This window comes from Rhopalosiphum padi, chromosome 2, assembly GCF_020882245.1.
Source record: "Rhopalosiphum padi isolate XX-2018 chromosome 2, ASM2088224v1, whole genome shotgun sequence".
NCBI classification, from domain to species: domain Eukaryota; kingdom Metazoa; phylum Arthropoda; class Insecta; order Hemiptera; family Aphididae; genus Rhopalosiphum; species Rhopalosiphum padi.
The window spans coordinates 22,037,155-22,325,512 of NC_083598.1; the positions used below are offsets into that span (position 1 = coordinate 22,037,155).

The window sequence follows — 288,358 nt, forward strand, 5'->3', positions numbered from 1 at the left end:
CGGTTGATTGTGCTGTATAGATTAAGAAACTTTGTAGTAAGGATTATATATTATATCTAGTAGGTACACGTGATCCATCTCAGTCTATACTCTTTTCGTAATTGGTGAGCTGGACTTAAACTGTGGAAATTGGTACCCCTCCTCTCTCATTCCTATTACCCATTATTTACCCCCTACTCATTCCCTCTCTAACTCTCACTATATTTTCCATTATTTCCATCTCTCTTTCGCATTCTTTCTCTATCTAATGAAATCCCAGTTACTTAAAAGTATTCCCAAAGGTAATATTTGTCAATTTTAATCGTATTTATTTTCATTAGTGACCTATGGCCAGTGTAAATCTATTGTGTCATAAATTTTATTCGTTTTGAAATGATTTAAAAATATACACTAGTTAATGAAAATCCATTGTGCGACGTTGAAACCCAGATCCCTTACTTAGTGCCATTTGGTATACAAGGCTTAAATAAAATTCCAATACTACTTCATACCTGTAAATATTAATATTTTTTATTTAGTTACATTATTTAAAATTATAATGTCACCGTATAAAATTAAATTAATTACCTGTACAATTGATATATATATATAGATTGTATTATGCAAGTACCAGATTTTATCAACTAAAATATGTTTTATATTATTAAATCATAATAATAATAATAATATAGCACGAATATCCGATGGTTTTTCCAAGTGCAAATGTTATATACAGTTATTTATTATTATCTCTTAGAAATAGATACTGATTTTCCCTTTCATTCGTATGTAATGATTTATAATTCAGTTCAAATTTAACACGCATGGATATAATTTCTTATAGCTAGTACTTGGTGATGCTATGCATAATATTAATTAGTATATTTATTTGTATTATATATTTATATTGCTATTAATAAATTATTTAAATAAATTATAAATACAACGGTGGTAATCCTCATTTTCTTATATCCTTTTAAAATTATTTGATATATTTTTAAAAATGTTATTGTATATGTATATAATACTATAATTTTAGTAATAATAGAATGTTTCAAGATTAGCTTAGGTTATGCTGTTAGTATATTATAGGTTCTTTGTAGGTTTTCAATAATAACAAAAATTGTTAAAGAATAAATCGTTCTCATGTGAGAATCTCTAGAAAATTTGGAGTAAAATCTTTAAGGCCTCTGAAAATTTAAACTCCAATTGCTAATAAAACATTTATGTGGCTTTAAAAAAATCTTGAGGCATCTTGTATTGTATTTTCAAGCTTAAGATTTTAATTTTAAAGAATTTTTTAGAAATTTGAGCTTTAAATTTTGTATACAAAAAAAAATAGAATTTTGAAAACAAAATTTTGAGTATACATATTTAAATTTATTTAAATTTATCGTCTCATAACGGTACTAACTTATTATTCATGACATTATATAGTGATTCTTTATTGAATCGAAATCTAATAACAATAATATATAAGTATTTAATAATATATATATATATTATGTACTGATAGACAGTTTTCGCTCAGAATTGTTGTTTATCCACAATGATTAATCATAGAATTTAAATTTAACACACGCATTACAGCAACCTAACTTTTTCAATATTTATGTAAATTCAATACCTAGTATACAGCAGAGAAACTAATATGGATTTTTTTTACATTTATAATAGCATTCATTTAAAAAGACAATATTTTATTTTACAGATTATTTTTATAGGGCTTATAAATCTTAATGATAACAGATGACTGAGTTCGTGGATTTTTGGTTATGTGGATTATGTGTCAAATGGACCAATAAATTATTCATTGGTCGACTGGGTTTAAAATAATTTTATTGTACTTTCTTCAATACCTTTTACAACTCTGAACTATAACTATGACATTCAAAAGTTATTGTCCTCCTATTAAGTTATGTAGCTAAATTGCCTAAATAGTGCGCCATGTTATTATATACCGTGTTAACATAATAGCTGCTGTGAAATACAATTTTATATCAACTTTATCCCTTAAATTTTGTATTTAATAATAATATTTATTTATATGTTACCGGTAATAATCATTCAATTTGTAAGCTGTGAAAATAAATAATTGAATTTTAAAGATATTTTGTTCTCTGTACTTATTAAAATAATTATTGTATAAGGTAATTTTATCTACTATAATTTCAATAAAACAACGTTAAATCGGCCCAACATTCAAATAGGTGATATGATACCTATATTATTATTTAAAAAAAAATAACTTTGATTGTATATTAGATAACATATAATCTTAAGATGTTCTATGGCTATTAAATATTTACTTTAGCAGTGTATTGTTCAAATATTAAATATGTTATTTTGACTAATTAAAAATGCTACTTTATTTTTGCTTTGAATAGATTTAATAAATTTGGCTAAAATTAAAGAAAACTATCAGTGTATAGTTTTAACATATTATATTTAAAAACAATTTAAAAATAAATTATACTCTTATAATTATTTTGTTGATTTCATCTGAACGTGGTACGTCCTTTAGAAAATTAAAATGAAAAAAAAAATCTTAATATGGTCTTAGTAACAATAAGGAGTGCTAATTTTCTACACAATAATAATGTGAGTATTGTTAGGTTTAAAAACGACATGACTACCAGCAGTGTTTCTACATAAAAGCACCGTTGTTTATTATACGGACGAGGAAAGCTAATATCTGTACAATTGTAGGTAGGTATCTAGGTATTTTCATTCGATTCATACATATAAGCTATGTACATTATTACATTTCGTTTAGTGAATTGTCCATGAAACTGAGCTCTGCAGAGTATTGGAAGAAAGAAATAATAACAGTTAAAATAAAAAAAAACAGTTTTGATAAAAGCACTTAGGATTCAAGACTTGGATTTTCATTCGAATAGACTTAGTATAAGTCTTATTGTTTATATTGTTATTATTTTTTAATAAATACAATCTTTAAATGTATAAATAGAAACTGATAAAGATACCTAAGAAGTATAAAAAAAATTAAATCATATTATAATGTACATAAATACACTTTATATGCGTTCAATCTCACGTAGGTATATTGTATTTAAATCGCATATTGCTAAATTTAATTATTTGCAGGCGCATTGTCAACTTATCTACTCAATGATCGAGCATGGAGTACTTATTATAAGGTAATGACATTTATTAAATAATGAAAATATTCATTTTATTAATTACTAAAAGAACTGATATTGCATTAAACAATTTTTTACACTTTAAAAAAATAAAGTTTTAACTATTTAACCAACCGATCAAAAGAGCCGGTTTGTCGAAAGTGACATTTTTTTATGTAAGCAATTATAAATAAAAAATGACAAAATGAAAAATTGAAAATATTAAATTTGATTTAAAAAAAAAAAAGGAGTTACTTATAGTGTTTATTAATAATAAATTAAATAAATTTTATGGCGCAATATTATTTTATATTATGAATAAAAATATCACGATAAAATAAACAATTATACATATTTTATATATATATTATTTATATCGAATCGTAAAAGTTTATATTTTATAATAAGTTCTGCGTGGTCATTGTGAGTCAAGTTTACTAAATTAAAAATAGTTAAGTTCACAAAACAGTGTATATTGAACGCAGCAATAAACCGTTTTGTTATTATTGTATGGTTTTTTAATATATTATGGGTGATATTATATGTGTTAATAATAATTATAAAGCAAATATATGATAATATTAGTAGATTCACCAAACATGCTCATTGTTCACTCATAACGGCTCTTTATTATGATTAATTTATTAAAATTCTGATTTTTACTTTTTACCTAACCTTGTGCGTTTCTGTCATCGGGCCGTGAAAAGCGAGAACGGAGCAAACAGCCTTTGAGCATGTAACACGGGAACTAAATATTTTCACCCCTCGAAAGCGAAATATTAAAATAAGATATTTATTCGGGGCAATGAAAGAGAGTGATGTGTAAATAAACCTAGCATAGTTAAAAACCTCCTTTCTGGAAACATTTTATCGGAAATAAAATATAACCCTAGGATATTATTACGGAGTGCGAGAGGAGGATATCGAAATAAACTTATCACTCAATTATCTACACATTTTAGAGTTGGTACAATTTATTATCCTAGAATTAATTGATCTAAGATAAAAACATTTGGCGGAAAAAAATCGTCTGTTTAAGGTCTTGTCAGCCATGATGATACACGATATCAAAATAGTGTAAAACGTAATTTCACTAGCACATATGATAGTTTAATAATATATAGACATAATCACAAGGGTTTACGAGGTAAAAAATTATTTAACAGATCTCATCAAATTAAATAGAAAACAAAGATTCGATGTAAATCTGATGATAGCGACGGTTTGTGTGTTATTACAATGGATTTTTTTTGCCTCTATAATCGTTTTTTAAACCAGTAAATAAAATGAAAGATAATCTAGCTTGTACTTTGGGAGGTTAAAAGTAAAAAATTACCAGTATTTTTTTTTAATGATCGGAAAACCAAGGATTTTTACCTAAAACTAGTTTTTGGTAAAAATGTATCTTCTTATTTTGTTTTAATTTAAAAATAAATAATTGTAAATATTTGAGACTTATACCACAAAATGTTTATATTAGCATTTTCTATACATGGTATAATTTAAAAAATATTGTGAATCGAGAATGTAGTACAAAGTTCTTTATTGAAGGGAAACCACTCTTGCTCCGATTTGTTTTTCGTTTGCATTCATTTATTATCGAATTTCAATTTATCAAATAAATTGCAGTGACTTATTCAATGAAGACTGGGCTTTTTTTTTTTGTACATTAATTAGTTTCAATTTTACGCTGATATTATGCCTGTAAAATTAAGTTAACCTTAACTTTGTTAAGGTTTTTGTTTTTTTATTTATTATTATTTACTTATTACTCTAATTATTATAAATTTATAAAATTATAATATATACATAATGTAATACGAGAATCTCAAAATGTAGTAATTTGTTACATTCAATATTTTTTATTTTTATTTTTTAATATTAATTAGTATGTATACTATATAGCAATGCATAATTAATAAGTAGCAATACTATTTTAATAACAATTCTCTTGGATAATGGAAATATTATTTTAATCAAATCTGGGATTTACTGGTGGTTTTTGTGCTCATGGTTTCTTTATTGTATTGGTGTAAATAAGATTCGGCAACGTTGTAAAAAAAGACAGGTTAAAATAACGATTACGGAAGTGTTATGGAAAAAGATACGATTGCAATCGTGGCGTCTCGGAATAGTGTATCAACGCTATTATTGATAAAGCCATCGTTACATTTCAAGCAGCTTTAAATTCATCAATTAATTTGTGTACTGTGAAAATCTTTTTCAAGTCATATTATGTCAGATATTATAATAAATTACGATTTATATACTATGTCGTATCTTAAGGCAATAATAACTATAACTAAAATCCCAAAACATACATAAATATAATTATTTACGTACCGTTAAAGTTTTTGGAATACTACATGAAAACAAAACGTTAATCAAAGGATATTTGAAAAATTGATGTAAAAGCAATAAAATGTTTATTTCAATTAATTTTTATTTATATAATATTAAAATATCTTTATATTGTTAACGATAATATTGGTTTATTTAAAATATACGTTAAGCAAAATAAATACATTATTACTCGTTAATTGTTATGTAAAGTTTATTTTTATTAAAAATAATACGTTTTAATTTAGAGTATTTAATTTGAATAGTTTTTATATCGCTATAACATTTCAATTAATTGTTTAAACTACAATTTATAATCGTTAATTAATTATTATACAAATTTGTAAACAATAAGTTGCTGATTTTGCATTTAAACTTTCAAAATTCCAACTATTATTACAATAAAATAATTTAAAATAAATGCATAATAATATAATAGAAACTTTTAAAATTAATGATTCAGGATGCCATTTAAATATTTTAAAGTAGTATTAAATCCTTAGCTGGTTCGAAAATATATTTACTAATTTAATAAACTCTTGGATAATTGTATGCTTATTTACATTTTATTGTTGTATTTATTTGATTTTGTATTTATTTTCATTGTTAGACCTCTGTATGTGTTTATTTTAATATCATCTTATTATAGAGTAGGTAAATATTTTAATTTGAGTACTATATTGTAAAATCAAGAAGTAGTAATAATAGTATATATTATACATATATATATATTTTTTGAATACTTGAGTATTGTCCATTTTTACAAGTCATCGTAAGTTCAAAGATATTTGTAAAATCTTATTTGCTTTTTTATGTTTAAACATTGGAAATGGTTTATGGTTTAATAAAGTCAATTTTAAAGAGATTAGTGAATCATACCAACAGTTAATAATAAATTACTATTTCATATTGTTCACAATCACATATTATAATGAATGATCTGACTAAATAATACAAAGTTATAATAGAAGAGTAAAAATAATTTGGAAATAAATTCATGAGTTAATAGTTTATTTTTTTTATGATTTAAAGGAACAATATTTTTAAATATAGTGTATGATTGAACAAAAAATATGCAAACTATAAAATAAAAAAATCTTCAAAGGACAGAAAAATTAAGTAAGTCTAGGTCCCCTACATTTATAAGATTTCTTGACATTTCAATTAAACTGCTAATCCTTATATTATTAAAATATTACATTTAATAGAGACTGGGCCTCCAAGACTTGGGGTCTTGCAATTACATTAAAATTTAAGCATTAAATATAGTAAAAGTTGATAAAAAAAATAACCAATAAGTACTATTCAAATATATTTGTTTGAATCATTGAAATATTTTATTAAAATAAATCAAAATAGTATTATTTTAAATTATTCTGAAATGGTAGTACAAAAAATACACACTTATTATGAAGATCAATATTTATATAAACATAGTGATTCACAAAGCATACACATCCCCTTTTTCCGTATAATAAATACTTATTCTAATTTTTGGAAATTTTAAATATATTTTAATATCATATTTTAATATTCTTGATGGTTTATTTTACTATACTCGTACTCCTTTTTTACAGTAAATTATTTAGTGCATATTTAAAAATGTATATATACATATATTTAAGTAGTAAATACTCAATTTAAAATTTGATCGGGTAATTTTTATGTTATTGAAAAATGTATATTAAGAATAAAAATCCTTAAAAATAATATTATAAAAATATTTTATATATTATGTAATTTTTTATTTAAAACTTAATATTATATTTTTATCTTTTTTATAAATTAAAGTAGATAAATACAAACTACTTATCATTTTAAAACAACTACATACCCAATATTCTAAATATAATATCTCTAGTACACAAAGTTAAATAATTCAAAAATTAATCGTTTAAGTTTTGATTTCAATAAGTCAACATTCCCAGAAAAACAATCCATTAAAAGGGGATTGTAGTTTGAAAAAAAGTTTTTATATTCACAGCGCACTCCTTATAAGTTCTTAACTAATTCTTAAAATATAATAATATTTAATAACTAAAAAAATTAGATTTTAAACAATTTTGTTATTAAATAAGAAAAATAGGTAATAATATTAATAATATATTTATCATAGAATTATATCTAATTGTTTCCTTTATTAATAATATATAATATTATGTATCATAATATCTTAAAATCGGTCTATTTGTATGCGATTATTAACGTTATAAAATTTATTTTGTGTCATAATTTTACTGTGGCAACCTCAAAATTAACTGGGTTATAGCCCAATATACAAAATAATATTTAACGTGTATTCTATATTTATTAGGTACACCTAATAACTCGTATAAATAACAATTTTCTGAGCGGAATACCTATAGTTAGATCTACAGGTGGTTGTGAGGGTGTTTGAAGAAACGTAATAATAAAATGTACGTCTGTACGATTGAATAAGCCATAAGGTGAGCCGTTTAGTAGGTAGATAGTATTATATTTTGCGTGAATTTTATCTTCTCGTTTAATATAATGTTGAGTTTAGGAACTATTATTTTAATTTCACATATTTTTATACAAAAATTATAAAATTTTTCTGACTACTATAATAATATGGTATTAGTGTTTGATTCACATTCGTGGCATTAAAGATTTCAACAAGAAATATTAGCTTTTTTTTATTCATATTTTGATCAGTTTTAATTTCGGGTAGACACTTACTCGTATGTTATATGGCTAGAGTATGAAATTTATTACAATACACATTTTTTAAATATGCGAAATAAATATACAAAAATTCCCTAAAATGTGTAGTTAAAGTTAATGGAAAACGAGAATGAAAACGGTATGTGCTTATATAAAACATGCCCTAATTCGATATTAATATTGTTTAAAATTGGCGAAATACGTATTCTTGATAAATATAACAAAATATGTAAAAATATGCAAAGTAAAATCTTGTTACTTATCTTAACTAAAATATTCTACCATTATAACAAAAAACATGGGAATTCAAAAATGTCCAAACCCTAACTGATAATATAATATTAAGCATACAAATCGTGATATTTCGACTAATTTTTTTTTTTGTTTTGACTATAAGAGTTAAAATAAAATTTTCAATTAGGTTTTAAATAGGTACTATGCGTCCATGCATTAGTTTTATTATATTATTCTTTTTTGTTAATTTATCATAATGAAATATACTGATTTTTATCACCTTTATAATATCGATAAATATCATATGCCATAAAAATATAATATCTAATAGAATTTAAAAAATATTGATAAGGTACGAAAATAGATTATAATAAACAATAATACTAAAATAGGTTATTATTAAAACATTAAATTGTAAATGAATTCCACATTTGACATTTATTATTATAGTGCTTAGTTGTATACGAAATTTAAAAATTGTTGTTAGTTTGTTACAGATATTCAATTGAAATAATGAACTGAAACGCTCCCGATAAACGTATATATTTTATTGAATATTAAAAAGTATAGTATTGAACATTATTATATACTCTCCGAGTAAGTATGTTCAATCGAAGAAATATGAAAGGTATTATTATATACATATAATAATAAAAAAAATCCTTATACGATATAACCAATAGCTAGTCTGATAAATAAAATCAGTACACAATAAATACGTAATATTAAATTTACAATACAAACTAATCTTATAACGTATTATTTATTCGTTGTTGAAAAGGTGAACTGTGTCAAACTCTTTTTATATTTTGAAGTAGCTCGGTGACAAATCGTAGTGCTTAAATCCGCGGACGTTGACTGCACTACAAAACGGCAGAGAATTTTGCCTGAATCTAAAAACAAAAAACAAAAAGATGAAGAAAAATAATGTCTGTTTTTGTCACACCAATTGGATTATTTTAACAATAATTCGAAGCACGTCCCATGCGAATAACCTTGTTCCTCCGATATACCTGCACCAATTTATATTGTTTACGTGCTCGGTGACTTTTTTTTCATATTTAACATGAATTACGACCCAACGGCGACGCTTTGGTTAAAAAATTTAAACTAAAATAGCCAAATTAAAATACTGAACGGAATAGGTCGTATTAGAGGATTATAACCCAATTACAATACAAACAACGCAGGTATCTAAACGGTGAATGCTAAAACCGCATCTGATTTACGTTCTTACGGCGCAGCGGTTGTATCCGATGGACGCGAGTCAAGGACGGGTCACGTAGTCAATTGCACCACCCAAGTGGAATTACACCAAATATATTTTAATATAAAACCCGAAAGTCCAGGGACTACGTGCTCCCTTTTACCTCTTCTATTGATTAGAGAAGTCTTGACACGTGTAAGTGTTGTCCTGCAGCAGTGGATTTTCTGGAGTATGGGCGACACGTCGTCGAGACGATTGTCCACCCCGCCGCTATGAGCCTTTCCTTCTATCTCTCAAAATTGCTTCGATTTGGAATCTTTTGACATTATTACAAAACATTATTTATTGAACTATATATTATATTGTATAAATGTTTGACCCGTGTCGTACTGTCGTTGTTTTGAACACTATTTATTATATATTTTACGTATTAATTCCTTTTCATTCAGAACGAAGCAAATATATAGGGACAACGATAATATGTAAGTATTTTTTTTTTTTTTACCGATAACGATTAGTGCACAGGATGCAATCAGCGACCGAGTTGAAAATTACAAAATAGTAACATTTCACCACACAGTGTTTAAAAAAAGAAATAAAAAATGTAAGTCAACCAATTACTTACTTATTGTACAAAATAATGTTGCTTTATTATGTTTCATACACAAAACTATTTTTGATTAAAATATGAATCATAATAATATAAAGTGCTAGATGGTTTGTTAATTTGACATAAGAATATCCAATCTGTATATATTATATTATTTTACCGGCTGGCGGCTATGCGCTTTATCGTGAGTATAAAAACAAAAAAAAAATAGTAATAAAAAAGTGAAAACCAATTGAACGTATACCTAATATTATAATGTCGGCATAAACCGACGTACACACAACTTTTAAAATGTCAAATACTGCCGGTTTTCGATATTTTGCAAATTACTTTTATCATTTTTTTTTCTTTCCGAATTGAAGCAAGCTTTTAATTTGTCCCGAGAATCCACGAAAAAGTATAGTGTTTAATATTATGTAAACACGTAAAAAAACCATTTACAAAACCCGTCGTACCTGTCACACATAATGTTGTCAAGTACAAAAAGGAACTTGAAAATATTGAATTTACTATGGTGGCTCTTAAATGTGTTTATTAAATTTCCGTTGCCGTTCCTTTGGATGTATAATTTATTACTAATCTAAGAGAACCAATTATATTTATAATTGGTTATTTTTTATAATATCGGCGTCTATATAATAAACGCGCAATGTAAGTTTAGAATTTAGAATAATGTTTTTTTTTTTGTCACTAATACTATTGGCGGAAAAAAATGAAACTTGGTCTTCTGTGTACTATTTTTAGAGTTTATTTCATCATTAAGTTACTGTTAGAGAATTGTTAAATTTAAGTTAATACAAAATCATAACATAAGAAAAATGATTCTTAAAATAGACAATGTGTCTGGTCTTATTTATAATGGTATTTCATAGTTAATATTAATTATTTATATTACGAATTACTAGTTATTCGATAAGTTTAATATATTTTTACATTTTTGCAAAATTATTTCACATATTATACAATACGTATATAGTTATAAATTTATAATACATAAAAACATAATTTTTTATTTAAATATTCGATTATGTTAACTTTTAATACTCAAACATTTATAAAAAATATTAGTTAATATGTTAACTATTTTTTGATATTTTTATACTTTAATTTATGACTTAACCTGAATAATTTCAGTAATTTTAGCTTTCAAAAAATAATTTAATCAACATAATTAAATAGATTATTGGGGTGTGATATTCCAAATATTTCGAGTAATGTTCATTTTTGAATTGGAATAAAACAACAAAATCAATTTTGTCGAAAATAGGTGTTGTATAAGTGTTCCCATTTTACAGGTTTTCTTTTTTAGTTTTTCTAGATTATTTTAAAAAATATCGGGAATTTTTTGCTGAACTTCCCACCACTCTCTCACATTTATACAAACACATTATGGGCAAACCATATCCAATTTTATACCAAAAACTACTCATTAATATTGAATATTAAACTGTATTTTCGACATAAAAGAGTCCTCAGAACAAATAAAAAAAAAAATAATTTTTAAACAATACATTCATCACGCCGATCAGATTCTAAAAAGCTTCATAAAAAATGTACAGACAAATAGACAAATGTTGGTTAATTGGAACATGTATTTTGAAATGACATCAAGAAGAACAAAAGAAAGTTGGTAATTGAAAGTAAACAACAAATTTCGTTTTGAAATTACACTGAAACCTTATTAGGGACCTATCCATTTTAAAACCCTTCATTGAAATTTGACCTAAAATACTTGTATAATTAATAAAAAAAATTAATTGACATTTGTTTGAAATGTTTAATAGTATCGTGTACACAGATAAATAATTTAATGTTTAAGATCATATTATTATTACAATTTTTTTTTCTTACAATAATGCCCTGAGTTTATATTTAGACTAGATTTAAACTAGTGCAGGGTATACAAGATACATCGTTATTGTATACAATTACAAATTCATCATTAAAATATGCAAGATATTTAATAATGGAAAAAAATATCTGAGAACTTACTATACAAAACACGACATTTTGGTAACATCGTCATTGAGAAAGTCACTATAATGGATATTTTCTATTCAAATTTAATGATAAAATATCATTATAAGTAGGTAGGTAGGTAGGATACGAAATAATGAACCATTGGGGAAACAGTTCCTTTTTCTTAGGATATAAATATAATATAAAATATACATATTCATGTTACTATTCGCAATTAAGTTTTCTTTCAGGTCTACGATTGAAATATTTTTTTCCAAAATGATCTCTTATTATCAGTTATATTATCATACTATAAATTTGTGATTGTTATTATAAGTAAATAGGTATACCTATTGACGAACAGTAGAATGGTGTAAATGGATTCGTGATTTACATATTTAAATATTATGAAAATTTCATTATTTATAGAAAATAATAATTTACAAGTATATGATAATAACGAACATTTTCTATACTTACTAAAATCATATTTTTTTTTAATTTCGACAAAGTACCAAAAATTAATATTTTTTAAAATATATTATATAATTTTATCAAATTTTTAAATTTAAACCCTTAAAAATGTTTTTTGATATTTCTAACATTTGGAAGAACAAATTGTGAATTAAATTTTCTAACTTTTTCAGTAAGAAAAAAAATGGTTATCAATATATACAGAGAAGAAAAAATATTTGAAAAACTAAATAATATGCCTATAAATACCTGAAAAACACTTTTGTTTTGAATATTATGTTTATAAAAATATTTTTAGTACCTATTATACATGTATTAAGTGGAAATTTCAAGTCTTGACCATTATTCATTTTTTTATTACGGAAAAATAATAAACTACATTTTTACTGAGTACTAGTGTTGTGCAAATATTACCGTTTTTGTTAGTGAATTCTAATATTTAAAAAAGGTGCTTGGAGTTTCTTACGTAGGTAGGTACATACATTTTTAAGTATATTCAATTTTCAATCACAATCTACTCTGAAATAGTTAAATATTAGCATTTTCTACTCCAAAAGGTGATGACGGATACACGAAAAAAAAACAACAACACATCATTGGAAGATCAATAGGCATATTCAACACTTTAAAAGTACAATGGTTATAATACATATTATGTTATGCACGTAAACACGCAACAAACTTAATTTGTGTATTACCAACAGAAAAAAGGAACACTTATAAATGTATTTGATGTCTAAACAAATTATTTTCTTACTTAGGACATTGAATATAGATTTTATTTAATAATTAAAAACGTGTTAGTGTGGCCGCTATTTACCTATTTAATTGTATGTGGATAAAATATGTTTTTGTGTCGTTCATCTACATATTTTCAAAAAAAAAACAAAAAAAAAAATTATTGAGTAAAACAAATTTTTAGAAAATATTTTAATACAAATTTATATCACTTAAAATGTAATATATTTTCCTATCCAAAATAATTTATAAATATTCATGCTATCGACAGATTTTGGTTGAATACTCACTTTGAACGCTTACGTAAAAAATGTTAGCAATATTGCTATAATGTTTAAGTTTTTATTTTTTTAATGACAGCATACATTTTATATTTAAAAAACAAATATTATTTTTATAATTTCAATGTATAAAAATTAAATTTTGAATAAATTATAGTTTGATATTAGTTGTTTGATTTGATTAACACCGTTCATCTAACAAATTGACTATTATTTAAAATATTCTATTAATATAAATTCAAATTTCCAGAAAAATATTTTGCTTCAGAGCAATACAAAATTAAAAGTAATTCTACTGTATAGTAGGTTTTTAGTGTTACTAAATATGACGCTAGACCTTAAAAAGTTTGAATTTAATACGGAGGAAAATATTAACTAATTTAGTCAAAAAGGATTTTATTATTATTTTTTTAATTATCTTCTAGGTTAAACTATAATGGGCATACTATACTAAATATTTTATTAAAAATACAACTTTTATATTGCACCTTCTTATATTAGGTGTGTTGGTTTGGAAATTACACAGATTATAATAACAACTAAATTATTAAATCCTGGAAATCAATTTGTCAATTTGTATTTATAATTGTTGTACTATTACCTAATTACGTAGAGTGATTTATCAAGAAATTATTTATTTAATATTTTTAACTACAATTATAGATAATATTATGTAAAAACGCGATTTTAACTTACAACATTTTAAGTCGATTAGAAAATAAATCATAGCTAGTAAAGCTAACACTTTTTATGAAATCTGATTTTTTAGCTATTAGCTTTAAATTTTCTGATGCCCGCGTTTGCGTATATCTGATAAAATCAAAATATTATATTTTTCTCACGGTATATTATTATGATAATATAATATAAACGAATTGATGACCTAAGTTGTAGAAAAGACGGCGCACGCGAAGATGTCGAGTTTGTGGTTGCAGCAGCTTAGGTTTATAATATTATACGTTTTATCCGAACTGCGATATTATTCACGCGGCACGTAAAAGGATTTAAAACCACGTGAGTATTGTGTGTTCGTGTATGTGCTGTATGTGTATCGAAACCTTTGGAAAGCTCGGAAATTATTCACGCGTTAATGGTTGCATAATGCGCGATTGTAAATTAATATACAGATTCGTTAATTGCTCGCGCATAAACTATATATCACGTATACGGAGTGATTTCGTGCGATCATACCGAGTGGAATCGGAATAAACTATTTCCTATACATTGAATGCGCAGTACATCCGGTAGACGAGTGTACGCTTACGGATTTTGTGATTTTCTGACGATGGCCGCGACGTTGATATTCTCGTCGTACATTTAGCGCGTATTATTGAAATATGTTTCAAACGATATTATAATGCTATAGCCGCCTTGAGTGCGAAATAACTTATCGACCGACATGAAATCGTTTTCAAAATTTCATATTGAAAACTCCAGAACACCCTGTACAAAATATCGTATATATATTATATTAGTACGAACTATATAATCTACTGCACTGCTTCCACCGGAGGGCTGTTAGTTACATGCATGGTGACCCGCAAAACCGCAGATACGCGTCGTAATCCGTTCATTAGTGGCTCACTCGAAATCGCGAATATACATATAATTATAATACGATCGTTATAATAATTATTATAACGACATGACTTGAGACGATCTCGATGTAATATCATATTTCATCCGACGTTTTGAGAGGTTTTGAAAAATCGACTTATATACACGAAGAGTTCCGCGCATTTAAGAGTTGTAGATCCCGCGACAGAAATTATACAAAATATCACGGTATTGAGAGGTTCATTTGCGGTGACGATAATAATTAAAAATAAAAACCTAGAACGTTCATACAAACAGTGCTTTTTAATACGCTTCTCTCTTCATTAAAAACTTACTGCACGTCCAATATTATTATATTATGATCCGAAAATTTTAGCCTTTAACTGCAGTCGGTCCATATTAACAAATCGATACTTTACTGAAAACCAAGTACGTTCTTGAAAAACAAAAAAACAATGATGAAGAGTGGTAAAATAAAAATTGGTAAGGGTTATTAGTAATAATAATAACTTATTACAATCGTATAAAACCATCCGGATCCGATTCTGAATGAACAAAGTAAGTTATGACATCATAATATACACATATAATTTTTTATTTTGATTAAGTTTAATTACATTATGTGTAGGTATATTTATTTGATAAATTATGATATATTAAAAATTGAATAACGGTGACCAATATTTTTAATGTATTTTTACACATACCATTTCTGACACCAAAATAGTGATGTTTACATTATTCAAGGAACAGACTTGATGTTATACTCGAAACATTAGAATACATCACATGACTGGTACACGATTAAATGTATGTATTTATTTACAGGTTTAAGATGTATGACTGCAACGAGATATTGTCGTAAAAAATCAAAAATAGTAATTGAGTTTCACCGTGCAGCTATTTATATTACAGATGTTTAGCTATGCTGAAGATGATATTAGTTTTCAGAAGACGGCTTTTGATTGTTAACTTACGCGGTTCGTCGTTTTGACCGCCAACATCCAAATCGCACATCGCGTAAGCTTAGTCTAATAACACGAACGTACAACTCATACTTATTATTAATATATAGGTATGTATGTATATGTATTTTTGTGTGCATATGACGTGTAAGTATGTGTCTGCTATAAACGCGTATAAATTTATAATACAATAAAAACCGTGTACCGTCGCTGGTCCCGGAAACAGTTTCAGTCTCGTTCGCGTGTTAGTGCGTGCGCACGTCCAAGAAACGTTTATTATATCCGGTACCACCTACACGTCGCTCACACACACACTCGCAGTATACCAGCTGTCTGGCCATATGCGGATTGTGCCGTTTCATTATCATCCGGATTACGCGATGACGGAACAGAGCCGCCATGTGTATTTATATGTGCGTTATGTGTAGGTATATTAAGCAAACAGACTTTATTCTGAATCTCTATCCAGCACATTTTAACTTTTACGCGCACCCCTTAATGGCTTTTTCGACTAAAAATTCTTCATATACACACTGAATAATATAAAATACGGACGTCATCGAGTTCGTCTTCGTTAGCGTATATGTTTCGAAACATGATTTCGGATATAGCTGATTTATTGACTTTCATTGAGCATTATAGGTATGTTGTTTAGAAGATTTTGTACTCTTCAAAAATAATACCAAACGAATTTAATACTTATATGTAAACATCGTATGTATTGTATAGAGAGATATTTTTCAAAGTATATTATTGAGATTTAAAATGTATTACTATTAAATGGCGTTTCATTTAAATCGTTCCATTAGTATTCACTTACATTTTAATATAATATACTCAGTCTCAAAGTAGAATACACCAGGTGGCGAAAGGTTTCCGTCTGGCGGTGCGCATCTTTCACATAACAGCATGCATAGTTAGTGACCGGTAGAAGCGGGAAAAAGTGTGCAGATCTGGTATATTCTACTTTGAGTCACAGTATAGGTAGTGTTTTTATTTTATTTTTTTTTTACATCATCATCGTCGTCATTATCTATAGATAGAAATACAATATTATAAATAATTGAATTCGTAATTCATCGCTTTCAATGATTATAAACGGTCTTTCGTTTTATCAATCTGTATTCTACAGCACAATAATACTGTATAATACGTATAAATAATAAATATATATATATCCGTACCACATATATGAACAATAAGCTAAAGAAAAGCTATAAGAGTATAATGTAGCACACGTACCTACAAGACGAATAGCGTGGGAGGTGTTATACGCTATCATGAAGTTTTATGCAATAATAATTCAGCCATAATGACTGAAACACTTCCCCCAAAGTAATTAAAATGGTATTCCTTTACTGGAAGAATCTTATTAATACTAACTATATACCGACTTTGGTTTAGTTAGGTATAATAAATTCTACGAGTATAAACTATTGAAAACCAGGTTATTTTTTTTATGTCCATTTACACTTTAATATGTTTAGGTGACATTAATTCGTTATCGTAAAATAATTATCGATTATAAGTATTAAACTTTCGTTTTTTTTTTAATTTTGGAAATGTATTTTTAGTATCATTCGACAGTAGCGTACTTGTGGTGTATCTAATGGAGGCAATGGTATACACTCCCAACCCATGAAGTAGGGGAGCACGGAATTTATTTTTTTGCTATATATTTAATATTACCCACACTAATACAATCATTGTAAAATTAATATTAAATAAAGTAAAAATATTATATCAACGGTGAAAAAATGTAATATGTCCATTAATGCAGGGTGTGGTTATAAAGCTGCCACTCGAGCTCCTTTTAAAATATACAGTTGTATTAAAAATCTGAATTTTAAATTGAGTTAAATATTTGATATTGATTTATTTATTTTTCGATAAAAATCGTTGGAAATCATCTAAAATATCAAATTTTATTTTATAATATTCAATATTTATATTTAAATAGAAACAATTTATAATTTATATTAATTTAAATTTTTGACTAAAAATGTATCTACACTAGAAAGGCCTAAACTTTCTATTATTAATCGATTTATAGGTAATAAGTAATACAATATTTTATGTTATTTTTACTTTGTTTCAAAGCCATATATATAACAACGCACGAATGTATCATACAAATGGCAATACGTTTCTTGTAAGTAAGTATAAAAATCATAAAAATGTGATATTTTTTAAAAAAAATATGTTTAAATTTAATAACAAATTATAAAACAATTAATTTGGTATTGCGCAGAAATTATACACAAGTAATGTTATTTTAAACTCAATTCATACATTATAGGCATTGCATTATAAAGTGCAATCAGAAAAAGTAATCTCAATAAAATAAATTGAAATTAAGATTTTGACTAGTCATGAATAATAAATCCAAGTAGCTGTCTCGCCCCACTCCCTTAAATCGATCTTTTGATAAATTTATATATAATATTATTATCTGTCAGTTGGATATATATTTATAAAAATGCAATACAATATCAACACGATATAATTATTTAAACGATTATTACGTTTTTATTTCGATATTTGTTTATGAGTACATAAATAACTGTGATTAATTTACGTGTTTATATTATTATTATTATTATTACTGTTCGGACAGTATTGTTTAATGTATAATAACGATCCATTAGCCAGTGTAGCTGAAAATCAACTAAAAAAAATTTAACTACGTAGAATTCAATCGTGCAAAAATGTTTACAATTAGGTACCTAAGCAAATTCATTTTTAAAGACAAACGTATTTTAAATTTTAAATTAATAAGTAAAAATGAATATAAATGGAAATTATTTACAAAAGGCAGTAATGAAAAAAATCTTGAAATTGGAAAAGTAAAATTATAATAAAGCATTGCAATAATCAAATCTTTTATGCGTCGCACCAAAGTTATTGCGTTTAATATCGCGAATACAATAATGAACAAAAATAAAACATATTAACTGCATAAAAATTCGTATTATAGCGGAGTAAAAGTACAGGGATGAGGTACTAACATAATATAAATTAAAACACTTGGATATAACTATTAAATAATGTTTTTAAATAAAAACAGTGAATATCTATTTTTAAAACAATTAGTCTTAAATAATTAAAAAGTACCTAATAGTACTTCGGTCAATCATTGTCAATAGTGTTCTTAATATTAACAAATTTCACGCCAAAGTATATATTTATAGGGATGATTTTTCAATTCTGTCTCAACGTATCATCATAATACAGTCGACTCTCGGTAACTCGAAGTTCAAGGGGAAAAAAAAATTCGACTTACTAAAAATTTCGAGTTATCAAAAACTTTTAAAAAGTATGTTTATTTGAAGGGGAATTTTATTTATTCGAGATATAAAGAATTTTAAGTTATCAAGGTTCGAGTTACCGAGAGTCGACTGTATCTATTTATTGATAAAAAAAAAAATGACAATAGAACAAATCAGCACAAATTATAATTAAATAAAACATAGACTAATCTTAAAAACTGATTTTTTTTTTTTAATTCATATCAACCATAACTGAAATTATCCATCAATAGTGTAAAAATAACTTTAGGTTAATGACTTAGCTGTTGAAGCTTTTATTTTTAATAATAATAATATATTTATTACGTAGACTTGCCGGTTGCATAAGCGTGTGCTTTAGTCAATCACGAAATCAATCAGAGAGAAAAATACGTCTTCGTTTAAGAACGACGGTGTAAAATAATTTTTCACCAAACAATATAGTTCTCCCCCTCATCGCCGTCCGTACACTATTATATTATCGTCGTGGTCACCGTCGCCATTTTTTCTTAGTGTCGGTTAATAACGTTTCTTTGTATTTATAAATACAATATATTATATTACTTCGTTTGCTCTCCACCAACCGTTACAACTTTATTAGTTTTACTGAAATCGAAGTAAAACCGTCTGCTGACACCAGAAAAATCCTCAGATATTTGATACTGCGGGACATTATATAATAGTATACTCGTATATCTCTTTGTTGGAATTCGTTTTCATATAAAATACTCAAGTCCTTGTTAATAATCTAACGGTTTATATTAAATCCAATATAATATAATATATTGTTTCCACTTCGTTTTACGCATTATTGTATGTGTTATATATATATGTAATAAATATTGAATTTACTTAATGAAATCGTTTTTAAGTAGACGCACACTTATCAATCAATATAAATGATTATTTTTTTTGTACTATTCTCGATACGGATACATTTTATGAAGTTGACATCCGTTTCACGAAAAAAACGATTTCATTTAGAAGATTCAATATAATATAAATACTTATTGCCTAACCTACCTAAATCATTTAATAATTGACAACAAATCAAATTTCCTTTATTCTTATACGAGTATTTCAAATAATTTATACTATCGTTTGAATTTATAATGATTGCCTTGTGTCGACTATCATGACTATAAACATTTCCAGCGATATATTAGATAGTACATATTAATTGTTAAGTCGAAACCTTGATTACCACCCGGGTGTTGTATAGTGCGTTATCGCCTCGAGAACTCTCTTAGAAAATCTTACGAGGAGATTACATAGGAACTTCAAGTCAAAAGATTTTCTTAAATAAAGCTCCCTTTAGCTCTATATTTCTATTGTATTTGAATAAAATATAAATGTACGTGTTATAGAAAAAAAATCTTACTACTATTGTATCATATATAGATTGTGGATATTTAATAAAATAAAATATGTATATTATCATTATTATATCGTGTATGTAATATTATATTAATTAATTTTCGGTACGCGTATATTAAAATGCATATTATATATTATGCTTCTAAAACGCGAATGCCTTTAGTTTTTTCTGAAAAATATATACCCCCAACATGGTCACATATATGAATGATAGTACATCGTGACCGTGTTTAAAACATTCCAGATATGCATGTAAATAATACTATTATATATATATATTTTTTTCACATTAATATCAAGGGTTATTAGTCTATTACTTTATTAACATTATTAATCATAATGTGTCAAGGGTACATTTTTTTTCTTAGTTTTTTAAAAACAATTTTCATTTCTATACACATACATTATAATATAAGTTTGGTAGAAAGATTCGACCTTAACACCTGGTTACTATATAACTAGTACATTGCATTTGATACTATCTCGAGCCGTAGAAAATATTCTTAAATTTAAATTTAATTTGTAAGAAACATAAATAAATATATATTAATTACGAATAGTACATTAAAATGCGCCTATAAAGAAATGTATACAATATTAATAATAATAATAATTTTAAATACTAAGGTATAAAATCTGCAGAATATATATATATATATATAACTATATTTATAAATCAAAAGAACATAATTGAAGTATTTTCTACACCAAGAAAATATTTATAAATATTCATTTATAGTTACAATGCTGCATGATATTATAAACACTTAATGAAAAAAGTAAAATAACACTGAAAAAAAATGGTTTATATAAAATAATAAACATTATTTGTAAATATATTATATGGGTATAATGATCTAGAAAATATAAAAAAACAGTAGAATACAATAAACTTTTAACAGTGTGTACTGTGTATATTATATATAATATTTATATGAAACTTATAAGTAAAAAAATTATATTATATTGCATTTAAAAGCACTGGAAGTACTTTGAAAACATAGTATATTGGCATTAAGGTATAACGTTGTTTACAACTAAACTTTTTAATATTTAAAAAGACTTTATATAGACTTTATAGATACTTACGATAGAATACTATATTTATATTCAATATATAATAAAATATTATACTTATATACATATTCTATTTTCCTGAGATCTATTGTAATATGCGTTTACTGTTTTTATTTTAAAATAAAATATACGTGTTGTGAACTACATTTTATTCTTATCATGTACGTGTACAATTTCAAATATCGAAACGATACATTATTATTTTAATAAACCGTATAGCAGAAAAAATATATGTTTATTTTTTTAGTATTCAAATCCGTATTTTGTTTTTAATAGGTATAACATTTTTGACTAATTAATATTAAACTTTTATATTACTTTATTAATTGGTTTCAACGAGTTAGAATATTATATAAACTATCAGGCTTGTAATATTGTCTATACAAATTAATTTATTTTCTAGTTCTTAATCCAGTTTCAATAATATTTATGAAAATAATATACCGTATACAAATATAAATAAAAAGTACTGTTCTTTAAAATTGTTGCGGTTAGAAAAAGAGGTTTTCAAACGCTTTTGTTTGCGAATTAGGAATACTCAATCTTTTGAACAACTATAAAAAAAATAAAGAAAAAACCCGATTGCGCATTGGTGAAACATTTTATAACATGTCAGATGGATAAACAAATACTAGAATTTTAAAACTTTTAAACATACTCTATGTCCGAGTATCAAGGTAAACTGCTTTGTTTTATCGTAATGTTCAACAAAATTAAAAAGTTTTCAGTTTACGTTTGTGAATTTTGTTTTAGTTTTCCATTTTGTAAATATTTAATACCATTGTAAAAATATGTAACACGCAAGACAAATAAAACTATTTCATTGAAAGTCTATATAGTTGTTATCATATATTCTATAGGTAGTTTGTTAAAAGTTTGTTTAAAAAGATTGAAATAAAAGTGTTAAGATCGTCATAAAAAAGTTTTTAATTATTAACTTTCTATAAAATAATACATTATCTATATTGATTAAAATGTATTCGATATTGCAATATAAAAGTTACGTGGCTATTTATGTAACGTATGAATATCGAATATAATATATGTAATATGTATTGATTTTTTTTCTGACGATTTAAATATTATATCACAGTAACTAAACTATACAAGAATTACACTTTTACTATAGAACAATAAGTCACATAAAAATACATTTTACAATTTATCATAAAAGTTATATGAAGAAACCATTAGTTAGAAGATTGAACGAAAGAAACAACGATAATTATAACATTAAAATGTTTAAGAAGCTTAAATAATGCGATTTTGCCAAGTCAAATATACGAATATGCATCAACGTATTTTAAACCTAATATATTCGTGTATTCTTATACGTAAATCGATTTAAGTTCAACCAACTACTAATACCCCAATAATACACGTTTGATTGACGTAATTAAACGAAATTTTACACGGAAAATATACGAATATGCATCAACGTATTTTAAACCTAATATATTCGTGTATTTTTACACGTAAATCAATTTAAGTTCGATTAACCAAAAATAAACGCATAATGATCGACGTTACTTAAACGTAATTTTACCACGGAAAATAGACGAATATGCATCAACGTACCTTAAATCTAATATATTCATGTATTTTTACACGTAAATCGATTTAAATTTGACCAACTACAAATATCCCAATGATACACGTATAATCGATGTTAATTAAACGAAAATTTACACCAAAAATATAGGAATATGCATAAACCTATTTTAAACCTAATATATTCGTGTATGTGTACACCTAATAATATAGGCGCATCTAGAGCTCTATTTCTGGGTAGGCTAAATTGATATCAGCAACCCGTGTGGGCTTTACCTCTACACCACTAGTATTGATAACATATAAAACTGGGTGACTAAGCCCACCCAAGACCCCCCTTAGTTGCGCCTATGCCTTATTTATTGCCGTAGACTCTATATTGTGTTACATTCATATATTGTTTAAAATTTGTATACGATTTAATTACTTTCTAAATCAAAATAAATACTTGTTTACTCAATATGAAATTATTTTGATTTCATACACTTTTTTATTATACTATTATTGTTACTATATTATCTAAGTATGAATAACTCACGGTTAGTAAATACCACTGGAAGGTGTATTTACTTTATAGTTCTTTACATTATTGTATATGAAATACATATTAACAGTCATGCGCATTGTTCAACGCGTACATTAGAAAACAAGAAAAAAAGAATTTTGTATAAAAACGAAACGACTAGGTAGTTTTTGTTTCATACTGCGTGTTGTATAGTGTTGTAGCATTAAGAGAACGCATAGGCCGTATAAACTGTCTAGCCATCTGAACATTTTACAAAACTGTTGTATAACATTGTCTTAAAAAACTATATGCACTTCAATTAAACATTTTATAATACTATTTTTTATTAATTATTTACAGTACAGTTTACATTATACTTATTGTTCTTTATTATGCAATAATTTACAAACAAGAAAAATATTTTATATTTACTTCAAAATGTTATCTCCCTCAAATTTAGTAATATTTAGTAATTTCCTGTTATAGCTAGACGGAGATTGCAATATGGTCACCACGTTCTCCCTAATACTTGTAATCTGTGGTTATAAATCTCTCAGCGGCCCGAATGGCAGAATAAAGCTCTAAACCCTTTATCTGCATAACATACGTGATATTATATATATATATATGCGGAATGGCATAACCTTGGAACCGAATAAGTAACCTTTTCTACGCGTGTATTTGGGACTTCGGAACCCGATCACGTTCAGAATTCTGACCATAATAATATAATGTTTTTTTTTTTTTTTTGTAGTTCTTGTACGACTACGGTTATATCACGCGGTATACTAGTGACGTAATATACGAAAAGACGAGATAGGCAAACGCAATAAGGAAATAAAGTTTCGTTTTATTTCCGACGGGCTCGAGTCACGTGATCATCGCTAAGTTTTGGAATAATATTCGAAAACATTATATTATTTTGCAAGGTGAAATCGTTCGTGTGTTTGTGGTGACGGTCGAGTTTATATACCTATACGAAAAGTCATTGGTACAACAGTTTCTGATATGAAACTTAAACCGAACAAAATCTCATGATTGAATTTATTTTATTGCGATGAGACGATACAAGTAAGATGTGTAACTTTGTGAGAGCCAGTTCGCGTTGTTATCTATAAATATATGTTTGTAAATAATTTAGACTCTTGAAGCCACGTGCGTATATTATATACTATGTAGATATAATAAAATAAATAAAAACTCAAAGTTCAAAGTTCTAAGTTTTAAAAAAAAATAATAATAAATGTATATCCGGTTTCTGAATAAAAAGTTATATCATCGCCAATTCTTCGGACAATACCGTCAATACCATAGCTTTACGTATGATCTAAAAAACTTTTATAATTAATTAATGTGCACCATATTTATTTAAAATATAAGTACGAAAATTCATTATTTTACAAAATAAAATGAAAAATGTATGTTCGTGAAAACAATTAAAAGACGTCCGAGGCGATAGTGAAGAGTAAAAGAAAACATAGTATTATTTAGTTAATATGTATATATTATTTTAAACGTATATTAACTGTTAATGATTTAACTTTTGTTGAACATCTTACTTTAATATTGTTGTCCCTCGCAAAAACATAAAGTAGAAAAATATGATAAAAAAATTAAAAAATCATTAATATTTTATATTTTGTTTAGCATTGTAGTTTAACTTATAATAATTTATATGCATTCATAATTTTCAAAACATTTAAAATACCAACAACCAGCTACTATGAATATTGACCAGGTATTAAAAAAAAAAACAATTATAATATAAATTATTATTTTCAAAAAACTCACAATTTACTGAGTGAGTTGTACTTGAATAGTACTATAATATTTTGATGTATTTATCTTTATTACTGTTTATTTTCAAAACTGAGAAGTCTTAATTTGTAAAGTTTTTAAAATTGTTTTATCAAATTAAAATTATATCAACAGTTTATAATTTATATTATTAATATATTCAACATTGTATATAGACATATAGTTTTGTTTATAAATAATTATATTACAGGTTTTGTATTAACAAACAACTTTAAACAGTTCATTATAATAATCTATAAAGTATGGTTTCTAACTTTATATTAAAAACACACAATCATCCAATGTTGTGTTTCTAATTTTTTTTATAATATTGGCTCAATAGATCACTGATTTGATGTGTACTGATGTATGTCTGAATGCACACGTATATTATTTAGGAACAATGCAAGACAAATATTCACCTTTTTTTTCTTTCTATCGTTAGATGGTTTATTTTTTATTTTTAAGTAGTTCACTGAAAACTCGTAATAGGTTTGACAAGGCATGTATAATTGATTGTACTCAGATGCGCGTTACACGCATATGACATTTTCTACTTTAATTTTTAAAATATCGTGTAATTTTGTTGTATCTTTTTCGCTAGATTATATTTTATATTGATGTATTCACAGTGATCCGCCAAACATACTCACCTCTTTTTCTTCAATAATGGATTTATTCGAAATCTGATTTTTGGAATTTTATAGTATACTCGTGACTAGTGAGTATGGTTGATTAAAAACCATATTAACAATATAAGTATTTATTACGATGGGTTTTATCCAACAGCTTTAGAACTATTAAAATATATTTCACATTTTACACGTTTCTATTTAATTATTTATCACCCGTCGCATGCATAAACTGACTAATTACGTAAACCATGAAGTAATTCTCAAAAACAGATCATTGCAATACTAATATTTTTCTAAGAAAATTAATTTAAAAATCAAAAAAACGACCGTATTTAACTCTGTCCCATTAATTGTACGAAATATGACTATGAAAACTTGATGTAAAATAAAATACAATTACATACTGAACAAAATATTGCGCCATGTGGTAACATTTTTTGGAAAGAATTTCGGCGAATCCATGGACATATTTTATTTATTTCGAACTCTTGTATGGCATGCATAATAATACTATGTACCTACTTTATTATTTATTTTTTCTACATAAACCTTGTAGACGATCACCTTAGGTGAATGTTCATATTTTGTCTATTCGGGTAAAATATTATTTAGTTTGTTATCGTATCTTTCAGGCTACAGAAATAATAATATGTATTTAAAATGCAAAGTATTAATGGATCTGATGGTACTATAATATTATACTGGCCATATGGGAATACCAAATAATTTTAAATTCGACCTTTTTATTATTAGATAATATTATGATGGCTGCAAGTTTACGGCTGGTTGTTTTTTTATTCGGGCCCCAATATACCTTTTTTATGTAACATTTGTGTTAGGATAGTATTTGATGCATTATATAAATTAAGCCCAGATTATTTTTCTGTTAAGTAAATTTCGTATAAAAAATGTTATAATATTTTGTAAATTGTAATCAATATTAATTCCTGTCTCATTATTCAAAACTTCAAACTTGTAGTTGTATAAGTATAACTATTATAATAAAATGGTAAAATGTAAACTTGGATTAAAATCAAATAATATCCAGATTATAGATCGTTAATTAACAAATATTAGATAGATACCTAATTATTTTCAAATTTATCTTGACAATTTTTTCATCCAATAAATTTTTACCTTTTATTGAGATTTAAATTTTATGAATTTCACAAATTGGTAATGATTTTTATCTTTATCAAAATACAAAATTTATACTCCTACTAATTGTATACATATGTTTATTGTTACTATAATTTATGAAGATTGGTTATTATATGTAATAAATTTAATTTAATTTCGATAATGAATATTTAACTAATTAGTAGATATTTAAGTGCATATACGATTATATTTTAGCACATCATGTCCTCTGCCCTGGTTTTTATGGCGATAAGTGCATTTATCAAATGGAATATACTCGTAACTATTTTTTTAAAAAAGAAAATATTTTTTGTCTTGTTTAATTATCTAAACTACTATAACGATACAATTTGAATTTTAGTTTTTGATTCCCAAATTTTGTTAGACAAATATTAATTTTAAACAATTTATTATAATATGACCGACTTTTTTTTTCTTGATAATTCAGAATTATTATATAATCCCTATAGAATTTTAAAATACGATTCTGAGAAGATTTCTTCTAAAGTAAATTATTGAGTTATGGTAATAATAGAATTTATAGTAACAGTGAACCAAAATATCCATAGACTTTATAATTTGCAAAAACTAGCGTTTTATTTGAATAACACATTTAACAAAATAAATATATTATAATATATTATTTTGGATTGTATTGCACTTGAAGATAAATATATTAATTTAAGTAGGTACCTTCATACTTCTCATTATACTCATAAAAATAAAATACTTTTGAAAAATATTTCCATGAACATTTTTTACCAAAGTCCGTATTTATAATAAATTATAAAATATATTATACGTATAAATTAAACAAAATAATATAATAATATATTACACAAAATAGAAATAGAAAATTTTACAAGTCTTATTGTTATGGAATAAATTAAACAATAGTCTGTTGAGGTACATTAATTATGAGTTTTCAAGTAGAACATTAAAAATTAAATTTTAAATTGAATACGTATTCAATGAAAAAATGTAGTATTGAGTATAGAATTTATAATAAATTAACAATCTAATGTTATTTATTTTGAAAAAAAAAAAAACAATGAGCTATCTCGGTATGTCAAAAAGGTCATTAAAAGTAGGTAATTTATTTTCTTATATTTCGTTACTTAAACACTTACTAAATTTAATTTTATTTGTTATCCTAAGAAATGTACATTTAACACTTGATTTCAATTTATTTGTTTATAAATGAGGAGAAATGTCATATAAATACAATTAAAACATAATATATAATTAATATGAAAAGTACTTTTCTACAAGCGATTCTTATCTAATATTTACATCGCGAGTTTCTAAATAATATTAAAAAAAAAAAGAAATAATTTTAATCAAACCAGAATAGAAAATCATATCATTATATAGACAATTATTTTTATTTAAACTGTTCTTCACAGTTACGATCTGGTTTTTCATATGTAAAAAAATATTAAATGATAATTCTGAAAGTTTTCTTTTTATGATGATATAATTGTTATTAGTTATACTTAGTGTTTAAAGTCAACAAAACGTAAAACATTTAATTTTAGCACAAATATTGATAATATTGAAGCACTGAGCTTAGTCACTGTCGTAGTGCCGAGGTTGATATAATATTAGTATATAATATTATTCTTAATATTTTCGACTATTTATAGTACGACTGTTTTTTCCCCAAAAAACAGTTTATCGTTATCGTTGACGACGATGCAACTATAATTATTATTAAATATAAACATATCACATATTATTATGAATTCATAGTTATGTAACTATTACGTATTAGTTATGATCAATACTTTATGCTGGTATACGTTATAACGAGAATATTAAACACAGTCTATTTATCATTGTTATAGAAATATTAGGGACTCTTAAAAGTTTTATGGTGTATTAGTATTTATAAAACGAACAAACATTTATCGAGTACAGAAGTGAGAAAATAGTTAAACATAGTATTAAAATACAGTATTTTTTTGTGTACTCTTTTACACCATCTATTTTGAATATTATTTCCACAATAAATGAATAATCAATTTGCAGATAAAGTAAATCAGCGCGAAAAATTAAAACTGGACTCAATGTCATAAAAACCTATCTATGCAAGTGGATCACCTTTGTCACTCCTTGAAAATATTTATTGAAGAAATTGTTTGAAAAAATAAGTCCAATTTATGTATAAATAATATAACCTAACCTTATTCTTATCAGTTATCAAATATACTTTTGAAAAAGAAGTTATTAATGTAAAATGTTTTGTTAAGAAGCATATTATTGTTAAATTACACTGTCTAGGATTGACGTGTGATGAATTGTAAAATATTAGGTAGAAAGCTTAATCAATTTTGTAATAAAAACACCCAAACCTGTATTTAATAAATTTAATCTTTATCAACTTTAACTGAAAGACATACAGGTAATCATATATATATATACGTCAAAAATAATGAAATAAAGTATTGAAGAAGTTGTAAAAATATTTGGCGTAAAAACACTAATAACTGACAATGCTTTGAATATGAAAAAAAAATCTTGACCAGAGATAAACAATAAATACAAGCATATACTACAAGTTATATAAGAATGTGTAGCTCTTGCATTGAGTTTATTAATCAATAACATTTTATCATTGACGCTGTTTCAAATAGTTGTTAAAGGTGGAGTTGCAGTTGTCAATAACATAAGAAGACGACATGTGCTACATACAGCGTTTAATTAAAAACAAGAAGAATCAGTTATAAGCCTATAACGGCTATAAAAAAAAAATCACTAATGTTGTCTGTTCAAACCAGATGGGGTTCAATTTTAGTTTTCCTCGACAGTCTTTTAGCTAACAAACAAATAGTACTACTCTTGAACATAGATGAGCGGTGTTAAGAAGACTTTTTACTAAGATTTAAACATTTTATAAATTATGATTGTATGCCTTGAAGCTCATTGCATATTATAATACACGAATAAAAGGAAGTTTAAAAATACTTAAAATTGTGTTGAAAAAAAAATTAAATCGACTGTCATTATTAATTTTTTGCGAACGATACCGAGAAGAATTAGATATTATAACATTATTAGTATATTATAATATTATTATAATACTATATTATTGTAATGTAAGTATTTTGTATTTCTGTATAATATAATTTATTATTGTAAACGAATTTGTACGTTTTCTGAACATAAAATATTTTAAATACTTTTAATAAATATTATTAATTATTAATTCATATTTAAGAAAACAATAAGTAATGATAATAATGATAAATGTATAAAAAACAAATTTGATTAATATTGAAATATTTCACAGTTTTATATTTCATGAAATTTTAAAACACTAGTTACCCCCGGGTTGTTATTGTTACAACAATTTGTCATAATTCAAGTACAAAATCCCCTGTACTACCAAACATCATAATCATAATATCTCATAATTCACTCACGACGCAGATAAAGTATAAGATATCACTGTCTATGTAGTGATTAATAAAAACATCAGCGCAAAAAATATAATTAAATAATTTTAGATGCTTAATATTTAAAGCATACTATTTTGCATAATATTTTTTTAATCACTGCAAAATCTATGTTATGTATATAATATAGTGTATTTTTTTTCGTATGATGCAAGTATCATGATAGTCTTATCTAATTTTAATTTCTTTTCTAAGGCGTTTATGCTTTTTAATAATATGTTTATGGAATGTGTATATAATAACCATAAATTATATTAGTTTTTGGGTCAAATTAATACGTCAGATTTTATTTCCAATTTTACATAGTCTATGTTTAAATAGGTATAATGATTCTACTCCCACTGCAACTGTATCAGAAATAAAAAATATTTCCAAATGTATTTCTTTATAAATAATATTAATAATAATACTAAATATATTAACTCGTACAATAATAATATATCAACTAAAAATATTTTAATGTTCTACAAAATAATTTAAATTATCATTTTTTGAAATAATGCGCAGAAATCATATAATATTATAGTGCCATCAATGTATATCAATAATGTTCATGACTCAATTCTATCATTTTCAATGTTTATTTTATTTACAAGTCATAAAGAAGTTTTAATGGCTTAAAAAAATTACTTAAAAACCAATTTTATACCATATTTGTATAATGTATAGTAGGTACTTTTATCATTCAAAATCTAAAATAAGAAGAACTATAAACATAGTGTTTAAATACGATGATACAAATACGTACACGGAATAATAATTTTAATACTACGAATCATCATATTAAAATAAATAATTCGCGTTCAAAATATAGCTAACAAATGTAGAAACATCACACAAAAATGTTCTATCGTCAAAGGGTACCACAGAACCCACCACGATGAATACGAATCGTAATTTATATATTATATATGTATATATATATATATATATATTGTAACCGTTCGTCAGTGAAAGCAACGAAAGGCTAACGTCATAATAATATTATCCAAATCACGAGGTACCCGAAGAAATTCTTCGTTCATAACATCATAACAAAAGTTGAAAACTGTTGAAATTCATTCGAAAAAATATGTACATTTTTTTTTTAATTATTAATTATGAACGAGTTCGATAAGAACATATTTTTACAAAAAAAAAAGCCGGTTATAATACGCGTCGACTGTTGGATAAGGTTATGCATTTAAATATGATAATTATATTTAAAACAATATTGACCAAAGACTTAACTGATTTGGTCTGTTAGCCGTATTATAAGTAAATATTTCATGATATGTTTTCTTTATATCGCTATTTGAGTAATTTATTTTACTAGGTATTAGTATTACGGTAGGTTAATTTTTACCGAAAACATTGCATTAATTATTATTATTTATTAGTTTGTCAAGATTCTATCTTCAGACGGTCGTAAATAATAATTGTGGATTTACGATTAATTAGTTTTTAATACAAGTATTCAAAATGTACGAAAAACTTATGGTTCTATTTTTCAGCATTTTTACTGAGGAAAAATTAAATATTGACATTTATAGAGAAAAAATCAAAGGGCAGTCTAAGCGAAATAATATTGTTCAACTTTTTAGTAACTTTCTAGGTTACTAAATCATTTATTATTATAATAACTATATTAATATCACAACAAATGTTCGTACTTTTTTGCTGCTTATTTTAAAAATTACTAAGAATTTTCAATTTTGACTTCCCAAAGTACCTTAAAGTACCAACTAGATCCAATTTGCTAGTAAAAACTTTTATCGAAGTTGATAATCAGAGTATTTTTTCAACTAAAAACAGTTTTCAGACGTATAAAAAATAAAAAAACACACATCTCTGTAAAATCAATACATTCATCGCTCTGTCCAGTATATCTAAAATAAAACAATAGAATTGAAGATTTTTCAAAAACGTATAGGTATTTATAAAGTCTTATTAAAGGAAAACTAAAAAAGTCAATACAATAATGTAGTTAATGAATAATACTTCACGATGGAAAGTCTGACAATATCTTACTAACCGTTCGTCATTTCGTCAATCATCAATACATTATACTGTAATAGGTTAGTATATCCTATTTAGTTAAATATTATGAGAATACTGTTCGAAATGACACAACAAAATAAAACGCACGCGTCCTAAGCCACTATACAACAATAATTAATCGGCACACTAATAAATCACCGACGAACGTCGCTAAGTCTTCCTGACAATCCGACGCGTGAACCACAGCGTAAACGGCTGAGAGATTGATCTACCGTTGCGATCCATCAATATAAAACGTAAAAAATAACACTGAAATAATAATAACCATCAAGCATCTCCGTCTTCTGGCCGAACAAAACAATACCGATGAGGTATATTTTTCTAAACGATGTGTTTAGAAAAGATACAGTAAATAAAACTGTTTTATTTGAAAAAAAAAATATTATTTGGTTCAGATTAATTCAACCAATTTCGTAGTTGCAAATGTTATTCTTGTATAATAATATCATCAGATTCAGAATGTACCCTTTCAACTGCAGCAACAATGCTTTGTAACACTCAAAAACGAAGTTTATTCAGTGAATTATAAGGGGACACCGTGCTATATCGTAGTCCCGTTTCTAAACATTTCTTAGATTCGGATAAAAATAGCAATTATGACATTTTATTTTGGTATTGATTTTATTAATTTTTATTTTTTAATGTATTTAATTAACTTAATGTTAGAAGATTAGTGACTTGGGATAACAGAATACAACCAGCATGTACCATGCTCGTCAGCTTATATAAACTTTTAAAAATAAAAAAATACTACTTACTATATGTGCATCGATATACGAAGAAAAATATTATACTTCTCAATATTAAATTGAAAATAAGGAAGAAGACGCTTAGAATAAATAAATAAATTCCATAAATTTAATAAAATTAAAAAAAAAAAACTTAATAAACTATATTTTATCGTAAATTATTGTCTTTTCGTGGCAAAACAACCACTCTATTATATACAAGTATTATAATATACTCGTTGCAATAAGTACGCTGTACAGTCTAACTGATTTTCCTCAGCAATACCCACTCGCTAATATATTGTATTATACAAAATACAAACATAACCTCTCTATTACGTTTCGATTAATAAAACCGTATAACCTCGTATTGTTCAAATTTGTAAGAATAGGTAATAAATAATAATATTGTTTTGTGCTAAAGTATATTTTATTTCATTATATTTTCATAAAATAATTGAAAACGTTTAAATTGCATTTTATTGTTCATAGAAGCCAACATTTTGAACTTAATTTTAATTTTTGAAAAATAACAAAAGTGGGAAATACTAATAATTCAAATTCTTTTGTGAAAGCATGAAAAATTTAATATTTGCGAGGGTTAAATATTACGAGTAATATTTAAAACATCGATGTCTTGTACAATTTCATAATTTTAGATTCCGAAAGGAACAAATACGCTATCTGCAGTTCTTACAATTAAGTATTTTTACTTTTTTTATGTCTGTTTAATATTTATGTACCTACACTTTTTTGGATAAAAGTGGTTTTACAATTTTTTATTTTTACAATCTTTAATAGATTGAAAATCCCTCACAAATACAGTACATTTAAGAGTTGGTTTTTAGAAATATTAAGAAGATTTTTAATGTACCTACTCCAAACAATAGAAATATGAAATTACTTAAAGACAATGTGCATTGTGTCTAGGACACATTTTTGAAGTGAACATCACATTTCATTTTACACCACTAAATATTTTAGCCTATTCATATTATTTAGTAATTTTTAGAAGCTATTTATGTCTATTATAATTTGATCCTTACGAGGTATAATATTATGTTATAGTAAAATATTTAATTCTAAGTAATAAATTTAATTTATAAAATAAACAATTTAAACAAATTACTGTAAACTTATATCTGGTTTGTATGATTTTATCTGTATCACCTATGTCTATCTTTGGTCAATACGATTAAGCTTTAATGTTATATTATAATGTATATTAGTTATTAGTACTAGTAAAGACTTAAAAGTATACATTGACCTAGTTATCATGCATTATATCATGATAAAATCGTTTATGAAAATTTCTTATTTATTGGTACACACTATAATATTATACATAGTATATAAATATTAAATAATGTAATCATGTATTATCATATATATTATCTTATAGCTTATTAATATTTTAAACTTCCTTCAAGATGTATGCATTTTAATTTTCTACAGTTAATGTATTTTAATTTTTAATAGCTAATTTAAAAGTTAAATGTTTAAGAAAAAATATTTATATAGGAAATCAAAAAAATTTGTCAAATTCTAAATAGTATATAGTTAAGTAACTTTAATTAGCATCTCATAATTTGTAGATATTCTAACTTTAAAAATATTCCATCATGTACACGGTATATAATATGTTCATAAAATAACCATTAATATATGTTTCTCTTTCTCATTATCATAGGCAACATTTGGAATTAAACATACTAAGTTAGGACATGCAGAAATTAAATATTTTGACCATTTCCGTGGTTTTTATTATTATATGCACTTAAAAATAAAATAAGTTTAAAATCTTAATACTATTAGACTAGATAGATACGCAGATGAAAATAAATTAAATTTAGTATAATATGTACCTAATACCTTTACATAATATCAGAGGTTTATCAAAAGTTATTATAATAATAGATAGAAATCTATATAATGAAACTTATAAAATAATGGAAAATACACATAAATACAACTATACGTTGGCATACAATAGCTCTTAATATTAATAATAAACTGTTGACGTGTTTTTATAATATTTGTTTGGTATATGCATTTTTAGATATAGTACCTCATCTGGAATAAGATGCATTATTGAATACAACGCGTGTTTGGTTACTTCCTTTATTGACTTCCAATTTTTCAGTGATTTTTTTATAGTTATAACTGGTAATTATTTTTTTTATTATTATTCACAGAAATACTTTTGAATTATTTCTGCGGTGTATTATAAAAACCATATTTCGAATTTCTATGATTTCTCGATATTTTAGAAAAAATAATATAAAATGCAAATAAAATATTCAAGCACTCAATTTGTCTGAAAACAGTATTTATAGAGAATGAACGCATACAAATTAAATATTTTAAGGTCAAAGTATTCTTCTCGTCATTACAAAATAAAAAATAAGAAACATATATCGTTCGTGAAAATAGATCTGCTGGCAGCTGCGTGCATTCTAATATTAAATAGTTTTATATTAATGTTGTGGAGTTATAATTAAATTTGAAAGCGAATATTGCTTGCGAAAAACTTTTTCACCATATTATATCAGTAGGTACAAGATAATGTTATTATGTCATAAAGTCAATCTTGTTAAGTGCATCCTAGGCAATTAACAGAACATGACGAGTATATCAAAGAAAATGGTCATGTTTAACGATATTGTACACATTATATTGTATGAGGTCGATATGAAACTATATAAAAACTATTCCAGATTTCCACCATTTACCTGTACTATAGAATTAATGCTATAGTTGTTGAAACTGAAATTAATTCCTAAATAGATTTATTTAGATATAAATATTTTAATTAGTATATTTTAATTGATTAAGCATAGTGCTAAAATTAAGTTTAGATATTTTATATTTTCTGTAAAATAAAAATATCTTGACATAAAAATCATAGCTGAATATATTTGTTTAAAGAAAAAAAAGTATTCTTTACAGTATCTACATAATACATATACTTAATAGCTTTATTATTATTAATTCTTAACAACGATTAATATTTATACGTTAATTTATTGCAAAGATATTATTGCAAAAAATCTATGTATTATATGTATAACAAAAATATTTTTTCTAGGCACGTGAAAATAATTCAAGTCACGTTGTAGTGCCGATTGTCTATAGGAGAGTAGAGGAGAGGTTCCCAACCTTTTTTGACTCACGGCACCCTTAGTCATTTTCTAAAAATCAGGAGGCACCCTGTACTCTATGGTATATAGACTAAAAATATATTTCAAATAATTTTGTGGTACCTTAAATAAATTTCGCGGCACCCTGGTTGGGAATCTCTAGACTCCAGAGTATGATTTAAGATAACATTGGTTTCTGCACACAGCACATGGATAAGTTTCAAATACTCAACTGACAGAAATACATATTAAAATAAAAAGCTATGTTTTTAATTTTTTTTTTCCATATTTTTGAACTAAGCAAACTTTGAAAGTAAATTGGATGTTCGACGAAAAAACTACTATCTCGTTCAAAAGCTAACATAATGGAGTAGCACAAATCTGTTTTCATAACGAACTGTATGTTTGTATTCAGTGTATTGAAATAAGACAAATAAATATAAATAAATAATAAAATATACACGTGTATTATAATTTTTTTCATAGAATTATATTGGCTTCTACAACAATGTCTTTAATTTGTATTAAATGTATTTACTTAAAGTCTTAAAATGAACTCAGTATCATTTTATTTTATAGTTTGTTTCATTAAATTTTGAACACATACATTTTACACCAAATGAAATACTAAAACTAAATGTATAAACAAACAAATAAAATACGAGAATATCTTAAATTATTTTATATTTATTCATAAATTAATAAAAACAATATTAATGACAAAAACTATTCTGCTGTATCACATAAGTTTAGTATTATAAATTATTATTAATTAATTAAAATCATTAAATATTCTAAAGTTAACATTTAGGCTAACAATCAAGCTGGTTATGTTTTGAATAAAATTCTTTAAACATAAATCAATTAAAATGTTAAGAAACGTATTAAATTGGACTATTAAGTGTCGTTGAATATGTTTGATTGCTATGTTTCTATAAATAATATTCAAATTTCATAGATTATACTTTGTATTCAGTTAATATGTATATAGGACGATTAAAAATTTAGATTACAGCCATCAAACCTTCATAGTAAAAAAATGTTTAATACAACAGTTTTTTTCATTACTAAAATAATTAGTAATTTTTATATTTTTTTTGACAATCTATCAGAAACGTTTTTGGAGGTAAACTTAAAAAAACCAAATAAAAACCTGTACTTTTTTACAATTATAATGTATAGAATTTTTTTTCGAGTTTTCTGGTACATAAAAATCAATATTTTAACAAGTATTTTATGAGTTATAAGTATTTAATATTTTTTATAAGTTTAGTTAAGTAGTACATCACAAAACGTTAATCTATTCCTCTCTATATTTTACATACTTATGAGTATACTACTTGTCAAAGTTTCGATTTTTAAGTAACGGAATATTTCAAAACTAATTCTTTATATAACATCTCCAAACAATCCAAGTTAACCTCCCTAGAGAGTTTACCCTTCCTAAAATATTGTTAAAAAGTATAGACACTGACTAACTATTTTAGATATTTTTAAATAAAAAAATATTGGTATTACACATTTTTCATTATTATAAATATTTTGTATAATATCTTATAATATGCTAAAATGGCTATAACATACATTTTAAACAACTTTGTTTATTTTTTCTTAAAAATTATTTTACTAAAGTTTTAATTATATGAATAATTTGTTCTTTAATATAATATATTCTCTTTTATACTTTTTCAATAATATATCATTTGTTTATAAACTCTAAATTAATTAACTATAGATAGTTAACAATTAAATTATTGTTTCTACTTACTTTATATATTTGAGTATTCTTAGTTATATTACTTACTTATGATTTTGCAGCGTTATCTTAAAAAAAAAATGCCGACTATTAATAAAGGTAGTATACATACTATGGGATAATTTACAATCCAAGCATTAGTTTGGGCAAATATTAACGTCCGTATTTCTCTGATAATTTTATATTTAATTTTTATTATTTATTTAAGACAAGCGAAATTTATCAATAGTTGTATAAAACGAAAAAGATTGGGGCATTATTTGGTATAAAAGCAACTTTTGTAAAAACTGTGTAGACTAATTATTGACAAAAATATAGTGGTAGTTCCCTACTATTGTTGCTTTTTTATTTAATTTAAAATATTAAAATTGAAAAACTGCACAAAATGTTCAATGCAATTCAGAAGACAAGATTGGGTAAGTCACTCAGTGGCGGTACCCCAGATAAGATTTTAATGAAAGACCTAATGTCTGTACACAAGTTTCTTTTCAGGTGACTAAATGAAATCTGTAATTTATTTGGATGAGGCTATTGACAATTGGATTTGAGTGGTTACTGAACCCTTTGTGTGGTTTTTTTTTGTGAGGAAGAGTAGCAAGTGTGGTTAATGTTAGAAAGCAAAGGTCTTTATATAGCGAGTCATTTTTAATTTTGTTATGTACCCGGGAGCTAAATTTATTTACCTTAGACGAATCAATTGGAATGTCTGTAAGATTTTAGTATTTACCCGCTTTATAGTAGATGGATCGTAAAACCGCTGTGTATAACGTATGTTTTATTTTTTATAGAGAGTATTGAACAAATTAGGGGTCTAAATAATATGTGAAATCGTTAGTTATATACTTTGCGCTTAGTTTTTAGTTGAGGACCCCAGGTCAGGTATTTGATAATGATAAAATCTAAGCATTTTTTTTTTTTTGAGATAGAAATAGAGATTTGGGTATCAATGTAGATTAGAATATACATTTTATAGGATGTAGAGTGAAAATGATCTGGATTGATTTGAAGGGGTTGATTAGGATAATGCAGTTTTGGAACTAAGTAACTAGTATTTATAAGCGGTTTTGGAGTTTTTGAGTTACTTCAATAGGACAAATAGTGTTGTTGTTGCCAATAGGTTTCTTTAAATGTTGGTGCAAATGATACTAATACAAATTAGTTATTAGTTATTTCTTGTTTTTGTTGATATTTGTTGAGTATGCGCAATATTATAGGTAAACGGATTGTTTGTATTGTTTTATTGCGTGAAAAGTGTAGTTTTGATAGAATTTGAATTGTCCAGTTTGGTTTTTTTAGTAAAGCTCTCAATTAATAAGTATATAGTTACATAGAATACATTAATAAGTATTTAATTTTAGTTTAATATAATATATAAACGCAATTGCATTATATACTTTTATTTTAAAATATTAACCAATCATTTTAACTACAAAAAAGTTCCTGAATTCATATTTATAATTATTTCAAACGCGTTCACTTCTGGACTTGGAATGTTTCTTTATAAAACATTAGTAGTAGAGGATATCTTTAGACAAAACTTTCTTGATTAAAGTATTACTTTTCAAACACAACGTCAGTCATGTTGCATGAAGGATTATAAGAAAAGAAAACAGCAAGTTTGATTTTGTGTACCTTGTTTTGTATAACGTATATATACACAACATAAATGCATAACCCTATTGTCTCGGAATTCAGATCCATAAAAATATTAAATTCCAAATAAATATTCGAAAGTTTGGTTAAATTAAATTAAATGGAAAAATGGATAACAATGTTATAAACAATAATTAAAAGTTTATTTTTAACTTTTTAAATAATTAGTTAAATAATAAGAGCCTGATTAAAAAATATATTTAAAATAGCTAACAATCTTATATTAGGAATTTTATTGGTATTTTTGACAATTCCAAGGGGATTTATATTTTGACATTGAATATTGTCGTGGATATTCACGTGTTTTAGATTCTTTGTTTGAATATTATTTGGTAAAAAATGATTGTACTGAAAATTCTGGGAATCATAAATTCCTTACCTATTTGGATATACTACTACTAATCATAAGCCATAACAGGGTATCTATGTCAAATTATATATTATTATAATATCACTATTATGATTAATCAACGTAAGCTTTTGTGTGATTTAATTATTATTTTATTATTTTAATCAATTGCGTACTATATTACATAATATAAAAATAACGACTTTTCATTAAGCAAATTTAATAAATATTTGAGCTAATTTAATACGTATATACATAATACGTTTTGGACTATGAATGAATATAAGTTTAAAATAAGAAATAATGAAAATATCATTTACTTTTTTATAATAATCAACAAAAAACATCATTTTTATTTTTTTTAGTATCTTATTCTTAATGTTTTTTATAATGATAGATTAAGTATAAAAGTAATAAATTATTATTGTTATAATAAGTAACAACAGTATCTTTTTAAAGATGAAAGTTTTAGTCAAGAAAATTCGTCAATACCAAATACTAAAACTAAATACTCAATGAATTTTAGTTTCATTGCTCCACACATCTAGACCATAAAAGCTTTAATAAAATATTTATTCAATATTTGAAATTTATACATCAATGCTTTTAGGTAGTTATGTGGTTTTAGTATATGAAACTATAAACAAGGTTTCAATTTTAAAATATATTATTAAATCTAAAATTCTATAAATATTTGACGCTGTTTATCAAAACCACATTAAATACGAATATTTTGATAAAAAAAAAAAATTTTTAAATAAATAGTACATTTCTATTTGATACATGGAAATATCATATTTTAATATAAATTATAAATTATATAATTATATATAGGTTTTAAATATTTAGAAAGTTTTTAAATAATTTATCTACTACTTAATAAGACGTAGGTATATATCGTATTTTAAATATTTGTATAAAAAATAAATATAAAAATATTTTATAATTGATATTAAAAAGGTATAATAATTATAATATTGAATATTAAAACTTATAAATATAATAATGATAAATTATAAAATATAATTAGAATAAAGTAATATTATATAATATATAATTAAATATTTTGATATTATTAGTTTTATTTTATAGTTATTCATTAAGCCTCTAAATGTAAATGATAATTTGATGTTACAAAGAATCTTCGTAAGTTTTCATGCGTATATAGAATTTTATAAGTTATGACCAAAATTTATTATACAAAACCATAATATATAATTTAATTTTTAGCTGCTATAGGAATCAATAAAAAGTATGAAGTTACAATCTAATGATTTAGGTAAGTATATTAAAAATTGCAAGTTACGTTAAGAATGGTGGAATGGACCTGTACGATTTTTAGTTATGTTAATGTCCTCAAATATATAATAAAATAAAACAACAATTTTGTAATTTATTTGAAATTTCGATTTAGATATTTTAAGTAAATATAATGGGCGTCAAGGGAGAGATTTCTTAGTTACCTATCTAAAACTTCCAGTAAGCCACTGAGCCAGCCAGCCGATTCATTCACTTTTACATTTCACATGTACGTATAAACTGTGAAACATACTTTTAAACGTAATTTACTGAGTTTTCCAATAGTATTATCCCTTTGAGGATACCTAAGTTTACATTTGTATGGATTATTAAGTTAACTAGTGAACACTTTTCTGTGTAAGACTTAATTAGTAAAACGTGTCTACTACTGACTTTGCATATACAAAATGACAATATTCATTGTTGATGCTTTCTAATAAATATATTAATTAACATTTAAATATAATAAAGTAGAGTTTTGTGAATATATTTATTAGTATATAATTCGTGCACCATTTACTCGTATATTAGAAGGAATTTAAGCGGAGTAATGAATATTATATTAATTTTACAATGATGTGTTTTTTCTCATTTTTTAATACAGTAAAAATTCATTATTTAAAAAACTAAGGATGATTTCTAGTATCCAATTAGATTTTTTTAGTACTTTATCGGATTAAAAGTTTTCAAATTTACTATTGATTATTACTTTTTTACTATCGAGAAAAACCAAAAAATAAATTAAGGAAAAACTGAACTTGAGATATATTATAGTTTATATAATATAGCTTAAACACATATTATCATAATAATTAATAATATTATAAATCAATATTTACTGAAAAATTATAGCATTTACTGTAATACTAACAGTAAAATAAATAACTTTAAGAATAGCAATATCAAAAAACATATCATGAAATATATGTTTTGTGATATCTAGGTATCCTGAAAGCCCGTTTCCGTTCATAATAGTTTTTTATATACGAGACAAAGCACATCTTTGAATTATAATTTTAACACATCCATAATAGTAACATATTTAAAGTATGATGTATAATAGAGTGATAGCCACTTGTCCAAATTTGTTTTTATGGTTTTTAATACATTTTAAATAATAATATGCAGGAGGTGAAATGTTTTACCGACTATCGGTACAGTCGATTTAAATTGGTTTGTTAATAATAAGTTGTATATATAGATTATATATTATGATGTAATGATTAATTTTGTATTGAAAATAAATTCATATAATATAGTTTATTATTTTTTATCTTATATAATATATCACATTCAAAATAATCTTTGAAATTTCAATAGACATATTTCAAATATTAATAATTAATTACAAGTATCTGTGAAATAATTTTAAGACTTTTAGGTAATTAAGTTATTACAAAAAAAAAAAATTGATATCAATCTAAAATATTACATATCTGAATGTTTATTCTTTATATTTGCTTTATATAATAGAAACGAAAGGTTAATTTTTAAATGTACTATAAGACAAGTATATTATAACATTTACGAGTGTGCTTTTATTATTATACATTGAGACAATATGTTATAGAAGTTCTAAAAAGATTGACCTTTATTCGTATATAATATTCCAAAACGTATTATTTCCTGTTTTGCAGGCAAAGAGAATAAAATTGTTGATCCATAATTTACTGCATAAATAAAAATAGTAAATATAGACTTATAGTCGTTAAATTATTATATTTTTAAAAATATCACTATAACTCATTATAGTATACATTACATTTATTGGGTTTAAATTAAATTTCATTAGCTATAAAAGAGTTGTTGAAAATCGATTCTCGTAAAAATTAATACTTTGGTAATAGTTTATTCTGGATATTCACCTTTCGTATAGTTTATAATATTATTATTAGTTATTACGATAATGATAACAAAATAAGACGTATAAGACGGCGCATTGGTTATGCAATATTGCTACGTCAATGTCGGATACCGTTTATCTAATGTAAATTCATGGATGTTTTATATTATTATTTATTATTAATTTTATTTTTATTTTATTGAGGTGTAATAAATATTTCTGGACTTACTTTGATTCTCAGCACACATATTTTAATTCTATATTTTTTCTGTATTATTTATTTTTAAATTTCTTACGGGAGTATGTAAAAAAACAAAAGTAAAATAATAATAAACTGATTTTCTTTATGTATAATAATAAACACTAATGACCTTAGTATCTTAATTTAAATATTTGTTTTATAGATAATTGAATAATTCCATTCAACATACCACGTTGAACATGATTGTATAATCATTCAAACATATTTTCTGTTGCCAACGATATTCGACAAAATCGTTGTATAATAATATCATGTTATACACGTCCGTCAACATTTTTTGCAAAAATTTTCGTTTAAGTTTAAGACATCATTACAGTTGTACGATTCTCACACACACGCGTTTTAGGCATACTGTGCCATGCAACTATTGGTTCGAATGATGCAGTGCGGCGGCGTGACCGCTGCTTTCGATGCCATTTCATTCATGTTATAGCTGTAGTTCATAACACAATACATACTGCTCAAATCACGCACCATGACATTATCTCATAAACAACTCAACACGTACCGCGTTCTCCGTGCCGGTGAAAAATCACAAAAGTTCCAGTGTATCCAACGGTTTCAGTCGATATTCCGAGAAAAGTAATATATTATAATATACCGACCGTGCTGGGTGATATTTTTCGACAGAGTTTCCATAATGGTCCACCGCTTACTTGCGGTAGCCGTTATCGATCGGTATTATTTTATTTGAATAATAATACAAATACACGATGTCATTTTGTAGCTATAATAATGTCCGTTTAAATAACATGGTTAAATTGGTGTTTGCGCTCGTGATAGCTACTTCACCGTCATATTATTTTATACCTACGAATTTTTCGTTTAAATAATATATTATTTCGAGTAATACCTAATCTATATGTGTTATTATTGTCTAATTTGACTTATTCATTATTGTTCTGAGGTGACGGATGTTACGCAAGAAGCGAAACGATGCGATCGTTTTCACTCGGACGATCCTACGAATATAAATGGCGTTCGACATGAGAAACATAAGAACTTGATGATTTTATACCACAATGGTGGCTTTCCGATCTAGTGTTATATAAATACATCGATTAAAATGTACAAAATTGTTTAATATTATCAAAAAATTACAACTACATATTATATAATTATTAATTCATATTTAAAAACAATAAAATGTGTAAAATAAATATCATTCTTATCAGTATATTAACAAATATTTCTTTAAATACGTTGATGGGTATTCATTTTATTTCCCACTTTGCACGATACAATATTTTGTAACAATAAATTAAAAAACATGTTTAACCAGTAAAAAAAAAAGATTTAAATGTAATGTAATATAAAAAATATTATAAAGTCTAATAAAGTGATGTGTTATTAAAATATTTTTTGCCACAAAAAGACTGATTTTGTTATAGTTTTTACGAAATGCTTATGAATAATCTAAAAAAAAAAACATTAAAAAAATTAAAACATTTATCTATTCGTATAGGGAAGACAATGGAGAGTATGAGGAAAAGGATACAAATGGAATGAGTATCCAATGATAGAAGTTTACAAAAGCTTATAAATAAGTGTACGTTTAAACATAATACATCGTATACCGAAAATTTGAATTATGTGTCACTAGAAAATAAGATTATTGAATTCAGCAAACCTATTTATATCGGTAATTAATATTAACTCTACATTTTCAAAAATCATTTATATTAATGTTTTTAATTTTTATAGGTTTTTCAGTATTAGACATCAGTAAAACACTGATGTACGATTATCATTATAATGTTATGAAAAAACACTATGGAACTAAAATTAAGCTAATGTACACCGGTACAGGTAAATATATATATATATATAACCGTTATGTATGTATAAATACATTAATTAATATATATTTAATATTATTTTTAGATTATCTAGTGTATCCTATCAACACGAAAGATTTTTATAGAGACTTAACCATCAATCCAAATTTGTTAAATCGAATGGATACATCTGACCTACCAAAAGATCATCATTACTATATAGCTGAGCGTAAAAAGATCCCAGGTCTATTTTCTGACGAGACCAAGGGTGCTATAATGACTGACTTCTGTGCGTTGAGAGCCAAATCATACTCATTCATTTTGGATGGGAAGAAGAAAATCAAAGCGAAGAGGATTAGGAAGCATGTCGTCGATAACCATATGACGTTCGACGATCACAAAAAGTTTTTATTTGGTGTGGAGAAGATGGATGTTAACAGAGAGAATGTTTCCATACGATCGTTTAAACACGATCTGATAATGATCAAAACAAACAAATTAACACTGAATAACTTTGATGATAAGAGGGTTATCTTAGAAGATAAAATCCACACCTTGGCTCATAGTCACTATGGAATAGGACAAGATTAAAAATGATTGTATTTTAAATTATTCTAACTAATAAATATTTCCATACCATGTAATAATAATTATTATAGTATAAATATCTGTATGTAATATGTATATAAGTTGGTATAGAAATAATATATATATATTGTTATTGTATTATGTAATTAAAAATAAAATATATAATTGTACACGCTAGTTAAATACATATATATATATATATATTAATATTAAACTGAATCCATGTTGAGCTGGTGCATTTTCTGAGAGTGACCGTTCAATGAGTCGCCATGCAATGCCATGCTATGCTATACCATTCCGTAAGTAACCGTGCCGTTTCATGAGTGGCCGTACAATGGTTTGTATTATAGGGGTTTTAAGAATTATTTATAAACCATTTTCGTATAGCGAAAACTTTGTAAAATGTACATTGTTTTTGATTAAACTCCATGTGGAAAATACAGCAGGGTAGAGTTTCATCGCCACATATTTGAACCAATCGAAGACAGCCCAAGTCTTCAATGTTGACGAGTGCGATGTGTGGAATATGTTCCATAAGAAGTTATTTTTTCTGCTCACCCTTCACGTAAATGCAGTCGAATTTCAGTGAATTCAATATCCGACCGAGTTCCTCGTACTCGAAATCACCGTACTCTAATGATAGTTGATGAAAAGAACTATGTCGAATATTTATTGACAAATCAACTATAACTACATCTGCATAATAAAATATTTTTAACTCGTCATTTTCTTCCAAATCTAATTCTTCAAACAGTTCAAACTAAAATTGGTATCAAAATACAGAAAATATTAAGTAAATCATATGTAATAAATATACAATTTTACAGAATGAAACTTCAAATTATGTTTTTGAGACTCCAGTAGCTTCAGACTTACAAAGATAATGGTTTTAATTATTATTAACGGATCCAGAGCTTTTTTTAAAGAAACAAATAAATGGAATTAAACTATTATAAATGTTTCAAATGTTTGGATGTTCCTATGATTTATATTTTAAATATTAACTTATGTTAAGAATGACTATTATTCTAAATTACTTGATTAGATAATAAAGGTACAATCAACAATTTTAAATCATACTAATAATATAATTCTTTTTATTATTGTATTCAATTGTCTCTAATAATTGTTCGAAATATTGTATAAGCCATAAAGGATTACTGGCTAATAACAGACAAAATCCAACAACCATACATGGTTACGTTGAAGGCTAGACAAATATTAAAATAAACATTCATTTTGTGTAATTCATTCGTCGTGTTCAGTGAAAGAGAATGCAATCTTGTATAATTTATGTAAGTATTTAATATTTTAATGTTTTTCCAGTTATTTGTAACTGGAAATAATATTGTAACGTATTTCTTTTTAGATTGAAGACGATTATACCGAAAAAAGTGATAAAAGATACACTAAAATGAAAAATATTCTGTGTATATTAGTTTTAGTATGTTTTTTTTTTTATAGTATGGCAAACTCGACATTTTTTGGAAAGCCAAAATTAGTAAGTGCTAAGTTTAGAATGTATAACAATTATTATAATTTTTAATTTCTTTTTTTTAGAAACCCAACAATAACACGATTACGGTAAAAGATTACCAGTCGATACTCAAAGAGATCAGTTTATTAAAAGAAAAAATTAAATCAATGGAATCCATCAGCATAGAAACTGCTGATAAACACTTTTTGCTAGCGTTAAGTGAAGGATATGAAAAAGCAAAACTGTACAAAGCCATAGGAGATCATTTTGGTAATGACAAGAAACCAACTATATCAATAAAAGCTGATCAGGGAAATGTGTATAATTATTATAATCACGGAAATAATAACACTATCATCATAAACAAAATCTGTGATAATGTCACAGCAGAGTCTCCTAGTGATGGATAGGAGTTTAAATATTTATACAGGTTAATACAGGTTAATACAGTTTAATACAGGTTAATAGAGGTTAAATATATTAAGTTAACTGTATTAACATGTATAAATATTTAACCTGTTATTATTGTATTAAAAAAAAATATTTATATGTACCTAATTGTTATTTTGTAATTAAAAATAAAAAATAAATATAATTGTACACGCGAGTAAAATACATATACAGGGTGATTTTTTTATGGAAGAACACTCATTATTTCTGAAAGTATAGACTTTTTACCAAATTTTTTTTTCTAAAAATTTTAGTTGCATACTTTTGTACATTTGTATAACACTTTAATTTTTTTCACCCTTATATTTATTGGCCAAACTATTATCAATTTTTGATTTTTAAATGGCAACCTATACTTAAAATGTCATGAAGTAATAGGGCTATTTTTTTATGATTTCTAACGTTCAAATTATTATTTTTCGTTAATTAGTTTGCGAGATATAGCTTTTCAAAGTTGGACGGTTTCGGTTTTTATAATACTTCTTGTTTCTGAAGACCAGTAGTCACATACTCACATGGGTAATAAATAATAAGAGATACATATTTTTATATGTAATAATCTCGTTACTGACTATCGATGCAGTGATGAACTTTGTACCTGTAGTTACTATGTCAAACCAGTAATTAAGTAATAACATAAACATTAAAAATATTGTTATAATATCTAATTTAGATAATAACCAGGTGTATACCAAATTACCGATATTTTTGATAAGAAATTGAATAAGTCCATAGACCTTGTACTAGTATAAGATCTATAAATAAGTCGTCATTTTACGTTTGTAATGACCGCGGTATAGGTAAATACAGTGACCATGCGTATAGAGATAATGAATATCAAAGACGGTGGAGATGGTGCCACATTTTTTGAATTGAAATAATATAAAAGTTTAATGCCTAAACTTTACGTCATACTTGTAACTTGTACATCACAACTCTATCCATTTGGACAGCGGTATTCTATTGATGACAAGTCCGGATGAAGATAATTTTGGGCCCAGGGCCAAACTATTATTTTAGGGGCCCATATTCATCATCAAAATATTGGTGACCCACAAATAAAAATATTTCAGACAAAAAAAAAATTATATTTATAAATTTATTTCTTACTTTTTTTAAATACAAAAAGGGTGGGCAAGTGGGTACCACTCATCCGTTTAGTAGAGATATTTATAATCAATTAATTGTATATTATTTATTATGTAAGTATACTATTTATGTAACTATTAATATATGTATCCTTAGAGATATGATACATTGTTATTATAGTTTTAAGTATATTTTTCATGGTGTAAATAATGGTGGTATATTAACAAATTATTTATTTATAATTGATTAATAGTATATTACTTATGATGTGGGAATACTAGGTATATACCTATCAATGTAAGTATGCTTGGAGGTATAATATCCTAGTATAGTAGTTTGAAGTATAATTTCCAAGGTGTGGGTAATGGCGGTATATTGACATATTATTTATTTTTAATTGATTAATAGTATAATATTTGTTATGTAGGAAAACTATTTATAGACTAGGATGACTAGGGACTAGGTTTTAGAACCGCTCTTTTTATACTACTTTTAACACAATTATTTTTAAATACTGTGTTTGATTTTTTTAAGAACCGTTAATATATGCAATTAACTTATAATAATATCTGATAATGTTATAAATAAAATTAATGTATTCAATTAAGGTCACGTAATAATTATAAATGATTTTGGATTTGAAACATAATCTAGATTTAAATATTTTATGATAGTAAAATATTATATCTTTCGAAACATTTTGCAGTTTCAGTTTTATTAATAATTGATTTCTTAAAACTTTTTGAGTAAAACTTACGTTATTTTAACAGTAATAATATATATATTATATATAGTATATTTTACATGTTCTGATATTCGATTATTTTACTAAACTTTAATAAATTCACGTAAAAAAATTAATATATTTTAAAACAATACAACTTAATTAATTTAGTAAAGAACTTATATTCAAATATTTGTAACCAATACGTGATATTTAGACCGTGTTATACTTTTAAAATAAAGTTCTCTGTAATAAATATTGGACAGTGGTATGTTACCATTATTTTATTAATTTTTTCAATCTATCTATAGAAAACTATCAAACTATGTATAATGAATGATCGCATGTAAAAAACGAGACATTTTAATTATTGTAATATAATTCATATATTATACTCAATTCAAAACCGTTGTTATACTAGTACTTATTAGTATAATGGTAATATTTACAGAAATATTGTATACGGTACAATTGCTGACTGGGAAACATATTTTAAATTAAATGAATAATATATAATGCGCTCTCAATCCCATTAAGGGTTTTAAGGTAGTTTAACTATTTAAATAGAATGTTTTGATACATTACTAAAATACTATATTATGTATTGTTAACAAATAACTGAGTTATAGTATACGAATAGTTGATGATAAATAAACAGACGGATAAATGGATTTAGAATACTGAACAAGACTCCGTTTGCCAGGAATGTAAAGTGTTTAACTTTTTCCAGAACCTCGACTATGTAACCGTAATTTTAGGTATAATATACAATAAACAGACTCAATAATAGGCATCAGATCATAATAATACAAATATGACATAATAATTTTAATCTGAGCCCGAATATATGCACAGGAGTGTATGCGTTATAAAGTTACACTTATATATTTAACCAAAAATAATCAAAAGCATAAAATGATTAGACATTTAAGTAAATTACTGAATTAAAAACTCCGACTAAGTAATATTGTTTTCAATTAATCACAAAAAACCATTATGTAAGAATGTTTTAATTTTACTAAGATAATACAATTAAATTCCGATGTTAATTTTTTCGATTTTTCTCGGAGTGGAGAATGTTATGTATTTACAATGATCTTAGCTTTACTCTATACCCTATTTTGTAAATGTGATATTATGTGTTTTTATTTATATAGTAATTAATTAATTTGTCATAAAGTTAATCAATTTTAAATTAAAATTAAATTGTTAAATTGTTAATACTGTTATCAAATCGTGTCTATAACTATAATATCATATATTATCTGGTATGTACTAAGATTATAATTATTGTATTTAAATATGTAGCTCTCTTTCATCATTTTAGATTAATTGCAGAACCACGCCTGTCTAATATTATAAAGTTTCATTTATTGTGATATTTATTAATTAATTATACTTTGCATAGGTATTTAACTTAATTTTATAAGTGTACGGTTTATTTATATTAATGATTTCTTTGATTTAAAATTTAAATGTTTAATAACATTCACAACAACACACACTTTACACACATCCTTTTGTAAATTTCACAGTAAAATTCTAAAAATGAAAGTATCAACTGGAACCATGGTCGTAAATCGTAATGTCAGTTGAGTCGATGAACGTCCATAATTCATAACTTATTGTCTTCTCCACGTCCGTGTTGCCAACCATCTGTTTTCTCCGCCATCTTATTCACGATCATTTTCATCTTTCAATCGAACTGTTTTCACGTCGCCGACTGCGATGCGAAAGTACGTATCACACATTTATACGAAATTCCGCCATTCCGGTAAAATAATCTCGACCATTCATATTATATCTTCTTGTCCGATGAAACATTCACTCGTTATTTAAGGATTATACTCGAGATGGACCATAAAAGTAGAAGATTCACATCAATCACTAATATTATTCACAGTTTACTAAAAGCGACCATTTTATTCACCAGTTTACCACTTTGTTGCTTATTTAGAATTTATCGCGTTTATTTATAATATTTAAATGATCAATGCCAATTACAAGTTTGATGATTAATTATAGAGTACAAATTTATTATTAGAGTATAAGTTTATAAATAAAAGTATCAATAGATATCGATACGAAAAAAAAAAACTATAATATTACCATTTTATTATTAGTTATGGACGTTATGGTATTGTAACAATATTTATGAAAATATTTTCATTTAAACTCCATCAGTACGTTATTTTAGCCTAAATAATCAATATAAATTGTACTATTATAGTTTTTGCTAACTAATTGCCTCGTCATTATTTTATTAAATTTAATTTAGGAATATTTTAGAACTATCTGACAATAAATTTGTTCAAATTGTCTTACAATTTTTTTTTTTATAATTTTCTTTATTATTATTGCAACTTATACAACAATAGTGATCAGCATTGACAGTAGTAGAAAAACCCAATACAATATTAGAATTCATATTAATAACACAAAATCACGTGTAATTATACTTGTTTACTCCTAATAATTATTTAATATTGACTAAACTATTTAATAACACTAGTACCTGAACGAAATTTAATTTATTTCATAGTTTTATTCACCAGTAACATATAAATTCTTGGATATGTAATTATCCTAGTTCTATTTGATGAACAAAACTTATTATGTTGGGTAAATTTAATGAAAAAATTAGATTTAGTTACAATTAAGTTTCATTTAAATGTACGTATTGTTTCATTTATCATTTAAACATTACATTGCAGGCTGTGTTGAAGACTAAATATTCATCATTCCGTTTAATAAACAAATATCATAACTACGTTAGGTTAGTTAATGAGTACCAATGTTCAATACAAATATTCGTTGTCTAAATGTACGATATTAATTATTAATAGAGGTAGGATTTTAATGATTTTACATATTTGTTTTCAGTGTATGCAGTTAAATAGGAGAGAGATATCATTAACTTTAAATTTTAATTCAACACAAGAGTTTATAGGAAAAAAAAAAATTTTGCATAAAAACATATTTAAGAGAATATTTAATAATATTTTAATTTTTAAAGATTTTATTATCGTAAGTATTTTTTGAAGAAAATTATTTTATTTCCTATTATTTGTATGCACCTCCATGCACGTATATCGGCATTTTGATAATATTGATCAACAAATACAATTAAATCCTACTAAATTCTAATAAAAATGAATAACCAGATATTCCTTATCTATGGCAATATTATAGCAAATCGGTTTTTTCGTTAGCTGGCAAGGCTATTCAGACCCGTCCGCGGTGCGTGTTAATATTTGAGTACATTTGATATATTGTATACATATTGTCTTTCCATTCGCATTAAATACAAATATTCAAAAAAAAAATTGAAGTAATTTAAAAAGCTTATTTTCTCAATATATTTCGTCACACAATAACCAATAAACGATGTTCACTATAGATAGTATAACAATTTTTTGTCAAGTTTGGTACAAACATATCCCGTGCACCAAAAAGTCATAGTTAACACAACATGTACATAAAAATGGTTGAAACGTTAATTAAATACTTCATCAAAATAATTGTGTTTATTAAAAGCTACTAACTCCCAATGAAAACATTCAAATAATTTGATGATTTTTCTTAAATCGATGAACTATAAATACATAGAAGAATAGCAATTAATTAATGTTGTAAAATAAATCAAATAAATTTAATTTTAAATCATATTTTAAACCAATTTTTTTAATTTAGATAATAAATTTAAACTATTAAATTTTATTTTTATTTTGAAAGAATATTTTGCATTTTTAATGACATAGAACATCATATATCTAACATTTAAAAAAAAATATATTGTCTATTTTAAACGATATAAAAACATATTTTAAGAATTTAAAGAAAATATAATAAATCCAACCTTTAATAATTACTAACACCTTTTAACCACATAATTATTTTGAAAGCAACATTATTTTTATTGTAACGTCATATTAATTTAAAACCGTGATTAATTATATATTTATATATTAAAAATATAATGTAAATACAAATATTATATTATACAGTATATACTACATATTGTATTTTATTCAAGAAATTTGTTTATTATCGTATTAAAAATATTAATTGGTTTTGTTATTCCGAAATTAAACGATGCACAAAATACTAATTATTAAAGTGTTACTGACATTGGAAATTTGTTATATTGCTAGGTATCACAGTTAAGACAACAATCAATTATACCTATTATAATCTACGAAAAGATAACAAGATCATTGAAGAACTTGTAAAACCTCTAGTCTAGGAAGACTGCAGGCTTGTAGATCATCCTACTTCTGGGATACTGAAGTACATTATATTTAGTTGCATCATAGCTGTTTAGTTCTAAGTACGTTTACGCATCACGTTAATTGTATACTTACACTTGTATAATTTGAACTAGTTATGATATTATTATGTATTCAATATACATATAACTGATTTTATTCAACTGTGGAAATGTTCTTTATTAATTATATACATAATCAATACCGAACAAGAAACAACATTATATTGGTTTTTTGGTTAAATAACACGTAACATAATAAATAATAATGGTTAAGCACTTTCTGTTAGAATAAAATTAGAATTTAAAAATAAATACAATATGCTCATTACATATATATATAACATGGATGTTTGTAGTATATGGCTTGACGTATCACAGTAGTGAAGTTGTACGAGAGTAGGTGTTAGGGTGGATTGTTGTAATAATTTGAACGCCGAATTTCTTACTACCTACTGGTTTTTATGTATATACCTGTATCTCGAAAGTTAGCATTATAAAGCAATTAAAACGAGAAACCTTGCATGATCGTTATTGGGACAAACGGTTTTAGAGTTTTAGACAAATTAATAATAATATGTTACAACAAAGAAACAAAATAATATAGTGACGCAGTAGATCATAAAATTCAGAACGTTGCGTCGGCTTATTAAAAAAAAAGAATAATATTTACAGTAATCAAAGAAACACACTCGTGTATGTTATAAGGACGTAGGTTCAGTCGCGTACGCATATTATATGAAGATACTTAGACCTCAGATGTCATTTTCCGGATGGCCGTTGCGGTTGTCCACCCATATGAATAAGCTCTATGCAAGATTGGATCGAGTGCAATATATAATCGAACATTGACCGTTTTTAACCCGAATGCAATTGAATTATTGATTTGTTTTAACCCGAGTACAATTCGTTTATTTTCGTATAGGTAAGAAATACAGCTTTACCGTTCTCAGCCATGATGCTCACGTATAGTCGGTTACACAACCCATCGAACTGGTGGTTGATAAAAGACGCATTGGACGCGGCGGACACACGAAATTTGATGTAAACGGTATATTTGAATAATTTAACTACCATATATGTATATCTTCTTTCAAAATTGTTTGTAAAAACAGTACAACTGTAAAGGGACAACAAGGCCAACCTCACCCTACAACTCGTCCATCCTGACTTAGGGTTGTCCTCAACCCAACATAGAAAGTTAATAAACATAACATAACATAATCGTAACCAAAATACATCATAAAATATCATAAATAGCATAAGTAATCATAACATTTTTCATAATAAGTAACATAGAAAATAAAACATAAATTATTGTAATAATTGTTCATAATATCATAAAATAGTAAGACAACATAATTCATAATTAAATCATAAATATCATAAATAACAATAACAAGTAAAAAAAAAATCATGATACAAAAACAAAAAAATGATTTTCATAAAAAAATAACTGTTTATATATATATAAGTGCAAACAAATACTAAAAACACTCATATAAATAGTCAAGTTGTGCTGTTATACAAGATGTGGTTGCCACATTCTCATATTACCGATAGATATAACACCTTCATATAATCTTTGGTTCTGCTGGAACCCTGGTATATCAGTCACTACAAATCTATCATTAGGTAGTTTTTTCTTTATTATGTAAGGTCCCTTAAATTTTGGAATTAATTTTTTGTTAATACCAGGTGTGACATCATAATTATTAATTAGAACTAAATCTCCCTCACTATAATTGGTGGGTAATTTATGTTTACTGTCATAATATGTTTTATTTTGTTTATGAACCTTGTCAATGTGATTGGAAGCATCCTGCTCAAGTTTTTCTAAGTCCCTTTCATTATGTGTAACATAAGAATCTAAATATTTTTTTATTTCATCATCTGGTTTACCCAATTGTTTTATACCATATAACAATACTGCTGGTATTTCATTTGTTGAACAATTAATTGTATTATTAATGGTATACTCAACTTCACTTAGTCCTATCCCATTGAGATAAAGTAGGTGTTAATTTAGCTATCATGGGAAGAATTGTGCGGTTAACTCTTTCGGCTTGTCCATTTGCTCTAGGAGTACCAGTAGCTATATGTATAAGCTGAATATCTAACTCTTTTATAAATTCTTGAAATATTGCTGAAGTAAATGCACACCCTCTATCTGATATTAAACGAATAGGTTTGCTATAATAATTAAAATACATTTTTAAGTGTTTTATCACTTCATTACTATTAGTGGTTTTGGTAGGAAATAGTTTAATAAATTTTGTAAATGCATCAGTAACAAGAAAAATATATTTATGACCATGAGGAGCTTTTTCAAAAGAACCCAAGTAGTCTATATGAATAGTATTAAATGGGAGATTACCTTTAGGAATAGCATGTAGAAATCCTTCAGCCTTCCCATTTTTAGGAGCATAAGATAAACATTTTAGACATTTTGAAATATAATATTTAATTTTGTCCCTCATTTTTGGAAACCAATAAGAATTATTAATTAATGATAATGTTTTATCAATACCAACATGTCCTACATTATCATGGCAAGTTCTAATTACATTATCTATTAACTCACTAGGTACATAAAATAACAATTTTTTGCCATCTGTACGATAAACTAAGCCATCCCGCAATTCATAGTTGGAATATCTGAATTTTCTAACTTTTCGCGAATAGCAACAATTTGACAGTCTGTTGATTGTTTAATAGATAATACCTGTTCAAATGTATTTGCTTCCAATATTAAAATGTTCTGCATTCTACTTAATGCATCTACATGAAACATCTGTTTATTAGGACGATGTACTACTTTATAATCATAATTTTGAAGAAATAATGCCCATCGCATTATACGAGGACAAATGTCTTTTTTATTTAGTGTAAGTCTAAGACTATCACAATCAGTTACAATTGTAAAAGGCATACCTTGTAAATAAATATGAAATCTTTTAAGAGCATAAATTATTGCCAAACACTCTAGCTCATAGCTGTGATATCTGGTTTCACAATCAGTAGTGCGTTTATTAAAATAAAATACTGGATGAAAGGTATTGTCATGATTTTGTTTCTGAACCAAAACTGAACCAAATCCTAACTGGCTAGCATCACAGTGTAACTCTGTTTCTAATAATGGTGAATAAAGACATAGAACTGGTGGAGATGTTAAAAATAATTTTATTTTTTCAAATGCTGACAATTGATCCTCCCCAAAAACAAAGTCTTGATTTTTTTTTAGTAAATCATATAAGGGTTTAGCAATAATAGAAAAATTTTTAACGAACCTCCTGAAGTAACTAGCTAGTCCTAAAAAACTATGAACTTCTTTTACATTTTTAGGTATAGGGAAACTATGTATAGCATTAACATTATCTGGATTAGGTGTGATACCTTTATGACTAATTTCATAGCCTAAATATTGAATTTTAGTCTGTAAAAATGAACACTTGTCTAACCCTTAACTTGGTGTTGTATCTTTTTGGATACACAAAGTTTGTCAATTTTTATACGGAATTTGATTTAACATATTTTTATTTGTATTATTTGTACACACTGATAAATGTCATATGTTTCACGTGAGTACAGTATGATAACGTTTCTACGACGATTAGGAGTGATAATCGCTGTTTTCTGTTATCATTTTAAGAAAATAAATTTTAATCAAACTCGTTGACTTCAACTGCCGAGTTCATCACATTTAAATGTGTTACAAGTGTCAAATTTGCATTAACTTAGTTCAGGTGAGTATAACATTCATTTTTATGCAAAATATTTAATAATATATGCCTTAATGTTGATTTTATATCAATCCTAAAAGTATGTATCCAAAAAGATACATTGCTAGAATCATTGTTTAATATAATTATTTTATATGTACCTAAAAAGATACATTGCTGTGAATGACTATTTTACTCTGTTGTATCTTAAAAGTGACATTGCTTGATTTCTTTATAATGTAATTTAGAAAATGTCACTAAATTTATACAATAAGTATTATATTATTTATTATTTATATCAATTATTGCTACAAAAAGAAATATTTTTTTTAGAAATCTTTATAGAAATGCAACGCCGTAGAGCAGAAAAAATTTTAACTATGCTTCCCCCTGGTAAGGATAGTAGTGAAAGTTCTGATGATGATTCAGTTGAATCATATCATATCTGGAAAAGAAAAACCTAAAGTGGGTAGAAAACCTAACAAAAATAATCAAATGGAACATGTACAAAAGATCAGGCGAACTGTGATTCCTAGACCTATTAGTGACATAAAATTTGATAGATTTGATCATTTTCCAACTCGTGTATCAAAAGGTCGATGCCGCCACTGTAAAAAAGGTCAGACAGTCTACATCTGTACAAAATGTGATACACGTTTATGCACACTGAAAAATAGAGACTGTTTCAATGATTTCCATACCAAAAAATAAATTTTATATTATATATAAGACTGAGTTATCATTACTTTTTATTATTTATTTTATTTTTATTGTTAATTAGGCAAAAAGAAATTGCTATAAAAATATGTTATTTTATCTATACAATATACATGTATAACTTTGTTTTTAATTTGTTGATTATTATTTTTTTATTATTTAAAGATTGAGACTTAATTTTGTTGATTATTTATAACTGAATAATATCAGCTGTTATTTTTACATTTTATAAGATTTTTATTTTAAATTTAGCAAAAAGAAATTGCTGTAAAAATGTGTTATATTTTATATTTGTAATATTTTATCTTCATATTGATAATATTAGTTTTGATTTTTTAAATATTTCTATGTTAGTATTAATAAAAAACTAATGTGATAATTAAATAAATGTGATACTGTTCTGTGACAACATAAGTCTGTATTGTTATGTTAAAAGTTTAAGTTTTAAGTTCCTGAAATGTTAAATAATAAAAGTTACTTTTATGTTAAAATTACATAATTTTATACTTGTTTTTTTTTACGTGATTTCTGGCAATGTATCTTTTTAGCTACATGAATATTAGTATTGGGTTATGGCAATGTATCTTTTAAGATACAATTCATAACTTTGAACTTTCAAGTCCAATATTTTTTTTGATAACATTTTTGAATTCAGCGACCTTAAATTAGTTTAAAAATATCTACTTTAAAATTTTCATTCAAATATTTTTATGCTTGCCAAGTTAAGGGCTAATCTTAATTGAAGGTGATTTTCAATCATAATATCAAATACTTCAATTAATATACTAATATTCTCATCTATTGTTTCAGTACTTATAAGAATATCATCCAAATAAATCAAAATTTTATTAGAATTGACCAAAGAATGAAAAATATTATTAATATAACGCATAAATATTGCAGGACTGTTACAAAATCCAAAAGGCATACAAGTATATTCAAATTGACCCATAGGAGTAACAAATGATAAATACTTAACAGAGTCATTGTGTACTTTAACATGATAAAAAGCATTTTTTAAGTCTAATCTAGTAAAATATTTTTTATCTTTTAACATGTCAAGGTGGTCATCAATTAATGGCAATGGAAATCTATCCTTAATTGGTACTTTATTTAATTCTCTAAAGTCTACACAGAGTCTAAGGTTACCATTTTTCTTTTTTACTAGTACTATAGGAGAACAATATGGAGAAAAACTAGGTCTTATGATTTTATTTGTTAACAATTCATCAATTATTACTTTAAGTTTTTCTTTATCACTATAAGACATTCGCCTAGATTGAAAATAAATAGGTGTATGACCTTTAGTTAACTTTACTTCCATTTCATATTGAATTTTTTTCTCTATAGGCCTTACTGCATTATATAGTATAATGTTTATCAAATATTACTTCAACCTGTTCCTGTATATCAGCACATAAGTCACTATTAATATCTAATTTTAATGAATTTAACATACCAGTATCAATTAACATGATATCATCAACAATAAATTCATTATAAGAATCATTTTTTTCAATAATTAAATTTTTATCAAATGTTAATTTAATTAAATTATTATTAATAAAATTTCTTCCTAATAAACAATTACAATTTATAGTATTATTATCAACAACATAAAATATGATATTTAAATCTACTGGTAAATTTTTTACAGATATTTTTGTATTTATAACACCTAATACCTTTAATGGACTTTAATTAATACCAGAAAGTTTAGAACTAACAGGTATAACAATTAAATTTTTGGGAATAGCACTTTCTTTAATAATAGAAATTGGACTACCTGTATCAATCAGCGCCTCCGTGGTCCAACGAGTTGTCTCACACATGACATCAATACCAAGCATAAACGGTGGATTACTTGCCTCGTCGATTTCGATCATCATTGTTGAGTCCTCGACTTGTTTTGTTAATTTTCAGCTTACAATCTCGTTGTTGATGTTCTGTAGAGCCACATTTAAAGCATGACCCTGGCTTCCGTTTAGGTTCTGGACAATTAATAACAGTATGTGCAGGACTATAGCAATTAAAACAACGTTTGATTAAGGTTTGCTCCGGTTCTAGACTTGAGTTATTTTTTCCATTTTTTTGACCACTAGTTTTAATGAATGAATTTGAATTGCTTGAGAAGGTTTGCTTATTTGAGCCATAAAGGTTTGTACGCATTTTATTTAATCTTTCATAAGTTAAAATATCGTCGAACATACCATCAGTTTCTGTATGATGTTTTGATAATAAATATGTAACCATACTTTGCGAATAAAAACCTTCCAATAATTGTGTTTTTGTCTCTTCAAATGACAGACATAATTCACTGCACAAACGTACTTTATCATAAAAGTAATCTATAGTTGCTTCATTCTTTGATTGCGTCCTAGCAACCAATGCGTGCCATAACTGTACGATTTGGAATACCAACGAATGTCCGCGTAAATTGTTGCTCAAAATTTTCCCAAGAACTGAATTGACGACTTTTAAACCATTGCTGAGCTGGACCATTCAAATTTGCACGAATTGACTCAATTTTTAGTGCATCGGACCATTTGTTTATTTCGGCCATTCCAATAAGTTTTAAACCAATCCTTTGCTTCCGAACCGGTTTCGCGACCCGTAAACGACTTAACACTTTTATTCAAATCCGGCATGACATAAAACGAATTACTTTGTTCATTATTCGTCTTTGAATTCGAAATAGAGAGTTGTTGCATAAGCATGCGATTTTGTTCCATCAGTAATTGAAACATTGCGTTCAAGTCAGGACTTGTATTCTGATTGGAACCTTCGCCACATGCTTGTGGTGTAACAATTGCAGGTGTTATGACAGCTTCGTGAACACCGTCGCCATTGACAACGATATCGTGGTCGTGCGTTTGCACGGCTCCGCGGTTTTCATCCAGTTGGATCGCGTTAATCCCACTTCTGAAGTTGTAGGCGGCGTTACTTTTACGCCGACCCATTATTAATTAACATAAATCAAATTCACAAGATATAAAAGAAAACTTTATTTGACATAAGAATATTAAAACATAATACATAAGTAAAACAAAACGTTCATATGTGCTTTACGCACATATGAAGAGAAGAGACGTAACGAACTACTCACACACACACACACACACAAAACAGTGCGGCGTCGGAGGTGTAGGATGGTGGTATTGCCAACCTCACCCTACAATTGGTTTCATGATATCAGAAAAACAATACATTTTTTATGGCTGACTCCTCGTGGAGTGACCAATTTCGTGATATCACTCATAATCAATTAAAAATTAATACAATTAACATCTACTGTTATCCACTCTATAATAATATGTGAAAATGTTCAAATAATTTGATAATTTTTTTTCAAAATTGTTTTATGTGAATCATAATAAAACTCATACGACAATCATAGGTTGGTCGAAATAAGTGAAACCTAATATGGATCCACAAACGTGGTAAAATAACTAAAAAATAATTCTCACGTATCATAAGCCTTTATGATTTTCTTTTATAAATATTTTATGGTGATAATAGATCAGACTGAAACATGCACAATATGTACAATATTTATAAAATATCTTAGTATTTCTAAACTCAGAATTAACTAATTATATAATACTTACCCCAGCTATTTAATCAATATTATATTAAATCAACAAATTATGAAGAAATCTTCAAATTTTCAAAAGTTATTGAAGTAATTGTTTTTAAATATTATATTATTATAATATGTGAAACCCAAATAATCAAAAACAATAATATTTGTTTTAAACTTATGCCGTGTAGGTATTTATACTTTTATATTTACTTTATCCGCTATAATATGTGTACATATGAAATTATTATGATTGCAATAATATATAGTGTATTGATACAATTCGATAATAATTTATAAAAATAACATGCAGACATTGTCATTTATTATATTAAAAATAATGCACGTATATTGCATATACGTATCACACATAATATTATGATTTACATAATATAAATAATCGTTTAAAAATAATAGGTTAAATTATTGAAGAATAAGTGTATATTTCGCATAATGTAAGAATTTGATTAAGCTATTTACCTCAATAACGTTTCGTTTATTGGTATAAGCAAATAAAATTTTAATTAACAATCTGATTCAAATACGAGAATTAAATTAATCAAAAATAAGTATTGTTTAAACTAATTTAATATTAAGTGAAAATAATATACACGGTCCTCGATTATAATGTATTAATATGCTGCAATAATTAATTATTAATTTTACAGGTAGTATTTATATGATCGTGTTATTATGTTCAAGAATACCTGAAACGTTTCTTTTATTATCGTATTTAACAGTAGATATACCCAGGGTGCACTCTGGTTTCTACAATTGTTATTTTCATTAAAAGAAAATATAATGATTTACGCAGTACATACTGCACCATAATTTAGAGACCAAGACGCTTTATTCAAACAAAATTTAACTATAACTTTCAGATTCGTATACTTGATTTAGTAAATCGAAACCAAATATCTATCTTAAACTTTTCAGCATTTAACGATGTAAAGGTTAATTTTGTATGACATTCACTAAATATCAATATATGTTATAAGTTAATTATTCGAAAATAAGAATAAATATCTCAATTCACTGCCAATAATTATTATTGTTCATTATTATTATTATTATTATTATTATTTTGTACAGTTTAATATGATTTGAACTGACAAGGTGTATTCTTTATGTCTTCTGTATAAGCGTTAACAATAAAAAAAAAAATCATTGGTTTTTTCGTTTCCGAAGGTCGTGAAGTTGACATAGAAATATTAATACTATTGTTATAACTCTTCTTGTGTTTACTGTTTTTGTTGTTATTGATAAACGCCATCAGAGCATAGAGCATACACATTACACAACAACAGTTTGAAGTAGCCAAAATGAAAAAGTAAAGTCTCGAGAAATAGAATTAAGACCAGCAAACAACTTAAATATATTTTTATTGTTCTCATTTGAATAGAATACATATATATATATATATACATATAAGTATTGTAAATTTGTTACGTAGGTATAAATATTATACAAAACATCGAAAATATTAAAGACATTAAATAATTTGGGTGAATGAACAGTTAAAAGTGTACATACATTTTACCGTCTTTATTATTATCATCAATATTTAAATAAGTAAATAATATATTCAATAGTAATATAAGATGATTAATATGTCAGTATATTAATAGAATACTAAATATTAAATGCATAAAATATTATAGTTATATATAACCTTGTATTACAATATAATAATATAATAATATTTAATAAGACAATAAAACGATAAATAACAAACAGATAAATATATATACATTTTTTTAAATTATAATTTTAACAAATTTTATGCAATATCACATTTAAATTAAATTTCAAAAACTTTGAAGTGACTGATGTATGGAATTGAACAAATTTTTTGGGGACCATGACTTTACGGTTACTTTAGAGCGCAACGACTGTGAATGAAATATTGTTGTAATCTAAAGATAACATTTATAACAGTGAGAAATCAGAAAACTATAACATATTACAAAAAATTATAATACAGGTATTAAAATTATCAAGAATAAATAAATATCCATTTTAATATTATATTACTAAATTATTTCCAATTAAATAGTTTAAAATCATTAAATGTTTTGATTAGTATTATATTGAGTTATAAAGCGTTATGAATAAAAACTTGAGTTGTTTTGACTTAACTAAATACATTTTATAATCTAGCTATACTTCATAACTTCAATAAAAATAACTATGGCTATATTCGTTCATAAAATTATTTAAAAATATATTAAGTAAGATTTATTACTTTCATTTGAGAACTTCAAACTAAATTATCAAATAATTTAATCTTTTTGTGAATACATTTTTACGATTACGCATTCAAAAAGAAAGTTAGTAAAAATATTTAAATTTTTATATAAAAAAATTAAAATAAATTCTATAAAGACTACATTTTTTGGTAATACACTAAAATTAAATTTTTATAGGAATATCTTAAAACTATTAATTTATACTTATAAGTTATAACTATTACACAAAGAGTATTATAAATAATCAAATAAGTCTACATAAAAAGAAATCGAAGTTTTGAAATAAACTACAATTTTTTCCAGAATTACACAATTATTTTCCAAAAACAGCAATTCAAAAATATAATAAATTTAATTTTCTTTATATAAGATAAAAAAATATATAATAATACGATTGAATTTAAGTCAATTTTTAAAATACATGTCTCAAAGCATATATTTCCAAATTATAGATATTATTTTTTACAACTTAAGGACTTTCTGTGTTGATACAAAATTATGTTATTCAAATGAGAACTCCACCTGTAATTTTTTTAATTTTCTATATATCTTTGTTGTTTGCCGAATTTGGTGATTTATTGATTCCTATATAAACATTTTAATATTTTATACACATCACGTATTGATTTAGTGTATACATATGGTAGCTGATAAGTACATATATTATCATTAATGTATTTGTAAGTTTAAAACTCTCACACGTTCTAAATATGGCATAACGACTAATATTCCACTTACCAATGTGTTGTACCAATTATTAAAGTAAAATATTAGAGGGTTCAGCTGAATCACTCTGTATACATAAATGGGGGGGGGGAAATATTGTCGACCAATGACTCGGATACCAAGGTTTATTTATATTTTATTTATTGCGATTAAACGGGTGAGCCATATTACTGCAATGGTATGTGGAAACATAATAAAATTATACACAAAACATATTATCCTAATAACATTAATAATAAGACATAGTATATCTCGACTTTGTCTATCTATCGTTATTTCAGAACTGGACCCCCCCCCCCGCCCACAACAATCTGCAACATTTTAATATCATTATGTTAATATTATAGTGTTATCGTAATTGTTATTATTATTATTATTTAATTTGGACGGTGGCGGACACACGACCACTCGGACGGGTCCAGTGTCGCGGTGCGTTCTTCGGATTCATCCGATGATGGTCCGCGCGAACCGCGAGAAGAACGGCAGTCGGTGTTGCGAGCGCAACACACCGGCTGCGCTGGGCTTTTGTCGCCCGCCGACACGCCGCAGTGTTGTTCGCAGTACGCGTGCGACTCGCGGACGACCGGAACGTTTCTCTCTCTCGCGCGCCCGCCCGGAAACACGAAAGCGGACTCGCGACGATCGCGGACGGCGTACCGAACACGCTATGATCACCGCCGCCGTCACGGTGTTTGTAGGCGTCGCGCGTATTAATAATTTTCGGTGATTAAAAATCGCGGTGCGCGTGTCCGTCTCACTATTTCACGTAGGTACTACATATATCAAAAATAATAATATTAATAATAATAATAAATAAATAAAAAATCCAATTCGAGTATAATCACTTAACACCGAAATTTTTCGCTAGTTATCGCGGCGACGATAAAATAATAATTTAAATTTATTACGGTCACCGCAGCACGCCGCCGCGACAGTGCGCGAAAAAATACGATTCAACAAAGGGACACGACGGCCTGTGATCCATACCCGTGTAGGTATAACACCAATACCTATAATAATAATATCATATACCTATAATTATACTATACCTACCGGCGGCGGAGATATTTTCGAATATTATCAAGTTATCACGATGTTACAGTGAATATATATTAGGTACCTACTATGCAGATATTGCTCAATGGCTACGTTTTGACGATTTTTTCTGAAATTCATAGCAGAAATTCATACCTTCAGTTCGTATAATAATATTATGATGATGTGCTATAAATTATAATATGCCTTTCGTTTTCCGTTGTCTAAACATATAGGAGTTGTAATGTAGTACTTAACGGAAGGTTTAGGTTATGAGACTCGCCAATTATGGATACACTATGATATTGCTTTATAATTTGACAGCGGTGGCATTGCAAGGATTGTTTGGTAGGCGAAAGGGAAGAAGGGCCGATTTTTAGATTCTAAATATAGAAAATAATGTATTGATTTTGCAATAATGATGTGTGTGTAAGATTCTAAACGGAGCAATGAATTCATTGATCTTAAAATTATGTATTTTTTCTTCCTGTGTATCGTGTGTCTGTATACAATTTATATTAGAAAATGTACCTTGATTTTCAATTCCAATCTTTTATGGTAGGTAAGTGAATCCAGTTGGTGCTTATTGGAGGCCAAAACTAACAATCAGTAACTTTCTTAATAATTGAAAAAAAAAACAATGATTTTCCTATTTAATTTTAACAAATATTTATTTGTATTATATAAAGTTTAATACACAAAATATGTTGCCTATTTTGGAATTATTTATAGAAACTTTAAATTTTTGATTTTGAATTTTGTTTTCTATAACATTGATAAATGTTTTGCTCCATCCATAAACATAAAAATTTAATAGAAAGTTCCTCATACATTTTTATTAGTGAAATTAAAAAAAAAAGTAGATGAGCGTTAATTTATAATAATAAACATTTATTGACAAATTAAGATATTTACGAGTAAAACAATGATTTCTCATCAACGCTTTCTTATTTCGTTGTAATTTAAAAACGAATATCCATCACAAGTATATTTTATTTGTTTTTATATATTTTTTATAAAATATACATCTATGATATTTTTTTTATGTTTTGTGTATAGCTATATAGATATTTTAATTGGTTGAAAATATAATACAGGATTGTTAATAAGTTTTTTTTATAAATGTTCAAAAATATTAAAAATAAGTATGACTTTTTATATAAGAATTTAAAGCTCAAATTTAATCAGATATTAAACGAATAAAACATATATAGTTATTTTTTTTTATGGGGATTTGAAACTGTTACGTTTATATTATATTTTATATAATACATAAAGACTTTTGCAAAACATTGAGCTTAATTTTATTTTACCACGAACCTATTTACACTGTACCACGATAAGTCATTGATATTGACTATAAAATTAATAACAATATACATAATATAATATATATATATATAAATTACTATTATAATGATTAAATATGAATATTACGATAAATTCAATATTTTCGACGAAAATGTATTCAAACTTACTGTGTTACTACAATATAGAACAATACATTATTTTAGTTGCACTTTCAATACAAATATATCATAAAATATACTTAGTAATATAGACAGACTACTGACAAACCGTCTTTGCTCAAAATCGTTTTTGTACGAAGTGATTTATCATTGAGTTCAAATTTAACACCTCCATTACAGCTCTTATTCAATGATCAAATCCCTACTAACTGTAAAGTAGAGTGGTTATTTAATTGATGGTTTTTTTTAATGTAATTTTTATAAAAATTGCATAATATAGCTTATACCTACCTAATTGAAATAAAATCTGTCTCCACGTGACGCAATCATGCAAACAACGTACGATTTCGTAGTTTATTAATAATATTGTATTACCATAACAGTGAATGACTAACTTCAATGATAGCAATTTGTTCATTAAACACGAGCGTTTTCCAGTTCACTATACAATCAAAAACAAAGTAAGTTAACAGTGTGTATTTGGTCTTGAAAAATATGAATTATACAAAATAACAATACGAATAATAAGAAAATATAAAATTTGTACTTACGGGCAGCATTGCCATTAAAATATATAGTGACCCTACAGTACCAATGGTCGTATACGGTGGTATACGTGTGTCCAACTATCCAGTACGCGTTATCTACCGTCGACCGCGCATAGTCTTGGATGTTTCGGTTTCACGACATCGCATTATACCTATGCAGAGCGAATATTACTATGATTTTAGCCGACTTTGATGATGACTTGGACTTCACGATATTACAGTCTGAATGCTTTTCATTGGAAATTGGAGCCGCCGTGTCGCACTCTGCTCCTGTATATAATATATCGCATACACCGAATTCGGTATCATTGTGGTTTTTTGATGTAAAAAACGATACATCGTGCATCAAATACGAAAGAAATTTATTCATTTAGCTAATTATTCGTAATTATTCTTTCGATCTACACCGAACTTGTTCTATTTATACAAATACAATAGTATTATCGGGAATCGCCTCGTGTTTTCGATAAAACGACATAATCGTCTATATACGATGATAATTGTCTATTGTCTATTCAAAGTTTGTTCAAATTAACATACTGATTTTGTATAACGTCCGATATTTTATATTATATTATGTAAATTATATAGCATTAAAGGTAGGTATAAGAAAAACGTAAAACCCGTGTATAGCACAAGATAAAAATATAATAACAGTAAGTTCGACTTGAAACGTTTCAGTAAGTATTATATACGTGTAAACTATAAAGCGTTCGGAAAGTAGGCACGTATTATATGTTATGACATGTACATTAAATACCAAATAATAATAATGTGAGTTTCGTATTATATAGATTTTTTTTTTTGATTTTTTTTCCACCGTTTTCCTCGTTTTTCGCACTCTTCGCCTCATTACTCGTGCCCACCTGTTGCGAAGTGTTTTTACAAAAAGTTACTATTATTGTATTTTATCCGGAGATGTTTTCGGTATGTTTATAGTTCTTGTGGTGGTTTTATTTTTATTTTTTTTTTTGTGTGTGTACTTTGTACTGGAACTATATAATAATACGCGAAAATTCACGCTTCACAGGCTTTTTTCCGAAAAGAATATTTTCTATAATTGTATGCACACAATTTTGAGAATATCGTCCGTTTTTTCTTACAACGTATGACGGGTTTTCGTTGGAAATGTGTCAGGAAAAGTATAATATGATATTAACCACTTAATTTTGGGTACAAAATGTAACGATGTGAATTAATTGTTTACAAGACACGTGATCCAAATCTCGTAAGATATATATTATTTTTTTTATCTAAACATAAAAAATGTATAATTTTTAAAAGTATATTCAATACTGAGAATCAAATGCTTCGGAAAATAAAAATAGAAACTAATCTTATTATTATACTATATGGCATTTATAATATTAATATATGTTATTATGCGTGTACTATATATATTAAAATTAAAATATTATTATTATTATTATAATTTATTATCTATGAAACTATTTTAGTAACAACTAATAAATTATATCGACTGAAATTTATTAACTTTCACCAATTAAATTTCGATTGAGTAAGCTGTGACAAAATGGTCAAAATGTTTTAAATACCTACTTAATTCTGATACTAACGGTCAAGTACTGTATACTCTGCACTAATCATACTTCCACGATTATACATTCCATATAATACAGAGAAATAATTTCCCATTTTAAAATCCAAAATACATTTAACTTTCTTATAAATTATTATTTTTTATGTATTTGTATAAAGAATTTATCGCATTCAATATTTACTAAAAATTAATAATACCATGGTTTTTTTATATTAAATACATATAAAATAATATTAATACAATGTTTTAACAACACGTTGATAATGTGATTAAAAAACAGGTAGATAGGTTATATTTTGTTAATATATTTCATAAAAAAAAAAAAAAATTAAAATATTAAAAAACATAAATTATTGAAGTTTGGTATATACCTACCTACATTTTAATTTTCAGAAAATACAATCTAATTTTTAGCAAAACTAAAAAAAAAAAATGTGATATTATGAATTATTTATCCAAATAAATAATGGGTTAATGTGAATATTTTTTAACTGCTCAATCATAATTAAGACAATAAACAAATAATACGTTATTATTGTTTATATTATATTATTACTTAATATTAATTATATTACAACTATTCATATTATTTTTAAACACTAGATGTTAAAAATTAAAATATCAACTAGATATTATCGTTACTACATTTGCTCTCTCTCTCTCTCTCTCTCTCTCTCTCTCTCTCTAACCCATGCATACGAACAGTCACGAGTCATGAGTATGTAAAACGTTATAATTTAAAAATGCTAATATCTCACTTTGAAATTTAAATATCGTAAAACGTAGAGAATGTTCTTAACTTTAAGTTTGACAAAAGGTCAATTCACCCTAATACTGAGGTTAGCAAAACAATAAGGTTGGTTCTTCTGAGCGTAAACTTGGTATATCGCGCGTGGGTCTGAGAGAGAAAACTAATAGTGCGCTGACGTCATCATCTTAATCACTGAGTAATATACTAATATAGTAATAATAATACATTATTTGTTTTTAAAATACCAAATCATAAATATAGGTCTATAAATAATTTAACTTTCAGAACATCACTATTCGGCTTTAAGTATTTAGTTAATATCTGTATTTCAATAGGTATGACTAAATTGTTAAAAATATTTAAATTTTAATTTTGACATCACTTACACCTACTTATTGGTGTTAAAATATATCTAAACAAAAAATAAATACAAATATATTATTACGTTTTAAAATAAAATTGGAATATGTTACAACAATAAATTGAGGGAAGATTTTGTATTAAATTAAAATGCCTGGGTATAATTTATGAAAAAGTTAACCTTGATATAGAGTAGATAATGAAGACGAACCCAAATAATGGATAAGATTTCTAGTGATTGTTCGGCAAACGAGAAGAAAAATGTCCATCGTTGACGATAAAATTACGGTCAAAGTAGTTGCTTTTGTGCACTTTTAATAGATCAATTTTTCAAAACAAAAAAAAGGAAAAAAAGGTTCGATCAATATTTGTACATCGCTCTCAAAGGGTTTTAAAATACTTTCTCCACGCAATTTTATAGAGAAACGCTCATATAAACTAATACAACGGACCGTATAGTATGTAGTGATTGTATTTTTCTAAAATTTTGTCCTTCCCAGAAATACCTTTGCTATTTAAATGTTACCGACAAATTTGAATAATAAACTGACTTCTAACGTATTATAAGTTAAACAATTAGTTATATAAGTTTTTTTTTTTTATTACGTATTATTGAGAGACACAGAATTTCTATCATAATTAAATTTGTATTTTATACTATCAAATATCATCGTGCCAGTCATATTTTATGAAATAATATTATGTTATTGTCTAATAATGATATAAAGTAATAAACAATATATTACTTGAATGTGTTATGTGTATAGCATGACCTGAATACACAATATATAATATGGCAATAATACTAATTATAAAATAAGCTTCGAAAAATAAATCCATATAGTTCTTATTATAATTAAATTGGTTTAAATTATAATTTTGGATTTAACATTTATCGCTAAAAATTATACAATACTGTAATTTTTATTTATTGATTATAATTTAGTATTTACTCATTATATTATTTACCAATAAGTGTGTAATTCCCTATATACTACCCATTACATAAATTATTATTCATTTCGTATCTCAGATATAAACATAACGATATTTATCAGCGTAAAATGAATTTCATTAGTACAGTTAAACTTAAAATAATTTTAACTTTCACTGCTAATAAAATCAAAATTTAACTACATATTATATTTATTTTAAAAGTATTTAAATATGTATAAGTAAAATGTATCAATTCTTTTGACTCTAAATTACTAGGTACCCTCTATTTATCATACTAAACTGTTCGAAAAATGTTCTTCATTATTCGTGGTTTGAAATAAATTAGAATAATTTTCAATAAATATAATAAACAATAAACTATTATTTTAGATTTTACTCGTAACAGGAAAGCTATTGATTAAACAGATATATGAGTACTTTTTTCTTTCAGAAACAATACATTTTGACGGCAGTAAAAACAATCCAGTTTTCATATAGTCTCATCAATCATTTGAAAATTGTGAACTTTGATGGTAATTATTTTAAATATTAAATGGAAACTGTATACCTACGTATATTTTTATTTTTAAATTACCAGTCCTTTCCCGTAAATACGACACTGACCATATTTACCCATATCATCCATAATACCACCACACTTTGAAGTGCAATTTTGCTACATTAATAAATTATTCTAACGTTGTTGGAAGAACAAATACATCACGCTATGACTTCATTTATTCCAGTTAATTTCAAACTGAGAAACCGAAAATCGATTTCAAAATCCCAAGTCCTTTATATTATATTTATTATGAACAATGCACAATGTAGTCACGACCGATTACTTATTTACACTAGGTAAAATATATAATCGAAACATTTATTGATTTGCCATATATTATATTCTAATAGGCAAGGTATAAGTTGAGGCACCTACAATATATAATACGGAATTGGAACTCTTTGAATACAATGACAACCGATCAGTATTCATCAAAAAGCGCAACTGCTGATTCGATGACCCATAACAAACCATTATTTTTTTTTTTTTGCACAATATATCTACACTGTGTGTACATCATTCTGTATGTAAGGAAAAATGATAAATAGTTGTAGTTACAAATAACTTGTTTTTGTTGTTAGTAGGCAGGTACATAACGATTACTCTGGCATGGTAATTTATTTTATTTTATTATATATTTTTTTAAACATGAGCAACGAAGAATAAATAAATGAGGTCACGTCAAGTTCTTATAGTAATTGACTTGAAAACGTTTTAGCTGAAGATTATTAATCTTATGCACAACACTCCAGCGCCAATATAATTATCATTAACAGCCGACTCTCAGCGAAAACATAACTAAATAATTATTTTAATACACCCAGCTGTTTTGGGTAAAATCGCAATTAAGCTGTTATTACAAATACAATTTATTAATACCACAAAACAGTATTTATAATACGTATATTACTATACAAAAACTCTTTAATTACAATTAGCAAATCGTTAGTATTTAAATATCAAAAGGATTATAAATTAATAGATTAGCAAAAATCATTTATACCATCGCTGGGACAAATACGATTAAGTTTTCAATTATACTCGTAACTTAAACAATAATGCTTCAGTGTACCTAATCAGTCGAATCTAATATAATAACATCGGACGCTGCACGAACGATTGTGTTATTATTTATTAAATATTGTTTATAAATACGCCATAACGATAACCGAAAACCATAAACCGTGTTCAGAATTTTAAAAACTTATCTCTTTAGAGAGACTATAAAGTTTAGACGTGTAGTATGTGGAGACGTAATTCAGTCAAAGGCGTACACGTTCGATTGCGGTTTTGTAGCCGTATGAAAATTAATAACTCGGGTTTAACCCACACATAATCGACTTTAATCAGATGGTATACAATATACATAATCTTAAGTGAAAGTACATATTTTATATCGATCGATACGAAAAACTCTAAAACGGTTGGTCCGCACGTGCGTATATATGTGTGTGGGTGTGTGGTAAAGTTAATGGACTCGAGTACTTGAAATTTGGCACCGAGTAAAACAACCCAAGGAAGACGCGCGTATGTAGTGCATATGTAGTGGTGCACGTGAAACTAAACCCGACCACGTTTCGCGTTTCCGCAATGATAAGTTATTAGGTATAAACATTAGCTCACACAAAAACTTTGAAATTTTACGAAAATTCGATCACATACATTTTAAATGTAAGTACACACCTACACAGATATCACGTATCATATAATATTGTGTACCATATAGTGTATTTTAATGAATAATGATGTGTGCGCGAAACTTACAGACCCGCGCGGCTGAAACGCGGACGGATAGACGAAACACACAAATCCTTTCGCTAAATGCTCAAATTGAAAATACTGTAATAATGTATTATAGGTAATCCTTTAATAGTTTAATTGCATTTATGTGTTGTGGATATACTATTTCAGCTGAAGATTTAATGTGGAAATTTCGGATTAATGAATACGCGTTCGAACATACACTTAATTTAATATTACAGACCACAGTTGCATAACCGCTGTTGCGCACATAAAAATAGAGTCATGTATTATTATCGAAATGCGCGCCTATAAGCTGTAATAATATTATAAACATAAAAATTGACCAGTGTTTATTTGTGTTTTGACTAATTTATTCAGTTTGAAGTACAATCAAAATAATTATGATTCTGTTTTATAAGAAAACGTGTGTTTAAAAGCTATAATACGTGTAAACAATTTTAAAATAAGTTAAAACAATTTGTTTTAACGAAAAATATTTTGGTTCATATGATAATGCGCATGGTGGCGTACCCATTCGGAAACGTATATATTTCAATTTTATAACCGAGAATCATGTTTGAAAAGTAAAATTATGCGAACCTTAAGTATGAATTGAAAAAAAAAATACTATTGTTAAACAAATGTATAGAAATACAAAAAAGTATAATTTCTTTAAATGGTAGCCTACAGCACGCATTGATTATTAACATTTATGTTTATGATCGATAAACCATTCATGTCACTATTGTGATACTAACAATGATACATCGTATTTATGTTATTTATTTAATCGTTTCTTGGTATACAAGGCATATACGACACTCACTAAAGTACAAAATGATGATTTTGGTAAGTATCATAAAATATGAAATAAGTCAATATTTATGTGTCGTTTTGTTACGTTATCAAAGTGGCCTTCTACTAAAAAGTTTTCATCAGTTTTATTCTTAACGTATTGTCGTATGGACATTGACTATTGTAATCAATTGTGATATCAAGTATGCAAATGTATTGTTATGAGTAGGTATTACATATTCAAGTCAGAAATTCTGTAGGCAACAACTAATAACGAATTCATGAATTCGTGAATGATGTTAATAATTTAGTGTTCTACGTATAAATTGTGTGCTTTTTATTTAAAAAAAAAAGTATATACTTTCTTTAAAATGATTAAAATGATTAATGGTATTAATAAAACACTCGTTCTAAACCTGAAAATATAATAATAAGCGTAGAACGATAGTTATGTAAATGTATTTTTTTATCAACAATATTCTGTTGTACAAAATGAGTGAAAATGAGGTAAGCATAACAGTAATTTTTTTTGTTTTTATTCTGATAAATGTAGACATAGAGTGAAATAATTATCATAATATTCATGACATTTCGATAATACGAAGACAGTCTATGATTTACTAAACTACTTATATCATTCTAAACGTTTAATATTTCCGATCCAGAGTTGTATTGATAATAATATTATATTATATAATAGGTGTGTTATACTGCTATGAATCTTTAATCGTAAATTAATCGAGAACAACACAATATAAATAATAATAATATGTCATTTCATGTATTATTATGATGAATTATAGGTTGAATTGGCTTATATTGTGTGTGGTGGATAATAAACGCTTTGCATACAATAATAATATAACCTATAGGTTTATATTATGTTTTAACACAAACAACGAATTTGATCTGTCTCCTTTTATTAACAAGTTATTCAGTGATTTATTTAATATTTTAATTCTCTTCGGAAACCCATAATACCTTTTGTATAATTATTTATTTTCATTATTGTAATATTTGCTTGACTAATTTTCACGGTAAATTGACTATAGTAAGTATATTATTAAATTAAAATAGTTGAATGGATTTTTTTTGTTGCTGTACTGCAGAATAATAATAACCAAACACTTATATAAAGAATCTATATGATTTAAATAGATGAAACAATGAGAGTAGTGTATAAAAAGCAACGTTGCATGGTACATACCCGCAAAAAAAGGTATACAAACAAATTATTAATGAAATACGAGAAAGAAATATTGTATAATACATTTAATATACAATAATAATATATTATATCTTAATATGCCGAATGTGGTTGGTACCCATATACCATTGTTGGAAAGTTCAAACTGAATGAACTACTGTTTCCCAAAAGTATCAAAAACCTGCCATGATTATACAAAACCTAGAATAACGCATACAAAGCGAAATAAAATTCAATTCAATTAAAATGATACTTCACTGTTCATTTTTGAATGTTTTCTATACATTTTCTTAAGTTTCTATTACGTTGAAAACATTTTTGTAAGTTGTTTTATAGAACGAAAATAAAGTATAAAATAAATTCAAAAATATCAATTAAATATAAAAATATATTCAAAAATATTTCAGATATTTCGTGTTTTTCACACATAAGTATTTAATTAACTTTACAACATCTTTAGGAAACACGAAATGTTAAATTTGTATTTGATTAAACAGGGAACCGTAAAAAAAAAATAAAAAATAATAAGCGTTAGCAAAAAAAAACCGAATTTTTGTTTAAAATGTTTTATTTTTTTCCAAAGATGCAATTAGTGTAAAACCATGATGCATTATGTAATTAATAAGGTTATAAGTAAGGTTCAGTTAATATGTAAGTCACGCATGGTCATAATTTATAAAATACTTGATAGATTTCAATAAAATTGGACGACAAATTTCAATTAATATAATATTTTTATTATATTATCCAGGATACAAATCGATTTAAATCTATAACTTTCTATTAAATATTTATATTTTTTCTACTGTCAATTTCCCAATGCATTGTTTGTTTTCGATGAATTAAGTATAACTGCTCTTTATTAGACTTTTTTATTTGTACTGACTTGTTTTTCTTTAGTCCAAAAATATTCAAATCACAAAGGACCAAATCAGGACAATGACTAATAAGAGGATTTATCTATTACGATATCTTATGTAGTAATGGAGATAACATAATTCTGTTTATATATATATAATACTCACAGTCACAGAGATAAGGACTACAAGTATTTCATATTTTAATTTAATTTAATGTTTTTGTAAAAAAGTTAAAAAAAAAAAAATTTATTTAATTATTTTCAAAAAAATCGAAGATATCCATTTTGTTATGTTTATTTTTCTAAAAATTATGACGTTTCGTTAATATTGTATGTGCAAAACCTTAATTTGTTAAATATTTTGTCGGCGATTCATTTCTAATCACAGAATATTATGAATCATGATATCGAGAAAACCGTTTCGTTAAGTTATCAAATCTGAAACACGAAATTAAACGTATACAAATCGATATAAACAATGTTATAATAATGATGCGTGCTTTAAAATAATAATAATTAACTGTCATGATGATTATTGTAACTGGAGTGTGGCAATGACGTATTGATGTATCGTTATATTAAACGATCATTGTCGATAAACAATTTCCCGTGTTTGAGCAATAATTACTACATGGCATGTTTATTGGTATATTATGGTTATTCTCTTCCAGGAAACACTCGATCGCTCAAATGTTTATCAGTATCACAACTGTTCAACACTACGACACAATCGGTTTTTCGGTACATTTCATTGTAAATATCATCGAATTCTACGACGTTATCATGTAATAATAATACGCGGTTATATTTACCTTTTCAAACCGCAAAAATGATTTTCCCGAAAAAAAAATTGGTTTAGGTATTAGTTTTACGTTTGATAAATATTATAATACGACAATACAGGCGTATTATCGTTCATCGATATAATATAAAACAAATCATGTACAATACTACCCCATCAGCAACTAATCTATAATAATTATAATATTTCCAAAAAAATACGAGGGATTGATGAAATAGCGGGCTGTATACTGGTCACCGATGTTTCTAAAAAAATGATCATATTTTGGAGTTTACCAACACTGATTTATTAAATGACATTATTGTCATATTATAAAATAATAATACAGTTATTGTGTGATTATTTTTCCCAGAAAAATATATTATGATATCTTTATTATTCTTAATACATACAAAATGTCATTACTCGAAAATACATAATAATTTAAAAATCAATAAATCATTTTTACTTTTTCATGTACAATATCGTATATTATAATGTAATATGATCCAAATATTTTTTTTGTGTTAAAAATAGATGTAAATATTAAATAATTAAAAAAAAATTAAATTATTAATCCTTTAAAGCATATCCGAGGGAGGCAGCTGGTAATATTACTCAAAATTATACAGTATAATGCTAGTAATTATAGATTAAAAAAACAAATTGTTTTATTTTTTTATGAATTTAACCATAGACTCACGATGTTGCCAACCCTTCAATCATCAATACAAAAAACTGTAACAATAGTTCAAATATTATTTTCAGAAATATTGTATTTCTTGCTTAGCTAGGTTACCTTAGTTTCCCATATTATTTCTAGGTAGCTACATACTACAGGGTACAGGCATTCAATATTTATATCATCAAACCGATCGATCAAACATCAAACGCATCTGAATGTAACAACATAATACATATTAATTTAATTGTGTTAAATGTAAAAATGTTTAACTTTTTATAATACTACCTAACATTCATACGATATACTACATGGCGAAGTTGAGCGAAAACCTAGATAATTATTCCAATAAAAATTAATTCGAATAATTTTCAAACATGGTAATGCTAATGCAAAATACAAATATACTACATGATGGTTTATATTCATTGTAATACTAGTGTATACCAGGTAATTCTTCTATTATTGATTGTTGTTGCAATTATTATAAAATATTATCATTAATAAATTATTAATTATTATTAAAATATGTTGAAAACCACATATTATAATTGAATACTTCACTTTCAAGTTTTTATATTATATTATTTAAAATTATTTGAATAATTTTTTTTTCGAATAATATAATGTGTTCAGGTTATTCTAATAAAATATTATCTAAATAATTATCCTAATGAAATTTCGAATGATGCCCTACTCTGATACATAGCACTTAAAATAATACTTTTATACCTAGAACAATTTAATTATTAGATTATATTTTTAATATGAGCATTATACGCAATATGTCAGTTATACGTGTGGGGCGATAAAAAAAGCAGTGCTGTAGTAATATTATTACTGTTTAGATTTTTAAATGAATACAGTTACCCAAGTATAGCAGTTCATAAATAACCATGATCAGTGAAAAACTGGAAGCAATAATGTTAAAATATATTATGTTATACACTATGACACAATGCAGTGAACGAAATAGTTATATTTAATTTCAAATTTTGTTTATTTATTTATTTTTTTAAACTGAATTATCTCAATAGTTTTCTAAATAGTAATATTAAAATACTTCAACTGACAATTGTTTTTTGATATAATATACATTTTGTCGCTAAATATTATAAGTTTGTTTAAGAACCAAAACACTGGTAGAAGCACGGTGTTTGATGAAGTGCTATAATTTAGTTAAGTTTATTTTTTCAAACTGTGTACGTACCTTTTTGGACCACCAAAATCAAATGTTCAACACAAAGAAACTATCACGATATTTTTCCGTTTTCTTTGAATGCTCTTCTCCAGTTTCCTTTGCGTTTGATTTTATGTGTTATTTTCTCATATCGTTTGGGCTAAACGAAAAGCATACACCACCATCTGTTTCCCCATTTATTTTAAGTGTGAACATCGACGATGAAGATTTATTTTTTCCAATATCTTGTTACCTATATTCATATACATGGCGTAAAATAATAACAATTATAGTCTAGATAGATTATATATTACAGAATATTTTTTTTCCTTAATTCTCTTACTCAAAAAGTTTTCAACGATTTTTTTAATTTTTAATAATTACAAAATTTAATTTGAGACGATGTAGATTCTAATTAAGATTTGATCGTATCGTTATTATAGGTAATGGGAAGTTGAAGTACAAACCTCAATCTGACACAATAGTCTTAGTGTAGATAACTTGATAATATGATAGCGTGCAATGTTAAAAGATTATAATAAACCATTGATGAACAAAATTAATTTTTTAATTATTTAATCAAATTGTCTCAAACCTTCGTAGTGATGTCATATCATAATAAATTAATTATTGTGATTTCCAATATACAGTAAATAGTAATCGATCAATGTTCTAAAATACAATATTTATTTTATAATATAAATATTAGGTATATTATGTAGTTCAATAAGTCTGTGCTAAAATAGGTATATTAATGAATTTCTATGCACAATAAAGTTTCCAACGAACTGTTTAAAATATTATAATTTCCAATTTAATTTATTTATTTATTTTTAATATGCTCCTATTGCCAGACTTTAACTGTTAGCAATAACTCGAAATTGTGAACATTTTCATGCAATATGAAGTTTTTTTTTTAGTAAACTTTTTTGAAACTTCCGTTTACACAGTTTTCTTTATAATAATATTAAAATGTACTGTTTAGTTTCGACTATCAATATAGCTATAGTTAGAGGCTGTATAGCTTATGATAGAATAGTTTTCAAATGATATGTAAATTATTTAAATAATAGACGAAATATTAAAAGTTCAAATAAATTATATAAATACCATTCTGCTATGCATATACCATATATTATATTAGGTATTAATGAACAATAATATGCAATGCAATTGATTATTCAAATATTAATATTAATTTTTCGCGATTACCTTATCTGATGTATGATACTATCATGTATTATTATATGATACAGAATTTCGTATAAACCATAATGGTACAGCACTGAATATCATCATTATTATAATTATAATTGAAGTATAGAACATATTGATGTTCATGTTGGTATTAGTGAATTTGCCTTATTATCGAAAACTTAATGAAAGTATGTATGCGACCTCATCTCCTAAGACATCGATCAAGATAAACTGGGTTATACCACAGAACGAATATATTATTTAGTGTTGATTGGGGACGTATGTGGGGTGTCTTTCGTTGTAAACTACAGTAAGTAACCCGTTCGCTGGTTGAGTCATATCAATTATTTTAATTGGACGTAAACATTACACAAATAAGCACTACGCAGCTAAAGTTTTTTGTGTTAAAAACTGTAAATAAAAAAATCGTTATTGAATAGTTTTGAATTGTTTATTTTTATTAGTGCTAAAATAGTTAAACTTACTATTGTATCTAACTAGATTATGTTAAATTATTTGACTTCTAAACCTTATTCCAATCGACATTTTATACTCAGTTCTAAAGACCCTGCAGGTTTGAATTTAATGTAGTTTTTAAAAAATAAATTAGAACTTATATAAATCTATAAAATTGATATTTCATATATTTCGTGGACAAAATAACTTGTGCACACTATACAGTACACAACAAAATTGTGCATAATTGTGGGCGCGTATAAACTTCGCCACAATTACTTTTTTTTAGTTTAAATGTCGCCAGGAAAAAAACTGATACAATTAAGTTCAAGTAAACTCCGCCAGAAAAGAAAATCAGATATAAAAGTGTAAAATTAATAACTGCAATAATATGTTATTATTAAAAAAATAGAATCATAATTTTTATAATTTTTTATAATTGTCTACATTAAATAATAATTAGGTATGTGTAATATGCAAAAAAAAAATACAAAATTTAAAGATAAAAATAACAATTGTCTGAATAATTCAACGACACATATTATTATAATGTGGATTACGTTAAATAGTCTGAATAATCATAATAAATAATCGTAATAATCATAAAATACATAAGTATGAAATAGGTATTAAACTAATATCAATTTTAGTAATTTTGACATATGTCATCGCAACCGATGTCAACGTATTTAATGTAGGGTGGTCTTAACACTGGCGGAATTTCCATGTACTCGTTACAGGTAAGAAAATAAAAATGGCGGAGTTTACATTAAACCTTTTCATTACCTTTTTATTTAACCGGTATTCTGGTGGAGTTTACAATCGCCTCATAATTGCATACTTATATCACAATTACGTAGGGAATCTGAGGGGCAACGAGGGAAGTTTCAAGTGACATTTTATAAGAGAGAAATTATATTGTTTTCTCTCTATTTTAACCTCTCCCACTTTAATTTAGACACAATAAGTAAAAAATATATTATGTATTTTAGCAATCCTCTAAAAAAATATGTATATAATAAAAAATTATAAATATAATATTTAAGTAGTACATAAAATAGGTACTTTATAAAGTGACGATGCGTTTGGTAAATATATATAATTTTTTATTAAAATTGTATTTTTATTTCTCATATTCAACATTTTATAACGTACATTTAGAAACGCAAAAGTAACAAAATAATTTAATTAATAATTTTTTAGTATTAAATTAGCTATGTTCTTAAAATGGTTGCGTATTGGATACATTTATTACTTACCATTAGACCGTTAAACACAATATGAAATTGATTATATAATTACACCACACTAATGTATTCCGAATAATTTTAGATTGATGGTACCCTTTTTATTTATTGCTGGATAACGTTATAAATTATTATTACTATACGTAAGTAAGGGTAGTGTATTATATTATTTCACCGTGAAAATCTTTCGATAATTTTTTGCATTTTACACCATCATTCTTTTCGCACGTATAAACTCTATCAGAGCTGTTTTACATTTCATCAATTTCATCTTGGTTTTGTGCATATTCTTTTGAATATGATAAAAATGCTTTCTATTCATATTTCTTTTGATATTCAGCTTTCTTTGCACAACATACATGCCATGCTTGCAGCGCCGCTGAAACTACGTTATTGAAATAATATCACTTAAAAATATTGAAAGCTATTGATATGCATATTGATAGATAGCCCTAATTTAATCAATCAATAATAATTAATAAAAATTATTAATTTTTGTTTTTATAAAATATTAAATAGTGTCTGCATTATTTTATAATTTATTAGCTAAATCTAACTAAGTGAAATAAGTAAATAAAAAAAATAATAATAATAATAATAAACAATTAAGATTGAGAATGAAAATATATGATAATATTTTTATATTTCTACTATAACATAATATTATAGTATAGTTTTATTTTAAACGTTATATTTTCAACAGCCAAGATTTAAACAATATAATATTTAAATATAACGCCATAGGATGACGGAACATCATTACTATCAGATTATTTAAGTCGTTATATGATTTCAAATTTACACTCGTGTTGTTGCCGATGTTTGGTAATATAATTTAATGCATTTTATATCATATTTTGTATTTTTGGTACGGAATATAATATTATAATTTATGACACATTATATAGGTATGTTATATTTTTCTTCGAAATAATCGCAACAAAAATATTATAAATACAAAAAGACCATAACAAAGATGACGTCTTCCTTCTGTGAAATTTCCATGAATAGTATCATAATAAGCTAGTGAAGGATAAGAAAATGTTTTTATACAAATATAAAGTATTAATTAATAATATCACGCGTCGCATAAATCTTTCCGATCTGAAGTTATCAACTATTTAATATGTTTAATTGACAATAATATATTATTGTAGTTGGTATAAGTTATAATGACTGTGCCGTAAACACGAGTTGTTATTATTATAAAAACGTCATAAAATCATATATCTTAATGCATAATAATATATTATTATTGCGTGCATAACAATACAAATTATTTTAGTTTTCGGCAACTCGATCAACTCAAATAAGCCTCCTAGTGCCTACAGATCGGTAAGCACCACGATGTTATTATGTTATGTAACCGTGACGCGTGTCATTGTGGTGCGTGTAAATGCATAATTTTAATATTCGGTTGAAAATTTAAAAAAAAAACTTTTATTTCATTATTTTATTAGATATGTTTATCTCGAAGAGATTTTATGTTTTATACATAATATTTGTCCCGGTATTATTTTGGTGACCAATACGCCAGGGTTATGAAAATAAATATCTTAGAAATAATATTAAATTAAAAAGAAATATTATTTTATATGTTTGCGAATTGAAAAATGTGCCTTTACTGCCTTTTACGGTTTATCACGAACAATAATATAATTTACTTAATAGTGAAGATAGAGTTGAACAACGACTCGTCGTTTATTGAGAATTTGAGAATTAAAACGAAATCTAAGACCAAGTAATTTCGTTATATTTTATCCGAATCTACAGCTTATATAAATATAATACAAATACGGTGTTGCGCTGACAGCTATTTATTTTATTTTTAAATTAAATAATTGTTCGCCGAGAAGATAATGGGCTTCACTGTCTTACTGAACATATTTGGATATGTGAAGACCAGGAAAATTATATAATTTTACATTTAATATACGCGACAATAACGTATCGACTTTTTGGAGTCTCCGTTCCCAAAAAATACACACATTACGGTGTAGCAATGTTAAAAATTATTCAGAGAAGTTTTCCTTTTTTTTTTTTTAAATTTAATTTTTACTTAAACGTTGTAAGCCGAATTACAATGTGCGTACGTGCGTATAATAGGTATAGTACGCGTTTAATTAAAAACGATTTATCAACACCTGCGCGCCGTTGTAGTTATATATAGGATACGGTATTCTATATAATGATAATAATAACATTATTATTTATTATTGTTATCATTATTATTGTAGCGTGTTAAAATACCGTTTAAAAGATATAATGTGAACGGAATATTATTTATTACGCCGCCGAATGTCGTGTGATTCGCAAATTTTGTATATTATATAAGAATTATTATTACCGTCATTATAATAATATTGTATGCACATATGTATAATGTATGTAGGTACGTGTGTTATATAATGATACATCGTTTGCTCCGTACCTATACTGCACATTATAATAGTATAATATATGGCGTCTGCGAACGTCACGAATTATAACGTACAAGTTAGGTACTCCACACACTACTATTGGGTACGTCCATTAAAGGCCGCTTTATTTTAAATTCTTAGTGAAGCGCATTTTGTGGGTAAAAAAACGTTTCCTAATAGAAAATATGCTCCGATTGTCAACTTCGAGAGATGTTTCTGATAACAAATCGGATCTAGTTTGTACTTTGGTGGATTAAACGTATAAATTAACCAGTGATTTTTATAATAATAGGTAAAAAAAAAAAAATACGAAAATGTATTAAAATTTAATATTATTATTAAAATCATTGTTTGGTAACCAAGGTTACCAAATGGTTAGATCGTTTTCACTCAGATTCGTTTTTTATACAATGATTTATCATTGGTTTCAAATTTCATTTTCGATTTCAGTCCAAAACGTCATTATAACGGCGTCTCCGTATATCTCTATTAACGTCTTCAAACGACGACCACGGAAGTTCACCGATAATAATAACGTTTTCAGCAACTGTTGAAATACCACGTGACTCCGATATTTTGGCATCTATTAAGTATAAATCCCCAGTCTTACCTTATTCGCGGTAGAATGACATACGGTAACGTTTCCACGGAAACGCATATCACTAACATCACAGAACAATTTGTACTGTAATTGTAAATATTTTGGTGTTTGAACGGAAAAGGATCCATATTTGTTTTTTTAGCATACTCCTACTTTATTTTATTGAAAAAGGCTCTCCCTTGTGTGTACGTTATTTTTAAAAGTTATTTCTAAAACACATATTCAACGTTCATATAATATTACTTAATTATATCATTGCATTATTATATGTATATAGGTATTAATTAATATAAACACAATTAATATTTTTATAATTTATTTACTAGAATGAATTAAATAAATTGTAAATTTCATGATTGTAAAAACCATTATAGGTACCTATTTAAGAACTGAGAGATAGAAAAAAAAAATATAATGAATTTGCAATATTATCAATGATACGAAAAAAAGCCGTCTCAAAGCGTGTACCTACATAATACTTATAATGTATAATATGCCCTCACCACTGGAGTCCAAAATATTGAAAAGCCGAGTCTACGCTTTTACATTTTGTAATGTCAATATATTCATTTAGTATAAAAGATTTGTATTTTATTTAGTGTACATTAATTGGAGTATTCATAATTATGTTGAAAAGTTTGTGTAAAAATCGCAGACGGGGGTATAATAAGTAGATACTGATTGTATCTTATTGTATTTACTTTGGTCAAAGATAATATAAAATTATATCATGGCTTTTTCGGAATTCTTACGGATACTTAATGTTAAAGTCTATAGCCTATATATTATTATGCTCATATACATTCAATTTTATTGATTTAATTAGCCTCCTGTTCTAGTTATATTTAAAACAACTAAAAATAAGACTTCCCAACAGTTTTTTGATACATGTATAGGTATACGAATTATTAGTAATACTTATACAAATTTCCAGGTAACCAATCGTTTAACTTTACTGAAAACAAAACATTATTTTATTTTAGTTTATGTTGCGTCAAATCAAATATATATATTAAATCATCTCAAACATAACATCTACTTTATGATATGACGAGATGTAGCATGGTAATTTAAAAATCAATGATTAGAAAAAATGGGTTATTGACGGAGACAAATACGGTGAGACATTCTGCACTATACCTATATTTATTATTATTTACAGTCAATCGATGCACAGGATTTCGAGCAAACGCAAATCATTTCGGCTCACTACGTCCCAGCTGGATTGGAAAGTTACTCTCAATAAATAATTGCATTCTACGTGGATCAGGGAATAAAAATATTTATTTTTTTTTGGAAAATCACACGTGTGAGTCGTGAGTGTGACCTAACGACCTATAATAGATATCATAATATACATTCTTTTTTTTTTTTTTTGGTCATAATTTTGCGCATGACATTTTCTAAACCGCCGTTATTCACCGTACACGACTTTTATTTTTATATATGTATTGTGTTTTTATTTTAAAACAAATATACATATCTGTATTTAATAGTTGATTTGGTCAAATACCACTGAGATCGTTCAGATTGGCGATAACATCGTGAACGTTTGTATAATACATAACCATTTAATATACATCCATATCAGTGGATTTTCATTCATTGGACAATGAAAATTGTTTTTCCAGACGCGAAGTTATTATCATAAATTGCTTTCAGATTAAGTGCCGTAATACGACTTTGATATTATTATTATACTCGTCGGGGCAATCCACTATTAATTCAAGGTTTAGTGTTTGTTAAATCGTACTTAGGCGTGATCAATTTCTAATCAAGAAATAATTTTCAAATAAATTTGCATACATTTTATCGATGTATACTATATTATGCATTGTAAGTCACTCGGACGAGTTGAATAACTTATCATCAGAACAATTCAGCTTCGTGCTGTAACATACAAAAAAATCAGCATGTCTAGCACTTTTTTTCCTTTGAAAATCTCGCTAAAATATGTATGTAGTGTCACTGTGATTTACTATAAAATATGATTTTTAAATATATTATTTACTTCCAGTCAAAAATCGAGGGCCTGAGACTTTTAATTTTGTCATATCATAATTATGTTATATAATACTTACATTAATTATATGTATTATTATGATATGACAGACATGTGTGCTGAACGTCATCGACTATAACTGTGCCACTGGTGTACACAATAATAGTATATTATTAGCGCGCATGTGCTGTTAAAACAATAATTAATATTAAAGAGTAAAAAAAATTGGAACAAATCCAAAGCCTCGCAATACTTTTTGCTCTGTATAATTTATACACCTACTATGTCTCCCTAGAAAATAATGTGCTAGAACATGCACATTGCACACGTCGTGTGGTTACATCCGTTAGTCGATCGACAAAAAATCGGTAAACATCATAAGAAAGTATTTGTCGATAAACCGATGACAAATCAGTGTACCTGTAGTTATAGGAGGTACTTATGTGGTTTTTTGTTTTATTAAAATATTTTACTCATCGTATTATAATAGAACAATTAGTCGGTTTAACGTTTTGTGCCATAGTTGTTAATATGGTACATAATATGTGAGCGCACGCTTTGAGGAATACAATTTCAAAACGCGAATTCAAAAAAAAAAAAAATGTCGTTATAAATTATATGGGAAGGCCATTGATTGTATTTTTGTGAAGATCACAACTACAAGCACAGGCACAGTAATAACATTATAAATTATAATTTATAATGTGTCTTGTATGTTGTGGGCCGTGTATAATACACATTAATTGTTGCGGTTTATACTTGCCTGAGGGTTAAGACTTTGGTAACCATATTATTTACCCCCAAATAATATTATATTATATTATAATTGGATGATAAGAAAAATATTATAATATTAACTTGGAGTATTAAATTAACTTGGGAACTAAAAATAAATCTTTAATTAAAATTGTTTTAATATCTAGTCGTATATAGAAACTTGAGAAATGGGACATTTTAAAAAATAGCTTTATTTTTTATAAAACAAGGATGCATACCACACAATGTAGAAATTCAGTAATATATAAACCAATTAAGTATACACTAATGGTTATAGTTAGATACTTGACATTTTTTTAATTTAAATTTTTCAAATTTTTATTTGAAACCGTAAAAATGTTTAATGTTTTTATATAGCTCAAAAATAGTCAAAATATTTTAAAAATTATACCATGTGAAGGAAATTATAATACTTTATAAAAAATTAAGCTATCCACCGTTATTCGTTTTTGAGTTACATCGCAAAAACAAAATTGATTTTTTAAAATACTGATTTTATAAAAAACCAAGAATTGTGTGAAAAAAATTGTTCGTGGTTATTTTGAAAAGTAGGTGCCTATTAGAAATCATTTACTTGTACTTTTTGAACTTTAAATTAAATTTATCAATCCATTTTAGTTTTAAACAAAAATGTTACAACTAAACTGATATAAGGGTCGTTTGGAGAATAAAATACTATTCTAGGCCTTAGAGTACATAAATTAATGTTTTTTTTTTAAATATAAATTATAAATGTTGGTATTATATGGTAGTATAATTAATATCGAACTTGATTTTTCTCGACCTGTTCGGAACGTTTGAGTTTGAAGCATATATTCTGACTTAGAGTAGGTACTTATTAATTTCCAACGAACTTTAAACTGTTTGAATATCTCTCAAGTTAGAGGTATTTGAGAGTTGGAAAAGTTCAAAAACCCATCCTTAATAACCATAATGTTTTATATTATTATGCATCACGCTATTGTTATTATTATTGTGATTTTTATTTGAACAATAACAATATTATTATTAAAGTCGTTATTGTTTTGGACAGGCGCAACAGGGGAAGAACACGCATGCGCCGCGTCGAACACGCACCAACCGGCCGTCGTCCCGTTGACGCGTAGTCGGACCGCGGACGATTGACCGGCCACGGCGCCAGACACCATGCTACGGCGGACGTGACCGCCGGCCCCGTGCCGGTGGCGGTGACCGCGGTGGACGCGGCGCTCGCGCACGGTGTACACCAGCGATAACGGCCGCGGTGGTGTGGTCGGCGGCGTCGCGGTGGTGATCGGCAACGACACCGCGGCCGGGCCCACGTCACCGCTGCTGCAGACGGCCACACCACCGACGCCGCCGCTCCTCGTCGGCCAAACAAACGTAACCGGCGGCGGAGGCGGCGGCGGTGTCGTGGTGGTGGTCGGCGGCGGCGGCGGCGGTGAGGGCCCGTTCGACGGCGGCTACTGGTGGTGGGCCCTGCTGGCCGTGTTCCTGGTGCTGGCCACGGCCGCCGGCAACATACTCGTGTGTCTGGCCATCACGTGGGAGCGCCGTCTGCAGAACGTCACCAACTACTTTCTCATGTCACTGGCCGTCACCGATCTCATGGTCGCCGTGCTCGTCATGCCCGTCGGCATACTCACGCTCGTCAAAGGTACGTGGTCCATTGGCGTATAACTTGCGTAGCATTTTAGTGTGTTCGTTTACGCGTAGTTGCGACTTGCCGGTCCGGAAATCGGTGTTTAACGTCAAATAGCATCATTATTTCGAAAAACACTGATGTTTTTGAAATCTTTTACGCGGCGTTAGGTCGTTACAAAACAAAAATTATAGTTACCGTTGTCGTTTTATTAAAAAAGTGTTTTACTCTTTTTAATGACAACATAGATTTTTGATAGTTCTATACAGAATTATTATATTATTCGAATTATTTCTGTTTATAAAAATAAAATTTTGGACATCTATAGTTTACCTATTAGTTATGAGACGTATTTTTAAGTTTTTAATATTTTATCGGTTGATTAGATGTCCAGCGATTTGTGAGGGGGTGGGGTACTTGTTTTTTTCATGCAGTATCATTATTGAGGCAAGAATCACGATAATATTAAATGAATCCATAACAGATTTTTTTTTTTTTTAGTAAGTACTTGGTTAAGCCCCCATATTATTATGCCGATGGATTACATCTTCGTTGTAAAAATTACACGTGATTATTACCGCTTAGCATTCATTGCTGTGTAGTTATGATATGTGTACTGTTAATTATGTCAAAAAGTCGAAGAATTTAATTTTCATGCGATTTCACTATCCACCTAGACATTAATTAAATTACTATTTTAAGTCAGGCAATTAGTAAAAACGAAACATTTTGTATTATTTTAAAAATTTAACAATATTTTCTTATTAATTTTTACTATTTACCTGACTTGAAATAGGCATTTATCTAAATCTCTAAGTGAATAGTAAAATGGAATAAAAATTAAATTCTATGACTATTTTCCTAAGCATTTTGTAAAATGCCTGGTTTGACTTCATTCTTATGGAATATATACATAAGTCAAACTCTGTTCCATCAGTAAAAATATAATGTATTTTTTAAATTAACACAAAATTAAATGAAAACGTTTTGTCCAATGTTTTATCTTTTATTTTTACGCTATAGATCTAAAAAAATTGCAAAAAAAAACCTTTTTCAGACATAAAATGTGATTAAAAAAAAAAAGAAAAACAGTTTCATAATTACGTTATTTGTGACGATTCAATTATACCAGACTTAATGTAAGAAAACGCAATCTTTTCTTCAATCGTTACGACAAAAATAAAAACTGTATAAGTGAAAGCGGACTTCGATTGTTTAAAACTTTTAAATACCTACATTATTTATCAGCCATTCAAAAGAAAATATAGCAAAGTAGATTATAAAATCGTAAAAATAGTGGTATTATCATTTCTGTAAAAAGTGTTTTCCGTTGTTTATAAAATGTACAAATGTCAATAAGCCATAAACATTTTAAGTTGGCCGAACAAAATATTATTACATGTAATCAGCTGTATCTAATTTTGTTTTCTGCAAACATATTTACGTCTTCGCGGTCGTCCATAAATTGTGGATCGAAGGACATTGCAGAAATTCAGTGTATTACGTGCTTTCCTATGTGAAGGCAACCATTAACGAGTTCAAAAAGTTAATGTTATAACTTTTTAATGTAACAAGTTTGTTAATTTTTTCAGTTCTCTCATGTAACTTCATAAAGTTATTTATTTATTTTTTTTTTGTAAGCTTTCTAGTCGAAATGACGTTAATTTTCACTTGATTAATATCAAACTGAATAAGTATAATATTTCCGTAATGAAAATAAATTAATGATAACCACCAAATACGCCTTTTGTTTTATGTTTAAATTTATTATAATGTTTTAAGGTGAAAACTTATAATAAGTTTAAATTTTAAATTTTATCTAAACTCAGTTAATAATAAAAAGCAGGATTAAACTCAAACTTTAGATTTACTTTGTTATTTTAGTTTTAAAATATTGAAATTTCTCAGACTTGGAGAATGCTCTTGTACAATTGAAAAGTTATCAAGAAATAAAACTAGTTAAAATTATTATTAACTGTTGTTATTATGTTTATTATTAGAATAATTGACTATTTGTGGTTTAATATCAATAGCTTATAAATGTATAAAATCTATTCTTTACTTGACAATAATGGATCCACTACGACGGATAAAATAATCGGAATAATAGGTTTTTGTTTGTTGTATAGGTAAATTCACCTCTCTTATTTTTAATTTATATTATTTGCATTGTATACCTTTCAGACTGAAATTAAACTGTCCGTATAATAAACTGCATAAAGTACTTTTTAATTTCGGATTGTTTATATTTCCGGTTTGGTGGTACGGGTGAGAACAGTGTTAGAACAAAGTATAAATACAAAACTAAAGAAGTCAAGTCGAAATATAATGACATAATATTTATTATTATTTGAATTCAAACTGTTCTTGTGTAATAATAATAATTATTATTATCAATATTATTGTACACTAGATATTATTTTTAACGTTTTTTAGTTTGACTATAGTAATATTATTATAGTTATTACAATACAAATTAACGATAACATTTTTATTTTTATTTAATTTCAAAAGAAAATGTGATTATAAAATATGTACAAAAGACGTTTATATAATATTCCAAGTTCTAAATATTTATGTATTTGAAAATGTGGTTTTATTTATACTTATCAATCTCAAATTAAAAAATTAAAAACAGAATTATTAGAATAAAATCACACAATATGTTGGTGAGTATACTCAGCGAATCACTATTCGACTAGCACCGTTGAAAAAACAAGTAAAATTCGTCTTTGTATGGTGAGTCACCGGAGACAAACATTCAGGCTGGTACCCTAACCCCTCTTCATAATGATTTTGCTTTATAGTATTGACGCCGCCTAGTTTAATTCATGAATGTCATAATATTTCGCAATATAAATTTTCGTAATAAAATAATTATCAGCCAAAAAACAAAACTAACCTAAGGTGAATATTATTGGGCTCGCAAGAAATTCACCAATAATAATAATATTTAAACGAATTAAATATTATTATATATATTTTATACAATTGATTCAACTAAATAGTAGTCTAAAGTGGTGTTTCCGTATTATTTGATGCAAGATGATGCAATATAATCCATAATATATCCATAACAATGACAACTCTAAAAATACATTTTACCAACTATAAAAAAATCAATGCACTGAATACAATGAATTTTTTTATAAAATAGTTACAATTAAATTGTTTCGAATAGATTTTATATTTAATTAAAACACGATGATGTTAAAATAAAAAATAAAAATTGAAAAACCCAATATTATTATAACATACATCTCGTTTTTTAATTTATTATTTGGCTTTTGCAATGACTGTTAAACAAGCATACACATATTATTATAATGACATCATTTATAACTATAGTTTAACGTAATTTACAAAAATTAGCTTGACAAATATTGAAACATAGTTCGGTGACGACGACCAACACGCGGTACAGAAAAAAGCGCCCCTATGGGCTATGATGATAATTGATAATATTAATAATATATAATATGTAGGTCGTAAATAAACACGTTCAAATAGTTAATAATGTATATGTGTGTATAATAGTTTGTCGGTATTTAATATCAATATTAACATTTAAATGTTCATCGAATATTGTATCGTGACTGAATAAATTAACATGTCCACGAGAACATGGATGATGTTGTCCACCATCATTACGGTATTATTCCAGTGACCCAGACAGAGGTGGAATATTATTTTATTATTACAATATTCTATAATTTATACAGGATAACTTTTTTTCAAAACTATAACCTCTATTTGAATATACATACATATAATATATAATGGAATTATTTCATATGTGAAAACAAAATTTCTCAAAAATGTAATTCTACAAAATTTGAATTTTTTACGAATTGCGATGTATTGAACAATTAATTGTTTTTATTATTTTATATAGTTTTAATTTTTTTCAAGTTTTTACTTATTTGAATGTCATTGTACGTTTATAATGTATTACTCTGTAAATTTAAATGTCTGTAAATTGAATTTTTAATGAGTAGGTATGTTTTATACTGTTGAAATTAGATTGCTGAAATGTTCAAGAATCAATAATATTGTAAAATTTTTAAAAAATAACAAAATACGATTTGTACCTATAATTTTACCTTTTTTTTTATTCATTTTTCGATATATTTTTTTAAACGTGCACAATTCATGAAATATCATCTCATAAATAACATCTGTAGAAAATTTGTTTGTAAAAAATGGGTATACAATATGTACCGATTATCATATTATAATAGAAAAATGCTAATAATAAAAAATAAATAATAAATATAATACATTTTTTTTTAAATATTATGTTGACACATCTAAATTTAGCGTAGGTTAATCATTAATAATAATTAATAATTATATAGGTATCGTTTATTTATCAATTGTCTGGTATAATATATAACTCAAGACGTACACATAACTCCATGATAGGGTTTCATCTAATGTACATTTTATCATCTATAATTTCCTTAAAATATTTTTAAGTTATTATTTAAAATGTAATGATAATATAAGGTGTAATATCAAAGCTTATACAATTCGGAAACACCTTATAGCATCAATAATATTGTATTATATACACTTCAGTACTTTCAGTTCTTTACAAACTTTTTTTCATTCTATACACTTTGCGATCTCTGAATCGATGTGGGTGTAGATGTGCGTGTGTCCCATAAGGGATTTATTTTAGCCAAACGTGTACCGCATTTCATACATTCCGACAGTGTGTTATAAATTCTCTAAAAAAAAACATAAATTTTGCGGGGGCGTAAGGTCGCGAAATACCCACGTGGTGTTTACTATATACACATTTGTTTGTGTCACTCGTGTAATATATATTATAATAATGATATACTATAACAAATTTTGCTAAGCGATCGTGCGCAAATATAGCTGCATACCGATGTGGAAATTCTCTCTGACGTCGACGTGATATCCAATCAAATAAAATATTATAATCAAATATAATTCGAACAGAGGAAGTTTGATGTTTTTCTACATTATGTGAAATTATAGTGTTATTACAGCTGTCTCTTTCGTTCACAATCACTGTCTTGGGTCTGCTACATAATTAAATTCATAGGTAATGAAACTGCAACAATCCTAATCCAAATACACACCACCACCAATAACATACGAAACCATCCTCACGGTCCAACAAAACTATCCTTATCATCCGTCCGACATACTAAAGGTAACCACCACACGATGTAGTTTTAACCAATCACCATTAACGTCATAATATTTTGGTAAAAATATCCTAGCATAAATACACCCCAAAAAAATATCCCCGAGAAATATTTCCTCGGTAAATTACAAGCACAATAATAATGCAAAATATATTATTTATCATACTCTTATATATAATTATATACTATTATATACTCTTAAAATATTTTTTTTTATTATTTAAATAAATTGCCGAGCAATTAAATACTATATAAATATTTCCAAATAAAAAATTTAATTTAAATAAATTTAAGTTTAAATGTTTCCAAAAAAATATTTAGAATTCCAAAATCCGTATTATAAAGTTAATTAAACAAAGTGAAAGCAGTTTGCTCGTGATACATGCTACTATTATTAAAATAATGATTAACATACATATTTTATAATCACAAGTTTTATGATAGAAGTTTCAGTTTTGGATTAATAATTATGAGGAATATTTTGTATGGAATATTATTCTGGAGATATAGGGGTAATTTTTACCAATATACTTTGACGTGTCACCGTATGGATTATGTCTAGGAGTAGATATACAGTTTTATATACACATACCTACTATTATATTGTTATTATACCACATAATATAATATAATAAACACATAAATTGTAAAGCTGTGAAAGTCAATCATGAAAAAGGCCATAAAAAATTAATCAACACCGCAACTCCCTTGTTTTAGCACTTTTGGTAACAAAAGTTTCGTCTCATACGGTGTCCGTTTCTCCAGCGATACAACCACATTCTTAAAATGAAAAAAAAAATATAGTCGTTTAAATTTATTCAAGCCGATATTTTATTTTTTTGCTCGTCAAACTTTGCGTCAAAAAACTGATAGGGATGATTGCATTAGAATATTATATTCAATACTCGCAAAACGTGGATTACCCTACAGGCTGCAGCTGCTGTGTAGATTTAAAATTACGAAGTGGTATAACTTAGGGTTTCATCGAAAGTTTTCTCTATCTATTCTCACATATATGTCATAATTTATTATATTATTAAGCACCATTGTGTTATTTAAACAGTGCAGTAGTGTAGATTGTGTAAACTATACTTCGAATGTGTAGTTGTTTATAAGAACACATTTGTCTAGCTTAGATAATGTTTAGCTCAGTTATCTTTATCTCCCCCTCCCAATTTAAATATTATTTGTTTTATGTCATCTAGGGGGTGTTCGATAATATATTTATTTATTTACTATAGAAAAAAACGGGAATGCATTCAATCACAAAATGTTATAATTGAATTAATTACAATAATAAATTATGATAATATATAACACAAAATAGATTTTATATTATACAGAACATAAGATATGTATCTCTAAGGTATATGAGTTTATAAATATGTTACGTTTAGTAGATGTAAAAAGGTGTTTACCAAACGAAGTTATAACTAAAAAATGTTACAAACAAATAATTACAATTCGTCGGTCAATTAATATTAAAAATGTAGATTTGTGTTTTATTTTTACTTTTTCTCACGAAAATCAATACCACTTGCGTCGTTTGTTTCAATGTATAATTATTTTAACAAGACTGAAATAATCATAAATTTGATTTATTCACTTTGAAATATTTAACTTGTGGGTATTTAAATATGCGCTATATCTATGTTCTTAACGTTGGTGTGGAGTTAATAATAATTGATAACGACACGCGATCATTGGATTATTAAAATAATAAACCAAATTGTATAATAATTTACTTCAACTCATAACATAAATGACTTTTGTTAATTAAACAATTATTTCGAATAATATTTAAATATTCGCTGATGAACAATAAACTTAAATAATTGCAACACAGCGACAGCATTTATTGTAAGTCAATATTTACGTATAAAAAAATATTAAATTTACAAATATTATAATTATTTTATTTTATTTTTATTGGTATAAATACAACATATTTTCGTACTTGAAAAATTATAAATATAAACACAATTTTTTATAAAATTTAAAAATAGATATTAGCGCTTTCAAATTATTTTTTCAAACATTTTTTTTTTCATTTAATAGTATATTGATTAGTAGTATTGTAAAAATATGAATATTACCTACCTAAAATGTTTAACAATGTAATTAAAGCGGGTGTTCTAAAATTAAAATTGAATTACAAAAATATTTATAAAAGAAGCACTAGAATAACAGATATATTTTAATAAAATATAATTCATTTTATTATTATTATTTTTTACATTTATTGCAATATTATGTAATATTATAAAACTGTATAATGAATTTGCGCGAATAATAGCGAGTACCTAAGGCGGTATTTTAAATAGTTATATTCGTAATACAATTATTATCGTTGGCCCTTATATTTATTTTAAACGTATACATTATAATATGTAGTTCTCCAATAATATTCAAATTGAAACTCGTTACACGTTACCACAGTATTTTATAGTTACTCGCGTATCCCGGCATATTACTTTTACGTCGCGTTGTTTGATATATTTTTGTACATTATTACGGTTCAATATAAAAGTACGTACCCGGAAATCTGTAAATAAATTTTACGTTATATATATATATATATATTTCTTCTTTTTATTTTGATCAACGTTTTCGGCAATAAATTAATACCATAATATTTAAGAAAAAAAAAGTTTCTAATTAGTTATTTTTTACCAATAATTTTAAACGTATTTTTGAAAAACAATATATTCTGACTGTAATACGAAATATGTTTAGGTTTAATACATGTTTTCACATTAATCATATGATAAATAGGTAGATTACATAATAATAAAAAAAAAAATGATGCTACTTAAACGTACCTATATACAAAAATTGTTCATATTACCTATATGATGAGTAAATAATTTAAGAAATATACTAATGTCAGCAAATTCTCAAAAATCATATTTTTAAAAAAGTTATTACGTTCTAAATTAATTTAATCAATAAATATTGACATTTTAAAAAAATTCTAAAAAATAAACTACTTGACTTAGATAAATATTTTTACCATCAAAATTTTTCTTATAATCAGATTCACAAATTAGCTATTTTATTTTAAATTTATCCAAAAAAAATTTAAATCAAATTAAAATTTTTTTTTCAATACTAAAAAGTAAACATAAAAAAAAATAAATTATACATGTAACGCCAGGGTCCCTGAATGAAAAAAAAAAATTTAATATTGATTAGAACAAAAGTTATTCCAAAAGTCAATTCTTTGTTACACCTTGTATAATATTATAATATAATTTTTGCTAATATTTAGCAAAAATGTAATTATATGGTTATTAGAAAATTTTATAAAATATGTTTCATGAATAAGTTTTTTATAATAGGTATGCATAAACCTATTTCAAAACTATAAATAAATTGCTTACAAAAAATTATTTGGTAGTTATATTATATATTTATATGTAGCTATATTTTAATTGTATTATAATTGTTACTTTTATTTCACTTTTAGAAATGTTACCAAAATACCACTTGTCAATTAATATCTGACATATATTGATATCTGTTCTATGTTTCACAAGTCGCGACAAACTCAGTCATGGAAAATCAACCAAGTTTAAGCCCGCTCATAATAATGATGATTATTATAATATAATTTATATATTTATACACTCAGCTTAGCGTGTCATACAATTCATTTTCCACATTCCTATGTTTTAAACTCTCTGAGGAAAATATTGGAACGCAATGATCTGAATAATTCACGACCGATTTAACATACTATATAACTCATATATTGTTTGTTCTAATCAAAAGTTTATAACGAGGTTTGGTGGAACCCAAATGTGAATTAGAAGTTATGATTTTCTAACTATAATATAGTTGTTTAGTAGTATATTTTCTGTGCCTGGGTGTAAAATATAGGGATTTTGTAAGTGTTACTCAAATCACCACTGCTCTTAAATAGCTATTCTGCTGTTATTTAGCGAATGAAATTTGGTTGGTATAAATAAATATCATCAATTTATGCTGTCGTTGCACTTTAAATATTTAATTGTATAATGATGAATGCAGTAACGCACACTATTCAACATCAAAATTACCATAGTACGTTATGTTACATAAAATAGGTTTGTGGTATATTTATACAAATAATATTAAAATGAAAATATTACACTCGACACTTAAATATTCATCTTTCAACTTAACACTTTTTGATATGTATCAAAAAAGCAATTTGTACCATAAAATAATAAATTTTAACCAAACACTCACAATACTAGGTACCTTATATTTTATAAGCACAATATCCCTGAAAAAATGAGGTTCACTTTTACCATTACATTTTGGTACGTAAAGGTTAGTCAGTAATATAATATTGAAATACTCAACTACGTATAGATTCGACGTGTGCTTGAGATTATATTTAAAATAGGTGTAATATATACATGTGAGTCTTTGTTTTTTCATATTAAATTTGTAGACACGTGTAATAGTTACAATTTGAAAGTATATACTTCAATATATTGAATGAAAAAAAAATAGTATTATATTCTGAGAATTGTGAGATGAGTGACGATGACTTTTATATCGACCTCTCATAACATTGCATAATTTATTTTTAACTTATCTGATTTGTTGTTTAATTTGTTGAATTGAATGTATATTAAATATAAATGTAAGCAAATTTAACAATCAGATTGAAAAATATACAATATTATTTAAATTTATGATCTCTTCATAAATGAAATAATTATTATAGTACATATTATACTGCTCTTAAACTCATTTGTAGTATATTTATTAACTCTTCGCTAGTCAATCTCAAATATAACGCACGCATAATATATCTATTGTAATTATTATTATTAATAAATTAAAATATCGACAAAATATGAATTTAAATAATTCACTTGTAACTATTTACTGAAAGTTTATTCATACATTTTTACACGTTTAAACGCCTCCTGGCGACACAATAATGACATTAAACAACGGGGTTTTTGACGTATAAAAACACTGACTGAAAATTTTTGCAAATTACCCTTTATTTGAATATATTTAAATTCGTTTCGTTAAAATATCGACTACGATAGGTAGTTGGCTGGTATGTCACCAAATTACCCTGAAAAAATAAGTTCGTATAATAATGCGGTAAACCGTTAAAAATGTATATAACATTATAACATATACATATATGATTATCATCACTTGAATAATGAAAAAGGTTATTGAGCCAACAAAAAAATAAAAAATGTAGAAGTAAATACCTATAGTTTGGTATTAAAGGTATATACAATATATAATAATGCACATATTTTTTTTTTTATTGGCACTATATATAAGTTTGCATTTTGACACATAATCGTATGATAATAAAAAAAAAAAAAAAATGATAACGAAAATAACTTCATCGTTTTAAAAGTTACTTTTCTGAGATATAACGGGTCAAATTTATAAAACAAAACAAGTATGAAACTATATAATAATAATGATATACCTTATATATTGGGCATAAATAATGTTGTATTTAAAAAAAACTAATAAAAAATCCTTCGTAATAATTCTAAAATAAACTCTATAACTTCAAAATTCTAAGTATTAGGTAAGTATACAATAATATTGGCTAGAATAGAATTGAATATATGTTAATTTGTTACACTACTGCGAGGGTATTATGACAATCGAAATGTTATTTATTCAATAAGCAGCTTTTCCTTCGTTTTTATTTCTTTTATTCGTAAACCGATAAACTAATTCTTTTGTATACCAGTCTCCGTACTTTACCGATTATATTAATACAAAGAAATTAAATTTGAAACACGAACGAATATATTATTATTATTATATAGTTATTATGCATATTTTTAAAACGTGATTTTTAACATCGATAAAATTTAAATTTTGATAATGCCACGATTATAATAAAATCTCCAGTCTTAGATTTTTTTTGTTTTATTTCGCCAAGTCTATAGCTAAAAAATTGTTATTTTTAAAATATAGAGCATAATTATTTTATATTTTGTTTTTATGCTTATATAGTTATATGATATATGATATATATATATATATTCTTTCTTTGTTAGTTTTATTTATATTATTATCACTCTGTTTATTAGTTTCCATGTATCAAGTCCGCAATTGTCAATAAATATGTAATATTTCGATAAACAGCTTATGTTTATTGATTAATATACGTAATATACATTGATAGCATTGCGCTGACTACAATAGGTATTATTATCACATGAGCTTCTAAAAAATCACCTTTTGTGTCATGTAGTCCGCTATTATTATTCGTCATCGTTTTGTCGCATCGTATTGAGAAACTGATAAAGTATTTTTATTCTCTATTGGGCTGTACCATAATATAGCGTCGTATGCCAACATGATAAAATTGGAGTTAATAATAATTCATTTCAAGTATTAAATTTAATAATTTTAAAATTTAAATTTAACAATTAAACTTTAACTTGTTTAATACTGAATTATAAACATGTTTGAGTTTGAAAATTTACTTTATAGAATGTGTGATATATACTAGATGGTCGTATATAAAGTTATGGTTTATAATATAGTTGATATTATATTGAAATTAAGACTAATTTTAAATTGTTTATCAAACGTATAATTATTGTTAAATTTGTTAAGCTAACATGCACTATCATTAATATTATCGTCGTAGCTGCAAATGCATATTAATAAATGTCCTTAAAAATTACAAAGTGCCGCTTTATTCCATTAATTTCAAAAAAATGTCAGTCGTAATTTAACAAATTGCTATGTACCTATAATAATTTTACTAAGTACGACAATATTATTATAGTGATAGTGGTACTTTTGGGAATACATGATAAAAATCGGTTTTGTTTCTTTAAAAAAAAAATAACACTCGGATTGAACGAACAATATTGCAAAACGACGATAACGATTATGGGTTGATTACGCTTTTGGGCTACCAACGGACGTTGATTATATTATACTATACCGACGTTGTGGCAATATATGCGTAGGTATATGTGAACTGCGTGGATCGGACATTGACGTTGGTGGGTCGGTTGGAGGGCGGGTGGCGGTATTCAGTTCTGTTGGGGTTTTGTAAATTAAATCATAAAAGCGTAAGGCGTACGCAAAGGGACGAAGTGGATTGTCCACCATAAATTATTTCAACCTCCCCGCCAACCCAAAAGGGTCTCCCTGAACAATTAACGTTGTCACCTTTGTCTCACCACTGAGCCACTTCGCGAAAGCAGTGATTTTTTTTTTTTTTTACTCTGTTTGCTCCGGATTTTTTTATATTTTATTAACCTTGAATTTTCCCACCTCATCCACACCTATCAAAAAAGGGGTCTCTGTTCAGTGTTGTCGGTCACCCGTTGTTTCGAAAATATAATTAATTTCTAGCGACAAGTTTTGTTTGTTTTACCGAGTCCACCCACTATTTTATAATAATATTGTACCTACATACAATACGTATATATTTTCTGTGCAAAACGTACTCTATCCTATGATGGGAAAACGGTCAAATTCTATATAGGTAATACTTACCTAGTGGTAACGTATGAATTCGTCTAATAATATAATTTTATCTTATTGTTTTCGTATCCAACGAACGAATCGAAATATTAGTGGCGGAAGGGTTGTCAGGCGTCGGTTGCTTTAAAGCATCGCCTATAATAATAAATAAACAAATACATAATATATTATAATTTATAAGTTTAAATCGGCCCAATTATTATAAGTAAGTATCGAAAACGAAGTTTTCCGATTGATTTTACACAGCAATCCAATATAGGATGACGCTCGACGGTTATATTATTGTGTCACAACATGGCGAAAATTGTATATTGTCTCCGTAAATGGTGATTGTTTTTTTATTTTTCCTCGCATTCGCTTCAATATTATTCTAACAAATAAAAAAAAATTTATATTCGTTACAAATATTATACGTTTTAATTTCCGATAGTGTGAATGATCAGATTGTTGTAATAGTACCTACCTATCATTTTACAATAGGTAATTACTAATTTTTAGTAGGTATATTATACAGGATAATACTCCAAACGAACTCATTCACAATTTTACATTTAAATAGGTATATTTAATCAAATTATGAATTTTGGAATTTTGAAGTGTACTTATGAAAACCAGCCTTTTTTATTGTAAACTATTAAGCAGATAATATTTTCAATGATGTTTTCGTTTGAATAAAAAAAAAGTTTGTATCCCTACAGGATATTTTTTAAACGGTATAAAACATATAAATTGTTGAATATATTATGCTCTTTTGGTATAGCAACTCAAAAATTATAATTTGGATGCATTCTTTATCTATTAAAAAGGAAAACGGAGACGAATATAGTTAACTTAACCATTCTGTATACTATTTCGTTTTACTGGAGTACACACGTAATATAGTTTGAGGACTAGTCTGGCGAATATTATCATCATACTATTATTTTTTTCTATTTACAACTACTTTTTTTTTTTTTTTTATGCAAACACCAGGTAGTTCAACATTCATTTCTGTAATACGCACACAAATGTCATTATAATTAAGTACAATCATTTTATTATACTTGTGGGTACCTGCAACGATTTTTTCCTAAGGTTTTAGTGAATTATAAATAATAAACCATTGTATTCATGATGGTGTATTTTTTGGTTCTATATAATGTAGTTTATTACATCTAATAATTCATCCAAATAATTCTAATATATTTTTTTAATATATTATTATTTAGAAAATAGTATTCTAATAAAATTGTTTTGTTTTTATTACAACGAGTGATTGAATATCATTAAGTTCCATGTAATTTGTTAAGTTATTTAAGAAAAAATCCTATAACACCTGCGTTTAGGTTAAATCAATTAAATTATAACATACAGCTATGTAATAACAAAATATTAATCTGTAATGATAATATCCTAATAAACAATCGCAATGATTAAGTATATCAAGTATATATTATTATTATAGTACATTATTATTTATATATATATATATATATATATATATAATATAACAGTTCTAGAACTGATAAGTAATTTATTATGAAATATATTTGTTATAAAAGGCGTAAATAAATAATCATAAAAACTGCATTTTTTTAAACTTAACAATTTATATATATATGTAAAATGGCTGATACACTTAATAGTTTTAAATTAATGTTTCAATTAGAATATTACTTTTAATTAGTATGTAGAAAGTTCAGAATATGTGTATTATATATATTTTTTATAATAGAGGTATACGATTTGTACAAATATTATTTTTTTTTAATAAAGATAATGTAATAACGTAACATTCATTTGTAACTTAAGGTCAGGTTCCTATTGGTTAATACTTAATACTCAAATAAGTATACTTGATCGGGGAATTAGATGTATAGTTGATTTTTTTTAAATTTAAATTCATATCGAAATATTTAGTTGATAAAGTAATAATTTATCTTATCGTATACTAAAAATAAGAAGGATAGCACAAAATTTACTATTTTTTTTTTGCACAAAAATATTAATAACCATGTTATCATACTATGCAACGTGAGATGAAATGGGATGGAATTGTAGGAAAAATTGTAAATGCGTTGTCTTTGTATGGTGAAAGTAATTTAAAGTCTTTCTTTATTTGTAATCACTTGTTATATTATTTACGACAGGTGAACACGATTTATACATTAACTGAACTCGATCAAATTTGATCTATGGTTTTTATGTCGTGCTTGCACGCTTTCTGAATTACCTACGTTAAATTATTTTTCAATTGTATTTGATAAAACATATTTGTATATATTTTTCCTTTTATTTATTTTAGATTCTTAGCGACGAATGTATTGATTTTATAATAATGAGTGGTTTTTTATGTGTGCATAAACGATAAGTTGTTGGAAATTTGCTTCGATCTTTGAGTATAACTTCTGATAGAAAATTTAACATAAAACTAGTGTTTAATAGTAATTTAAAAAAAAAAAACATTTTATGCTAGAATTTAATGTATTTGAAACTTTTTTTAAAATATTTTGATACCTTTTTCGAGCTATTAACAGACATGATCAATTTTAGAATTTTTCTCTCAATTATTGTCGATAAAAATGATTTTATTTGATCAAAATGAATACAAATTTAATACAGAGTTCATTATTAACTATTATTATTGCTATTAAAGTATTATTTTATTTTATTAACTATAAATATATATTAAGTTTACATTTTTACAAAAACAAAAAAAAAATGAAATTATTTTATAGTTAACAATTTATAAAATATTTGATATTATTATATTATAATTATTATATATTATATTTTTTAATTTGTATAGGTATAATACTTAAAACACGTAAAGGTTACTCATAAATAGTTTAAATTGAAACCAAAAAATCTATAAAATATATTCATACAATATCTATTTTTTTTTTTGTTATAGACATTTAGACAAAATTATATATTTTAACATACAATAATACAATAACAATGTTAATTATTTTTTTATTATTAAAAACCATTATTTGTGGTGACTAAAAACTTTTATTACGTATATTATTAATTCTACTATATATTATGCAATGACATTTTTAGATCTTTGGTTATTTTATTTTTAACCTATTTAGGTACATTTTTTTAATGTAAAGATTGTATTGATTTGATAGTTAATAATAATAGTATAAAATCGTTAACATATATATTATTATTATAATTAAATATTAATAATATAATAAATGCAATGTTTTCGGAAAAAATTAAATCAACCTACCTCAAACACAATAGTAAAAAAAATTGATTCAATATAAAAAATTAGAATATGTACTATAACTACTAAGCGATATAGGCTAACAGACTGTCTCTGCTCAGATTTATTTTTCGTATACAAAGATAAATCTTTGGATTCAATTTTAACTCATTTATTATAATGACCCATTCAAAACCTACTGTTCAGCAGAGTGGTACCCTTACTTGCTCTATTTTTTATTTTTATATAATTTTAAATACTCTACAATATTTTAAATTATTTTGCGGATACTACTAATGTGTATTATATCAAACGAGTTTGAAACAACTGCATTATTATTATTCGGGGGTAAGATTTGAATGCGACCTAAAAGTTTCGATTTTTTTTAATTCTCTTCGGATCGTCAAATCTCGACGAATTTTATTAAATATACGATTTTACGGAAAATAATACGGTGTTGTCACGTGCCTAATCGAACGATCGACACGCGATATTTCGGCCAAATACAATAGAATATAAAATTCGGTGAAATGATACATTAACAATATTATTATTACAAAAATATGACGTGACAGTCACGGTGGCGATACGCCATCTTGTTATTAGGTGGACGACAATCCGATTGAAATCAAAAACCGGACGAGTGCTTTTTCGAAACCGTCAACGTTGACATCGTCCGCAGTCGCATATAATAGTATAATGTAACGACGGCGCAAACCTCAAACCATCATCTGCGATATTACAATATAATACCTATAATTATTATAACACTAACCTGGTGTATGACTGTATGAGTATAAAGTACATATTCGAAATTGACACGTTAACAAAAATAAACGACATATCTCGTCACCTCTTCGCACACACTGTATAATATTATATACAAGGTGATTCTTTTAAAAGTAAACACTTATTTTACCAAAAATTTCTAACATTTGTGTTTTTTTTTCATCAAACATAATATTTAAATAAATAAAAATTATATTATATTTTTTGTCGTTACGGTTTTAAGTGATATTTTTTTTTTTTAATTTTGACAGCATTTCATTTGGCGGTAGTGCGTTCTACTGTGTTTTGTGTTTTAACTTTTAATTTATTATTTTGAAAATAAATTACAGATTTGGCCAACATTTGACACTTACATAATATCTAAATAAGTAAAATATACTTATAAAATACGAACCAACATAATTCTTCAAAAATAATAACATATATATACATATTTTTTAACTTAATAAATTCGTTTATAATGTATTTATTCAATTTCATTATTTTACGCCTACTATTTATTACTTCTTAAGCCTTTTGTTGCATTTAATTTATTTTGCACATTATTTTAAAGTCCATAATTGCACGCATATTTTATTTTTAGTGTAATAGTTTTGTAGTTCTACTTATATGTATATAAGAAGATATTTAAAGTTTTGATGAGTTGCTTATGTGTAGTGGATCAACATTTGGCGAGTTATCCATAGGGGGTGCTACTCCACTCCACTCATCAAAACTTCAAGTACTTATGTATAATTAATTAATAGCTGGTTCGAAATTTGATTTTTGAAATTAAAATTCTTAGAAAATATTGTGCTGATAAATATCAAAGCGATAAAAATAACATAAAATATATAAATTATTTTGTAGTAATTTCAAATTGTTTTTTAGAAAATAATACCAAAAGCGTTAAAACTTTTCGAGTAAATTAATGTATATATTTTTAAAAGAATCACTCTGTATATATATTACCTAAATTGAGTTTGTTAAACAAACAGTGAATTCGGTGCACAGCTGGTGATGAATAATAATAACGAACAAAAAAAAAAAACCGACAATCGAATAATACCCATCAAACGACATTACATCGGATGATAATATTACGCTCGTACCTATGTAATAAACTAATAAATGTGGTTAGTTAGAACGGGAAAGTATGAATTTATTTTGACGACTGCGATGTGTCCTTGAACGCGATGATATTATATTATAATATAATGTGATGAAATAAAATAATTGAATATTGCTGTATTAAATAACACACATTAAACGAGCCTATTAGAATATTATGTAAAATGCATGATTACCAACGGTTTATACTATTATAATATCATATTATTATCTACAGCAAAAAGTATAAAGTCCATTTTCGTATTTTCACAAAACCGATATTTTCTTATAGTTTGTAGAAAAATTGTGAAAATCTTAAGACGCGTTGTATCTATATATCATGTTAGATTTCATATGATGTTAAAATGGGGAGTTGTTGAAAAATTACTTATATGACAAATTATGTTTTAACTAATTTTTACAACTGATGGACTCAAATATCTTTTCGTTTTTTTTTTTTTTTACTTTAAATTATGTTATTAAGGTACGTGTATATCCTATCTAGTAAACGTTTACCGATTAGTTATTATCGAGATTTCACTAGAAACTCTATGCAATATATTATTTTCGTATTTTCATTAAATACTTTTCACGATACCCGAGCGGTAATAATTATTTTACAGCATCATACGCATTTTAATAGCTGGATCGCGTAAAACGTTAACTACATTACACTACCAATAATAAAATACATACGGTAAAACATATCCGATAAATAATCAAATTATAATAATATGTACTACCAGGTATAGAATCAAATTTTCAATCCTAATTTTTATTGGGCTACCTAAAAATTTTTTGCACACATTTGTTTAGTATACATTTATTACTTTACTGTGAAACCTAATTAAAAAGGTATACGTATCACGTATTAATAATTGTTAATTTATAATTTATTCATATCTAGAAGAAATATAATATCTTTATACACATCTGAGGATCGCGTTTCTGTTTTAACACCGAAAATAACCTGGAAACTGATTTTACTTGCATTTGCATTAATAATGCCAAGAAATACTGCAATTTAGGCTAAATTTCGCTGATTCAATGAAGCAAAGTTTATAAAGTGTAACAATTTATATGGTTTTTAATTTTAGTTTTAAATTTCTACATTTCTTGATTTTATATTTTCTTTCGTTATTTAAAAATAGAATTGTACATTTTTCTCAATCGTTTGTATAGTACATTTTAGAGTTTTATTGCAGCTTATCATTGTTTACAGTTGTTTAGGTGGACGATAACAGATTCTCACAAAGCGCACAACATTTTTATCCTGCACAGTCTCTCATTAATATCACCAGTCATGATTTTTTGACGTCTTTTTCGATCGTATTGGAGCTATTGGAATATCAAATTTGTATTCGAACTGATTGTTGTCAGTTGCAGTCAGTCTACGTACCATAAGTGTAATAAATGAATGACTGCATGTGTGTGCGTATATAGTTTCCGAGAATCGTGTGTTCCTCTAACCACGCGAGGATTAATCTGAACAAAAGCCTTGGTGCCCGTTATTGTATACGGTTTGGTGTGGTATACTATATAATACCTAATATTGTCAAAGACAACTTTCTCAAGACTGTCACACTTCATTAAACAAAGCAAATACAATAGTATGAGTTAAGTTGCAGAAGATTGAACTTTCGGGAGAAAAGCAAAACAGTATAACTCACACCAGAGAAATATCCGTCCGGTTCTCGGCTATATACAATTGTTATAACTGTTATAAGACACGCGCGCGATACAACTAGCTTCTCACAGAGAAAGCATGTTATTAATAATATCGAGAACGACCGTATAAGTACTATTTAATCCCACTCGATTATACTGCGCATAATATAATTGCATTCGAATAAAACGTAATAATGACGATCGTGCTAAAACGCTTAAGCATATAATATATACCTATCGGAGTTATTTTACATACTGCCGGAGTGATGGCTGCGAAAACCATCGATCTTTCTGTAGGGATATAGTATAATTAAAAACGAAGTGTTTCAAATCGATATTGCGTTTACTAAGAGTTACGACTAAATATAGCTCCATGTAAGCACCTGTTAACTGGTTCAGTGTGCCACTAAAAATACTATAGATAATGTTTTACTATATTGTTAATAGATTATCGAATGAAAACAACACTTTTTTTCACATATATATATATGTATATTATTATTAAATGAATTAGGAATCAAACGCATATTTTGTAAACGATTTATTATTAATGATCAACTACTAGTTTAGTACAACTTACCAAAATATAATATTGATTTAGATTGCTTCAGATAGCATTTTATATAACATTAAGCTAAAAGTATTTTTTTAAGCAACTCTAAAACTTCATATTATAGGTACTCTGTGTCTTCTAATAGCTGTCTCTCTACTAACATAATTATACATAATGCTACTAAGTTTTCTTGATATATTAACTAAATAAAGACGTGATTTTTATAATTTTTACTTTTTAGTTCGTTAAATGTTCTCTCAAAGACCAAAGTTAACTTCAGTTACAGACAGTGTTAAGAAATATTCATACGCAGTGAATGAATATAAACTACTATATGCAGAAACATGTATTTATAATAATGTAATAATTTAATACACAAAATTAGACAGTTGACTGAAGCCTGTCAGCCTATTGACAAAAATATGACAGTTATATGTTTTAGTTGAATTATGGTCGAATGTCCATGGTGGACTTTTCCACATTTCTACCTGTGCCAGTTCACCCTTAAGTACGCGATCTATTCAACATTAGTGGGTAGACAATGCGTGCGTGAAAAATCTTTTGTGATGGACGACTATTCTTACCGTAGAGTTTAATTATTTGTGATGTACTATATTAGCATACAAAATTAGTGCATTAAAATAATTTTATTAAATTAATAATGATTAACTAAATACTAAGACCTATATAACAGCATCCTATATAACCATTCAGTAAAAAATCTAGATTTACTACTAGATCTTGTATAGGAGTTTCTAAGATATTGCGTTATTGGGGGTAAATTTAGTGGTGCCAAACTAAACATGTCAAAGTTAAACATAGTCTGAAAACTTGAATTTTTCCAAAAATGGCCGAATTTGTTATAATGAATTGATTATCTACTAATTGTGTCCTCTAAAATTTAAGATATTATGCTCATCGAGTTTACGTTTAAATTTTAAATCCTGTCAAACTTAAAAAAAAACATCTACCTTCCCATATTCTTACAGGCTTAGGACTGTCACAACAAATTCTATGAGTCTAGTATAAAATACATTTTTTTTTCATTTTTGTTAATTTTCAAAAGTTGGTTTATCAATAATTGTTAATATTACACTACCGTACGCAATTTCACAGACGTCTAGTGCTAGGTGACAAAAATGTAACTAATTGATTTATATACTTTACAGGGATTATATGTATTACATATTTTTCCAATGCATAATATTATTATGTGAACTAATTACTAATAAAATAAAATTTTAGTTAAAAATATAATATGTTTTGATTAATACTAATTAAGCTAAGCAAAATACTAATCAGTGATTAGTAATCACTAATAATGATTACATAGAAAATATTAAGGAAGATGACTAATTTTATTAATTGTTTTTTTTTTTTTTTATTATTGTCAAATAATTTTATTTGAGCAACTACTAGTATAATATTAATAATTCATCGTCTTAATTCATTAGTATGTACAGTTTAAATGAATGGTAATTTTAATATTATATGTTATATTTATGTATAACCATTCTAAATGTTGAACTTAATCTCGGTTTAAACACAATGTATTTCCCCGATGCAGTATTTACTCATCTTAATATATTATTATAGTTATTATACAATAGGGGAAAAGCTGTTTTTGAATACATAATATGTAAAATGTCGATGATTTTTCCCAGCTTAAACCGTGGTGGATTTAGATTTTGGATTTGCAAAGATTTGAAAGAGATGCAAAATAGCTGGTGATCCGGTAGCGTGGCGCACGGTTTTGACCGATATTATTTCAATATCGTAATAGCGGAATAGCGCTTAAGCGATGGTGCACGCACTGTGTGTTATCCGAAAACATGTTGCATTTATCCGTAACCGCGAAACACTGCCGTCCGTGTTGTTGTACAAAGGACGCGGACAATATCGGTATTCCTGCTATTCATAATAATTATTATTCTTGTAGTTTTCCACATACCTAGTTCAATATTCAATCGCCTATTATATGCAGCTTATATAGGCATACTATACACGTATATAATATCTTACGAAATAGTTTCCACGGCGCATGACGGACCGGAAATTGTCCGATGTTCCGGGCGCGTTTGTTCGGTGCGTGTTGAACTTTTGACGATCTCCCAAACAGTGGTGGTGTTATGCGTGCGTCTTAATATTATTATATTTACCGCATCGCGCATATTACAGTAATATAACAGTTATTACAGTTAAACAGGTATAGGTGCTGCGTGTATTACGGTGTGGTTATTTTAACGCATACACTGACTAGTATTGAAACTGTTGATTATTGAAAAAAAAAAAAAAAATGTTTTTATATTTTTCAAAATTTACCAATAGCAATAATATTTTTAAAAATATAAAAATCTATGGCTTATTCGTTTTTTATTTTTAATCAATTTTTGTCTTTACAAATTGTTTAACTTCTTACTTTTTTAAACAATAACAAGTATTTATTTTTCATGAGTTTTATACAGGTTGGTCTTTGTTTTGATTAATAAGAAAAAGGTTTTTTTAAGATTTGTTTAACATACGTATACACATCGAGTGAATGGAATGAGCTATGAATTTGATTTCGGTAACAGTTTCATCACAAATATAATAATATGAAATGTATATTAAACTTCTCCGGAAGTCGTGATCAGAACATTTCTGATGACTTTACTATATAATGATATCGTTTATCTGCCGAAAAGTAAGACATTTGAAGTTTCTTAGTATCATGCATTCCATACTTTCATGTTTAATCTTCTATGTTTGATTGAATTTTAATGAATAATTTATTTTGTTTAGCTGTTGATGAATTAGCGAAGTGTTTTCATTAGTAATATTATAATATTTAAAAGAAGCTATCTCGAATTTGTTAAATATTTTATTCAGAAATTAGTAATATTTTAGAACGAATGTGATTTTGTTTCTCGGAATAATATAATAAGATTCGTTTTCTCTCCAAAAATATACAGTAATATTATATACCTATTAAAATGAGTAAAATAAAAAAATTAGTTATACAAATGTATGATTATATTGACATAAAATATTATCGCAGCCAGATGAATTGAATTAAAAAAAAGTATCTTAGAAAAATATATAAATAAATATTGAATGTTTTTATAGACGGTCGCTATCGTTGTTTAGATGATAACCAGTTCTGCGTCCTTTGTAATTTTGGTACAGAATCCTTTGGTAGTCGATAAATAGATTTTATTGCCCCGCGAGGTATTGAGTGGTGTATAATTTAGCAGCTGTTTCTTAGAATGTCTGTTCCAGGAGAGTAATTTTGAGCTAATCCATCGCCATTTACAAATGGAAGACATGTAATTGTGGTTGGCGCTAATATGATAATATAACTTTCCAGTAAAAGGATGACATAATATTGTTTTATTACTACTATCGAATGAATACTATAGTTGATAATCTAACATAAAGTAACCGTTCCCATAAAATAATATTTAACGGTCGTTTTATAATAACGATTCGTTTTAAAGTACTTAAGTTACGACATTTAATAATTGTCAGGTACTAGGATTTTAAACTTAATTACCAATATGCGTTATGATTCATCACATTTTGTATGCTGAACAAACAATAATTATTGCATGCATTAATTTATTTATTAATTAACATTATGCCCCAAATCTATAAATACATGATTAATATTTTTTACATTATTAGTTTTAAATATGATAGAATATTAAATGTGCTTAATAATTATTATTTGGTAATTTAACACAAATCATTTTAAATCAAAATAATTTATATGAACTCAGGTTAGAAAAAAATTATAAAAATAAAACATTGTTAAATAGTAGACATAATGTTTTAGATAGTAAATTATGTTTCATATGGACAGTATTTAAAATAACAATATAAAAAGTATATGTTACAAAATCATTAAAAATTCAACACGGGCAGACAATATCTAATTAATTATTATTATATCCAGTTCACAGCTGTATTTATATTAATCAATCATTAATAACAATATATTTGAAAAACATCATTTTTTAAAAACAACAAAATTATTATTATTCAATTATAAAAATTAACTTTGATATTTTTAAAAAATATTGGTAGAATCTAAAAAAAAAAATAAATAAAAAAGCGATTATTTAAATTATAAATTACTATAAATTATATCTATGAAAAACTTTACCTCAGAAAAATTGAACAGCGGAGGTAAAATTGTACATGGTACGGAATAAAGAGAACAGAATATTTTATATTCGTTTATTGACGTAAGGCAGACTTGCTTCAGTCAAGAACAACGATTTTTAAGATGGTGCAAGGAAAAACGACTAGTTGTTTCAGATTTTTGTTAGTATTCACTTATATAAATTTAAAAATACATATCTCTTTAATATACACTATGTCGGGTCAACGTTGAATAAGATGTTCATCTAGTACTAGTCCGGATAAAAACCAACCCCGCTCGATAATAATAAATAGCCGTCAGACCCTCGAAAATTCCTCATGATCGAATGTAGGCAGATAATCCTCTCGCTACGATGACTGTAGATGCCTGATGTAAAAATCCAAAAAATCTTCTTCCATAAACACATACCAAGACCGACCGATTTATCACTAGTTGGAATAAACTAAATCGCTTGTGTTCCATTTACAGATATCGTTCGATAGAACAACAATATTATGGTCGGGTGGCCGTCAACACCATATCGTGTGAAATATAACAGTATCGATGGACGACGAATAAATGTATGAAAAAATAGCGTATCTCATGCCGGTTTTGTATATTGAACAAAAAAAAAAAAAAAAATGTTTTTTAAACTGGGTAACGTCGTTATACTATAATAGGTAGTTCAAATGAACAGTTGGATATAATATGTGATACTTAAAATAACGGTATACCTATAAGATTAAATGTATCATCTTACAATATTAAACTGCTACTGATGAATAGTTTTTTATTTATGTGATCCTCCTTTATGTTATTTTTTCTACCTTATTATTATGTATTTTGCTTATCACGCACACATTTGAACATATCATATTATCATAAAAATTACATTTTTTTTTTTTATTATTATTAAAATTCATTAAGTACTTATACTTGTGGAAAGTTAAGTATGTTGAATTCATTTTGTTCACGAACGGGTTTAATACTAGCTATTTGACGACATTTTGATTTTATTTTAGACTCGTGTATAGTTTAGATCAAGTGTACAGTAACAAGGGATTATTTTATTATTTTCAGTTATATTTTATAACAACAATTAGTGTAATTAAAATTGTAATTATTTTTACTGGAGCAGCTACTGTAGTCTGTAGTGTCGAATGAATGAGAGCTATTTGAAATAATTATATTTTTATGCTATACTGAGAAATTCTATGGAAAAAGAAGCAATACAAGTTAATTATTTATTTACTTTAAGTCGTAAATAATATATTTCCGTGTAATAGACTTACGCCAAATTCATTAGTACAATTTAATGATCGGGTTTTATGTGTCTTTCACCTTTTACAGTGTGCACTTTAATATCTAATGGTATTCATAGCATCCTGATTTTAAGCAATTGTCTGGTTATCATTTATTTACTTGTGCATGAATATAGGTGCGTATGTACACGGATATACTCGTTAAAGAGGTTATAGTTTTATTTATATGAGATTTACCTGGAATAATTAACGAATTAAGTAAAATATATTTACCATTTTAACTTATAGTAAAAAAACTAACACGTAATTTACGATTAATATTTTAATATAAGTATGATTATACGAAGTGTATTAACATTATTGGAAAAATCAAATATATTTTAATGTTAAATCGAAATAATAGTTACGAATTATAACATTATTTCTTATCAAAACTTTCACGTTTGTTTTTATCATATTTTATTACTTCGGTAATATAATTAATTTAAAAATAAATTTTTTTGAATCCTGACTAACCCGAATCTTCTAAAACAATTATCACGGACATTTTATGCATACTACACAAAATTAAATAACTTAAACACTATTAATCAGTGTTTTTACTTTGAAATATCAAAATTTTTTAATTTTTTTTTTTATGTTATAAATACTACACAAATAAATAAAACAAATTAGATAATTTATAAGTTATTTATTCAAACGAATTAGTTGAGGAATTATATACTAATATGTTCTTTTATGTTTTAAATCAATATAAACATGTTATTACTTAAAAATTTAACCTTAACATAAACATATTATGAACACAACATAAGGACGTATGGTATCAATAGATTTACAATAATAATATAGAAATAAAATAGTATTTTTATAAAAATGTTCATTGAAAAAATTACATACATTTTTTAACTTTAACTTTAACTTTTGTGTTAAGTATCTTAGGTGTATAATAAACATTTCGTTATACATAAAATATAAACAGAATACACATATATATTAGGTATATTAAAATGATAAAATCAATCCAATCAAATTAACAATGGAAATGCATAATAAAAATGCTGGGGAGCAAACCAAAGTTTGTTGCTTATTGTTTTATTTTATAATTCGAGTAGAAAATTCAATGGTTTCTATAATATTAATAGATATATAAGTAGAAATAACTAAATCAAAAATTTAAGCTTACGAATTACACGCGGGTACCGAAATTAATTGCATGCTTTTATTCGAGAATAATTCGATTTAGACACCATGGTTGAACGATAAATGGTTCACGAAAACAACGAACAATTATAAATCAGGTTAGAATATTAAAATTATTTGTGATAATACAATATTTTATATCGAATAGATAAAAACAATTGTTACACAATTATTATACCAATAAGTATAATATTAACAACCTTCAGAATAATGAAATGTTTTTAGATTTTTCAAATTTAGGTAAGCAATAATATAACTGATATTCAAAACTACTGAATAAATTATTTTATTACTGCGCTTTTGCGTGGTAATAATTTAAGGCGATAATCGAAGAGCTGCTATTTGTCCTGTCATCTAAGGTCAAACGTCAAAATAATGGTAATCACGACTCCACTATAGTTGTCAGAGCTCGAGAGCATAAGATGTGTATTGATCCGACTATATTATTATTTATTATCAACGTGAAAATTGTCAGAAATACATCTAAAACTTTTTATTTTGTTTTTTCTGTATTACACCAGGGGCGTGGTTTCAGAATTGTACGCGGAAAACTGGTGTTGCGTGAATATTCATATTTTCCCGCTGTTTTTCGTTTATTTTGCCCATTTACTAAGAAAAGTACTGAAAATGCTATTGTTCTGAGTTCTATCTAAAAATAGACTACATCAATCATTACAACAGAAAACTCACTTATTTATATTTAAAATTGGAGAAAATCTTCTAATCCAAAACTTCATTCCAGGCACACAAAAACGTCACAAACAAACAAAAAAAAAAATTAGTGCATTTAAAATATATATTTTTTTTTATGTAATACAGCTTGTTTCCATAATAACTACTTTATAATATTATTAAATTCTGCTATTCCTTATTATAAAGCTAGTTTTCATAAATAGCACACGGTACATCAGTTATAACGTTAAATTATGATTCATAAACAACAGGTTTATTAAATATTTTCGAACAGCAGTAAGCTGGCAACATTACCTATGCAATATGATCTGTGAAACATTTTTTTTTTCGTTAATATATTTCGTAAAATTGCCAACTAAACATAATTATTGGTTTAAATAATATTGGTCAATAGTTATTGAAAATATCCTTGTTGTCGTGTAATATTATGTTGACATGGATCACGTCAGTATATTAAACTATTTTAACTATGGTAGTAAAGAAAACTGAAATTTTAATATTATGTACCTACAAAAGTTTGTAAAGGTTATCGAAACTAAAATGCATTTGAAAACATAGTTACATGAATGCTTATATTTTATCGTTAAACATTATTTTAATCTTACATCATAACTTTATACGGCAATAACCCGTACCTACCTATATAATGGATATTTGCAATGCTATTACTTTTTTTCTTTTTCTTTTTTAGTTTTGATCAACGAAAAAATATAATATTTTCGCACAATATATTTAAAATAATATGTGTGCGAAAATGTTCGTAAAACAACGATAATAATGATGATAATAATAATTTTAATAACAAATATTATAAAACAAACAAAGTACAAAAAACAAACTTTAAAATATAATGCACCTATTATGATTGTTTTCATGGAAAATTCCTTGTCGCAATTCCATTCGCGCGGTATAAACTAAAATAGTGTGGATGCGACAAACTAAAATTTTATCAGAAACCATAAGCATAAGCACTTTTGCGCCCTAAACTGAACGTATTATTATTATTATTATTATTATTACACGCACATCACAATAGTTATACTTACCACCAAAAACCTTTATCTACCTTAAAATATTAAAATAAAACTATAATAATTGGATTTTATTTAAACTATCAAACAAAAAAATTATAACGAAAAGGTCACGTTTTTGCCACGCCACGTGGCATTCAATAATAATATAATATATACGATTTATAGTAGGCACGGTAATATTGTTTTTATCTTAAAATAAGTTATTTGTTAATCGTTTTGCACTTTCGTCCATTGTCGGATATGACTCCCTGATAAAAAATTGTATTCAGGTGAATATTTTCACAGGTTATTTGCGGAGTTTTATAAACTCAAGTTTATCTACTGCCTGGCAATGGTTGAATGATTTTATGTCTTTGTTATGGAATGGGTGATCAAATAAACGAAAATGATTCGTCGTTTTACATTTTTAATAAAGATTAATAACTTTTTTACAAAACTTTACAAAACTTCATTATGTATAATGTTAGACATTAAACTAATTATTTATTATAATGATAATCTGTCAGCAAGATTTTAATTTAATAAGTACATACCTAATATTGAGTTTTCAAAAATATAAACCAAACGCTTCAATCTTCAATTAAAAACATACAATATATGTGTTTTTATTTTTTATATTCTTATTAATTTTATGAAAATCATACAAATTATTTTTTACGATATTTGATCAATCATTTTTAACGCATGAGTCAAAAAAACACTATTATTTTCAAATAATACAGAAGCAATCATTCCAGGTATACGCTGTTAAGGTATACAGCTAACCCTAAACAAAATGTATCGATCAATAATAGATAGATAGGTATATGCAACACAAAAGGTAATCTCACACCATTTCCGTGATTTGTACAGTTTGTTTCATTAAATAATTTCTTCAAATTAAATAATACGATTGAATCAAGAACATATTTTTTGAGTAATTTATCATAAATTAATCATTGTTAAATATTAGTGTTACCAATTGATTATTTACTATTTGTATGGTTGTAGAACACTTTTTACACATAGCAAAAATGAAAACGCGGAAAGATTGTATTATTTCAGACAATTATAAAATTAATAAGTTGGATTATTTTGTACTATTTCAGGTACAAAAAATATATACGTATATTTTACATAATTAATTATTATACATTTAAATAAGTAGAGATAGGTTATCTTATAGATTTATTGTAGATTTCTAACAAAAATAAATAAATAGTCATTACTAATATCATACGATAATAATATATACATTATACATACTATAAATACTTGAAATTATTAGTATTTAAAATTATGAGTTTGTGAAAACAATTGTGAGTTATATATAAACTTTAAAATAAAATTAATTTTGTTAAAGTATTATTTTCGGGTTGTATACAGGTACTTATCAGTATACACACATTATTGTGGGTTGTTAATTAATAATTAGATATGTTATATTATTTTCGAGACTTTAAAAATATTATAAATTTTTAGTATTTTATAATAATTTAACTATATTTACCAATTGTATTGTTCTTTTCATAATTTATATGAAAATTAAAATTTAATTGTAATCAAAAGTCAACATTTACGCGTTTTTTTCTCTGATTGAATTTCCAAATTCATGTGATTTAATTTATCACAACTATATAAAAATAATCCTCTGAGATATTTCATAATAATATATATAAGTAATTTTATGAAAATTTTCCAAAAATGTATTCCATATATAATATTGCTGATATTTTCATCAAAATTACCGGTTTATAAAATTGAAATTAAATAATAAAAAAAAAAAATGGATCATTTATATCATTATTAAATAATTGATTGGCTTTAATAAACAAATTCATAAAAATAAGAGAAAAGACATACCAATATATAGATTCATAATCTAAATAATAATCAATCTTAAAATCAGTTGTGTAAAGTTGAAATAATTTTTTGAATATTTTACTGTATCACCGTTAAATATTGAAGCAATGCTATATTTGTATATTATGCATTTAAAGTTTAGTTTAGTTTAGTATACCCATCACCACTTCACTTATCTTATCCAACATTTATAACATTAAATATATATATACACACACAGTTAGTTCTGAATTTCTGAACTGTTTGTGGTTAAAAAAATATTTTTGATAATGGGTATAAAAAAAAAAAAAATACTCCAAACTTATCCGATTAATCGAAAAAGCTTTTGACACCTAAAAAGAAAAACAACATTACCTACTATAAATAATATTATATTTTATCCAAAATCGAATATTTCATAATAATGGAAATTTCTCGAGAAATATTGAGAGTTCACTAATAAAAGAGGAAAAAACAACCCATAAAAAATACAATCTATACGTCCACTATTTCTAATCAATATAGGGGTTATACTCTCAGACAACTTTTACTGACCAAAATGTATTTTCCAATAAAAGAAAATACACATCATTGTAAAACATTGGTTTTTCAATATGTTGTTTCTTCGCTGGGCTTAGAATCTTAAAACGTACACAGTACATAATAATATGCTTGGAAACCCTTTTTCTTGCTCAAAATAACTCAGCTTAATATGTTATTTAAAATCGTTCTCATACTACTTACGTGACTGTTTTATATAAACGATATTATCCATTGAACGTGATATAGAGTAATTCACCAACCACGCTCAATGTACAAATGTATCATTTAAAAAGGCATTTGTATAAATTATGATTTTTTGGAATTTTTAATAATTAATGTCCACATTTTTAATAGGTAATATAATTCTTATAGAATTTAAGGAATGACTTAAAGTGATATAAACTTATTATTTTTCAATATTAAACCACTCTTTTTATTATAAATTGTAAAATACAATACGATATTTTTTTTAAAGTTGATGCATTAAAATCAAAATTTGGATAAGTTAATAGTTTCTAAGTTACATAACTTTATGTACTAAGTAGTATATTTCGTAATAACGAATTTATACACACAAAAAAAAAATTAATTTAATATTTTAATCTTCTTTCTATATATTTTTTTTTAATAGAATGCATATACGAGTAAGTCTGACAAATTTTACAAATAATAAAATGTAGATACAGTAATTACTGGAAAAATGTAAATATTTTAAAGCTTCAATTTATCAAAGCATTGTCATAATTCACATAAAATACGATAACTTAGAAATTATTTGATTGATTTTCGATTTATATACATAAACATTTAATGTAATTCTTCAAAATACATGTGATTAACAATTTACTCTTAGTAAAAAGGATGTTACACATTGAAAAAAAAAATAGTTAGTATGCATAGAATATTTAGAACACTGTTTAAATGGCATAAGCATTTAAATTATTTGAAAATATAGTGTTTATATATAGGAACGTAAAATTCCCAAATAAACATAACCTGAATAAACTCACAGTTAAGTGCAAATAGGGGTATACGTCATGTCTACAAAAAAAAGCAAATGATAATAATAATAATTAAATGGTTTTTGCTTTTAATTTATTTAAAAAAATTCACTTCAAAGTATGATTTTTAATTTGTTACAGATCATTGTTTAATTCACATTATTTTAATTATTGTTTACACCATTTTAACACCGATACAGTTTTGTACGTTGTATTAGTAAATACGAGAAGTAAAATTGGAATTTATTTTTTTTATATTTATGGGACATAGTTATATATAGGTAGATGCATACAACATACTATTATAATTTATTACTATACATTAACTATCATGTGTGGACTTTCGAATATCTATAAAACAATTGTTTTACTAAAACTTTTCAATCGCCATGAAGGACGATCATTAGTTATAGTGTTTGAATCAATTACCAATTTACTCTCGGGCATGTTAGTGATTTATACGTTATTTATATGCTTTTTAAAGTAACTACCATTGAATGGTCCCATCTACAATAATTAATTGAAATTTGCAAATTCAAAAGCATAACCGTTTTATTGTACTTTTGGACGTATTCAGGCCAATAATAGGTTCGATACCATAGGGTGAATATTTTAAAACCAAAAATGAACAACATAATATTTTGATTGATGGTTCACTTACGCCTGCTTCCTTCGTACGATAGTAATATTGTAGAACAGGTCGATATGTCTGATGCCCGAGAAAACTACCTAAATCGACAATATCTATTCCCATTGTAATCGTAAACAGCTGGTATAACTATGATTTATAATATTTAATCATTTAATGTGTTGTTTATACCTTATTAATAATATATAAATCGATTTATCGTAAATCAGTTGCGAGCAATTTAATCGTATAATAAATATATTTTGATAAACAAAAAAAAATACAACATTTAAATTCCAATTATATTTAATTCGTTTAGCTTTATTATGTGTTTTATAATATCATTAAAGCATTGTCTAATAATAATTTTGTTTAATATACGAAAGTCAAGTCAATGGTTATCATTAAACACACATGTGCAAAGTGTCAATATTGTCGTGACCGATTTACGTTGATAAAAACGAACGCACAAATCTACCCATAAATGTGTGCACGGTTTGTCTGTATAGTATGAACATTGAAAACTGTACTCACAAGTTTATATTCGCGTTCAACGATTAGTGTTTACCGTAGAAAAGTTTAAATTGTGTGTAATTTATTAGATATAATACTGTTATAATAGTATACCTGCTTTTATATATATACAGCTGCAATGCAGATGCAGTTGCGATAGAAACTTTTAAGAAATCTTACGTGGATTTCCTATATTATGTTCGAGTATTTGTTAGGTAAACGATCAAACATCGTTGTCGTCATTCAGACTGATTTAGTTCGAATTATAAATAGATAATATTTTAACAAGTCCTATTAAAAATAAAATATTATTGAACTGCGGAAATAAATTCACTTTTTATAATTGCTTAAGTAAGACCAAAAACATGTTTCGAAAATTTAACTTTTATGATGTTAACTGTTATTTCTATAGGTTATTTTTAAATGTTCTAACAGAAGGTTTTGCCTTATTTCTGTAGTATAGTTGATATATTTACTTGTGTTTTTTTAGAAAATTATGATACTTACTTAATTATGATGTTTTTTTTCTGTAGTTTCCGCTTAAATTATATCATTGGCCTGAATCAAAATACCATTAATTGTAAAACCTAATTGAAATGTTGAGAAATTGAGTGTTGACGATTTTAAAAAAATTTTAAAAGGTCTTTGACTTTAATGTGACCGATATGTTATGAATTATTGCTTTGATAATGTTTGTATTTTGTTTTAGCTACAAAGTCACTAACACAGTCGTAAGTTCACACTGTTTAAGACTCGTTGCTGAATTTCTCTGCTAATGATTTTTTTTAAAACAGTATATTTTATACTAGTAGATATTATATTATACAAGTATAGTATCATGTATAATAGCATTACAAAAAATACTAATACGTTTTGTGGTAATAAATTCAATATGGACACAATTAATTGACATGAGCCAATTCGTATATTATGGTGTGTTCTATAGGTATCTACTGCGTGTGGTGTGTACATATTTTTTAAACATAAAATATTTTATTCTCGTGTATTAAACTGCCGCGGATTAAGAACAAAAAGAATCTATAGTGCCGAACTGTAGTAAACACTTCAAAGAAAATGTTGAACGTGGAGAAAAGAAAAGCGTTGTCCCGTATTCAATCAATCGATGTAACGTGCGTACTGCAGTCTGCAAGTGTTCAACGCGTAAATCGATTAAAATGTATTAAGACCGCACACGCAGTGATGAGTCAGTAGAACACTTCTGGCTGTCGGAAATGTCCAAATTGAAATTTCCGAAAAGAATTCGTCACTATACACGCGTCGTGCATAGATAAAGGTATAGCAGCAAGTCGTGCGAATTGTTTGAATAATTGGAACTAAATTATATTTTATACGCACGTGTACGCTTATTTATGGTAATTAGGCGGTATCGGTAAAAATTGTAGCTAGGAAAAATTTGCATTTACACGAGGACTTGAAATATTGTCACTTGGGCAGATTAGAAGAGGCACTTTTATTATAATATGCTATACGAAGTTCTATTCAATCGATAAGGTCTCTTATGTATTTTTATAGTACTTATAATTGAGTTTATGCACGAATTAATTAATAATTCGCTTGATACGAGAATAATAACCGTTTGCTCGTCTCAAATGCTTATATTATAATAAGATGTGGAGAGTTGATGTATTGACGAGATATGCTTACCTCCATTATAATATACTTTGATCAAATCATTAGAAATCGAACTTCATAAAAAAAAAAATGGCGATTCCTCTATAATAGTCAAAGGTGCGAATCGTATACTATATTATTGGTGATTTTCACATTTTAAAATACGTAAATTCCATATGAATTGTTCTCGCTTTATTTGAAAAAATTGTCACGATTACACAACAGCGGAAATATTACTAAATTATTTTAGTTTATTTATTTTTTATTTTCCAGTGGATAATGATCGTATAACAATATTTGTAATGTTCGCGGTGAATTGGTCGCGAACAATTGATCGCCGGTGAATTGATCGCGGGCGAATTGATCGCGAATACAATTGGTCGCCAAGATAATTGATCGCCAAACGAACTTTTTTAGTTTTTTAAGTATTTTATTATCCTAGGTATATTACCGAATTTTATGTTTATTATTTTAGAATATTTAAGTATTTTTAAAATTTAATTAATTGACATTATTATTTATTATTTTATTTTATTCATTGGTAATTATTAACTATTAACAATATAATGTATAATTTTTATTTGATTTAATTTTAAATTTTCATTATCGAGTTCGTATCATTATATTGTTATAAAGTATTTATTATTGATATTATATACCCACACGGGCATTATCAGTTTATTTCTGTCGTTTCTAATCACGGCGGCATAATCTCAAATTGTTCGTCAAAAGCCAACGTCTTCTCATTGTTAAATTATCAATACCGTGAAGTCACGTAATTTTATTATTATATAAATAATTGTCAAATTAATTTGTATTATTATTAACCCTTTTAGTGTTAAGGTGATATCAACATGGCCGTGATCAAATTGTTATTATTATTATCCACTATATACATAATCTATTTATTATTTTTTTTAATTAAAATTAGCATTTAACTGTACGTTATTTAAAAATAAAACAATAAGAATACTTAAATATTCTAAAATAATAAACATAAAATTCGGTAATATACCTAGGATAATAAAATACTTAAAAAACTAAAAAAGTTCGTTTGGCGATCAATTATCTTGGCGACCAATTGTATTCGCGATCAATTCACCGGCGATCAATTGTTCGCGACCAATTCACCGGATACCGTACAGGCCTATGTTATGATTAAGTATCCAAAGCAATTTAAATTGTCGTCTGAGTGATCATATAATATTATACATACATTTTACAATGTGGTATGTTTATGTGTGTGTGTGTGTGTGTGTGTGTTTTTTTAATGTATCATAATGTTTTAGAGCAGAGCATATTCCCAAATCATCATCATCATTGAAGATGGTTTTTGTTAAAATATTCCATTTGCTAAGGTTAGGTAGAGTAGAATAGGTTAGCGAAGTGTTTTGTTCCAAATTTTCGTCAACACACAATACATTATAATTATTATTTGATAATATATTAAGATTCATTAAAATTATTAATTTAATATTTTGCTTAAAAAATTAAGCTCTACAAATAATTTTTGTTTTTACAAAAAAAGGAATAATCGCACACTATGACTTTGAACACCGTTTAAATTAAGTTTGGTTAGTCACGTTAACAATACAATATTATTAATATCGATATTATTGTGTTCTCATATTCCATATAGTTATATTGGATTTAAATAAATTCATGTATTATATTTTCATATTTTGGTATTATATTCTGCAAGAAATTTATTTTATTAATTTTAATCTAGAAATTGTGTCCCATATATCCATAAACTCTTCTAATTTTCGCGTAAGATAGGTATCTTGAATTTATATATATATGTGTGTTTTAACTGACTTAATTTACATTTTTCTTTTGATAATCAAATTTTTAGTTTACACGATGTATTTCAATATAAAGAATAATACTATAAACGTAAACGCATTTGTCATTCATAAAGATGAGATTTCGAAGAAAATAGTTTCCTCTTTCGCAATATCATTGAAAAAAAATAAAATCTCTAATGATAGTATAATATTATGTTTTAAATAACTTTTATTTTTTGTTCAAAGATTCTATGCAAAGCTACGAACACATTTCATAGCTTCCACAATAAGCTTTAAAGTATATTATACATAATATCTAAAATAATATTTATTATTTATTTCAAATTAAGTTTATGCATGTTTGCCCTAAAACGAATTTGCTGGACAATTACTAGGTACTTTTATATAGTTTTGAGAAAACCAACAGTTTACAATTCAAAATATTTGTTTAATAATTTCTTAACTATTTTGATTTTACCTATATTGGTATAATGTATATCTTATAATTAGATATCAAGTTCTTAAAAAAAGTGTTTATTAAACACGAAACACGAATTTCAATTTATCCAAATTTTAAATAATAACATTCAGTGTCACTTCTTTTAATTAAACAAAATCTAGAGATTATATTTAATTGTCTCGTTTCTACCTTAGCAATTTTTTTTTCATTAAATATTATGTCCCAACCCAACTACATATTATTTTTCCTAGATTCTTAGATTATAATTTATAATTACTCATATTATTTTAAACTTTTTAGTGCAAAAATATTATTGTTAGAATGGCTTTCTTAATTTGTGAAACTAAATTGTACAATTATTGTCCATTTAATTTTATCTTTAATATATAATACTATTTTAAACGTTTAAGTCGTAAAAATATGATTTACATTGATATTTAAAAATTATTACGGGAGCGATACATTTAGGTGCTACACCTTTTCCTCTAATATTATTTTTAATGATATGCGTTTTTTTTCTTGTTTTAAAATTTATAAAATATATTATACTTCGTGGTAATTAATATTACGATTTATAACTAAAATAATGCTTGTAATTTATCCAAAAATGCATTGATTCAAAAAATAGAAAAAAAAATTATGTAAAATATATTAAAATAATAATATGAAAAAAAAATCCGATGTAATCCATTCATTATGATCACCATTATGACTGGTTTAATTATAATAATTAATAAAGCATACGCTATCAACATCTGTTCAAATTTTTTGAAAACATTGTTTCATATAAACTTGTTTTAGTTTCTATAAAATATGATAAGTAAAAAAATACTAAAAGCTTTTTGATCATTCGACGAGTATCTTTTAGAACTTGACTACTTTAGTACTGAATCTTATGTTATTTATAGTAGGTATTTGGTTTATTAATATCATTTTAAAACTATAATTGAGATAAATCTTACAAATCATAAAATAACGTGACATTTTAAAATTATACTTTATTAAATATTAATACGACGTTGAATTTTATTTTAAAACAATACCATCAACAGTAAAAGTACCTATTATTATTTTCATTAATTAATTAAATATTATAATAGAAGTTAATACAAAATAAATAATGAGTTTCAATATTTAATTATGGATATTAATTATTTTTAAGCTATTGTTGAAATGCATACAAAAGTGATTAATTTTTAAATATTTATTTCTATATCACATGTACGTGTTTTGTTTAGGTGGAAATTGCATAAAATCAATCAAGTTGTTCAGTGGTTGTTTAGATTTGAAAATTATAATTTAAGCTTTAATGATATAAAGGAGTTAGAATCGAAATGATTTAAATAATACTTTACGAGACTACAGTTCACTGGATATTATAAAATATAATAGTACATTTTTGGTATTTAATGTATAATTTAGTATAATATTAATTAACCGAAAGGGTTGCCACGTTTGGAATTTGTATCATTAATAAATAATAATATTAGTACACTAGTATTGTTAACGTTTTTTAAATTAATTTGTCATAACAATAATGCCTATTGAACTACCTTAAATTTAAGCCATGCTCATGTAGATGTGTAATTACACATGTCTCGTTATTGCTCCCAAGACATATTATAATCGGCGTGTGCTTGGTTAATAATTAGTTGTTCCAAGTCCACGTAAAACTTACTATAATATTTATACAGTAGCTCATAATATTTAATATTGTTCGTCTTTCATATAATTATCCGTAAACGAGGTGTACGTGACGAATAGTATGTACTATTCAGTATTCAACTTTAATCATATACAATCAAAAGACTACTGATTAATGATAATATATCATTTAAACTAATTAATTATCGCAAGTATATATTGCACAATATTATTGATGTATTGTGTATTTATGATGTTTTTTTCTTTTTCGATATCAATAGTTTACGATATAATATTTCATAAGTAATTAGAATAATGTAAATTTGTCATCAAAATCATCGAAGCAAAATAAAGATCAATTAGAAAAATCAGGACAAGTGGATATGGCTTTGCTCTGTATAGTAAGTGTCGAGTGGGTCATTGTAATTGATGTGTTAAATTATGTATAGAATTAAATGGCTGCATTATAATTTCACGAAATTTTGTATAATATATCTTGTTTATAATTATCCATGAAGTAATTAGGAAATTAGGAAAAAAACTTCATGATGTCAACTTTTTAAATACATCTTTTTTAACTATATAGTTGAATAAAAAATGACTGCTTTTATTTAAATATATAAGTAAATATTGAACACTTAAATTGTGTTTAAATATAAATAATATTAAGTTTGGTATAATAATTAGTTACTTTTGACCTAAATTGTAATAAGCTTATACCTTGTTACTTATAGAGTTATAGCAATAGTTTAATATTATCAGCACAATTTAAGTATCGTAAATCATGCTAAGTACTAAATGTATATTAATAATATATATATATTATGTTATATACTTAATATAATAACATATTATTATATAGCCATATAAGTATGTAAGGATGTATAATTCTATAATAATTATGTTTTTAACTTTTTTATGGTGCGCTCATAAATAATTTATACCTAAATTGTTAGAAACAAATTTTTTTTTTTGTTTGATTCTCATTTGATGATTCAAGTATCTAATTTGTTTAGTAAACTATGGATAAAACCACGAATAAATGTTATAGATATAAAGTTTTTAAAATAATAATTTATTACTATTGTTGCTGTATTTGTTCAATTAATATTTTGTTATAACAAAGATAACGCTAGACTTTGAATTTATATTAAACACAAATATTGTTGAATAACACAAATCTAAGAGCATTATTAATTTTGTTGACAATTTGTAGTTACTTACCTAAGTATGATTTATATGATATTATGAATGTTCTTTACATTATACTTGTTTATTATCTATTGATGGCACATTAGTGCCATACATGAAAAATGCAAAATGCATTAACTTACAAACAAATCAATACAAAACCATTAGTAGATATTTAATAAAATATTATTAGAAAACCAAAAACAAAGAGAACCAAGCAACCCAAGAAATCCGGATACATTTTTATTGAATGAAATTTTATGAACCGATCTCTTTATAATCTAATAATATAATAATATGATCAGTGTTATTTATTTAACGGTAAATAAATCTCAAAATATTTATGAGGGTCTTTAGCCACATTACTCCACTCATTTATCCTCTAAACATTTATAATACCTAGTTATAATTATCTTACTAATCTTTTTATACTTTTCATATTTATATACTTAGTAATTTACCAAATATGCATATACTTTGTTTAATAATGTTGTTCAAAATCTGATTTTTGTGCTATTATTAAGGAGTGTTCGTTTTCTACTATAAATTATTATATAAACGAGCAATTTTAATACATTGCTAACATAATAATTTATGAACCCACCAAGTATGCATTTTTATTCACCTTTTTTGTCATTAACTAATATATTTTGATATATATTATATTCTGAATATGGATGCTTTACCTGGCAGCTCTCTAATGTCCGGGAAACCGGAAATGAATGCAGCGACGTATAATGTATATATATATGTAGTATGCACTTATATCGACCTATACATTTCTTGCTTATGTGTGTGTAATAGTCCTTGACCGTCTTTTATCGTGTTAGCCATTAGTGTAATTCAACCCTTTTGTTTATTGCAACAATCATAAAACAAACAATAATCATCAACTTGCCTAACATCTGAAATCATTAACACCCTCACCCCACTCTTCTACTGTTACAACTTACAACCAACCCATCGGACCGCAAACCATCTCTACCGTGTAGTACGTGCCGTGTACGTTTTTATTTCATTTTCTAACTCCACCAGTTGGTTGTAGATATTATATAGAATATCCTACGGTGAGGAAAAACTAATATATTTCACTCATTGTTCAGATTAACACTCTGACATTTGGCTGCCACCGATAATGTCCACCCACGCCTAACTAAATCAGAACAATGTAACAATAAAACATATGTTTTTGATTTAAAAAAATAATGAAAAGATTCAAAAAAGCTTTTTCCTTCTGTTTCAAACAGTTTTCAGAGTGTTAAACACATAAGACATTTGCATTTTACCACAGTGTGGTATGAGGTAGAGAAAATATTTTATATTATATTATAAGTAACCTATATACATGTATAATATATCTTATTTTTATAATACTAATATATTATACAATTCATTATATTATGTACTACCGATTGTATTTAATATAAAAACTACCGAATAGATTTTAATGCATTTTTATAGGATTAGACATATTATGACTATTATATAAATAATACTAGCTACCTTATTAGGAGTGATAGGGTATGAATTGAAATAAAAAAAGAAACATACATATTATTTTTAATACTCATGATTAAAAAAATATAATTGTAGAAAAAATTAGTAAAATGAAACGTATTACAAAAAACAATATAATTTGATGATAATATGAGTTGTAGTGTTCAAAATAACAAAAGTAATGTTAACTTTATAGATGAAGTACCATAAAAAAATGTTTGTTAATTCGTTAATTTGAACGAACATTAAAAGTAAAAGTAAAAAAAAAAAAAAATCTTTAATGAATTTGCCTTGTTAGGTATAACTGTGACTTTTCCGGCAGGTGTAAAGACGGTACATTCTATTTTCAAACAACCTCTAAATATATTGTTTGATTAACGTTCTGTATGCTTCGTTAAGAAAATAGTATTATTAGCAACGTTTTTCAACAAAAGTCTTCAATAGCTCCACGTGAATGTACGATGTCTCACAGCTTCTATATTATTGATGCCATGAATAGAGTCCTTAAAAACTTAATAATATCAGAAAAATAATTTCAATGGATTAACATTTATATTTACGATGATTTTTAACAAACTATAACTTACCATCGGTACCTTTAGAGGTACAAATTGCTATATTAAAAAAATGTTTATGAAAAAATCATAAGCACAAAAGCATGTTAATATACTTCAATTGGCTAAAATAATATTATATACCAGTTGATGTACGAGGCAACAACAATTTAAGAGAATACTCTGCTTAAAATTTGTGACCGATATACTTGAAAATAAGTCTGTTAATTTAACAGATTGTTCGAGATCTTTTCGATAAACTTATTGTTTTGTGTCGTCAAACTCCTATCAAGTAAACAGTTAATCTGACGACCCGCGTCGGTTAATAACAGGTATAAAACGTGTGAAGCAAAGAATAACAATTTATAAATATATATCTATGTATATATAGCAGACAAGTGAGCGTACGATTTGAACACAGATATAATGTTATAAAAAAAGGCGTTTGTGACACTAACATAATAGCACCAACATAATGTACATTATGACGCTATCGATATAAACGATAAAAATAACAATAATAATAATAATTCCTATCAGAATAATATATGCGACCATGTGGGACATAATAGACCAGCAACGACTAGTGATGACAATAATGACTCAAATGAAACTGCAACAAGATTGTGTTATCACTTTATCAGCAACGGCGGCGATCACAAGCACACAATGGCAAGTTATATTTATATATATATATACGCTTACATGTTTACGGCAGACCACAACTAAAGTAACTGTATTTTATTAAGTGTACGACGAACACTAATACGTGTTGTCTGCGGCGATGGCACGACGAAGTCGGCGAATAGAATAACAGGAGCTTAGTCGACGGTACGCTCAACGGAGGAGACCGACGAGAGTCCGCTGATAATAGGGACCTCTGAACAGATACATCACATTCCGGTTAAATGAATGCCTAACATATTCATAACGATTATTCAAATATTGAGCATCTCATACACATACAAGTAAAAAAGTGGTCCTTAGCTTCGTGAACGTGCTAAATTAAGAGTGACTAGATACAACAAATCAAACCATATTGAGAATCAACAAAGTACTTTTGAAAAAAAAATGTCCACCGATTATAAAATATACAGATTCACAGATACAGTTGTAAATGTAGATAAGGCTCCACATGAACTAATATTGAAAATTGGCACGTTGATTACGCTACTTCGGAATCTCGAGCAACCAAAATAATAATAATATTAATAATGTTACGTCATAATATATAGTTACCCGAAGCAAAGTTTTCTCTTATGATCAACATTGTCAGTGGAACTTTTCTGTAATAGTTCACTAGCATAATAATATCAAACGATATTCATTATTGCTATATGTATATGTATATTATAATATCGCAATTTCGTTTAAAAAGAAGTTTTTAAAGATTAAAAAAATATCGATCTTTCCCAGAACACGCTGGATAATCAGCTAACATGTGTATAAATATTTTTAAATTCTCAGATGATAAAGAAAATCTAATTATTTTTTATATGATCATGATGACTTAGCAACAAATATGAAACATGTTTTGTACTTGTTCATTTTTTTTACTCGGACCACTGATTTTTCTAATATAACAATAATTAATAAAGTCGGATAATCATTGTTCACAATGTTGGCGTATAGTTTATTTATTTTTTTGATCAACGAGTACATTTCGATTTATAATAAGATTATTATCTAATTATCAATTTTAAAAAATTACACTTAAAAAAAAAAAAAACACGGAAAATATTTAAATGTTTTTACTGAATAAAATATTATCTAGTATATTATGTAATTAAATACTTCATACGAGATTAGTATTACCTAAGTGATTAATCAAATAGGTTGATGTAAACTAATGGTTTTTTTTTTGTCATTGTCGATATTTTTAAATTATTAAATACTTAACACATACGATCGAGTTGAACTACTCACGTTTTGAACACAATAAGTTCTACATTTACAATCACTGACGCGTGTCAATCTTGTGTGACCGGTACGCGGACAATTTATATTGCAGTCTCTTATTTTCGGTTTAATTTGGGAAGGTACCTACCATTTTTCAATTGTATATTATTGATTTCAACGAGTTCGCGTACATAACACGGTGATTTGTTTTCCGCCACCAGCGGCCGGTTCGCGATTTCATTTTGAACAAGTGGATTAATCGAAAAACGTTCGTGTCCAAATACATACAATCGACGGCGCCCAAAGTCGGGATTTCGTTTCGAGTACAACAAGAGCATTCGGCGGTCAACTTTGATGTATTAAAATCGATTTCCAGCGCGCATCACTTGAAATTCAAAAATAAATACGACGACCTATCAATATCGGTGTATTGGTTTCTTGGATTGTATTCACAACACGTGGTCAGATAGACGGTAGTGCCGTTTTTGCATCGCAGTACCTACTATAATATTATCGTTATAATAAAATACACAAAAAGGAATCGTTTTGTTTGGTACTTGAGTTTCTGGGACAACTCGTCATTCTTGAACTTCCACGGGTGTTAGTTTTAGGACGATCATAGACCATATAGACATATCAATATAATATTGATTGCGTGTCCTTCGTACCCTGTTTTAGGTTGCCAAGTGCCATCATTTTAGAAAAAGATATTAAATAACAGTGCATATGAGTGGACCTAAAGTGTATGCTATCATCTTTTCCCAAAAATATTGTTAAAATTATTTCTCTATCGTCATTAATGGGCATAGATGGACTAAGTTGTATGCATGTCTAACAATTTTTCCCTTAGATCTCTCTCCGTTTAATCAGTCGATATTTTCTTTATAGTTATACAAGGATAACTCACGAATTTAAAAAAATGTACTTGTAAATAAACTGATTATATATACATAAACTAAATATACTGACAAATCGTTATGCCACGGGGTTAGTTTAGGGCTTATATTTTCTCTCAAACGAATAATAGTAATAATAATAGTACGAAATTTCGACTAATACACAGATAAATGACATAATAGGAGTTTATGGATTATAGCTTAAAATCAGTTTACAATTGTGAATATTGTGATTATTTCGATGTCATTGTATGTGCTCAACAATGCGACATTGGTCAATATAACGACATCTATTTAGATCCCTTGAATAGATTCAGTCGAGCTACTCAAAGTTGGCAATAGTTGGAAATATTCAAAATTTTGACTAGCGAATTGATGTAAATAACTCGCAAAATATTCGTGAAGGTTCAAACTGTTCAGAGGTCACATTAAACAACCAGTGAGCCAACTTTATAAACCTCTCTAAATTTATTTGGAGCAGTAATCCGCGTAAATATTGCGATTATTTTGATGTGCATTCGACCATATTGGCATCGCCAACAATACCATTAGTATAGCTGGACACGTAGAACACAAAGTAGGTAACACATTTGAATAACTTTTTTTACAACGCTTAATAGTTTTTTTTTTTCATAATATAATGTTGATCCTTTAACCCTATTATATTTTATCATATCGTTTTTTTGGTGATAGTTTATCCGGGCACACCAATGTCAGGTATGGTACATTTCTTTTTTTCTAATTCTATGTGGTATCTTTTGTCTTTCGAATTCCTTTGTACAATATCTTGGCGTATTATGTTCTTGCGGTTTTTTTGACGCGGATTTTAAAGTTTTGCGTATGATTTAACACTACGAAATTCTGCTAGAGTCAGGATTTTACTATAATTATATTTTTTATTTTTTCTAAGCTAATCACTAGTTCTTTGGATAGTATAATTACTGTCGTATTTAAATTAATTCAATTTGGGACATTGCTTTCGTGTTTAATTATACGTTGATTTTTTTTTTCATAAAATGTATACCATACAGTTTTATTTTATATAAATAATATTTTATCCCAAAAATGTGCTATACATTAATTTATTTATCAGATATAATTTCTAATAGAAAAGTCGTAACTGCATGCGTATTATTAAACATTGGCTTTTTTATTATAGGTAATTAATAATTAATATATAATTTTACCTATAACTATTAACTTTTTTTAGGTCCTCTAAAGCACAAGTTCTGTTTTAAAATGCTGTTATTTCTGTTAATATTTATGTGTGGTAAATTTTGTTCACAATATTTTTATCAATGGTTTGCCGTAATGTAATTATACGAAAACGCTTAATTTTAATTTTATTTTTTTTTGCTTGAAAAAGTTGAGCGCTTTGTTTCCGCTTAGTTTTAGATATTTTAATATCTTTATCCCACGCTATAGTACTTCTGTTTGAGTGCCGCTGCGTCAATAATGTTTGTATACTTAATGATTTTTAACTATGCCAATGAAAATCCATGAAATTAATAATATACGCTTATGTTTAATTATAATTCCTTATTCCTTATTCAGGCCAGTTGTTAAATGTTTTTTGATCTTAACTTATTAATATTAACTTTTGAGTGAATTATTTCACCTTATATTTTATATTATATTATCAAATGTTTTTATTTATAAAAAAAAATTAAAATAACAAAACAAATCATAATATTACGTTAAACGCTTATCACATATTTTATTTTATTAGTGACCTTTCTTAAAATAATATCATACTAACATAACAGAAATACAAAATTGTGAAAAATTGTTTTAATAAAATATAATTTCATAAATTACTTTTAAGCATAGTGTGAGTGTGTAACGGTAAAAATCAATTCATATTATTATAATTCATGTGTAAGTTGATCTTTATCGCCACAAAATGCTTGGAATTTATGAAACTATATAATTAAACGAGTATTATAATAGGTAATGTAAAAATACCACAAATTAAGCTTCAGGGGTGTTAAATTTTTGGTAAGTTCAAACAGTTATCAACTTACAAGCATAAATTCATTGAATATATTATAAGATTTTTACTTTCGTATCATACTATTCCAAATAATACATAAGTGCAAAACATAAACAACAAAATTATTTATATTTTTCATTATGATCTATATATATCTATTTGTAAAGTAAAGGATTTTTTTCTATGAATATTTTTTTTATGTAAAAAATAGAAAGTGAAATTGAAAATTTACCTAATTACAAAAAAATATAGTAAAAACAACTATAAAACAATCACAGTTAATATTTTCCAATTATTAAACCACTATAGTGTAATGAATTTTGATATATTACAATTTTATTGAATTAAAGAAATTACTATTAGGTAAATGTTAAAAATTTTAATTTTAAATCATCACATTATAAGAATGTTTTAACTTTCCAATTACAAAAATATTGAATTTGTCATCGCTATGCTAAACGTTGGAAATAAATAATTAAAACATTAAATCTTTTAAGTTTTAGGTTTACATTAATTACTTTAATGCTCAATAATTGGAAATATTACGTTGTGGTTTAATCTGCTTTGTTTTTTTTTTTTTTTTTAGTTTATAATTTGTATTAAGTGTTTTTAATTACTTATAAAACTAAACAAACTTTTTGGCATAAACAATTTGAATAAATAAGGCAAAAAATTATAGCATTGTGTTTATACATTTTACACATTATGATTAACTAATTATAAACTTTTATACTATATCAAAACAAATTAAAATTATTTTTTATTAATATTTCAATTTCAATTATTTATTATCAAAAAGTTAAATATGAATCCTTTGAATTGTAAAACCTACCGGTTCAATGTAAAAACTACTGACAAAACGTCTTCCGAACTTAACCTAAGTACTTACCAACCTCAAAATTCAATAATAGTTTAATCAAAATTGAGGGGTAGTTGTATGTTAGATATTATTATTTTATTTTTTTAAATATTTAAATTTTAAAGTAAGTATTGATAAATAAGAAATTAAACTTATTTAAAACCACAGGTCTTAAAATTAAAAATTAATAAATATTCCTAAAATAAAATAAAGAGTGTTTTTTTTTTTAAATATGATGTTCTTCACGCTTAACGATCAAAATATTATAACAACTAATGGGTTCATTCTGCATGTAAGTCTTAGTATTGGGTGTACTTAGGTGACACGAAATCGATTAATAAATTAATTAATTAATTACTAAATCTCTCAGTATGGTTACAGCCTTACAGGCATACTACACCTATAACTATTGTAATAAAGGTTAAAATATAGAAGATTACTAATAAATCAGGATGAAAGAATCAAATAAATTATATGTATGTTTGATTTGCATGTGACGTGTGTGTCATATCGATAATAATTAATACTATATTATGGTAATTCATTATTTGATAAATTCATTAATGAGAAACAACCAATTGACCATCTTGGCGTTCGGTTTGATGGACACTATGTGGTCGATGCAAAATTCCCACCGTAACCTCTTTCCGTTTAGATAGACATAAGGTATGAAGAGTACTAATAAGTATTGGTTGTCACGAGTTGGTGGTCATATAGAAAATATATACATCAATCGGTGGTTAGATGGTAGACAACAAAATATTACTACAACCTGAACCGTATCATGGCGTGCAACACTATTTATTCTAGAAATTTAAATTGAATTAAAATATTGAATCAACTGATGCACTTATCTGGCTACTCTGTTGTAAGGTACCACAATGTTAAACTATTATCACTGTTCTTTTTTACATTCCTGAGGTTAGTATACCACTAATTTATAACTGTTTAGCTGACGAACCACTACGGCGATTAATATTAACGTAATTAAAGTCAATGTGGATTCTAATTTTAAATAATTTAAAATTTAAAAATGTAGTATACTCAATTATTTTTTTTTATTTTTTTTTGTTTTTATAACATTATAATAGTATATAACTCACTTTTAGTTCACTTTACACTATAACAATATTTGTTTTAAAAATATTTACGCATACATCGATAAAAAAATAAATGAATAAGCAATATAAACTATTTTAGACCCGTTTCAAAATCGTAACGGAATATGACGATATTTCACGTTTGACTTGGAAAAAAAAACAACTCATCACTTCAGCCTTAACGATATATCTTATTTAAACTAAATTTAGACCGCGATTCAGACCGCTGGACGTTATATTGTAGCCAATTACTTTCAGTATCTTCGTAAGCCGACCGACATGCGGTCGTTCATGTTTATTCGCCTCGATTACGCGCTGAAATTGCTGTTATAGTGATATTATTATTACGTCAGCTGTAACAGAAACGTCTTGATCATGATATCATGTCCGGATGTTGTAACGCGATCTGAAACAGTGAATATAGTAGTATTATACAGCATGATAATTAATATAATTGGGGGAATGAAATTGAATTTCCTCCCTTACCGTACATCTTATGCCAGTATCTTATACTATATTATAGCTATTATAATTTGTAATGTTAATTGACGATTGGTAACAATATTTGATAATAACTTGATACGATATTGAATTAATAGATTATTCGATGGGTCCTATATATACTCATTTATAATATATATATATATAATATTATTATGTTATTATTAAAATTCGTAAGTAAATATCATTATTAGATACTTATTTCAGTATCGTGAACTTAATTTTTCTCAATTATTGTAACCATGGGTTATGGAAATGTATTATGTCTTCAAATAGTATAAAAATTGCTACAAAAAAAAAAAAAAACAACTTTTTCTTAGGTATTTAATAATACATTAAACTACTTACGTTAACTAAAATATAAATTAACATACTTTTCGTTCGTATTATTAATTATAATATAATATAAACTATAATAAATTATGAATAGATTTTTCTATACACTATAGGTCATGAATTTATGACTTTATTAATAAATAAGTCGGATCATTTTTGATACTTTATCGATATTGGTTACATGTGTTTTGAACTGTAAAGGTATTTAAAATTGTATCATCAACTGTCAGGAAAAAAACATAATATTACGAAAAGCCATTGCGAATGTAATTCAGTATGAAATGTGGTTTTCCTAGTGGAAAACGCTATCATGTTTTACACTTCTCAATAATAATAACAACAACAAAAATATTACTCCATGGCTTTTTTGGACAAAAGTCGCTGATTAATTTAACTATTTTTCTGTGTAAAATATTATTTATGCAATTACATAATGAGTACCTACTCGGCAAAACTAAAACAAAACAAAAACCTAATCGTACAAAAAATGTTTTATTCTCGTGTGAATTTAACCACTGTTGTAAAATCTAATTATTATAAAAAATTTTAATATCATACCTACTATAATTATAGTGATTAATCGAAATATAATTAAATATTATCATAACATTAAAAATTAAAAATAACTCATTCTCACGCATGTACATATTATATACAACACAAATACATTATAATTCCATTTAATGTTAATATATTATATAACGCATGAATCGGTTTCATCACGTGATGTGTGTCGCATGGCAAATATAACTAATTTATTGTTTGCGTTTCCAGAAGTATACCTGCAGTAATAGATATCTATGTAGTTATTTTTTACTTATACAAATTATTCCAAATAATTTCATCGAACTCATGTAAATAAATGAGCATCTCGTTGATTAAATTTAAATTTAAACGATCTCATCAAAATATGTAGTGTCTTAAAGTAGGTATCTAAAATAAGCGCTTAAAAAAAAAATATTGGAACAATAAAATATAACACTAAAATAATATATGCTTCAAATTTTTTTAAATAAGTTAAATCAAAAATTGGTAACTTTTTAAATTAAACAAGAAAAAATAGAGTTCCCATCAATAATTAGGTCTATCCTTTTATATTTATATTATAAAATGCTACAATATGTGCAGGTGCAAAGTATATTTTTCTTTATCTATACAAAAATTATTAACACAGAACGAAGTTTTTTTTAGAACATTGATGTTACTTCGTTTAAGTGTTTCAATATTAAAATAAAATTCTTATTTTTTTTCTTTTTTAACTTTGTAATTTCCAATTTCTAGGTGTTTTAAAAAATTAAATTAAAAATATTAACTAATATCAATAAAACCAAGTGGTATATACATGGATAATTCATTGAATTTTGTAATAATGTAATGCAGTGTTATTATGTACGTATTAGGATATTTTTATTATTCCATTATCAATGTGACAATAAGATATGTATATAGCAAAACAAATAAAAATGAGTGAATATTACTACAAGGCAACACAAAAATGAAATTATTTAATATTTATTTCTGTTATAATCTTAAATTTAGAAAATATATTATAGAAACAATTCTAATTTTTTGACAAAGTTGTGATGTTTTAAAGCAGGAATTATATAAAAAAAACACATTTATTCGGTGAATATTTCAAGTCTTATTATGGTTATTCTTTACTAAATAATAATAAAAGAGAACATTAGAAAATTTATTTTATCAAAAATTGGTGTTGAGTAATTCTCCTTTTTTCACAAATTATTAAGAAATTATGGTTAATTTAACTAAATTAAATTTATTACCAGGAATCATCTTCAACATGTTTATTGAAGTAAATGTTCTGCTCCAAAACACAATGTCAAACACAAAAATATAATAATAGTAAAATACATTTATAAAACCAATGTATTCCTCCGTCCGCCCCGAATCGAAATTACAATACGCGGCTATAGTGAGGTTCAATGGAGTCGAGATGTGGTACTTTGGTAGGCATGTCCCGAATGTATAATAGCATTATATCATCAAGGCTTTCAAAGACGCAAACCTCTGAAGTATTTTATTGTAATATTTAAGTGATGATATATTATGATTATAGTCATATACTATATACCTTAGCTAACTAACGTATGTCAGAAAGGGAGTGTTGTGTTCGAAATAATGCAATATCGTGTACTACATAAAGGCAAAAAAATCCTTTGAAAATTACGTAATCTAGTATAGGTAGCTGGAATGGTAATATTATCACTGTTTTTAGTGTTATAAATTAGATAGTGTCTGTGTATCTAAAATAATAAATTTATAGTTTTTCGGTAAGAAATTTAACGCCCGGCATACAACATATTTCGTTTATTCTATTTCATTTAAACTTCTAAAAATTCAATGTGCTCCGTTTATACAGTAATAAAATAAACTATAAATCTCACGTCACGAGTCACGACAGTCAATAAAATATAAAAACTTTCTATGTCTAATGGACCTTCGAGTGTATTAAATATTAGATGTAATAGAAATGTAATCGCGTGTCTAACGACTGTTATAGAACTATTTAGAAGCACAAAAAAAGAAAAATAAATAACGCATTATATATTTTGGGTAGGTACTTAAATTGTTGGTGGTTTATTTTTTGTTATTATTATTTTTATCAAAATCTGACGCTTGTCAAACGATTGATATAAATATGAGTAATTGACAAATATTTTGCGTTTTTATGCTTGTAAAATATCGTGTTTGACGTTCAGTAGCTTTTCTAATCGATATTATATATTATAGGAAAAATACGAAATATATACCATCTGAAAAAAGGTAGTTATATAAATTAATAAGCAACTTTAAAATCGTGGATGGTAGTTATTTTGGAGTTTGTTCTTTTAATAACACAGTCTAGTGATCAAATTACATAAGAATACGTGTGTAAAATATTAGTGGATACATATATATAAAAAAAACTTTCAAACATTTCGAAGTCAATTATTGCTATCAACGATTTTCGATCAAGACTTTTGTTCAGAACTCAATATAAATTATAATATTATTAATTTCACTCGTATCTATAGTAATATGTTTTTGCGTCTGTGTGCTTAAAATTGCAATAACATGCAACAACAACAACAAAAATAACGCTTGTACGAGAATCAATTTCATTTCATCAGCAATAATTATGGATGGAGTGCAGGTTGGTATTAACGAAAAGAACAGTTCACATAATTATTATGTTATATTGTATAACTTGTAAATCAGGCACTGTAGACAATAGGCACAATTAAAAGTGTCTACCATACAATGCCATACATAAAATAAAATAGACCACCACAAAAGATTTTTTTTCTATGATGAAAAATCCTCCATATAAAGACTTCTCATTATCCATGGTTGGATAAAAAAAAAATCAATTATACGCACAACACAATGACCTACAGCCCCCCTCATTCCTACAAAAAAAAAACTATGGTGTACAACATAAATACAAAAAAATGTATAGGGTTTTGTTTACAATTTTGAGAATTTTCTTAAATGTATATGAGCAAGTGGGCAAGTTGATTCAAATACTTATTATACGATATCTGTTAAATTCCAATATATGTGCTACAAAATATTTAATACATTAGTACACCACGAAATCTATCACTTTTCACTAAAAAAAAAAAAAAAATCCCTATTTTATGGTTATGCCGTGATTATTGATATATTAAATATTTTCATATGCTCCAAGGATGAAAAGTCTCTTAGCGAAATATATTTTTTTTAATAAATTAATGATATTTAAAGACTTATAAATTGAGTGATTAAAGCTATCACGACTATCCTTAAAAATGTTACAAACATAATATGCAAATTAGGTTTTTAATTTCACTCATCGAAACGAGATCGCTTTCCAAGTCTGGTATGTGTACAAATCATATTAGATCATGTCACTCGTGACAAAATTGACAAATGTTAACAATGATTAAAACATTGTCAAATGCAAAAATATATGTTAAACTCACTTTATCAACCCGACTAACACCAAACTCAAAACGATTCGTAGAAAGGTACTTGTACAGACGTATTCTAGATTTATACACAATAAAAATAAAAATGTCATACACGAGGAAAATATAATATCAAGTAAAATATGGTATAGTTTTATGTTTCAAAGAAAAGTAAAAAACTGAACAATATTAAATAGTTATTTGCTTTTGTACGAGAATATAACAAATACAATATTAAATTCAACAGGTCTATAAAATATAAACTATTGGTTAAATGCTGTTAAAATACATAGGAAAGTATTGAAAATCAGAACTTATATATTATGTATATAATAGGTATTATATAACTTCCCACACTGATCTCAGAACTTAAATTATTATAGCTGATCGGAGAATCGTTAATTTTTGTAATAAATTGGTACTTGAAACAAAACAAATAATTATAATACGAAAAAAAATTATAACATGGAAACTTAAATGTAATAATTATTTCGGTTCTCTTTATTACACTATTTTTTTTCATTAAAACAAATTAGTTGTCAGTTTCATAATGAACCACATTTATTACAAAATGTAACTGAATGATTATGTTTAACGTTAAACAATATACCATTCAAAATATTGACTATTTATGCATAGATACATTAAATAATAAAATATTTATTAATTGATTATAACAGTTTAATAATCTGGTTGATAATCACTTATTACTTTATTACCGTTTTCATATTCCAAAAAAATTAAATTATCCAGACCTGAACAAATTCTTTCGAATAACTTAATATTGTTATGATCTCGTATGGTTCACAATTAATAAATAAACTCACAGAGATATATTAATTTTCTATGAGACAGATTAAAACGCATTCGATTGAAATTTAGTCGAATGTAGTTTATGAGTTACAAAAGTATTTTAAGCTTAGGTGAGTGCAGTAGTAGGCCAACATTTCACGGTATACTCCATTCCACTCCACTGCTTGTCCGAATTTCGATTTGTACGTATCAAAATATTTTGAAAAATATTCTGTGTTTCAGAATATGAAATTAAAAATGTAATATTTTGTTATTCAAAAAAGAAAAAAAAATTAAAAAATTAACATTATATCTTATAATAATAAATTATAATATCAAACGACAAAAAATATTAATTTTTTTTTAAATAGTGTTTTATTTCAGATGTAAATTATATAAAAGAAATATTTTCAATTAATATTTTTTTTGAATAACGAATTGTTAGTGATAAATGAATCACCTTATATAACTTAAGTATAAAATACCATTACAGTATTTATTTTTTATTAAGTGTTATAATGTTCTTAATATTATTTTCGATCTATATTATCACAGAGTCTCATCATCTAGGTGTGCTACATCTACGTATACCGAAGTAGTCTCGAACTATCGTTTACTTTGTGTATTGTTATACTAGGTCATCGGTAAAGTAAAATAATATATTATTTCATCATACGTTAAATATTGTAAAAATATTTAAATCATCTAATAATATAAGTATTAACATTAAATATTTTCATATTTTCCGTTTAATATTAATCCATCAGCGATACACTTATCAAGCACATATTATAAGGTTTTTATTTTTTAACGTATTATTTTAGCTAAATTATTAACATTAAAACTAAATTAATACCATACCTAGAAATTGTATAAAATAAATATTTTAAAGACTATTCATAAAAGTAATCATAATCGAATTTATTAAAATATATAATAATATTGTACGCAATATGACTGAACGATCGCGGAGAATTTACAAAATATCTAGCTTAATCATAAATGATATTATGATTCACTTAATTTGGTTAGTGTACACATACGTATACTTAGGTATTTCATAATATAATACCACTTAATACCTTAACGCTAAGATATATATAAATATATATACTCGTATATAAATGTTGTACATATTATGTATATGTACTAAGACGATATAAAAATTGTAATGACACGCTATATCTTTTACACATATTAAATATAATATATAAATAATAGTGATCGAGTGAACACCATTGGCTTTTCTTTGAATAAAATCATAGAAGCGAATATCAAAATGATTGAGACGAAGCGTTACACCAAAATTCGTGTGATATATTATACAGCTGTCATCTTCATTCATTTCACTCAATTTTCCCTCGTCCACAGGTTGACAGCGTGTAAAAATGCAGACATACTAACAATAACGTTAACGAATCGAAAACGAACGAATAATGTATATTTTTTATAATATTTACATCAAATAGGTACACACACACACACACGACAATCGACATCGAACAAGTGGATAGTGATGTAAATACGCATAGAATATAATATTATGTACACCAATACACCAATATAAACATATTGTATGATATTATAGTTAGCTATACCTATGTAATAATTAAACCTTAAGCCTTATATCATACATTTTTTGGTACGATGTATTTTCTATGGATGTTATATTATTGTATTAATTGTTTTATTGACATTCGTTTTTATAAAAATATTTAAAAAATTGTTTAGTGCAGGTTTTTTTTTTAATTTGTTGATACCTTTAATTGATATGCAATTTACATTTATTGTTTGTAATTAAAATATAAAAGTTTCAACTTTTATAATTTAATTAATTTGACTATAATAACATTTACGATGAGTTACTACGAAATATTTTGAGTTAAAATCTTTCAAATTTCTTAATGCATTAATCAACGAAATATACAATATACGCTGTTTTCATAGCCGTATATCAAAATAAATATACGAACTATTCTAAATAATCAAACAGATAAATTCTTAAACGACTTAAACCACACTTTTAAAACTATTTTACTTTAAAATAGTCTTTCATTCGTAAATTAATAAGTTATATTTAAATTATAATAGTTAAAAACTTTATTTTGAATACAATTTTAAAGTAAACATTACAAAGAATCGTTTATAATTTTTAATAAAATAAAGTTCTAGCCTTGATTATATAGTATAATAATATGTATACCTAAGCATCCACCTGTTATGTTTCCCTTTGACAGTTTAGTGGAATAAAAATAATAATAAATGTATCCAGTGCTATCGATACAAAAATATTGAATAAAATTATATATTATACAAAATATATTTTAACATAATACCATTGACGAAACTATTATATGAAACGAATTTCACGGTGACATTATTTACACGATCACATGGTGAATCTTTACTTTTTTTTGAAATTGTTGTTATATTTTATTTACCTACTCGAACGACGCTAAACCTCGGTAGATACATTAATCGTAGGACACAAATCGTAGATTATTCTTTTCTTAAACTTCAAGAATTCTAGGATAATATAGTTGTTTAAATATTAGCACAGGATTATTATTATTATTATTTTAATACTTAGTACTCACTCGCTCATTTTTACTAAATGTTTTTAACTACTCTGAAAGGAAAGGAAATGTTATTTTATTTATTAGAATATCATTTTTAATACAATTTGTTACCATCATTGCAATATTTTAGATCATAAACAATTATTTTAATTAAAAATAACGTTACTGAAATTAAATGGAACTAAACAAATATAATTAATAATTATACATTTAATATGTTGTAGTATTGTGCATTTTTTGTATAATATCTACACTTTAAAACTAACCAATAATTGCCACTCTCAGTAATGAAAATCACTTTTAGTTTAATCACTCATCTGAAAATTGACATTTTTTTCTTTAAAACGAAAAATATATTGTATATGAATTTATTGATTTATGTGGAACAATATGAATGGGTTTTAACTTTTAAATGTAAGTGAAATAATTATTTTCGAACTCTTTAAAAGTATAATAATATAATTATTAACAAGTTCTAAAAACAAAAAGTATAAAAACGATCGACAGCTCTAAAATAAAGTTTGATTTCCTACTTACATAATTATATATAGTGTACTACGTAATAGAGTAATATATATATAAATATATTTCTGACAGTATAACGAGTGTAAATTATGTCTAAAATACTCATAGATAATAATATTATGTTCCAATAAGTAATTTAATACATTATAATATGTCTATCAGACTAAGTAGGTACTTACATGATGAATGAAGCTATGTAGGATTTACAATCTAAAACAATTTTTATTCTTATGTTATATGAATAACATTCTGCTACGTAACTGTAATATACAAGAATAAATTGTTAGGTTTCAATAATTTTTCTACAGGATCATACACAATTTTATTCAAAAATTAGTGTTTCAACGCTTTGTGTTAGGTATTCAATATTTCAGTAAAAACGTTCAATCATTGATATATCTTATGTTTGGCCCAACATTTTTTTATTAATAGTAACACATCAAATTAATCGCATTGATACTGTTACGAACGCCAACACTCAGACTTCAAAATACTTATATTATAGACTTATTATAGCGTTTAATTTTAAATTTTCTATATATTATAAGCATGTGATGTATGGAATTTCCAACAAATAAATTAAGATCAACCAATTGTGGTTGATTAATATTTTCATTAAACTTTTCAAATAATAAAAATGGTAACATTTTAGGTAAACTATTTTATAGTTACTATATTATGCAAGGAGGAAGTGTCAAGCTTAATTTTAATAATATTTTTAAGTATTCAAATTACTATATAGGTTAAGTCTTGCAGATATACATTGATGTTAGGTAACATTCGCCACCTTATGAGCGTCATTCCAGTGTCATACGTAGTCCTTTCCCAAGAAGCAATAATAATAAAGAAATAGTATAATCTTAATTGTAATTATATTTAATAGGTGCACATAGGGCGAATATACCTGACAAATCTATAGCCAGACCAAGATTAAGACCTACGGTGCCTATTACTTATAAGCTGTGTAAACTTTAGTGACTCTACTTTACTATTTTTTTTTTAATATTTAATAAAATATTTATGAAATTTTTCAATCAATATACAATCCAATAATTGTGCTGAACTCGATAAAAACAAAATCATTAAAAATTAAATAATCTATCAATATTTTAAACTTTTTATTATTTTTTTTTAAACGACAACCCTGATTTAAAATTCTTTACTATAGTATTCTGAATGTTTAATTTGTATTGTTCAACTATGTGTATTGAACAATACACATAGTTAACTATTTATCATTCACAATAATAATTTAAAATTTAAACGAGCGGAAACTTTATTATGTAACTAAAAAAAGGCACCGTCATTAGATACTAACGTTTTCTTGTCGCTGATAGTCCATTCGATTTGTCATTAAGAAAGTTACTAAAAGGTATAAAAGTTTTAGGGAAAATGGTTTGACGTAAGAGTTGTCCACCGAAAGGCCTATAAGTCTGACCAAAGGTCGCTACGGAGGAATCAGATGACTGATCGGCGCGTTTATGTATTGTTATTAGTTTGGGCAACGTTAAAGACGATGACCGCAATGACCACGACTTATAGCGAGATGGTAATAACGACAGAATATTGACTTGGTCTGGAGCGTTATATACGTCGGTTATTGGTTTTCGGCTCTACAAACTCCCATTAAAGTATCTCATTTACTTGAAATATTTTAACTTCGACGGCGGTGGTTCAACGCGCATACAGGGTACTTGATAATATTATATGTATATATATATATATATAGAGAGAGAGAGAATCACAAGACGTTCTTATTAGACGCTCTTCCGGGAATTTCGAAAATATCTGTCTCGCTTCATCTTAGGTTTACGAGCCTCCACTGCCTAGAACGAGAGTATAAACCGCCTCACAGTAAAATCATAACACATTCAAAAACTTTGTAACGTATACGTATCCTGAAACCTAGGGCAAGTTAAAACAAAGTGAAACTCGGAATCCATTAATCTGCGTTTTGTACTGCAATAATAAACGGGAGACATACACAGTGAACGGATGCCATGGTTAATTGTTTCCTTTATATCTGAACGAGTACATTTGTTAACGAAATTTGGGCATAAATCACGTAGTTTGGTCGAATATTAAAGCGAAACGACAATACATATATTGTAATATTATGACAAACGATATAATATCTAACGTCACGTTAGATTATTATGCGATGATGTCGTGGGGCGGCTTCAGACGTTATTACGGCGTGTAGAGGGCGTTACCGTTTTCCGCCAAAATCAACCTTTTCGTTTACCCCTTTCCTCCACACACGCCAAAATTCTATTTTCACCGTTCACGGCCATAGTATACATTCCCATCAAGATTTTGCCTAACGGATTATGAAAATCGAATCCGTTATGTTATTTTTTTTTTTTTTTTGTGCACTGTACGGCACACGTCACGCATAAAATATAATATGAATTATTCAGGAACAATATAATATTGAAGTTTCATTGTTTTAAGAACTTAAATAGCTTTTTTATTATATATATTATTAAAATATTGACAGCAGTTTTTAAGTGTGACATTAACATACCGTATACATGGTATGTTTATAGACATTGAAGATATAATACTTTATTTAATATGCTAAGAAAATTTAATTTGAAAAATGTGGACTTAAAAAATGTGTGTTGTAAATCTTTAAAGTATATTATATATTAAATATCTAAAAAAAATAATTAAAATATAAAAATATCAATTTTCAATAAGCCTATATCAAAAGTATATACGTCAGTATCAATAAGTTATATTAAACTCATATTATAAAGATAACCAATAGGTAGAAATTTTATACGATTTTTAATAATATTTTTAATTTTAATAAACATAGGTATATTATAATATTTACATGGTATAGTTGATGAGGATAACCGATACTAAATAAATTAATTTTTCGTTTTGGTGCTAAAAAAAAGATGTATAACGTTTATTACATTGACTGCGGTGGTCAACGAACTTTGTAAAATATCAATTTTGGCGGAAAAGTGTAAAATGAATATTTAAAATTATTATCTATACAGTAAACAATTTGATTACCATAATCATTAATCGCATCGATTACGATGCCGATTTTTTACCAATGTTTTATTTTATGTAAATACGTTCCTATAACCTAAAATGTATTGGCTCATTGAATTTAAAACGACGTTAGTTTTGTATGAATTTAACGTTTAATGATGTCGCTACACAATCTTAACACCCTTATTTACGCCTTAACATAGTGGATTACATTTAAATTATGCCGTTAAGATCGTTTAAGTTTAAAACTTTCGCTCCTTTCGTCGTTTTAAATATATTTAAAAGGATTGTTCAATTATGATCATAATACGTAAAAGCTGATAAATCTCCAATTTTATCAGAAATTGTATTTTAATAACAATGTTAGGTACTGTAACAACAATTATTATTGCCGTTTCGGTTTTTACAGTTTACAGATGACTTTTATTGTACTCGAAGTGGACATTTATAATACTAACTTTTCTCATAATATATTTTGTTAAAACAATCAAGAACATTTGGAAATTTAAATCATGTCATTTGTTTTAAGTTTTTTTATTTCATACAATTTATTGTACCGATTAAAATCTTTTTTTTTTATCAATTTCAAATAATTAATCAAACATCCACATTATTTTACTTTATTTCGCTGATTTCGATAAATTGTTATAATTAATTCTGTTGACATTACATTTTATAACATTCCGCTAGAATTATTATTGGCAGAAAACATACCTTATAATAACACGCAGTTATCGAGCAAAACAATTTAGTATACACTATATACACAGAGCCCATGCACAATAAATGTCAATAATACAATAATAATATCATGCACAATCTGAAATAGTCCGCCCGAAGTGAATAATCGAAATAACTGAATCGACCGAATTGGTGACCAAAAAAATAAATTATTGTCTTTTATCTGAAAATAATCATTTCAAATCATCATCATGACAATATTATATTATATAAACATTGTAAACATGTATATATTTTTAATATTTATTGTATTATTTTCACGAATAACGATAAAGTTATTGAAATACTATGTACGCAATGTTTTTTATTGAAAAATCACTACACTTAAATTATTACCGCGTCGTGAAAAGCAACGGATGCCATTGTACTTGATTGTTATGAAATCATTTGACGATTATAATAATAATAATAATAATAATCTATTTCATGGTCCGTCGAAAATATTAATCTATAGTGTTTAACCAACCATCGTGTTTATCAATAATATATTATGTAAACCCAAACCTATATTGTTTTGGGTATTATATTATTTTGATTTAATTATAAAAAACAAATGCAAATGTATAAATAATATTGTTATTATTATTGCTATGATTTATGACGATACAATGCCTATCAATATATACAATATACCTATTACATACGTTGATTATACGTATTTTTAATAAATTATACGATATGAGGATAATCAACAATGCAAGTTAGACAAACTGTAAAATAGACAAAATTTCAATTCAACAATAACAAAAGTTACTATTTATGATTTGGCTTTGCTGCTAACTGCGAAATTTTACGGATTTTTAAAATAGGCTAACTTGAATTATATTACAACACACATATACATGACGTGTGTGTGTGTGTGTATTAAGATGAATTCATTAGAACACGTACATATTATTTATTAAAATGTTGTTAAACGCAATAATCAATAAATAAATAAGTAAATAAATAAATAAATAAATACGAATACAAGCGAAAATTGATTTAAAAAAAAATAACTTAATATGTTCGTGTATAATAATAAGAAATCACTTCTATGGATTCAAATAGTGCCTATAATATTTTTGTCTTAAAGATTTTTCTTTCTGCGGAGAATATATCTTAGTTTCTCTAGTTGAATAATTGTCACTTGTCAAATATCACCTAATATAACTGGGCACATTTTTCTAGGCATATATAATATCATTGTTAAAAATATACTCTTTAATAGTTTATACCAACGTCTGTTTCTGCTGTATCTAGATTTGTGGCCATGTAAATGTAATGAAAACCAATTACTGGCACTAAAAACACAATATAATATATATATTTTATATGTATGTCTATATATATATATATATATAATACGAAACTATTCAGTTTTTTTTTATTGATTACATTGTATCAAAGTCGCTTATTTAAATAAATAAAACGTAATAAACACGAATATATTGTAAAAAATATCATTCTGCGAGTATGTTCATATAATGTGTACGCTGTGTACTCTCACAAATGTCAATGTTTCGTGGAAATTCGGCAAAATAATTTCAAATTTTCCAACAATGAGTTTGGCAAATACTTTCAAAGTTATTGAATTTAAAAATATTGAATAATATTAACGAAATCGGATTGTGAGCATAATATACGAGTATATATACCTAATATTTTTACAAAAACGTTAAATGTAATAATATTAATTATTTTTCTCATACACAGTTAATGATTAATTAATATTTTTATCTTTAATTAATTGCAATATTACTTGGAATAAAAACATAAAAATTATACATTACCATAAACGTGAATAATCATATATTGATGCAATTTAAGAGGATAAAACAGTTTTTATTATAGATGAATATTATACGCGTATAAGTATATATTATATAAATCAAATTAAAAAAGAAAAGTAAAAATTAATCAAACTTGAAATTTTGAATTTCTTTTATAAATTTGCAAGTTTGATATAACAGATAAATAACCGTCATCGCAAGGGACCTGATATACGGGTATGTGATATTCGGTTATAAAAATAATAAATTAATAACTTTTAGTGAATACATATTTTTATATATCTATTTCTGAAAGGCGTCTTATTCTTATATATAACTTAGTAAAAAATTCTCGAACAAGAAAACAAACATCTAAAATTCTCAATTATATGAAAAAATTTAAAATTTAAATGCACATGTAACATTAGTTATTAGAAAAAATTTGTGTACATATCATGCCATAGTAATATCTATAAGTAATTTTAAAATGTTTTGGGTGAAACATTTTTCGAGAATAAATAAGTAAATAATTCTTAGATGTAACAAAAAAAAGGCTTTTGATAAGTGCTAACCGAACGGTATTCCTTTTCGTATCACAAGCATATTTGCATTATTCATGACAAAATAATTTATAACTGGTAAGCAGCATCCGTACACCAACGTTGTAAAATTCATGATTCAAATATTATATGGCTTCAAATTCGACCTTTGATACCAACATCAGAAAAAATTTAGGCAAACTAAGATAAAAGTTACTACGCGATGTATCGTTATTCGCTTTACATATTGAAAGTAGTCACTGTAGTCGTGTATGGGATATATATAATATTAATTCAAATGACTTACTGTAATATGTTTAACTATTAGGTATTTATTTTATTTTTTTAGTTTTCGTGGAAATTATCAAAAGTACTGAATAGTATTTAAAACATTTTTTCCCCCTAATAGAGGTATATTAATACGGGAACGTAATTTATGGTGTTGTACAGGACCTAACAATAATCCAAAATGAATGCACCTGTATATATTAATTAAAAGTTGTGTTAAATACATTCGGACTATATTATGGCGAATGAGTTATACTAGTGTAAATCAAAGTTGTTGTTAAGTACATTATAGCGTATTGTATGCTTATTTGACTATGGTCAACACATTTACGTGTTTATAATATAATACCTAAATATTTCCCAAGGATGAAATAAATAGAAATTATTATGATAGCTAACCACGATACTCTTCTATAGCCAATCAGATATAATATCATATTGAAATATCGTCATAATTCCGTTTTATTATGAAATATTCAAATGATTAGTGCTATACAGTATAGGCACTGTTTTTTTTTTTTTTTACATTTACTTTTAATATTCTTCTCGAGATTTTTAGAAACCACCGAAATCAGCTTTCGCATATAATAATATATAATATAGTACGAACAACGCGCGCTTGAATGCTTATTAGTGACGCATTGTTATCGCGAGGCACATAATATTTGCCCGTCGACCTTGCACAATGTGTGTAATTAGTGTTCTGAAATCTTGCCTGCAAGGGTTTTGGAGATTAATTGTTGTCAACGTGTGACCGCGTAATAATATACGTACACACACGTGTATATGTGTATAATATATTATTTGGCGTATCACATTATTGTATGTTATGCGTGAGCCGGTTTGACGCGTGCAAGTTAGTTCCGTTTCGCGCAATTTATATAGGTATTATAGTATACAGGATGTTTCCGGGTTTTCCGTATAAATTTGAGAACGATGTCGTGTTGGTTGGTGGAATCGAAAACCAATTTCGCGTTTTTCCAAACGTCGAATTTCCAGTATTATGCGTCATAGTATAATAATATTTTAAAGAAGCTTTAATTGATCGTTATGATATTGGAAATTAATTATCCTTGAGTATTGTGTATATCCCTGTCTAGACATTTAAAAAACCGTGTGACACAATATCTACGTAATAGCAGGAGATTTGAGGGACAAATTATTTTTTTCGTGCAATAAATTATTATGTTTAATTATCAAATAAGGTAGCAGTTGTAGAACACAAAATAGATTTTTGATTCCGCTCAGTTACGTCAGACCATTTTCCAAAGTCAAATGTTGTACGAAAAACCCCAAAACAACGTCCATAATATAATTATATCATTCGATATACACGATATCATCGAATATCTGGAGAAATGCATTGTTTTGTTTACTATATATCTTTTAAATTATTCCACGTCATAATGATAATATGAATGTGACGTGCAAGCTACCATATTATTATGTAGTCGTTCTATACAACTATAGTATTTAGTCGTAGTCGTCAGCGTTATTTTTCACACCAAAAACAATTCCGATCGTTACCGAAGAAAAACCAAAACTAACCTAGCCGTCGAGTATCCAGTCGACATAACTATGCCGACCATATTTTCTGACTTTGCTAAAACTTTCGGGCCAGTTTTCGTAATTAGCAAATTTCAGACTTTACCGCTACCAATCCAATTATAAAACCATGAAGTATCGGCAGACTTTGCAAACGCCAGCGCACTACAATTCGCGCATACAAAATATATGCGGTGACCTGTTTAGCGTAACAGAAAAAGCTGCACCCAGCCTCTTTCATTTTATCTATCGTATAAGTCATACCGAGATGTACGCGGTAGTTTAAAATCGGGTTAATGGCAACCGAAAAGACTCACCCGTCGGAGTTCTACGCGCATAACTTTTAGGTATATTAATATTGATATACGCACGTACGACTCGCGTGCATATTAAATATAGATATACACGCGCACGACGTGTGTGCATGTTAATATTTGTATAGTGTTTCGCAATATAATACATAATCGCGGGTACATTTGTCGCACTTAACGTTTTAATAATTGATGGCAATATCGTCGTATTCCACATAGAAGTGCAGCACAATGAAATTTTTTCGGAAATTAATTATTCATCCGACAATTAGGACGGATCGCGCTTACTATATTATAATACTAAAACAACGCCCGGTAATGAAATCGAGTAAAAATTAATGTTCCAAACAAATCAGCAGTAGATAAAATGAATTCGATTTTATATTATTATTTAAATTTGTTTTTAATGATATTTATTATACATTTATACTATTTTATTGATTTTATCCGATGGCCAGCCTCTGAGGGCTCTCAGTGCTCGTGGTAATATTTAATAACAAAAAGGTGTCAATTTTAATCTCTCTAATTCTATATAATATTTTTACGTTTATCTGACAAGTAGATAAAAATAAAATATTTTTTTGTGTGCACGAAACAATGGTACAAAATTGATTTAAAAACAGTAAACCGGATACGAGATAGATGACGTTCAATGTTATAATATAACGACAGCGTTTTTAAATTACAGTCAGATAGACTTTTTTTTTTTTTTGTCAATTGTTTTCCTCTGACGTATTTTTTGCAAATTGTTTATCCTAATTTTGTGATGGAAGTGCAATAAACTTTATTGGTTTCATGCTGGCTCTTTTTTACAGTGGACTTGGGAATTAATTTTGAAATTCATTACTGCATAATATAATACTCCAAACTTTGGAACATTTTCAATCGTCATTTCAGTAAATATTGAGCACATCAATGTAGATATAACCTACATTAATAAAATAATTCTATATCATATTATAACAATATGTATGAATACTATTTTTTGTTTGTTTAGCTTTTAGTTTCAATAATTTGGACAAGCTACAAAAGTTAAAATCCATCGTATACAAACTTAAAACAAATAAAATATATTGTGTTCACTTAATTACGAATCGCTAAACTAATTTTTGAAAATATATATATATAAAACGGTATCTTTATTTTTCAGCGAATAAAAGTAAATCACTAAATTAAAAATTTTAACTTCCTAAAATATACCATGCATTGTACAATTTAATTAAACATTTTCTGCTTGTTTGTACCAACGTTTTATTTGTTTGTTTCTTTGTCTATTTCCTCGAAAGTAGATATGAAATGTGTTTAGCTCGTAATCACGATTTTGGACCATGACCAAAACATATAATAAATCACGACGATCAAACGATAACGATTTACTTTTCTGCCTGAAACGAATCTTGTTGTATAATTCAATTTTATTTACCTACTGAATGTTATTACAACAGGAATGTGATTTTTTCAACTACTTTACTTATTAAAACCCTCTAGGACTCTTAAAAACTTCTTAAGAGCATTGCATATTTAATGCAATTATTATTGTCTTCTGTGTATAAGGAAAAAAAAAAATATATATTTATAAATAGAATTTTAAATAACTCTTAATCAACTGACGTTCTTATGAACTAAAATTCATTAAGTATTTAAGTATCATGTCCAGTTATTACGTTTTTCTATTTAATATAATCCTGATAAAATGGTTAAATGGTTTTAGTAATATTTAAAATGCATTGATTAATTAATAATAATAATAATCGTTGCAGAAAATTTACTTTTTGTAAAGAATCGTCATCATGTTATTTAGTTTGTGTTGTAATTTCTTACAGCACTACAGCAGTAATTATTTTAGCTCGAAATTACGTGTAACATGCTTTAAATTTAGTTTTAAATAATATCGACTAAGAATGTTGGCGATTCGATTTACGATTTCGTTTCGGCATGTGCCTTTTGTAGTATATAACCTAGCGTTAAAAGTGTGTGTGAGGTCCTAATAAAATATTATGCAAATAGGTACGTCTAAAAGTATAATATGAACACTGTTTATTAAACAGTGTAAATTTTTCTTTTATTATGTAATTTGTTCAGCTGTAGGTCTCTAGTAGAGATGAGCACCTACATAGTGAACATGAATAGTGGCGAAATGTTTTTAGCATCAAGTCGGTCATCGTGCGTTTAAAACGAGCAAAACGGTTTTAGTAATTTATTTCCTACGACTTATTTTTGAATTTTTGTGATAAAAATATCTGTTTAAAATTGGTGTTATATTGATATTTATATAACATTATTATGTTATAATTGGTTAGTTTTATTTTTTTCACTTTAAAAATGATACTTTCTATCTCATTCAACCCATCTATCCCGGGAGACACCAAGGGCTATAATAGAACAAATTAACCATGTTAAATGGTTTCGACCACACTTTTTAGAAATTTTCGATACTTGCTTTGACTACATATATTCTTATCAAATGTTATATAATTCAAAAAATAAATACACTATGAGACTAAAATATGTTGGTGACTAATGGAAATAAATTTAGAAAATATATAATATTGTCGTACATTTTAATTTAACAATATTCTATTCAAACACATATAATAATTCAATTTTGAATCGCTCATCATACAATATAATATTGTGTTAGTAATTACATATTTTTTGTGGTAACATTAAATTAAATAAATCAAAATAATGATCGACATCGGCATGTTAATACGCTAAATTAATTAACTAACTGAATAACAAACACTAGTATTAGTTTGTTTAGGTATAGTATTACTTATAAATTTATAATATTATTATTAATTAGTATTTAAATCCTTTTATTGCTGTTCTATGCCTAAACAATACCGATTTAATGCACACTAACGAATTGTATCGTTATACATATATTTTAGTTTGAGATCAAGCCATAGGAAATATTACTAAATCTAAAAAGGTTGGTTTGACCAACTTTTGTAATAATATTATGTCAGGTAATCCTTTTTTTTTGTTTTAGTTTTTAGCAAGACACATTGTATATGAGACGTGAATTATGACATAATTACCTTGTAATATAATATTATCACAGAAAAACAAAAAAAAAACAAAAATTCATAGGTACTTGTTATAAATATTTTACTTGATAAAAACCAACGGTAAACATTGAATAAATTATACTTTATTACAGTCGTTCAGCCGCTGCCAGGGTACCTATATGCATATATATATATATATAATATATACATATACGCATTGTACTTTGTCCCCATATCAATCAAACCAATGTATACATTTTGTGTAAAATAATTATAATATACGGATGATTCTACTAGATTAAATTATTTTTTAACACGACGAATAATAATAATACGATACACCGACCACGTCGTTTTTCGTTTCGTTTTTAATTAATTTTTTTCCTCTCCATCGACAATGCGGAAATTACTTTCAGTCGCTGTATGTTGTATGTATATATAATGTATATAAACATTAAATATTGTTTTTTAGTTTTTTTTTTGACACATGTCTACGATTCGCTGTCACCGGTAACACAACATATTTTAATAGTGATCGGTGATCGAGAAACGAAAGAAAAATAAAGATATAGATAATTATTACCATTTAACATGTTTATAAGTACTTACACCGGGTTTACTTAATATTTAGTATTCTTACCAACAACCTGTATACCTCGTATTGTTTTAGTAATAATGTTTTCAAAAAATATTAAGAAGTGCATGTTTTAATCATGCACATATACATTTTCACGAAAGCAGTAGGTATATATAAATATACTTAAATATACTTACTTAGAATTTTCGAACGATTAAAAACAGAACGTGACGGTACAAAGTTTTTATAAGTTATAAAATAAAATGAAATTAATCTTTTTTTTATAAATTTTTACGCAAATATTTTTTTTTTTTCTGAAATATTGGTGTATATAAATCTGAATTCGAATATACCGTTTTTAAAATATTCATTTTTTTGCACTAAGTAGAATAGTAGGCACGTGTTAATAATTAATATATTATGATTATAAGATATTATGGTTGTAAAATGTTATTATTTAAGTATATTACTTCTCAAAAATTGTATAATTTGTAAAATTTTCCAGCGTATAATAAATTTAAGTAGGTACATTTTATATTATTTATATATTTTATATCTTTACAAACGCTTTGTTAAAGAAAAAAGAAGATAAGTATAACTGCACACTTGGTGAATCATCATGTAACGAATATTTGATATAAATATAAAATACAATTTTGTTTAAAATATTTAGTTATATTTTAAACATGTTTACTTAAGTTTACTTTGAGTTTAAGAATATAAAATAGTATGTCTCATCTTCCTCTCAATTTAGGTTAGTATAAGAAAAAAAATCAGTTTTTCGTTAAAAAAATTTACGGCGTTTGAAATGTTGCATTAATTTATAACGTACAATTCCGAGAATAAAAATGAACTTTCTTTTAGTAATGGATAATAACAAAATTATTAATTTAAGTGTTTGATTGGCGGTCTAGACAATATTTATAAGTAAACTGTGGTAATTTAAAGTTTTTAACTAATTTCTGCACCACGGTAATAATTTTGGCTGGAAGTCAAACAGTTTTGCAGTAGGTAGTACAACTGGATTATGGTCTGAGAATAATTTATTTATTTTGTGGAGTAGTACCTACCTACTACACGTTTGTACGTGAAAGGATGCAATATTGTTGTGACAATGAGTTTTATCTGGCTTGATTTCGTTAATTTAAATAATATCGAAGTTAGTTTAAATTATTCGTGAGTAGAGTTAATTATATTTTATATAATATGATACTATTTGCGTTCCAGTATAAGATTCATATTATTAAATGGAATTAGAGTCACTGCAATTGAATGAGGTGGTGATGAATGCATTGATTGCACTTTATTAATATTTACTGAGTTTTGTAGTTGAGTAGGTTTTCCAATTAGGACAACACATTCGTAGGTAAAGCTTCTGTGGTGTCGAACGACGTGCTAACCTTTACAGATGTTGAATGGTTCAATTAATAAAATGACTCGATAGTTAGACTTGATTTTGATACTATGGTATTACAATTCTGTAAGATATGCATTTAGTAGAAATAAACACAATTATTTGCTGTAAGACCGTCTTTATAGTTGCAACAAGTAGATTTTACCACGAATGGTTTAGCGCATTATTTTATTGAATTGGTTTCTTCACACCTTACGTCTAAGCGTCTAACCTGGGATTAATTTCATATTGATGGTGCCGGGTGTTGGCCGTTGGGATGTAGACCGTAAACAAAAATTCTCAACGTGCGTTCAGAAATAATTCGATGTGTCTGCACCAAGTCGTGGTTGATCGCGTTATACGGGATGGACACGATGCTTACTCGTATATATAATAATTTACATTATAATGTATGGCGTATGGAACATATATCAGTAGAAAAACTATATTGTCCGGCATTTCCGCTGTAATATAATGTACACAAAGCACATACAATGTCCTTACATGTTTATAAACGTATAATTAAATCCAAAAGTTTTGGACACGATTAATTATTATATAATAATTTCACGTTTTATCATTAGTAGTTACACATGGTAAAACTGTATTTTAATAAAAAAATGATGTAATAATTAATTGTGTCTATATATGTTGTGTGAAGACAATAGGAAAAAAACAAGTTCTCGTCTGTATTTAGTATAATATTATTTACTGAAGAAAATATTTTAAATAAAACAAAAATATGCGGTAAACATGTTAATGAAATAATTATGCCACTATGCCAGACACTAGTATCTAATGTCTATATACTAGGTTTATGTATTATAAATTTATAATAAAACAGTTGAGCGAACGGTAATATTTGAATATTAACATTTATGCATAAATAATATTGGACAAATTGAAAGTAAACAGAAAAAGAAAATAATTATTTTATCGGTGATTTTCGATTGAATAACGTCTTAAAACATTTTTCCATACACTGCACAATTAAATTTATTATAAACATTTACGAATCACAACTAATCATGTTCGATAAAAGTCAGTTCAGCCGGTTAAATCGCAAACCGAGTTTAAATAGTGTAAGGAAATATTATTAAAATGGCAAATAAAGATAATCAGAATTGTTTTTGATAAAAATAAATAAGAGCAATTTTTGCGGAGCTTATAGATAGATTATTGTTTGAACAACGTCTTGCAAAATTATCGACATCCATTTAAAAATTTCAGAAATTCGCCATAAGCGTATTATTTCAAGATTTATATTTTTAAAATAACTAAATCATTAATGGAAAATAAAAAAGCTGGAAATTTTCATAAAACATAAACTCGGTTTGAAGTAAACATATCAATCAAGCGAAAAAACGATGGCTCGAGGACGAGCATTTAATGTAATACTTAGTTTGTTTATTTTATTTAAATTATTTATCGTGGGACAAGCTCTATGTTAAATATGATATTAACATGCAAATTGTAACTATTGCGTAATGGATTTTATGACGGATTTTTAGGTATAAAATAACTTAGTGTAATAGGTTATTATCTAGGAATACGAGAATGAAATTTGAAACTGGTTTTGAAAGATATGTCGTGGAGTGTTACAGCAGGTGTATGCCACGCGATAATCGATAGAGTGTACGATATATGTGACAAAATAAGAAAAAGTCTATTGACTATGGCCTATGGGTATTCACGTATGTTTAAGTATTTTTTTTTAACATTATAATATTATACATCATGAAACCATTTAAAGTACCGTTTGCCAACCGAATGTCTTTTGTTATCCCGACACTAAATTAATTAATTTAATATGTGTGAAATAATTATAATATTATTTTTAATTTAAACTGATTAATATTATAGTCTAAACAATAATGTTAAACGTGTAATAAATATATGATATTTAATAAATAATAAGTAATAAATATAAAATTTAAATTATCTATATTTTTGAATATCTATATTTTACAGCTTAAAAATAGGTGCATAATATAGTGTAGAGTGTAAAAAATAATAAGGGAATAAAGAGCAAAGTTTGGTACATTATTATTTACTAAAAAAAAATAAAATCTTATTCTATGCTAAAATTTATTTTAAATATATCAACGAGTAATGTTCAACTCAAAATTAAATTTCGCTAATCATACTGAAACGATAAAAATAATGCGATGCGAAACATAAGATTAAAATAACATATCGATCATTTAATAATCTGACAGCATTGAAAAAACTCTACTGCTCACTTGTTCGCATAAATCTCGAATATTGTCCTATGGTTTAGATCAATAACACTTCTAAGCCATCAAATCAATGTAGAATAGTTTTTTGTGTTATGTCTCTTTCAAATTTAACATTCTCAAGATCGTGGTCAAACAAATGTTCTTAAGTTTCTAAATTTATCTCCACTTAATGACAAGCGTTTGCTCTGCTTTTAAGATTCTTAAATAATTTAATATTAGAGGTTGTTGATAACTTCAAAACCCTTAAATTATAAATTTAAAAAAAATTCTTTTAATGTAAGAAATCCAAGAATTTTTTACAAATTATTCTACAACAAAAAATATATTCCCAAATCTACAGAAAATCTTTTCACGATTTTAGGTAATAAATTAGTTTTTGATTATTCTTAAAAGTCTTTAGCTTTATCATTGTATTTTGTATTTTTTATATTATAAATTACGTTAACTGTTACTAAATATAATATGTTAAAACTTGTTAGCATATTGATGTTACTTAATTTGTAATAGGACTAAATGTTCGCATAGGCATTTGAATACTACTCTGAATTTAATTATAGATACACATCAGATATATTAATTCAAACAATGAGACATTATGATGTGGGCGACCTATGATATGATTTTTTGTCAAAGAAACGGTGTGTGACTGTTGTTCTCGATTAGCTATTATAAGTTATAAATAGCTGTATTAAAAGCTGCATTTATTTTATTTTTAGCAAGTATCGGTTGTATGGAACATTTTGGAACGTTTATAAAAAAATAAACAGTTAATTATTACCCCATTGATAGAAAAGTATATATGTCAAGATAAATAAAATAGTTTGAACGTATTACAAGCATACTACTTAAAGCATAAATATTATTTTTACCGAGTGGGTAACAAACACGATCGGAAATTAAATTATTTTATGCAAATAAAATAAGTTTGTTTTGAATAAGTTTTACTTACTACAGCTCATAATATTCAAGTATTTTTTTTTTATTTGGTCAGTATATTAAGTACTTAAGTTTCGCACAATGATATTAATAATGCCGTTTTCGGATTTCATTCTGATTCGACATGTCTTGGTAAACAATATTGTATAATTCAAAATTTCATATTTTCTTACAGTTTATTAAGAGTTTGAGAACAGAATTTAGGTAAGTTAATAGTCAATTATTAAAACAGTGTTGTAAACTTTCAAATAAAAATAAACCACACTCATTTCATGTTTTTGCAAAATACTAACTCATTTCAGCCATATTCCATGTTGTTCATTATCTTCATAATCTATGTAGGAACATTTTGAGTTATACATAACAAATATAATATTATTAGTAGGATAAATTATTATATAAATATTAATATTTTTATAACTACGCGTACCTTATGCACTAAACTTGATTTACATCGTTTTATATTTGAAATGATAGTAATTTTTGGTATTTATTTTTTTAATATTTTAAGCAAAAGGTAAATTTTAAATTTTAAATTTGGATAAAAGTCTAAACATTAACTAGAAACTTACAGAGATAATTTTATGGTGATAAATCCAACAAGAGACTTCAGTGCATATTTTGTGCACACCAGCTACTGGATTTTATTTGTTTTCTTTTAAACTTGAATTTCAGCCAAAAAAAAAAAAATATAAAATAAATAAATAAAACAAAATTTATAGGACACGTATTTTTTTGACATATTATTTACACCGGGTATAATATACTTTTATATTTTAAGTTTATACTACCACTTTATTTCTTTCTTCGTGTAATTGCTCGTTACCGCCAACACCCATACAGTAAACTATTCAGGTGGTTTAATTTAGCATAATTTGTCTCGCTTATACATAACCTGGATAATTTTTTACTGAGATAAAATACATTTATACGAACCATGTTATGGGCGTAATTTATATTATTATAATACATTATTATTCAATAAAATTGTTGATATGCATTATTATTATAGCTAAATTTTCATAATTCTGTTTTGGATAAAATTATAATTCATCACTCAAACTTTTTTTTTTTTAATTAGAATAAACTTTTTTACATGTGATTATGTTTTTAAATAAAAATATAATAGTATGAATTGTGTACTTTCATTAACACCTTGTTTATATATTTGAATAATTTTGTTACTAATAAAAATTATTAAAAAATTATCTTTGATATTAATGATTTTACAAATTTCAAAATTAATAATTTTAAAATGTATGGTGATCTCTAAACAGTTTAAACAAATAATATAAAATAGATTTCTTTAAAGGCTTAACTTAATTGTTTTTTTTTTATATATATTTATTTTTATCGCTCAGACTGATTTCAAAAGATTATACAGTTTAAATTATAATTATATATTACATCAAAAATGAAACTGAAACTATATAATGAAACTTCCATTTATGGACACTCCTTAATACTGGACATATTTTAATTACCAAGTTGTGTCCACTTTAAAAAAGGTTTCACATGTTATATATATATATATATATATAAAAATAATTAAATAAATAATTTAACAATTTCTTTTGTTTTTAAAGAACATGCGCATTCTAGTTTATATGATTTTATTTTTTTTAAACAAAACCAGTAAATTGTTTTAACAAATACCACACGAATGATGCTTTAATATCGTGATTCTCGACCCTTTTTTTATCCACGGCCCCTTGAGTGTGTTATAAAAATCCCAGGTCATTTTACATACTATAATAAAATAAAATGCACAAATGCTTTGTATTTTCAATAACTTTTAGACATATTTCAGGCTAGTTCACGACACACTAATTTAACACTTCTTTATTCGCAATTATGTAATCACGAAGTACTAACAATGACATATTGGTGGAATTCGCTGAAAACAAATTAAATTAATTAGTTAACATAACTGATCGTCAATACGTTGTTTGTTCTGTTCGCGTTATGCGATCGGTTTGCATGCGAACGCCACAGGTATCTTTGGTTTCGATTTCCGGTTGTCGGGTGACATCTAAATAATAATATAATATAACATTCCTGCCAGCAGAAAACGTACCAACAAACCGCAATCATGTTATCACTTATTGTGTATGTCTACACATGCACTCGCAATGTCCTTATTTTGACCACAATGCATTATACAGGCTACAGCGTGGATCAATTGTACGTGGTTGTGAGAATTTATGAAAAATGATGAAGTAAAAAATATAAAACAAAAACTGCACATATATAATCCTCGTTAACGGTGGTTGTAACATTTATGAATTAGAATTTTTCGACTGATATAATTATTTATTAACAAAGTAATAAATTATACGTTAGGTATCCACCTACCGATGAACAACCCTACTCTGTTGTCTTGAGTTGCCCACTAAATACGAGTCAAAAATATGATGCGTATGATAGTCACAACAAATTTGAAATTTGATTAGTGGAACGTCTCTATATTCAAAGTTTGGTATCTACGTGTTGATTTTGCGTGTAAGACCCTGTTCACAGATAGTAAGATTTTGATAGGTATCGACATACGCCACTAATATTTCCTATAATTATACTGCAGCGGCAAAAGTTAGAAAATAAGAAATATCTTCCTGCTAGCCATTCTACTGCGGAAGTAATAATATAAACATAATTCTATTATAATAGTTTACCCGGGAAATGTTGTATTGCTCATAAGTATTTTTTTTTATTTAAATTACCTTTTTTTTTTTTTTGTAATCAGACCAAAACACTTATCAATAAGAATACCAACCGAACCTTTTATATATGAATATGATTTGGACAAGCATTTGTTATTTTAAAGATTATCGATTACTGACAAAATAAAAGCAAGACAATGTATTAGAAAAATAGACGCATATTGTATTGTACAATATTATGACAAAAGTCCCTAAAAAGTTTTCGTGACAAAAATTATTACTACCACAATATTATTGTGTGTTTATGAAAATACATGATTTATATTAGTCATATGATCGTAATGATTATATTTTGTATTACACTGTTTCCGCGTTCATTCCAACTAAATAGTAATTAATATTACGATATACATCACACTGAGAACCGAGAGCGTCTCGTTAGCGGTGTGTTACACTTAAACTTATAAAATTGTATTATAACGTTATATCTATTGAATACGAGACTATACGCTACACCACCTCTATATTACATATTTCGCTAGCATTCGACAAATAACAGTGGCAGTATAGTAGCATTGTTGAGACTAATAATAATTATGCTTATATTAAATTGTTATATACGTGCATTGCTGTTGATAATTATTTTTGTTCGTATCTTTTTCATTTTGATTTTTTTATCAAAGCAACCTCGTTTATTTCATACACGCCATTTACAAATTACAATAGTATAAAGTCGCATTTAATTCGCAATATTATCTTCGGTGTTTGGTGGAATAAACATTGTGATTAATCGATGATTTAAGTAAATTATTATACAAAAAATACATTTAAAGTTTGATTTTAAATCAAAATTAAATAAAATAAAATTCATACATTTTCGTTAATAGATATATGCATCCATTACATTTTTCGTTAATAATGAAATTTTGAATAATGTATTATCAATGTCGAGATAAGTACAATTTTAATATGAAACAAGTATAATCAGTGAAATTATGTACTATTACACATTATATTGATCCACATTGACAATTTCAATTAACCCATGGTATGTTTATTTTAACTTATGAGTTATAAATTTCAGTCAATATTCTTATAAACTTTAATCACTGGTTAACGATATCTAATAGGACTTTTTTTATACCCATAATGTTATTTATAGGAGAACATTATATTATCGCAGTTGAACGACGTGCCAGTGTTTATAGTGTCTCAGACCTGCCATGAAATATTATGCACTATACATTGTTTTTTCAACATTAAAACTTACGGAGATTGATCGCAGAATTTATAAACACAAACGAGTACCTATGTATCTTAGTGATTTCTAATATTATAATTCCATAGTTCCATCTTACGTTTATGGCTTATCATGTAATTTAAAATTTATATTAAAACGTATTTTTATCATCTTACAAATATATATTTAGATGCAATCAAATTAAATTAAAAATTATTATAACTCTTTTTCAGAATTAAAATTCAATATTTATTTACCGACTTAATGATATCAAATATATTTTTTTTACATATATACTTATGAATATTTATATGAAGTGTTGGTTAATCTATAGTATGGGGATTTTAATTTGGGTTATCCAAATTCCGCAATTTCGTAACCCAGTAGTATTCAGATGACCTCACATCCATTATTATAGTATTGCTGTATTGGTAACAGTTAGGAATGAGCAAGAATAAATGATTGTAATAATTATTAGATTGGATTGGATTATATTAAATTTGTTTTATGGGCACATTGATTAAAAAGAAATGAACATAATAAAAAAAAAAAAAAAAACCAAAACAAACAAGGAAAAAAATACAATTAAAGTCAAAATGAAAACATTTCCGCCGAGACCAATGGTTTGCAAAAAAGTGAATCTGCTGCAGTATTTACGTAATTGTTTCGGATTTCCGTCGTACGCTTTTATGCTGAAAGAATTTTCTTTTGGAAATTTATCAATGTCTCTAATGAAACACAGTAAACGACATAAAAAAACTCGATGGCGTTTTCGTGTCACGCAGCCGTTAGGGTAATCGTTTCTGGATTTCCATATCCTCCTGAGAATTTATTTGTGGGCCTGATAAATCTACGTCAGATGTGATATCGATCATCTCATCTGCCGCTCTTTAGTGAAAATGGATTCGGGAGATTACGAATACATACTGACATGTTTTTAATACTAAATATGATGTAATTACTTACAGTTTAATCAAATAAAAATACGTATACTTTCGTTAAAGTTGTATCATATATTATAATATTATTTATGTAGCACATCAACAATTTGTAAAAAAATTAATATTTTGATATTTAAAATTATACTTATTTCGGGTAAGCAATTTATAACTGGTCACACATAATATCAATTTCCTCTATAAAAATATCGATATTCATTATTGTATATCTGTACCTATTGTGGTCCTATAATCTATAGACTCTATTTCTATACTTAGACTATAAAAGATTAACAGTTCCAGTAAATTCAGGTTAAGAGAAAGAAAAGTCTACATTATATACTTATACATACTCATATTAAATTGATAATTGAAATTTCAGTTTGAATATAATAAAGTTAACATATTGACGTTACAATTAACTTTTTGACGTATTTCTATTGTTCATTATTACAATTATCTAATAAAAAGTGAACACTATCATTTTTTTAAAATGTCGTTCGTTGGATCATGTACGTAATTTGCGTGTAAAATCAAACAGTATATTATACGGTATATTTGGTTACATAAATTTAAATCGATTTAATATTTTAGTTTTGTTTAATATATAAAACTCTCCAGAATTTAAATTTAAACAATAAATTGATCTCCAATTGTCCTTATTTATCAGGCCTTATTTGTAAACCCATTTACAGCCATAAAGCTTATAAGCGTATTTATGAAAAATACCTACCTACTTCTTCATATCCTCGCAAATGCATTTAATAAATAGATTTTAAAAAGATTAAAGAAGTATAAAACCTTTTTATTAGTATTTAAAAAATACCTACATAATTAAATTCAATATTATGTTGACAGTCACAACGATATACCATAATTTATTATTTGAAACGAGTTTAAACAATTGGTATCTCGGAAAACTGAACACCCATAATACGGTTTAATATTGTATAATACTACTAAATAGGATTGTATTGTATACATCATAATGAAACTTCTGTATTATGGTGACCCGAGGGTAAAAATTACAATCATTTTTCTCATGGGAATTTTAAAAGCTGGCTCCATTGCATGTTATCCATAAACAGATGTTTCATTTTATTTTGTTAATAACGTGAATTTGTTTTTAGACTTTTTTATTTTAAATATAACGTCTTTATTAAATGTATAAAAACGTCAAATTATCGTTACAAACGTTATTCATACCTACGGAATACAAATTCAAAAATCCTTTATGTATATATACATAATACCACGACAAATTAATAGTAATGCATTAGTATTTTATAAATCACAAGACATAAATATTTATGACCAAATTACATAAAAATAATAATCAATAAAATATGCTGCAAACTTTCACTAACATACTGTTCTTTAAGCGTAATCTTCCGATTTCTTTAATATATTAATGTATTTTTATTCATATTTTAAATATTATATATATTTATAAAAAAAAAAAACAATAACTAACCAAAAATAAAACGAAAACTATTACAGAGAATGAAAACACAGTTTTATTTTAGCTCACGCCATTACAAAGTAATTATAATTGATTTTCCAGTAACTGTTATGACAACGTTTTAAAAATACATTGTAATTATTTTAGATTTACATGGCCATAATGGTATCTGTCATAGAACACGAAATCTAATTGACGAAACTTCATATTTTATTTTTATTTATTTCTTATAAACCATCATTGTCAGGGAATAAATTCATTATCTCATGTATTCCAATCCAATCCATCATATGGGAAATTTATAGTTGAAATGTTAAATGGATCGTTCAAATTATTTAAAAATATATATGTGTATAATATACATAGTATATGTATAGTTTTTGAAGACGATGAACTATTTTTGATGACAAGGATAAAAAATCCTTATTATTATAGAAATGCATTTACTATATTTTGAAAAACTTAATATAATTATACTTTTGCATTCAATTTTAATTTGGTCATTAAATAGTATCCATGAATACGTTTTGTTTTTTTGTTCTTATTCAAACCATCTTATTCAATTCAAGCGTTCTTTAAATTTTCTACAAACTTAAATAAGCTAATATTGTAAAAAATAAGTACTATTCATAGCATTATGCATTTATGCTTGAAAAAAATGTTCAACACCAACATTGTAAATATGTAGTAATAAGAAGATAAATAAGTAAATTACAAACTAAAAATACATATTATAATGTCAATATGCTTATATGGCTTTTTAAACAATATATAATAATATATATATATATATATATATATATTTAACGTTTAGGAAAATAACTAATAAAGAACTAATTCTGTATATGGATTTTTATAATTTAAATAACTTTTTAAATTAAAATTTCTAAGAATAAATAATTTTTATTATTCCAATTTAACATAAAATAGCAACCTAAATTTAATATATTTCAGCAACATAAATATTTATTTATTTAATAACTTTTTGAATAATTTGACAAGTTTCAAAATATATTTTAGTTATTTATAAAATTGTATATTATAATAAATGCATTTAAAGTTTAGAAGAACAAAATAGTGCAGTAGCAAAAAAATACATGATATCTCTTACGGGCAGCTTTTTCAACCAAGTAAACATTAAATGTTTAGAAATGATTGACTATAAGTTTGAAAATTGAAATTCTATGTTTTTAAAAAAAACATTTTTCATCAGTCTTACATTAGTTTGAATGTAAGAAAAAAAAATCACAACTATAAAAATAAAATATATTTTTAAGAAATTTAGAATTTTTTACTCATAAATTTCTTGAATCCTATAAAAAAAATAAAAACTTTATTTTATGAATAAACTACGTAATTTTATATGATTTTTTATGAAATAAAATAACACTCATATCTTTCTTATTAAGCAATACAAATTAAATAAAATCTTGAATTATGATTTTAATTTTAATACGCTACAATTAGTGAAGACATAGAGAACTTGAATTATTTATAATTCTAATTGTTTTATTATATGGTTATTTTATTTATGTACTGAATTTATCAATATTTAATTTTTATTACACAAAATTTAATTTAGATTTATATTATGGGCTAGATATTCCATTTTTATTTTTTATAATAAATGTAGCCAAACCGATGAGCTGTAACAAATTATTCTTTAGGTTTTAGGTTCCTTATTAGGTTTTATTTTCTTTAAGTTATTACCTTAGGTCCTTAAGGTTCTATGGGACAATATCAAGGGTTCCGCCAGATGTATATGATTATCGAGAAAATTATTTAATAATAAAATACGTACCTAATTAATGGGTTTTAAATATAAATACAACCAATGAATTATATAAAAAGTTGCATAATATGTATATATTATAATAGTATACAATTTGATAGAATTTGTTTAAATTTACATTTGATAATAGTTACCAGACGGTATAGACTATAGAGCCTGAATATTATATGAAAATTAATACTATAAACAAATCACAGGTAACACATAGGTATATAAACCGTAGAACCATTGAAATACGGATTTTAGACAAAATTTAAAACGATTCGATTGATTTATATTTTGGTAATTCAGATATTTGGACAGATGGGGCCTGTCGATATTTTCATAAAAATATTTCTACTCTGTAGACCTTATAGTAGCGACGAAATATTTTCAAGATGATATATATGTGTACTGAAAACAATATTCTTAAATATATAATATTATTAAATTTTACGAAACAACTTCGGTAAATAACTTCAAAATAACTCGATATTCATTATATTATAGGAAATGTATTCTAGAGATGATACCAAATATTTTAGCGCATAAATACAAAAATAAAAATTATGCAGGGTTATTTTCTTATTCACCTTGAAAAATTACTTCTCTTTTACAATTTAATTATAAAATTATTTAATTTCTAATTTTCTGAAGTTTAATATTAAGTTCCAAAATAATATTTAAAAAAACTTAGTTTTGTAATAAACAAAATATGACTATTATGTGTAGTAATATATTATAAGTCGATCCTGGATTTATATGCACTAAAAAGTATCAAAATACGCCATATAATATTCAGTAAAAATAATTAAAATATGCAATAAAAAAATAAAAATTTAAAAATTAAAAATTGTATGAAGTAAAAAAAAAATATAATTTATAACATTATACATTTTAGGTATACGGGTCAGAAAAACGTTTTAATTTTGGTTTTTAAGTATTCGGGAAACAGTGCCTATAACTATATTGATTAAATTTTACTTCAGTTATCCAGGGATAACAGATTTCTATAATTGTATTCAAGTATTTCTAGTCTTATTTTAAGGGAAATGTTAATAGAAAATAAAATAAAAATATTATCTTTAGCTGAATGTCCCAAAACAACTTTAAACTTATGTATACTATAGCAGTATAGTATATTGTTAAATAAAAAGTATGCGTATAGCAAAAACATCGAAATACGACTACCGTAATATAGAGCGAAAAATTAAACTACGTGAAGAAGCTAACGATGCAATTTATAAATAACAAAAAAATGACATTTCTAGGTTGTAAATAAAATACTACCTATAGAAAATTATATAATAACTGCACAGTTTTTCCAAACAATATAGTGACATATTATGTACATTTATTCGTTATACACATTATGAAGCTTATCGTCTAAAAAAAATATAATTTAATAATATACACTAATGGCCGCGTAGTTATGTACTTAGTTTTAAGAACATTATGACCGTTATGTTTTCTATCATTATATTATTATTAGATATATTATTATTATATTTATATTAGTATTATTTATTTACTATAGTCATACAATTCGTTGTTATACGTTTAATTGGTAGGTGATAGATCAAAAGTTAAATTAAAATAATAATTAGCTATAGTACATAATATGTGTATAACCAAAAAACTAATTGACTAATTGTATTACTTTTGAGTATAATTATTCTAAATTTAGTCTCCTATTCAAATTAAAAATACTTAATTTTTATTATTATTATATATTTATATACTTCCAGAAATGAATATTATGATTATTATTTATGGTTAATATCACGATACATTATGACATCAGCCGGTTGAGAATTTTTTAGTTATGGATATTTGTAGTAGATCATCATTAATGTAAGTCTGTATAATACAGAGTACTTACATATTTGGTTTAAAATATAATGTAAGTTGGTGAGTTCACCATTTTATTTTGAATCAATTAGCATGTATTTGTGAGTTCCTCTTACAAATACACAACATAGGTATAAATAATAATAATATTATTATTATTATATGAATATATTTTGAAAATTATTATATAATTCTAAATGTTATTCATTTTTAATAGTATGAAGAAAATACGGTAATATATTATGTATAGTACAATAAATTTTATATATCATTGTTATCAAACATTTTACCTTTCAAATTGATAATTTTGATAAACTACTATCCTTCTTTGAGATGAGTAAAGAAAATAAAAATATTCAAGTCAAATGGTAACATTTCAGTATAATATTATTATTGTGTAACACGGCGCATAGTATATGCAAAATAGGTACATCAATGTGAACATATTATTAGATCTTTGCATTTTTTCGTATTAGTAGTTGTTTTGTAATATCTATAAATTTTTATATCTATTTTTATTATGCGTCCATATCTTAGAATATTTTTAAGAAATTTGAATTTATTTTGAAATTTTAATAATGAAACAAAAAAATTTTTAAACAGTATTGAATATCTATTATAGATCGTCAACAGTATTTTGACTACAGTAAGTTAATAAGTTAATAGTTAATAGTAGGAGTAATACACCTGGAGTAAAATATTGTAAGAGTTCTGTGTTGTGATCACCAGTTATATAAAATTAAACTCAACGTTAGGTGTTCAATGCAAAATTTCAATTTCACGTTAAATATATATGTATCTTGTATCTAGTTGCTTACAAGTTACAATCATTATTGAAATTGTCCTTTGAATGGTACGAATTTTAAATTGAAATAATTGATTCGACCAACAAAGTAGGATAAAAAAAAATGAAGTACAATAATTAATTTATGATAACTAATGAATGTTGATTTTTCAGATTCACGCACATTAAAACATTTAAAAAAACGGTTGTAAAAAATAAAAATAAAACGTATCGAAGTACACTTTTTTCATTTTATAACTGTATAAAATATACTTTCCACAGAGAATGTGTTCAGCACAGTGCACAATGTTTACATAATAACGCGTAGAAGTCATCATTGAATAAATGCAGTCAAGTAAAATCAAATTCTAAATATTTTTTTTGCGGTTAGATAAAAAAGACTGATCAGTGGACAATGAATACTGTGTTTCATTATTGGAGAAAAACATCCCTTCCCAGAATCGTAGAGTAAATAATATTATAATAATACAAATATTTCTGTATGAAAATTGTACAACATCCAAAAATATAATAATACATATATAATTATTTTAAATATATTGTTAATATTATACACCCCGAGAGCTAAAAAAGTAAGTCTCATTTGGCGAAGAGAAAAAAAATATGGTATTTTGTAATTAATTATATTTTGTATTGTATAAGTCGCAAAAGTAAGTATTCCCAACCTACTAGTACAATAATAGATGTATTTACTGAAAATTTAAATGGGCCTTTATTGTGTTGATTATCTGTATATAAAATATACTTGTCCATAGATTTTATAGAAATACTTACAAATTTTAAGTACCTACCAATATATTGTAATATTTAAAATATTGTACAATAAATATTTTACAGACAACGGTATGTAAATAGTATGTAATAATATGTTTGGAATTTCCGGATTAGTTTCATACGACCAGTTTATAGTTGAAAAAATTGTATAACAATCAATCGATTTTATACTGATGTATTTTGCATCATAGAAGGAATCAAAAATATTTTGTATAATACTATACATACCCTGTAGACGTGTATTTTACGTAGGTAGATATACTGTTATTATATTTACTGGTGAACTTTTAATCAACCCACCAAGCGTATGTCAAAATTATTATTTGAAATCGAAGTGTAACGCATGCTACAATTGTAGAAAACAATTATTGAAACCGATGTGCGTATTGTGTATGTATATATGTAATAAATTGATTGCTATTTGTGCATAATATTAAAACGGTATAACGCCAACGCAGCGTTATTACGTTCGAGACGTGACTTAATTTTTGTTGAATTCAGACATTTGGTAAATTACTATCGTAGGTACTAAGACGAAAAGCTTATTAAATAAATAATTTAATTAAATAAAAAAATTATCTTTTTATTTTATGTAGAAAAAAACAATTTAAAGTATATTTTTATCTATATATTTAAATAAAATAATTATCTAAGATAAATCATGTAGTTCATTATTTGTCACATTTAATTTTGGTACAATTTTTTATAATTTTTTTATTTATTTATTTTTCGTGTGGGAAGCTGTTTATTTTTCTAAACTATTACTTTTATTTTATTTATTTTATTTTCATGTTCATTAAGTTATTTTATGCATATTTATTACATCTGTTTTACTGTAGTTATTTTTTAGCATATTGTTAATTTTCAGTGTAAGCCCCGTAGAAATAATCGTATTTAAAACATACGTATTTAAAAGTTAACAATTTAAACTTGTATATTATATTTATAGTAAACATGCTATTTTACTAATGCAAGTTTTAAATTATGTTTTTATATAGACATGTTCGGTCACATTATATCTATTATACAGAAATAAAATTAAAACGCGCATTATCACTGTTATTATTTATGTAAATGAGTAGATTATATTTTGATTATCTTTGTACAACACTAGAATAGAATAAATAAACAAATACAGAATTCCATAAAATCCATTTATTTCTTAGTGGTATATTATTCACAAGTACCGTTAAATGAACCCGCTTCAGTGATATATGGAATCATTTATTAAATATAATAATTTAACAGTTATACAAAAGTCTAAAAGTATATTATATTTGTATTATTTATAAACTTTATTCAAATAAATAGAAATATCTATATATTGAAAAACTAGTGTCCACTGCTTTGTCGTCGTACCTATATTACGTACGAGTGTGTAACGTTTTCGATAAATCGTTATCAATTGCACGGAAGCAATGTAAATTTATTACACATACTCTGACCGTCGAGAGAATACACTGAACCGTTTTTCATCGTCTCGCAATGTGTTGTCTGGACAAAATGTATACCACAATATTCTTATAAAAACCAATAAATAATAATATCATAATATTATCTGTGTTCATGCGTGTGTGTGCAATGTTATGAATCGTACGCTCACGCATGAATGAACTCATTTTATTACGATTATATTACAATCACCAGTAATACGCAGTCTAGTAGTATTCAAATAAATATATTTTAATATATTTCTCGTATTCGAACACCTTTGAAATACGTTGGAGACATAGCATTCAAGTACGTGTCATGAAAATGCGAAGAATAAGTACTTTATAATATATTAAAATGGATAATATTATTTGTGAGACGATCCTATATTTTTCTAAGTATATTTCATGAAATGATTTTTATGTTGGTTTTTAAATTATCTACTATTTTAATGGTATTATGGTAGTATGATTTAATTTAATTATTTCCAATTGTATTTATTTTAATACTTATTATATTTACCATAACAATTTGGTGGTGATCTGGTCGAAAAATCTAGTGAACGAAATTTCATCTAGTCTAACTCAACATTTGTATCAATAAAAAATAAATAAATAAATAAATAATATCGAATATTCAAGTTATCGAATTGTTGTATAATCGAAATATATTATGATCAAAAAATATATAAAAATAATATAAATATAAATATTAAAAAAAAATTAATCAAGCTAATATTATGAAATTAAATAAAAAAAAATTAAAATTTTAAGCTATTACTCTCGAGTACCTAATAAATAATAACCAGGATAATCTATTTAAGTCTTAGTTGCACATCGCTTAAGCGTAGATTGTGGGATTGTACTGTAATCTTGTATACTGCCTCAACTATTATCATTTGTTATATACTATGTAATATATAGTACGTTTGTCAATTTTACTTCGACCAAAAAACCTATTTGACCATATGTTTTTCGACTAAAAAAATAATTCGATCACATTTTATTGATCACTAATCGACCCAATGTCTCACACCTTAATTAAAAATATATATTTATATAATTTATTATAGTTGTTAACTTTTGAGTCAATACCGCCTTACCAGAGAACAGTGTGGATAGGTGTTCGTGTTATAAATATGTAATAACTGAAAATTAATCTAAATATTTCAAAAATGTCATTGTGCATATAAAATATAATAATTATCGTAAAAGTTTCAAGTACCCGTGAATAATTTACAACAAAATAATTAAAATTGTTATTCTTCGTTAAAATATCTAATTTCTTCTAAATTTGAATTTAAAATGTTTAGAAAAATAATCGAAGCAATGTAGTTTTAATAATAACTTGAATAACCTTGTATTAAATTGTCAGGCTTTACAAATAAGGAATTTTTTTTTATTTATCCTTGAATTAAAACAAATTAAGTAACTCGATTTTGTCGAAAACTATTTTTGCGTTAGAATTCCTATTTTTCCAACATCGTTGTATATCATTGTATCAGTATACATTTATAGCACCACTTGGAATCTCAAAAAATATTGACAATTTAATGATCTTTCAAAATATTAATAAGATATTTTTTTTAAATAAAATTAATTACATATTATAATATACATGTTATTTAATAAGATATTCATATTAATACATTTTAAAACAACTTACGTTACTTTAAAAAAAAATTACGGAGAAAAATAATTAAACTTGATGTTTTCAAACATAAAATGTAAAAAATATTATTTGAACACATTTTGTACTAAAATATAATATAATATATCGTATACAACTCGTATATTCTTATTCTCGTAAAAAAGTATTATTTGCAAGACTGATACGCTCTACACATTATTATGGAATCCGTGATTTTAGTAGTGTTCCGTTTTATTTCCTACGCTTGACTCACAAAGCAGCGGAGAAACAATCCCGAAAAAAACATTACAATACTGATAATTATTATAGCGCTCTTATCATCCCGACCACGACACTTTTGTTTTACGTGACGCCAAAACTAAGTATAACAATGTTGTTCTTCCGTGTAAGTTACGTATATTTTGTCATAATTTTGCACCACGGCCCTCGGTTTTCATTCAGAATATTTCCAGCCCGAATCTCGTGTATTGTTTAATATTATGATGTATCTATGTATTTTCGAGTCAGATTTGAATGTTTTTAATTTATAAGTATTGATTTACTACCGTCTCGATGAATTCGTTTTGCAGTGGTATCGCCATAATTGTTGCTGACTATATTCTACATATTGTACTTACACATCTAAAAAATAATTTCGAAACCGACGTCGATAACCATGCAATCTAACACTAAACTTATAAATAATAGATTTTCTAAACAGTAAGCTTTACATAATAATATGGCCATATATATTTTATAATATAGTCATATTATGCGACGGCTATTCAGATGTATATAATTATTGTTATCGTTGATTATCGTTATTGTTTAAGCTATGCGTTCCACGGATGGTTAATCATGTAAATATATTTTATAATTTATACGTTCGAAATTTCCCGCTATCTCGACGAATAAAAACCTCAAAACTATCAATTGCAGTTTAAACGTCGTGAACGAATTCAGAACGTTTTCATTTTTATAAACAGGCATAAAAACGACACGCACAAAACTCATTCGTCTTGGCCATAAATCATAATTATACGCATATGATATATATTTCAAATCGTGCAGGTAGGCGTGTTGTATACGTTTGAACAGTTAGTATATTATAACGTATACACATACATAATGCGCATAGCAGTAGAGTTTTGGGTGCAGCAAATGATTTAACAACAATATTTTAAACTACGAGTAATTTGTAGAATATAAAACAAATTTAAATCGTGTCGAACCCTCGGAAAGGCAATAAAATAAAATGGTAACTCTTGTTCGATACGCGTTTAACACATCGATAATATGCAAATATACAGTGTCACGCGAGATTATTCCATTTTTAAAATACATTGAAGGAACGTTTTAGTTTTAGTTTTTTTATCGATCATACTTTGTTCTTACATGTGAAATAATCAAACATCCAACTAATAGAAATACAGATAATTGCACACAAAAACACTAATATACAATATTCATATAATTTAATAACGTTTTATTTACTTAAAATCCGAGAATATAATTTTATGTATAGGATTATTCGAATTGAAATTAATATTAAATTTGTCAATACGAATTATTGGCACTTTCATTAATTTTTTCCATTACTCAGAATTTTTTGATCAGGCTATATACTATATTATGAGTCTACAACGTATTATAATAGTTTTTAACCGAGGTATTATTCTGCAAAATTACACTTTTTCAACTCGTTGTCAATATTTCTTGCCTTTTTGTTTTTCGATCACTTAATTCATTTTAAAGGCACCTTGTTAATAATAGTTATACCGTTGAGCTCGCATACATATGCGTAGGTACACTTATTTGACTCTGAGTTCAGAAATGATGTATATATTAAGTGAACGACACGTGAAGGTAACAAAACTAATTGACAATTGAACCAAAAATAAACACGAACCTAGAGAAAATAAAGCCGTTTTTAAGTTTATCAAGTCACGGTGACGTATTAAAGTAAAACGCAAACTTATTAATAGCATTATTGTAATATATATATATGCGAAAAACTATTGACAAGTGTGAACCTTTATACCAATCAAGGACACGCAGCCCCGAATACATCATGTGGTAAACTGGTAACATTTATATATTATAATAGTTTAATTTCAAACTATAACACGTTTCATAAATAACATGAGGGTCTCGACAATGCTAGCGAAAAGGTTTCGCTGAATTAAAATTATTATGTTTTGAAATTTCGTTGAATGCGATCGATGAAAATCATAATATTATATACTTATATTTTAACATTCACACATCTACACCAGTGAAACTTTCATTAGCGGACAACCCCCGATAGTGAACAAATGTCTACCGGTTGAAGCGTGTACTACAGTGGCGTAACATATAATACTATAATATTGCCTCACAAGATGAATACTTGTGAAAAGGGTTTGGATATAATAACTAATGAGTACTAGATTAAATATTTTTTATGTTTTATTTTATATGTAATTTTTTTTTTACAGGTAAAACTAAAATATTTCCTACTCCTATTAATTGCATTGGACTATAAATTCTTCGTTAATTCAAAATATAAATATTTTTTAATAATATTATATTATTCATTACAATTAACAGTCAGAAAAAAAAACAATTGATATATTTCTGATATATTGTAGATTTTGAGAATACCTAGTCTAGATTGGATACCTTTTTATTGAGTAGATCTCCATAACGGATTATATTAATCGGTTTGCTCAGAAAGTAAGAAGCAACAAGAATTGGAAAATATAAATGTTTCCTATAAACTCCTTAAATTACGATACTTAAATATTTAATAATAGTAATATGATCTTTAGATATATTGAAACATTTCAAAACTCATTTAATTAATATAAGTACGTGTAATAATATTAAATTATAAAACGACGAAGTGAGTATAAATAAATGCTTTGTGAATCAATAATCACTCTGTACATGATAATATATTATGTTTAAACTTGTCCAAAAATAATATCTAAAACAGACATACATCTACGCGTGGCTTTACGCGTCGATTTTCGGAATAATTTTCTAAACAATAAAGGTCGTTTTAGTCAATTGTGCAGCGTACATTCTAATAATATGTCTTTAATACACACGCGATTATAACACCAATACGAAGGCTTTTGTTCTTGCAATATACAGTGTTATACATATTATTAGAGCGAACGGCTTGTACAAACGCAACCGAGTACAAACGGCTGAAGCGTTAAAGGCTGGAATGACTTTGATTGTTGCCCAACGACGTTTGGCGTGAATGTATTATTCGTGACATACGTGAGTGTGCGCTGCGTTTAACGTGGAAATAATTAACTGTACTCGTTTATATCAAACACACAGTGATATACACGTAATCTTTTATTATACATTAATATTACAGCCGAGTACACAAATATTATACGGTATACTGACGGGTGTGTTGTATAATAATATATTTTATAGTTTAATGTAGTATTATAGGTATTATTATCTAATTGGGTAAACAAACAACAAGTTGGCGACTCGCGAAAAAAATTACCGAATAACGACACCGCGTTTTTTTTATTATTTTTTACTATAATAATTATTATTAAAGGAATATAATATAAATAACATTACATACTTTTGTGACACACATATATTTCTTTTACTAGCAGGTGTTTTAAAGATTTTTGTTAACACGGAACGTGAAATTATGTAGACATATATACATATTCATTGTTCTATTCACGTATTTTACGAAAGTTCATGGCTTTTTTTTACGACCAAGTACATTTAACGGCAGTTTTTATTGTTTCCGATTTTTTTATTTTTTTTTATCACTTGTATAATTAGGTTATTTAGAAAAAGTTGAGTTCAAAACTCGTTGCCATTATAATATACAGACATACAGGACGTTGAAAATGTACGTATCACTCTCTAGGTGTCTCCGTGGAAACTTTATGATAAATCTAAATATAATTTTTTCATTTATATGATAATTAAAATTTAATAGGATACGTGGAAAGCGACGAAAGCTTACATCAAATTGATTGTGAAATTAAATTTTTGAATTTATAGAAATAATCCTTTTTAAACCATATTATTTAAAATCAATTAAAAATAAAAATAAAATTCAATATAAATTTAAAAAGACAGGTAGGTTTTGGACTATAATATTAATTGTCTAAATAAATCTCAATTTTTGTATTTTTTTCATGATAATTTGTAAAAATTAGTTGAGGTTTCAGGGAAATCTAAAACTAATTCAAAACTTTTATTCTCACTAATATCAAAAACTAAGGATGTACCTAATTGGTAAATAATTACTAAATTAAATAATAATTTATGTCTTTCGTTGTTAATAAATCAACATAAAAACATGTTTTTAAACTGAAATATTTTCAAACCGATGACATTTCATACAATTACGTAAGTAATTATATTAACTAAGTAGTATATTATATATTCTTCTCGTGGGCCACGAGTCGTGGCTTATATTAAAATGTAATACCATTCGAACATCCTATTAGTACGAAGTTACCGTAAACATTATTCTTATATATCATAATTGGTATAATATAACGAACCAAATCTTTAAATTATTATTGTTATAAGTGAATATATTTAAGAATATTACGCAATGTTGGTTTTACGAAAATGTGTTTTTCTCCATAGATAAAAACTTCTTAACGATATTTTGTGCTTCATTTATTTTTATATCCATATTGTTTAGAGATTGAAATTTTCATGTAGATTGTTTTTCGTGTTCTACCTACGCATTATGTTTCTATGAAAAAATAAAAATAAAAATTACAAACGAATAAAAAACATCGTAAAATACAACAAATTCGTCGTTTCGATATTGTACGACGAAAGCACGTCGTAATAATAGAGAAATGTAGGTACTCTTTATTATTTTTATTTCTTCGACATATTTTTACATAGTTAAACGTTTTTCAATGTAGGTAGGAAATATTATATTCGAACCAAAAGCGCGTAGGTAATGTATGTAAAGTAATTTCATGGTTAAAAAAAAGCTTGGTAAAACGGAGTCCTTTTATAGTGATCCATTAAAATGAAATTCCATTCTACACAGTTATTTTTTTTGTTTTTAACAATATTATAACACGATATTTTTTTCGATTATATTTATATTTATAATAATACCTATGCTGTAACGTTAAGAATTTGGTAAGCTATTCCTCTTTACGAACAATGTTACATACAATATTGGTACATTTAATAATTATTACTTCCCGATCGTATAATATTTAAATTTTAACTATGTAGAAAAAATTGACGTTTTATTGTGCGTCTGTTATATTTATTTTATAATAATAAAGTAACCGACGCAGTGTTTTATGATAAATATTTACCGTAAAGCTAGGTTTGGTTATTAACTATTCAGAACATGATATTTGAAAATTCTCACCGGATTTAAGATATTTATACATGGGGTTTTATACCCAAAAAATAGATACTTCTAAGGGTATACCTATCGTCATGATGTGTTTTTCTAACCACCTGTGATTTTAAGTCCAAAACATTATCGACTTGTCTCCACGAAAAACGGTGATAAGTATTCACGTATAAATCATGTATAGGTGATAAAATTATAATATATTTTTTAGAGCAAAATATAACAATAGGTATGGAAAAATAATTATTGTCGTTAGTTGTAGCATAAATAAGATCACTAACAGTAAATCGTTACTATATACGTAAGTAAACATGATGTAGAAAATGTGTGTATAGGTAGGTAGTCACTATTTTTCGAAATTTAGTTATAAATGTATAATGTTAGTAAAATATGGATCGTCGGGTCTTGGCTTAAACTTAAATCACCCTAATATTTACGAGTATCTGATCTCATTAAATTTTCAAACATTTTTTATTTTTTTAACTCATTAAGAACTTTTAAATTTACAGCTAATCAGCTAATATAAAATATTGTCCATATATATATATATATATGTGTGTGTGTGTGTGTGTGTGTGTGTGTGTATGTATGACTGTAGGTATATGATATGTAATTAAATATACAAATTAAATTTGCAAGATGCATTTATAATCAACCATTTTTTCAACGAACTAATATATCATTGTATTATGAGAACGTTTTCTTGGTGTTTTTTTTATAATACCTAATATAAAAAATACTATTTTTGGCCATTGTACGACTGTTACTTTCTAGTAATCAAGTATACACAAATCGATGGGAGTTTAATAATAATCAAATAATGAACTTGTACACACTGGAAATGTTATCCCATACGTTTTTGTTCTCAAATTAAAAATATATATATATACGCAAATTATATTAGAGTGGATGGAAATCATTCTCAAGACTTCTTTATATATTAATTAATTCCTGAATTCATTTGGAGGGCGTATGAAATGATTACTGAACTTCAGTCTATTAGCATTACCCAGGAGACACCACAAAAAGGTTGGATAGCAATTCAGCTGTTAATTTTTTTTTTAGATACTTAACTTGGTCAATTGTAATATTTTAATTCACTGTGGTATCTATTAAAAAAAAAAAAAAATCTTTTTTGATATAACTATTGAATATTGTCCTCGTAAGTACTTCTTTTTCTTCAATTTCCACTAAACATATACAACAAAACAAAAAAGGAATAAATTTATACATACCTTATAATTGCCATGGAATCAATTCATTGGTCTCAATTTAGGTAAAATTGTACAAGGTAACAGAATTAAAGGTAAGAATAAATTAATCTTTGCATGAAACGATTATTCAAATAAATATTATATTATTATAAAGTGGACAAAATTTCACGAATTAAGTACGGTATTATAGCGAAAAATGAAAAAAATATATTGTTTACCAATATTTTATTTATTATAATTTGCTCTTTTAAAATCAACAAAAATTAACGTGTTTCATTTTATAAAAACAAAATTACTTTATAAGGTTTTTATTTTCTAGAAATTTATGTGGATTATTATAGGTATATTATTAAATCAAAATCGGTCCACATAATTTTGACTTGATGTAGTACTTTATGTAATAACATTTTTTATGATCATAGTAGTATGAATATGATATATGTATTAATAGTATTGCATACTTACACATCAATAAGAAATTAAATTCAAAAATCAAGGCAAAAATGAATATTTCTGTTTAATAAAGCTTAATAAATAGGTAACATTGTACGCTTTTTACGAAAAACACATTTAAAAATATATAATTTTATTTTTAACCAAAATAGATTAGTAAAATATAATATTGCATGAAGATGGGTAGAAGTTGGACGTCATGCAATATGCCTAACATTATAATAACGTTATTTACACGCCCACAGCATGCAAATCTCGCCCCGCACTCGATGCAATTTAATAATAACATCGCCACTGAACTAATATCAAACTATTCGGATTCATCGTACCGATAAAAGTATGTCAAACTATGTACAATATTTAAACAACGTGTTGTGGCTATATTTTGTAAATTAAAAATAAATATTTGACTAGCCGCTTATCATGTTATCGCCGTTATCGCCATCCTGGACTCCACGATTTTCCATCCGGCCAGCATTCCGCTTTCATAATAAGACGTGTACTATTATAAAAAATAAAATAAAAATGATTTATACGTATACATATAGACCTACAAATTAAACATAATATGTAGATGGTCAGATGAGGTACCTACAACAGTTAATACGCTATATAGCCACCGCTCAAAGATTCGTATTTCCCGGTCGGTGATTTCCCGGGAGACCTTAGAGGTTCCAATGACGACGACGACAACAACGAAAATCGGGTAATAATGAAAAAAAAGAAAGACTTTATATTATTTTATACATAACGTTATCTATAGACGCACGTAACTACAACTGTTCTATTATAAGCGTTCTCGTCAATATTTCTTTTGTATGACGGTGGTAGTAGCTGACTTTTAGATCCAATATATGCACAATAATAAAGTCCACGACATTATACGTCCCATTTATATTGTAAATCTATCGTAGAGAACGTTGAACATGGCAAAGTCTTATGGCATGTGGGCATAAAAATATATATAATATTATGTATTATAAACATCTTTATACGTCTATTGTATGATCATCAAAAACAAAACTTTGGATACTCCTCATATTATGACAATATGGATTGAACACAAATACATTGTAACACTAAAAAAAAAAAAAATGTTTTTAAATTTTAGATCCTAAGAATTTAGAAGTATATTATTAGTGAGATTGTATATTCCGTATAAAAGGGGTGTTCAGACATTTTAAACGTTTCTGAAAAATGTAATATACAAAGTAAATATTTTTTTTTTGTTTATTGAGGTAAAAAAAACTTTAAAACCTAGGGTCATCAGCCAAAAGTTTTAACATATCGATCTTAATTTTATAGAAGTAAATTATGTTGAATATTCGGGGAAATTGGTAATATAAATTGCCATGGAATAATTTTGATCGGCCTATGTCCATGGAAAACGTGAAGATATTTCCTTTTTAAGTACTTGTTTCATAATTAGTGGGTTCCCGAAAATTCGACTAGAGTTATTGAACTTGGTGCATTCTAGTATGATGTATTTTATGATAAGCTGTTTGTCACAGAATTTGCCGGTTGGACGATCATCTTTTGTAATATAATATGTTAAACAAGAGTGACCAGTCCGGGTCATCGTAATAATTACTTGTTCGTATCTGGTTAAGAGCGGTAGTATTCCATGTGGTATTTTATGTCTTAATGTATCTTAGTTTATTTGTGGTTGGAAAATATTTTGTTGTAAATAAAAAAACTAAGAATTTTAATTATTTTTAAAGGATTTTAGAACATAATGCACTATCTTACATCTGCAGTAAGACCCTTGTATTACTAAATATTACGAAATATTGACTAGTCTGCCTTGTATAATATGTAAATGAAAACTTCATGCGCATTACCTACAACTCATTGGTAAGGAAATTTTTAGTGAGTGAATCGTGAATTCGTGTTTGCAATGGTCTTGTAACGTGACTGTTTGGACCTAATTACATTATTAGTTATCCGGGAAAGAATTTCTGTTCCTCATTCACAATGTTTCTATAACTGACGATTTGAGCACTTTTGCAAGAAGTTATTATCTATAACAAAAACCGTTTAATCTACAACTTTAAAATTATGTTTTATTTTTATCAGTATTTTACTGTATAATTAATATGGCTATTAATTATTATATTATATAACTATATATTTAAGCTCCCTAGTGTTGATAATGAATGTCAAACCGACATGTCTACCGTATTATTTCATTTTAATAATAAATAATAATTTTGACATAGTCGTAAAGTGTTGATGTGTATATTATTAATTTGTGTTGATCAAATGTATAGTATGTATTTAGTGTGTAATTTATATATATATATAATATAACAATGGTACAATCACTTCTCTTGTCATTATAATTTCTGTGAAATTAAAAATACGAAGCTATCGACGTTCCTGGTGATGGCTTAATTTGTATAAATATGTGATAATATTATGCATTGCCTTTAAAATCCCCCCTTCCTAGTTATAGATTTTTTCGTGTAGTTTGAAGACTGTTGTTGATAACGTTTATATGACATTTCGTAGTCATAACCGAACTCCGTTCAGGATCATTTTTCGAATACAAACATGTGCCGTTGTGGCTTTTAGACTTAATATCGAGCAACATAATTACAATGTGTTCCACGCTGAGTTAATTTGGAATGGAATAAGTCCGTAACATTCGGTCTCCATAGCTGCAGTATAATATCCTGTCCGAATTATTTGTATAATATTGTTGTGTAAATAAAACACAATCAATATGTACGAATACTCAAATTCTAGTATCACGCGTTGCGGTTGTTTGTTGTGTTTGCTTGTCTCACAGTTTGAAATATTTATTTGTCGTTTGTTTGTTTCTATTCAATCGCGATTTTTATGATCCAAACACCTCTTCCAGGACGTTGCAGTGGGATTACGGTATTATCGTATTATCAATTCAACACTCCGGGACTTTAACGGGTAAAAGTAATTTTTTTTTTAACTAATTCGAATTAGCTTTCATTGCTGCAGCAGTTACAATATGACGTAAACTTAATGAAAGTTCTTTAGCAACAAAAAAATTCATATAAAAAATGTCATTCCGTTAAAATTATATAATTCTTTTTTTCTGCAACATTTAAATTCAAGTATATACATTATTATTATGGGATTTAAAAAAAAAAAAATATTTCTTATTACAATCTATTTTTTCTGGTTTGTTTTTTGTAAAACTATTTGGTTTTGTATCGTATTACAGATTTAAAAGTACCTATATCAAATAAACAAATAACCAATATGATATAATTACAATATTAAATATTACCAGGACTGTTAGCAACAATTATTGATAATTTACTAGACTCCCAGATTACCATCATTACCATAGTATATAATAATGTGTATTATCTGGTAAAGTATACTCTTTTAAGTAAACATAAAATAAATTTACTTTATTAAAAACAAAGTTGATTTTATAATTTTTACCAATACCAACGTTAACTTTGTATTTTCACGGACTCAACTTAAAAAAAAGTACCTAACTATACACTAGTCAGTAGTCACCCTTAACTACCATTATTATTTTGTTAACGACACGCGCCCTTTCGGCCGTCGCTAAATGCGTAACCTAGTTGGACGCATAATAATATATAATCGTCGTCGAGTAAAGTCACCGCCTAACCCGTCGTCTGCACAGCTGTATCCTTGTTTAGAGGCTTACGGGTGGCGAACGCCTTAACGAGCTTTTTATTGAGTTTTATACGATTGCGGTGGCGGTGTGGGCGATCGGAAAACACACACACGGGCGCACAAATAATAAAATGTATATCTACGTTTTTTTCTTTTTTTGCAGACCGTGTTTTTCGTCGCAAACTCGTTTACGATCTAATCGTGATTTTCTCTTTTTGTCGGTTAAATTTTACTTATCGCCTGGGATATAGGTTTTGGCAACGTATATAACAAACCGACGGGAACAATAATATAATGATAAATAAATGATAATACAGAGATACATAATAATATTATGTAGGTTTCCCTTTCCGTGATTTGATAATGTAATAAATAATAATATTGAGCACGTAAGCATGTAAATATAGTGATGACGATGATCTCCGCGGCGATGCCTTTGTTATATTTTTAATATTTATGTATATTATAATACACATGTGATTATATTAAATGTTAATACTCATCTGCCCAAAAAGTACAATACTAACGGTTATTGAAATGTTATTTTATTTTATTTTTTATAAATAAATATATATTTATTTAATTTAAATATGATATACAAATTAAATTGATTGGTTCACTATTTATTAAGTTATGATTATTTAACATATCTCAGATGAGTTAAGAGAATGGGACATTTAGAGATACTCCATAAATTTTCGGTCCTCTATTTTGTAATATAAAACATTAAATATTTGTCATTAGTAACTCATTCGATATTTGATTTTATATCATATTGAAGTTCTCGAAAAAAAATATTCTACTTTGGAATATACAATTTAATAACGTTTAAAAAAAGGTATTTAAAAAAGTGAAAATAAAAACTTTAAGAATTTTTCATAGAATTATAACTTCCTTTAATGTAAATAAAATAATGTATAGTTTTGTAATGACCATATTATTCCTAAAAATATTTCTAGAAAGAGTTATTATTTAAAAAAAAAAAACAGCGTTTACCTATAAATCATCAAATGTCTCTGTAGGAATAAGTAAGAGTATATTCATAACTATATAGTATATAATATATATTAAAGTAATGTTATGGTTAACCACGGTTATCGATTTTAATCTCAATAATACAGAGGAAAATCCGATGTCCCACACAGTATATTTAGAATTTACTGACAAATCAGATTCGAATAATTACGTTAAATTTTACGATCTACCATAATTGTTAATAAACTGGTAACCAAAAACATAATTTTATATTTTCATATTTTTGTCACGTTGTGTCGTGCCGCCGGAGACGAACGAAAAATAAAAATAAAACGTATATAAATTAATAACGCACAGTTATTTTTCATCTATATTATATATTATATATATATATTTATACACAATAATAATAATTATATACGCGCCGTGAGAGGATTAAAACCTCATGTATACCTTTTCGTGAAATAAATAAATAATAAGGCGACCGAAGGATAAATACTTGTATAATATATTTACCATCGAGTGGATTAAGCATTAAAATTAATTTCCATAAATGTTTATTAATTCGTAGTGTATAATGTATTATTATAATTCATAACAGATAATAACTGTGGTGGTGTTCAAAAATATTTTCAATAAAAAACCTGCATAATAATGATAAAAAAAAAATTATTTTTTTTGCATTCCCTCATTGAATTTCCGGTCGTTGAGGCATCGCTATCCACTATTCAATATAATATTAGGCCAAATGAAAACAACGACATTGTAGTATGTAGCAGGTATCGTTCAAACTGACTACGTTGAATGATATAGGTATTCATATAAATCACGAATAAACGATTCGTGTGCGAAAATAATTATTTCGTTTTTGAATTATGAGCGGGAAACGGGACGACTTGACGACAATGATGTATATTTCTCAGGTACCCTGTGATGCTGTAGTTATTATTTTTACTTTTATATTTAATTACATTTTTCGGCGTACAATACGATTTTCCCAAAATTTCACGTGGATCATTTCTATTATATTATAGATTGGGTGTTTGACACCGATTGTAGTGAGGCACTTTAAGCCGTTCAAGGAATTTCACAGATAATTGCTTAACACTTTTCACACCACATCTTATGACATTCTGACAATCATTCTGTCGAGACTTGAACTATACACTGAGACACTTAACATTCCTTTTTCGTATTTAATTGTTTCCATGTTATACAATATATTACGAACAGTTATCGACCGATTAAGCCCCTTGGAAATTAAATACATCACAAACAGATATAACCTTATAAACTACCTACTTAAAATAATATGTATCGTTCTAAAATTATAAATATCATATTTCGCGAATTATTCGCTCAATGGTCACGTACGACCTAATTTTTTAATTATGTTCGGAAAACGGCTCTTGTGAATAATATTTTATTCATATGTATTCGTGAAAACTTACCAATATTAATCGAACGAATTCCTACTTAAAAAATATAATACATCTCATAAAAAAAAAAATATTTTTGAGGCATTCCCATATACTGTTATAAAAATGTGAAATGTCATTTTTTTTTTAAGTTACTTATATATATATATATATATATATATTTATATATTTCTCGTGTTGTGAAAACGTACACTAAAACACATTGCGTTACCCCACTTTGACTTGAAACCACGTTTTTCGATTTATATACCACCGAACACCACACTATGAGATTCATTTTTCAAAATCCGATGATTTATTATTCTTTTCAAATGTATAAAAACTGGCATTTGTCGAGGTCAGTCTATCCATTATACTACCTATGTATATGAACTGACTTTTTAACTTTAGCGGAAACCTTTAGCAGGTTTTAACATTGGTGCGTTTTTTTTTCACAAAAATCAATTTTTGTAAGATGAGCAACATAAAAAAAAACCAAATTCAAATTGTAAATCTATAAAATTAAATTTTATTATTAGTTCTGATTTTTAGTACATACTTGTTTATCAAATTTTTCACTAGTATTCTACTCTAGACGTCTTGTCACCTAAAATTCTGAATAACTGAATAACAATATAGTAGGAATGCAAGACCTTGGCGATATCTCACCAGGATTTGAGTAAGCCGAGACTATGCTATTCCTTCGTACACTATGATACAAAATAAATACTAAAGGACTCGGTACTCATACATGTTTCTAACATATTTCAGTCACAAAATATACGGTAACAAGATGACTTAAATACCGTAAATAATTATTACTTTAGATTTGAATATTTTTGCAAACCACGGTTGTTGTTTAATTATTTTTGAACACTGATATTACACAATATATGACTGTCGAACAATATTGATAATGATAATATTGTATATTATAAGAATTGATTAAAAAGACTTCGAAAATAATATTCTCAGCCCTGTATTTGTAGAGTTTATGGAAAGCCAAATAATATATTATGTTTATCGTTATACGTACATAGGATTAAAAAGTATTATAATTTCACTGTCGTAAAAGGAAAAAAACATATATTTACCTAAATACGCAAAAATATTTTTGAACATCATGATAAACGGCTTACACGAGCCAACAGTCATTTGCATAATAATATATTCTACGTCTAACAAGACAAATTGCCTATGCAGTGCTCCTTGAAAAAAAAATGTCAGTTTCTCTTTCGTTATTATTATAATATAATAACATTTACAAACAAAATTATTCAAAATTATTATTACGCTGGCCGAATTCATGTCGAAACATTTTTTGATTTATATGTTAAGCGTTTACTGGACGGTGAGGATGGTGTTTCAAAATTATAGGAAAATTATTACAATCAACAATGGATTTCCTATAAGAAATTAAATCGCTACGTTATTATGTATTGTAGATCGTAAATCTGTAATAATTGCAAAGGTTTAAAAATACCTACGGAACTGGCACTAAAAACCATACAGTTACTATACTACGGAGTCATGGTCGGTACGCGTTTAATGCATACCTATTATTATTAAATTTTATATGACTTTTAAAAAAAAAAAAAAAACATTTTTTATTATATAACTTGCCGGTGAGGACAATATATTAATTGGAGTAATTATTCGACATCGCGCGGAAACAACGCGTATATAATAATATTCGTGTATTGTTTTTAATGTCACAAAGCAAGGAAATCTATTCTATGAGCCGTTATATGATTTAAAAAAAATATATAATAACGCCGGTTGGTATAAAAGTACAATGTGGGCTTTCATATTGTCAAACAACAACATATCGCCCTACAGTTTTTCAACGTGTTTACATCATAGCGTTGTGTTGATTGAAAATGTTATATTGTATATTTTTTCAATACTAATTAAATCACATTATAATATTTAGAGATTATAAATATTTGTAAAAATAGTATTCTATTGTAGGTTTACCTTTAGGGTAAATAAAATAATATTTGATATATGTTATTAATAATTAGTAAAGTAAGTAGTTATTTGCACTAAAATAAATTATACCAATTAAATTGAATTTATAATACCAATCAGGTAACGATTTAGAGAATAATATTCCGGTATCGATTGTGAAACCACAGAATCTTTTAACTTTTAGTGATATCAATATATAATTGAACAATCGATAGTAATAGTTGTATACATAATAACAGACACTTGTTATTACTTTGAAAGTCCTCGGAAAATCCAGTGCATAATAAAGTAACAGGAAGAAAACAACATATTTTCTTTACATGCATGTACAGAATTTTAAGTCAACAGTTCTTTATTCTACGAAAAACAAAATCATTTACCACACCTTATAAATTAAGATGCAGTATGAATCGCATTATTTTTTTTATTTTTTTTTATCGTTTTATCATTGCAACATTTTACTAATAAATATTATAAATAAATAACTAATATACTCATTATTAAATAAACATTACCGCATAAGAAAACTGTATGCGTAATGCAATTGGATACTGTTTATCAAACACATACAAGATGATATTATATGGATTATAAACTTTTATAAACACTAACTTTGATTGGTGTATCGGTTTTCATCGATGTATGACCTATATAAGTTTTCCTTCGATTTAATAATAGTGAATATATTATTATAACTAATAATGTAATGAATTAATATATATTTATCATATATTTCCGTTAAAAATGAATATCTATAATATTTAAAAGAATTTTTGTGCCTAGTTAAATAATACTATTATTACATATAATTATTAAAATAAAAATGTGTTAAGTTAGTAAATTACATATTAATTATATTTTATTTCATATTTTACTATGGTTTTCACCCAAGTCTATATGATATCGTAGCTTATTGAGTTTTAAAAATAAAATTATATATGCCGTAAACCTCAATAATGTTTTACTTGGATAATAGATATATATTTTAAACTCGATTAAATAAATGTAAATTATTGAAATAACTCATATTCGAGTAAATTATACAATATGATTATATTTACAATTTTTTTATCAAACACTTTATAAAATGTGTTATTTCTGACCAATTTAAACAATATGTTATAATTATTCATAGCCTATGAGTTGATTGGAAGTGTGATAAAGTGTACAGTAAAATGCTTAATAAACATCAAAAATATATGCATTTTTGAAGAAAACTTCAACACGTTATATTGGCAAAATGTATTGTAAATTCGTAACGTTTTATATTATCATATTTTATGAACATGTTGTAAATGAAAACGTGTATATTTTATAACAACAGTAGTCGCATAACATGGTATGTGTTGCAATTAATTATAATATTATAGACGGTTTATGAACACGTCCTACTCACTTTCACTTAAAGAATATTGCAGTAAAACATACAATGCACGTCGTATAATAATGCGTATGCATCGTTTTTTGACTGGGAAATAGAAAATTACGCTTTATTATAATAGTTAAATGTAATTATGTATGATTTCTTCTTTAGTGTTATATCATTAATTAAAATGAAGATATTTTTTTAACAGTTTAACACTGTGACTTGTCGTTTGATTTAGTAATGATTTTCTAATACAAAATGTAGAATTTTGATAAAAACAAAACCTATTTTAATGTTTGAATACCATTATTACGTGAGTAGCGATTGTACCTATACTTATATTCCCTTAAAGTTACAAACCATCAAAACGCTTATTGACGTTTATTCAAAACGAATAATAAACTTTTATGTAATATACTGTTTAAATTATGTGAAAACAAATAATTGAGTAATGTATTAAATACGAAATACTGTTAAGGTTTTTGAATGAAAAACATGTTTTCTCAATTAGTTTGCACGTGTTTAGCCATATTAAATACTTGAATTGATTATTGTCTATAATTTTGTAAAAATAAAAAATAAAATATTTGGTTACCCTTAATATAATATAATATACTTATCGAACATTTGAACAATTATTATGACTTATATTAGATAAATGTTAGGTCAATATTGGATACTCGGCAGATATTTTTTTGTTGAATCACTTGCATCATACAAAAAATGCATTATTGCGAATCAAGGTAGTCGAATGTGCTTTATTTTGGCACTAAAATTATGAAATATATTTTTTAGCTTTAAAATGAAAAATTGTTCTAAATAAAAATAGTATATTATTATGATTATGTGTTTTAAGTACCATTAACACTTTGAATAAAAAAAAATATATATTATACATTATCATCATTTTTTTTTTTTTATTGTATGTCATTTCGATGGTGATTATAATATAAATTGGTTTTCTCGCATTTTCTAGGAGTGTTTCCGTTCGCCCCGGTGTATTGTTTGGCATGGATATGTCTGGACGTGTTGTTTTGCACCGCCAGTATAATGCACTTGTGCACGATCAGCGTGGACCGGTACTTGAGCCTGAGGTATCCGATGAAATTTGGCCGGAACAAGACGCGACGAAGGGTGATACTAAAGATCGTGTTCGTGTGGTTGTTGTCGATAGCGATGAGTTTGCCACTAAGTCTCATGTACTCAAAAGTAAGTTTTCCTAAATTATATATTGTACGAGTATAATATTATGTACGTGTTTATTTTTATTATTGTATATTATTATTATACGTTGTGATTTTGCGGTTTCCTCTCTTGGCCCGTTGCATCCCATTAAACTTTGAACTACTTAATTTTTTTATTTACAAACTACCATTCCTTCTCTCCGCTGCATGCATAATGATTTATCGCCACTACAACTGAAACTATACCACTACCATGGCTTGTCGTTGAATTTTTCCTTACGATGACAATATACCCAGAGGTGGTTTAATTTTCGATTAAAACTTACATTTTAAAGATATTCCACTCGAAAGGACGCGAAAATCGGTTGATATAAAATCAAAATGACATTCTGGTCGGAGAGTGGGATAAAGTGAAACGGTAGAGTAGATATATGTGATGATATATTTTTCCATCTTTACTAAACTCACCTTTGGCTATAATCACATACGCACATAATGCTTATATTTACATTATAAATGTTAAATATAATATAATAACGTTTTGTTAACAAAAAAAAAGATTAAATTAATGGTATTGCATTTTTCGTTATTTGAGATATTATTTTAAGTCTAAACTCAATACGATGATCTTTAGATTTCCATGTGGTATTGTAAATATTATTTATATTTTAGTTTTTAAAAGTATTTCTTTTAAAACAAAATTTCATTATTAATATATAATATTTTACATTAATATGTTTTTATACTTAAATATAACATATTTTACGAATTAATTTTTTTACATTTTTTTCTTGAAATATTTTATACAGATCAAACACTTGATTTGGATTTTGTTAAAATATATTCATACTTGGACATATTATATTGTTATCTTTATCGTTTTTATTTTTACTTTACTAAATATATATAAATATATTATATATTATATATAATATATATATATGATTTATTGTTAATTCTAAAACTAACATTAAAATAGTTTTAAAAGAGATAAAATAAAAAAAAAAACAGTATACCTACCTCAAAAATAAAAACTGTTCCGAATATTTGATTCAGTGAATCGAGATTTTACTATAAAGTATATTAAATAATGTACATTTTTAAGAGAGTAAACTTTACATAGAAAGTTTACAAAATATTTTTTTTATAATATTAAACTGAGAAACCATGCTAAGGATCATAATAATTTTATCGAAAGTTTGCTTTTTAAAGCGATCATCTTTGGATCAAAAAGTTTGAAAAGAACATTACATGTATTGTTATGGCTTATTTAAAATAATTTAAAATTTAATTCGATTAAGTTAAAGTGTTTGTTTTGAGATATTAATATTTAAGTCCGTCTCTACTTGAGTTCAGCGTATATGTCTATGATAATATTTGAAGGACATTTACAACATTATATAAAAAAATATCAAACATAAAAATCCATTGCTACCAATTTCTTTTACACATTCACATAATTTTTTTGCAAAACAGACTATTTTAAGTCATTTTTACTAGATAACCTTAAAATAAAACGAAAAACACACCTATATTATACATTCAAATAGTCAATAAAAAAATCATGTTTTATGACTTTAGGACACAAATACATCAAAACATTGTTCTCACTCAAAAATGTACATCAAAATAATTTCGAGATTCGTGTTATTATAAAATCAAATTGCAAAATGGTATAGTAAAAATTATTCTAAGTGTGTAAACATATTATCAACGGTAATTTTTTTTACTGTGACCTTTTCTCGTCACTTTTGAGACATATTTTTTTTCTTTTTGATAATTTTTAATTTCAAAAATGCAAATTTATATATTAATGAACCATGTACCAAGTTAAATGCTATTAATACTTTACATAGACGCAATATTATTTTTATTATTATGTATGTTTAAATTGAAGTGAAATAGCTTCTACTGCAGTCGCTCAGTGAATATAAATTGTTGTCATTGGGAGCCCTCAGACTTAGCTATGTGCTTGTACTGAGTGTTATAATAGATTTTGGCATTCCGTGTTCTCCGGTATTTAGATGGCGCTCTGCATTCCTAGTCTCGTTTCGTTTATTTCAAATCGTTCAAAATTCGTTACGTTTCACAATGTTGCATTTATTATGCCACATTTCAGTGTAATATTTTATACAGGTATTAATTACTTTTTTCTTAGTACCAAAATTAAATTTGATGAAAAAAGTAACGTACGCACTGGGCGGGAAATGCAAAAAGACATACGCAGTCAACGTGTTAAGGACAAATTTCGTTGTGCGATGGTTTAGCACTTAAGCACATTCCATTTTTGAATTTTTCAAAAACCATATTCCAAACGTGTAATCTTTAAAAACTATTTTATTTCGAAGTATTAAAATATTTTTAAACAAAAGTTATGAACGAAATAAACTAAAATAACTTAACATTCGTGTACGCCTAAAACCATCAATATTAAAAAACAAATGTAATAAAATTATATCATTATTAATATTATGTTAAATTTTGTTGCAACGACATCCTATGAATAATACGATTGAACTATTGAAATTGGAACTAGTGGCGCACGCTTATTTTTCGATAGAGGTGACGAACACGTTTTTTAAAGGAGTAATACAAATTTGGTTTACGGATCAAAATAAAATATTCGATAAAAAATATTTACCATCAAATAAATGTTTGAATTTATTTCCATACATAAAAATAAAAATAACTAATACTATTATGGTCTCAAGACTGACCATTTTCATCTGTTTTGTAATAAACATTGTATTATTGTAAATCTTTTTATTGAAAACTTAGTTTAGAATTTCATTCTATCCTTCCAAATACATTTTTATAAATTTAAAGAAAACATCAAATTTAAAATACATTCAAGACAAAGAGCACACTAAGAAAAATAACTTGAAAATAATTAGTTAATATTAGTTAACATTTTGTGTTTAGAATTTGTAAAACTATACGTTGAGAATGATTACCACATTAATTTAATTTTTATTACTGATTATTAATTATATGAATTAACACGACTTCATTAATATTGTTTTGGATTTTTATTATAATTAATATTGACAAATACGTACCTATATAGTATATAGCTAATTATTTATACTTGTATAATTTATATATATTGACTAGAAAGATTACGTACCACCCTTTACGCTTATTGAAAAGTAAACGTAAACATATGATTTTCTATAATAAACACAAGATTCCCAGTCAAGGCACTCTTTTCCGTCGCCATAACCACCCCTTGTTTACAGGGGTTTCAGAACATTCCTAAAAGTGTATGCCTTAAAAAAAAAGTCCACGCGAATAGAATGAAAATAAGAGAAACGAAAATAAAATACCGTTTCAAATTAGAAAAATCCATTTTCTGTTCGATGAAAAATGTTTGCTGACGTGGCAGTGATTATAATTAGCAGTGTTATATTACCAAGCGGATAAAATATATTCAACTATATTTTATCGTTGTTGAAATACCTCCATGTTTTATTTAGCCTCCCACCGAGAACGCACTGTACCTATACAATATTATAGTGCATTTTGTCTCCTTTTATTATCACAACATTCCTGTAACAATCTAAATCTTTGCTACAAAAGTCCATTTTCAATAGAAGGCATAAATTATTTATTTTTAATACACCCTAATAACCCGAATGCGTCTCTATATCAACTGTAATGCTAAACTACAAATCATACCACATATCACGTCATGTGGTACGCTGTTAAAATTAATTTATTGACAATTGAATAATGACCAATGTATTATATTATAAATGTTTTAAATTATCATAGAATCTATTATTTATATAAGTATAGTAATATATATATCCGAGGCTGCAAATTTAATGCGCTAAAACAAGCAAGAAATATTCATGTACTTAAGCACTTAGAAATAAAAAAATATAATATGCAAAAATTCCAAAATGTTCTAAACGAAGTAAAATTACGCGGTAATAAAATAAATTCACAACAATAATATGTACACACGCTACTCGACAGACACGACGAGCAATATGCGTAAATTATTAAAAACGCGTACATTGGACATGCAACGAAAACCAATAGATACGCTACTCCGGCGAGCTATTTGGATCGAAGTGGACCGTAATTTCGTTCTGTTGCGTTCATTAATTTCCCGTTGATAATAGCTATGTTGGCCTTTATAAAACCGCGAGTGTACTGACCGGGCTTGCGATTTGTATCCGTATTTATAGGCGCGGTTTCGCCCATCACATCGGTAACGCGATGGCGCTTGACAGTGCTTGGGAAAACCGCAACATTGCACGGAGACGCCAATTGATGCTGGGGAAACGCAACACCGCACCGAGCTGGCGTCCGGCGCCTTCGGTGATCGTTTTAGACGTTTACGATCGTCCTCGCTGTTATCGTTTTTGATTTTACTGGTACTCCTCCGATTGGTTATGAATTTTTGATTTATAACCAACCTAGTTCAGGTCACAGTAACTCGACGTATGTGTTGTTTTAGGCGTTTTAGCTCATCGCGATAACTCGACATTGTAATGCGCATAAAGACATTAAGGTATAATAACCGTATAATATAGTCATTGCCGTATGGTCACCAAAAATAGTTCAAATGGACAAGTTTGCACACGTTTTGTGTCTTATTATGCAACAGGACAAAACTGCGCTCCGCATAATAGTTCCTAGTTCCGGCAACACAGTCGGCGGGTGATTAGAAGACCAATATTATACGGATCTCGACGTCAAACACGCCCGTTTATTCGTTCATTCGCGACGATCAGCATGCTAGAATACTCACTGGAAAACTCGTGCAATATGGAAAAAATTGGCCCAATATAACATATTATGATAGATAGTTATATACAGGTTTATTTATACAACTATATTTAAGGAATCACAAAATAGTAAAATTAAGGATTGCGTATTTGACAAACGAAAAACATACTTCGATTGGCGAGAACATGCGCTTTATAAAGATAAAAAAAAATGATTGAGTTTTAGTTATATTGTATGTAAAATAGTGTTTTTACAATAAACATATATTCAATTATTTTATAAACATCGACTTTTGTCAAATCCACAATTCATTTACGAATAAGGAATAACATAATTTAAGAAACACTTATGATATTTTTCTCTATAAATAAAACTATGAATTTGCAATTGTTCAAACTAATAATTAAATATGAACGCCACTATTGAGAATGGCCCATTATAACATTTATTTTTTTTAATTTTACTTATTTTACTTTTTTCTCAAATACGTTTTTTAATAGTTTTTTCTTTGTGACGAATAATAATTTAGCGGTACGAAAAGGTTAGTAGCTTTACGAGGGTGGCTGTGGTTTGGTCATCACAAAGCCGTAGTCGTCCTTAAGGGCAGTACCTCAATAAGAGGGTGCATTCTATATTAACATCATAAAGTATAAAATATTCAACCACAAATACTTTCAATCAAATATATTAAAATTACTGTTTGTGCATAATATTATCGTATAATTAATTGTATTTTACGTTAAATTTTTGCAATAATGGTATAACGCTTCAAGTTCACGTTTAAATCACACATTACACAAACAATTAAAATAGAAGCTACAATTTAGTCAAAAAAATCCAAATCGTTTTTTTTTTTACCATGAAAAGTATTACGATACTCTCGTTAATATAATTTATTTATAATATTTTAACAAGAAATAACTCAAATAAATCAGTATTTTACTGCATGATATACTGAAAATAGCATAATTCTGTGCCAATATATGCGTAAAGATTGTTAAAAACATTACACACCTCTGATTCAGCATTCGAGTAGATAAATTAACACAGTAGTACATTTAATTCTTCTACAAGCCTGCGAAGTGTAAAACAAATAGTAATAATTTTAATTTTACTCTGAGAGTCTACAATATTATTATAAACATACAAATATCATAACATAATAATATACAAGATATAATACGCTGGTTTTTAATACATACTTTTTAAATGCATAACCTATATATTATGACCTATTTCAAACTTTATAGTTGGTACTTTCTGTTTATGTTAATGACTATGTAATATATATATAAACTCGTATTATACAAATAATATTATAATTGTATGGTTTATATTAAATAGGCATTGACATTTTTATAATGGTACTATCATGAAAATGTTAAATGCGACAAATTATATTTTAAATACTAAATTCTTATTTTTAATGAGAATACCTACTAATTATTATGAACTATTATTTTTTTATTCGTAAACTAAAGAAAATTACTCTTATGTGACTGCCCAATTATCTAGTTTCAAAAACTCCATAATTATTTCGAAAAACAATATAATTTTTAAATTATTAACAGAATAATAATGTTAATTTTAAAGTTCACAGTAATTTATGATTTTCTTGAATCTAACTAAGTATAATTAATTTAACATGTTCCTTAAATCTTAATTCAATTTTCTGTTCCACTGGCTACGGGTAAAAATTCAAATTTTAATATTTCTTTAATTTTTTTTTTTTTTACTAGAGGGCTTTGGTCCTCTATTAGCCCCATATTAATCCTCTAAGATGTTTTGTCTAAAATATACGTTCTTAAAGTATTCTAATACATGATAGTTTTGTTTTTTTTTTTTAAACTATTATTTATTATTTTTTTAAATTGTCGTAAAAATTATTCTCCATGCAGTAAAAAATTGGAATATTTTTTTTTATAGACTAAAATGATTTGTATCATATTTCAACTTGTATAAATATATATTTTTAATATTGTTTTTATGAAAATGTAAGTGTGTTTTATTTTTTGAATATTAAGTTTGGGCAATACAAATTTTTTTATTAAATTTGTTGACACGTTAAGTTAATTTAATATTATTGTTTCTAATTATACAGTATATCTATAGTCTATACATTACCTATTTAAAGCTTTATGCAGTCGAATAAAATAAAAAATCACTTTTATTTAAAAATATTAATATATATAATACAATAAATCATAAATTGTAATTTAGTACTTATATAATTGTTAATGTATTTTTATCTGGTATAAATCAACTCCATCCATATCCCACCACATACAGAGTTCTCAATAAAATTACTATATTGCGATCTATGTAACGTAAAATAAAAATATGTACCTATGTGACCTAAGCAGTAAAAATGTTGAGTGTAGTGATATTCGAGTCAGCTCTTTATGCGCAACACTTGTCGAACACTACACAATCGAAATTTGCATGCACTTATTTTATATCGAGCGGTAATAAAGTTATGATCACTATAGTCGTTTTAGATATCTCGTTGCATACAAGAATTATATCTTTATGCATATAACAGTGTATATTTTTTTTATAATCATATATCCTTTATCTAAACATAAGAATTTTATTATTTAAATGTTTTAAAAAATATTGATCCACAATCACAGTAATATAAACAATAATAGTACAAATAACGGCTAATAATCAGTAATATGCATCGTGCTTTGTATTATTTTTCTGTAATTATAAAATTATAAATCTGGTTCAATATAATTATATCAAACAATTTAAGTAACTATAAAAAAACACAAAAACCAAAATAGAGTTTTAATACTTTCAATATTCAATGCGATCATTGTTAAATTATTCAAAACGAAATTACATGTTAATACATTATCTCGTTTTAACATTAAAATATAATATAATATACTTATAACAACAAAATCACGCTTTTACATTGTTTAATAAATTTAAATTTGTTTATATTGTGTCTCACGGCATGATGTAATGGAATTTAAGAAATGTTACAGTTTATTTATTGATAATATACGCCCAACATGGTTTCTTTACAGTATACAGCATAATACTTATAATACTAATACCTAAGATATTATATTATAATAAAGTATTATATAAATAATAAACAGTAGACATACATAAATTAATTTATAACAATCAAATTAACAAATTATTATGATGGTTATTATTTGAGCGAAATTGTATTTTTTTATCTGTTAGAGTTTTCATTGAAGAAATCAAAATGTTTTGTAGAATTACCAATAATAAGCATTATATTAATCGGAGCAAATTTACTATAGTCGGAAGGTAGATATGTAAAAATGTGTATGCTTCTGGAGAATTTCACTGAGAAACTATTATGGGTATTTTATTTAATAAAAAAGGGCAGTCAATTTTAAAATTAAGTAGCTTTTAAAACAGCCCAAGCACATCATTCAATTTTTGTCTATTTTCAAATGAATCGAGATTAAAATGTATTGCTAGTTGCTCGGTAGATAAACCTATTTTATTTGTTTTGTATGCTAGTATCTATAGGAATTAGTTCTGAATACGTTCAATTTTGGTAATTAAACTAGATTTATATGGATTCTAAATGATTAAACTATATCCCAAGATAGAATAAACTAAAAAAAAATATCGAATTTTTAGGCAATTAAGATTTTTGGACTCCGATACATTACGACGTATAAATTAAAATATACACGGATAGCTTTATTACACATCGTGCACATTGTATTTATATGGTTATTAAAAGATAGATCAACTAATAACTGAATACCTAAATCTTTTATTTGTGAACAATAGTTAAATCAGATCCTTTAATTCTGCATTGGAATTATAAATTAGAGCGATGACGTAAAAAATAGATTTGAGAAGATTTCTCAGTGTGTATACTCAGGCGAAAGCCATTTGTTAAGCGCCATAAATAAAACTGATCTAACTAAAATTGGAGTTTATAACAATCATTAAGTGAATGTATAAACGTATACAGTTTTTAAAGTTTTAGATCGTCAACGAATATTAACAAACAACAGTTTTCTTAAAAATACAACTGAATTGTATTGTATTTTTATAATAAACCATTTTATTTTATCAAAGCCAATTATTTCTGTGTGAAGCAAATTTTGATTTATGTTCTAGCCATAGAAATTTACCAGTATATCGTTTAGTAACACGTATATAGTCAAGTCAAGCATTGTCAATGGACATTTTGAATTCGTTTCCTTTCATTATTATAATTAACATTGTGAATCAGGATATAATAACACATATAATATAAACAGCTTTAATACACTGATGGCTTAATGTTTATAGGCTATAAAATTATTTACAGCAGATTTTCGAATTGGTAAAAATTACATAAATATTGTTTTATTGTACTGTATTAATATATTTATTGATTTCGATGTAATTTATCGTGTCATTAGATAATTTTTATTTTCTAAACTAAATATGTTATAGGTAATATCTTAATAGGTTTTGGGACGATATAATAAGATATTTTATATAAATTATAGGTGCATATTATATATATATATCAATATAACATGTAGGCATTATAATTATTGTCTAATCGCAATTTGTTTTTTCGTTGCAGGATTTCAATTCGGTACTAGTAAATGGCTCTTGTCAGATACCCGATCCATTGTACAAACTGATTGGATCGATAGTGAGTTTTTATATTCCACTGGGCGTTATGATACTTACATACACGCTGACCGTTCGACACTTGGCTGCGAAGAGGCAAAATCTACAAACAGGCTTCACGCACAATTCAAATCAAAGTAATTTTTGAACAGAAATGTGCATTTATAGTTTTGCGATTTATTTGATTAGGTTTAGATGATTGGTGATCGGTCGTTTAATAATGGGGTCTTACATCGTGGCATGGCTAACATAAAAATAATAAATTAAAATACAAAAGTTGTACATTATTAGCGTTAAAAATGTATTTTCCATCTTGAATTTTGTACAAAATATTTTTACCGTAAACAGCGTCTGTTGAAAAGTCACTTTTTCGATCTAGTCGATTGTATCTGTATGTAACACGTTTTAATCGGATTTATTTGTAGGAACTAATAATGTTGGTCTAACACCGCTGTATAATAAAAAAAAAAACAGAAAACAGTATACTTGATTTTTAATTTCAATAATATATTACTTTCTTAGAAAATAAATCTAGTTTTGTTTTATAATGCACGAAATACGAACAAATTTCAATTTTCAGTACTTATCTAATTGTAATATAAATTCTCTCATACGATGTAGTTAAAAAGTTCATATAAATATCAATATTATTCAATTTTGGTCATAAATTAGAAATAAATTCGAGGACGAATTTATTTTCAGCGTAAAAATAGTGAAAAAAATTATATTCCCGTTTCTTAATATAGGAATTTAACTTTATATATTAATATGGGCGTCTATTATGATGATAAACCAGATACAATTTCTTTTTTTAAATCCGTCATTGCTCTAATGCTACTGATATGTAATTCGAGTTTCATATTTAGAATTACGCCAAAATAATTAAGCAGGCGGTATACGGTATACCTAAGTACTTAACATTCCGTTTGCGATTTCTCGTTTCAGTGAGAACTTTTTTACGTTACACTATTCGTCTTTCTCTATCTCAAAATTTACAAAAGTTACATAACAATTTATTTGTACACTTCCATAGCGGCTGTAGGTAATACAAAATTGTTTACGTTTCTGACGACCCTTAACCCTTGTAACGTCGGATATATCATTAATTTATCCAATTCACTTTGACTTAGCTCAAGTTTAGTCTAAACTTATTATACAATATTATGTTGATAAAATAACTTAACTCAATCTTCAAACTAAATATTGTTAGTTAATAGTTTATTTACATCCAAATACACCCATGTAATATCTTAGACGTATTAAGTAATTATATTGCATTGAAATCAATTTTTAGTGAATTTTTTGATATTTAATTGTATTCAATATTAATTTTTAAAATGATAATTTATCAATATAGTTTTTGTAATAGTAAAAAAAATACTGTTATTATGAAAATTGCCAGGCATTTTGTTATGACTGTTTGTCTGTTTGTAAGTAACAAAAAATCATTACACTTAAGAAACTATTCTTATTGGACCTTGAAGTGAACTATGCTTGTTGAAATTTCCAAATGTAAATGTGTTTGGTGGTTGTCTGCAGTTTTTTTTCCTCGCGTTCAGTAATAATACAAAAAGTATCGAACAATGGCCTATTTGAAAAACAGTCTTTTAGATACAGCTTTCCATAATCGAAGATGCAACACGAAATGTGTGGATTACTTCCCCATCTGAAAACGAATACATTGAAAAATGTGTTAATATTAATCGAAATTGAAAAAAAAAAAATCATTTTTAGTTTGCACAATACACTTTCACCTCCTAACCTAACCTTACTTGGAATAAAAAAAACCGTTGCATGCCATTGCATTACATAATATATATACAACATTTTGTGAATTCGTTCTTGTTATGGTTTTATTTAAACATTGGATAAAACAAAGAAATAAAGAATTGATTTTTACATACTTGCTTTTTTTGCAAATTTCATCGTGTAAACAGATATTCAAAAAACCGTTGTATATTTTATTCATGTAACCGTCAAAAATTCTACCATCAGTTATTTTCATTAATGACTAGTCATTATTGACAATGTTTAATTCAGACATAAAATGGAAACATAACCATGTTTGACCATGAAATAATTAAAAACAATAATTAAAGTGGAAAATATTTATTTACTTATTACTATTTTACTTAAATCAACAAAATATATTATATGAGTAATAAATTCTTTGAGTAGAAAAAAAATTACATAATCACCGTATGACACAAATTATTGTATGTTTTATTTGTCAACGTTTTTATACTACGTATTATGGCAAATAAACTTGAATCAAACAGCTCATGTCCGACATGGTCTTATTAAGCTAGATAACATTTCAATCAGCGTATATTATATAACTACTTATTTTCATGATCTAACATGATCTAACTAGTACAAAAATCATCTTTCAAACAATAATATATTCGTGTACACTTTATATTGCCTGAGCAAGTATGGTTAAGGAAGATTTTACATCGTTATCCTACACATATAATATATATATAATATATATATATATTATCGCTATAAATAACCATTCAATGTATACGTTTTATACTCCATATTTCATTAATTGTTGGTAATTTATATTGAACAATTTAAGTTATGACCTATAAGTCAACTCAAATGACTTGGACTTATCAAAAAATTCGAGTTAACGAAATTCGAATTATCGAAAAAATTAACATCTGTATAATATACCTATATATAAACCCTATGTTGAAACGCAGGAGCCAAGGAATTTCTTCAAGTTATCAACAATTTGACTTATTTGACGTTCAATTTATCAATGTTCCACTGTATTTGTTTACAGCAAAATACTAGCGGAATTATCTATTTCAAACTAATTATCTATTTGTTTTTTGTATAAAAAGACATACATTTTACATCCGAACATCATATTAATTATAATAACAATTTTATTTTTATTGGTTGTAACGATTTCGCACTAAGAATTTTGAAATAAAATAATAAAAATGAATTCCGTAGTAAGTTCTCGTAATGGTTATTATTATAATAAACAAAAATTGTTCACTTAATAATAAAAAGCAAATTTTAAACAGAAATTGTTAACGGCTATTAACGTTTTATAAAATTTAGAAGAAATAGGTATACTGTGTAATGATATCTACATCATTGCGCCACACAGCTTCATGTTTTGATATCATCATAATACTATTAAATATGTTATTACTAAAAAACCACTTAACAAATATCTGAACCCATGTACCCTGATATTATTCAAAATGTACAAAACCATTAATAAATAATAACTATACATATATATACATGTAAAAATGCCATTATATTACAAAAACATATTTTGATGTATTTATACAAAATAAACAACAACAATTTAATTTGGAACAAGGTATCAAAGATCAATACTATAAGTAGAGCCCCCTTTTTAATATTCAAGCCAGTCTGCTTACTTTAGCCATTTTCATACGCACCGTATCAATTCACCACACTCATAAATAACCGCTTATTAAATTAACTCTGTTCTATTTCAAATCTTACAATATCTTGTTGTGAATTATTAAAGAGTTTTCTATTCAAAACTTAAGATTATATTTGCAATTATTTCAAGAAAATTAACATTATTAATATTCTCTTCACAAATTCTACAATTGTTCAAAAACATCAACAAGGTAAGAAATTATATTAATATATATTTACACAAATTACAAAGGTAAAATCCTCATCAACGACAAGTCAATTGAGACATGCAGACTCAGGTGCATCACCAATCATTATACCCTTCGTTTATAAATCTGTACTCACGATCCCAATCAATCGTAATAATTATATGCTTTAATCTATAATAAGAGATAGGATAAAGAAAGTCGACATTCAGAATCCCTTTAATTATTATTCATTAAAATAGCTAACTATACCAGCTCAGTTAATATATTATTATAAGGTGAAGTTTTATCAATAGCAACGTACGGGCTTATTTTTAATTCATCACAAAGTGGCGCCCAACAAAAGTGACTCTCACAAACATAAGATTTAGATAAACCTAGGCATTTCACTAAAATATGATCCTGATCAGACTATTTTAGAAAGATAATTTTTTTTCTCATAAAATCGATATATATAAATACATAAAATTACATTGTTTTAATATAACAATTAATCCAAAGAAGATTATTTTACAGAATTAAACACAAAAGTGTTAAAATACAAATTTATTACATTGTTCTAATACAACAATTAATCCAAAGAAGATTATTATAAAGAATTAAACACAACAGTGTTAAAATTCAAATTTATTACATTGTTCTAATATAACAATTAATCCAAAGAAGATTATTATAAAGAATTAAACACAAAAGTGTTAAAATCCAAAATTTAAAAAAAAATAAATAAATAAATAAATAATATAGTCCAACCATAGACCAGTAATAAATAAAATAAACCATACTAGACTATCGAATTAATATAACAATTCTATGAAATATAATTATCACTATTTCATAAAAATATAATTTTTTTACAACAAATAATTCCGATTTCTAAAATAAATGACAAACGGTAATAGTGAAATTAATGATCAAATAAATGAATCAGACAACACAGTTTGTATTTTACTAGCAACCGGAGTTAACAAATTAAATAAACTACAGTTACTATCTGAATTAAATAAAAGAGGTCTAATAGGTACAGGTCTTGTTCCAGAATTAAAAGCTAGACTACTTAAATATCTTAACGGAGAATCTCTACCTTCAGATTTCTCCGCATTTGAGGAACATAATTTTGCTCCAATTATCAACGCCGGTAAAATAAACAGAATGGACACTAGAAAACCATATTTTAACCCAGGAAGATTCTCAGGCGCTATATCCGATAATATTGACTCTTTCTTAAAAAAATTCAATAGAGCAGCCTCCATAAACGGGTGGACTAATGACGATAAATCTCAATATATTGCCGCATGTCTAGAAGGATCAGCCTTAACGTTTTTCGAAAATTCCGAGGACAATGCTTTAGTAAAAACAAAATGGGAAGACTTAGAATGTAAACTAAGAACAGAATTTGAACCAATAGCCCAAACTGACATGCTTCGAATCCTATTAGGAAAACGAAAACAATTAGATGATGAGCAAACAACCTCGTATATAAATGACGCCGAATCATTATGTAAACGCGTAGATCCACTTATGCCACAACCAGAAATGGTTCGAAATATAATAAAAGGTCTTAAACCGACTGTTGCCAGATATATCGGCATTTTAGAAAATAATAACATTATAGACCTAAAAGCTAACATCCGAAAATTTGAAATGGTAGAATTTATGATCACTGGTGAACAAACCAAAGCTCCATCAGAAATAAAAAATTCTATATTTAAAGATCAACTAAATAACATAACTATACAATTGGCAGAAAACATAAAATTAATGAATGACAATAACTTACAAACTCAAAATACATTTAAAAAACTAACCAATGACATCGAAAAAAATAATTACAAACAATTTAAACCAAATAACACGAACTACCATAAACAGCCGTTTCAACAAAAAACTCGTAATGATTATCAAGTAAATAAACAGTTTTATAATACTCAAAATTCGAGTAATAACCAAATGCCGCAACCAATTAAACACGAGCACGAGACTCTTAATCTCGGGGTCGTGGGTTCGAGCCCCACGTTGGGCGCCACTTTGTGATGAATTAAAAATAAGCCCGTACGTTGCTATTGATAAAACTTCACCTTATAATAATATATTAACTGAGCTGGTATAGTTAGCTATTTTAATGAATAATAATTAAAGGGATTCTGAATGTCGACTTTCTTTATCCTATCTCTTATTATAGATTAAAGCATATAATTATTACGATTGATTGGGATCGTGAGTACAGATTTATAAACGAAGGGTATAATGATTGGTGATGCACCTGAGTCTGCATGTCTCAATTGACTTGTCGTTGATGAGGATTTTACCTTTGTAATTTGTGTAAATATATATTAATATAATTTCTTACCTTGTTGATGTTTTTGAACAATTGTAGAATTTGTGAAGAGAATATTAATAATGTTAATTTTCTTGAAATAATTGCAAATATAATCTTAAGTTTTGAATAGAAAACTCTTTAATAATTCACAACAAGATATTGTAAGATTTGAAATAGAACAGAGTTAATTTAATAAGCGGTTATTTATGAGTGTGGTGAATTGATACGGTGCGTATGAAAATGGCTAAAGTAAGCAGACTGGCTTGAATATTAAAAAGGGGGCTCTACTTATAGTATTGATCTTTGATACCTTGTTGTTCCAAATTAAATTGTTGTTGTTTATTTTGTATAAATACATCAAAATATGTTTTTGTAATATAATGGCATTTTTACATGTATATATATGTATAGTTATTATTTATTAATGGTTTTGTACATTTTGAATAATATCAGGGTACATGGGTTCAGATATTTGTTAAGTGGTTTTTTAGTAATAACATATTTAATAGTATTATGATGATATCAAAACATGAAGCTGTGTGGCGCAATGATGTAGATATCATTACAACTGCTAACCCATAATATATCATAATATAATATTAACAAATAGTTTTAAATGATTTCCAACATGGATAATATATAAAATCTATAAATTCCTTTTCTTTCTTTCTTTACATTTATTTCAATGAATTTATTATTATATATTATTATATTATTATATTTTCACTTAGTACATGTATTGTTATAACACCTGGAAAGTGTTGAAGGGCGAAATAAGTTAAAATTTATAATTTCTACAACATTATAATATTACAACTTACATATCATATTGTTTGCGAACCTGCTTTGTCTGTTTCTCCCGAAAAACTCTGTCGTGGCAACAAGTGATTTATACAGCAAAAAAAATATGTTAAAATAAAAAGAGCCGGACGTCCGTGCTTACTGTAGTATCAAAATAATATAATATTAAAGTGTTATGTGCGTCCCTAATCGGTGGGTAGGTTTGCGAAAAGTTCATTGACGACGGCAATCGCTGCTGCCGCCACGTAATAAAAACCGTGTTTCCCCGCGTGTCGTTCGACTCGTGCACTGATGGCGTATTGGCGTGGTGCCGCGGTGGAATGGTTCTAGAGTAGGGCCATACTAAAGACTTGCTAAAATAAAATAAAATGTGCACTACGGCAGAACTTTATTGTGACATATCATTTTGTACAACTGTACAGTTGATCCACCGTACAATAAATAGCGTGATTTACATAGCATTTCGATATTTTCTTATAATATAACAAATTCATTAATATTATTATGATTTTTGGAATTTGTCTATCCCTTTTTAATTTTAAATTATTAATAAGATATTATTATTTTTTTTTCAATATTGCATATAAATTGAAATTAAAACGAACAGTTTCTCGATATTGATTTGTTGAAACATCTATGTTTTGTGTTTTAAAATATTTTTGTCAAATAAATTTAAAAACTCCATAAATCAGAATTTGAATAAATGCATTATTAAAATAAAAAAAAGGGTTGATCCGTATTGTATATTTTACTAATATTCTTCAAGAATATAATGTGCTCTACTGAATATGTTTCTATGGGAATGATACAAGTTTACAATTTGAAATATAAATTTAGTTAATAAGATTAAATGATCATAATTTATTTTTTTCATATCACAAAAATATTAATATAGATAAATAGGTACTTATTTTTTTCAATCCTATAATTTGTTTAGGTTCTAAGGTAAATATTTGTTAGATTTTTGAATGCATACATTATTTTTTTTAGTTTAATTGTTATAAGTTTTATATAGTAATATAATTTAATTATTTAATATTAAATAAATTAAATTATAATAGCATAAAATATTAATATCGTGTTATATTAAAACCTCATCTAGTCGATGAGATTTTTTTCAAGCTATTTAACCGAATCGAATTGAAATATTTTTCCCTTGGCATCAACTTAAATTGTAAACGAGGTTTACACTATAATATATCTTGATATATGATTCATATATACTTGACAAGTGCATGTATTTTTATATTTTTTTATATATAAATGTATAATATCATACAACAATTTTAACGCAATAAATCAAGTTGTTTGTAAATAAATACGATTTTCCTAAACGATTCAAATATTTTCATTCTATGTCATTAATAAATTATAATATTTTTGGATATATTTTATAAGCAATAAACTTTTGGTTTAAGGTTTAAGTCACCGACGATTGTTTTAATCAAAAATTATTATGATCGATTTCACCGAACTTTAAAAAATCTTCTAACTTTCTTTAAATTAATTATACTATCAAATCTGTGTTCTGAAATTCAGCTGAAATGTAAGCCCATGTTTGGCAAAGTAACATATTATTTTATATATTTTAATTCTACGCCCTAATCGGTTTACTCTTAGCTTACAATTTTGAGTAAATTATTTTAGCCTAATATTTTACTGTACTTATTATTTTATCGAATTTAAAATTTAAATGTATTTTTTAGATATATCGTCCGAATAAAAATGAGATAATATGATTCACTCTTAAAATGTCGACTTTGAATGCCATTAATTATAACTTCTTCACTTGTTTATTTTATAACTATAGTACCTATTTTAAACATTTCTCACACTTAACAGTTTTTTCCAATGTATTAATAAAATCTTTTCGAGTGTGAAAATCGAACATGCTTTTCAAACCGATTATTTTATACTTGCTATAACAATATATATTATAATATATATTGCAACTGATAAATAAAAAAGTATTGAAAATACAAGACATACAAAGTATTCTAATGCATTATGTAAGAAACGTTTTGTTCTCTGAGATGAACAAATATAATGTGCGTTTCTGAGCACTACACCGACAGTAGGCTTGAACAAGCTTTTAAATCTCGCACTTATACGACAGTTACATACCATGCAGTTCACCTATAAAAATTTAATACTCAAAGAATGAGTTAAAACGAAAACAATTTCTTCGTCGATTAGTAAATGAAACCGGGATTGTTGTAAGATATAATTTACATTAAAAAGCTCTCAAATTTAGAATATTATATATATTTATATATATAATAAATATCATTTTAACTCAATGGTTATCAGCATAAATATCATAAACGTTATAATATGTAAAACATTAAAAAAAAAAATAATTTACATTAAATTTGCAATTCGCGCCATAATATCAATTTAATCGTCTTGGAGACAACACGATCTACATACCTACTGCGAGTAATTTAGTCTTAGCTCTAGATCTTGGATGTTAATGACATTTGCAGTATTTTATTAGCACATTAAAATTATTATAAATACGATTATTATAATTATTACAGTACTTATATTTGTTTCCATTGAATTAGAACTAAACGAGCACAAAATATACTGTCTGTATATTATTTTAATTTATAAAATAAAAATTTTATTCTACGTCGTTTTTCATTAGTTATTCTTAATGAACCTAAACCGGACAGTTTTATCATATAATTAACCGACTGATTATTGCATTAGAAGATGAACGTGAGAATGATTGGTATACATTTTTTTTTTTAATTTACGTCTTTACTGTTTAGTAGCTTTCTACTACACGTACAGCTACGAGGATACGATTTTATATACCTTACTTATAGCACCGACTTCTCCTTTACGGGGCTACACATATTTACCAATCAGACACTATCTACGCGCGTACGTATATTGTACGATATAATATATTATTATACTTGTACAATTTGAATTATTATTCTGCGTTATACGCATTTACTATGTGTGCGGATTGAAAAATACTGCCGAGACACCGCAGCGTTTAATCACGTAGGTAGTATGTATACCAGCTGGCCATTGTACGTAATTGAAATATTTCACCGATATCATAATTACGGTATGTGTGTAAGTATTTACTACACTATAATAGTTTGGAAAACGCATGTGCGGAATGCCATATATAATGTGTATAAAATATTTCAAATTTAGTTTCAAATTTCGGTGTTCTTTATTTTCTTCACTCGCAATAGTGTAACATTGAATTTAAATGTATTAATGCATGCTTAACGGATGTCACTACTCACTGTTGTAATAGTAAACTAGTGAACTAGTGAACTACTCAATTACGAGGTGCACTCGACACCTACGTACTAAATAGCAAAACTGTTATCTATACTTTCCCCCTTTGTTTGTTAAACATAATATAATACCTCTCGATTTATTAGTACAAAAATAAAAGCTCATCACAAATATCATACGAGTACTAATTGTGTTGGTAAATTTAAATTTAAAATGCATATCGATTTTGCAGTCAGGAGGACACTTCACGGACACATACAATAATCGTCAAATTACTGCGATAGGAAATAAAATTGCGTGAGCAAATAAAATAAATTACTATATATATAATAGAATTAATATTGTACACTAAATAATCGACTGTCTATAGCTCTATACATTTTAGGGCGTCGCCATTTTCCGCTATATAACGACCTCCCACGCGATTATCCCGACGTTTTCGTTTTCCGGCAGAAATAATAAAACTAAATTCCTTTTTCTTTCAAACATAAAAATCAGTTTTGTGCACTAATGTACACATTATTATACATTTAAATATATCTAAACTATACATATATATGTATACGTTTACGTTAGGCTTACGTATCAGTTACACAAGTTATACGAATCAGGGGATATAAAATGTTAATTTTGGTTGATGTTTATTGTTTTTTATTACAATACACATCAATCAGAAAAAAAGTATTTGGAAAATAAAACAAAATAACTTTTGTTTTAGTCATTTTTAAATAGGCAAATGTAAATATATAACATTGCTTTTTGGTACTCATACATTAATAACAAAAGTTTTTTTTTTTTTTTGTTCATGAAAATAATCATAAAACAACGAGTGTTAAAAATAGTATTTAAAATATAAATAAAATACAATATAATATAAATATCGTACGTCATTATAATATTATTATTATGTGATATATGATATACATAATATCAATAATACTACGTATAAGCTAATACCTAATGCGTTTTCCAAAATCTTTACTCGTCTTGTTCTCTAGTTAAACATTAATATGATGAATATAAATTTAGGAGTGGATATTATTTTTTTCATTTTATATTTATATTAAAATTTGTATTGAATTTTCGTTACTTATTACTATTATATAATAATATTATATTATAATTTTGAACGGATCATGCGAATACTCTCAATTTTAAACTGCACGTGTATTATAATATTATGGTAACATTATTTGTGTTCTTTATCTTCAATCGAAATATAATATTATACTCATACGCGATATCGAATGAAAACTTTTTCAAATCGAATGATTGAAATCGGGATGAAACTATTCAAGCGCGTACGTATGCTTTTCGATAACTAACCCGAACGTAACAACTTTGAATCTCAATACTAATAAATAATACTTTCATTAGAATTACAGTGGTCGTGCGTTAATCCGAGTATGGGTACTTTTTAAGCCGATCAACAGATGGACGTGAAATCTACAAAAATAAATAAAACAGCTCCGAAAAACTTTAGAAGGGTTCGTATAATAATATTACGACGTAACCCAAAAAACCTCTGAAATATATGCAACGCGCGACGGTGTTTTATAATTTTTATTTTTTTGCACTCTAAATGGCAGTGAAACAAAATGTTTTTTTCTAACTTTCCGTACACCATCCTCTGTCACTTGACAACGCAACAGAATTAAATATAACATTAAAATATAAATATAAGACACACAACTCGTTTACGTTTTTGATAGTATCTGAAAAAATATATACAGAGTGTTGACTATTATCACCTACCCAAGATATTATCTCTCATGTATACTCATCCCATTGAAACAATATTTTTTAAGGTGTTTCACTGACTGGTTAAAAAGTATCTTTCTTACTCGTAGAATATTTTGTACATTTTTGATAATTCATCATTGACACCAAACACCATTAACGATTATTTAAATTATGTATTTCGAATGAGATTATATCTTCCTGGAACTATAATTTACATAATTGAATTATAGCCTGCAAATCATATAAAATTTGATTTTTTAAATTTCTTTAAAAGTATTTTTTTTTTATAAAACCAATAAAGATTTCATGTAAATTATATAAAAATTTAAGTGTCATAAATAAAATATTGACGATTATTGTTATAACTTTATAAGTTATTATTGCTTATCTGAACAATCATTATTTATCTAATTTCTTATACAATACGCCGTGTTACAAACCGTTGGTGATGAAAAATTTAAAAAACAATAAAATACGGATACGTCAACGATCAAGTGCTTCGTTTTAACACAAACCTTTTTAATGCTATAAACTCAACTAGGATATATATATTTAAATTATTCACGTTTAGAAAAATGTGTTACATTTTGGTCCTTCACAAACTTGAGTATTAAAATGTACACGAAGTCAAATAGAACAAAATTAATTTAACATTATATTTATTTATTTTTAGTCAATGTGCTCACAAACATTTATTTTTATAAAATTAAATAATTTAAATACTATATTTTTATAAATTAAAAATGTTTTCATTTCTTTTTTATCGTCTACTTTTCTTATTTTTAAGTGGCAATACTTACTTTTTTATTGTTATGTATTTGTAGAATACTTTTATAGTTTTTTATGGAATTTAAATAATCGTTCGTCCTTAAGAGTACCATATAAACGAGTTGGATAAATGAATAATCGTTTCAAATCTTTCCAAACAGTTACACCGTTGATTGATTTTAAAAATAAATAAAATTATTTTCCAAAGAACTTATTTTTTTCATATGCATCAGAAAAGACCAACTTTTTTCTCTTTCATTTTCTCTGTTCTCTTAATGCCTAATCAATATGGTGTCCACGTGTATAGTTTTGTAGTAATAATGTATTGTTTATCTACAGAAAATATATAAGGTTGGCGTCATAAGTCAAAGGCATACTTCGAAATAAAAAAATAACGCTATTTTAACAGTTAGCTTTTCTGTTTTGTAAGTATGTTATTATGTATGTATATAATATATATACATAACACTATACATAGCAAATATATAAATACTGCGCGACTTCAATAGTTGTTTGCTTCTTTTGTGATTTCGTCGATTTGTCATCTTACGGTAACAATTCTCGATAGTATATAAATAATGTATACATTATATATATATATATATATATAATGTATACGTATATTATAATATACTATATTTTTAAATGAATAGTTGCATACGTGTACCTATCAGAGGCATATCCCACGTGAATAGTTTACGCGTACCGTCCAACATAGGATCATATATCAAAAGTTAACCTAGTTGAATAGTATGTGGCTTAGGTATATCTACTTTATTTTACGTTTAAAAAAGTTTGCTAAAAAAAAAAAACATAGTTTTCGACATTCGCAAAGGTCAGGTAGTCTAAAGTGTATACATTAAAATGGTTTAATCGATGTATAAAACGTGTAACATATTTTTCAATTGATTCCAATAGTACATCGCGATTCATAGTAAATTATTGTCACATACAAATAATATATTAATAACTAAACTAGTGTGAATAAAAAGTGGCATTAACTATTGTAAATTCTGTTAGTTTTTAAAACAAGAAAGAAATTCATAATCGGCAGTGTATTCTTGATTATTATTATTCCTCAAAAACATGAAGTGATTATTTCTAACAGAAAAATGTTTTTAAATGGTATAAAATAAAATTCTAAATATTTGAAAATATGGTAAAAATTGGTATTTTTCAGTTTATTTAAAAATTTCAAATATTATCGCGATATGAACAAATACATTACTAAACACAAAAAAGAGTGGCATACTCAGTGGATCAATCTGTATAGATATTTCATATTATGTTCGTAATTTTGTGGAAAATTATACACGAATTGTTTCGATATGTGTGAAATACGTATGTAGGTACAGCGGTAATGAATTATAGTATTTATCGTGATTATATTTTATTATTTTGACTGTTAATGAATCTATAAATTGGTTTAAATTATTTTCATGATTATTATGGACGCAATGGGTGCGACGGAATTCAGCGGGGGCAGCACATTCCAAGTGCGTGCTTGAGTAATGAATCATCATTAGCGCGTTATGTGACGCGACCGTATCGCTGCGTGCTATATTATTTCTGTGCATGCGCACGAACAATAATCATTGATCGCATAAAAGTGTTGAATTTCTTCTGATCGACCAGGAACAACGGATTGAAATTTTCTCCGTCACGTTTCATTTAATATAGTGGTTACTTTTGAGAATCCAGTACGGGCGACTTACACACGTCCAACTTCGAACCCCCAATGTTATTCAAAGGTTTTCATACCCAACCTCTTAATGTCCTTTTTAAAATTGGTTTGGACTTTATACGTTGTTTATATCGAATGGCCAAATGTATACAATTTCGAAAGCTCATCCTGGCCTAGGAACCCATTTTCTAATTCTTGGAATGGACTTAAGATGGATGCGAACGATCTCCATCGGTTTCAACGTTTCCCTCCCGCACACACACACACACACACACCACACACACACACACACACACACACACAACTGTTCCGACAAACGAAATGAGCAATAACCGCGACCAATAAACCAAGATATTATTTAAATTACCTTTTGATAATTCGTATTTTTTTGTTTGTTTGCTGTTTACAGACAACACGGCGAGAAGGAGCTGGCGGCGTATGCTACGCCGGAACTATCGGAGGACCCGGTCGGACGAGACGGACGTCCGGTCTGCGACTGGTGAAGAGCTGACCGGCGTGATGACTTCGTCGGCAGACGGCGGTGGCGGTCGAAAGCAAAAGAGTCGCGGCGACCCGACGGCTAGACCGAACGCCATGAAAACCGGCGCCGGCAACGGTGCGCCGTCATCGAGTTCACGATCCACGGCCGCGGCCGAAGACGACAGCGGGGCCGCCGACAGCGTGGACAATAGCCCGCGGTCCGGTCACCATTACCGTCACCACCACCGGCCGGTGACGCCCAGCGCGAGCTGTCGGGGCACGCCGCGGCCGTTCCGGCACAACCCGTCGGTCGGGTCGACCGACACGGAAATGACGTCGCTGGACGCCCGCGAACTGTGGTTGCCCGACACCGAGCCCACGCCGTCCACCATGTCGGCACTGCACCAGTTTGGCGCCGAAATGCTGCGGCTGTCTCGGGGTCTGGAAAAGGTCGCCTCGCCCGAGTCCAAGCCCGCGTCCCCCGACACGTCCAGGTCGGTGTCCACCCGTCGTACCTGTTATAGTTTTAACCGTTTTTTAGCTGTCTATAATTATTATATTTATATTTATGAGCTGGTTTTTTTTAGCATAGTGATATCACATTATAATATAAATAGGTTATTGGGTAAATTTAGATTAGAAGCATTCAGTAATCATTTTAGTACCTAGTAGTAGATGTTTGTGCCAAAGCTTGAAACCGGTTACCGGTTAATGTATGTTCACAATATTTTTTAGCAAGAAGATTGTAAAAGTATAAGTGAGGATACCATTTATTTTTCTGTGTAACACAAAATTATAACAGTGATTTTTTTTTTTAAGTATATCCTTACCTTTCACAATATTACGCACAACCGATTTATTTTATTTTCGCAAAAGTTATCGCCAACGTTTTATCATACATTATTAGTAAATAATTAAGTTTCTTATGTTAAAAGTTGTTAAGTCTAGTTGGTAAACCATCGTTCGATCAACTTCTATTATTATTTTTCGAGTTTTAACTGTAACTAATTTTCTGAATTAATTTTATAAAAATGAATTTTCAAAAATCTAGCAATAATTTTTGCTCACTGATTTTATTAATAAGAAATAATGCATATCCTGCATGTCCAGAATATACTACAACTTCATGATATGTTGTTTTAAAAGAAAAATCACAGTTATAATTTTGTGTTACACCAAAAAATAAATGGTGTAAACGGGAAGTATCCGCTTAAACTTTTACAAACGCCTTGCTAAAAAGTGTTGTGAACATAGATTATGTTTTTTTTTTTTATTATAAATCACTGTTTTTTAGTGTTACACAGAAAAAAAATGAGCTTGAGGAGGATATTCTCGATTAAACTTTTAAAATCTCCTTGTTTAAAAGTGCTACCTGTGAACATACAATTAATATACTCGATACTACGTAATATAGTCACCTGAAGTACTTCTAGGGAATGAATATGGAAAGGTTTTGCTAGGCTCCGTGTTTAGATGCAGTATTACACCAAATATTAACTTTGTGTGTAATGCTTTATAGATGCACGTTTTGGTTTTTGAGACTATGTTTGGATTTAAGTATTAACTGAAGAAAGTAAAAACGCAAAGTTACACAGTTCTAATTACTATCAAGTTATATAAAAATGAACCTATACGTAATCGAATATTTTTTGTTTATAAAATTACTATTAATTACGGGAACAGAAGAAACTTTCATATTATTTATATATTCAAAAACTACTCGACTAATTTTGACAAAAATTTCAAACTGACCTTAGGGATCAGAAAAGTTTAAAGAGTAGTTTGAACCATGTTTTAAATATACCAAGTATCTTACTAATAATCCAGTATTAACAACTAATAAGAAAATATATCGTATTAACATTTAAAAACTAAAAAAATCACTCATTATGAAAAATTAATACATTCATCACTCCACAAAATTCTAAAATATTATGAAATATTATAATTTTCAATAAAATAAAGGTATAACATTTATAAATTTGAATACCATAATAAAAATGTTTTTTACGAACATTTCAAAAATTTTAGGCTAAATTATATATAGTTAAATTTAGATAGAATAATTTTACAATTTTTATTTAAAGCAGAAGCACGGAAGAATGTTAAGACAGTTTAATAAAATATTAAATAGAAGTAAGATTTAATCAAATTTGTATTATACTCGAATAACTAATATAAATCATAAAATGTTTATTGCTTAAAATAAATTACAATTATTTTTTTAATCATTTTCTGACCTATTCAGTAAAAATAAGGTTACGTTTAAGTAGGTCGAAAAGCATTGATTTTTTCCATATTATTTGTAGACATTACAAGACGAATTTTTTGAAAAAAATATATTTTTACTATTTTTTATTTCTATGATTTTTTAAAGTCTTTTTTTAACATATATTTTTAATTTCAAACTTCAAAGCACAATATTTTTCAGAAAATTTTAAACTAGTATTTAATGAGTTGTAAACATTTAAAGTTTGATAAGCAAAGTAAATGACACAGAAGTATCACGTGGAACCTTGGTACACTTCTTGATATGCTCCTCTAAACTTTTCTATTACTAATATTACCACGGTCCAATAATTAGATTCAATTATTTTTCAGTATATACTCCTAAATTTGCATTGTTTTAAATTTATGCAATGCTGAATCATAGTAACCATAATAACTAAAATAGATTTGCATATATTTATATTTTGTATAGAAAAGAATATACAATATTATATTAAATAATGTCATCTAAAATACTATAATGATATCTGAAAACATAAAATAATATATTTATTTTTTGATGTTTTCATTCACATCCAATACTCCATAAGAATTACCTATTGACAAGATAAATCTAATTAAGTTTTGTTGTTCGCTTAAAGTCAATTTAATTCCAATAAAAATGTATAATAAAAATATATATATAAACTACATCGATCTAGTCAGTAGCGATCTAGTCAGTGGAGTGAACCAATTTGAGGGACATTCTAATACAACACATCGCCGATCGCATTATACGTAATATAAATTATATTTTTTTACCACGACAAAAACGATCGAATTTCACGAGATTATTCGAAATCGAATGTGCCACTACAATACAGGATTACACGACCAAAAAATAAATTTACGGACATTTTGCTTGGTTTTAACGGTTCCCTCCAGACCATGTTGCTGGACCAACAAAAATATTATTATTCTATATGGGACCTGTAGCAAATAAATCTCTGTTCGCATAAGCTTCCTGATGTTTAAGGACACGGTGCGTGGTGTAAGTAAATTCACATTAAATCAGTGTTAATGTTTAATTTTATAAATGGACATAATTAACAAATTGAATTTAATATTATAATGCGTTTATTTTTGTTTCAGCTATTGAAATACAATAATATAATAACTAAGTTTGAATTATAATTTCATATCTATCTATATTCTATAATAACTAACGAAATTATGAAGATCTTTAACATTACTAATAATTACGTCTAATATCTAAGCTAAAATAAAAAAAACTTAACTTATAAATTTACAAAAGGTATGAGTATAAATAAAAAATCAGGACATTTTTTCAACTCATAAATTAGTATTTCAGAAGTTCATCCACATGTATAATATTTTCAATTCACTATACTATTCAGCACTTCTTACTTTAAAATCTTTCCAAATATAAGTAATCTAGTTTTTTGTTCCACTGTAACGATTTCATGATAAAGTTGTTTAAAATATTTTATTTTTTGTAATAATAACTTAATAATACCTTTTTAAACAATTGAAATACACCCTTTGGAAAAATGTAAATGTATTAATGGGGGATTCAATATTATTTTATTTTTTCCAAACAATATATTATATAAAGCCATCGTGAGTCAATAAAGGCGAACAATATTACATATGTTAGTCATTCAGTCGTACGTATACATTTAAAATAGTAGAAGTTTTCTGCATCACGAATTTATCGAAATTCAATAAAGTCAATAAGTGTCACGGTTTGGAGTGTAATATATTATTCATTGTTATCTGCAAGGTGATTTTCATATTCCGATGAATGTAGGATAACGAACGATAAATCATAAATATCGTGGCCCTAAGACCACTATCAAAGATTTTTTTCAAGGTTAAGCCCTATGCTTATCATTCTTTTTAAAGTATAATTAAGCCAAAAATCCCGATGCAATAATTACTACAGCTTGTTCTTGTGGCGGACACAAACGCAAAAATCGTTTAGCTTATCCTATACAACGACTTGATGATGATTAAAAAAAAAAAACTTAACAGGAACATCACCGGAAGTATCTTGTAAATCCTGGTATTCCTAGAATCTCGAGCGTGCCTAATGGAAATATGTCTCTGATCCAACAAAGTTAATTCTACATGCCGTAAGAAATAATTAAATCTCGTCTGACACTTTTGTGCGTGAACCGTCACGCACACAAGAGTAGCGAGAGAGACGTTTTAGTTGTTTGTTTTTTCCAGTATTATTATAATAGCTAAGCTCAAACGAAAGATTTTTTTATCCATATAACCGTAGGTATTACATTTCGTAAATATTCGAAAACAACTCTTAAATAATATTATATTATGGAGTTGCCTAGATCTTGAATTTTTTATAACGATAGTTTTTTTCTGAACAAAACACAAATACTTTGCATTCTTACATTTTATAAAGTATTTTTATTATATTATCTTATAAAGTCTACGAAGTGATTTATGCACATCCCTTCTACTGGAATAAATATTTCTTGTCTTTAAATCAAATTAACATCATATTATTAATTAGACTGTAAATATTCACTAAATAGAAAATCGCTACATAGTCAACAACAATCATTTTATTAAGATATTAGGTACTATACATTGCAATTAGATATAATTTCTCAATAGGTAGATTATAATAGGTATATATTATAAATGCCATGCAATTTCCACAAGATTAAATCTTAATCGTTGACAATCTTCAAACGCATTTATGTTTTTTTCGTCAATTCTTACGTCTTGTTTAATAAGTACTCTTGTAGTTTTTGTTTTATTAGTGTCTGTTGTATAGCTATTATTTAAATTGCTTTTTTCATGCCGATTTGATTTTTATTAATCCAATAAAATTTGCATAAATCCACGGATGGTGTATATTAAAATGTATTTACGTTTTTTTTAATATTATGATACGCATTACATTTTATATTAGCCAATAGCGTTTATTATTATTTGATATATATTTATTTTTATTTCAAATAACGTCTTCATGTTGTGCAATACATTAAAAAAAAGTTATAATAACACATTAGTACAGTTTTTTTCTACATATTTGATAACGTAATGATGATATATTGAGCCGTTAATGTGAAAAAAACTACATAATATACTTACTGTCAATTTTCAGCACTCGATTTATACTGTAAAGAACCTGTGAATGAGATTCCAATGTTCTGTTAGCTTAGTTTGGAAAATAAAACAAAAGTTTCGATTTATTCCGTTTTGAAAAAAAAAAAATACGACTGCCTATAAGGAATTTATTTTTACACTTTTATGCCATTACGCGCCACTACAAAATTGTCGGGTATGGATTGAACACGATTTTCGTTTTTATCGAGAAATTAAACTCATAATACAATATCAACACTGATCTATAGTGGGTAGTGGTGTTATAATTAAATTTATATACTCGTTAAAAAACATGAATTATTTTCGTAACGTAATAAGCTAAAAATTATGTTTAACTTGAAACATTATTATTTATTCTGCAATTGCATACCAATTACAATTGAAACATATACTACCCCCTGTGCTCATCATTATTGTGAGAGTATGTAAAAGTAAATTCATACTACTTATAGGTGTTATACAGTATCTCCCTTGGCATCGAACATATATACCATAAATAATATGAAACGAGTGACGTTCAGAGTTTTATCAACTTCATATTAACGAAAGAGCATATGGGGTAAAAAAAATCTTACAAAAAAAAACATATTAACAAACCTGAAAATGTATAATTCATGTTTCCTAATATTGTAAAACCTTGTTATTTTCAAAAATATTATGGTCATACACGTATAATAATGTTATGATTTATGAAATACAGAAATCGTATACGGTACGTTATGAGATCGTTAAATTTTTTTTCAACTAATTTGAAGAAATATATAAATATTAAATAAGTTAAATGTAGTTGAATGCTAATATTATACATGCTATGATAATACAAGATATGGTTCTTTAGACAGAATTAAATGAATACAAAAATAATGAATATAGTCTTATTCATTATTTTTGTATTCATTTAATTCAATTACCTAATTGAAAATAGTCAAATTAAAACTCGGTAAATCAGTATTTACACTTTTATTTTGGTGTGAAAATAATCTAGATTTTTTTAAACTATAAAATATTAAGTTAAAATAACTGAATTTATTTTTTTTTAGAATCTTGTATTTTTACAATACCATGCAATTTTATAGATACAAAAATAAGCCAAGATAATTAAAATTTAATATACTAAATAATCATAAAAATAGAATTAAAAAGTTAATTAAAATTATTTTAAAAATAACAAAATTAATTTTAAAAAAATTCTAATTTATTGTGACGAATGTGAACAAAAGTTTTGTTATTTTGAGATATACGAGTACTATTGAGTATTCGTTGAATTTCTTAAACTAAATTTAAAAAATTTAAATTTTTATAGTTTTATAACGTTTCTCTTGAAAAAAATGTAATGAATACAGTTTTATTTTAATTTTCTGTTTCATTTTAGCATATATATATGTATAAGTTAAACAAATTGATAGTAATGATAAACTGGTGTCCAACTTAGACAATTTAGATAACCAAAACAATAAAAACGTTATCTGCGTATATAATAATATTATATATTATATAAAAGTGTATAAGCTGGGTTTGTTTCAGTGTAAAAGATAAGTTAGATGGTAAGCGTTTATAGGGTAGACTAGGTACTATAATACTCGCTTTATATAACTATCCTGGTGTCCCGTTACCGTCGAACGAAAATAGCAATATTGGCGAATGGTCTCACGAGTTGCATTATACTATGTAATTGAAGCGCTTCGAAGTGTCTCGTTCTGGTAATTTATACTATATTACATTAATAATGATACGAACGAAAAGAATTCCATTGCTGTAATATAAGACACTTTAAAGTTCTATGGAAAATGCAGTTAAGTAGTTAACTTTAAAAAACAATATAAAGAAACAAGTGTTTAATTTCATTTTATTATTTTAAAAAAATACTGATATATTTAAAATCTTAATCCCACAAGTATAGTCTAAAAGTATGACAAAACAAATAAGAATAGGATCACAATAATATACTACTTAATAGTAAAATACATCAAATTATATATATAATCACATGACATTCTTAAAGGTAAAAAACTACTTTCTAACATGAATACGGACTTCATAATATTATTATAGTTTATAATCAAAAATAGAAAATACTATACTTACGAATTTAATGATAACGATATTTTATAATTTTGAATACTGCCCCTTTAGTATAACTAATGTATGAGATGACAAAAACTCGGACGCTAGTCCCGACAATAATATATTTAAAAACAACGAGGACAAATTGAACTCCTCGTCTTGTCTCTTTACATCATCATTCATCATATATCGTGTTTATTTTTTAGGAAATTATTCAAAACATGACAGCGCAACATTTACACGTCAGCTTTATTTTTTATTTTTTTTTTTTTATTCTATTTTAACTCCAATCTTCAAGGCGATTTCGTCTAATGAACCCCAATAAACAACGATCAACTAATAAAATCGTATAAAATGTATGCAATATTAAAACCTATATTTAAAATTTTAAACGATAATCATATCTTAATATTTTTATTCTCTGATTAAAACTATGCTTCCCTTTATATATTACGCTTTACATTGATAACATAATATAACGGATCATTAATTTTCAAAACAAATACACATAATACGCATATTATTAAGACCGTGGTATGTTTTTTTCTTAGTTAAATTCAGAAATTTAAAAGATAATGACACCAATTATTATACCCAACTATGTTAAAACTTTGACTGTAAATCTTTAGTTTTGTGAAATGTATTTTTAACTTCCTTTACTTAAATGCGACTTTAATGACAAAATTATGCATAATGGTTAAAGAGGACAAACCATAAATTCCTGTACTGACGGCCGATAGCAGGAAAAAATCCGATAAAATAAAATATAGCTATGAAGTAAGAATTGAAGTGAAAAATCACCAATTACTTTTTAAGTATTACATTTTATATAAATGTATCTATTCAAACGTTCTGTTATGCGTTTCAAATATGTTCACTAAATGCATAACTACCGGATATGGATATACAATAATAAATTATAAAAATTATCATAATTATCATTTTTTTTTTCAGATGTAACTTTTATTTTCTTATCTCGCGAATAAATTCCATTGTGCAAATTGCTTCAAGTTTCTCGACAAACAATAAACAAACAGCAGGTGAACGGCGCCTCGCCGGTTTGCGAGTAGCAGTTCTATAACGTAATAATTTATATTCGTACTTGATACAATTTCAAAGTCAGAATCTTCTTACCCAGTTAATAACCACTTACGGTTACGAATTCCGAGAAAAGCAATATCCGTCCATCTCAGGAAACAAAATATAACAGTAATACCTATAAAGTATAGTCTTATCGTGCAGTTGTTATATAATATAGTGTATACATAAAAAACAATAATATCGACATGAATAATAAACTATGTTATTATGCTGTTTTTTAAATATAATATATGTATGTAATAGTAAACATATTTTAGATGCGAGTGAACTTTTTAAAAACACTAAACAAAGCAAGTAAAGTATAATATTAAATAATAACAATAATAATACTATAATAACTAATACGAACGGAACAAACGCAATTTGGAGATTTATATAATATGTATAAATATATTTTTTTTTTTTTAATTAAAATAAATATATATAAAAAAAATATAAAAATAGATAAATAATAATAATAATAATATAATAAATATTATGTATGTATACATTTTTAAATATTATATTTATTTATTAATTTCTATCACTTCGGAGAAAATAATTGTTCACAAAATACCCTGATTTTTACTGTACATTAAATAATATGATATAACAAATATATAAATTATCACAGTTCACACAAAATATGGTGTACAGATACGCTGCAGTCTTAGACGGTGCGCCCCAGAAATTATCGTTACGGCAGCAGACTATATATTATACACATTATGCATACGGATATTATACCACGTAAATGATGATAACAATAATAATATTTGATATACTGCAGGCACGTGGGCGTCATCGCTCAAAACATCTATCTCCGACCGACAGTGCAATATATACCTATGGGGGTGCATTTTGATAATAACAACAATTGTAGTAATATCATTTTTTTTCGCGTGACAATAGTATTTCCGCGAGATCGCTTCAACACTGACTATACTATTATTATTATAATGATATATCAAGAGAATATTTAGCTGCCGCGGACGTTAATGATAACGCACCGCCGCAGACGACGATACGTGGGGACGCGTTGAACGAGCGAACAAACAAACATAGCGGATTTTTTTATTATTACTTATTATAAATTCACCGCTTGGAAAAATAAATTTAATGCCAAACGACCCCGATCACACGAAATGAAGTATGAGTTGACTTGTGTCTTAAGAGTTACGCGTTATGCCAGAGACTCGTAAAAGAGTACGTTGGTATAGATAAAATATTATAATAATATTATATTACACGTTTACCGCCAACGTTTGATAAAAGTTCAATACTACTTCTATAATATTGGTGGTTAACGACAGTTAATTCTCGAGCTAGACGCGATATACGTGTTATGTAACACTCAATAAAAATTTTAAGTACCATAATATTATTATTATGTAGTACTGTGCAATACGTATGTTTTAGTGTAGACACAGCGTGCTGGTATGCCGTAGTAATATACGTTTGTGGTATGTATCATAATATTATTATTATATGTACCTATACCTATATACACAATAATGATATCGAATACGAGTGACGCGCAATAATTTACCTCGCTCTATTGTTAATATGCTATAAATTATTTTATGAATTTCCCATATTTCATTGGGTAATGTGCTATCTTTTAGTAATCATTATCGTATAATCACAAACATTTCAAAATAGAATGTTTTCATTTGTATAACACGAAAATTAAAATAATAATAATCCTATGAAACAATTAATATGATTCGATATGCGATAGAACGATAAAAAAATGTTTTATAATTTTGTATTTAATAATTAACAGTTGGTCAATTAATACAATTTAATTAAAAATATTTTTATTATTTGAACGGAAATAATTACCCCGCACCCTCAACTATGCGGTCTTATACTACGTGCGTCACTAGGAGTTAAGTACGTAATATATAGTTTATAATTATTGAGTACTGCCTTACTCAACTTACAAGTTTTTCTAAATGAATAACTCCTGTATGTACCTACATATTATATATACTTATGAGCTTATTCAAACATCATATTTTTTAAAATCATTCCAATAATACCCATGTATTAGGAGTATATTTTAAGTTGTGTAATTTTTAAACGTCGTATATTATTTGTAAATTTAAATTTTGATTAATACTTGTATAGCGTTCCATAAACAAAACTATTCTATATCAATAAATATATACGTTTGTTTTTTTTAACATTTGATTGCTTTTGGCGTTGTATTCTTTTTGCAAAATGTGATAAAAAATAAAAACGTTCAAAAGCCGAAAATATAATATACAATTTTTATAGCTATAAGAAAAAATAAAATATATACCTATTTATACTGTATTATAACTTTCTCATTCTTGCGATGTTTTTAAAACAATAATATAGGGTCTAGACCAAAACTAAACATTTATTTCTTTCTCTGTTAAACGAAAATATTCAAATGCGAAATGCTGAACGAGTAATGATTGTTATATTTTTGTAAGTTAAATTATGACTTCGAATAATATTCTTCAATACTAAGTCCTCAAAGTTATAATATTTTTGTTACTGTATATTACCAACTGAGAACGAGTAATTTAAATTTTAAACTTTCACTAAATATATTTTAAGAACTTTCATTGGATATAATATAGGGTGCGATTCGCATTTGACTACGAAAAACTGACTTTTCACAACTAATTAAGTTGATAAATATTTAAATTATTTTAGAAGTAACATGTACATTTGAAACGATCATCAATAATCTGCATTCGTCCGTTGGCCATTAAAATATGAAAATAAATTGATAAAAATATTCTACTAATAATCTACTTAATATTATATTATAATATTAAAATATTAAATATTATAATATTTTATATATAAAATTGTATAATAGTCATAAAGTCTGCACATAAAAATGTGTTACCTATACCTTATAGAGACTTTAATATATCATATCCGTATTAATGAACCAACAACCATCATAAATAATAATTATTATCTTTTCAAATATTTATTATTACATAAATATTATTTAATATTAAGAATACGTAATATCTATTTATTATCATTTAATATTCTGTGATAACCTTGGCGGTGTGTTTTAATTAAAGCATGAAGCATCAATGTTTTAAAATTGCTAACTTATTGTGTAACATTATTGCGTGTAACATTCAGTTGTTTTTGTATTTCTAACTCACTAATTGATCTAGTGAAGCGATAAGAAATCTAAAAAAAATATTGTAATTTGAAATAAATATTATTACAAAAATAAATAATAGCCAATAGGTACATATGGAATCTCATTTCCCACATTTTTGATTTTATCCCATTAATTATAGACCGTTATATAAAAAAAAAAAGTCGTACCCTTTAACACGTGAAGTAGTTACCCTACCTTTTTGTGGAAAATTGTAGGTGTGTGCTTATGATAAAATTATTAATATAATCGATTTAAGCATGTCTTAATCTACATTTAATAATTTTAACTTAAGTATTTAAAACTGTAACTTTTTAAATATATAAAATTATCGGAACGTGAGTTTTAACATACCTATTATAATAAAACATTTGGGCACCGAATATGCCTATTAACCTCTCTTAAATAATCACGTAATAAATAATAAACCAAATTCATCTATGATAATATATTGTATACCTAAATGTGAAATTATCTGCTATAACCGACTACAAAATATTATCATTATTTATTATTATGCCATTTGGAAACTCCAATGTGTCAAATTTGAAAATTATTTTTTGTTTGCAGAAATTCTCGTCCAATTATACAAAATAAAAATAAAATCCTAAAGTAAATGCGTCTATCTGCCATATTGCTACCACACTATAAAATTTTAACACGAACAATTTTTCTCGGGTAAAAAAAAGTCAACGTTAGATATAAAGGACGGTCGACTTATTGTTTTTGTATACGTGGCATAAAAAAACAAACTGATCGGATTTCGATTGTTTTAGGCCACGTGTGTGTACAGGCTATATGCCTATATATTAAATATACTCTCCAGACGATTAGACGACCGTAAACCCATATTGGTGTATATATATTATGTACATGCAATTCAATCGTGCGTGGTGTTTGATTTTTTTCGCTTCATGGGCGTACCCTGGGGATTGAGTAAAAAAATGTGTGAGATTTTTTTATTATTATTATTATTATCTATGAACCATCGGTGAGGTCGGTGAGCTGGAAAAAAACTTGCAAACAAATATGCAGTATTTTTCATAAACTCGAGATCGAGTGATAGCAGACATTTTTCACGCATCCTATAAAATACAGTTGAGATATCAACTTTATAGCATGTACGGGTGTGCAGAACGGATTTCCACGGTTTGTCTGTTTGGACGGGATATTGGTATATTACGCAGGAATGATAAAGTGAATTGAGGATAATAAATCCAAGACAATTTATCACGATACAGAACGGATTTAGTTATTATATTATCATAACATATTATTTTGTATTAAGATTAAGAAAACTATATTAAATGTATAAAAATTAATATAATTATTAGTAAAACATTATGTTCTGATTCTCAATATTCATTAAAATAATACAAAAGTTTAAATTTGCAACATAATTTATGTGTTGCAACCGCATGGTTTAATTCACAATTAAACAATTTCATTTAAAGAAAAATCACTAAAATGTATAGGTTACTATATAATCTTAGTAATATGATTAGCTGATCGTATTTAGACTAACAAAAAAATTAAATGTCATAATAATGATATTGTAGTGTTAGATTTAAAATAAAAAAAAACAAATTGGTATTGTTACAAATCAATAATATGATGGTGGTCTTTCCATATTATAAAAAATGAATTAAATTAAAAGTATAAATACAAAAACGATTGGTTACATTGATTGTATTGATTTATTGTACTAAATGCAGCTTGCGAGATAGATAATAAAGCACTGTATATATATATATATATATATCATACAGTATGTATGCGAAAGACATTTAATGATTTTACAATAGCTATGTGTGCTTCTTGATAGTTCTATTCTGTGTTAATTAGTTAGTAGTAAAAACACATATAACATTCGTCGAATACTCTGTATGACATCGGCTTGGAGCGTTTGTGTCCATTGTCAGAAAGTATTTGTTGCCATTGAACGTGTTAACCACTGCCATCATCGAACTTATTCTACCTATTTTCTAAACCAATGACAACTATAATAAACCATAATCTCTCGTATTAACATAATTCATACATTTCAATGACAAGGGTGGTATTAAATACTATCATTTTACAGGCTGATAAATAATGTATTGGAATTTTTATTATTTTCCACGTTGTAGCGGTAAAAACGACGTTGTCACTCTTGAAAACGTATAAGGTCATGGATAAGACGTCACGTACTGATAAAGTTGATCTACACAGTGGCATAAATATTTTCACTCGAGTATGCTCAAAGCGTTATGATGATACTTGAATCATCACATCCTTAACTCAAACTACCAATGGCCATAACTCGGTCTGATGGTGTATATATAGCGAAGATATTAACGGTTTTCACGATTGTAGTTAACACGATAAAGCACGAGTAGAAATAAAGAGAGCTAGCGTTTAGTACATCAGTATTATATCAGTTTGATAAAATGGTTATTAATGTTATTATAAGTTTATCGATTTTTAATTATTTATTTTTCGTTTTTTATTTACAGATTATCCGTTAACGGCGGTGGCTTAGACGACGACGATGACGACGACGGCTTATGCGACGTCGACGACATCGATGACGAAGAAGAAGATGAAGAAGAAGAAGAAGAAGAAGAAGTAATAATAAGGGGAGTTGCTTGCGATTCGATGTGCTCGGAAGACGCGTCCACTTGCACCGGGACACCGCGGTGTAGGCGGGTCAAGCGGCAGCGTCGGCGACGGCGGCGACGGTCGGGCACGTTGCACGAGTCGATGCGCCGGAGATTCGACGGCCCCAACCATCACCGACACCTGCATCATCATCACCACCTTCACCCGTACTATCACCATCCGCACCACGATCATCAGTCACACCACCCACACCAGGGCCGACCCACGCGAGTCCGGAGCTTCCACGAGGACGAACTGACCAGCAACCGGGCGGGACCCGCCTCGGCAGCCTTCACCGGAACGGCCGCGGCGGACAGCGGCCCGAAAATCGTGGGCACGCTGCTCAAACAGGAATACCAACGGAAACCCGGACTGGACGAAGAGATCTGTCTGTTGCCACCGCCGCCACGACGACGGCAACGACGCGGTCGCTCACCGTCCGCGAACAGCTGCGGCGGCGACGACAGCCGCGAGGCGACGGCGGCAGCGGTGACGTCGTCGTCACCGGTGTCGACGGCACAACCGGCACGGGCGACGCCTCCGCCTCAGGGGCACCCGCAACAGCAGCAGACGGCCGCGCGCGTGGACACGTTGACCGTGTGGTCGGCTGCGTCCAACAAGTCCAAAACAACGACGTTGGCCGCGCCCGCGATCGGCGGCCAACCATTGCGCCGGGCCATGACGCAAAAACCAATACGCAAGCAGACGCCGACCGCGGCCGCGTCGTCGGCCACCGGCAAACGTCATTCGCCACTCGTCCGGTACGGGTCGACGCTGGGCCTGCCGTCGCGGCAGCAGCAGCCAGTGACGCCGCAGCGGTCGAACAACGCGAACCGGTCGAGCGTGATGATCCGCAACTCGTACCGGCACGGCCGCATCATCCGGCTGGAGCAGAAGGCCACCAAAGTTTTGGGCGTCGTGTTCTTCACGTTCGTGTTCCTGTGGACGCCGTTCTTCGCGCTCAATCTGTTGCCGTCCGTGTGCCCTAACTGCGAGGCCGACATCAGCAAGGGCCTCATCGACCTGGTCACGTGGCTGGGCTACGCCAGTTCCATGGTCAACCCGGTGTTCTACACCATTTTCAACAAGGTGTTCCGGCAGGCGTTCAAGCGGGTGCTCATGTGCAAGTACCGCGGCCGCAGCAAGCGTCACTCGTGGCCTCCCCCGCCGCCCGCCAGAAAGGTCTGAACGCGCACACACGTCCCAACCCGTCCTGTTACCGCGGTCACCGCGATGGTCGCCACCGGAAGTCATAGTATCTCGTTGTAGTTCAAACGCGGTGATTCACTAAGATGATTGTCAGGTCAATCACCTGCACCGGTTAATATATTTTTCCCCGACTTGTGACATCAGTATTATCCGTCGACATCTATACGCTTTGCTTCTCGACAGCATACTGTTTAAAATATTTATACATAGTTATCAAAAATCACTCAAATGTATAGTGAATAATTACGTACAGAGTCAATTAAACGGTTAAATATAATTAAATTGTAAAATTTAAAAGACATCAATAATTCAATTGGGAGATAAAAAAAATAAAACCAAATAATAACATTATAACAATTCAGAGACTCCCAGTGCAGTTACCGCCAATTCCCAATAGTTGTTGGTATTGAAATAGTGAGAAAAAAAAATTAAGTTATTCTTCAATCATATCGCGTGCATTTTATTTTATTTTTTAACCTATTACTGGGTTATTTTAATTTGGCTTGTACAAAATATGTTCGTTTCCGTAATGCTACATCTAAGCTAAATAATTACTTTGGATAAATTTAATTAAAGCATTTTGCAAAATATGAAAATTGTAAAGAACACATTTAAAACTGTCAATGATTTTTAAAACCACATTGGTCAACAAAAGTATAGCACGAATAAATTGAGCGTTTTAAAAATATCACTAACATTATTATACGACTGCTCGTGAAAAGGAACTTCTACCGTTCGAAAAAAACTTTGTGAGCGATCAAGCGTTTTACTTTCCGTAATATTACATGTTTGTTTATGCACGTGGTCAAATATTTCTCGTGGCATTTCGACATAGCATAATATTATTATACTTTAGACGAATACTTTTTGTTGGTTTTGGTAACGTCACTACATCAGACGTTCTAGTCACGTGATTTTGCAAACCAGAATGATTTTCATATGTGAATAATATTAGTGATAACATAATCGAGAAATTTAACTTCGCTCTAGCAATTTAATAGGTAAACAAAATTAACAAACACGTAAATACAATATTACAATATTATAATAGATTGTCGCATTTTGTGGGATTTGGTTCGACTTGTCCGCAATCGCAGTGTGTTGTTAGTATCTAGTTTTACTATATATGGATGGATTTATCATTATAATATAAATTTAATATTTTCACCATTCGTGATGTGTCCGAAACCGTAACAACATTTCATTCAAATTTATGTTTTCATGTAATTTAAAATCATCACAATTATAACATATTTTAATGAAACCAACAATGAACACAATTTCTATGCACCTATTGCACCTGTATATATGACTATATACGATGGCTAGTTACATCAAATAGTTAAATAGTTAATTTGGTTTTAACTAGTTAAATTATCTGTTGAAATAACTTGAACATTTTCATTTGATTTAAAAAAAATCCATCAAGTTAAAATTAAATATGTTTTATGTATAAATCACTCTATAAATGGTTTTAGATTAAAAAAAAATAATCTAATACTATGCGTGATAGTATTGTATATGATTAGTAGTAATAATACAATAATAACATAATTTTGCTGTTATGCTTATTAATAAAATAACATAAAAATACACACAAAATATACTTTTTATGACATTATCTACGCATTAAAGTAATGAGTATATTTTTCTTTTTAAATTAAATCGTCAGTTTTGTTTTCTTAACCACATCGAATTTGATAGATATATTATAATTTATTAGCTATCAACTTCTACTGATTTTATGTTCACTTAACGAGTTAATTATTTTTTTTTTCTTAACATTTTTCATTAGTCTGTTCACCATTGTCAATGGTTGAATGAATCGTCATACTGTCTATCGTCTCCTCCACTGAAAAAATACTAATAATATTATTATATTGACTGCGATACGAACAAAACATTTTCGATATCCCGTTCGGACGGTTTTCGGATTTTTAAAGATACTTACAAACTATTTTCGTTTTAAATTCCTATGCATTGCTCCGACGGTTATAGCTTTCGAATACAGTGTTGCTGTTGTTGTTGTTGATGTTCGTTTCGAAATCCGGACCACGCTGCACGGGCGGGCGTGACGAGGGTACTCGAGGCGTCCGATAAAACGTATCAATCTCTTTTCACACAATACAGCGGGCCGATGTTTGTTTGGAGTGAATAAACCGTTTTAGAATATTCGGGTATTCTTTCGGTGGCGTAATAATAATGTAGTCCGTGTAAAAAAAAAAAAAAACATTTCATTCCGTAATAATATATTGCAGTTCTCGCGCGTATAGAGTAATTAATTGCGTTTAAAATGATTTATTGCCAAGAAAATGTTTATCCGACACCTGCGAGGAAGTGGATTTATAAATCCCGATAATAATGTTATGACGGGCATCCAGACATCGCGGTGCAATAACGGCGGTAATCGTTCCGTACGATTTCTAACAGTTTCTTATAATAATAATATTGTGGCATTATTTGAGGATTATTATTATTTTCCCTCCCATATTTCTACCACGGTTATTGCGACAGTGCATTAACGGTGTCATGAACGTTTTCACGCCGGTTGTCTGATTTTTTCTCGACTCTGTACGTCATGAATAATGCATGTTAATGCACTTTTCGATGAGTGACGTCAGACCGTGTTATTAGTCCAATCGTGCGGATTACGTACGGTTTTATGCACTGTTAGTTCCTATGGTTATAATAATATTATTTATTAAAATATTTCATATAAAATACAGTGTAGAAAAACAGTGGTTAGAAATATTAACAGTCTTAAATTTCCACTATAGCCGTATAGTTAAGATTGAAATATCAATATATTTCATACAGAATTTTCGTATGAAATCTGATCGAAAATTAAACATATTATAAGTCAAGTATTAGAGCTCACGTTTGGTATAAGATCCTACGGTACTCTCTTCGACAACTTACGAAAATACACCTATTTTTACAATTCTTTTATAACCACGTTTAATTCGACATTAGTACAATATCTCTAGTAATTTAATGCGTTTATGAAAAACGTTTGAATATTTACCTGTAAAATAGTTTACCATTCTCTATACTACAATTCTAATACATCGTTCAGTTGTATAGGTTCAACATTAAATGAATAAATGTTAATTACTTAAATTCATTAATTTATTACCATTAACCTGCCATAAATATAAACAATGTGATAACACAAAAATGTAGATAGTAATAAAAATTAAAGCAACCGCTATATTGAAAAAAGTATTAAATAAGACAAGAACTTTCATGCAAATTATTAAACAATATAATATTGACTTACAAATTTACAACTTTATACTATATACAATATAAACAAGAGATTTCAATAGAGCATAGATAAAACAACCTACTAAAAATATTAAAAATCTTCATTTTAATAATCAGTATTATTATTATTACTGTTACTTTTGAAACGTATTAAAAATTTTAAAAATATAACATTCCACAACACTATAATTAGACAACTTACGATGTATTTTATATGAAACATCATTGAGCCGATTGACCATGACATTATGTTGTTGACATAGGTAAAATATGATATGGGTATAAGTTGGCAAACACGAAGCAATGAAAATATGTATAAATATAATATCCTATAATATTATATATATATATTAAAATGTACACATGTGCAATGTGATTTTTTGCTTCCTAGACAATGTGAAGTCTTATCGTCTGTTAGAGTAAAATGCGTCCCTGTCCCGTATAGGTTGCGGCACGTAACTTCCGCGTGAAAATTACAATAATATTTTCCATTTCCGGTCTGTCGTCGTCAGATCATCACAATATTGTCGAAAAGGCATTCTCATACAATATACTCCATACCTATATGATACAGTAAGATGATTATAATATTCATAAATAATGTACAAGATAAATATAAAAAGCATAAATTGTTTTTTATTTTTATTAATATATATATGATATGGTGTTATTATAAATATTCGTTTGAAAACGAATAACATTTTGTTTTTGTACATTGTACAAAATAATTTTAGCATATAGAAAATTCATTGTAAACACTGTGTTATTTTTTTTCTTTAACGATTATTTGAGAAAAAAAATATTTAGTATAATTATATATTAATATATTATGTGGTGTTTACAAAAATAAATACAACTTGTGCAAGAAAAAACGCATAATATTATTTTGTACGGTTTAAAAAGCCGCGTTCGTTACTTTTGTATATTTTCACAAGTGTAATACTATTAAGTCTGACGCCACGGTGTGTACTCAAAGGAGTCTTATATGTTTAATAGAATAAGTAATATTCATATACTACACAACAATTTATGTATATTTATACCCGTTTGGACCAATTATAATAAAAACCCTATTTAGATCAATAAATTGTTAAGACAGGTTTAGAGCAAAAAATAATTAAATATTTTAAAATAAGCTAACACATACTAATCTTACATTACCATGTCAAAAATAAAACATTTTTTGAAAACATTTAAATTTTCCGTTATCTCTTTCACTCCGCGGGATAAACCCAAAATACCCTTCTATGTACCTATGTACAAAAAGGGACATTTTACTCGAAATATAAAATCAAACTTTGCGTGAACTAAAAAATTATAGATTATAATTTATAAGAGCGTGGAGTTAGTTAATATAAAAATGATTACATAAACAAAAAAAAAAAAAAGTTATTTCATACTAGGATTATTAAATGAAAAAAAAATGTATAAATATGTACGGATAAATAAAATACATATTTCCCTAAATTGTCACGAATAACTTTATTTTTTAATTTCAATATGTTTACGAGTTTTTTTTTCTTATTCAAATATAATAATATAATATTCAATTATATCAATATAACCGACATTTTGGTAGAACACGAATTCTTCGTGATGACACAAAAAAGCCACTAGAATAATATTAACGTTCCAGATAATGGTGCATGACGTACACTAACTTAAATAAAATATTTTAATTGAGTTGTGCAGATTAGTATAACGTGCATGCACTATTCAATTATATAATCGTGCGCATTGTATTTTTATTATTCATTTTCAATTATCATGGTTTAACTTAAACAATAATATTATTGCAGGTATTTGGGGAAAGACAATTGTATTTAAGGTAAACATATAGCCACAGATTATATTTACTTATTAATTTGTAGTAAAACACATTAACACAATAGGTATTTGAGTTAAATGGGTGGTGTTTCTTTATGAAATTAAAAAGATATAGCCATTAAAAAAAAAACAATATAAAATTAACGAATAATCAAATTTTATAAATGAACGATCGTATAATACCAAGCAATATTCTTGTATAAATAATTGGTCCAAACAGGTTGCAAATTTCAATATGAATATAAAAATGTTATAATTATTTATGTGTATGTTTATCGATATAATTATATTTATTTATGTTTGTGTAAATATCGTTTTTTTGTCAAAAATATTTATTTAACGGGATCGATTCAATTATTACCCTTGACGTATATTTACAATAATAATATTATTATAATTTAATGTATGACGTGATGTGTACTCACTGCAGTGTATGCGGTGAACGATTTACGAAGCGTAATAATTCTAAAGGTATATTGAAATAAAACATTAAAAAGAGACACATCCAAAGCTTACGACGTCATGTTTAACGTCGTGAAAATTTGTCTTTATGTGTGTTTCTGAAGAAAAATATAATGATAATACTTTAATCGTCACCGAACGATGAAATATTATATAAAATATACATTTCATATTTATATAGTTGATTTAAGCGAATCGTATTCGCAAAACAATATATTATTATTATTACTGATACATATAAATATTATAATATAAACGTTTATTTTTCCTTTTTACGCTTTCGAATCGATGGTACATAAATTTATATATTAATATTTATATTATTGTTGCCGCTCCTTCAAACGAAACGTATCTATTTAGATTAGTTTACGAAACATGTTTTGTCAATAATTATTTACGTATAAGATGTGATGAATTAATTTACAATAAAATAAACGTCAGAATAATATATTTGTTTGTTATTATTTTTCCTACCTTTTTCTCTTCGCAGTATTTTATTATATAACCTCGGTTCAATGTGCGCGATATTATTAAACAGGTAACTGCAACGATGCGATAAAATTGCGTTCCACAAAACGAATAATTTTCGTTTTAATACGATTATTAAAGTCAAAAAGTTTTGTACGCTTTTATTATACAATATATATTATTATCTTCACTATAGACGCGTACTTTTTTTTTTAATTAAAAAATAATTAACTAAAACATATACATATACACATAGATAAATGCACATCACATTTTAGTCATCAAAAATAACAATTCATTAACAAAATTAAATTTCCATTTCAGTTATGTCGTCGAGCTGTATAAACCAATGTAAGAGCAATCAATAATAAAAATATCTGAGCTGCACATATTAATATATTATGTATAATTATGTATTAGTTATTTTGGTTAGAAGTTTTAATACAATTAATATTACGATGAAATCGCTCAACATAACTTCTCTTATCTTATCGAGTATATAATAATATCTATTATATACAAAATCTGTATAGGTAATTTATAATATCATAAAAATTTTAAAAAAAAATCAGTTTATCAGAAAATATTCAACACAACAAACTGATATTAATAGGTATATATTGTAAGGAAAAGTAAAAAACTACATAACCTTACAAATGTAAAATACAATTAAGATAATATGTAAGTTTCTTCAAGATATCCCTAATTCAAAATATTATAATTCAAAAAACAAATTTCCTTTTCAACATTATTTTACTTCGAAGTAACAACTATAATGTATTTTAAAAAGTTAAAAATTATATTTTTTTTCTCATAAGAAAAATCACATTTTAAGTATTTAGTAGGATATTATTGTATTAACGTCACAATATAAAATAATGTAATAAAATGTTTGTGGATTACTTTGAAATCCCATCCACTTCATATAGGTACATAAATGTGTAAAAAGATTTTAAAACTATAATCATTGATTATTTTAATTTATTAATTTGTGTTTACTGTATTACATTTCCTTATTTTTGTACTATTTATAGTACTTATTTTGAAAGTAGTATTTGTTTAAAAAAGTTTTTTAATTTTTATAATTTTAAACTTATTTTATTATTTTTAATGATGTAAAATTTAAAAATTATATTTTAACAATACCGTTGATATTTCTAAATGCGGCACGTAAATTACTTATTAACTTTATTAAAAAGTAGGAAGTAGGAAGCAGGAACTTAATTTATTTTTGTTAAAGAACTTACTATCTCATTTAATTTTCGTATAGAAACTTAGATTCGTACTTAATTTTATCGTATTAATTTAAATATTCCAAGTATAACAATGCAAAATCAAAAGATTTTCGCAAAAATTAAAAAATGCCCTTGATACCTATATAAAAAAAAATTTACATACATTAATAAATATATAATAATAGGTTTATACTCTTAAACCAATATCCATTAATTTAAGATTAAGTTGGTTTATTCTATATAATAAAATACACGTATAATTATTATTTACATAATGTCTAACCTTCCGATTTTATTTTGATACGCGTAAATACAGAAAATCACACCTATTATTTTGTGATTTAAGAATTTATCTGTTGCTAAAATAACAAAATAAATTATAAAGAATACAGTTCTGTGTTTTTTGGATTATTTTCACGTCTTAATTTTACCAAACGTGAATAATTATTAATCTGTATAATAGTGACTACTGAATATTTTTAGGTAACACGTAAGATAACTGAAAGAACAATGTCACTGGTAAAATAATAATTATTATGTTAGGTACAAAATATTAAAATTGAAATTGTTACTTTATCAAATTATAATATAGGTATGTATGCAGTATTAAGCGAAAATCTTCTGTAACAAGTAAAAGTAAAATCATTATATAACCTTGAAAATTATCCAGTAATCCTGCAATCTTTTACAAAATTAAAAATAAAATCATGTTGCAGAATTGATAACAGCTTTAATGAATATTGGTGGTGCAAGTGGAAGTAGTTGGAAAATATGGATTTCCATTGGGATTTCTACATTTATTTGAAAAAGTGAGATGCATTTGTTTTTAGATATAAATTTAGTGTTTGTAGTAGGCCGTTTAGATATTTGGCTAATAACCTGGAAAAGAGTTATTTCTTTATACATTTACTGCATTATTTTGGAGTTAGGTGTCGACAGTATTTGGACATAATTATTAACTAGCGATACATACACTATTGTTCGATTCAAATTTAGTCCTTTACTATGATCGACAGCATTCTGTTTTGAATTATAATTGTAAATTTGTAATCGGTGAACCTGATGGATTTTGTTTATTGCATAATAAACGCTGTTTGCAAAAATGCGCTGATTTAATTGTAGATATCGATGGTAGTTTTTGCCTTTAGTAAGCAACTGAGGATAAAATGCCATCACAGTAGCATCACTCACAAAAACGTGTGAGATGTGGTTTCTTAAACAATAGGAGTGTTACTTGAAAAAAAAATAATTAGTTTTAATTGTGGTAATTAATTTTTTTTTTTTCAATATCAAAGTCGTGTTAAAAATATGTATCACTAGAATATTATACATAACTACACAAATACACAATATAAAAATTCTTTATCTAATAAACTTTGGAAACATTATATATTTAGAGTGACAAGATGAATAAAAAAAAAAAATTCGGGACAAAAAAAAATATTCTATGAAAAACAAATATTTTAATATAATATGATCCATGCGGAATCATATAATCATTTTAAAGATAGTCTATATATTAATCTGTTATCAACCACAAATATATTACAACAATATTATCATTAACACGTAAATAACATTTTTATTAAATATAAGTATATGGCAGTTGAACGCAATATTATTTATCTATGCATTTTTCACAATATTATGAAAACGATTATATTTATATGAGCATTTAGCAAACTTATCCATACATTTTATGTCTACATGATGTCGTTAAATAATCGTAAGCATGAATATATTAATAAGTAATAAGTATTTTAGTTATATTTTTTTTTCAACGAAGAGATTATATAAAATTTGTTCTCCACGCTATTTCGATCAAGGATTTATATTTTTTCCGATGCCAATTTGAAAACGTATAAAACAATTATTCATATTTCTTTACGCCAACCACCTAGAACGACGAAATACTATAGAGCAATAAAATAAATTGTAATTTAAAAAATTCTTTATTTGTTTCTTTGCTTCAGTTACCGCAGCCACCGATTGACCCGCAATGGTTTTATTATTATTATTATTTTCTTTTTCAAGAACAAAGATCGAAATTGAATCAAATAATTTGAGATAGAAGTTTGTACGGTGTTTATGCGTTATTTTTATTTTTAATAAATAATAGGTCAAAAGCATTATTCTTTTACGCTGGCCGATTATCGCAATAAAAATAGCAATTTATGTCATTTTAATATAAATAACTAATAATAAAATATAGACAAACATTTTAAATAATAAACATATTTCACTTTTACAACCAAAATAAAATATGTATCTATGCATAAGTTAGCTTAGGTGTGTAGATGAATTTTTTATTTTAGAAACATTTATTTTAACGAGCCCTGATTTAACATAATAATTTATAATAGTTGTACAATTCAATATTATGTATAATTCAAATTCCATTTTTTTCCAAGTTTTAAAAAAATTAATATGGTTCAAATGCAAACATTTTTTAATTATATAAAATAATTATGGTACTATATTATTTTAATAATATAATATTAGGAACATATCTTGTTAAAATTCAATCGCCAGTATTAAAACAACGTTTTAGAAGTATATATTATCAAACCAATTGTAGGCACATGGTAAATACCGATTAGTTAAGTTAGGACTATTTATTAAATAAATATTGTATGAAATAATATTTAAAATAAAATATTTGGTATGCGCAAATGAGTGAAAGAGAAATAATTGAAAAGGTTTAATACTATTCGACATTTATTTTTGTTTCTGAGAACGTTCGAGTAGTAAGACGATTAAGATGTTTAGTACTTCTACAAGTATATTGCAATTTTCCGTTATACAGGGTAATTCGTTAAACATATTTTCTCTTGTTTTTGCGTTTACTGATGAATTCATTAAAATCCTGATTTTTAGATTATTTAAATATACTTTAGGAACCATTTTTTCAAATTCTTGAGATTTTTTGTACTACTTATTAGAGAGTGTTTTATGGTAATAAAAACTTTTCTTTTTTCCAGGATGAAAGTCTATTTTTTTTCTGTAAATTTTTCAGTAAATAATTTTTTTTTATATATTATGTACATAGTTCAAGATCCAAACGAATAGTTTTCAGTTATTACAATTTCAAAACTAAGGACAATAGCCCTTAAAAATAGTTTTAAAAAAATATATAATATTAATTAATATCAGATATTTTATTAATAATCAAATTATGGTTAGACAATTTTTACAAATTATGAATATCAATGGATTTTTATTAATTAATAATTATCAACTTTTTCAAGTTATAAATTATTAAAATAACTTACACATTAATCTTAGTACTCAAGGTAGGTTGACATTTAAAAAACAGAAATTTGTATCTCCGTAGAAAACTCTTTGGTAGTACGAAAAAATCTCAAGAATATGAAAATATAGTCTTTAAGTATACTTGAAAATACAAAAATCAAATTTTTAAAAAACTACATTATTGAAGAAAAAAGGAGGCGAGCAAGGACGAATCACCCTGTACATGGTTTTCGCGTTTATTTAGTTTTCGTAAGTGAAGAACGTACGTAAAGCGGTATAACACAAGTCGTATTTTTCTCGTCCTTCGTAATTTAATTCGTCATTCAATTGTGTCAAGACCATACGCTTTGTGTGTGTATGTGTGTGTGTGTGTGTGTGTGTTTGTATTTATGTGTATGTTCGCGTGCGCGAATTTCTCAAACCACAGGGTTCTTGTTGTGACACATTAAATTGCATTTGGACGTGGAAGATTTGTTGTTGCGCGTCTTTTAACGAAATACGATTAAAGTAAAAAGTAAAAGTAACACGCGGGAAGGAAAAACAATGTTAGATGCCGAAACCCGAAACAACTGTTGACGCGGGATTGAAACGAGACGTTGGCGCAGCACACATTCGTGTACACGATGGCAATCTGGAGAGCAAATGCAGCAGTGGAATATAACGAGTTTCGATTAAAGCATATTATCTGGATTTCATTATATTCTACTAGGATTTCATTTAGTGAAAAAAACAGCTCTTCCTCGAAACAATCGAAATATCGTACGATCACATTATGAAAAGATATATTAATATAGCTGCGATGTAGAATGGTTCCCATACGATATAGATTATTTTCGGCGTGCAGACTGTTTTTCGCGTTTTAGCGTTATAAATTTACGAAGTAGAACGTGTGGGATCGTGCCCGGACTGTAATCGGATTTGCCACTGGCTGCCGGACGTCGTGTCCAGAACGCATTGGGTGTTTCTTATCGGTTTCTAAACTCCTCCTGTTCGTATAATATGTATATACAACACATGTCCCACAGCTAATCAATTTAAATAAAAAAACACAGCACACATTAATATGAATCGATGCTAAAATAGTTTTATAAGTGTTGATATAATGTGTTAATTTATTAATCGTCCATGAACATAATGTGTAAAGTAAAACTATACACCGATTTTTATTATTATTATTTAAAGAGAATAAAATAATTTATGCTCCGCTAATTTCATATCGATATTATTGTCCGTCGATTGAACTCTTTAACTTAATTTTTGAATTACAACTAAAACCTGTATGCCATTTCATTATTTTTATTTCATATATTTCAGTTGTTGGACATTTTTGAATATTGCTTGTACAGTAGGTATATTTGTTATTTGTATACATTTTTGTATTTATTTTGTTCAATTACGGGTATACGTTAATTACAATGGTATTATTATTTATAATTAATTATTGTTTCCACCAATTATTGAAAATCAAAACAATGCAGAATATTTTTTCAAATCAACATATATTTTAATTTTTTCATATTAAATTAAATGTATAACCACATAAAAATATGAAGTTTTGATAATTGTTTTAATTATTTTTGTTTTATTAGAAATTTGTTTTCTTTTTGATGTACAAATGTTTTTATTAAGTTTTATTTATTTTCATCGAATTTCCTACTTCGGCATGACAATAGCGTGAAAAAATACCAAAGGGACAAACCGCTTACATCCGTGGGAGCCATAAATTGTACACTAGACTACAGAAATTGACGTATTGATTACCACGGCCAATAACCATGTGTGCGATCCAGGGATCTAGTCTCACAGCCGAGTTGTACAAATAATTCGAAACAGTGTTTCATTCGCAGAAAAATAGTATTTCATAATACAATGTACACAGCATCAACTGGAGCGTCAACAATAAATTATTAAAAATAATGCTACAGTGTATACACACTGGGGACATGTATCTCCGTGGTATTCAAAATTTTATAATTTTTATTACCACCACCGATATCTTTTTTCAGTTATATTTTGTACTGTGTCTATATTTCAAATTGTATTACATTATAAATTTTCTTATTAAACTTCATATACCATGTATCAAGTTTATATGAATGAAAAATTAACGGTTTATGGTTGACAATGTAGAAAATGTATAATAAAAACATCTCATTTTTGTTTATTATTATAATTTTTTTTTTTTTTTTTAAAGAACGAATTAAACGCGTTAATTCAATTGTGTATAGTTCCATGCCGCATTTGTAAAACGAAAAAATTACCATACACCTCCGAAGTAATTATTATTATTTAGAGCCGTTGCATTTACAGTATTTTTTGCGAGAAAAAAGTGTCATAAATATTTTAGCTAGTAATTTAATGCTCTGTAGGTATATATTTGCTAAACTCTTAAAGATTAAATGTCTATAATTATACAAATATATAATACAACCATCACACAGAGTAATGTTTTTAATGTAAAACATTAATGTGCTATTTAAAAAAGATAAATAAACACATCTTTACAATTTTTTTTTTATAGTGGGGATTTCTAAAATATCGAACTAAGAGCAAATAATATTGTTTGCACAGGCATTTAGAGTTTGGACGCAAAAAATTCCATTCACGTGATATGGTGTAATAGACAATTCTAAATCCCAATATTATGTTAAAAATATACTTACGTGCAATCGTAGTAAATTTCCATATTATAATATTGCACAATGACAACGGTACGAAAATAAACACGAAATATAATATTTTCTGATAGGAAATATTTAAAAATATAAATAATAATATCGTGTACCTACGTGTACAACAAGCGTTAAAGTTTAAAATATCCGAGTAGGTACGAGATGATTACGGTGCATTATCATCGACGCGAGAATACTACATATACAGTTAAAAATACGTGTGCGTCTGACTGAAAAGACGATTCAAAATCAAGGTAACGTGCACGTATTACCTTTAAAACGTGTTCACAACATTATAATCTATATCCTTTTGCTACATATAGTAGGTGTATATATGTATACAAGAAAATGACGTAGGTATCCATACGCTCAATCGCGCAACGTTACATTCGGTTCGTCGGTTTGACGGTGCCGAAAACGAAAAATGTGAAAATACAAAAACGTCGTTTTGCGATCGACCAAGACTCAAGTACCTATAATATAAATATTGTCGTCGCGACTTTTGAAAATTGGGTCTCGGATCGTGCACGCGCGACACGCCATAATAACGCCCGATACAAGAGACTATAACAATATCGCACGACATAATATTGTTCACGTGTAATCGTGACACCGTCGTCAGTAATGCGAGTCAGTGGTCTGGATGCCCTCCCTAATCCGCTCACCCAGTTCCGTATTTGAGTGTACTCGTAGAGAGTGATATATTTTATTCGGTTTTGGTATAAATTGGTATAGGCACACTATATAAGCTCAACGACCATACATATTATACATAGGTACATTACTATGGACCCTCGCTCAGGAAATTTCTGGTTGGCTACAGTTAGAAGAGTTACGTTTATTTTTTCTTTTTTTATGGCACAGTGACAGTACCAGACACATCTCAACTGTAATAATAATAATATATATATTATATCTGTTAATAATATATAATAGTGTTATAACAATATACTGCTGAACGACCTCTTATGAAAAAATAATAACAACGACAATAATAATGAGACACGATTACGTTTAGAAATCAGAACAAATAAAATATATCTTATTGCTAATCGTTGCTCATCGCCCTCGCGGTTCCCACAATAACCGTTTTGACCCAAATTAGTCATCAAACGTAGTTATACCGTTTTTTGTATAGATACTATCATATTTTTCTGGAGTTCATGGTTTTTAATCAATTTCAATATGTCTAGTTCGATTCACGAGTTGTTCGTCAAATTTTATAGTGATCCCTTTTTGTAAATTTTAATATAATAATGTTGAACAATGATAGTAAAATATTGTATTTATTATGATAAACTTAAATTTAAATAGTCTTAGTGGTAGTTTTTAACAATAAGCTTTAAAATATAGATTTCAATAAAATAATGTGGTTTTAAAATTAGTAGGTAATCATTTTTTTTTTTATTACTATTCGGAGTTTAGCTGTACTCTGAATGTCAACTGACAAATTTTTATTTTACTTATATTTCAGAAAAATCTAAACGATTGGTTATAAAACAATTTGTGTTTATTTACTTTTTTATTTTTATTATTTCAGAAACGCTATTTTATACTGTAACAGTATTTTCAGTTCTATTGTTAATCGACCATATATTTTTTACTTTAAATGGTGAACATTCAATCCAAATCAAATCAAAAGTTAAAACTGAGAATCGTGTAATGTATTTTAAAAGCATCAAAAAAATGTTCTTACTAAATCCATAAAAATGGTCTTCAACATTTTAAATGAAACACTTTAGTGTTGATGATATAATAATGGATTTTTTAATAAAAACATTTTCACGTGATTCTAAATCTAAATAATAAAATATTTGCTTTATACGAAAATATTTTTATTTTTTTATTATTATAAAAATGAATAATATGTACTTTAATATATTATTAACCTAAATGTAATAAAATGCATTGTGTACTTACCTAAATATATTTTTAATTTTTATCAAAATCAAGAAAATGATCGATTATATTGTATATACGTACTATATACATTTAAAAATTTTAGTAGATAAAACTTTGCATTACCGTCATATTATTATTATTAATAAATATACTTTCATGCCTTTATTAAATTCAAAAACACATTTTAGATTGAATTTAAAGATATGATATTATCATGAATGTATTTTTTAAATTATTTGATGATACAAAAATAAAATCTTACTAGAGTTGAAATTTTTTATTGATGTAAAAATAAAATATGTTTTCACGCTTATTATTTTATATCAGTTATTTGAAATTTGTATTTATTTTAAACTCGTGTATTAACTCAGTGTATAGTATATACGATTGAGTGCCTCGCATAAATTCTGCATAGGTAGTATGCACCATGCCATTGGTATCCATGAATGTTTTTATTAGCTTAAATAATACAGACTAGTTTTAAATTAAACTAATAGTTATTACAAATTATTGTATTAAATAATTGAATAATCGATTAACAGCTTATGAAAACCAAATAGTTGAAAATATTATTCAAATTATTTAGGTACCTGTACCTATATCAGTATAGTTACTGTACATTATGGATACATATTAAACTATATACGTATCTACGTAATAAAAAAACAAAACCAACATCAATTAAATTTTAATAAAAAGGCAGAACAGAGTATAGCTTTCTAGTTTAGAGCACTCTTCTAAATTTGCTTTAATCAAGTGATATACAAAATATGCTGAGTTTTAGGTGAAAATTTGGTGCCTATTCATTATTTTTAATAATTTACCTTATTTATACTTTGAAGTTAAAATTATACATAATATAAAATATAATGAAACTAACGTGATTTTTTGTTTTAAAATTACGATTAGAATAATTAATATATTACTTTATAGAAATACTTATGAAATACTTGTATAGGTACTCTTTATGTCAATGCACAGACATAACTATCAAGCAGACATGAAACTATTCGTGACACGTGTTCAATTTTCATTTATCGTAGTTGAAGGTGTTCAATAAATTGACTAGAATGATGTATTATGGCGATTAGGTGGAGAAAAATATTTGACAATTTTTCTATTATCAATCGTCATTGGTCAAAAAAAAGACATAAAACTTAACACAGATGTCTGTGTCAGCTAGTAGTCTATACTCTGCAGTATTTTGATATTTTAATTCAAATTGTAATCAAATTATTGACCATTTATAAAATAATTAAGGTCAAATATACTTCCATAGCCGTGTTTGTATCGATCAGACTGTGTATCACGTTTATGTTGAATGAGTGCATAATTTATGTTTAATTGTCGTGCAAAACCACCATACATTTCACAATAACATTTTGACCTTGTTGGATTTGCCTGAAAAATGCATTAATTATAGAAAAATAATGTTAAATGAGATAAAAAAAAAAATGGCATTATTCTTTAAGTAATGAATAAAAGTGTTACTATATTACTTAAAAACACTAGTAAAAAAGTGATATTATAAAAATAACTATCCAGACATCCGAAAAAATCATAAATGCGATTCAAACAATCAAATGTCAAATATCACCAGTGCATATTTACGACAGCAGCACATTTTAATTTTAACACTTGCTTCCAAATAATTAATAACATGAGATTTAATCATCAATTTTTTTTAACTTAAATAGAGATTTCCGCAAAACTAAATTATTCATTAAATTAATAAAATATAAAATGGAAATTTAAATTTAAAAAATAATCATTGCTGGTGTTTTTTTAGGTTTATAGAACGATAACTCGATGCAACGAGGCGTTAAAAAAAATACTTTTACACGCGTCCTTTGTTTGTAGAACTGTATTTGAGTGCTCAAACACATTATAAATCTCACGACATTACTTATTTTACTCTCATAATATCTAAGAGTTTTTTTTCACAAAAAAATATATATATATAAAATAAAAAATAAGATTGCCTTTAAAATAATGTAATAATATGTAACACTAAATTTTACTACAACATTTTTTTAATAAGACAATGACACAATGTTATTAAAATATTATACTGTAAATATTTAAAAATGATCTAAACAACGCACATTATTATGCGAATTTATAGGCATCACATAAATGATATATTCAAAAATCTATGAAGTAGTTATAACTTATAAGACCTATACATAATAATATATAATACATATTATAATACTTATCGCTGATCAACTTTTTAAACAATTTAGCTTACTTATTTAAATGCATGTTGATTTGAATTATTTTGATAAAATAACATGTTTGCACAATAAATGAAAAATCGCGACATTTATCATCAATAATGCATAGATTTTATAGTAATTATTTTTTTTTTTTTTAATTTTTATTCTAAATTAAACAGCGTTTGTACTTACCATGATATATTTTTTTTAACTATGTTTATCATTAAATACTTTAAAGAGTAGGAGTATTCTAATAGGATTTTATTGCAGATATTCCACTAAAATAAGTTGGTGATAACTCCAGAAATATCAGAATAAGTAATTTTTTAGTTATTTAACTTTGTACATTAAGAAAAATATGACATCATATTTAATTTGATATAGATACATCAATATCATTAATCAATTATCTGCACAATAATTTACAATATAAAAAAAATTTCACTTGAAAAAAATAAATGTATATCTTCACAGGATATATTTCTTGAATTTTATAAGAATCTAAGAAATTAAAAATATAGTCCTCAAGTATACTTACATATTTCAAAAACCAAAGTCTGAATAAATATGTTACTATAGAACAAGTGAGGGTAAGTATGCTTTGTGAATAGCCTCAAATAATATACTATTTTGAAATAAAGCAACTTTTAACACATTAAAAAATTTTTTGCATTAGTCAACTCACACGATTACCTTTCACAAAAGCAAAACATAACTTTAAGAGAATTTAATATGTTGGTATAAAACTTTTATCGGCTCTTCAAAGAAAGAATATAGTACAAAATTATGTATATATAATTATGCGTGTATATGTGTATGTGTGTACCATTATGCATTCTTTATGTACAGTGTTTTAAATGTTTATTTATGTTCATTAAAAAAAAATGTTTCAAGTTCAGCGACTACCGTAAATACAAAACAACAACTGCACAATATTTATATTATATTTATATAATATAATATATGCAAACACGTTCGTGGTATTCTCTAAGAGATGTTCTAATAAATGTGCAGAAAAAATAAAATATGTCGAGAGAAACGATTAAATATATCAAACACGTTAAGCATTAAAAAATAAAAATAAAAAATGTTCGTCATGTACATTAAAAATAACAATTTTGTTGCGAAAACACAAAATGTATTTTATTCTGGTTACTACTCTGGACATTTGTATAATCTGAGTGTTTTTATTATTCTCGTTCCTTAACCTTCTCGTAATTTATTGTATAGATATTAATATACGTCCGTGACGTCGAAACCAAGCGAAAACGTTCTGTGACACTTAAGTTTAAGCGTCGAATGTTCCAACTTGCGCTCAAACGTTTTCACGACGTTTCCTGTATCTTTGTACAAGATTCGCACGACCAAGTTCACGGGGAGTGGTGCGGGGATACGTCATACCAATCCCTACCCTTTAACTTTTCTGGCATACACCCCTCGAGGTTTTATAATAATTATATTTAATTCGATTTAAAATTAAAAAGGTTATTGAAGTATAAACGAGTTGTTTACATTTTCTGGTTAAATGGAACATAATAATCTAAGATAATATTATGCATTATAAAAGGATATTTATTGTATTTTAAACATAAATTTAATTCATATAAATCTACTTAATATGTATTTAGACCACAAATGGCGGTTTCTCGTGGAAAACGTTGAAAAAAATGTATATTCTTTATAAACGTTTCCCAAACACTCAAGTTGCTGTTGACAAAATTTAGTGTCTGCAGGCGGAAACTAACTCACTGTGATACCTACTTTAAACTCAAATTGGTTCACTTCGTATGTTTATTGTAATAATAACAACCACACACGTCAACAGAAATTTCCAGTTTGCATGAATATTGTTCTACGTATGAATTTATACTGAATCGAAAACTGGGATCACATTAACAATCTTTTTCGATTTCTATTTCTATTTATCGCTCTGCCGTGAAATTTTTCATCACTGGTAAAATATAAAGTGTAACAAGACTATTTGACAAATTTCCATTACAAATGTTACTTTATTTGTTAAATAGTCCTGTTACACCTGCATATTAATATTAAATTAAAAAAAACGTAAATTAAAATAAAAATATTTTTTTTTGTTACGAGAACCACTATGTTGATACTTGATAACCGTGTGTCTGTGTTTATAGAACTTTGAGTAGATATCGAATTAGATAAATACTATTGCACAATTTGTCAATAATATATATTATTTAAAATAATTATATTGTTGTTCATATGTTTTGAAAAAAAAACCTAATCATTGTGGTATATCATAATATGACGTGAAGTGTATATTTTCCGATAATTCGATAAATTTTAATATTTTTGGTAACATGAAAAACATGTTACCTATAGTGTCTACCTCTCTGTATGTATTTTATGAACTTATAACTACGAAATGATAATACTCCGTTAATAAAGTTAGTTTTATGGCTATTTTTATAGACAGTCTGAAATAGTAGAATCTATTATTTAAATAACTGCATAATCATTCAAATTTCAAATTTCTTTTATTCATAATTAAATTCGTTTATTTTATATCAATCATTCTATTGAAATTTTAAAGATATTAACCTTGTAAAGATGTTTGTTTAAAAGGATAACTTTGTAATTTATTTGGTAAAAAAAGTTGACAAATTTACCAGACTTAAATTTATCTATTTATTCGCATTGTATAAAAACGTACAATATTAGTAACAGTGGAATGTATTATACCAACTGATTACTGTAAGTTCGACGCATCGTTTTAAAGTATTTTGAACTGATAAATACTTAATAATTTTTCGGAGAAAACGTAAAGAGAAGTATTTTTGTTATTATATTTTGAATTTTTGATAGAAAAACTTTTGTAGTTTATAAGTATAGCTTAAGGTTTCTCCGGTATTTCGATATTATACACTATATATAATGTTTACAAATTATTAAATTTTAGTTTTTCGTAGCAAATATTTTATATTTGATGCATTAGAGAAATACATTATCAAAACTAAAAACTTCTGTAATTCGGTGATGTATATTGCTGCTAAACATTTTTTTTTTGTTGTTGTTAAAAAATCGTTTAATACAACTTTAATAGTCTATTTCAATACGAGTATAATAATAATATTGTAAGACATACACAATACTATAATAATACATTAACATTATTTTGAAGATTAAATACCTTGAAACGTAATAAAAAAAAAACCAGTGGCCAACAATTTCAGTTGGAGTAGTCTATTATATTCAACCAGCGTAAAAGATATGATCACTTACAATCCAGGCATAAAACGTATTTTTGATTCCTGCAGTAAATACCTACTCGTATTATCACACCTCATACAATCTGAACCAAGCCATAAAAGTATTGGTTAAACAATTATTGATTATTTTCAGACAAAAAGTGACGCCATGAAAATCCTCAGATTTATTATGGAATATTATTTATCAATTATCGTCATTCAGGTCTATTAACGCTTTAAAGATTATATTTTTTGATTTTCTACCAAAATCATTTTAACAAATTTCGGCAAGTGCAGTTTTGAATTGACATATCTTGGAAACGTGTTACGTTAAAATAAATAATATCACAATATAATAAATCACATATAATGTGTCACAATGTATATTTAAATACATAATTACAAAATTTTCTATGATGTATTATTTTTAATTATTTTATTAAACATACTCATTAAAAATTATAATAATTATAACCTAACCTAAACATTAAACGTATTGGTGCACTGTATTTATCGATCAATATTATATAAATAAATATTAGGTTTTCACTATGCCAGTGGCGTAATAATGTATTGACTATTGTCATTTAATTAAAATTAGTGAATAATTATCGTAAAATATAGTCAACAATAAAACAATCAATTATTTTTAAATTATAAATTTGTTGTAAGTCTATATAGAAACCATACTGAAATGTATTTATTTTACAGGATAGCTTTAATGAGAAATATAAACTACATTAAAATAATAGTATTATATTACTTGTCTTTTATATTTTAATTAAATCTTCATAATAATTGTTTTTTGTAAAAATTAAATTATTGAATCTTATTATAATATTGAATTTCGTACTCACAATTGTCTCATACGCATTTGTATTTAAGACGAAGATAGACGATAGTTAAAACCAAGTATGAGATTTAAGTGATTATTTTTACTTTTACATTAGTTGTATATTTTTTCAAAGTTATTTTTTATATTCGATTGTAATTATTTATTTTAAAATGTTGCTTTTGCCAATTGTGTATATAATATGTTCATACTACATGATACTTCAATATCCAGGCATATTCATTTTTTTTAATCTTTCGCCGATCACTTGGAAACCTCATTATTTTATATAATTAGGTATATAGAAACTCAATAATATACCAGTGTTTAATATTATTTTAATTTCGACCAATACTCTGGGTACAATGTTGATTGTATTCGATTTATGCATGTACAATGTATTATACATTTATTAAAAACCGATTCAAATATTAGTTTACCATTTATATTCAATATGTATTCTCGTACATGATTGGAAAAAGTAAAATTATAAAAAATATAATATAACTTGTTGCTTGAGATTGTACGTATTTTTTATTAGGTACGCGAATTGTTTAGGCAACAATTTGTTCAATAAACATTAAGACCTAAACTGACAGATCGTCTCCGCTAAGAATCGTTTTTCATCGCATACAGTGATTTATCATTCAACTTAAATATAACACAACCATTACAGTGACCAACTCAATGACAAGGTACACTTGGCGTTGGCACTTATACTTATATAGCAGAAAAACTTCCCCAGTAATTGTTGTTTTCCATCTAATTTTGATGAGATTTTCCAATGAAAAAATATTTTCCGTTATAAATATTATTTCGTTTTGTAAACTTAACGACACACCTTCTGTTAATATATAAACAATAGTGTGGGCGGATAAAATCATTAGCGTAAAAACAATAATAATATTATATTAACAAAGTAACTTAAATTGAATATTGTCGAAAAAAACACAATAGAATATTATCTCCATGGTAAAATCATTAATTTTAATTTGCATATTTATACATCAATAATAATAATAATAATCTACCGGATTTTTTTAAAAGAAGCTTGTCGCTTGAGAAGCATTGTAAAAAATATAATTGTGTCCAAGTTAATACAATTAAGTGTTTTTGCCTATTATTTGACATTAGTATTAGCTCCATTTATTTTTAAACGTTGCGTGTTGTAAATACTTTATAATTATAATATGAATTTGATTTAATTTTCAGTTTTACCACATCTTTGATATGGTTGGACAACTCTTTTCTGAGCTCTCTGCTTAAATGTATTTCGTAATAATAGAAAAAAAAAAAAATATATATATAATTTAAAAAATAGTAAAGGTATTTTAGATTTATGCAAGTGTTAAGCTTAACAAATATAATTATGAAAACAATTCAGATTGAATTTGCTATCAAGTATAATTTTAAAATCCCAAAAATTTCTAAATATTTTTTAATTTTATTTGTATATTACATTGGACATAATCCAATGACTTTAATAAAAAAAAAAACATTCAATATGGTTAATAAGATTTCGATTGAACCGATTTCATATTGTATACTTAAGAACTTTAGAATAAATACTCCATAAAAAATCCAACTTAAAGGTCAGAGAATCATGTGTTTGTAGATTGGTTAGAAATTTATGAATTTTCAAATTGAAATATTTTACATATAGGACATGGGTACTAATAACATGATTAAAAATTGAAATATCGTAAATAACCAACGAACACAAATAAAATGTTTTTACATTTTATTATAGATAAATACAATTTTATGCTTAACTAATTTAATAATTTAAAAACGGTTTTGATAAATTTAAATTCGCTATATTATTTGTTTGGAAAAATGTCATAGTACTACAAATCCTGCTAGAGTGACGTCCTATTAATTTATAAATTATAATATTATAATAATTATTAAATTATGTATATCATATTATTATTTATTTTTTATTAAGAATTATTCTCTTTTTTTCGAGACACAAATTGATAACTGCAGTGTACTACATATTTTATAAAATTTGAAATATTCCATAAATATTAGCCTACAGCATTTATAAGATAACACATAGGTAAAGTATATAAAGTAAAGTAAAATTTGAAATAATATGAGAAGAATAACAGTGTAATTTACATTGAAAGATCATGATATACGTGTATGCATGCTTTATACATTATAAACAATATTGTCAAAAGTCCCAATATTTGGGATATTATGAATATTATGATATTATGAAAAATGTATTATTAAAATTAATACTTGCAAGTTTACGGTACATGTATCAATAATATACCAACAATGTTATATATATACATAATTAATTATAATTTAATATTATGAACAACTTATTAATTAAAAACAATTAATTTTCTAAAAAACCTACGAAAAGTAAGCTTGGTATACAAAATATTATAGAAGTACAAATATTTTAATATTCTGCTGGAATAAAATTCAAAAAAAATTGTATGTATTTATATATTTATATTAAACACCAACGTTTATAATATTATGCAAAATAGAATCATGTATTTAAAGTAGTATGTCTGGAATCGAATAAGCATATTTTATTTATTTTGAATTCAGAATGATATTCGATATTCGTCAATATGCAAAATCGTTAACTACTTATATTTTATATAGAAATAAAGCCAAGATACATCTGCTAAAATGTATATGAAAAGATAAAAATACGTACTTGTATTTATTATGCCGTTGACTTTGTGGGTTTTCCTCTAGTAAACTATTGCCGTCTAAGACACCTACTACTACACAACTTTGACTAGTTTGACTGCAATAGTGGGTAGCGCTATTGCCTTATTCACTATTGATCATCGACCTCAATCCGCACAGAAATTTCATTTCTGTGGTCGAACAAAAATGGGGTGTGCTAACGCTTGCCATCGCCATAACGCAAGAATCTGTCATCACGCCAAAGCCGGAAAGGTTTACAATCATCTCCTTCGTTATCACATTGGAACTCATCTTTGAATCTATTAAACCTGAAGAACATTTCTTACGAACATAAATATATTATTCTGCTATATTATTATTATTTGACTGTATTTTAAAATTCTAAATGGTCAATATATCTATGATAAATTTTACACTCTAGGGTATCAACAATTCATTTTTTTGATGCGATTTCGATTCATCAAAATGATCGAATTCTAAAAATTCCTAATCGTTTTTACATATTTTTAACTCCATTCCTAGAATACATAGTAAAAATTAATCCTAATTTAAAATGCAAACATTTGAAAAACGCATACAATCTTTCTTTTGTCTTCGGCATAGTATTGTATAATACATCGACTTCAGCTATTTGATAATATTAAAATATAATACGAAAATCACACATCTATAATTAATAAACAGATAATCAAATTAATTATTTATTTAATTTTTTTTTTTTTTATATATATATAATTACATGTAAGGTAATTAATTTTAATATAAAACCTATACATTTCTATGTAAATAACAAGTACCTACTTTGGTATAATACACCCAGCCAAATAATAGCATTGCTATACAAAATATAACTTATGTTATTAAACTTGAAGAGCATTCATTTGCTGAAACATTTAAAAATATACGTACATGTATGTATATATTATAAAACTTTTATTATAACACAACAATTTGTTTTTGAAAGTTTTAGAATTTATATAAAACGTTTTGAAATTATATATAAATATTATTTATATAAAATAAACTTTTTTTATTATGCCCTAATCATTGTTGTTATTTACTATTAACACTAACTTACTATGTTATATTATTCTGCAATAAATTGGTTTTGATTGGATGTATCTTTCTACTAATAAACACTTACAATAATTAAAATTTCCTAACAAATGCAATAATTAAGTAACATACTTGAATAGTTAAACATGGTTGACTTTATTATGAATATATTTAAATATTTTATTAATTTAAGTCAATGTTTATGACATAAGTTAAAAATACCTACAGATATATCAAAAAATGTTTTGAAATGAATACAAATAAAATCTATAATAAAAAATAGTTATATTTTATATAAATTGTAGTTTACCTTTGAAAATGATAAAATATCTCCTAAAAAAGTTAAAAGCCATCACAGGAAACTGGGAGACGTGAGCCGATGAAATAAATGATTAAAAAATATAACTTCTATGATATAACTCTTTTGATGATATTTTATAATATTATGTTGAAATAACTAGTAAAAAAGTGGCTTGTAATCTTCTAGAAAACATATGTCAATATTTAGATGTAATACAAGAGATGACACAACAGCGATTTACAATAATAACACTGTCAACACACAATGTTAATAATAAATACAAAATATTATTTTAAAATAATATTTATTATTATTATTATTATCCTTTTAGTATATTATTTGTATGGCACGGGGCAATTAGTTGTCATTTTTTTTTATATTTTTATTACAAACATGTTTAAAATTAATAAAAACTACTAATATATTAGGAAACAGGATCCAAATCGAAGCAACATTCTATTTTTTAAATGCACTCCGATACATCGATATACACAAGACAATAGGTGAATATGACGCCTATATACACAAATAAAGTGGTGAGCGTGTGTTGTAATAAAGAGGAAAGAGCTTTGTAAAAGAAAAGAGAGGAGAATATCGAATAGTGGGACGAGGCAAAGAGAACAGATTTTCCTACCCATCACCCCCCCCCCTCTATGAAAAAAACGCTATTTAAATACACTTTACAATTTTCGATTATTGAGGTCAACCACAGAACCATTAAAATCAATTGTCTAGTTAAATTTATAAAATTATAAACTTAGTCTTAGTATTATAGTGTCTTGGATTTCAGCCCTTAACAGTTTTTATAAAGTTAATATTTACATATGCCTTGTTACCTATTTTGTTTAAAGGAAAATCATATAGAGACTAAGCTACTATTTTTATATATTGTCATCCTTTCCTTGAAAATAACTTTACGGGTGCTCTTCACACACTCTCTAAAGAAATAAATTGGGTTGGAGTATAAATTATTATTTTGCTGATTTTGAAATTTTTCCAAATTTTAAGGTAAATCGTTTTACTAGTAGTTTCATCAAAAAATTCTTAGAAGTTTCTGCTCATATGATACACTCCAATATCAAAAATATTCGAACATTAAGAAACACAAACGAAAGCCTTTGGTTTGAATCCAAAATTCAGAGTTGAAGATTTTAGAAAAATGCATCTCGGAGTTCTGGTTGTACCTTTTTCAAGTCTATTAAATACACATGAGTACATGACTTACACACACACACGCATAATGTTATGTTCATAGTAAAAAAATATTATAATATCACCATATAGGTATTTTAATCTTTAACTTTATCAGAACATTTTTATAACACACATTATAAGCTATTATACGGATTCGAACTATTATAAATATCTAATAGTTTAATTTTAAACTATTAGATGTTCCAATATCTATTTGCAATTTTAGGTTAAATATGCCTGCAATTTTATGTATTTTGAAACAGAATAATTATATTTTGAAATAGTTAGCCAAATATTGAACTAATCATTTATAATTTATAAGCGTTCAAAGTTTAATTGGGTTGTATATAAGACGAGATATTCACCGTAAAATATTGATACATCGTATTCTGTTCTTACAAACTGTAATTGCTTATAAATATTTAAGTATTCGCTGTTACATCATCATTTTTGAACAAATAAAATTGTTATTATTATTTATTTATTTTTAAGTACTCAATCAATTTAACATTTTAACGGACACAAACAATATATTATATCTTACACAAGCATAGAAATAAAGAATTATACAACCCATACATACATACTTTTAACCGTATAATAATACACAAGCGTACATCCAGAGAAAGCCAAAAGGACATTAACACCCTCCTTTAATTTATATTAGTCGCGTTTTTCTTAGAAAAAAAAACAACACATAATATTATCATTTTTTCAGATTTCCATATCTAGGCATGGTAACGCAGCATGTTAAGAAATTTAAAATTGAATTTACAGTTATAGACAATAATTTTAATTACAAAATTTTACAGCAGTTTTCTTTAATCAAATTGATGACATAATTTAAATATGAGAAATTAAAAATTACGCGTATTTGACCAGAGTAAATTAAGACTTACTAATCTCTTATTTCAAGTTCCAAAAAGTTCACGATCCCAAAAACAAATTTTATCTTAAGTCTAAAAATATCATAACGACTAGTAAAAATACTATCCACGTTAAGTTTTTCATTGTTGTTGTGGAATTACTAATAAATTAATTCAATAGCGTTTTACTTTCTAAATTTGCACTGAAATTTCATAATTTTCTGAGAAGAATGTAAATTAGATTTTTAGCTCAAGCGTACCTGTACGTAATTTATCTTGCTTCGTGGTATCAAGAACATCAAAATATGAATAATAAATATTTACAACACGCCTTAGGGGTATTATAGCATTTTACGCAACGTTACCTAAATCGGAATTTGAATGAATATTTTTGAGTTATTTAAATATGATACCATGTGGAGATTAAGAATAAAAGTTTTTGATTGTGATTTTACATAAAATCTAAAATATATGAAATAGGTATTTATTTTAGTAATTATACAATTTTTACAGTTTATCAAATGTTTGTCGGTAGATAATTAATATAAATTAATACAATTGTTAAATCATCACAAAGAGTTAAATTAATCAAAATAGAATCATCCAAAATTTGACATCAACACTTAAAAAATCATCTGATTAACAATTTGAAATAAAAAAATGATATTCAGATTTGAAGAAAAAAATGTACATCGTCACTACATGGCATTATTTACGTAAATTATAGGCACACAAGTATCTTAAAGACATACATTTTTAGGTGTACGCTAAAAAATACTAGTAAACGAATATTACCAAGACAAAATCATTTATATTTACGCGGTGAATCATTTTGTGTAATTATACGTTTTTATGGTTATATATCGCATCCACGCGTTCGATAATAATAATTATATTATCATATACTCGCGTGCTCAACTAATTATTCTGTGTACACTGCATATTGTATTATATACATAATGTACATGATCGTATACAGACTTCCTAATATAATATGATAATATATAGTGTACACACGGCTACGGTATTCGATTACAATATATAGGTACTATATATGATATAATATATTATATTATAATGCGCTGCACCGATGCTTCAAATGCGATATTGATGATCGCCGTGGGATTTGATGTATTCTTTTCTTAACGCGCGATGGATTTTTTTTTCTATCCTTCGTCGACTATCTCACAACAACGCTGTTTCGCGGACGAGTTTCAAAAGATTTCTCCCCGTCCGTCCGGACTGGCGTTCCCTATTCCCAGCGCGTAACAACGGCGCGCGGCGGGCGCAACGACTGATTCGATTCCGAGCGCTTTAGACGCTCACTTAGAATTATCGTAACGAGTTTAAGCTTTTGAATGACAATAGAAAGAAACGGACGGCCAACAATAATGGGAGCCGTAACATTATAATAATTATTATCGTATACTTACGTAGTCGTATAGATATAAGTACGTTGTGGATAAGCCAGCCGAAACGACTGGGAAATAATTACGCACGAAACTACGAAAGCGATTGGCCGCCGATTTCATATTCTGTAGTACCTAATTCAGAACGCTAAACACTATGTATTTAGATTTTATTTATACGCATACGCGCAAAGAATAATATATTTATCGCGACGCGACACATTTAGATTTAAATGGTCTGCTGTCAACCGTCTGCCCGACCTTTAAAACGTGCTCAAACAATCGTTTTCAGCGCAGATCATAAATCGGTAATGCAAAATTAACGAACAAATATAACACGATACTAGCGGGGATATGAGTACACTGCAAAATTATAAGGTGCTATTAGTATTTTAATTTTAAATATATTACGCGACATGATAAAATACTAGATTTTTGGGATATACCGATGAATAGCCAAGCGTTTCGTAACTATTTTAATACTTAACCATTTATAACTATAGAGCACAGATTTTTATGAAGTAAAAAATTATTGAAGTATGACCTGATTACATGTCATGTATATAACAAATTAAATTTTAATCCAATAAAAATCTCTATAATATACAATACAAAAATTAATATTTAAAAATTGAATATTGCAGGATTACGTATAAATATAATATATATACGTATATTACATAACATATTTACGATAATAATATAAATATATCTGTTTAAAAAGTAAGCAAAATATACAACTCAAAATATATTTTTATTTTTTATTGTTAAATATTATTAAATGATATTCAAATTTGTCTTCAGTGAAACTTTACCGTCTACCTGTTAATAAATTATTATATGTCAAATATGATATATTATATAATATAATTATCTACTAAAATTTAGGAGCATATTTTAAAGAGGATAAAATCATTAAGTCTAGATTGATTTCATCTAGTAGAACCTCTTTGCCTAATAATACTTTATTAACTACTGATCGACCATTATATTTAGAGAAAATATTTTTTAATTTTGCCCCTTTAAATCAAAGAATAACGTTATTTTACGTTATTATAATTAGTATTATAAAAAATAGTATAATTATCTTCATATAAATCCCCCACCCCCCATCAATAGACTCATCAACTAAAAAGTAAGCACAATTGTTACTAATTATAATTACATAATTTATAATGGATTTTAGCATTATATAACATAGAATTGTTGTTAGTATAATATCTCTATAAGCTTGTTATTAAATAATATTTAATTTGTTTATAGATGTTTTAGTTTTTTTATTTACAAAAAACCAATAACTAAAATATATCGATAAAACAAAAAAATATTGAATAATTATTTTAATATGAATTTTGTTACAATTAAATTTTTTTTACTAATAATATTCAATTATAAATGATATATATATATTCTTAAAAATTGTATAGCATCTTATAATTTATGATAAAAATTAACAAGTTATGTAGTTATACTATGTAATATCTATAAGTCAGTATTAAAAATATAATACGAGTATTAAGAGGTACATTACACATTTATTTATATTTCAATATTTTTTTTTTAATTTTTAATAATCTCATTTACCACTGATTCCACTTCATTTATTTTGTAGGTTCAAATGTATATTAATCACTGAACATTTTACCAAAAAAAGTTCATAAAATCGTTGTAACATTGCCAAAAGATTTTCATAAAAATGTTAACATTTTACACACATGACATATTTTAAAATGATATACATTACCCAAACGACTTATAGTGACTTAGTCAATAACTAGGTGCTCTACGAAAATCGTGTAGAGAATATTTATCTTCAGAACGTAAATTTCTAAAGACTAATCGAAAAAAAAAATGTATATTAAATCTCTAACTCATGCATTGATAAGATAGTATTATTTTATGACGGGAATAATTCATTGAGTGCGATAATGTTATACACAATATATTATAATATGTTATAATACGCATGCTGAAAAGTGTGTAGTAATTATAATATATAAAAAAAAAAACAATGCGAACTATAAAGACATCGATGAGTGTACCCAAATCGCTTTGTCTATTATTATCATCGCTTGTTAACAAGTCCGCATTATAAAGTATCAACAAGTAACTCGTATACGTAGTGGTTAAGTGTATAGTATAGCCGACCCTTAGTGTAATCACTGTAATGGAGTGCTGGGAGATGCTCATCAGTGCCGCCACCGAGTTTTTGAACAAGTACACTTATTTTATGCCAATTGATCAACCCCCCCCCCTCTCGCCACCTACAAATTTACATGTGTTTCGCATTGTTTTTGTTTTTCGCTGGTTTTGCACAACTCTGCAAACTCGCATAACAAGGCGGGTTTTAGGGCAAACGCCGATGTTGGCACTGTTTCGCTGCGAGTTTTAAACGGCCGAAGGTTTTATCGTCTCTCACAGTGAACATAATATTTTGCGCGCACGGGGAAGGGGGGGGGGGGGGTAACGTGTATATATTGACACCTACATAGTGCAAACCCTCGTCTCATAAAACGCGGTCAAACTTTTCGCCGGTGAAAATACACTCATATCATTACCATATATACATAAATACGTGTGCGCCATACGCAAGCGGACGATAAGCGAAGAAGGCACGCGGAGATATATACATTTCGGCGAGGATGTCCGGAACCGAGGACGGGCGGTTTGGTGTGTTGTTCCGGCGACAAATTCGGAATATTAAATCGATGCGTAGGCGACGATACGCGCGTCTCCGACAACAGATAATAAACCTGCCAGTTACCAAATTTGGCACCCATGCGCCCAATTTCGTTAAATCTAGTTCAAAAAAATAAATATATGTGCTTGTTGTGCGTCCACGTATATCCTGATCATTAAATATAAACCGATTTATAGCAGCTAAGCTATAATATCAAGCTGTTTAAATAAATGAACATTTCCACTGCATTAAGCTCTTCGGTGTTGCATTTATATAACCTGTGAATATAGTGCGACCCGGTAAAGATGTTTTTTACCGATGAGAAAAATTAAGGCATTACTAGGTCTTAACAAAAAGAGGTTTTCAAATAATTCATTTCACAAAAAGTTTATCTAAATATATTATTAGTACCTAGTGATGATGTTTTAAATTTATTTGAAAATGCTGCGGGTTGAATGATAAGAAAATATTTTATTATTCCATTAATATCTATATATATATTGCATTATATTATGGGATATGAAATACATTTTTTAAATTTTGTATGTACACTAAACGTTTTTATATTATAAAAATTGTTTTATTATTCAAATTTTACTTGAGTTTTTTCTAGTGTTCTTACTATGAATTACTTGGGCGGTTCTAATGCTGAAATTTTTTACTACTCGTTTATATAATGTAGATTATTATTTATTGTACAGTTACTCGTTTGCACACGGATTAAACGCATAGATTTTCGTTCCCGCTTTATAGACACTTAGGATTATCTGTAAATATTTTGATTTTTATAGGTGAAGTGTCAAAAATGTTGCCTTTTCTTATTGCATACATATATTTAATATTTATGTAATGAATGATTGTCAGTGTAATTTCAATTGTAATCTGGTTTTAATATTAATTGTTGTCCTATAATTTTACTTAGTTATGTATAATTTTTTTGTTCTGCTTTTCTCTTAAGATAATTTCGGATTATATCTTTATTTAGGTGCTTCGTTATCAAAATATTCATTATAATTATGTTAGTCTTTAAAACTAATAATTATTGTACACTAAGTATTTATGGTAACCATTGATTTACATATTTTTTATTTGTACAGCGGAATGAGAATTATCATCATTTTCTTTTAACACTGCATAATTAGAAAATTAAAAAAATATTATTTATTGATTTAAATACATATTTTAGCCCGATTCGTTACAAAGATATTTGTTATTTCGTTATCCATAACTGTTGTCTTCTCTTGTCAGACAAAATGTTAAAGCTATTTGAAAAATTACAAAGTAGTTTATCGATGAATAATAAACAATGATAAAGAAAACGGTTTGTCGAATTCTAATGTTTGTTTGTATACATTATAATATTTAACAAATCAAACAAGTGGTTAATTTTATAATATTTTTTGAGCGATCGAGTGGTTACTTACATCATATTTTGCGTTCAAACAATTTCCAGGTTTTAAACGAAAAATTTTAAAATGTGCACAACTGAGTTGCAGCCCCCAGTCTACATGAATAACTCGCCAAACGCTCATCTTGTCACATCATCGTCGTCGTCGTTGTTATTATTATTATTATATACTCTTACTCGGTTCACGAAACATAAACGCGTTTACACATAATATAATCACGTTCCTCAGAGTTTAAATTTGATTTGATTGTTCACGTACGTTATGTAGAGGTACTCCCTACGCCATATGTAGACTTTGGTGGCAACGCAAGTGTTGTGCAAAAGACCAGAGCTTATTCGTCGCGGATAGGATAATAATATACTTAATGGTACGCTAAAGAAGAACACTGCACTTTGGTCGGGTCGTCGTCTTCGCGTAAATCTGGTTTTCAGCGATAACGTCCCGAGGCGGTTTGTTGCGTAATTATTTCCCGTTTCGTATTTTTCCACGATACAAAGGAACCCTCATCTCGCCTTTTCATCTACTCAGGTGGCTGTGTATTTTTTTTTTAATAATATTCTTTTACGTCTTCTTGTCAGACATCTTACACGTTCATTATTATTGCTACCCACCCACCCGGCTAACAACTAAAATCAGCACACCGCGTTCCAATCCAACACTGTCTATAATAGTTAAATAATCATAGAGAATGTTTTCGCTTATGTATATAATATATATACATATTATATATATATATATTACAATATAATATATGTATATTTTTTTTTCATGCCAATATTTTCAAACCGATTACATGTACTACACGTGCATTATTATTTTATAAAAATAAGAAGTAAATAATAATATTGTAAAATAGTGCCATTGCTTAAATAATATAATAATATTTTTATTATTCACATCAACTATCGTTAGCAACTTAACAATAATACTATGTAGACTTGAAAATTTATAATAGGTATATAAAAAATAAAACGAGCAATATTTAATTTCTTCTCCTCTGGTAAATGTCACGTAGTTAGGCCAAATCATGCTACATTTAAGCATAACAAAATAATGAACAATTTTAAGCATCAATATCTATAAATATACAACATTTCTGACATTTAAATTACTGCTGTGGTCAGTTTCGAGGCAAATTATAAAAAAAAAAAAACATTTTTCTTAGATAAAATATCGACTTTTAGGATGCTACAAATAATAATTGAATATCATGTTGGATTCGTCTATATAGTAATATTACCACTACCACCACCTTAAATTGCTGATATCAAATATTTCATATCGAAAAAAAATAAAATCTCTCTACTTCTTTATTGTTTTTCCCGTGAAGTGAGCTGTAACAGCAAACATAAACCAAAAATAACAAAACCTGTGGTTATTGATTTCAGTTCCATTAAACCTATCAGCTTATATAACATCGTTTAAAATGATACTCAATAGCCAATTGGGCTCAAGGGTACGACACGAACTACTCCAAAACTACCACCGAAAATACTGATTGACAATATCTATTATATACAATAAAGGTATCCATTATATTTATTCATATACTATAACAATATAAACTAATAATATCATTGAATAAATAAAAAAACCAAATTATTAGATATCTAGAATATTGAATCAAATAAGGAAATATTTTAATAAATCATTATTTTTTTTAAAAAAATGAAAGATTTGCGTTATAATTAAATAATTATAATTTTAAAGGATACACTATATAAATTCAGAAAAACTAGCAATAATGATGTTTCTGAGTCGAGAATAAATGAAAATGAGCTTCAATATTCATTGCAATTGATAAATTAAAAAAAAATGTATTTCAATTAGTATAAAATTTAGATTAGAAGATATTTCAATAATTGTGATGCAAACAATTATCCAGTTACAAGATAGGTAACTATTTAAACTATTATTTCCTATAAAAATTAAATTTGAGAAAAAAAATAGTACGTAGTAAAATGAAAAAAAATGTTATAGTTTTTTACCAAAAACCAGAAATAGTAATTATAATGAAAAAGAACTGATAAATTAAATAATAATAATTGTTGAAGTATAATATCATAAGTTTAAAATTATTATTCTGATGGCGGTGAATATTTTAAGAAACTATTCAAATATTCCCAGACAAGAAAGCTTCGTTCAAATTCAACAAGTGAAATTTATAAATACTTTTATATTAATAATTATATCTCTTATGTTATACCGTAAAAATTAAAGAAAAAAATATATTCTAAAATTAAAAATAAAAAGCTAAATACGATTATAGAACAACTATAATAAAAAAAAAGAAACTAAAACAAAATAACGTGACTACAATAATAATAATTCATAACATTATTACAATAATAAGAAATATTATAATAAAACTACCACGCAAAACCTCAGACATCTGGTAAACTGAAAAGATCAAATTTTGGTACTTTGTGTTCAAAAAATATTTTTGAAATTAGTTGAATATTTACAATAATGAGTTCCATATAAATGGTACCATGTGGTGCGTGATTTTTAATCAGCAATAATCAACAGAAAAGAACTATGTATAGTTTATATACAAATATGTATATATAAATATATCGTAAGATTTCTTATGCCAAATAACTAATCAAAACAACGTAATTCGTTTAACTATAACAGCCTTGTTTCTTCGTTCTTAAAGATGAAAAATAATATGAGGTGATTCTCATTAATCGTGAACTTAACTAAATCACATTCAAACGATTATATTTATGCGCCTTTAAGTGTATATGTTAAGGTGTATGACCGCATGGCAGTGAATGTTGACAGTCACCGGTGTATGTTGACATTTACCGATCATTTTAGTGAATGTTATCAATTTTCACAAATATCTTAGAATGTAGACTTTTACCAGTGTTTGTTGATAAATGCAATAATTATTTACTGAATATTGACATGCCTGACAATATATATAATCAAATATATAGGTAATAAATTCATAAATAAATATACTCGTAGTTTAACAAATTAATTTTTTAACTTATAGATTAAGTAGTATTAATTTTTTATGTTATATTTATTACAACACAGTTAACTATCGTGGCATTTACTGTTACAGAGTATTCCCCCATTCTTATACAGTTACATTTGTTTATATTATATTTTTTTGTAATATATTTTTGAATTGGTTCCGCAATTCGTTGAGCATATGTTTTTATATGAACTTCGAGTAGTTCTTCGTTCTTTACATAATGAATAGTTTTAGTTTCAACGGGACGATTAGTTTATCCATAATATCATTCGGATTATTTCATGCCAATCATGCCATAATATTATACTAACGTTAAAACGTCTCCAACTCATATTTTGACTGGACATTAACGTCTTAATTCTATAAAATAATAAGAAAATACCTTCTAGTATAGTGATTTACATCGCGCTTCATGTGTGGTCACTGGTCAACATTTGCCAACATTAATTGTAAATTTGAACAATCACCGGTGTAAGAACGCGTTAAGACCATTTGTCAACATTCACTACGATTTTTGGTAAATGTCGACATACATCGGTGACTGTCAACATTCGCCTACTGCGGTCATACACCTTAACATATATAATTAAAATTAAATGAGAAAAGATGCTCTAAGGCTTATATGCATAGTATGAAATAACAAATATATTTACATGAAAAAAAAATTTGTTCCTCAAACAAATCAACATTTTTTGGTTAATAAAAATGAATATCTCTAAATGTATTGAGAAATGTGTTCAATGTAAATGATTATCACTTAATTCGAGGCTTATAATCGATGAAATTTAAATGTCTTGATAATTAATTAAAATAAAGTAAAATTTTAAAACATATGTATTATACGATTAAATTTATGAAACATAATAATAATAATAATCAAACAGTAGTCGTGTGGTAATGACCTCTGTATATTAACCATTGTCATTTAAATGTGTGCTTTGAAAAAATACACAGTATGAGGTAAAAATATAACATAAGTCCCTAAAATGTGAGAGTTTGATACTATTATATATATACGTTGAATTCTAATCTTCTAAAATCGTATTCAAGGTGTTTTCGTCTTATCGGTATATTACATACCAGGAGTGGTCAATATGAATAAAGTTCGCGAGCCACACGGACATTGATAAATACAAATATACAATTATACCAAAAGCCAAAATGTTTGTAAACACATTTTATATGATTTGATTAATTTTTACAATTAAATACCAAAAAATTAATAAAGTTATAATTATAAGTCAATTTTAATTTTATTAAATCACATACAAAGTGGGCCACCACTGTTATATACGATTTTACCTATATTATATTTTTCATTGCCGTTGAATGATTACTCGGCTCACATTTTTCAGAATCAAAACGCAAAATATTATATATGTATTTATCGCGACCTGTTATAATACACGAGTTATTATCTCGTACGGATTTTCGTCAGTTTTCACTACTCGTTTTCTGGTATAATATTATACATAACATAATAATATAAAGAGGCGACGTATGAATGCATGTGTAATCGGAAATCGACGACTCCTTTTGCACCGAATCCACGAGTGGTATTTATTATTTTCGACGAACGGCGAACACTTCAGAAAAGGGTCTCCACTAATAGACCTATTCTTATATATTTATATATGTAAATCGTATATGTATAATGTGTATCGTGTTTTAAATATCGAGTGTCGCTGGGAACTGAGGTGTGTGTTTGCAGTCTGAATACAAAAAAATAAAGGAAAAAAATGAAAATGTGCCATTTTTAAAACTTCGAGTTCAACCTCGTTCGCGCGTATACGATATTATTATGTATGTGTGTGTGTGTGTGTGTGTGTGTGTGTGTGTGTGTGTGTGTGTGTATGAATATATATCTATGACGACTTACACATAATATTATATAATCCTTCTGTGTTAGCCGCAATGTCGAGAAGGAAAAAAAATTCGCGTATTCTTCGACCGCGAAGTTCACATATTATATATAACATATAATGTGCGTATCATAGTGTACCGAACGAGCCACGTGTTGTGTCTACAGAATGATACACATCTAATCGATCACGCCGGTTTCATTGGTCGGTGTTTTTTGATATATATAAAACTATTAAAATGTTTCCATACAACTTTAAATACTCGTAAATGGTATTATTTACGGTTTGTCAGTAAAATAATTTTTATTATCGGGATTTAATATAGGTCGATGTCAAACAAAAGTATAAAAACCGTAGCCAGCGCGACTGGTAGGGCGTGATATTCAAATTGTAAACAATGCCTATTTTAAAATAATATAATATTATTTCTGTTGGCCATTATTGTTTGTAGACAATTTCACAATAACCACGAACAACTCCAGAAGGAAAAACTGTTATCAATTGCAATAAATAACAATGTAAAACGTTTATCCGATATTTTTATGTATTTATATTATTTATATATATATATGTAAAACATTTATTTAAAAACTATAAAAATAATAATATTTTATTACTAGTGAAACAAAAAATATAATAAATTGTTTCTGAATAAGATTCTATAGTCACACAGACTTAGTGAGTTCATTATATGGGCAATGGTTAAGGCAATTTGTATAATATGTGTATGCATAATGTGTATAAGTTTAGGGTGTATATAGCCAGACGCAAATCCAGAGAGGGGTGTTAAGGTGCTATAGCACCCCCTTGGGATGTTGCTTCCTGTAAAAAATATTCTACACAACGTGAATTTTTTAGTAAGCTGAGCCCGCATTTTTTAAACAAAATTTTGTACCAAATACAAAAAAAAAATAACGAGTAATTTTTCCCTACACTAAAATACTGTTAATTAATAACCAGATTTAATATGTATTTGTTCTTTACTAACACTATAATGAATATACCTAGTTTGTGGTAGAATTTAATTTTTTCAAATTTATTTTAAATGTGTTTTTAAAGTTCATGTTTATTCTTTACACTAAAGAACACATTAATTTTGAGGATTAAAAAAGGTCTTGTATTTAGGATGGAGTATACAGAATACGAGACCGAGACTTAACTTTAACACCCACCCCCATAAATAAATACTAGATCCGCTACTGTGTATAGAAAAATAATCATTAATGTAAGTATTGAAGGAAAGTATTCAGAATACTTCTGAATTTGTAATTGCACAATAAACAAATATAACATACACAATTGTTTTTATTATTATTATAATTATCAATATTTATCTAATTGTATTAAATAACTTAGTTTTAAAATTTCTGAAATTAAATTTAAATTTTTCATAAATTTCACTTTAAACGTCTATCTTACATTTTCAAATTAATATTTTTAGTTCAATATTGTTACATTTTAAACCATATTATTTTAAAAAGTTTAAGAATAATTAAGATTCGAACATTTGTAAGAATCGTAAGTAACAATAACCCGAAAGTCGAATTCAAATAATTTTTAACAGTTTTATCTCATTAGGTACTATAATAATCATCATAATTAGAACGATATGAGTATTTTTTGGTGATAGAAAATAGAGCAACGAACCGAGATTGAATTTCGTTATATAATATTAGATTTGTCTGCAAAAGTTTCATGTTTCAATTTCAATTTCAAAGCATTTTTCTGAACTTGTTATTTTCTTGAAACTACAAAATTCAACTGAAAATATGAACGTAACAAATCAAACGAATCACTTCGTTTAAACGGTTGTAGACAATCAGGTGAGGGCTAATTGTATTTTGCACCCCACGAGGTAAAACGACACAGATATAATAATTTATAGATAGGAACCTCGCCAAAGAATGAAAATAACTCATTACGAAACCGAAAAATATTAATACTAAGGTTCTATCTACTCCGGCACGAAAAAGAGAATAAATAACGAGTCGAGTAAAAATCAGTACACATATATACAGCAATAAAAATAGAGGAGGGACGCCTATGTTTTAGTTGAAAATCGGTACACGCAGACAAGCCAATTATATCAGGAAGTCGGCGCGGTATTACGGAGGAAACGATGTCTCAAAGAACCGAAATGGAACCGCAATAGTTTTTAAAAGCCGGAACAGAAAATATTATAATAGAGGTTTCAGTCGCCGTTCGCGTCTTACGGTTGTATAGTGTATACACCCACTCGAGTGTACCGGCCCACGCGCGTAGCCGTCTCGCGCCGACCCGTTAATTGCTGAACTACAGCACCGTTCGTGTACGCCGCCGTTATTAAAGCCAACGAGATTGTAATACATAATGTTATGACACGCTGTGCGCACGGGCATAGTATTATATAATCTATATCATACGGCTCGGGGGTCTGGAAACTTTTGTATTACCATCAATACACGGGTATCCGTGACGGTATAGCTACAACAACGTATCGTGTGTGTGTGTGTGTGTGATTCATCGTCTACCGCGGACGTGCGGTGCACACGATATTATTAATCTGATTAATTGGCGCATTATGCGTGCCGTCGTGTCGGTGTCGCCACTAGGAGTCGGTTGTCTGCGACTCCGCGACGTACACGTAATCGCCGCCATATATTTTAATAATAAAACGCGCCGTGTGCGCAGGTATATTATACGGCCCCCGCGGTCCCGCGGAGTTGATGATTTCCAAACTTGCCAGACTATTATTCTCATCGTACGCGACGAAAATAGCGTGCACGAGTTATTATTACGTGATATTAACGCGCCGGGTACGAAAACAGTGCGGAAAACGTGTTTCAAAACGTGTCGAGAACGGGAATCGACAGTGTGTTTTTCCCCCCTAAATAGCAAACGACGTTTCAGCGACCGAAAGTTGCTGCAGACGTATTTAGAAGTTTCAAGAAGTTATATAATTATATTACGCACATCGTTTCAATGTAAATTGCCGATTAAAAGCATATTTTATTGTTCTAGAATTTTTGCTGTTATTGTTTATACTTGTAATTTATATTTATCAGTTATATTTATGTTATTCGTTATGTTGAAATATTATTTACATAATCTGTGTACTTATATACGTCAAATTAATTTTCAAAAAGTTTTCTTTATAATTTCGCTGCTAAACCATCATAGTATCTTAGGAAAACATTTTTCTAATTGTATTAACTTGACCAATTAATTACTGTTTAAGAACAATTTAAAGTAATTGCCGTGTAATAAAAAAAAAAATTATACATTTTCACATATTTACTTCAAAAATCTAGAGTTAAATAATTTTATATATTAACCATCGACCTATAACTTGACCTTCTTAACTTTAACTAACTAAAGTTAATTTTTTATTAACTTAGTCATCTTTATGAGGTATTACAGTTACATTTAACGATCTGTTCGTAGGAATCAATAGGTATAATCAATGGTGAATGGTGAAACTAATTAGATTTGTATTAATATTTGATCATCTCATCAAGAGCGCTAGCGATGAATGTAGGTATTTTTTTTTTATTATTATTATTATAAAACAAGTGATCAGTAGAGTACCTATATATTATACGGATATACAATTTAGTAAAAGCTCCCATTTAAACGTGCCAACTGAACGACCGTTAAATCTGCCAATAAGTCTAAAAGTGATTTCGGGATAAGCACTAAATACATATTATATAAGTGGAAATATTATTTTATGATTTTTGGTAAAACGCGCTACAATACTTTTTTTCGTGTATTTCGTGTGGGTTTAGGACGTTTTTGGAAGTGCTTAGTCTCTTCCTCCCTCCCAAACTGCACTAGATGGGTATCTCGCACGTATAAATCGTGGTTTTATCATTACGGATATGTAGAAAAACTCAAGTCGGAAACATTATAACGGCCACGGCAATAATATATTACACGTGATTGTTTACCTACACTTGTTTTTGCTATTCGTCCAAAGCATTATATAATAGTTTAATAAAGTTATGTATGTGTAATAATATGCAAATGTATAACATACTTTGGATTCGAACAGCAGAAGGTGATAAAATTTAATCAGGAAATAAACATTAAAATTTCGGGCTGCGTGTTAGTGCAGAACTATGTAAATACGTAAACGTAAATTTCCAATTATATAATCATAATTTAAGGGGTCCGAAGTAATCGTGATTTCAAATTTCCCAATCAGAAATAATTTGAATGGCCTGTTCGAAAATTGCGTCATAAATATTTTTGCAATATAACACTATAACTCTAGTGTGTCAGTTTTTGTGTATTCCGCTTAAGTAGTTTTGAATAATAAAAGTAAAGTTATAAGCACAAATACTTATATAGAATGCCTGAAAAAATAAACAAACCATAATTTTATATATAATATACATGTTTTTTTCATATGATTATATATTGTTTATGTGTTTATTCTTACTGTTTCGCTTTTTGGAAATAACATGGTATACTAGCAAATGCATCAATACGATATGAAAAGGTTATGAATATTGAGATTGAAATATTACTCAATCTTAGAGTATAAAAAATGCATTAGTTTTATTTTTATTTTTAAAACAAATAAATTTCTTGATTATCTATATAATTTAATACACCTATAAACAACGAAAAAAAACTTGAATTATTGATTTCTGGATCTGAATAAGAATCAAAAATAATGTAACAATTAACATTAATTTGCATTTTATCTACATTAGTACGGAACTGTTAAATGTTTTTGTTTTTCTTTTAATAACTACTTCGGATTCTATAATGCGTTTGTGTGTATGGTGTTTAATCAGATAATTCGTGTAATTCGGGACGTCGGTACAGTGGTTAGTGACTCACAAGAAAATATAGTTGACAAGCATGTTACCGTAATCAAGTAGGTAATTGTTGGAGAGACGACGTTGCCAAAAATGCGGCCAAAAGAGGCGATTATCATTCAGACTAAATATATAAGTATACAAATACAATTTAAATTTAATGAACATAATAATACATCTAACATTATTTATAATAAAGTTAACATAACGACTAACGTTATTTAGTATCTATATTATTTTCAAATATAAATTAAATAACAATTTGTCATACAATACTGAGAACATTGCTACCTAACTAATATAATTTCTTATGGTTGCCTAAAATTGTATTTACTAAATATTTACTAGGTCTTAGTCGTTGATCGTAAATCGTAATTTAAATAAATCATAATAATATCATAACTAAATAAAATATTATGAATCTGATGAATCTGATGAATTAAAATGATATTGTCCTAAAAATAATAATATAATGAACGTCACGGTGTAGCTAAATTGCCTATTCTTGTCGCCGTGTTATAATATTAATATTTTGTTTAACCATATTATTATTCGTCTTGTCATCTTTAGCGTGTTAAGTGTTTATTATAATATTATACATTAAATTATAATATAAGTTATATAGTTACACGAAATAAGTTTATTATATTATTATTAATATACTACTATTGGCCGGTAATCGACATCAAAACATAATAATATATTATAGGTATATTATGTATTATTAACAAAAATATAAAGAAACGAATATCACAATACATTATTCTGGTACTGTCGTCCCAAAAAATGATTTATAATAGTAAATATAAATTGACTCTGTATTATGATTTTTCTATTTTCTAATTAATTTTGTTTTTCTCCGCACTATATTAATTATATTGTTTAACAAACATATATTATCTACTCATTATTTGGTAAGCTTTTTTCATTTTATATTTTAAACGGAGCGATTATTGTATTGATTTTACAATAAATAATGTGTGTTTTTTGTGCCTGTGAATACTTTTAAGTCAATAAAAATGTTTTGGTTTTCAAAAGTGTAGGTAGTTTTGGGTGGAAAATTGGATCTAGATGATATTTTAAGGATCAAAAGTAAAAATAAATTATCTTTTAATAAAGTGATAAATAATTTTTTGTATAATCGGGAAACACGAACAATTTCGAAAAATATAAATTATTTTATAATTAGAAATACATAAAAAATATTCTTTATAGACTTAAGATTTTAAAATTGAATGACATGTTCTTATGTTCTTCATAATTTTTTCAACAAAAATAATTCTACCGGAAATTCAAATTAATTTTATGAGTATTAAAGTTTAAATTCTTTCTTAATCTTAATTCAGAATATTTTATAGTTTATCTAGAATCTCTTGTACCTTAAGTTATCTTATACCTTGAATAATCTATATACTAACTATATGTACAGAACATATGAAAAAATTGATTATAAAACAAAACTAAAATATTTTAATTATTGTTATTCAAACAATTGTTTACTTGAATAGCCTGCCGTATTGACTCAGGGGAGATATAGTGCCTCATTATATTGAATCAGAATTTTTACGGAATTGTTGATATGATATTCTTAACGGTTATTTTTTTCTCGCTTGTGGTTTTTGTAAACTGATAATTTATATAATAACATTATAAATAGTTAAAATCTATAAAAAAAAAAAAAAAATAGTGATTTATTTTAAATTGTACCAACAAATTTACGTTTTTGAAGACTATTGTTACGGTATACGATTGTATTGAAACAAGATTTTTTATATTATAAAAATATCTTACTCTACAATAAGGTCCTCGTTAAAACATCAGAGAGACTAAAAATATTAAAGTCATATGCTTCTATATCAAATATCTATCAAAATGAGATGACGTGTAAGTTGTCAAAACTTCTGAGTGAAAAGTTTTTATTCTTGACAAATATTATATAGAATGCATTAAAACAAAAGTGAATTTTTTTTTTGTTGTAACAATCAATTAGTATAACTATAAAATATATACATGTGATTATTTTATGCGTATAACTATTATACTGATAATATTGCCTTTGATAATAAACCAACTTGATAATATACATAATATATTAATAATATGTTGCACTTGTGTAGTTTTCATAAAAAAAATCCTTTTAGGGAATTACTATTATTAAGGTTTTATCTGTAAAACAATAATAATGACATGCTGACCACTACCAAGAATTTAATTAATCTTTTTTTTTTTTAATTATAAGCTAAAACATTTTACTATAAAATATTATTAGATTAAACACTGTAAGACCTATTTAAGTAATTAATGGCTTAAAAGTATTTTACATAATCAACTTATAATTAATTTTCTTATTTCATTAGTGGATAAAAAAAGTAAAGGATACTATTTATTTTTTTTAGACGAATAGTCCCTGGAGGTAAACCCACAGATAGCCATACACCGTTAAAGCAAAAAGATCCTGGACAACTGAACAATTCGTGAGTCGTGACCATAATACTACCACTAACAATAATGCTAGAATTTATTTCGAGAACAAGGAAACAAGGAATAACACTTCTGGTATGAATAGATATAAAAAAAAATATGAAGGCTCAAAACCAAATACTATATCATAGTATTTTGGTTAAATTATGTAAGTATAGTTATTAATGTTCTATAATTCAAGCTCGCAAACAACCTTTTAGGTTTAATTTAAAAATTAATCCAAAATTAAAAGTTGCAAAAGTCATTACAGTTTACAAATATTTTATTTACTAGTAAGATTCCAAAATTTTATTTTAAAATATTTTATCTTTATAAAAATTAAAAAAATAACGAATATTTTTAATTTTAAAATATAAAACTTTTATAGTAATTATTTACTCAAATGAAAATGTTGATAATAAAAATGTTATCACAGTATATTATACATATTATAATATTACATATTTAATAAAAAATAATAATAATAATTAATTAATTAATACTTCCCAAGTTAAATTTTAAGTACTATACTATTATTTCCAAAATAAAATATTGATTCATATCTAAAAAATTGTATTTAATGAGCTGAAAAATATTATTTCCTTTTTATTGGTGAAGCTAAATATTTCGTAAATGAATATACTATGATATGCAATTTTTTACTATGAATTAATTACTCATTTTCATTCAATATAAAAACAGTAGTAAAATATTATTGATTATTGTACATTTATCAACAATAAAATAAATAATTTTATGAATATTGTTTTTTTTGGAAAACATATGTTTAATTTACTTACTAATTGAAAACAATATATATTAACAATCAAAAGATTCTATTATAATATGATTTAGAACTCTGGTTCTCAATTAAAAATTAATACGTTTTGATTAGAAAAATAGATCAAATTTTAATATTATTTTAACGCAGAACAACCTGTTAATTATGTAATGATTGAGTGTACACACCAAGATAACAAGTTGTCAAGTTTTGCGGATAGTGAATGGCCTTAATGTACTCGCCGTCTATATTGTGTATCGAATTCATGTATCTGCTTACAAGATGTCCACGCATCTATTACAAACATATCATATTAATCGATAGCATTGAAGACAACGTGTAAGATTTTTATAAAATATGTATAAGTGTACGATGTGTTTGCCCAGTTCTCATATATGTTATGACCTCGAGAGCCTTCCAAAACCCAATAGAATATTTATAAGATGATATTTAATGGTTATTAATAAATATTTTTAACGTATTTAGATTCTTATTATAAATTGTTTCAACTTATTATTTTTAAGTTATAAACATTTTAGACTCTAAGCGGAGCAATGTATACATTTTAGTTTTCGATGATAGGTAAGTATATGTGTTTAATTTTTAGATTTAACAGTCATTCAAAATCGTTCAATATGAAAGAAGATTTTACAGTTTTAAGTCTGAAATTTATCTCCTGAACAATTTGATATTTTAAGATGGCGCCTTTTGAGTCTGAGCCCATGGATAAGGCTCATCGGGTAACATCGACATAAAGACGTCGAAAAATATTGCGTAGACAATAAACATTTAATAAGCTGATTTCGATGACGCAAGCGTGAACCGAAAACATCTCCTTTAGCGTATACTAGCGCTGTACGGTAAATCCAAATTTATAGGACCGGTATGCGCCATGCGCAATGCACCTTTAAGGATGATACTTAATCAGCATGCGCTCATATCGCGTAGGGGCGCAATAAATTTGCAAAGGCGTAATCGCTTGTGTAACGGCCTCGAGACTCACGAGTCGGGGGTGTGTGCACGTGGGACGTCGCGCCCCCGACTATTTTGCTAGGAGCTTATGGGCGAATATCATTTTTATTTATGCCCGTGTGTGAACAATGTGCCACGGGGCCCTTTTTGCAGACCCCAAAAGTGTTATGGATAGATTACGCACACGCACATAATTGTGTTTATTACGATCATAAAATGTTCTTCGACGAACCAATGTGATCAATATTTTATACGACATGCCCACGCTTCATACTCATTCCGTGACCACTGAGGTTCAAACAGTGCGGTGCAACGTATAAAAAACTAATGACAACCAAACCGACAAATATCTCTGATGCAACACAATTTGTATCATAGATAGCTGTTGACGGGGACAAATTAAACAAAGTATAATTATAAATATACACAGTCACAACTCGAATGCAAAGTTACAACAATTTTTCCAGACATTACAGTTAAATGCAGGGTAATTTTTGAACAATTAACACTCGTTATTTCGAAAAGTTTTTACTTTTTACGAAGTATTTATAATTTTTTTCTGAAAATTTAAAATATACGCGCAGCGACCAACAGTTACAACGTTTTGTATAATTTGAATATTTTTCAGTGCTCTGAATACTGATGAAACTATTATAATATACAATATATATATGTATACATTGAATATTAAACGAATACATTTCTATCTCAATGAAATCATAAAACAATATTTCTATTTAGATTATGAATTTATGAAATTAAAAGCATAATAATATAGTTGCCAATTAAAAACCAAAAGTTAATAGTGGTTGTTTTATCAACAAATAAGACTGAAAAAATACAAGTATATTATAAAATATGGGAACCGCCTATTATACCTTGCATTATTCAAAAATAATATTTCGAAAAACGTTAATGCACTTTGAAATAGTGAGTGTTTAAAAAAATTACATTGTATATTATACAATTTATATATATATATATATATATACCATTGCCAAAAACCACTTAGTAACATTGGCAACTCGTAAACTTCATGAAAAATTAGATATTTTAAAAAAATAAACTAAAGATTTTTATAGACTTGTTTATACTTTGTAAAACTATATATTAATAAAAATCATTATTTACTAACGCAACTACAGTATAACATTAAAACATTTTCTTCGTGTTTCATAATATATTTTAATATTTTATTGATTAATCCATACAATTATTTTATTATAATAATTTTTGTAATTACTGTACAATTTAAAATTATTTAATAATTTTATTCATTAAATAATATTATTTAAGTTGGATTAAATAAAATTATCTCTATCCATGTTTTATAAAGTCTAAAAAAGTAGTTTTATTTCTATGTTTTAGTGACTTTTAATAATAAGGACAATTTCATCGAATGACTTTGGTATTTCATACAGTATAAATGATCATTTTTTTCAATTATATCTGAATTATGCTGTGTTTACATCACCCTACAGATAATGAGTTAATTATTTTTTTTCCCAAGCTCTATAAATCATACTTATAAGTACATGACTATATTTATTACTGTTGATCAACCTACCATGTTAGTTTTAAGTAAAATTACGCTAAAGAGTTTACAGTAAAAATAATTAGACTCTGATGCCTTACACTAAATTGCGATGTTCAATGTCTATAATGTGTTTTATAGCACTGTGCTGTTTACTGGACGTCTGCCGACATGTATTTTAGCTGACCTTAGAAAGGTAGGTAATATTATATGTTCCATTACTGGATGAGTCACCTCCGTGAATTGTTTGGGTGGTTTCCAAAGTGAACTGTTGGCTTAGCAGCGCTCATTTAGTTCATAAAAAATTAACAGGTTAAATTGTAATTAACAATTTTAAAGTTCATATTAGTGATACCGTAATCCCATGTATTCACAACATACGTAAAATATCTTAGATATCGGGGCACTATAAAACTCGTAACTTCATTAGTATAAGTAATGACTTATAATATGGTTATTACTTATTATATTCTAAATTGCCATTAAATCGTTGTATTTTATCGAAAAAATAGTTGAAAGTTATAGACTACAAGTGATTTAGTTTCTTACCATTAAAAATATAACCCATAACGTGGTTAACAAATAGCTATACGCTTCAGCATACAAAACGCTCTACTCGGAATTTAAAAATAAAGTTAATCAAATAGATTTAAATTTTGAATAAGCAATGGAATTTAATTAGTGATACTACATAATAATAATGCGTGTACGTCAAATGTGAAATATCTAACTGGATTATGACGATAAAAAAGTAAACGAATTTACAACGCGCATAAAAATATTTATTTATTTTTCACTACGACCCCCCGAGAGTTGATATAAAATAATTCTTCATTAGCCTTTCAAAAACAGCTTTACGACCAAACACAATTCGTGGCTGATGAATTTCAAATTGTTTACCACATAACTTGTACATTGGTAATATTCACACCGCAACTAACGCAACGTGTAAAATCGACACACCTCTGAAAAATTTATAAATTCAAAGCAATTTCCCTTTTACCAGCACCCAAACATTATTTAGTCAACCACCCCGACATAAGATATACAATAATATGTTGGCATCTTCAAAGTATAATGCATAAATACAAAGTACCTACAGTAACGCGTGATCTGTAAGACTGTAAACAATTATTCGATAATATGAATAATGAAATTCCAAATACAAGTAGGCAAGTATAATTTTCTACATTTCTTTCAGTAAGCTAAGATGAAAAACACTCATAATTATAAAAGTATAATTTTTTTTCTAAAATCGTATTAAATTCTGAGCGAAGCAATTTTATTTATTAAGAATTGCCCCAATAAAACATAGGTACTATGAGTTATTATGACTTACATATAACAACACGTTTTTAAGGGATCTAGATATATTTTTTTCATCACGAAATCAAATGTCTTAAAAACATACAAAATACGATTTTTTTTATTACATAAAAATGTACGAATTCCATTGTCAATTGAAAAACTGTGTGATAAAATTGAATATCCGATTATTAATCTATCCCAATGAGTGATAACGAAAACAATACATTTAAACGTAGAAATAAACTGATTTTTTTTTTTATACTTTAAAAGGTATTTTATATTACATTGAACATTTTAGTTGTCAAAAATTAATGAAAAAAAATACGTTAGATAAAAAAATATCGACTAAGTCGAAGAAAATGTAAAATAAGAGTAACAGGTCATAAAGAATCTATGAATAAGAATTTAATTTCGTTGTCGTTCTTATTTAGCAAACGAAATATTTGTATTATTATTATGTTCAGTGTATATTAAAAACTGTACCTATTATAAGTACACTAACCACAATTACAAATAATGCATTATATCATTATAACAACTTCAATTATTTAGCTTTATGGTATTATATATGGCCAGTAACCACCATTTGATTTTTGTACCTAGTGTATGTTATACATAATATATTATATGGTTAAATTATTTTAATGTCATTAAAGTGTTGTAGGCCTCAAATAATATTACAAAACATTAATTAATTTGCAACGTATAATAGTTTCGATAATAAAATAAGCGTTTTTATGAGTTTCAAATTTTTAGAGCGTAAATTTAATTCTACAGTAAAAGTGTTTAAAGTAAACGGCGTAAACCAAACGTTAATAATTATCGTAAACTCAATTACATCTCGAAACATTCGGTACAACTATATTTAGATCCTAATGGATTCAGAATTAAATTTTACTAACTAATAAATAACTACAGTAAAATGGCATCACAAATTTTTGTGCATACGTTAAATTACACATACATTAAAAGAAAAAGGAATTAACATTATATGTAATATTATTTTCCCTGTGTTTTCATAAGAATATAATATATTTATATATATATATATTATAATATTTATTTGTAATCTCAATATTTTACTTAACACAAAATCAATTGGATTAATTCTATAAAATGGAACCAATATTTTATTTTTTTTTTTTTAATGTAGAACAAAAATAATAATAACTTAAAATATTATTTCAATAGAGTAAAATATTGGCTTTTCCCCTACCAATCGTAGCTCAATAATATCATACATCTGTATCTTGAATATAAATCATAAACTCGTTTGTTCCTTCTCGATTCTTAAATATTAATAGGTATGTGTTTTCTTTTTATTTTATTGCCAAGATGATTTCAATGCTGCAGTAATAAAAAAAAATAATAGGAAATAATTTTTATATTTTTTTATCTCGTAAAAATATTATTAAATTATATCAAAATTAAATTTTACGATTGTACCTACTTGATAGATAAGTAAAACGTAAAAAAAATAATAAATTAATCCTGTGAAAAGTGAATTGAATTAATCATTATTTTTTTCGCTTTCAAATTTGTCTGTACATTGTCTAACAATTTCCGTGACAAGATCGAACGGTCTGCCAACTGTTTCAACTGGTATAATATTATCTCCTTACAAAAAATAAACAGCTTTTCATGACAAACCGTGTTGAACTCGGTCACCTGTCTATTGATAGTCATAAAAATTCTTAAAATTCGTAATGTATATTGCGTGTACTTATTAAAGCTTTATTAAAAGTATTATTTTTTGACCCCGCCTCTAAATAAGAAAGGTATACGTTTATATTAGCACGTTCGGACTATATATAATATATATTAATGCTTTTAATAGTTATTACTGGTGACTTACACAAAAATAATAAAAATAAAAAACACATTTCATCATTGTAAAATCAATACATTCATCGCTCCACTCGTAATCTTAAACTATAGTGACCAAGTAAACAAGGTTCGCCTCCTATAATCAATATGATATATATATATTTATATATATATATATACATGTATCGTATTTCCTTCGATTTCCGCCCGTGAGATAATCATATCACACAGTTATTTACACCATATACCTTCTGCTGTGATTGTCTTCCTCCGAATGCTCACGGCGACATCCATACGTTTCTTGCATTGATGCTCCCTAACGGATATCTACTGGGGGATCTATACATCCTACTTATACCTCGGCTACGCATATGTCGATTGATGTAATATTGAATTTACGTACCCAATAGAACTATTAAACAGAGCTTCGACAACACTTAGATGAGCTATTTTATGTATAAGGGAAACTACAAATTAACCAATAAGAATTATTAACATATGTGTTCAACAGAGTGAATGTATATGTGTGTGCACACGCGCTTATAATATGCAATGGACACATTATTATAGATGTAATTATGTTCGTCTTTATTATAGTATTTTATTATTAATTTCGATATTTAATATCGAATTTAAATATCATGGGTTATTAATCATTTTATGAAATATAATAATAATAATTCGAGAACGCGTGAAATGGTGTTTAAGCAGAAGATTTTTTCCCCGACTGATTATAATTTAACTTTTGATAGGAATTTAGTGTGGGAACGGCTAAATCGATAATTCATAATGCCATTATGTCATAAATCATACATTGATACGTATGAAAAATCATGTACCTACACGAATTTGCTATGTAAGCTGAAATTCGTGAATGCATTTTTTAACGTTGACAAGAGTGGCAAAAATAAATAAAGAAAACAAGTAGGCCAATGAAATCGGTTTGCTAATAATCTTGAATAGGTAAATGGCGTAGACGTCATTTGCACAATCTATGAGCAGACAAAAAAACCATAGACTATTCAATTTCCCGGGTTTATGACAAGTAATAAGACGAAAAGAAAGGCGTCATGCAAAAGGTTTATTGACGCGCTACGCGACCTTATTGAAATAATAAAGCCACGTTTATATTTTATACCCGATATTGGCCACTAAAAAAAAAAAAAAAATACGATTGGATTATATTATTACTATACGAACGAAAAAACAAACGTTCGTCACAATACAATTGCATTTTTTTAAAAGTATAAGAATAAAAAATTCTAAAACTTCAAATAAACATTGAAAATGGAAAAAAAAATACATAATATACGTTTCTTGTTTATAGCATATAAAGTATACATACAGATGAGGTGTCCAACCACTAGTAACTATTTATGTATGTAATATGTTTCAGAGTGTATGAAGTACCAAATTCAGTATGGGTAATAATATTGTAGTATATAATTATATACTATAGCATGTAATGAGGGCTGATTTGTGATAGTATTCGATTAATAACACATTTCGATCTGTGTAATATATTATTTTTTTAAAGTCAAAGGTTCACACTTGTTTAGATGCTATAATTATACT

General features: G+C 26.5%; 1 protein-coding gene and 1 pseudogene across 1 annotated transcript; both read left to right on the forward strand.

Moving 5' to 3' along the window:
- Nucleotides 1-45,542: 45,542 nt before the first annotated feature.
- LOC132922130 (uncharacterized) lies at nt 45,543-46,438 on the forward strand (annotated as a pseudogene).
- Nucleotides 46,439-89,808: 43,370 nt separating this feature from the next.
- LOC132920798 (uncharacterized) lies at nt 89,809-241,295 on the forward strand (the record flags this gene model as incomplete). The annotated part of the gene is made up of 5 exons (XM_060983475.1): nt 89,809-90,241; nt 195,503-195,735; nt 205,033-205,219; nt 219,698-220,262; nt 233,938-241,295. Coding segments are annotated over 5 exons (2,751 nt in total), but the record flags the coding sequence as incomplete, so codon positions are not given.
- Nucleotides 241,296-288,358: the final 47,063 nt, after the last annotated feature.